The following is a 232,676-nucleotide window of genomic DNA, read 5'->3' as shown; positions in this document are numbered from 1 at the left end:
GTACGTAATCTGCTATTATTCCCTTGACTACTAAGTCAATGGTGTACAGTCAAAAAATACATCTTTCGCTCATTACGTTCACTATGATTTATTTTGGGAAATGTATGAAATGTTAGTAAAAAACGGAAAATACGGAAATGTCTGTAACGCAAACGCTTGACAGCACGATAACTTAAGAGCGCTCACCCCTTGGCAAATTTTTAGCCTACATTTGTGCGCAAAAATATTCGTTTTTTTCTCTGAACTAAAATCTTTTTTTGAAAAAGTAAAACCATTAAACCATTGTGATTGATAACTTATCCCATGATGAGGAATAACATTTTTGGTGTCAACTTCTTAACTCGGAAATGTCGGACTAATTGTCTCGAAATGTTTCCTAAGGTTTCGCCTAAGATAATATTTCCTAGATTTTTTTTTTTTTCAAAAACACCTTTTATTGGTATTAATAGTACAATCTTAACTTTAGTTAATTTATTACTACTGATGAGATTTACTGACTGTTATAGGGTAGAAGTCAGTAAGACGTGTGAGGGTTTATCAGTCCAGTGATTGATTCCCATGATTCTTCATTTCTTCATGATGAGCATTTTTACAATATCTCCAAGAGACGGCTCGCTCGATTATGGGACTTGCGTGTCGTTTTTTGTCAGTTGTTTTGCATTTTTCGTAACTTGCGCATACGAAGTTCCTGTATTGTGACGAGTCGTTGAACTAGTTGAAATCTGGCAGTGTGTTTCACGAAGGCGATCCACTGCTGTACAATATTTCCTAGATGGAACAATAACTTGGGTAGTGCTGCACCGATTTTCAAAATTTTAATGTTCTGGGAGTTTATTCCCGAAAGAGTTTTTACCTGAGTAATGGCCGATAACTATAGTCATCAAAACCAATTTTGCAAACCTTTGTTACAATCGACGAAGAATGCAATATTCCGATTGATGATTACCTGCCACTGGTATTCTCTTTCAAAACCTTTCTCACAGGCTCCACCCCTTAGGTCATCAGTAGGCACAATACATAAGTTTTCCATTAAATAATAGTAGATTACATTGGATGCTGCGGAGGTAGTTCATTACACTCGGAATCAATTTTGTGATGAACTACCTCCGCAGCATCCAATGTATGCTGTTTTATTGCCTATCCACCCGGAATATTGTTGTTACGAGTACATTTTCCCACCCAAGGACCTGAGAGTTCAAAACCAAAAGTGTTCCTGGAACACTGTTCCAGCAGACAACTGGACGACTCTAGAATATCAAAATTTTATTCTAAATTAATGTATAATTTCACAACATTTATGTCGCGCTATTTCATTCACTGCCAGACTAATAATAAACATAAAAAATACCGATAGCACAAAACCAACAAAAAAATCTGTTGTTGCATTGAAACGTTTATAAACGAATCTAGTCTGTTCATGAAATCGGCTCACACTTCTTCATAACATTAATCCCGAAAGCATCACTGGCAACACTTTTGATGACATGTTGAAAAACTACTTCGACTGTTTTGTTTTTGTGAAGTGCTAGATTCATATTTTGCGTAATATTTGTCGATTTTGGTGGTGTTACAATAAATTTTGCTGTGAAGTGAAGTGAATACATGATAATAAAGACAAAAGTGTTGATTGTTTTTGAAAATAAGTGAAAAATGCAAAAATTAAAATTGTTTGGCCATAGGTGTTCGTCGAAGTTGAAAAAATTGAAATTATGGCTATAGACAAAATGGCCGTCAATTTTCGATTTCAGTGTTAAAGAATATTTCATGTGATACATTTTTACTGATAAGTTATGAAAATCTGCTGGTATGTAATGAAAATCTCCTGATATGTAATGAATTTTCATATGAATATTCCTTCACTTGTGATGTAATGAAAAAGTTCCCACATGTAACGATCGCTTTCCGCGGGTGGGAAACGTATGTGTAACAACAATTTTCCGGGTGTATAGGCAATAATAGTACATTACTATACCAGTGAAGTAATATGATATCTCGTATCCAGATGAGTAAAAGTATCCGAGGGCTTCAGCCCGAGGTACTTTTACTCATCGTGATACGAGATATCAAATTATTTCACGTGTAAAGTATGGCGTTTTACTTTACGAGCGAGGGAAAGGGTCTTCACTAGTGAGGGAAAGGCCACATTACCTCACTAGTAAAGTAAAAGAATGTTTCAATGTCCTTTGATAAGTTCATCAGTCAAGGAACCTGACACACCATTAAGGTGGGAAGTAGTAACGGGAAATATTAACTTACACGACGTTAACACTTTAGAAAGTCTACAATCTCGAGAGTCAGTTCTAATCCTATTTTATTTGGTTCTCTCAATTCACCAGGGTGTGTAATAAAATTGAAATAAGGGGGAAGCTGTTACAGTGAATAATTCAAAAAGTAGATGGAAAAGAAGCAATAATCCATCCAACCTGTCATTCCTTTTAAAAAAAAAGTTCCTCTACGAAAAGCACATAATTAAAGTTCGAGAAGATTATTGCTGCGAATCTATTTCCAAGCGATCGGAATATGAAAGCGCGTATAATAACATCAAAATTGATTGCATTTTCATTCCAAAGCATAAAATGTAATAAGAATATATTAAAGTCAGTAGCAAAATTATACACTCCTCACTCCGTGCCTCAATTTCACAATCTCAATCAGCAGTAGCAATAACTTGAAAGTAAAAAAAAATCTATTCCACGAAATTGAATTTTTCGAAAATGAGAAAAATCCACTCATTCTGTGTGTGCTACCTGCAAATGAACTTTTGAAAATAATCATGTTCATTGCACCCAGAGTCATATCGGATCTCGTACGTTATTAATATATATCCAATCCGTACGCTACACACTCACAAAATGCTGAATTTTCTTGTTTTCTTATGATAATTCTCAATTGGAAATCATTACATTTATTGAGCTCTCTGAGCACGTGAAATTGTGTAAAAATTAATTTGCAGGTGTGCACGTAAAAAATGTAGAAGCTCAATTGGAAATTGGATTTTTAGTTATTAGGTCGATTGTTAGGGTCTCATTTTAAATTGCTTTGTTCACAATTGATTTTTCTGATTATTATTTTCTGATGGATAAGCTTGGCGGCAATTCGCTTGGCTGAGAGGCACGATGGTTTTCACAAAGATTGTAACAAGGTTGTTGATGTTGATAGGGAATTTCAATTTTTTTTTCAATCAAAATCATGATTATAGAGAAGTTCACATACCTGCACTACAATCGACAAAATAATTATTCTTTTATGGGAGAAAGAAATTACATTTTACAGTTAACGGTGAGTGATAATATAGTTTAAAAGAAGTTTAACGAAAAATTTGCTTACCCGATCATTGCTAATAACATGGAGATTTGAACAACTCTCCTAGATGAGATGTGATATTTCCTGATTTAGGGTCGAAGGAGTGCTTCTTGTTGTGAGCCCTATAGATCAGGCCGCAGAGATTGAATATTTTAGTATTAAACCTGTTACAGCGACGTCAAAACTAAACGATGAGCAATCTAATAAAGCAAAAAAAATTACGTTAAAGCTGATGAAGTAATAGATTTGCTATAAGAAGTCTGTTGAAAATACGTTTCTGGTCAAAAGAAGTGACAGACTTGATAATTATTTGGGCAAGCACGTCACCGGTTGTGGAAGGATTCGTGTTCTTGCCTTGTAACGAAAGATCATTGTCGAAAATGTGTTTTTGGTGAGTTGCTAAAGTTCACCGACCATGAGTGTGTCAATCCACAGCTCTTTACAAAAGAAACGTTTTATGCTAGGAAACGTCGGTTGGCCTGTAGAGGCGACACAATTTTTTTTTTCAGTACTTCAGTACTTGCGCTCTATTTTCAGGTGAAATAACTTCACTCTGGTAAATTTCGATGAAATGTCATTGCAGTAAATTTAGTTCACAAAACAAAAAAAAATAGATCTATGACATCAGTAATTTTATGAGGAAATGTAATAGTAATCAAAGATGAAAAGTAGAGTTTTAGTGTGAACTTTGCTGCCCCGAGGCGAAGCCGAACACACGAAAACGAGACTGTTCACTTTTATCCCGAGGTATGTTATAGATTTTACATGTTGAGGGCGTCGAAAGACTTGCTTCAAACATGAAAAGTACGGTTTTCGACGCATTTAGCATGTAAAAGAAATTTACGAAAATCTATTACATTAAAGCTTCAGTTTCCAAACATCATTTCTCTATAGATTCAGGACTGTGGTCAATCTAAAACTTCAGAATAAGTCAGGAAACAGCCAATTTTTATAATATACTTTGATAAATAAACCTTTTTTAGGAAGATAATCCTTCAACAACATATGGAAGAAACGCAATTTTATATTTTTTAAATTGAAATGAAAATCCACAAAACTCACATCAAATTTAATGTAGCAAGAACAACAATCGGCTAAGTTATGACATGCATCCGATGTGCTTTTGTTATTGTTTATGTGTTAATAAATGAAAGTTCTAAACTGTTCTAAAAAACTGACAGTCTCCTGACAGTCTCTTGACAGCCTTTTCGAATATTTTATAGAAAGTAATGCACAATCATTAAAATGGTTCTTAAAAATATTTTCATTACAGCCTGGGACAGTCAAAAAAGTGCATTTTTATTCTATACGTGTTTCATCGATTTCAGCTGTTTTGCCATTGTAATTTGTATTGTTAAAACAGCTGAAATCAATAAACACGAAAATCATAAAAATACACTTTTTTGACTGTCCTTGGCAGTATCGGAAAATAAATTCTGTAAACGCAGAATCGTTCCATTTTGTATGAAGAATATAATTAAATTATAAAAATCTTGTACTTCAATTTTTTTAACATATATTTTACAATGTAAAAGACTATTTTTCTCGTCGTTATTGATAAAATTTTGTGAGTATTTGTGGTGTGAGTGACCAAAAATTAAGGCATTTTGGCTCAATTGAGAAATAGTGTTTTTCATTACGAATGATGAAAGATGGATTTTTTAGGACTAGTCGTAAGCTTGTCCTAATGAGGCGAATCCGAGGTTCCGTGACAAAAAAAAACGTCGAATGTTCCGTGCCGAAAAGACATGTTCTATAATATTGATAAATTGATATTGATATTGATAAATATTGCAAATGGTTGGAAATAGTATTGGAAACATTTCATTTCTCAAATCTGACTGCATTTCCTTCAGCGAATCCGATTTATAATTATAAAAGTTCGAAGTGTTTGTCTCGATTTTTATAGTTCCTTCGGACATGTTCCATTTTGAGAATGCAATCCCATTGGCAACCAGTCATAATCCTTGTGCATTGCATTGAACATTCAAAGTGTGTGTACGTGCATAACGAGTTTATTTTTTCTGTGAAAATTTGACTGGAGGATACATAATTTATAAATACAAATGGATGAGTTCAACTTTGATTTTATTGCGAATTAATATAAATCACATTTATTTCAGCCATAAATGAATTTAATAAAATTGGCCTGCAGATACTTTTTGAACACGTTTTAGTAATCGATAAATTAAATTGAATTAATATCTGGTGTAAGCATAATTGATGAATTATTGTTGTTTCAGTCATTTTTATATGGAAAACAAAGAGAAGGAATGGTTCAGTGGGCACAAGAACCGCTCGAGAAAATGAATTCTATTCTTAACTATGAGCTGCATTATCAGCAACATTTTGCAATAACCATGTTTAAAGACATTTTTTAAATGCTAGAAACTTGGTTATTACAAAATGGTGTCCTCATCACAATTCCTCTGCTAGGATATACGTCGCTTGTCTGAGATTTTTAATGTACTGTACACTTTTAATATAAATAAATATTTGCGACAAAAAAGACTGCTCACAATAGTGGCGCAGCCAGTAAAAAGTCGATCTTTTTATATAAAATAAAATTACAATAAATAAAAATCATCAATCTTCTTTTTCCCCAATGTTCCCAAAATGCAAGCGGCATTTCCACGTTGTATCGCGATTGAGATTCTTTGTAAAAGATAGTCTTTCGATTTAGCTTAACCAGTTGCTTTTTTCATTAAGGAACCCAATTTGTCTATGAATTTCTTCGTTTCTGGGCCCATACAACCTAGAGTCTCGAAGGCGAGTGGTGTTAATAAATAATTTTGTTTTAAAGAAATATAATGGTTATGCTTATGTCTCTCAGCTTTGTCTGCGATTGTGCGAGCTTTCTTTGAAGAATCATTAATATAAGAAGCAGCCATAGTATCCCTCACAGTCACATCCCACAAGAGTGATTTACCATGACTCCACGGTATCAACGTCATGCCGTCTGGTCTTTTACCATCATCTCTTGAAACACCTGGGGGCTGTATAATATTTGGGACACCTGCACTAGAGAAAGCATGAGCGAAGATGTTATTCATAATATCATGTCTAGCTAATTTTCCTTCTGCGCATTTAGCGCATGATAGACCATGTAAACCATCTCTCTCTACCATTTTACCGCATATTTGTGTTCCTCACATAATTGTGAACCCACTCTAAGTCCAACAGCAATTCTGGCAGAGTTGTTATCCAATAACAATCCTAATTGACTCGATGGGATCACTTGCAGCCACTTTGAAGATTCTTTAGTTGATGACGCAAGTAATCGGGCACGAATCTTAAGATCACCATTTTCAAATAACTCATCGAATTGATGTTTGATCTTCGGAAGATCCCAATTCCTTTGTTCTTTTTTAAGCGTATCAGTTTCTGGAACAAAATTACGTGGAATTTCATCGATTAATTGTAAAATCTGATCATTAATTATTTTTAAGTTAAACTTTTGGAGTATAACACCACATAATTCTGACGACGAATAAACAGATGATAAATAGGCTGGCACTGCCAAATCCTCAACTCTCCTAATACCTATACCACCACAAGACAAAGGGAGAGATGCCTGATCCCACGACAAACCTTCTATTCTCGTATTCGCAATAGCCTCCAATGTTGACCGAAACATCTCATCAACAGATCTAAGATGATCGGGTAACAAGTACGCTCTAGAAGTACGCATCAAGTAATTAAATCTACAACCACTCAACGACTTCTTAAAAACACACAAAGCAGGATGGACATCCATCAGTTTAAGTCGGTCACACATCAACTTAACTGATTTGGTCTTAGAAGAAAACATCCTCTCTAAACCTGTCTCAAATATCGGCGTACCTAACAGTTCTAAGGAAGATTCATCAACCTTCTTAATACCTGGTAACAAAGCTGATATATCAGCATACATATGAGCTTCTTCATCAGGGGTCGCATTGATAAAGAAAACTTCACATTTTTTCGTATTCAGGCGTTGTCCTGAAACGTCATAAAACGACAATACTTTCTGAATATCAACTAAAACAGTCGATAATTCATCACCTATAGTACCATCGTCTAAATACCAGCCATTAAATCGAGACAAAAGGGAATGCGTCATTCGCATTATACCTATACAGAAACCTGTAGGACCCAACGGGTCTCCCTGCTGATAGCCTCTTTGAGACAACAAGGGATTATCAGCGAAATAAAGATTCGAAACAAGCCGATATGCTTGTTGCAACAAGGGAAACAACTCCGGGCAAATATCTTTAACCTCTCCTAACATAAACTTCCTAAAAAGCATATTAAATGCATTCTCAAAGTCAAACTTAACAAGAGCCATTGGCTTATTATGCTTCATTTTACAAAATTCACGCACAGCGTGAACTAAAGCTTCAGCTCCTCCTTTAATCCCAAATCCAAACTGAAAAGGTTTCAGTTTACTCACTAACTGTTCCCTAATCTTATAATTCGAAATCTTCCCTGCAATACGCCTCCAAACTAAGCCCACAGCAATTGGTCTTACATCGTTCTCTCCTTTATTAAGAGCAGTTAACGATGCACCAAAGAAAACCTTTAAAACATCCTTTTGTACTCGACCTGATCTAATAATATCTATCAACGAAGACACGGCTTTAAGCAATTCATTAGCTGAATCACCACAAATAAAAGATGTCAAATCTTTCAAGTGCCTTGGTCTCAAGCCCCCTATCCCTCCTGACGAACTCAATGGGAAACTCCTAATAGCCTTAACTACATCTCCTACCTCAGTCGGTGATATCTCGAAGTCTATTTTCACCTCTTCGAAAGTACCACCTTCATCTACTGGGTGTTTAGTCTGAAGCTTAGCAGCAGTCTCAACAGTCTGCGGAGCCACTGACTCATTTGAGCACAAAACTCTCAATGCACCCGTAATATCTCCCTCACTCACTTTCCTAGTCGCAGCCTTAACCACCGCACTCTCCTCGTCAACAACCTTAAAACTAAAAGGCATCCCCTTAGTTTCTAAAACTTTAGACAGAGCCTGGTTAACATCAGTACACTCTGCAAAAGCAACTAAATTCTTCCTGATAACATTTATGCCATCATTCCCTTTAGACTTACTACTAAGAACGATATATGGAAAAGCCATCAGCTTCATCCAAGAACCAAGGTCGTTCTTTCTAACTAAATCCTTAATAACACGCGTGAGCTCCTGACAAGTTACAATCCTAACCGACTTCTGTATCACACGAGTCAACGGCACTGACAATCTACACTGATTGAGCAACAAGCCAAACTCACCTAAAACATCTGAAACATTAACCTCAACAGAAGGACGAAGCAATTCATCCTTATCTTTCGAAGACACGTTGCTATAAACAGTAGCACGCTCATGTACCCTCATATGGATTTTAAGTCCACGACTATTTTTCGCTAAAAAGCCACACATCTCACATGAGATTTTTAACAGTGACAAACTGTTGAAGGTTAATTCTTGTCATAACGTAAGGGCTCTGCAGAATATCAGAATTTCGAAAATTTGGTTGTATATGACTTGCTTGAACAAAGGATCCTAATTCTACTTATATTGTAGTAATACGTTGTGAAGTGGGATCCATTTTATCAGAAAAAAACACCATTTATGGATCTAGAGCCCATATACCACCTATAATAGGCCATAATTTGAAACGTAAATGATTTTTACTGTTATTTTATACCAATGGTAACCCAATAACAGATAAACCAAGTTTCTGTCAAAATGAGTGTATCAATGGCCACAAGATGGATGCAATTTCAGAATAAAATATTTTTGAGAGGTTGACGAGCCTGACAAAGTTAAAACCTAGAAAATTGCCTATCAAGTTCTTTCAATTATTTTTTCTTCTTTTTTATACTCTATTTAGTTGAACTAGAATTTGATGATCATCCTGTTATGGCCAGCAAAGACAATGTAGTCAGACATGACCTGATATACAGTAAAATGTTGGAGACAGATAAAAAATAAAATTTCCGTCTCTCAGACCGAAACAGTGGCAGAAACCATTGCATGTAATAAAGCAAAGCGTCCGAAAAGAGGCACTGATTGGATCGGTTGGTAACTAGTGTTTTTCGAACGATTTCGTTGTCTTGGTCAACTACTGTTTGACTAACTGATCCGACAATATAAAAACATTTCGGTGTTTTTGTATAACAACCAGACGATTCATATGTACCTGTGTACTCAAGTTTTCACACTTCATTTATTCCTGCACAACACTCGTACATGTTCAATTGGTTTACTCCTGGTTACCACAGTCCGATATGGCAGAATGGGTTTGGTGATGTAGTGTATTTCGCTTAGACTAGACTTTTTCATGCAAAAAGGTATGACTAGCCTCTAGTGTCTTTTTGCCACTGTCGCCAAGGCAATGAGATATTGGTTTTTTTAGATGTTTCACACAGAAAAGAAATTCAATTTTCGTCTCTCAGATCGAAACAGTGCTGTGGTAGAAACCATTGCTAGTCAACCAATGAAGTACTTGATTTTGCATAGAATTCCTACAAATTCTTTGATCGAATCAAAAGAAATAAGAGATTTGATGAGTATTTTGAAGATCGTTTAAGCAAAAGGCGTGGATGCCAATCCTGACCAATCTGTCGTAAAGTTTCTTTAACAAAAAAAGAACATATCGAAACGAACAGACAATTTATTTACGATAGCTGATCAAGCTACCTACACGTTTTGTGCATCAGCGTTGAATGGTGGATTGTGGCTTTATTCGTTTATTTTCGTGCAAAACTTGTGCATTTAAAATACGATTCAGAGATAAGCAAAATAAAAGCAAAACTCAATGGAAAAAACAATGGTTCAAGCTCAAAAAAAGAAAAGAAATCATAAATATAATGGCAGCCCAGAACATATAGAAATAATAATTCATAATGTGTAGGTAGGAGAGAATGAATATATATACGAACATTAATGGCGTTCGCTTCTCCGGTCTTATGTTATATCCCTCTCTCTGTACACATAAAATATAGTTAGATTCAAATGTAAAAAAAAATCCCATTGCAATTGCACATGGAACAATAACAACAACATTGGAAAAGAGTTCGCGGCATTTCGTATACCATTTCAAAGAAAACCACAGCACAACCGCAATGAACAACGAAGTTATGTATCGCAGAAGCGGCTGCTGGTTATTATTTCTCTTAAAATTACAGATAAATTGTACATTTTCATTTTTGCTCTTTTTTTAATTTTATTATTTTCTTTTGTTTAATTTAACGTTCCTTTTCTTTGGCTGTGTTCGAGTAACATTTTAATGTTTCCAGCACACAAACAGTATATTAATACCAAACAAATCTCTGATCATAACAATCGAATGTTAAAGTGCAATAAGTAACACCGCACTACTTCTGTGTGGTGCTGAGAGCAAAACATCTACAGCTTTTTTTTATTGTTCGCGGAAGTTACGCATTTTGCAGCAAGAAAACAATAACGCACGAGTTTACTTTTATGTTCGGATACATTATAAAATGTCGATGTTATTCCGGAAAGATGATGATGACCGACGTAAATAATGTTATGATGTGAGAGGTAGTAAAGCAAGCACACACAGTAAAAGTTGGAGGTCGCATCGTCATTACATATTTATAACTATGCAAATGCTGATTGTTCAAATACACAATCAGTAACCTCGATCATTTAAAAAACGGAATAATCTCTCCATATTCATCTGTTATCGACAACGGCGACAAACGTAAACACTGGGCTTAGGCAAAGTTTGAACTTATACAGCAAAATACATGTTGCAACAAATGAAGTAAAAGAATGAAAAATGTTCGGAAAATTCTTAGATCAAAAGAAGTAATAGAAGTAATAAATGCGGTAATAATTTTGCGTACTACTATATATACGTGTTTCACTTAGAGGCATCGATGCTTTGCTGAAAAGCATGCATTTGGGTCTTTTTTAATTCTGGATTTAAGTTTACTTTTGATGATATCTATCCACCAGAAATCTTTTACAAAAATATATGACGGCAATAACGACCACGAATGTGTTAGGTTTCAAGAGAAATCAGATTTGTCTGAGCAATTTGACCAACTTTGAGAAAACTGAGCAGGCTATTAAAATTGGCAATTTTCTAGCCTACATTTGTGCGCAAAAATATTCGTTTTTTGATGATTTCTCTGAACCAATTTTTTTTTTGAAAAAGTAAAACCATTAAAGCATGCAAAATAGGGTGTAGCGGTTTTTACAAAATGTCTTAGTTCTTTTAAGGCTCGGCCGGAAATCCTCTCAGCTGGTCCATCTAATCAATTTATGAAAAAAAAAAATTTACAACTTTTAATTTTGTGCTGCCGCCAGATCGATTTTCGAAAATTTCGTTGTTTTCGGTCCACGTCACATATATCGATTTTTTACGGTGGGCTCAGTGTACATAAAAAGTTGAGTCAACATGGTAATCTAATCTCTAGGCTTCACAGATTATTTTATAAAAAAGATCAGGTCTTAAAAAATATTTTTTGAGATCATGACTGATTGTCAAAGTTCCCCGATGGTGATTTTGAGACTTTAATCTCGCCACAAAATTTGATGAAAATGTGCAAAAATGTAAATTAAACTTTAAATATGCTAAATGGACCGCGGTGAGTCAAATACAACATCTGATTTAATTTGGGACACCTAAATTTGATATTTACCTGACAAAAAGTTGTGTTTTTGGTACATGGATTATTGGTGGCGAAAGTCGAATTACCTCAAATCAATAATTTTTTAGCTTATATTGTATTCCCAGGTTCTGACAATGCGAAACCTTCAATTTTAAGCGTTTTCTGCAAAAGTTTCTCCAAGTGGAATAAGTTGAACCAATTTTTCCTTTAAAAGTAACACATTTTTGCATGCTTTAATAGTTTTACTTTTTCAAAAAAAGATTTTAGTTCAGAGAAATCATCAAAAAACGAATATTTTTGCGCACAAATGTAGGCTAGAAAATTGCCAAGGGATGAGCGCTCTTAAACCGCTGACTTTTCTCGGAGCAGGTCGTTATTTACGACTCGTAAAATACAATTGCGGCCGTACATTTTTCAAAAAGGATTCTAATGAACAGATGTTATCAAAAATGAGATACGAGACGCGCAAATGTAGGCTACAATCTTAACTAAGCATCGATGCCCTTTAAGTATTCATCTCGATATTACATTTAGACATCAGCTTTATTGTAAGAGAAATCCGTAACCTAAAAAACATTTAAAGGAACCAAATAACGAACTGCATGCACCCAATCCGTTCAAATTGAAACTGAATCATTTGTAACCGTTTGCATATATGTCGATATAGCATACAACATCGCATACAAAGCTTGTACTTTAGCAATGAACCGAACCGTAGAACACTTTTTTTTATTGGCGGTGAGCTTTCAACTGTATAACGGTTTTCGTTACACGAAAAATAAAACTTTTCTATAGGAAACGAAGGTTGTTTTTGAAAGCGTTAGTATTCAGATGGCGTTGTTAAACAACTTAGTGAAATAAAATAAATCCGAGACACTTTTAGTACGGCCCCGTTTGTCATATTCTATCAACGTTTTCTGCTTTTATTCTGGTTTTCATCACCGATTTGTACGAAGTTTCAAAAACCTAAAAGCTCATTTATCTCTGACCCTATCCAATATTTAGGAAAAACTACAAAATTCGACATGAGAAGTGAAGCCAGGTGAGGCATAAACGTATAATAATTGCCAACTTCATTCGGGATCGTTCATGGAAAGTATGTCACTCGTAAGAACGAGATGGAAGATATGGTTGAAACTGCGGGAGAAAGAGATGCAAATAGTCTATACGCTTGACATTCGGTGGATTCGGTGGATTTGTAGTTTATGTGGAACCTTTTCGTTGTTGATAACGGGAAGAAATGGCTACTTGGTCATATCTTGAAAGATTGACTTTTTCAGTACAAAAATTGTATTTCTTGAAATATCTTGCCATCTGTTATCGAGCGTTGAACTCAAGATAGAACACAAAGTGTTCTCCTATATATATTGAACTGTATATGTGTCGATACACATCTGGGCTTATCTAGAGCACACAGAAAATCTCTTCTGACTCTGTAACGAAAGAAGTAAAAGATTTGATTTAAAACGCTAAAGAATGCTCTAAACAAAAGAAGTAGTAGATTTAATCGTTTTTATTGCTTAGATTGGGCCTTTTTGTCCAGTATTTCTAATTGATTCACACCCTAGCAGTTTGGAATCAGATTCCATTCCAAATTTAATACATACAGTATGTAGTAGTAACTTACTGTACAGCGTTGTTGCGATTATTTTCTGTCCGGCATAGTAAATAATCTACTGTTTTGTATTCATCGCAGGTGTCTAGTTTCTTTCATTTTCGATTTTCATTGTTCTTATGATTTATATTTGTGTTGTTAACACAACGTATACATAATCGTTCTCTACTGATTTTAACTTCCCATATAAACTAATTGTTTTGTCTGCGGTTGGTATACATTAAACAAAATCGTAATAAAAGAATACAACCTTGACGGAATGATAATTTCGGTAATTAATTTCAACGATATGACATATTAGACGTTTGGTAAACTAATTCTGGTCTTTCCATTAATGAACCAGAAATTTTATTGTAGACATTCAATCATCAGGTATACTCACCGTCTCGTTACGTCGAATGGTAAGATGAAATCTTCGAAAAATCCAATTCAACCTTTCATTCCATGCGATTCATTCATAAATTTTCTTTCTAATTTCGGCCACTTGGATGAAACTATCTAGGTAAATGAATTGATGCATTTAAACATCACCACTTGTCCATGCACTTTAATACATCCAACTGTTTAAAATTGGCTGAAAATTATTGGTGTTACTTTCTACTGTAATATATCTTGATTCTTGATATGGCTCAGCCAGTTTCGTTGATGAAGCGAGAGAATGTCAATTTGTTTGTGATTTTTTTTTACTTGTCTTGGAAATTGGAATTTTAATCAAAATCTTACTCTCCATAATCAGCAAAAACCACTCTGAGTATTGAATATAATATGTAAAATATTCCCATTAACTATTTGATTCACCAGCACGCATTTTTCTCTGTATTCTGTGTATGTATATGGAAAACGCAAGATGTGAAATATTTCAGCGGACTGCGATATCTGCACTCGAAATGGAGTGCGTTCAAAAATCCATTAACTGATCAGGCTCTGATTCTAAATTAATTGTTGTTGGACAACCGAACGAATTTTTTGGGTCTTTTTTGTATGGAAAAGCTGGTCCATCATGAAACAGTAACAGTGTGCAGAACTGCAGTACTTTATTGAGTTGTGGGAATGTCATTTTCAGTTAATCCTGGCTCTGTGTTAAAGCTTAAACAACAGTGAAGAAGTGATACAGTGAATTCTGAATGATAGAACTCGTAAAAATGCTGATGAAGCGATGTCAAATCGGGTCAATGTGCGTAACACTTATGTTATCACATATATGTCTGAAATCACCATAATTAATCACCGTATAATTAACCGAATCTGCTACTTCTATAGTTTAGCGTGCCGGCATCGCCTAGTGGATACAAAATCTTTTACTTCATTAGTTTTAACTTAATTTTTTTGCTATAAAACTAAGCTACCTGAGATAATCGCTATTGTTGTCGTCATTGTCGCTAACAGATGACCTAGCTGGCTGCAAATGTCAATGTTTTCCAGACTTGCTGTTTCTCATTTGAATTTATTTATAATTTTACATTCATATCTGTAACCCCAACCAAATGTGTCACACAGCTGGTCCACGCTTACAACCGCACTGTCTTTTATGCGTTTCACTGTTTTACCACTACCACGCGCGTATATATGCATATTAAACTAATATAAACACGAAGAAGGCGGTGAAGTTTTGTGGACCAGCTGAAGCAAAGTTCGTTTCAAATACACTGTTTTAGTTCATAAAATTTACTAGATTACCTGTGGGGACTTTGCATACAAAAAAGTGGCGAAAGTAAACGCTTCAAAGATTTTTGTAGTAACAGCTGTCCGAGCCCCACGGGTAATCTAGAAAATTTCATGAATTTAAATAGTTTATTTGGTTGGGGTTATTTGTTGTTTTCCCTTAAAGGCCTGTTAGGTACTGTAACTGATGAACCCGGCTGATCAATTTTTGTTTTCTAAGGAAATTAACAAATTAATTGCCTCTTTATTGTCGATGAAAACCACTCTTTATCTTCTTCATTATTCCATTCAAAATTCACTTTGTGAACGTCATCATACACATTATACCACCATCATATTACCATCATTTCTCGAATACCATTGCAGTGTATAGCGCTAGCAAATGAACAGAAAACCAGTCTTTGGAAAGAAACTTAAGAAACCAGTCACTCGGTTCTTGTTGGAGTCGTCAGTTGTTGTTTTTTTGTATGTGCTCTCGTGTCTTCGCGCTGAATATACCAGTCGATTCGCTGAATTTTATATACGTTTGTTTAAACAGTCTAAAGAAACTGGTGCGCAAACTTTATTTTTCGGAATTCATCAAGTTGGTTGTACTTTCAAACTAGACCTAAAATTCGAATAAAAAAACGAAAAAAATCGGTTTTTGTTTATTGTTGGTCGTTAATTGAGTGATAATTCATAAATGATTGTTTGGTTGAAAGAAAAACAGAAAAAATTTTATTGAAAGAGACAATTCGTTTGAGAATCAGAAAAGATAAAATTTTTTGGATTGTTTCGTAGAGCTTCCAGCCACAATATATACAATAAAGTGAATGTGAACGAAAAAAATAATAATTTTTTTCTCTTCATTTCGTATTTTATTTATGGATATACACACCATCGCTATCTATTGGCAGAGAACCACTTTGGAATTCTGATTTGCAAAACAGGTAATTATTTTGTATAATGTACCGTGGATGGTAAAGTGTATTGAGATCGTTACACTCAAGCCGAGTTGTACTTTAAGTTTTTTTTTTGCATGTTTCTTTTTTCAAATAAAAATGCAGCTCTTCGGCGTTCGCAATTTTCTGTATACAGAATTTTAACATTTCCTCGGTGCTGATACACATCACGCTAATTCGAAATTAGCGGTGATCGAGGTGATCTATTCAATTAAATTTGAATTTTAATTTGATTTAATTCAGTGCATAAATATCTAAAAGAATTTTTGTTTTGAAATTAACGATGCTGGAAAGGCCTTCAAAGACCAATTAAATGGCCATGAACATTTTTATTGTTTCAGATTTTTCTTATGCTTTGGGTTGGGTGCATGAATAAAATTTGCTTTGGAATTTAATCGACAAAACTCATTTAAATTGGATATTAGAATCGATATTTGATTTGGTGGATTCAATTTATTACGAATCGAGACGGGTTGATCACATCAACAATTTTATATGAGGATTGAGGATAGGAAACCTCGGTTGTTCTGTAGAGTCGCTACAATTTGGTTCAGTACTTCATTCTTTGCTCTTCCTTTTCTTGTGAGATAACTCGACTCTCGCATTTGTCCAATCATCACAATCATAATCTATTACTTCACTTGATTAGAGTTTTTTTTTCAACAAAGTGAATCAAATCTATTACTTCATTAATTGAAGCACTAAGTTTGCTATATAATAGATATGGGTTATCGCTCAAAGTTTTTTGTGTCGCGGTTGTTGATAACAAATGACTAGTTCCGCTAGTTTCTTAAAATTAAATGTGATTTTTATTTTCATCAATTTCAAGAATCAAAATGTAAAAATTAATTTGTTTTGACGATCTCACAGTCTTAAAATAGTTTCCAATACATAATTAGCAACAGTTGATTTTAGTTCAGCTCATCAACATTGTTACATTTGGTCGATTTATCTTTCTCGAACGTCTCTCATATATGCGAGTGTACTCGTCAAACCAACCGAAAAATATAGACCAAACATAGCTAACGCCGACCCGTACGAAACACCTATTCGTATCAAAAGCCTTTACTGTGAAACTCTTCATTTCTTTTACTTCATTCTCTACTGAAAAGCTATTCGCCCTTTAAAATCACTTACATTATCTTTCTTTGCCTTGTTAGCATATACAAATAAATTGCCGGAGGCAATATAGACAGCCCCGTACGAAGTCAACTTTCATAAATTCCTATTTAAACAGCTATATACCGCTATATTTACCTATATTTCACTGTAAATAAACATTTCACAGAGGAATATGCTATTATATAGCTCTATATGCCTGTATATAGCTCAATATAGCTGTATATAGGTATATATAGATGTCCGTATATGGAATCCCTGAAACCCCACACACATAACAAATTATTTCCATGTTAACAGAAACACTCTAAGTACCATTTTTCCCAATATATATCACTTTTATTAAAATCCAATATGGCCACCGGCAGCCATTTTGTTAGGAGACCGGAAATTTTACCGACGCTTTACATTCGTTAATACCTTTCAAAAAAAAAATTCATGAAATTCGGTCAAAATTTACTCGAGATATTGACAAAATACTCCACGTTCACTGTACGGCCGAGTAGCCAGATAAGAGCTCACTCCAAGAGACCTAGCTCACGCTTCGGAAAACATAATTTCAAAAACTTTTTTTTTTCCTGATTGGTACGGTCAATACCTATCTAATAAAGCTAAAACAGACGAAATATGTTGAAATGTGGCCGACCTACAAGCAAAAACTGCTTGCCGCCCTGTGCCTGTTTCACACCAAGGGGTCTAACTCACGAGTCGGTCATCCGATTTCCATAAACTTTTTTTTTGTCGATCGGTATTGTAAATACCTTTTATTTGACTTACAAGTGTAACGTTTGAATGTCCGGAGATATCTTCGAAAAACCGTAAAGCACTTATTGGGCCACAGCTCGGGAAGGGTCGATCCAAAATCACTCATCTTCGAACTTAGCCTGTTTTTTGACATTACCAAACGGGAAAAAAAAAGAATTTTCAAAATCGGATGCGTTTTACTCAAGTTATCGTGCAGACGGACAGACGGACATTTTTTTTTTCACTGATTTGGCATCTCTAGACAACCACAATAGGTTTCCCCTTACTCAGGGAGTCTAATTCGACGTGTTACGGATGTATGCGTAAACGCATAAGACCCCAGTACTTCGTACGGGTCTAAAAATGAAGTTCAACTGAACGAAAACCAACTGTTGATATTTCTGCACATCGACGTGATTGTAGGACTTTGTTCAAGTCTTTTAGTGGTGATTTTTTTTTTTTTTTACATGCAAGCACAAACACAAGGGATATATCCCTTTGATGTTGATGGTTCACATCAACACGGTCTAGCCTAAATAATTGGGGGAAATGCTCGGTAATGGGTATTAATATTATTCTTGAAAAGTTGAGGATTACATACGGGGGGGAAGACATGAGCCGGAAGACTATTCCACAAACGAATCGCAACTGAGAAGAAAGTTCCCTTGAACTTTGCCGTGCGGCAAAATTCAGAAGCGACAACATGGGGATGTGCTCGTGCTGATTGCCTAGTGACATGAGTCGAATTGTGGATAGGCGGGATCAGCGTCGATATCTCCGATGAACATTCACCGTAATAGTATCTGTAGAACAACGAAATAGCACCAACGATGCGCCGATGTTCGAGAGTGTCAATTGGATTTGTAACGCTTTCGTCACCGATCAATCGGATAGCTCTCCTTTGAAGTCTTTCGAGAAGATCCAACGTTGAGGGTGGAGCACCGACCCAGAGATGAGAGTTGAATTCAACTAGAGGCCTTACATAAGCTTTGTATATAGTCACAAGCTCTGTGGACGAGAAGAATCTTTTGCATCTCCTGAGAAATCCCAATCTCTTTGCCGCTGCCTTCGTCACACTCACTACGTGTTCATTCCACAGCATCTTGCTGGTAACATTCCATACATTAAAGATTTCATTGGACAATAGCAATGAAAACTTGAATTTTTACGCTTGGGGTAAGTTCCCTGAACCTCTCGCCTTCCTATACCAGAGAAATACGTTGAGATTCTTAAACCTAGTAGGATTTCCTTTAATGTCCAATAAATAAATCCAAATCGGAAACTTAAGAACACAACACGTTGAAGTTAATTGCGGTTTGTCAACTTTCGGCACCCTGGACTTTACTTAAATCGTCGAGGAATGCCTCCAAATAAATTTCTAAAAATCCAAAACGGAATTCTAGATTTTTAGTAATTTATTTGAAGGCATTCCTCGACGATTTAAGTAAAGTCCTGGGTGCCGAAAGTTGACAAGCCGCAATTGACTTCAACGTGTGCTACCAGAGCACAGACACTAGAAACTAGCAAGTATAAATATATCTCACAATGTTGATCGCTTACCGATTCGTCCAATGCAATTTTCATTAGTCTCAGACCGTTTGAAGACGTCTATCGCATAAATTCTCCTTTCGCATTGTTCATGTCCATCGCATAATGCATCAACCTGTCGTCCATACCGAAACCCATAAGAAAATTATGGCTTGTTGCTCATTGAAATTACGTACATAATATAATATTCAAAGAAGATTGTTATTTTGCATTCATTATTTTACATAATTCAGGCAAGAAATAGCAATCAATCGCAATATCAATCATATTTGCATATATTTAAATTGCCTGATCGGTCGTCGTCTCTAGTCATAAGCATATATAAAAAACGTGTTGCATAATAGTTTACAGTTGCTGCAACAAATCGAATATTAATAAATCATAAGAAGAAAAAAAACTGAATTTACGATGTGTGTTAATAATCGTAGAGCATCCGCTCCTTGGCAAACAGAAGAGAAGAAAAAAATGAAGTCCATTGAAAGATGTGTATAGACAAATCAATGTCGAACCAGAGCTGTATGTATTATTATACCAAAACGCCAAACACGTACCTTGTACTATTTATTTAACGCAATGGTTGTTCAGCTTTCGCAAAATAATGAAAGGAAATCGAACATCGATTCGGCTGATGCTTTAACATAAAACATGTTCTACGAGAGGTAATACCGAAAATAGATCCGCTTACCGTAGCAAAAACTGGTGTAAGCTAGTAGTTTCGAAACTTCGTTAGTCTTTGTTGTGGAAAATGTTGTGCTTGCCTCGGAAAAAAAGTAAAAAAAAAAGTCTCACTTCGCTCTGGCATCAATGCACAATTAACAAGACACCTATTGAGTAACAAGGGCGTAATTCTCCCATCAAAAATTAATTCGGCTAACGATTGACAGTCATAAGATCTGTTACTACCAGTGTTTAAACTACTTTATCTACGATCATGTTTGGTAGGATTCTGTGTCACTTACGGATTGATGTGTTTTACATGAAATTTATGAAATTTCTCACACTTAACAAGTAAATAGCTATTTAGAGTTTCATTAAAAATCTTGTACTTCATTGGTTTTAACATGCACTTTTCTATATAAAACATCAATATCCAGTACTCATCGCTTACTTTTGCTGTTGTTGTCGATAACTGATATCATTTCTCAAAGATTAAATTGGAATCAATGTGATAATTTGATGACTTGGTGTTGTTTACCCTTGTGTATCGACCATTGAAGAAAACACCTGTTCACCAAAATGCGTTTATTGCGCTCGATCGCGTTACGTTTGATGATCTCACTTTACCTTTTCATTTTCATGATCTAAATTCATTCAAAATTGAAAGTATATGGGCACAACTGCCTGGAACGACAACGGGAGCTTGGGTGCCCGAAGAGAACATTACTATGTGTCCGATGAGATGTTCTACTTCTTCGACTAAGCAAGTGTTTTTACTTTATCTTACACTTTGCTAAAGGCGTCACTTCACTCGCGTAACATTTTCCTGGAAGATATACCTGCGCGCGCAGTTAGAAGCTGCGGTTACGAAAACAAAACACAAAATTTTGTTTTTATAGCATCAGCAATCGAGTCAGCAATGCAACAGAAAAGAGCAATAGAGAAAAATGTGCACGTTCATCGCTTTGTGTTCATTGAACTCTTTCGTTTCGTTGTTGTTTTTCCCCTGTATGTTTACTACTCCACTTGACTTCATATTATAATTCTAGTTTACAAATAAAAGGAAATTCTTTATTTTCAGTTTGAGAATATAGTAACGAAAAAAAAACGTGAGCAATTTGCAATACATTTTTGATTTGTTATTCGAAAACGCCCACTCATCATTCTGTAAAATGTTAATTATTTTAAATAATTTGTTTACAAAATATACTACCCAGAGTAACGACGAAGAAAATTAATCACGCAGCAGAACTTTAATTTACAATTCTGAAAACTTAACTGCTTCGCATACAGAACCAGAGAATTCATATACTTTTGTGCTGGAATATGCTATTCGTAATGCTATTCAGAGAGTGTTTTGTACGGTGGATATTTCTTGTTATTTATATACCAAGCACACCTTTTTTTTATTCATTTTTGATCTTGTTTGCTATAATTTATGAGTGGAAAAACTTTGTGTGTGCTTCTGGCACTCATACTAAATACGTCGACATAACATCGACATCGACATTTTTTTGCTGTTATGAATTATTGAGGTTATCAGGTAAAGTTGGTATATTTCAACGGTTAGGTTTTATATATCGTCAAAATGTTGAATAGCAAAAAAAAATGTTATTTAATGCTGCTACGGTCATACCTGTGCCAATGTTACGTGCAAATTTAATTTCATTTATTTGAATTGTATGTAATGTTGTACACTTGACAATAACGAATTTGATTTTAAAAATTACTCGTTTCTAACGATGATTTATTATATATCAGGGTGTCATGCCCGCAGGGATAAATGACCTCCGAAACTGGTGCGACAGGATATCTTGTTTTTGTACGAATTTACCTTGTAAAAATAAAAGTCTCAAATGTTCGAAAAGAGACGTCTCACGTCTCACAATACAAAGGATTTGAGACCGTGAGACGACTCTTTTCAAACTTTTGTGACTTTTGTTTTTACTCGGGTTGAAAGCAATCATTTTGATATAACTATGGGTATCTCTCGGGCTATATAACATGATTCTCCTGAGGTACAAGGTATGCTTCTTTGTTATGAACAGTATTTTTGAATGGGTTGAGCAGAGAAGAAGAAGACCAATGTCAATAATTATAATTGAAGGAAGTAACAGGTCGTGTCCAAGAAGTTGTCAGTTGTCAAGACTTCATCCATATAGACATAACCAAAAGTCACTGTTGACGAAATGTTCGCAATAGCATTGAGGTTATGGCTCTGTGGATGCTCTCGTTCGTTATCGGCTTGTCAAAAATCGTTTTTACAGTACGATGGAACAGACCTTTTGTCTTCATGAAATTATGCCAACTTTTGCGTATTGCATAAGCAGGACCAGGTGAAAGGAAATAGCGTCATTTATGAATGATCCCAAGGTCTAAAACTATTTTTAGGAAAACATTTTCTTAAACTTTTCCACATTCTCCTAAGTTTTTTTTTCACATTTTTCCAAAAATCTAGGGAAAAAATGGAAAATTATAGGAAAATATGAGAAAATGTTTTCCCAAAAATAGTCCCTGCCTTAAATACAACATGCTTCCATGTCTCAAAAATTGAAAGTTTTGCGTCTGTTTACCAGAGTCATAAATTCAGTCGTCAATTCATTAAATCGACTGGTCACGTTTTATCAAGGACTCCTAACTATAATTTCAGAAACGATTAGACATTGCACGGAATATATCATCGAAAAACCTCTTAAATTGATAAACGATACGATTATCGAACCTGTTATCAAAGACACGCATCCATTTAATCGAAACTGTTAATGAGTTTCTCGCAAATGCCAAGTGTATTACATTCAATTATGTTTCTCTTCTTTTCTTTCTCGAACGGGTTTCATTTTTAGCTTTCAATCTGTTCTTTTCAAATGAATGGTTTATTGTAATAGGTACGCGTTTTTGCGCTTACTTTCATTATGTCGGTGAATCGTTACCAATAAAACGTTTTTTTTTTTTAAATTAATTTGTAGAGAAATGATGGGTAATTCAAATGTATTGACCATAAATTTTGCTATTTCTTTCATTGCAAATCTTCCATTTTTTTTAAATTAGCGAAAAATAAAACTAAGTTTCAAGAAAGTCAGATGAATTTCGAAATTGATAGATTTTTGCATTACACTTTTTCTGCGGCCTAGATTATCATCCGATCTTATCACTTTATTTATCTTGGCTGGAGCTCAGACATTTAAGTATAGTTTCCACTTAAAAAGAGCACTCCGCTTAGCCTCCGTCTACATGACAGTTGTAAAATAGAACAAAAGAACTGTCACGCAAACGGAATGGAAATTGAATTTATTTCAATTTTTACTCCGTTTACGTGACAGTTCCTTTGTTTTATTTTACAACTGTCATGTAAACGGAGGCTAAACGGAGTGCTCTTTTTAAGTGGAAACCATACTTTACTGATGATACTGTTGAGGTTTCTTGTTTTTAGCATCTTAATTAACTTTTGCAGTTTATAGATTAAAAAGCTGCGGGAAAACGAAAAAAAAATCGAAAAAATAGTTATGGTTTACCGATTTCGCAAAACACCTTTTTCCTGCATATTATTGAAATCCACGAGCTCCGATTGAACCACGGGCCTGACACTATTCACGCTATTCTTCATTTTTTAAATGCTGCTATTCATGGAGTGTCCAGTTCGTGGATTTAACTGTGGATTTGTGATAAAATATGAATCGCTGTTTTCAATTTTAAATTTTTCACTTTCCTGCAGCTTACGACGTGACTATAAATCAAACGACAGGGACACGTCCCTTTTAGAAACGGTAGCATATCGCAAACATGAAATCTGTTACTTCATTTCTGTTAAATAGCTCCCAGTGTTCGGTACAAAATCTATTACTTCATTGACATTAATATATGCTTTGCCATATATAAGACAAAAATAGCCAGAGCTCATCGATTATTCTTATCGAAGTTGTCGGTAGCAACGCCTTTTCAATAAGACGTCTTCATGATTTCCCACCAACTCTCTGAACATGATTTTTATTGTTATCGACATTTTCTTTTTTTTAATGAAAGTTTAAGGCTGAGCTTTGTACTATCAATGATGAACATCGAAGTATAGTCGCTTGAAATTGATATCATTGACCCGAACCTAATTTTTCAATATGAAAACGTTCAGGAAAACGAAAGTGTTTTTCAAACTTGGATAACTAACATGAAATGGGCACCAATGCGGTCACAGTATTAAAAGTGGATCAGGTCGCAATCGGACCAATTAATCCAATTTCTAACCAAACTGGTCATTAAGTTAACCAAAGCCTCAATATAAGTTTTTGTTTTCAACGTTTCTGAATTACCCGAGTGTATTAATTGAAACGACATCCATATGACGTTGCAATAGATCACATTATTGGCAAAACTGTAACACCTAATAAAGAGAAACCGACCGCAACGCAAAATGTGGTAATGCGGTCGGGTCATTACAGAGTCTAATATTGAGTGTTAGTGTGATAATGTTACGTACAATTAATAGACATGGAACCCGATATTTACCTGTAAATATTGAAGACAAAAAAAACTCGTATTGGGTCTACCTTAAACTGCACCGCTCGCTCTACCTGCAACAGATCGACGCTAATTATATAATTTTATTTATGAAATTCACATTCAGATAGAGCCATTGCGATTGCAAAAAAAAATTGTTCGCAATACACATAGTCACTGGTCTGACCTAAACGTTAATAATAAAATAATTTTTATTGACATTCCAAAATGTGCTGCAAGCCTTTTGGTGATGGTTGTACGTTTTATTTTGTCTTCAAAATGAACGCAATGAACGGTAATGTTGTATCGTGTGGAGATATTAAAACCATTCACCTCAGTTTAATAACGTTGTCATGTTTATGTATCGAAATTAGAATTGTCAATAAACATTATTTTAGTGTTTTTGTAGCATAATAAAAGCTGGTAAAAATGTACGATTAACCAGCGAAAATATTACGTTGTAAGGTGCTGCAGAGCCATATAATTTAAGATGCAAAATGCTAAATATGAACATATTTTACATCATAAAACCGCTTGCGCTGAGTTTGTCAGTATCCAGCCACACACAGATATCAATTTCTCATTTTATATTTCGCCATTTGAATTGAATATGCCAGAGAGCAATTGAATGTGAAATTTAAGCAGCAGCCAAAATGAATTAATGGTCGTAATTATCGAGGGGAATTAATCTACCGTTTAGTTATGGTCGCATATAATGCAGTTGCTCAGATCTTTTTACATACCTATATTGCGTACAAGGTAATTTACTCGAAACCAATAGAATTTAATTGCTGAGATTTGGCAAATTTGATGAAATTTTTTGATTGAAATTTAAATCGTTTTACGCACGGCGTTTAAAACATTTTTTTTTTGGGTATTTATTAACCTTTTCTCGGTATTAAAATGCATATTCACGGTAATGAGTAATCAATGAGTATATAATTTACAGAACTGTTGAAAGTTTTTGCGCTTTGAATTCGTTGGTGGTGTTGACCGCCAATAAAAGTTATTAGCCAGTCGGATAATTAAAGTTTTTTTTTTCTCACTTCTCTATTCTACTTTTTTTAAAACAAAGTTTTTTATTGCCTCAAAAAAAAGCGATTGATCAAATATGTGTCAGTAGGAGAATAAAGGTCGAATGATGTTGGTACATTTAATATTTCCATTCAATCGGTTTGGCAATTAAATCCGTCGGTAAGTTACTGTGAAATGTACATTCGAATTAGACGTGTGTGAGCGGTGTGAGCCGCATCATACGGGTCTCTGTTATTAGTATGGAAAACTTGACCCAGGCTCAAGGCATTTTCGACTACATAGACTTCCATAAGCTCCACAAATTTGCGTAAGTGACAAGTGTGACCTCCTGAATTAGGGACCTGAATGCGGATAAGATTTGAAGAGATAACGATCAATAATATGAGTGGACCAGCTGGTAAAACAGCTGAAGCAAACTTATAGACACAAATTCGGTTGTCATTGACTGTGTTATGATTTAAATTGACTGCAATTAATTGGTATGTTAAATACCGAAATTAACGGAAATCAATGTCGAGCAAGGGCCTCCCGGTGCGGCGCACACTTCTAATCTTGTTTCAAGGATATTTTTTTAAGAAATGAGGAATTGAATAACAATAGATACATATACAGACCGTTCACATCAGGGCCTATTTTTGGAATTTTTTTAGAATTTTTTTCCAAAATTTCCAAAAAATTGCCAAAAATTTCCAAAAACTGCGAACATTCAACAACCAAATTTTTCCACCATTTCGAACGGTTTTGGCAACTGCTGAATCAGCCTTGCGTTTTAACTGACTCTCGATTATTTCTTGACATTATCAGGTTTCAAATGAAGACGATCATGATTAATTTGAAAGATGAGAGCGTCAATAATCAAACATAAATCATTGAAAGCCGGCTAAAACATAAGGCTGAGCTCCGGAGTTGCCAAAACAGTTCGAAATTATGGAAAAATTCGGTTTTTGGACGTTCGCAGTTTTTGGAAATTTTTGGCAATTTTTTGGAAATTTTGTAAAAAAAATCCAAAAATAGGCCTTGGTTCACATGGAATATCATAGGCCAGAGACCAAAGACCTCGCTTTAAATATTATTTTTTAAAAGTTTACTTCGTACAACAATCGCTTAAAAATCGCTTTCAGTCTAATTATTGACAACAACATCAAAATGTTGAACAAAATATTGCGAGAAATTGTTACAGAAATACAACAAAATTTTCTCATAACTTAAAAATTCAACTCACGTTCACGGAACGCATTCTTGTTTCAATTGAAAACGTAAAACGTAAGACTTCAAACTCAATCAGTTTTTAGATTTTTTTCATTGTTTCACTTCACTTTTTTTCTCTTTTTTTTCGTGCCAACAAAATAAATTAGTTGTTTGCTTATCGCATATATGGTAAATGGTTTTGTTTATTTTCTGTTAAATTCTGTTTAATAAAGTGCACGAATTAATTTAATATTTATTTTTTGATTTAGAAATTGGGTCAGGCATTTGAAGAAAATGGAAACAATTGAAACACACTTTAAAGAGACACGGCGTGTGTGACAATCTTAGTTCTAATACATTAAATTGGTTGAGTTGTAAAAATATAGAGAGCAAGGTTCGATGACCAAAATAGTATAGGTTGTCGTATATGAAACTCTGTTGCAATCTGCACTCTGTTGAAACGATCTTATTAAGTCTTACCAACGTAATACTACCATCATCATGTTTAAGCACAGATTTCATATGTTAATGACCCTCCTTAACAACCCACGAAGGGTTGGTGGCTAGATCATTGGTATCGTAGTTTTCCTGCTTTTTCTGTTTTAGGAGCGAAACTACTACCGGTTCACCCCACAAATGATCTTGACGGTATAAGGTGTGTGAAAGATCTACACTCAACTTTACTGACTTGATTCATCCAGCTCTGTTTTTTTATAAATCTTACAATCGGTTCAAATCTCTCTGCGGTTGAGCTTTAAAACCTCGCGCACTATAGCCACTCAATTTCGTAGTGGTTAGCAAACGCCATTGAGCCGGCCGACCTTAAAATTCCTGGTCAAACTGCGATTCCTAAAAATGAAAACCCGAAATGAACCTGCTTACAAAAGAAACGCAGTGCCTACTGTGATTGGATCAGCCTTCGAATATTTTCTATGTTCAAGCTAGAAGCAGTGCTGTGCTAAAAGCAAAGCTTTGCATAATTTTCTCACATTAAGTCTTTATAGCAACCACAACATCAAGAAAAACCTAGCAGCGAAAGCTGATTTTAAATGAAGATTAACCTGGTCACGCAATTTCATTAAACTTTTGTCATTCATTCGTTGGCTCATAAATCGAATATTAAGCCAACATTGCTTGATGATTCGATTTAATTACTTTTCAATCGAAAAAAAAACTCGCCTTACAATAAATCCAATTTTTCTTTCACTTTTCGGCTTCAACCAAACCCGGGTACACAATTCAAATAAATCCGTTTTTTGTCAAAAAAAACAACCTTTTTATTGACCTACAAATCAATAGTATCACCAATTTATTGGACTGTGCAAATAATTGTACGAAACTACTTTCGGTTAACATTTTCGTCGCTATAAAAAAAATGCCATCTTCTGATTTGCGATGCGGTTGAGCCTGGTTACCGGCTGGCTACAACAAATAATTAACAATCAAAAAAACAAAGTCGAATTAACAAAAAAAATTGATTGAACCTGCGGCAGTAAAAGTAATTACACTTTTTGTCGAAAAGTAAATGAAAGACAATCTAGTTGAATAGCAGTCCCACGTAGAGAAGAGGAGTGGGTTCATCAGATTAAACTATTGGATGGAATATGGGTTACTTAAGTTCAATGAATAAATTCGAGACATTATAGACATATGGGCGGTGTCGATGTTGTGCAATGTACATCAAATTTGTGTAATTTAAGCGTGATCTCGGTTCTCATTCAAAACTTGCAGATTGTAATTTTATAGATTTCTTGAGGCAATCTTAGCACTGAACTTAGCATTTTGAAAACGGCTGGTCATCTGTTATCGAATTGACGTCAAAGATTAGTGATGACCTACCGGTAATGTGGTTTTTTGTAGCAAAATGAATGGTTAAACAAATGAAGTAAAAGATTTCGAACTAAAAATATTTCCCCTCAAAGTCTTTACTTAATGGTCTAGGTGTGTGAAAAGTAGATTTTTCGGCTTTAATCAATCTATTCGAAACCAGAAACAATCCGCATGACAAAAGCTGCGAAACCGTTTTCGTTAATTCGAAGGTGATAATCATTTTTACCTTCACATTTGTCGTCTGAGTCATTAAAAAGCAATTAGATGGGAACGTTTTTGCTAACAAGAATCAAAATTATCACAAAAATTGACGCGATGTCTTATGGATAAAATGCCTCGACCTTTTACAGTTTACACTGACGTCGATTAAAGTCACGGCAATAAATTCAACAATCAATACACATCCAACAATAACGATTCTAGATGTTTCATCTCATCTATATGAACTCTTGCAGATGATGTGTCTAAATATTGTAAAACAACTTTGAATTGATTTCACGACTGTGTAAAGGTACAGATGTATGGTTGATTGCAATTATAGCAGTAACCGAAACGAAAAGATTACAGTAAAAATAACACCGCAAGACGAAAAATTCATTTCGTCACACGAATTCTTGTTTTTCCCACAAAAAAATCGTATTGAAAAACAACAACAAAAGCAGACGAATACCAATCGTAGCATTGGATTATTCAAAGAATATTCAGGTTCTATTAAGAAATTTGTATAATGTTTTAAATGCGCCATTCCGTCAGTTGTATTTATATTGGTGATTGGGTGATGAATATTTAGGCTCATACGAAGAGTTGCAAAAAGTTTGCTTTTCCTGTTGTATCATTTCGAATGTGAGCCCCCATGTATAGGCGGTTGAGCCCCCATGTATAGGAAACGAAGAAGTTCTAACTGAATAAAACGCCAAATGATCCAGAAACTCTTAATTCGAGAGAACGACGAGCATCATCAGTTCTCACTATAAAACTTCATGAAGCAACAAAATTTATGAAAATAAGGCTTTTACATTAGTTTTGAAGATTTGGCAGTGTGTTCGGTCAAGAATCTTGACTCAAGATCAGGGTGTCATTTCGACATTTTTTTACCAGATCCAGATGGTTGACTGTAGTTGTCTAGATACTCTTGCGGGTTTTCTATAGCGAATAGCGATCCGGTTTACAAATTCTCTTCGTCGTTCTGTTATGTGTAAATAAATGATGAAATTAGACACACTACGGATGGATTTCTTTTTATAGGGGACTTTATGGACATCTCCATAATAAATGCAAAAAAAAATCAAAAAGATAACGGACACTCCATTAAATCGAAGATATTTTGTAAATAAAAAAAAATTCTATTAAGTTATGTAATTTGATTAATAATTTAAGATATTCATTTATGCATCCAACTATAATAAGTATGGTGTAGCTGCCTATCCGACAACATTATCTGACGTGATGAATTGCTCTGCCTCCCAAAGATACAAAACGTAAAAAAGTTTCCGCTACACTAAGCATATTTTATTGTGCATTTTTTATGTTTTGGTATGAGGCGAACGCTGGTAATAATATGGAATTTCATTCCGGGAAATGGACGGTCAGTGTTCTTTCGTTTCGGAGATCTTTTCGAGCGATTGGAAACGAAATCGAAAATATGGAATTATTATTGTTATAATGCGCTCAAAAGCGATTAAAATAAATTGCCGAAGAATCATTTGTTGGATTACAATTTTTTTTTAATGCCACAAAGTTAGAGGTGTATTGTGCAACATTGAATTGGTTTGTGGATGGTGAATTTTTCGATGCGATTTACAGGTTGAGCATTTTGTTTGGTGTTATTGTTGTTACTCTGTTGAACAACCGATTGATAATTTTCTTATTCAGTTGCATTGAAAAAATACAGTTCAGCAAACTGATACGTGACTGTTGTTTTTTCGTATTTATATATGTTTTGCGGATGTTATTAGATTGGAAGTACTTTTGTTTAATAGCTGTTTTCCAGCAAGTCTTCCTTTTATCATTTTTTTGCTCTGTTATGTTAGCTGTAACTGTTTACGTGTATCATCATAAAATTCAATAATTACGTCGATATTCATTTTAAACCTCGAACTCCAGCTCTATCCATTTGAAAATTATGTTTGAGATCTGCTACATAACAAAATCACACTGTCATTTCACCAAGCATGAATAACCAATCTAAAAGTGGTTACGGCTATATCATCTGTTAACGGCAGGGACGAGAAGAATACCGCACTAAGCTCTAGCCAATGTGTTCTTACATAGCAAATTGACTGGTAAAACTCGGTAAAACTAAAGAAGTCAAAGATTTTGGTTCAGTCTTCTGAAAATATTTAGAACAAAAGAAGTAATAGATTTGATTGTTATACTAATGATTTGCCTGCATTTTGTAGAAGATTAATATATAGCTCTAGTCGAGCTACTGATAATCAAAAACATAAGATCTTTGATTTGTGTAAAGTATCTGATATGATGCAAATTCTACTACTTCATCAGTTTTAACATACGTTTTCCTCTATATGAGAGAACAGTAGTCAGATCTTATCGGTTATTCTCCTCGTCGTTGTCGAGGTCATCCATAACACACGGATGAACTGATATCGCCGCGTCAGATATCGAGTGGACAGATTGTCCGACTTCTAATTGCTAAAATGGTTGCAAGTCTTCTGATCTTCGATTCTTTCTGGGTTTCATCATGAAATTCTTAAAAAGTACTTCTACCACATTCGAATCTGTTACTTCTTTTGATCTAAGTATGTTCAACAGATTGAAGCAAAATCTTTTACTTCATTGGCTTCAACATACATTTTGCTATATATAAGATCACATTGGCTAGAGCTCACTGCCTATTTTTGTCGTCGCTGCCGTTAACAGATGATATAACCGCTTGTGAAAGGTGGCCATTTGCTCTCATAGGATCCAATCATGCAATTATATTCTCCCGTTTTGACATAATATATGCAAATAAAATGATATGTACGCTGATGGTCGCTTAATTACAGTTAATAGAATTGCTTGTCTTATCTTAGTTTTTCTACAGATTTAATTACAATGAAAAATACATTAAACAACAATGTCGTTACTGTTATATGACATTAGACATAGTAAAGGTTTTTCTTACGAATCTAACACCGTGTTACAATCACAATTATTATTATGGTTTCATCTAAGAAAACATTAGAAAAATTCTTGAGTTTTTTTTGTGTGTTGTTTTGTTTAGTTCTTCCATTGTGCATTTTATACCAGGCATAAGGCATTATGCTCATCATCTCAAAAGATGATCTTTCATAATAATAGACAACATTCAGCATTAAAAAAGACAAAACCGACGAGCGACTCTTTGAAAAAAAAAATCTTCATTTTTTACACATAGACGAAGAAAAAACGGTTCTTCCATTTTGAAACAATCGCACATCTTTAATACGAAAAAAAAAATCTTTTTTTTTCGTCTTATGAAACATAAAATTATTTCAACTTGAGCATACAAAATCCGAAACAATTGAGCTGAATTTTTTATTTATTTTTATTTAAAAAACATTTTCTTTTCTCCATTTCTTGTTATCTTATTGAACCAAAAAGAACCCGTAAGCATCAACTAGATAATCAAAAGCATGAAAACGAGATGCGTTATTTTCAGTATGTGTGTTTGTTTTAAAAACCGTTCATATAAACAAATTGGTGATCAAATTCATACACTGATAATCTATCGTCGAAGCGAAAACGAAAAATTCTAAGATTGATTTATAGGTTTCAGCACACAACACTGCTCCTAGCATTAACGTAGAAAATATTCGGAGGCTGATGAAAGTAGACTGTATGTTTCTATTGTAAAAACAGATTGATATATGACATGTTTTTGTTGTTTGAGTTAAAAATACAATCTTAGTAGCTCTTATCCTAAAACTTCCAAATTTGACGCCTGATTCAGTGTAAAATACAAGAAATAGTGCTTTGATTGCTGTAGGGCTCGGAACAGATCAGACCAATCCGACTTATTTTCAGATTGAACTGAAATTTATCCGAACTGAATCTGATCTGAAAATTTTGATCTGATCTGATTCTGATCTGAGGTCTAAAAACTTGAATCTGATCTGATTTAATCTGAATGATCTGAAGCGATCTGAAACCTTCTGGTATTAAATTAAAAATGCCAAAAATTAAATCTTTTCTTACTTATTTTGTATTTAATCAGTTCCTCGTTGCGCGTAGAGCCTAGGCAGGCTGCTAGGAACTTCGCGCCGCGTTATTCACAATAATTGACAAAATGACACAGCGCGAAATTCCTCAACACCGCCTAGGCATGCAAGATTTTACAACAAAATTGCATTTGTTGGGTCATAACGGTTTTCAGATTTCAGATTGATCCGAAAGATTTCAGATCAGATTAAAATTTTCAGATTTCAGATCGATCTGTTTCATGTTTTCAGATTTCAGATCAGATCAGATCAGGTCGCTAGAGATCTGAAACTGAATCTGAAAATTTTAGATTGAATTTTTTCAGATTCAGATCAGGTCTGAACGAACTGTTCCGAGCCCTAGATTGCTGCCATATATTATAGACACACACAAAGTTAAACCAAAGTGAAATACCAGATTGTGCGTCGTTTTCTAGATATAACTTTTTTTGAAATGACAATCCATCTGTTATCGTCAACGGCGACGATAATAAATGAAGACTTCTACACAAAAGCTTTCTTATGTAACAAAAATTATGATTAAACAAACGAAGTAGAAGAATTTGCACCAAAGATTAGGCGTAACTTCAAACGAAAGAAGTAACAGATCAAAAGATTGACGAAAGAGTGACACACGACCTGTTTTTGAGGATATTTTGGGAATTTTAAGATTTTTTAAGAATTTGTTTCCTAAAAATTCTTTAAATGTTTTAAATTCTTTAAATTCTTTAAAACTCTCAACATTCCTAAAAAGTCTCAAAATTCTTGAAAAACTCATTTTAAAAAAATCCTAAAAATATTACGGCCGGGTGGCACAGTAAGTAACTTAAAACGAATCGGATGACAAAGTTAAAATCCGTTGAATTTATTGATCCATGACCCATGATGATTTGATACTCAGATACAGAAGCACCATGAATATTATTAGGTTTAGAAGCGAGGCTTCCAGATTGAACGAAATTTGAGCTCGTTCAATATACACAAAAATGATTTTTCGAAAACCGTTTACCAATCTGGCTCAGCTCGTTTCGAAAATGAAATTCACTTTGCATTTTATTATGCAAAAAAAGAAGGAAAAAAAATTGTTACAAGAAAGTCATGAATTCGAAATTCTCGTTTTTAACACAAAAAATCCGTATTTTCACAACATAGCGCGCATATCACTTAACATTTTAGGTATAGATAAAATGGAATATACTCACAACAATGTAACGTATATGATAAATTGAAAGAAGTTAACTCTGCAAAACTATACGCTTTTCATCCGTGGTATTATGTTTCTGTTTTGAAGAAAATATAAATAAAAAATCTCTGTGTGTTCCGGTTTGTTAGTGCGCTAAAACCAGAGCAATATCACGATAGTACAAAAAATATGATTAAAAACATACAACACATTCCAACTTTCTTTTGGAATCTATTTACTGAAAACAATAAATAAGATTATCTTTTCAAACTTATATGTGCATGCTTTTCCTATGTTGGCATTCGAATACGTGTGAGAAATTTTCATTGAACCATTGCATACACAAGGTCTGTATAAGGTCCGTATAACTGCAACAAACCAATAATCATTTTCGATTTATTGGATTATGTGGACTTCTTTTCAATAATTTTTTTTTCTTTCTTTCTTTCTATCTTTTAACTTTAATTGAAGCAAACACCTCAAAACCGCATTCATGCATATTGTAGGTGCATAATACACTCAACTTGTTCTATATTAGGATTAAGCCTTTTACACATCGCTGTGTCGAGAGACTAAAAAAAGCAGTTTATCGACATGTCTAAAATCGGCATGAATATTCAATTTACGTTCAGATAATAATGTTTATTGCTTTAAGTACACTTTGTATACAAAATGCAAACAAGTAAAACAAGGTCTCTGCTCAGCTGCATGAGAAAAGACAATTCAAATAAATTTAATTCAAAAAACTTGTTGCTTGTCGCAATTATTTGTGGATGATGTTATTATACGAAAATGTAGAAAATTTACTCGAAAAGAAATTTTTACCTTTTTTTTCGACATGCTTCATGCTACAGATGCAAGTCGAGTAACAGAGTTAATTTCTGCGGCCTTGGCGCATATGTATGTTTTGTCCCTCTTTGGAAAAAATTAAAAATGAGATGTAACAGCAACCGCTCGAGAGAACTACTAGCATGAACGTAAAATTTATCAAATGCCAAAATTTGAAGTCGACTACGTTTGTGACGAAAACCAGCCTGTACCGTACTAGTATTCCAAGAGCTATACAGCATTGGGACAGGATGCCTCTGTGGAAGTGATTGGAGTTCGATTACTGTGTCAGACAAAAATTCCACGTCAAATTGTCTAGCTTTTCCATCGCATTGGAAAAATCGTAAACTTCATCCAAAACTTCAAAATTTTGGAAGTTGCTTTGTGTTTGATGGCTGCAGCGATGTACAAAGTACAAGCTCAATGACTCGTATGACGAAACCCATGTACTACGATTTTTCGTCATCTATACATTTGGGCAAAATATCACTTACGCGAATAACTTTCCTCAAAGAATATTTGCGTACTTCGAGGCGTGTTTTGAAAGTAATGTGGTACACACCGATGGTACACAGCGTCATCTGTGTCCTTCACTAATTTTCGAATCACAGATCAATTTCTTATTTTCGTATTTCATCAGTCGAAACTCTACATTCGGCGAGGCCGAGACTTACGATGATTTTAATCTATGTATGGACGGTCACTCAAATTGTTGTGAATTCTACGGGTGATCGAGTATTCTCTTTAAAATGAAAGTAGACGGAGTGGGCCGAGGTTGTTAAAAATCAGAATAAATACAACAGTGAAACGGGCTGGATGCCCTAAATATTTGTGTTTATTTTCAAAGTTATTCGTCGTCGCATCGAAGAAGAATCGAAAGCATCTAAAATTTTCGACACAAATGTTATCGACTGTAAAGATAGAAATAAGTCAGGAGCTCTAGCTTCTGTAATCTTATCCTAAAAATAGCATTTGTCTATTTTTGTACTACTTTCACTGCAGCTTATTTTCATGTGAAACAACTTCACTTTGGACATCTGCAATTTTCTGGCCAAAATGTAATAGATCACGATAAAAGTCTATTCCTTTTAACCCTTAGTTCTCACATATTACTTCCCTATATTTTACGAAAAATGTTAAAATAAAATGAAGTACAAGATTTTCCATACCAATATCTTTAAAATGATTAGATTATAATAAGAATTCAGCTGACAATCATACTACCGATATGCTGTTGTACTTTTAACTCTCTTCCCATATTATTGCTTGCAACAAATTGAATGATCAACTGTGATGCAATGGTACGTTCGGTCACTGTCTTAAGCACTTACTGATGAAGATTTCAAACTAAAAAAAATCAAATAAAATACTCATCACCAGGCGCCACATCAAACTTAAATCTTCCATTAAATGTAAAACGATTTGATGATGCAAGCCCCATTAGGGAGCAAAAAACAGAAAAACATTTTAATTTGCATATACATCGATAGTGTCGTGTTGTATATATTTAAGTTACACGTTAAATAGCTGTTTTGAGTTCATGATGATTTTTTTACTTCTTTCGTTCTTAGAACATTTACAGTTAAATATCTTCGGTTTTTTCTTGACTGTGTGTTTAAGTGTGCAAAGTAATGAATTTTTGACGTAAATATTGACAATGATAATACTGAATTCTTCGTTGGATTTTTGAATGTAAAAAAAATTGTTACAAATATTGATGACCTCCTTGGAACACCGAGTCCACGGTATGTTAGTGATGGCTCATCAAAAATCAAATTGAAAATTTTTTCCTCGTCGGGTAATATTAAATTGAAAAAGGTGATTGAACCACGAAAAATATTTTGAGTAAAAGTGTTTTTAACGATTAGGGTCAACTGACGTGGATGGGGCATTTATCTTCGCCGAACGTGTTGAACATATAACAATAAAGTTTTTTTTTCGTTGGTTGTTAATTGAAACAAATTCATGGATACGTATAATTTTTCGACTCATTTAACCAATCCACATTTAATTTAAAATTAATTTGTAATTCGCCATATACTCGTACATCAAAACCACACACGAATTCTCATCAGAGATTATTAACAACAACAAAAAATGAGTAAGATATTAAAAAATAAAAAAAACTTTCCACATCATTTAAATGATAAATAAATGAACAAAATCAACATTAACATAACACGAAAGAAGTAATAATCATTTATAAACAAACTTAAATGAACAAAAATAAAAATAAAAAAATTTATTATTTATCCAACTCAAGCCGCGAATGATGAGAGTGATTCCTTGTTCGGAATTTATATGTATCGCCGGTGTTCTTTTTATTTTGTATAACATTAACATTGATCGATCGCAATGAGTTTATTTATTTTGATTTCGAAACTTTATGTAATAATTCCATGTCAATAAGGTTAAATTTCGAAATATTTTTATTCATGATCGGATATATTCCCAAAAAGACAAAAGCATTCTTCACCATCAGTAAAGGTGAGTGTGATTTACATTTCGTACAATTTCAAAACGAAACCAAAAAAGTTTCTGTCTGGTCAGAAGATGAAATGCAGTCGCTTAGTCACGTTTATTGCATATACGCGGTCGACAAGCCTCGTTGCTTCCACTCATATGACAATAATCTACTATTATTTTGACCACATTCCTAACAGTTAATAGTAAATCTGCCTTAACATCAAAGTAGCTAGACCATTACTATACTCGCTTCATATGGCTCTACTCTTTGAGACCCTTTTATTACCGAAATAAACTGAGCGACAAATCTAGTGCCATCTATGATGTTCTAGAAGCGAAACTAGTAGGAGTCGAAAACCGGTTCGATAAATAATGTTTTTGCCTTTGAACCAATTCAATCAGGCTTAATTTGGCTAAAAGATCCGATAATCGGTTCAAATCTGCATGCGGTTAAGTTTTGAACGCTCACATTGGTAACACAATTTCCTAATAGTAAGAAGGCGTGTTAAACCAATACGCCATTGAGTGTAACACTAATGAAGTTAGCATTATTAGTAGATTATGCACCTCTGTTCAAGATGTTTATTTTGGCAATTTGGAAGTTATGTACCGAGCCAAAGGCGAAGGCATGATATGCAAGCCAAATCGTCAAAATAATTATTTTGACTGAGGTACATACGCTATTTCATCTGAGGTAAACCGTCTGGTTATCGTTTTAGGCAAATAAGAAGTACTCCTACTAACAGAGCTCATGTTTCATGATAGAACCATCGATTATCAGCTTGTTACCAGAATGTTAAAATTACCCTTTAATTCTTCACTGACAGCATACAACTACTGTAATAAGTTGAATCTGTCACTTCTTTCGATATAAGTACTTTACGTGTTACGGCATGTTTCATTTTCATTTACATTGCCTAATCACGTAAAGCATTGTACTTACGAGGTTCCAAGTTGTGTATTTGATAAGTGGGGTGTTACAGCCCGACCCGAAGGAACTTGGAACCTCGGAAGTAATATACAATAAAAACGTATTTTTGATGGATGGTTGCAAAATCTTTTACTTCATTAGTTTATGCATGTAATTGATATAAAAGATCATTATGAAACAGTGTCCACATTTTTTTTGGTCATCACCGCCAATAACAGATGACATGCCAGTTCGTTACCGATTTTTTCGCAGCCATCATCGCAAAGAGCTGCCGGATATGTTGAATTTATACCAACGGGAAGCATTTTGCCATATAAATTTCAGATATCGCCTAGTTGGCCTAGTAAATTGATTCATTTCATTTTTGTTACAGCTATAACTAGAACCGTTTTGCCTTGTAAATTTCACAAGTTCCATCATCATTTTTTGTTTGGGTGAAGTAGTTTTCAATGAACTTCAACATAAGGTATGGTCGAATGTCAAACTTTGTATGAAGCTGAGGTCATAGAGATTTCATATAAGCAAACTCACCTCTCTTGAGAGGTGAGATTGTTTATACGAAGTCGCCATGTCCTCCGGTTTGTATGAACAGACCACACCTGGTTTATACTTTCATTGGTAGTTTTGACATTTAACCAAACTGCTCCACACATTAACCTAAACCTAGAAACAGATTCCTAACCTAAACCTAGAAACAGATTCCTAACCTAAACCTAGAAACAGATTCCCCACGAAATTTGGTTGGCTGTACATAAAAGACCACTAGCTGTGGTTCTTTACTATTTCTCGTAGTTAATCGATGGAAACCTAATAGAGGTAGCACCCAAAACACAATAAGCAGTTCAGGTCAGCTTTTTTTTATTTTTTTTCTAGATGGCGCAAAAAGTACTCCAAATGACATAACTCATTACAAAATTACCAATCGAAACCCATCTAACCTCTGATATAATAGTCGACTGCTTTCAATGAATTTGCAAATCTGTCTGTGTTTTTGCTAATGAAAATGTCAAAGATTCAACTTACTAAGTGTAAAGCTTCTTCTCATGGCAAAAAAATAAAATATTACAGAAATGTTGCTGGGTAAATGGTGAATGGCAAATAGTAATACAATCGAATCGAAATGTGATATTTCATTGACTTTATAAATAATAATAATAATGTAAAATGTCAATGTAATACCCGGCGTATTTAAAGCATTCATTATAGCGTTAGAGAGTGATGAACCATGTTATGTCACAATAAAATCACTCCCCAAGTACGGATAATAATTATGAGTTTTGCAGATATGGTTTTCGGTGTGGCAGACACATGTGCGATTAAGACATTATAGGTATGTTGCGCATGAACTACGATAATAAATTCACTTATAAATTAATGAAGATTACAAGTCATTTTTACCGTCGTCGTAAAATTATGTCGAATAGAGTCTGAAGCTTCCCTTTTTTCATACCAAAAGGCCTCATCTTGACATAATTTTGGTGTTTTGTCTCCGTATTTTGTAAGATTAACACGTAGGCGATAATGTTCGAGTCAAATTTTTGATTTTTAGAAATTTATTTCGAGGTATTCCTCGACTCCCTTAGCACTTTCCAGTGTGCCTTAAGTTGACCAGTCACAATAGCCGGCAACGTGTTAACCTTTTTTTGATTCACCATTCACCACTATTCAACTTTTCTCATCGAGTATCACTCAACCATACCCACATATACATTGTCAACTTTACTTCCCTTGATTTTTTTCCATTTAAGAAAAATCCGGAATTCCGGATTTAATCCCGACAAAATTCCGGATTTTGTAAGACCACAGTAAAATACAGCTCCCAAATTCTTATTTTGACAAGTTGGATAGTCTGATACGAAGGGGAAGTACACATACAATCTACAATTAATAGGTGAAGAAGTGATTAAAAAATTGGTTTGCACTCTCACATTTTTCAAACTGTAGGCAATGAAATCTGCTGCTTCTCTCGATTATAGTATTTTCAAGCAACATCTACTACTTCTATTAGTTTGTACATCATTTTGTTATATAAGACAAGATACCAAAGCCTCATCGTTTACTTCTGTCGTTGTTGGTAACAGATGCCGGTACCCTAACCGTCAACCTTGGTTTTTGACCACTGCGAAACCAAACAAACAATTTTAGGTGAAACTACACAAAGTCGACGATTTTTGGAAAATGAATTTCTGCCATTGGATGATTGCATGATAAATGGAAGTATTATTCGGAGAGTGAGGACAAAAAACTTTTCACCTTATACATCAACATTTCAGTAACACGTCGTAAAAGTGTAATTTATGAATCCAAGAATCTGTGGGCACATTTCTGCTCTGATTATGAATCACTAAGAAAATAAAATCTAGTACTTCATTACGCTCACACCAATGTAATTCCCATTAAATTTAAAACTGGAATAGCTCATGATCCTGATGTTGAGTTCTTTTTACTATAAGCCCTTAACCCTTAGGAGACGTGTTGTTTTAATACAACAATTTCAAAAAATTTTTGTACTGAAATGCAACAAAAATGCAACAATGCAACACTTTTGGTCTACCGTTAGTAATCATAGAGTCTAAGGTGCGTGGAATATAGTTCCACAATTTTCACACCTCAAATTATCAAATATCTATTTAGGATAGCATCAGTGTACGTACATTCAATCGTAATGGAATTGTCATAATTTTTACATTAATTTTCCAAATTGAATTATGCGTAAAATCGAAATCGAAACGAAAGCGAATGTTTTGTATTAAATAACTGAAAAAAAGCAAATTCATATTTTCTGTCAATAAATTATTATACGTCGAGCAACTAATTAAAGTAAAAAAACACAAAAACAAACGACGCCAATCTCTAAAATGTCAATGACCAAAACAAAATCGTTGAAAATGTTCCCCAGACGATCCCATAAAATGCTACATGATGGTAAATTTGAACAAAACATTCCGAATAGGTTAAATATCGAAAATAATAATTTTTCATAATCAAATCTTCGCTGGTTCATAAAAACATGCTAATTATATGCCCACATAAAATAATGAACGATCGCTATGATGGCCACTTTTTATGAAAGGTGTTGCGGTGCGATTCACATAATTTTCAAACTGAAATTCAATAAATTTCACTAAAATATTGCTAAGAGACTCGAGAGACTGACCATTCGTAATTTAACGACTTCAAATCAATTTATTATTTCGAGATTAGATTCAAATGTACATAGTGAAACGAGTTTTAATTTTAAGCACCTATAAGCTCTCCAACGGCTAACTCTTCCTATATTACGAATAATAAATCTTGGCAGAATATATCGGATTTCTGCCGGAGATGTTAATTTAATTTTGAGATGATTTTGTTTTCGTTCAATAAGTAAAAGTACGAGGTTGATGTTTTAAGCATCAAATAAAATAAGTTTAAAATAATGGAAGAGCGTTAAGCTGTATAATTGTATAACAAAATCGTGGATGTTGTTAATCTATGAGCCGTCGTTAAATTTTAACAGCCTCAATGAGAGGTACATTCGAAACTTCTTAATTATAACATTTTATTTCCGCAAGCAAATTAATGAACACACATTGCAGTCGGATTTCAAGACAAACCCTCCACGTAAAATAGAAGGAACGAATGTGCCTGCACCAGTACCATGGATCATTTTTTAGAAAAACATTTTCCCATTTTTTTTTTAAATTACCCGCTTTTTTCTATGTTTCCCATATTTCCACAAATTTTTTTTTTGAGAAATGCATGAAAAATGTTTTCAAAATTCGTCTGTAATTGCGCTCAGAGATCGGTCGAATCCGTGATGAATTCAAACAAAAAGATGCCGAACAAACGACCGCTGTTGAGAGTCTGGTCAATACATATTTTCTTTAATTGATTCGGTGTTTAATACAAAAATCTTTTACTTCATTAGTTCAGGTCATCTGCAATCTACTTACTTCCGGAACATACGGACTGAGCTCCTGCTCGGCATTTATGATTTTAAGAGTGGTTTTGATTTGTGCAATCAGTAATCGAATCTTTTACTTCAACTGTTCACAGTTTACCGAAAGTGTCCAATCAAATTTTTTAGTACATTAAGAACTACGTCTTTCTGCATAAGCACCACGTCTCATCGTATATTTTTGTCGTTCAGTAGCGTCATCAAATACTAATGACATAAATCATCTAAGAATTCTTAGATTCTAAGCTCACCTCGCACTGTTGGTCATGTGTACTTTCACTCCGCAGAAACATCTCTGAATGAATTTCTTTGTACATTTTTACCAAGCAATGTTAAATCATACTTTTGACCCATTTGCATAGCAATATGCAGGTTATAAGAGTAAGTAAAATATGAATAATTTCAAAAACGTACATACGATTATGATCTCATGTGCGGAGATGTATAATATGAAAAGGCTGAATTATGTGTATCGTATGTGTACTGAGCAACTTGCATACTTACACTTCGTTTTGCACGGTATTGCCGGTGAATTTTAATTTTAATTTTTTTTTTTAAGAGTAAGTATACGGAAAAGATTGTAAGGTGTGTGTGGTGCAAAAGAAAGTATAAACAAAATGTGTGTACGAATTAGCAATTTCAGTTTGGAGTCGGCGTTTTTTTCGCGTAAATTTTATTAGGTTTACGATGTGCATTCCATTGGAGACTTTCTCGTGAGTACAACTGGATTATGCGTGAATGCGGAATTTGGGCATGATAGTGAGATTAGACCAAAAATCGAGTGTAATTTATTAAAATGTTATGTAAATAAAATCAAAGTCGTTAATTGGACGTACGTGAGTGTGACACTGTAATTCAAATTGAAATAAAGTGTTTTTTTATTATAACGTTGTAAATTGTGTGCACATAACCGTAACGGAATTGAATTTTCACACTTTTTTTTGCAATTAGCAATGTTAAAGTCTTTCCGTTTGATTATAAAATTTGACTTCCGATTTATCGTTTTTATTAAGGTGCTGCTGGGTTTGAGACTGAATTTCTGGCCAGCGCCCATTTTCGATTATATCCGTAACATCTTGAGCTTACATTATGGAATGTGGACTTGGCACAATGGAATGAACAACAAATAACAGAGACAGGCTTGATTGATATTAATGACATATAGGATTGAATATCCCCTGTCTTTCAGACCTCATTTAATGTGGCATTTAGTACCAATTCCACAAGCCAAGACGAATTTATATTTCAATATTGGCTGTTTTACCAGCTGGACCACTCATACAATCACACTGCCTATAGGATTTTACCACTACCACGAGTAGTACATTGTTCTTGAGAGCTCTCGTATGGAAGACTCTGGAAGACTACTACTCTTGTATAGATAGTGTACAGTTAATGTCAACCAAGATTATGTCTGAATTTACTTCAAACACATTGATAATAAACCTGAATGTAGTCTCAAGCACTTGCGTGATAGCAGATAAGTATTAAGCCTATAGTAACACTATAAGCAGTGTGATTGTAACTCAAGCAAACAAGACACAAATTGGATTCACAGTAAATATTCGACTTATTAATGTCTCGAACATTTCTTCAAATATTCTTGAATTTTTCCTTTGAATTTTGTTTAGAGTTTCATCTAGCGTTGCAAAATCTTGTACTTCAGTTTTTTAACAGACCATTTTCTATGTAATACAGGGCTAATGACTTATATTCATCGTTGTTGTCGGTAACAGGAGAAGTTTATGAAAACTTTGATGTAGACATAATAAGCCTTATATTATGTCCATACCGAACCGACAGTCACACTTTTTTTTCCTAATTTCTTGTCAATCATAAATTTTATGACTATCAATTTGATCAATAAAAACACAGAAAGGAAAACCGAAATTTATTGATCGAATGTTCCTAATGTCTTCACGCAAGGTGTGAATCTTGTTTTTGACGCCATCGGATACACGTTTTGTTTTGTAACCCGAAATTGTTTAAAGGTCAGCAAGCCAAACGAATAATCTTTTTATTTATAAAGTTGACTCCGTGCTATATACGGATCTAAACATTAGTGGTTAATCAAGCTTCATCAGCGCTTCAGAGGATTTTTAAACGATATGCTATGTACGAAAATAACCTTACGAAGGTTAACGGGTTCCTAGACGTAAATTTTAGCGAAAATTTTGTAAAATAAAAATAATCAAAACCGGTCACTGGAAGAATGAATAACACAAAAAAATCGTTTAAATATTGCATCATTGGTGAAGTGTTGTTTCTTCTGACGATATATAGAGTTTCTGACCCATAAATTTTACAGCGATCTGATAAATCGAACTTAATTTTTTACATTTGAGTCATAACGAAATCGCAGACATCTGAGGGTAATAACAATTTTGTCAATGAAAAGAAATCAATAAAATCTCTTGTCCACTGTCCAGCTTCGCTGATTTACTCTGCCAACCAATTTGCGATTTATACTCGTTTCGTTATATTCTCGACACATTGTGAACAGAAAAAAAAACATTTTTTTATTGAAGATTCGGCACTGGTTAACAACATATAATCACACAACAAACACAAGTACTCTCCACATTACTACTTGTGTTTAATAAAATAAATACACGAAAAAAATACGAAATTATTACAGCAAATGAGAGAAAAAAAAGCTTCACCGGTTTCTTTACTGCTTGTCTGTTTTATTTATCTTATTAATGTGGCAGCGAGAAAACCATCAAGAAGATCATACTCAGGTTATGTGATGACCTCGATAAATTTCGCTGGGAGACATTATAGCAAGTGTTTTCAATGTTTTTTTTTTGTACGTTCTGCTGTATGTACAATGTACAAACAGAAATTTATGGCACATTTATGGTAAGAAATTTTTAATTATTCGATGAATCTCGATTTTGAGGCGGGGTATCGTTCATGTGGACAATGAAATTTTTAAATTTATGAAACAAAAGGGAAATATGTTTTTCAATTAATTGAAGAAATCACATTGTCGTGTACTCGTTGCATCAATAAATTTGATGAAATTATCGGATCGTTTTAAGGTCATTTTCGAAATTTATTTTTACGAAAATTTCTGACTTCTGGTTAATCAAAGTTCAAGCCTTGGAATGCATTTAATTCGGTATCGATGTTGAAATTTTAAATTTTTTAGAAACTGCAATTGATAAATCATTATAAATATTATGCACGTATGACAAGGCGGTCGAGGCTTGCCGAGATGGCTTGTCATACGTGCATATTCTTTTTTATCGCATAAGCGAAAACGAGACAACAAGATATGCGAATGACACTTTGACAATTTACAGAAGTATAATGTTTGTTTATATATCCTAGGTGAATAATTTTTTCGGGGAATCACACCGCGTATGCGATAATATATATTATGCACCTGTTGCCAAGATTGATATTTTGACGTGTTGGACATTATTGCCCTAGCCGAAGGCGTGGGCCATAATGCCTACACGTCAAAATAACAGTCTGGCAATAGGTGCATATCATATTTTATCTGTCGAGAACAGATATATCGAGTTAAACAAAAACTCCCTAGAGGTATAAGCTCGAGATTATCGTTCTAGACAGATAAAATACATTACATCTATACCGTTGAAAGTATCATAGAGTGTTAGATAAAAAAATCTATTACTTCATTTGTGTCAACGTTATCTTCTTCTACATCTAAAATAGGTACGCCGGCCAGAGCTCTTCGTTTACTTTCGACGTCTTTGTTAATAGATGATAAATGACAAGATGACTGGCCATTTTCAGTACAAAAATTGTGTTGCACTGCTCATTTCATTGTTGTTGTTCTCGGACAAAGTATATCAATATCAGAAGTTTTACTACGATCTATTACTTCATTTGATCTCATTATTTTCAGAGGGATTCTTTTGAAAAACAGCCTACCGAAATCGGACGCATTTTCCAGTGGACTTTTTTATATGTGTCTAGAAAGTACTTCGACCCTAGAACCCAAAACCACTTTCAAAAAAATTCTTCGAAGCTTTTGTGACTGGTGAAAGGTGATCAAAAACCGAAAACTTGCACTTTTCTTACCAAAATTTCTCCGGGTACACGAGCCGTACATGGTCGTGTGGGGTGTCAATAGAAAGGTAATCACATGTACTATTGAGCCAAATAGAGACTCATTGGTTTTAAAATTAATCCACACTGAAATATGTGCAGTTGAAGTTTTCAACCGAAAACTTGCACTTTTCTTACCAATACTTCTCCAGTTACACGAGCCGTACATGGTGGTGTGGGGTATCATTTGAAAGGTAATTTTATGTGCTTTTGGGCCAAATAGGGTCTTATGGGGGTTTGAAAGCATCTACGATGAAATATGAGAAGTTGAAATGTTTATGTGCCCATATTTCATCGCATATGCATCCAAACCCCATAAGACCCTATTTGGCCCAAAAGCACATAAAATTACCTTTCAAATGATACCCCACACCACCATGTACGGCTCGTGTAACTAGAGAAATATTGGTAAGAAAAGTGCAAGTTTTCTGTTGAAAACTTCAACTGCACATATTTCAGTGTGGATTAATTTTAAAACCAATGAGTCTCTATTTGGCTCAATAGTATATGTGATTACCTTTCTAATGACACCCCACACGACCATGTACGGCTCGTGTACCCGGAGAAATTTTGGTAAGAAAAGTGCAAGTTTTCGGTTTTTGATCACCTTTCACCAGCCATAAAAGCTTCGAAGAATTTTTTTGAGAGTGGTTTTGGCTTCTAGGGTCGAAGTTCTTTCTAGGTACCTATAAAAAGTTCCGCTAGAAAACACGCCCGATTTCGGTAGGCTGTTTTCCAAAAGAATCCCTCTCAAGAGTTTGATTTAAATCTTGTACTTCATTTTTTTTGAATATTTGTTGAGAGATAATGCCACATTAGTCAAAGCCTATAGCATATTCCTGAAGTCGTTTACGACAACAGATAACAGCCGTCCGTAACCGTCGCTTTTTAGAAAAATTAAGACAATTTAATTTCACATTTCTGTGGCAATTTGTAATAGACTAGACTTTCTTGTGGTGCTTTTGTGTCTCATGATTAATTTTCTCAGAATAACACGCCTTTAGGTAACAGTTCATTTGCGAAAAATACTGTCAGTAGGTTCAGCTTTCACGTGGCTTATTTATCCTGCGGTACAGACACAATTTCATGTAACGTTGCTGTCGTCGTACTACAACATCAAATAGTTTGTTGTTTTGTTGACAGGCCGATTTATTGTTTTAAACAAAACTTTGCCCTTTATCGACTTGAATAATGTTTACGGTTCACACGCTAATGATCTCCCAACGAAGTGATGAGAGTGAAAATGAACACTTGCACGGTTGTTGGGATGTATGATCCACCATTACAAATTACAACTATTTTCAGTTAATTAACGAGATGTTTGAAATTTCATCGCTAATGACCACCGTTTATAACCGATTCTGATATTGATCTCCACCAAAAAACCGAAAATGTAATAAATCATAACGTCAGGCGATTAGATAAAACGCACCAGGTTACGTTACGGATTGAGAAAATGGTTAGAAAAGTCGACCCAAATGAAATAGCCATTTGGGCTGTAACAATACAAGTTATGCATTGAACGTATATTTACACATCGTCTCATTTTTCAATTCATTAAATTCAAATCGAATAATATTTTCAAAACCGTTACCCAGACTTATCAAAAATTGAAATTCCATTCAATGAATAAATGATATCATGGAGCCAACAAGCGACTATTCGGTCGAAATGTAGCAACAACACGCGTTATTTTTATACAAAAATCCGTTCGTTTCGAATTTTGTTTCTCTTCTATTTTTATTATGTCGAGATGAACAATAAAAATTTGAATAGAAAACCACCTCCGTTCATCAATTCAAACTGAACTGATGAAGGAGAAGAAGATGGTAACAAAAAACGACTCCAATCTTTAACGATCATCGATCGTTTTCTTCCAGAATAAAAGAGAACCGAAAGTTTGATGCTATTCAGATGCAAAACAACGTGAAAATCAATATAAAACAACCGAATCATCGTCGTTATAGTGTTCAATGATCGGTTGTGTATTGTTTTATAATGATAAAAGAAATATTGACCGATTGATACCAGCAGCTCCAAGTCGTGCTGTGATAATTATTCTGATTAAATTTTCTTTCGAAATATTTTGTAATTCGAACGGTTTCGTTTGCTTTTGTGTTCATCAAATGAATCTGTAAATCGAAACTTTTCGCACAGTTCTGTTCAGCTTGCTTAACTTTCTTTATGGTTTGGGGAAATAATGTGATAGTTATAGACCCGGGCGCCGAAAAAAGAGCTGAAAACGATGTCGCCGCCGCCGAATAGTATAAATCGGCTAGCCGATCAGCGCCGCCGCCGATAACATTCGAAACACTACGCCGCCGCCGCCGGTTGGATTCTTAAAACTCCATTTGGATGTGTTTCTGTATCCCATGTGTCAAATGAGAGAGTTAATACTTGGAAATTTTATATGCTATCCCTGCTTAAGGTTTTTAATTTCGCTTGCAAATTACTCGTAGCATATCCCTCTATCATTTTCAATAAAAATATCCCATGTTCACGATTTTATTTATAGATTGTGGAAATTGTTTTCGTCACTACCGCAAAAATCAGCGATGGCTCTGCTTTCGAGTCGGTCTTTTGAGATACGAAATTTAAAAATCAAAGTCGGAAATTAAATTTTCGATCACATTGTCCATGAAAATATTGGTCGGTGAAGTGACAGAAGTGACAGACCTGCCGACAGCGTCAATCATTGACAGTCCTGTGAAATAGTGCTCAAATCCATAATCTATTTTGCCAATTTATCTTTAATTTGAGGATGACTTATTCGGTAGCACTATTTTAGTTTTGTGTAAAAGCAAAATAAAATGATCGAGTCTGGTTTTTGACAATTGAATTTTAATTAAAAAATGATAAACGCATGCGATTTTTAATTTGTACACCTTCCACAGTCCACAATGTTATTTAAGTTGTGGATCGTGGAATGTGTACAAATGTAAAAGCGCAGCACTTTAGCAAAAGTTGTCAATCAAACCAAATATAAACGGCGGAAAAAGATTGTTTTATAGTACACTGTTGTATGCGAATAGATGAAGATTGGTTCATGTTGTTTGTGTAATAATATACAGATGGAAACACTGCTTAGGGGGTAAAAAATTTCAGTTTTAGTATGTTGCTCAGTCTGCATTGCTTGATGTTTTGTGCAAGGCAGAGAAATGATAAGTTAGTACGCCTGTGGCGAGATAGAAGGAACATTGGAATGACAGTTGGCTTCTATGGAAGAGAATGTGAGAGAGTTCCATACAAATTCTCTCACATTCTCTCCCATAGAAGCCAGCTGTCATTCCAATGTTCCTTCTATCTCGCCACAGGCGTACCAACTTATCATTTCTCTGGTGCAAGGTAGATTATATCAGTAGGGCTCAAAAATCGATTTGCCATTTTCTGCTAAAACAAACAGCGTAACCCCTGTATTTTCAAAATCTTCAATTTGAAATGAATGTTTGGCAATATGTAAAAAGCAAAAATCAAAACCACCTGAGCGGTGGCCATCCGTGGACAATGCGAAAACAAATTCCTTCATCTATCTACAATTCCTGCATTAGGCTTATCTAGAAACATTAACACCAACCAAAATGTAGTTCTCTCTTCTCTTGTAAAGAAAACATTTTTAACTTAAATTTTAAGATCGAAACGAATTTTCCTTACACATCATTTTTTGTTGAGCGCCGGTTCTCAGCCGATAGCGCCGACACCGCCGATATATAATTTGACTTACGTCGCCGCCGAATTTTGAAGAATCGGCTCAGCCGATTTCAGCCGCCGCCGATATTCTAGAAAAAATTGCAGCCGCCGCCGAAAAATATAGACCGGCGCCCGGGTCTAGATAGTTATGAGGATCCAGTGGTCCCAGGCTTGACCCATGATGACTAACGAAACGAACACGCTGAAAAAGAAACTAATTTTTGAAAGACATTTAGAACCTTCTCACAGAACGCACACTTTCGTTGTAGTAAAAGGTCTTGATAAGGGATTCAAGAGCTCTTTAAAGCTAAATCTTCCCTGTCAGCGACTGCTTTATCATTTGATATCGTGAACGACACCAAATAGAAATAATGAGCTCCCAATAAAGTCGTTTTATCTACAACAAAATCCTAGTTAAAACAAATGAAGTAAAAGATTTCCTTTCAATCTGTCGAAATTACTCAGATTAATTCAAGTAATAGATTTGATACTCTAATGATATGCATCCCAACTAAAAAAAAGCGAATGGTGTGGTGATGCCTCATTCGCCTTTTGAACGTTTATTGAAATTTTGCATTATAATTCAATGAGTTTACAAGCATCACTGACCGGCTTAGACACATTATTCTAATTTATCTAATCATTTCACCACCCAGATAGACAAAGCATTAACAAACTCGGATATGGCAATGATGGTCTCGAATTATTTTTACGACTTTGTTAAGACATCGGCATGAGTATGAGTGTATGACCCAATTTTTTCCATACATTTTTCCAGTTAGTTCCTTTTGAATTATCTCACCGCTCATAATTTTCAATTTTTAATTAAAATCGCTATCTTTACTTGTAACTCGTTGCCTCACCGTGTGTGTCCAGTCCATAGAATAAATATTTTTTTTAGATCCCTACCTCTGAATTCGACACGTAACTTCATGTCCAGAGATTGACTTTCTATTTTGTGTGCGAGCGATTTTATAAATGACAATGTAATACGTACAACACCGATCATTTACAACGCATTGCAAGATAAAAATCGATTCAATCACACCACGTCTCAATGCATACAACACACATTCACGCGGGTTAAATGATAAATTTAGGCATTGTGACTGAAACTGAAAAGGAATGTGAAAAGAATTTATAGAAGAAGCAAAAAATCAAAAATCCGATACACCAAAACACACACCTCACCTTTTTATTACAGCCTCCACCATGCATGGATCATTGTTATTTAGCTTTTTAAATCATTTTCTTTTACGGAAAAATGTGTACACTTATCAACTGGTAAGCTGTATGCAATGTTGTATAGCCTGCGAGATACTTTATGCAATGTAATTGGTCAATACAAGAATCAAGTTAATAATTATCGTTTTACGGAGATTGTCTTTTTTCTTCAGCTTAATTCTTATTTATTTGCTTCGAACTCGCGATACCATTTTTTATTCGAAACATTTTTTTACGCAACTTATCTGAACATAATATACTCCAACAAAGAGTTTTCGATGCCAAAGGTTGGTTATTATTGTTCGCTTAAATCAATTTGATTGATTTGGTAATATTAGGAGGCAGAAGTATTAATTACATACATTGAATTTGGTTCGTTTGGTGCTTGGTATGGTTGGTTGGTGTGTCAGTTACATAGCTCTAATGTTTGCATAATCAATTGAATGTTAAACGCTTTACCGCGAACTGTACATTCAGCGGCAGTACAAAAATAGTGTACTTAAAGTGGTACACTGTATAATTATCACATCACATTCGTACACGAGAAATTAACCCACATCTGAAAATGCTTTCTGGAAACATTTAAGTTCGATTAAAGAAGTCGTTTAGACGGTCGTATTGTGAGGTATTAGAGCTGCGAGATTTTTCTTAACTTTTATTTAAAACTTTTGAACCTAATATACTTATCACGACCGCAAACCAAAAATTGAAGAGAAAATGGCAATACTTATGAACATAAATCTGTAAGACTCTGAGGCTGAGTAGGAAAGACTAAGTAGGAAACTACATTCTGATGTGTCAAGATAGTCAAATAGGGCTTAGGGTCTAAGAACATCAATAGAACGGTGAGATACAGAACTCAATGCCGATTGAAACCAATGAAATCTACGGATTCGGTTAGAGTATACCGTAAAGGCTGTAATTAGCGGAGGTTTGCATTTTAGTCAGGTTTATCTGAAGTTTGTTTTACTATTCTAGTTTAACATCGTGTAATGAAAGGTGGTAGTATGGTGTTTTATGTGCACGTCGAATAAATTGTCGAATCTATTACTTCTTTTGATCAGTTATTTTCAACGAATCGAAACAGCCTAATAATCAATAATGATCAGCTAGCCTCCTTCTTTTCACATATATGTTTATGCAACACCACTCATATCGTTTTCCACACAATCAATTCAAATTCGTTATGTTCACGCGGCAACCTAAAAAAGGCATGGAAATATTTGCAAATAAATATTTTCGCATTATTTACAACAAATTTCTATTCAACGAGCGCGAAAACATTGATCTCTCCACAGTGATTCGCGCGTATCATTTATTAGTGCCTCAGCAAAGCGAGCAATAGAACGCATTTTACACAATTTCCCATCGCAAAACAATAAAAGCAAACGTTTTTATTGAAAACGTGTGTACTTTAGCGCAAGCTCATGTTTGTATACCTCGTACATTCTTTGGAGAGGTATGCAGTTTCGTAGGAGGAAAGTTATGTGGGTTACGATATGTGACTTTTTTCCGTCCAAATTTAGAACACCCATTGTTGTGTCGGTACATAAACAAAACACTGTGAAGAGTTAATAAAATTTCAAAATATCAAATTACGATGTTCATTACACTTCGCTTTGTGTACAGTCATAGTCCACTTCCGTTTCCATAGACACTTTTTTTGTTGATGTTCACATTCGGTTTTTTCTTCTTCTTTTGTCTAGATATATTTTCGGACCGCGAACTGTCGTGACACAGCGTTCACAGATGATGGTGCGTGCGAGATATCATTTTAGGTGGTCACAGGTGATGTAATTGTGGAATTTAATAAACGCGACAGATTTTGATGTTTATGAAAAGACATTCTAGATCAGCGAGGCCACTAATTTTCGTGGAAAAAAGTGAAAATTTTTGTAGACAATGCAAATTGTTCTCGTTTTTTGGTTTTGGCTATATCTTAATTAGTTGTTCGTTTTATTCGTTAGGTCGAGTTTGTTACGCTTAAATTTAATGGATATACGATTGAAGATAAATTAGAGACCGGTGAAATCGGTATTATAGTGGACAGGGTTCACACCTATCAATTGATTCATTCACTTTCATTTGGAGATAAAAGTTTCAGTAACTTGAGTGAGTTCTTCGATTTCACTTATTAATTAGTGGTAGAACGCAGCTGTTTTCACTATTACCGGTTTAGCTTAATCTTCCATCTGCCATATTTCTTTCAAATATTCTAAAAAGTTTTTTTTAAATTAAGACTCAACTTTGTATCGACCTTTTTATCAGAAACATTGATGCTGCGTTATGGGAAAAACCTACTGACTACAAATTCAACGAATATGTCATTTACTTTATCACTGAATATTCAACAAAAAAATGACAATTTCCCTCCTCTCTTCCAGATGATGCATACGACCCAAGCTTATTTCAACTGAAAATAAAGGAACCGATAAAATCAAATCATTTCGACCATGGCGCTAAGACTCCGAAAAGATGTCCAGAAAGCATCTTATTACGTATGGTTCTTGGGTGCCGAAGAAGCCAGGGGACTCCGAGGACCACGTGTTCTGCTGCCAGCCATTCCACACTTGATCGAACGTTCACGTGAACAAGAACCATTGAAAGTAACACTTCAAGTGTCCCATAAAGGCATGAAAATCGTTCAGGTAAACTCGGTTAATAACTTCATTAATTGCACCTGTGGTTTTTATAAATAAAAAATAGCTTCTGTGCCGATGTGGTTCTTGTGATAAAATGTCATGCGTGGCATCATCTCGAATGGCATGTAATTATGTACATGACAGGGTCCAATGATTGCTGTCTTTGATATCGTATATATCTTAATGCATGAAGTATAAACTGTTTTAATCCGCACGATTGTCATCAATTTTACAATTGAAGTGAAAAGAAAATTGGAAACACAAAAAGAGGAAAAAGACACTTTTTAATAGCGTAGAGCGCGGAGATGTGTATACGTTTGTAATGGAACGATAAGTTTTGATTTTTGTTGAATGTGTGACAAAAAATTAAATTCGATTTTATTTCAATGCAAAAATTAGAAGCCGAAACGTTATGATTACACGCTATTATAGAAAGTGTGTAAGGTTCGATATTATAATGTTTATCTGTTCAGTCAGCAAGGTTGTTTTGTTCACTTTTTTCATTTTTTATTAAACTCATTTGAAAGACATAACAAATGAATTGTCATTGAGGCAAATCTTAGTTGATTACAGATTTAGAGAACAGAGATAATTAACTGAAGCTTTCCATTATGCACAAGGGAGACAAGAGTTTGCTATGCAAGAAATCCCCAAAATGTTATTTTGCAATGTAAAACTTAACGAAGAAAAGCTCAGTGGTGATCCCCCTATAGATTGATGGTTACCAGTTCAGGTTTAATATATGCGAAAATGGAACGTACCAAATTAGCGAGTTCTAAGAAAAATGAAAGTTGTGGTCTTACTACTTTCGAACATATTCTGTGTAGCTTTAAAAAATGAGCAAAAAATTTAAATTTCATTTTTCTTATAATTTGCTAATTTGCATACATTTTAACCTTAAAGTCAATTCCTACCGATCAATATGTATTTTTTGATACATGGCTTGGTGAAAAGCACCGCACCATGTATTGTCAAAAAAAAAACAAAATCGGATTTGTCATCTAGCTACTTCAATCCTTTCATACACGGCTAATCATCTGTTATTCACGACATCGACAAAACATAAGCGAAGATCTACGGCTAACGTGGTCCTTATATATTTGAAATGAATGTTTGAACAAATAAAGTAAAAGACTTTTTATCAAACGCGAAGCGTTTCATTTGACTGTTGAAGTAATAGATTTAAACAGCACTGACCTCAAATAGTTCAAGTAGAAGATACTTCAATTGCGTTCTTAATGACATCATAATAACTACGTTGATATTAGTAAGTGCCACTAACTTTTTTGTTGGAGATGTTTTACGTATTGCATGGACTAAGAACCATAGGTGATTTTAAAATTTACACCTAAGGTACGCAAGGTACGCTGCAAATTCAAGATGAAAAGTGGCTTACCCTTCGTCAAACACAGCCTTTACTCACTCCCATTCATGGTTGACCCCATGATTAACCTGTGGATGATCACAGTGTCAATTCTGTCGCCCTAACAAAACCTACCCAGTCCTGATACATTTTCTTCTCATTAATACTTGTGGGTCTATTGTCTGAACTTGAAACATGCTATTCGCACTGATGGTAACTCAAAGTTATTGTGTTCTCAGATCGGCACATCGCAGAAAGCCACAACCACAACCACCACAATATAATAACTTATGCAAATGTTACCATCAAAGCAGCTAACTAATAACACGAAATGTTCATTAAATTCCAGGGCTCATCCAAGCATTTCATTACGCACAGTGCAATAACATGTTCCGTTCAAGCTGAAGATATTGTTGCCTGTGTTTTGTTGCTGTACAATCCAACAACAAAATGTCCATTACATGTACACGCATATCGATGCGATTCGGAAACAACAGCTCAAGCGCTACATCAATTTCTACAAGTACTAATTAACCGGCCAGAAAATCAAAAACGATTTGCAGAACTTGAAGCTAGGTGAGCACATTACCATTTAAGCATTTTATGCGTTCGGTTTGTGTCACGGTTGCTTAATTTCTCATTACAATAACACTAACTATTCACAGATTAGGATTACAATCGCAAGTAACTTCATCATCCAATCGATCATCGCCGCCAAAAATCGCACCGAAACGAAGCGAAACATCGCCGAGACGATTTGAGTCGTCGCTAGGCAGTGACACAGGAACGAGCCGAGAGTCAGAATGTTCCGAAGAATTGAGTCCAACTAGTCCAACCGTTCCGATTGCATCGAATAAGGCTAACTTATATGATTCATTGGCTGCCGAGCTGCGAGCCAAACTGAATGGCAATGGTCCACCGTTGTTGTTGCCACCACGCGATTACGATACCGTTCATCGATCGAAAGGAAATCTGGCCGCCACGGAATTGCGACGATGTCGAAATAGTTTAATTGTTGGGGCGAATGGGCCGAAACAGATAACACCGTCGAGGTCTAGAGGATCGTCGGGCATCGGTTCGGATCTGGCACCGAGTCCAGAACGACAGGACGGTCATAGTTCGAGTGGTAAGTGAAAAAATGAATTCGTTTTGTAAAAACATTGAAAAAGATTGTCGGAATGGAGTGGATGCTCTCTTTGTCTCTTTAATTTGATTCGGTTTGACATTGAACACTTGGATGGGAGGCATTTTTATTGTGATACAAAGAAACATTCGCCTTTGTTCACCGTTAACAAAGAGACGTTTCCCAATCTGATTTTAATTCTCATACACACAATATGTGAACAAAACATGTCACTATATGAATGCACCTCCAAAGTCTTAATTTAATCGGTTTATGAGTTACGTTACAAATGCACATTTCCATTCAAAATATTTTCCGTCCATTTAACAATATAAAATTGTGTGGAAACAAGAAGTGCCTAACCTAGAGTGTGTAGCAGAGTGTACACAAATCTTGTTTTTTTTTCTTTCGATTTAATTAACATTTATGGCGTGGCAATTGATTATCTAATTAGATTTTAATACACTCACACTATGTGGACTCTTTGATGTATCGGGCAACCATATACTGTGTGTGTATCGTTACGGTAAGCGGTGTAAAAAGATAGGAAAATTAATATTTTTCAAAAAAGTTTTGTTTTCGTCGAACAATGTGCCAGCGTTCCATTCAAAATCTAACGAAAATATTTTGTCATGGATCTACAAACGAGCATAATATTCTCCCAGCCTTGTCTTTTTGTTTGCTTGCGCGTGTACGTTCAAACCTCACTCCACAAAAACATTTGTACCGATCAACAAAACGCTTTACCTCTCCGTGTTGCAAGTTATGAAACACACCGTTTCGGAATCGTTTATTATTATTATACCAAGTTGATTGTCATTGGTGATATCTGTTCCACTGGTGTCATGATCGATATCTTATTATCAAATTAATCATTCGAAACTTTCAAATAAAAAATTTGGCACGTTTTGGTGTTGCGGTATTTAATTGTTGCGAAATTGTAGCATAATATCGCTAGGTATGTTATTGAAAACAAATTCGAATAGCTCGATGCATTCATAGATACTACGAAAGTTAGGATTTCTTAAATCATTACCATCTACCATAAAAAGTAGTAGGATAGGATAGAATGGGTAATAAATGCAATCTTTCCTTGGCACCTAAGCCACCAATGGGCCTGTTGTGCATTCCCACGTTTTTTTTGTTGCAGAAACTTTCCTTTCATTTCGTATTGGGAAGTTAGGAAGTTATTATTGGCTATTTGAACTTGTTAGTGGAAAATAAATGTCAGTAAAATTCAATAAATAAATTTTCCAATAATAGGTCCTGACCCCGGACCTAAAAAGGTAGTAAGAATCGTAGCAAAAATCTATAATATTTTGTGGAAGTTCAGAATATAAAGAACTTTGTTTTGGCTTTCCTCGCGATTTTAGTCTACCTGTAGTTTGATTCAGACATCACCTAACTATAAATATCGCCTCTAATGATCTACGATAGAAGACACATCTATAAAGAGTGCGCTTGCCATTCGATATAATATATCATATTATGAACAACCGATCGATTGTTCCATCTACAAAATCTCAGCACTCATTATGTGTAGAAGATTATATGCATGACCTATTATTGGGGCTTTTATTTACTGAAAATAGCCAAAGTTTACTCAAAATTACCTAAATCTACCGAAAATTGACAGATCAATTTCGGTAAATTTTGGTAAAATTAGGAAATTTCTGGTAAATTTTCGACCATTTTCAGAATTTACAGAAATAAAATTCCCGATAATAGGCCCTGATTTTAACTGGTAGTTTTGAGAAAAGCTGGTAGTGTGCCACTTACACTTAGCAAGGCGATTCGAAGTTTCTTAGAAATTTTTTGGTTTTCACATTTTTTTTTTATTTTATCATTGGAACGACGTAACAAGAGCAGAGATAATTAACGGCACTTCAGGGATTAACGGAAGCCTAATTTCCACTGTGCACAATGGGGGAATTACTTTTGTGAAAACATTTTCCCACATTTTCTTCAGTTTTCCAAACTTTTACTTAATTTTCAACAAAAAAGTTTTTTGTGGAACATTTGTAGGAAAATTCCTCATCATCAAGATGGGTTTTTTTTAATGTAAAAAGAAGCTGACTGAAAAAGCTTCATCATTTTCTTCTAAGTGAACATAAGCGAAGATCTTGGGTAATGTGGTCGTATGGGGCATGTAGTGAAATAAATGTTAAAATAAATGAAGTAAAATATTTTCAAACGCATAGCGTTTCATTTGACTGTTGAAGTAATAGATTTAAACATAATTGACAATATGCCTGTCGTTTCGACCAGGTTGAATAGTGACCACATTACGACCTTTAGGATAAACTTCAAGTACTTCCGAATGTAACAATAATTACGATTGCCTTTTAGCAAGTTGTTTCGAAGTTTCTTGTGAACCATTCACAAATAAGTTTTAGAAAATATTTGGATTTATATTTTGCGGAGACAAATCATTGCATACCCAGTTAACAATTTGTCCCACGAAATGTACATAAATTGCCATCGGAAAATGGGCCCATCACACTGAATGTGCTTTGACTTTCGAACATTTAATGGCTAATTTTTTTCACACTAGCGGGACGTTTTTCACATTTTTTCAGTGCAAATTCGTCACACTAAATGTACACCGAATGTACATTAAATGTTCAATTGATGTGGTCCAGTAATCTACACCTTAACTGGTTCTGAAACTGATCCACACTTATTGGACATTAAGAGTACAATAAGTGTACATTAAATGGACACTAAACGATAAATCAACTAAATTCTTAAAAATATTTTTTCTTCTGATTTCTTTCTTATTTTTTAATATTGCATCCGATAATTTGTACAAGAGATGTACACAGACCGAAGCACAAACGTGGCAGTCGTTAATTTGTACCTAAGATGTACACATTCCACAGTATAATCAATATGATCCGTAATTTGTACATAAGATGTACACATACCGAAGCACATACTTGGCAATTGATAATTTGTACATTTGATGTACAACCAAATCACATCAAACGTTGTACAAATTCTAATATACATTAAGTCCTCATTTACCAAGAAATAGAGCGCAAAGTTTTACGTACATAAAATGTACATTACTAGGGAGCACCTTATTGGGAAAACCTTTTTTTTCTGCATCTTTCCACATTATTTTCGGAAAATAAATTGGGAAATTTAGGAATAAAAATCGGGAATCATGGGAAAAGTTTAGAAAATATGGGAAAACGATTTCCCCAAAAAATAGTCATCGCTTCCTACCATTTTCATTTTAATTTATTATTATTATGAGCAGCAAACTGCTAACCACAGAAAATTTTACCTTTCCAGATGACGAATGGGTTCAAAGTCAACGCGAGAATCATTCGATCCTTCCACCAGCACCGGTAACTCGACCAATACAACACCGAACTTATCTTCCTGATAGATCGCCAGCTAACCACTTCAACGATAACAACACTCAACCGCCATCGTATCTTTATCCTCGTGATCAGCAAGCACCGTCTCGACCACCCAGCAATCAATACAAATCGAACGATCAAAATCGTTCGAATCGGTCAGCGAACCGAGAGGAGCCAATAAGACCCAGATCACAATCACGAGAAGAGGAGAAAATTAAACCGATCATCATTCGACCGCCAAACTTTGAGTCAAAGTTCAAGAATATTTTAGACGAACGACGATTCGGCGAGGACAATGACTATCCCCGAGCAGTGCCAATGGCGAAATTTGATCAAGAGAAAAAACGTTTGGATCGAACATTCCGGCAGGCTGAGGGACAAGAGAAGCGATATTTTGAAAAGGAGAGATCCCAAGATCGATACTATCGTGATGATGAGCCAGTATCCGATATTCCGAGGTACAGCGATAACAAAACGGAAAAGGAAAATTTGACGGACAAGCAAAAGTTTAGGGAATCGTTAATTGAACAACAGAAGTCGAGCAGATATAGAGACAGATACTCCGATCAAGGCCAACAACAACATAAAACATCTGCTTCACGCCAGAACCATCAAGAAGCGTTGGACAACAATAAGTACACGTCGAAGAGTAAATCAAAGTTCGAAAATACTGAAAGAAACGGTTACAAAGGCGAAGCCACGATTGAACGTTCGAATTATCGAAACAAAGCGACCGACAAGAAACTGGCCCGTGTCTACAGTGAGAAATCGGCTTTGGGCTACGACAGTCACAACTCGTACAAAGAAGCTGAAAGCTTGCCATATCGCGACAACATGGATCGAGTGGTGAAATCGCCAGTAATCCGTTACAATTCCTTCGACGAAAGTACATTCGGCGATATGATGGCCAGCGACGAACATCGGAGCCGCGAACGTGACGCCCTTTTTGTACAACAGGAAAAAATTCGACAAGCGGCACGATATCACAGCGGTGAACCGCCATCCCGATATCCAGAACGCGATGAGTTCAATGTCAGCCGTCGTCGGATAATTGATAGTCAACGAGATCGTTCACCGGAAACGGTACTCCGAATCTCTCCGAAAGATCGATTCCAAAATGCACGAGAAAAATTTCAAGCCATCGAACGGGAGCGCAGCTATCACGATTTGGGAAGTCACATTCGACGCACGGAGCCGCGACGAAATTCGTTGGAACGGAATGGCAATGTAATCGTACAGCATCGCTACGATAATCGGAAAATTGATTGGAGTTCAGATGAGGAGCAACCCATTTCTCGACGCGTTGTGCCCACTAGTTATCACGATGTGGATTCGTTTGTCGGTCATGAGCAAATGCCATCGTCGAGGGCATTAGGAGCTGCAAAGAGTTTGGGTAATTTGGTGAAAGGATATCGCCATAGCTATGCGGAGCCGATTGCTCGACAATTGCCAAGAAATAGCGGTCGTGTTGGTCTTGCTGCTGTGAATCCGTTTTAGAAGCCATTTTTGTTGAATGATCAAATTTTTGATCAATATTGAGGACCGTTACTTCAACATAGGAACAAATTAAAACAAAACAAAAAACAAATCCGGATGCAACTGATGTGCGAAGATGTACAAAACAAGTTTAAAATACTCATTCAGACGTTAACCTCGATGACCTATATTTGTGACGGCAACATCCTTTTAGAAACGGCAAGTGAATTGCAACAAACTCATTCAATCTGTTACTTCATTTGTATGAAACATCGCTAATGTTTGATGCAGAATGTATTACTTCAATATATTTGACATACATTCCGCTATATAACTGAAAACAGGCCACAGCTCATTGTTTATTCTTGTCTTCGATGCCGATAATAGATGATTAGTCGTTTCTATAAGAATGGTTAGGCGTCTTGAGATCCATCGTTTCCAGACATTAGTTATTCTTGTTGTAGAAGTTTATGAATTGTAAAAAATTAATCAAAATTAATTATTTTAAACAAGAAATATTATGTGCCTTACTACAATGTAAAAAATATTATATATGCGGTGTATATAACTACTTTTTCATTTAAATAAACGTTTTTATCACTCAAAGCGATTTTAATACGATTAGGAAAGGAAATGGCCGCTCAATGAAAATTCTACTCGAACTACCTGAAATGAGACATGAAAAAATTTGACTGCAAAGCTAGTGAACTTTCTACGAGGACCCTAAATGAGCATAAATTTCTATTGAGCTGTAGTCGAGCTGTAGTTGAGCTGTAGCAGCTGGCACTCATACAAACACGGATGAAATATACTACCCTAGTAGTAAAACCTTACTATGGACTTATAGGCAGTTTTTTTGTATGCACGGAAAAAACGGAAAATGTCAATGTACGTCTGATTCGATCACGATTTACGTGTGAGTCGCAAATACTACATCTCCTACGTAGTATGTACATCGAAGTCGTGAAATTTTACGTCTAAATCGTACAATAAACGACTGAGTGAACCATTGGTTTTGTACATTGTAGTTGAGTGAGGACAAAACCAATGGTTCACTCAGCCGTTTATTGTACGATGTAAACGTAGAATTTTACGACTTCGATGTACATACTACGTACGAGACGTAGCATTTGCGACCCACACGTAAAACGTGATCGACTAAAACGTACATCGACATTTTGTTATTTTTCCGTGTGCGTGGATCAGTCCTTTCGAATGGAAATTTGTCAACTCATTTGCTCAATACTCTCAGTCGTCCAGATGCTACATAAGGAAATGTTATGCGTCCTGCACTATTTTTCGCAATGTCATAGTAAAACTTACAAGCAACCGCTGGTTTCCTTTCATCTGGTCTCTAGGGGTTATTTGTATGTCACTCTAAAATCAATGTTCTTCAGAGCTTACCTCCCGCTGCCACATAAATATGTATGAGAACTTAGAAAAATTATAAACTGACACGCTAGTCACAGGGCCTGTAATTTGTGAAATTATGACGGTTGTCGGCCATTTTGTTAGTACTACAGCTGTACTATCGGCTTTCTAATAAAAACAAAATGACAATCGTCTAAAATTTACTCGAGTCGAGATATATAGTGTAGAGGTGTCCAAAATTGTATGGAAAAATTAAAGTGCCAAAATGTTTGGGGCGTAGGGCAGAAAATCATTCTATATGGTCCCCTGATAAAAAGTGTCTATGGGACCGACTCGATCCGAATCGATTTAGGGGTCGCTCAGGGACGAAGTATATGAAAAACAGCCAAAATCGCTTGCAAACCAGGTTTTTAGAAAAATAATTATTTTGGACTGATGATGAAGAGTGATGTTAGGACATCTTAGTTTATATTAGTGTAAAATCATCACGAGAAAACACTTTTCAACTTTTCCCGTGTATCGACACCTACTGTGCCCAGGCAGTGCTGGTCAAAGATCAGATTCATAGCGTATATTCTGAGAGCGAGTCCTTATCTGTGACGACCAGAACCCAAAAAATTATTATGTGGAAATGTTCGGAGTAACAAGGGCTTCAAGATAATGCAAAAAAAAGTTTCGTTATTTCAGATTTGTTTGATACTTTTCAGATTAAACTTATTACTCGGCGTCCCCGGCGAACTTTGAAGAGTTGCACTGGACGTCCACGCAAAGGTTCCGATCTCTTTTTGTCATTTCTTGATAGCTTACCATGTAACCATTCAAAATAAACCAAATTTGTCAGAAGGTACAGACTAAGTCGACTTCGATGAGACCTAATGTGTGCCCATGTCGCATTTCTCGAAAATTTCAATATGAAAAAATTCGAAAGATGAAATTTATCATCTTACACACTTTTAAGGTGTATAATTTTGTTGTAATATTCTCATTTTGTGTCGTAAATAAGCTCTGCTCAGTCAAAGTTCTGAAAATCATGAAATTTGAAATTTTCGAATTTTTTCATATTGAAATTTTCGAGAAATGCGACATGGGCACACATTAGGTCTCATCGAAGTCGACTTAGTCTGTACCTTTTGACAAATTTGGTTTATTTTGAATGGTTACATGGTAAGCTATCAAGAAATGACAAAAAGAGATCGGAACCTTTGCGTGGACGTCCAGTGCAACTCTTCAAAGTTCGCCGGGGACGCCGAGTAATAAGTTTAATCTGAAAAGTATCAAACAAATCTGAAATAACGAAACTTTTTTTTGCATTATCTTGAAGCCCTTGTTACTCCGAACATTTCCACATAATAATTTTTTGGGTTCTGGTCGTCACAGATAAGGACTCGCTCTCAGAATATACGCTATGAATCTGATCTTTGACCAGCACTGCCTGGGCACAGTAGGTGTCGATAAACTAAGATGTCCTAACATCACTCTTCATCATCAGTCCAAAATAATTATTTTTCTAAAAACCTGGTTTGCAAGCGATTTTGGCTGTTTTTCATATACTTCGTCCCTGAGCGACCCCTAAATCGATTCGGATCGAGTCGGTCCCATAGACACTTTTTATCAGGGGACCATATAGAATGATTTTCTGCCCTACGCCCCACACATTTTGGCACTTTAGTTTTTTGGACACCCCTAATATAGTGCAGTTGATAAGGACCATTTATATGAGAACGTTTACACTCGTATACAAGCTGGGCTACTCTTCTAAAAGTTAGTTTTTCTCATTGCAAAGTAGGTGAAATTATCATTAAGGAACCCACTGATAATTTTAGCTACTTTACGATGAGAAAAATTAACTTTTAGAAGAGTAGCCCAGCTTTTATACGAGTGTAAACGTTCTCGTATAAATTAATGGTCCTTATCAACTACACTAATAGACAAAAACACAATGTTCACTGTACGGCCGAGTATCCCGACTAACACCCAGTCCATGAATCCCTTACTTCCGATCGTGTGAAATTATTTTGATAGCTTATTTTCCTGAGTGGTATATATAGTTAGCAATTTAAAACTCTGACTGGTCCTCTAGAATTGCATATACAGGGTGACAAAAGTGAAGCTCGACATGAAAATCTAGATTTTTTATTTCAGTCAAAACACTTAATACTAAATTTTTTGAGTTGTTGTGTAAAAGATTCCGCACAAAATTTGTTTAACAAATGACAATCTAGATTTTTTTCTCAATTTTTGTTAGGCACACGCTCGAACAAGACTGAAATGCTTAAACAAAAAATCCACAACTTTTGTGTGGAATCATCTACAAACCACAACAACTCACAAAACAGAAAACATGTAAAATTTAATTTTTCTCTCTGTGTAGTAGTAGATTATAGCGTTTCTAACTTGTAGCTGTTTCACCGAGTAAGTAATTTTTTACCCCATATATATACGATACGGAGGAAAGAGCTTCTCTTTTCCCTTCAGCAGTGTCTTTTTTTTTCCGCATTCAACCCTAATACCACATTCTGTCAGGTAGAAAATCAAGACTTGCGCACATCGGTAGTAGAATATCGTAATATAGTATTTCCTCATATACAGCGTAATTGATGAAATGTGACAAGTGAAAACATTGTGAGTGGACAATCGTCAGTTCAATCTCGGTTATTTTGTACCTTTTTTACGGTTAGATTGCAATATTCTTCCGACTATCCAGTACTCATCCGACACCAGTAATTCCAACTCCAAGTGAATTTAGATTACTTTTTTTAAGTTCTAGCATCGTAGCCTTTTGTCACAAGACTTTAAATCGAAATTATTGTGGAGCTCCAAATAGAACTGAAAAATCGATTTCGATTTGTAAATAAGTTGAACCGAAAATTAAAAAAAATCCATTCGCACAATGGCTGAGGGAACCTACGAATATGAGTGCAATCGTGCTGAATTGTTGGGAATCGATCCACCGAATAGGGCTGATTTTGAGGCAGCGTTAAAGGTTCAACAAGAGGAAATGGAGAAGGAGTTGGCCAATGTAAGTTGAGGCTTTTAATATTTGGATGACCCTATGTTGTTACAATTTTGTTTCAAAAGGAAGTGGAAACAACTGAAGAGCAACTAAATAATACGTCCGGAAAATTTGATGAACTGAACAGTATACTGTCGGTAACCCAACAACGGTTGAACAAATTTAAGGTGAGTTTGGCATTTAATTATGTTCCAGGTGTTTGGAACTATTTGTAAATGAATTATCCCGTCCACCCATAACAGACAGCCTGTGGTAGTCTAACAAACCTATTGAAAATTCGCGGAAATCAAAAAACCGACATGCCTGATAGCTTACACCCAACAACATCGAATGATGAGTCAGAAAGTGCAAATAGTGGTGACCAGTCAACGCATACCGATGCGCCATTAGATAGTTCTGAAACAATGCAACCACAATCGAGCAAAGGAAATGCGAATAGTATGCAACAGAAGATGTCGTGCCAGTTCGATAAATTAGACGCAATGATTAACAAAGCGGAAAATGCTCAGTACTCAATGTCACATCAGAACAAACAGATGAAGAGTTTCTTAAAGTAGTTGGATCGTAAATGTAGCAAACAGAAAATTGAGGTTTCTTCGATTCAAGTCGTATAGTTTTCATATTCGTTGTTTGCACGGATAGTTTAGGAGAACAACTACATCAAACATCCACTACATCTTACGTTTTTCTGATTCATTATTTTCTGTCTCTTTAACCCACAAAAATTCAGTAATTAGCTAAACTGTCACCACGGTCTGTGGGTAGACAAGGAAATGTAAGAAAAATGTGTCGTCAAAACACCACATTCACACAGCTTTCGTATCGGATACGATCTGCATTCGGATAGATTTTATTGTATTCACCTCGAAGAACAATATTAAGATGAATGTAGTTCGCTACTTGCGGAGAGTCATAAGTTGTGGATAGAATGAGTTGAATTTATTAAGAGCGCAGCGAGTGGTAATAAAAATCGGCTTTAAGTGCAATTTTACTGTGCACAATACTAAGCTTTTTTCGCAAATGAGTGGTGAGTGTTTTTGAAGACACTAGACGTGTTGTCACAGACAAAAAAGGTTATTTTTTACCGTTACTGAATTTGTTCGAACGTCTCTATTTCTGTCTTTGTAATGTTTTTTAGAAGTTTAGTGCAATTTTTCGAATCTCAATTTGTAGTAAATTCTGAAATCTTGTCATTCAAATCATCCATTTTGAAACCACCTCCTCCTCAATTATTTGCTCAAACGTAACAGTTAAATGAGAAAAAAAATGAAGTGTAGCCTAGCACTATATAATTGCCATTACAAAATTGTACAAACCAATGACTTGGCAATCGCGCTTTTAACAACCATTAACCATTGTAGCTTTTTAAGCCTTTTGCTAATAATCAAAGCCACTAGCACAGGTAGAATATTGCTTATGTCAAATAGGGTAATAAGTAACAGCAGTGTACCATGCAATTTTTCATTTATACAATGTTTCAAGGTCACGCTGTTAGTGTAGAGTAGCACTAATTGACTCAAACAATATTCTATTACTATGCGTGCTTTGGAATAGTCCGAGCCAACACAATCCTAGCAATAAATTAGATTTTCAACGGAATCATTTGAATGACGTTTTTTTACAGTGACACCATTGAATCCTACACTGATCGACTGCCCCATTTCATTTCTTATTTATTTTTAGTTTATTGCTAGGAGTGCGTTGTCCAAACAAAAAAAGTGTCAGATTTATACACAATCTTAAAATTTACGATTAATCTGCATATCCACACTGTCAACGTTGATATTAAGTTAAATTTTCAATGTTTTTAAGGTGCTTCCAAAAAATATCTTCATGTGATCTTCTTTCAACTTAAGTAAAAATGTAAAATTGTTGTTGATTATTGTAAAATTGAACATTTGAATGTTGTTGGTCTTATTTATAAAGAAAAAAAGTTTAACGGAAATTACACACACGGAATTTTGGAAACCGACACATTTTCTGTTTCTGTGTTTTACTTGAGTTTCTGATTTCTCCATATAAAAATACACGCAAAATTCACAAAAAACCAGCAAACCACGAAACAGAAAATGTGTCGGTTTTAGGTTGACTTTTATTTGACACCTAGCTGAGGAGGCTTCAGTGACAAGAGCTGTCGCTTAGGATTGTGTGTTTTAACTCATACAACGAAAACAAGTAATCTATATTTACAAAAGAAACGCAGTGATGATTTCATCAGCCTCCGGATATGTTCTATGTTCTCTAAACAGAACATAACCGTTCTTACTTTATTTGATTTAAACTTTCTTAGTTTGTTTGCTAGATAGAGTATTGATAGGACATGCTTTATTTTGATGCGATCAACCGAAAAGGTAAGTAATAGATCTAAAGGTTTTTCAACAGTTCGTCGGTAATTTAAAGGATTTATAGGTCGTAGAGGTATAAGCACCAGTCTAAAAATTGCGATCTACGTAACCCCCGTCGTAAGCTACTGATAAGTAAATTTGGTAAATTAAATCGAATCATCGGCATCCACGGGCACTTTTAAGCTTTTTGAGTTCTTATACACTTTTTTCTGTTTATTCCAAGATCATTACTTTCCGATAAAGTGTGTATAATATCTTTTTCCTAACTAGTGTTGAAATATCGCGACTTCGTCGTTCATTTTCCTACTCATTTAGGAAAAACGTTGTTCCTAACCTATGCTAAAAGGAAAATAGCTATTTGCGAATACATTATTCTAGTGTATCTGTGAATCTATTATTTTTACTCTAAAAGAAATCAAAATTATTCCTGCATTCACAAAGCGATTCTGCTATCCAATTTAAATACCGAAATGGAATACCGAATATCGTTTGTATGATCTCAGAGCGAAAAAGTCTAATTTTCAGGTATTGTAAAAAGCAATCGCCCGAGAACGTTTAATGCGATATCTAAAAGTGTACCTGTCCTATTTTTTTTTTAATTTGCATTTACAATATCACTTCATGTCATTGCGCGTGAAGTACAAAAAAAAATTGTTTCTAAAAGTTTCGTTAACATAAAAAAAAATCGTTTGGCTTACATTATAGAGTTCAGCTAGGCTAATATCACAAAATCTTTGAGTTAAAAATAAATAAAAATATAAATTAATTTCAAATCACAGCAAGTAAACAGGCAAATATAACAAGCATATTTATCACTTTCAAACATTAATTTAAGTTTGAGCCTTAAACAACATTCCGCAACTGCAATATCTCTTCATCAAGTTCATCATATTCCTCAATTGATAACACAAGCGCAGGATGTACAGGGTTCGCAGAAGTTCGTCTAGAGCCATGTGGGTTGAATGAATGTATGTGTCTCCTTCTCCTTGTATTGTAGTCATGTAGAGATGCGTTTTCAACGAACGTAAAGTTGTGCTTCCTCATTGATTTTTTCATTTTCCGAATATTAGTTACCCGTTCCACAGTTGCTAGTATCTCAATAGGCAGTATGCTGTTACTGTAGATGAACGTCGTCGATGTTAGTCGTGGCAGTCGGTACATTGCTCGCTTTAGGCCAATAAATAGGCAAGTAACGTATTTCCTTCTGTAGTTGGATTTGATTGTGTCAACCAATTGAAGTGCTACACTAAGGCAGCTGGAATGCTGCAGGAATCCAAATTGGTTGCAAATGAACAGTCTAATGTTGGCAAGATAATCGTACGGTGTCGGGGAATCTCGCACACGCGATCATAGTATGCGTCCTTTTACGACATGTAACGAAAAGTCATGACTGTGCGAGATTCACCACTTAGAGGTGAATCTCGCACACCATGAATTTGTGTGGTGTGCGAGATTACCCTACCCCAATCGTACAGCTGCTGTAGCATCAAGCTCTCAAACTCTTTCGATAATGAAGGCAAAAGCGTTAGGCCTCTGTAGTTCTCGGTGTCATTACCTTCAGTCGTCCCTTTAACAGTTCTCTTGGATATACAGAAGTAACGACTGCCAGATTAAAACAAAAAGCAATAATCGGGGCAATTGACTCAGCGGTGGTTTTGAGCAATCCCATCGGCAATTTATCATGACTGGTTGACTTCTTATCAGGTAGACTGGCGATTGTCCTGGCAACATCAGAGGCATTTACAGTTTTAAATGAAAAGTCATTACCTGCTGGCGCTTTTATGAAAATTCTGACATTTTTTTCATTTTTCTTCTTGCTGCAAGTGTGTATTTTGCACACTTTTGTGTATTCACAAAAAGTGTGTAAAATACACACTTTTAAATTTTTTTTACACTCAATGAGCACGCTTAGAAGAGCCAGTGTAATAGACCGAAGATAAAAATACGGGGTAAACAACTCCTGGGAAAATAATAGTAAATATGTGGCTTTAACTGTTTTACCAGCTACGTAACTACAGCATGTACTGCAGAACACTTTTTGTTGTGACTTTACTCACCGTTTAAAAAATAAGGCCGAAAGTACATTCATGATTCATTTATCTCTGTTGGAAAATGTAAAATTAAGGCTTTCCACTTTTACAAAACCACGCCGTTTTGCCTCCGTTAAGCTAAGTCATGCCTCTTTTCTATTGTTTAAAATGTAAACGGAGAAAAAACAGAGTGGTTTTGTCGTTAGTGATTTCGCGCAATTTATTTAAAAATTCCATTTTAACCGTTCCACAATGCTTGCTTCCACTCATGCGTCGGTTCAGATTTTTAAAAGATTTCCATATTTTCCTATAGTCAAAGAGATGCGTATGTGTGTGAATGTTTTTGTTTATGCGTTTTTTATCATCCAACAGCACATCCATACACACAGTGCTACATTTAAACGTCAGCTGCAGTGAAAGTGAAAAGAAATTTTTTGGAAACAAAAGTTCAATTGGAAAATCGAAAGAGTCTGCAGCAGGAACATGGATGATATGGGTAACAAATTTTCTTATCAAAACAATTTAAATTTAAATGGAAAGTGGTCGGTTGTAAGTGTATTACGAATACGCATACTTGAACTCGTTGACCTTATCCATAATTTCGATATAGCAAGTGCAGCCATTGAAGAATGATTGTGTGATTTTGAACATTTTTCTTTTCTTTGTTCAAGAGACTAAAGTGTTTGACGTAAACTTTGTTCTTCGAGAGTTTAGACTTTTGTTTTATGGAATAGAAAAGCTCACAATTAATGGAATATGCAACTCAGAGTCAATTCGGGTCGATATTCTACGATTTATTCTCGTTTTTCAATAAAAACCATTGTTTCGATCGAGAGAAAAATTTTCAGTAGCATTATTTGGAGTAGCTAGATACCCATATATTACCACCATCCAACGCACTTCAAGCAAAAGTGCTATTAATGACAGCTGTCAAATAGAGTAATACTTTGTATGAAAAAAGTGTCCGAATTTTTTTAGAGTCTCTAAATTAGTTCGATACACTGTCCAGTTTCAGTACCCTATTTAGAGTACTGCTTGAAGTGCGTTGCACCATCACATTCATGCGATGTTATCCTTTTCCAATTCTAATTAATTACTTCCAAGCCGTATAAAATCGGTAGACATATCGGATTCGATAGTTTAAAATCTCGTGTTACGCGTCTTAACACCCTATCCCATCAGCAAATTACTAGCCAATTAACCCGTCCATAATTTTCACGTGAGAGCTCATAGTTTTTCGATTGTTTATGAAACACTCGTGATTCATCTATGGCTATAGCCGATCGTTGAAAATGTTGCGATTCAAAAGCCGTGTTTGCTGTTGTTGTTAGCATAGCCATTAGACCCGTACAAAGGAACGAGTCTCATATTCTGTTTCATAGAAGCAATTTCAATCTCAGAGTAGTTGGACAATGTTTCATGTTTGGAGATGCCAAATTACGATTTGTATTTATTATTTTTCATGGTTGTGTCTCTGCCAGGAGAATTCTGTTTTTCTTTCAGTCGAACGTCGATAAAAAAAACTTTTCTTCTATGACAGGTGTTAACAGACGACTGAGGCAAGTTATAGGATGAGAACGAGGTCGATTGGAATTATTTCTTGTAAATTAAAACTAAAACATAAAGTGTCAGTTGAAGCACTAGACTGGCTATGCTATAGCCATTTAGACGATTAATGCAAAAATGTTGTAAAAGTCCCTCTATTCATCCGATAAGTCATCGTCTCTTCAAGCTAAATTTTGCAGAATGGTCTGCCAACCTGCAGAGACAAACTATGCGTCGTCATTATTCTTCCAAACTTCCTGATCTTCGTGATTAAGTCACAACCATTGCTTTCATATCACACTGGTTCCACTTACGTAATACTCGGAACGTGTCGTTTTACATTTTCAGTTTAGACCAGGTCAAGTTCGAGTAACTCGAAATGTTCAGTGAAAATTTGTTATTTCTTTTACCCGAACCCGTTCCAACCTGAAAAGTTCAGGCTCCGGTCAGATTCGGGTAGAACCTATTCCGGTTCGAATTGATATAGATCACGTTCGGTACGAATTTGAAATCTTAGTTCAGGTTCGGGTCAACTTAAGTGAATGCTATCAAATTGCGACATTTTCTCGAACGGGTCTCACTGCACAGCTAAGAGTGGTTGCGCTTGCAGATATTGACTGCGACCGATATTTATTAAAACAATTGCTACGTTGGTCTTTGTTGCCATTGTGTTTCGTCAGATATGTAGTGTAGTGTGTGATGGTCGGAAATCGATTCATTTCAATCAATAGAAATGAAATCTTATGATCTGTGCACTTGGTATGTTTGTTTGACTTTAAATGAAAATTTTCTCACCGTTTCTCACCAACCGTTGTTGTTTGTCGCTCTTAAGTTTATTCTACGGATGTGCAATTGATAGTCCTCGTCATCATACTGAAGCAAATGTTATGCATTTGCATGAAAATTGTGTGGGTGTTCTAGCAGGTAAAGAGTAGAAATGCTTTTCCCTTTATTGTGTCGGATCATCGTTTTGATGTTAGGATTTGTTGTAACGAGAGAGTTCGTGTTCACGCATAAGAAACATTTTGTCGGTGTGGACGTGTTCTTAATTCTGCTAATTGAATCATCGTTCTATTCCCGGACAGAATCCCTGACACAAGAGACTGTGTCGCAGTGGAAGGAGAGCTTTAAAGCGGATCCGAAAAATCTACTTGCCCAAAATGCCTGCGCACGAAACGACCCATTCGAAATTTCCATTTCGAAGCAACGGCTACAGAATACGCACCATATGTTCAACCGCAGGGTAAGTTTAAATTTAATCTGGCTGTCGGTGATGTTTCGTACCGGATCTTACGTTGAGAAAATGCATTGTCTTAGCAACGGGAAGCGGTGAAAAATGAAGAAAAAATACAAAGCCATTGTTTTCACGATTATCAGCCCCAATTAAGACATTACTGTAGACTGTGCCATTTCCCTAATGAATGTGTTGGTTCTGACGTGTTCAAACAAATTCTTACAGATCGAAGCCGAAGGAAAACCAGTCACCAACCAGAAAGGTTCCAGTCGCTGCTGGCTCTTTGCGGCGTTAAATGTTATGCGAATTCCGTTCATGAAAGCGCACAATATCGAAGAATTCGAATTCTCGCAGGCGTATCTGTTCTACTGGGATAAAATCGAGCGTTCCTACTACTTCCTGAATAAATTCGTTGAGCTCGTTCAGCGTGGCGAGAAACCTGACGGTCGGTTGATGGCGTTTTTGTTGAAGGTGAGCGTGCGCCATTTCCACAAAATTGAATGAATTCGTGAACCAAAAAGATTACTTTCTTAGAATCCAATAGATGAAGGTGGTCAATGGTCCATGGTGATCAACTTGGTCAGTAAGTACGGCGTTATGCCGAAGAAATACTTTCCGGAAACGTTCAGCTGTGAAGCGAGTCTACGCATGAACATGGCCTTGAAGAGCAAACTGCGTGAATATGCAAGAATTCTTCGGGTGATGATCACGGAAGAAAACGCAACGAAAGAGGCCATCAAGACCAAAATCATGGAACAGATGAAAGAGGTGTACAATATCGTCGGCATTTGCATCGGAATACCGGGCGATACGTTCAATTGGGAGTATTATGATAAGACAAAGAAATACCAAGCCACGGGCGATATTACACCGCTACAATTCTACGAAACCCTGGTGAAGCCGTATTTCAATGTTGAAAACAAAGTAAGTCACAGCGAACCATTCCAGCGAACTATTCTCATAGAGTTGATAACAGACGGCGTTGCTTCTGTCACGCATGCATCGCCATCTGTTATTAACTCTCTGAACGAACTGGAAGTAAAATTTATCGTTTTCTCGTTTCTAATTTATTTTTCAGTTATGTCTCATGAATGATGCGCGACGGACTAGCCACTACAATTTTACGTACACCGTTGATTGTCTGAACAATGTTGTTGGCGGCCAACAAGTTATTTACAACAATCAACCAGTGAAATCATTGCAGCAAGCGGTCGTAAAGAGCATCTTGAATGGGGAGCCGGTATGGTTTGGATGTGATGTTGGAAAACGTACATACAGGAAGCATGGCATTTTGGACGTGGAAATGTGAGTGCTTTGTTCATGATAATTTCGATGGAATGAGAAAGGGCTTTAGGTCACAATGATGACCTAGTTGCCTTTGCAACTTGGAATCGATGCAAATGTTGGGAGAATGTTTGTGCTTTGTACATCTTTAATCCGATGGGTTGACCCTTCTCTCCTTTCAACCTATTCCCCAAAGTGACCCCGTTCCCCTATTTTTCTATTCGCAGAAATGACTTCAAAACGCTATTCGGAGTCGACATTCAAACGACCCTATCGAAAGAGGATCGACTTATTTACGGCGAATCGGCTCTGACCCATGCCATGGTGTTTACGGCTGTGCATTTGAACGTAAGTGTTTTTCATGGGACGACATCGAGGAGATTTCTTGAAGATAAATCCAAAATTTTTGCACTTTGAACAGGAAAATGGTGCACCGATTCGATACCGTGTGGAGAATTCATGGGGCGAAGATCCCGGCGAAAAGGGATACATCATAATGACGGACGATTGGTTCAGAGAGTTTGTTTACGAAGTGGTGGTCGACATAAAGTATATAACTGACGACGTTGCAGCCATTTTTCCGTTAGAACCGATTGTGCTTCCAGCATGGGATCCTATGGGCACCTTAGCACAATAGATTTCCGAGGGGCGGGAATATTTTTCATTTAAATCAATTCTTTGTTTGTGTTCGATGTCTTCAGAATCAGAAACGTGTGTGGTATGACGTGATTGCTGCGTGAATAACCGTTTGCCAATAAACTTTTTTTTTTGTACAAATAAAGACAACAATTTACTAAACCGAGCCCACTGATTTATTACAAACTTCCATACGAATTGACTTCCGATTTTCTGACCGTTGCTGATAAGCATACTGCAATTTCATCCAAATTCCGACGCACATTTTCCTCAACCGTGGATCATACTCTTCCTCCATCTTGGCCACTTCGTACTGTTGCCGGATTATCCGTTTCGCTAACCTGAGCCGTCCGCGTTGGATCAACGACAGCGAAACGAATAACTTACTTCTGGCTACGATCAGTGGATCACCGAACTGCAGACCCAATTTCAGTTGATAGAACGATATTTTACCGGCTATCTCAGCCTGTAAGTGAACGAACACATAATAGCAACAATGATCTGGATGTAATGAGACGGAATCAAGACGACAACTTACGCAGTTCGTTTTGCTGTCACCTAACGCTGAAAAGGCACCGCCTAACGTTGACAACCAGGACAGTAAATGGTCGAGTTCCACCTTTTCCCAGGCTGTGTGTCTGGTCAATGAGTTCCTGTTGAGAGAGAGCATGAGGAACACAAAATTTTTGGAGTCATTACACCCCGACGTGAGTAGATCCATTTTTTGGGTCTATGCGCTGAGGCAATGCTCTTTTTATCACCGAAGATAAGTGATGTGATGCAAGTCAAATAGAGGACCAAAATCATAAGAGAGAGGGAGAGAGAGAGAGGAAGAGCTTTAACTAAAGATGTTGACTCTGACGACTAGTAACACCGATGCTTTCAGGTCAGGCCCGGCTGAACCTATAAGCATTCGGCGATGCTCAAAGAGCGTCTTGATTTTTGAATGAATGACGAGCAATCCGGTACTTGTTCAAGTGTTACTTCCCGTCTCACAATTCTAGATTTAGGAGAGTTGCCTTGTGCAGAACTACTTTTCATTTACCATAAGGAAGCAACTAGTGGACGACTCGTAACTGGTCGACTCTTTAGTATCCCTCACTACCAACAATTCCGAAACTTCATTTGAATCAGATGGTCTTTAGATAGTCACTTGAGGAAGTTCTTTGAAGTTTTGCAATCGAAACACTCTCGGGCCCACTTCGACCTTTTGGCCGAGAACTATGTTAGGTGAAACAGGTCAGTTACAAGCCCTCTTGGGTTTCGCTATGAGCTCTTAGTTGTATCTCTTTCAAGTACGCATTTTTGTTGCTCCATCTACTCTTTCAGTGTTCGTAACAGGCAGAAGGCTCGTTACAGGCCTATTTACCCTTTAATGACAATCGTAAAAAGTTTAAAAAAGCATCCGAAAACTCACCAATCACGATCGATCACTTCTCGATGCGGCTGCACTACGACTATCATCGGTATTCCTTCCAATTCGTTCACAGATTTTATCACACATTGTCTATAAAAAAGCGACGCATTCAATTCATTCAAGAAGAACCAAAACGACCATGTCTGGGCAGTGAATGTAACAAATTTGTGGTTCTTGTTGGTTTGACTATTATCACAGGGAAATTTGTTGTTGCTGTTTAGCGGCTTGAAACGAATTCGTGACGATTGCACGGAGATCGTGCAAATGTATTGACTGTCCGAATTGAACAGATTCACGATTGTTTTGCACTTCATTGTTCGATATAGTTGGGCCTTAGTTTTCTACAAATTCATTTTATTATCGAACGGATTAAGCCAAGACATTTATTCGTACTGCGGAGGTTATGTTTTGATTTTTTAGTTGTCAAATGAACAGATGTTTTTATTCAACAGTCGGCAGGGTAGACCAAAATGTATTTCATTTCCATTGTTCCGTTGATGTCGTTCCTGGTTTAAGAGTGTGTTAGTGTGGGTATGTTCCACAAGTTTTCTTGCGAAGTGAGCGGGATACGAAGTTGTGGGGGTGTTTTCAAATGAAAGACGGAAGCCAGAGCAAATATTGGCGCTGTGATTTGTAGATCATTAAAATAACCGCTGGCGTGACAATCGACGGTTCGGTTTTGTGTGCAAACTAATGACAACCAACTTTGCTTCTAAGAAAAATCCCCGTATTTAGTTCCTTTACATTCATTTCAAAGAATTGGACGCACTCACTTATTCATTACTATGTGAAATTGCGAAGTTGGTTTCAATTAGTTTGCACACTTTTCCCCACCATTCCTCACGTTTCCGTCATCAGTTTCACCAAACGAAGAGATCTATGCGGATTAGAGTAAAACTGCCGGTCTTTTGACAATTTAAAAAAGCAATTTGTTAACAAATTGATATTTGCAGTTTCTATTCAGTTTTTGGACATTTTTGAGTCGAAACTACCAGAATTTCTAGAATGCCAGTTTCAATTTTTAATACAAGAGAGCTTGCCATCACACTGTAGTCGAATTTTATCGCGTAGCCATGGACGAATTGAAAATTTTCGTTAGTTTGCTTTCCAGTTGTTCCTCACGAACCTTCAGCTTACTTCAGTTACTTCAGGCCGAGAACACACGAGCAATTTGACGCAATTTTTCAACTACGTAAAAGGTGAACTCGCACACGACTTTTCGATATCAACATTTTGTAAAAGGATTCATTAGGTCGATAAAAAGCATTTGCAGCAATAAACTTGCATGTGCGAGTTCACCTTTTATATAGTTTAAAAGTGCGTTCTTTTGGCACCGTGTGCCAGATTCCCCGATGATTTGCTGATCTCAACAGTATTTCGTTCAACAACTAAAATCCACAGAAATCAGAAAGTACAGAATCGGAGTATTTTTGACTAGTTTTAACCCCTCCGATTGCAATGGGAAGGTAATACAAACCGCATAGAATGCAGCAAATTATAATTCTTTTGTTGGAAGCAGTAACTAGTCATTTATTACGTATATATACATCATCGTTACATTCAAGAACTATCAGACTTTTTGGAAAACAAAGCAAATTCAACTAAATTGAGTACACGTAATTCTATTCTAATGGTTATGCTCACTGACACTTTGAGGTTATGTATATTAGTCGTTGATGTGGCACTTATCTACTGAGTGTATCTCAGTGACTCCTTTCAACTGCACTTGTTCGATCAATTCCACCAAGACTCGTTCAGTCTAAAAGTTACATGAAATCTGTTAAATACCGAAAAAAAATCCCTGAAAATCTGAGTACATTTTGAATCAGTGTTACAGCTACTTCTAAAATGTTTAGCCATTTCTGTACATTTGTTTCATGAATATTTTGCTGATTACGCAACAGCTGTATCCATTCTTCACTTGATCGCTCTATTGACCTGAAATAGAAGCAACGATAGCTTTTAACATCAGAAGACCTAGAGTTCATAATTTCAGTTTACCTTAATGAATCGTACTCGGGCATAGGCTCAATAGTTAATTCCTGCTCTAGTTTCCATAACTTAAATAAAAGTACTGCACTCATAGCTATGACAGCGACAAGTATGCTGAATGTTAACCACATCAAAATACTTGCTTCTTTCGATGGACTATCTTCCTTGAATTCCATTATTGGATCTAATTCACCACTTTGATTAGAAATGGCTTGTTGTTTTATGGAGAAGGACAACTCTACAAGAATAAATGTAAATAGATTTAATCATCAACGAAAACTGAATATGGAACTTTTCCGGACAACACTGACAACAAATTGAACCATCATCGTTCAACAGAAACATAATTCTTACTTTTCCTAGAGCTTCGTTTTCCCTTCGACGGAGGAGTGCACAATTCTTTTTGTAAGGTGTTCTGCAGATCAATGTAATATTCATCCATTCCAGCCAGACAATTCTTTTCAATTCGAGATTTGACCACTCCCCAGGCCGACTTTTTGTAACGTAATTGTCCGTACACTGAGTACATCGTGTGGTTATCGATCGTGCTGGAAGAAATCGACAGAGACGATACAATTAAACAATGAGCAAAAGCTAACGAGCGAAAGAAGTAAACATTTTTGACATCCTTGCTGTTTTACCATGTTACAGACGGCAAGCATCTAATCAGTATTATTATCGGGCCTATTACTTACATCGATCAAAGTATTTTTATTCTGTTAATTACAAATCTTGTACTTCAATTTTTTAACATATATTTTACAATATAACTGACCATATTATCCATGTCATTATTTTTGTCTTCGTTATCGATAACAGATGAATAGCCATATGTGACAGGTTAACAAACTTCAAGTTAGTTGATTTTTCACTCAATACTCAATTTAAGAACGTAAAACGAACACACTTATGTTATCGAGAATCTCTTCTTAACATTCTTGGTTTAAGTCATCAAATCGCCGATTCATCTCTTTCCTTTTGTCATCAGTCCTTACAATTTAAGGATACGTAGTTTAATTGCTGACAAGTCTAATATGGACATATCTTTCCCTGCTAGCGAAATTGTTGGGAACGTTAATATTGTAAATTCGGAAAAATTCAGAAAGTTTTCCGAACTATTCGGAGTTTTCCGAATTTTCAGAATTACATTTCCCAATAATAAGCCCTGTTGGCAATCGTAAAATTTATAAGCAAAATTTGAAGCCTTAGTCTCGTTCCAGTCTAATGCGTAATGTAGGATAGGAACCCTCCTTCTACGGTAGATAATTATGAACGATTGTAGATAAAATAGAAAGAGGGTCTGTTTGTTGGTAGTCTAATTTTGAGATACCACCGACGTTATACCAATACTCTAGGAGCCTCATAAAGCTACGGGTATAAACCTATATGCCGAAAAACATTTTCTCTACGACTTTCAATTTTTACCCCAGAAGAACCCTAACTAGTAGTCCCTTTATAATATGGGCGAAAAGGGAAATTACCATTGGCGTCCACAGACATTTAACGACTGAGTAAAAAAATCTTGCCCCCGAGTCCGCAAAATAAGTTTTTTTTATTCGCCCTGACATATACATTTGACGACCATTTAAAGACGGCCATAATATGGTCAGATCTGGTGTATATATCTGGACGTATCAAAAACTGGTGTCAAAATAACGAATGAAATTTGAAAATAAAGTTTTTATTCAAACGCCTGTCAAACGCTTTGATTTCAGATGATGCTACTTAGAGGTGTGCGGGCCGATGTTTTTTTGAAGCCCGTCCGGCCCGAAGCCCGGTCAGAAATTCATTTTTAAAGCCCGGCCCGAACTGGCCCGACGTATTTATAGCCCGTCCGGCCCAAGCCCGATCGGGCCGGATAAAAACTCGGACGGGCCGACATTTTCGGGCAGCCCGAAAGCAAATTTCATATAAAAAAGTGCGCGAAACTTTGAAAATCGGGCCAAAAATTTGGTTTTTTAGGTCCGGTCCAAGCTCGGCCCGACAGATTTGAAGCCCGCCCGGCCCAGACCCGGCGGCCCGCACATCTCTAATGCTACTCTCAAGTGCAACTCTCTAAGTAATTATTGCTGTAAGTCTAGACACAACAATGTAGTTGCCTTTATGTAACAACCCAACAACGTTTAAGAAGACACATTCGCAAATTGTTGCCTACATTTGGGGCGGGGGGGAATTATTATTATTATTTTGATGATAATTTTGGACTCGCGTCCTTTTTGGAAAAAGCACGACTATCGTTTGGTGTTAAAATGTGTTAGCTTTCAGTAAAAATTTAAATTTTTGTGGTGATGATACCTAACTCCGAGAAAACTCAAAATATGTGTCGATTTCAGCTATGTTTAACCTGTCACATACGACTATTCATCTGTTATCGATAACGACGACAAAAATAATAACAAGATCTGGGTTATGGTCCTTTATATAGTAAAAAATTGAAGTACAAAATTTGAAATCAATCGCTTAAAAATGCTGTGTTCTACCACAACCATTTATAATGCTGTCCGTTGAAGACTAACGAAATATTTGGCTATAATAATCCATTTAACAACAGCTTCATCGAATTTTTTCTCTCAAAAGAAAAACGTAAACAAAAATTGGTGTCAATTTTCGTGAAATATTGAGTTTTCTCGGACTGAGATTACATCACAGCAAACATTTAAATTTTTACTGAAAGCTAACACGCTTTAACACCAAACGATGGTGTTCCAAAAACAATGCGAGCTCGAAATTATCATCAAAATAATAATAATTTAGCCCCGAAATATAGGCAACAATTTAGCCATGTGTAGATTTCTCTTAAGGTAAAATTAAGTTTTACTCACATCATCAAAAATGTATCAATTAAATTCATTTACTTTTCTCCGATGAAATTTGATAAAACGAGCCGAAGGCGATGTCAATAATCACATGATAAGTACCATGATAATCTCATTGGTTAATTCAAATTAATTGTCTAGTGTATGGCTGTGCCACAATAACAACTAATCACAATTACCTGAGCATACAATGATGTATCGCAACTTCAAAAACATCGGCGTACGGAATGTTTTCATTTGAATTGACCACATCAACCGCATAAAATCGATTCGGTATGCAACAGGAGCTTTCGGTTTGCATTTGTGTAATCTATGGATTCAATCGAATGGATTCAATTAAGTTAAAGTGAACTTAAATGGAATGTAAAGTCGTATTTTGTGTACTGTTGTAAACTATTGATTTTAGCAATACTCTCTCTAGCAGCCAAACTCACAGTCACAGTAACTCACACTTGTAAACTTTGGACCGAAACCAAGATTGGTGGTCAATGGCATTTTGTATTTTATTGTTCTCCGCATTTTGCCATCATCAGATCGTTCCCATTCGGTATTGTGTATATCGTAGTGCTTTCGCATTGCATGAAAATCTTCCATAAACTTTGATTTCGAAAACAGTTCATTTCGTAACGCCTCCACACTGACCGGCAGGATGATGTTTATTAATTTTCTCCATTCGTGCGCTGGAGAAGTACATTCGAAATCGTTGGTGAATTCCGGTTTTTCGTTGCCGGAATCACTCGACTCCACCAGCAGCTCAGACATTTTCACATTTGGCGAATCGATTTTCGGCTTTTTCCGCGATAATCGACTAAAGTTGCGGAATATTTTCGACTCCAATAAATGGCCCGTCTGAGTAGGACTCAGGTCAGTTTGATTGGTCGATTCCATGACACCGGCAGACCGATTAAATATTCTCAATATGCGCTTGAGACGTAACAGAACGACTGAAAAATGTATTGGTTAAGGTTGTTATCTTGTCACGCTTTTTTATCACCATGGTTGATTAAAACCTTTCGATAAATTCCGGTATCTTATCGCATATTGCACTCAACGTTTTACACTCGTATAACAAACCAAAGTTCGTACCAAATTCAATATTTCAATCAAGCGAAGGGGACGATATTTTCGTGTTCCGGATTTAATATTAAAAACGTTTTTCTACGAAAGCTTTTTTTTAGTGGGAAAATGTCTGTAAAAATTGAACTTTGTTGATTGTCGGGTGTGAATGTGAATATCGATCGACATGTGTTCAAATTTCTAAGAAAACTTTGCAGTGCCAAAGCCAGTGAAATTTCAGCATGAATTTGCTTCAGCTGCTATTCAGCTGATCCCGACATAGAATGCACTGCCTCTGCCTGTATATTACAATTAATAAGTGTGCATTTCTTCGATGTAATATATTTCCACCTTTATGAAGACCAAGTATTTTACTTCGTAAGCTTTAGCACAAATTTTGTTATAATACAGAGCACATTGCTGTTAATAGCAGACGACGACGATTCTAGGAAATCCATCCATAGTTAAATGTCTCAGTTTGTTAAAAATGAAAGGAGCGAGAAAATAACATATTTTGTCAGAATGAAGCACAAAATGTTACGAATTTATAATGTCTGTGAAGAACCTGCGACATTTCCAACTCCCTAGTCTAGTTGTTATGACGATGAGTTTCATTTGTGTCTTCGAAAGTTCTGAAAATTCTCAGTTTACAACATAAAAACAAAATCCTTCGTTAACAGATAAAACAGTCGTTCGTAAAAGGTTAACATATCATAGGTGCTGAATGACCAGGCTAGCAACTCAATAGCGCAGTGTGTAGGTCGAGACTTCACATTGAATTTTTGAATTGCCAGTCGTGGGTTCGAAATTCAACCGCAGCACATGTCATTCTATTCATCAGATAATTGTCCACAATAACAACAATCGGTAATCTGGTTTGTGTCTCGAATTTAGTACCGATAACGTCTCTCTGTACTCCTTTTAAGTCTCGTTTGTAAATGTCATTCAGTCAGCTGAAAATAGCTTCCTGAAGTAAAGATGGAAAATCCTCATCGTGGATTTGCGCCTCTGATTTCTCGTCGTATTTCACTTTTTTGGGTCATATCAACCAACTTTTGTAGGATGGCGAAGGGAACGAAATAATGAAAAAAATGTTTTGTGTCTATTAACTTCCACGGATCTTTACCCCGAAAATGTTGAAATTAAATCTCACCGTATATGGGACGTGTTAATTGAAAATGATTTTTGGACACAAAACAAACATTTTTTGGTATGAAGGCACCAATACCCAAAGGTTGTTTGTTATGACCCAGAAACGTGAAATACGAAGAGTAGTCCAAAAATTTGTGATTAAATTGTTTCAGGCTTACCGTGTCCGAAGTTGTTGACTTCGATGCAAGTGTAGATAGGACCATCCCTAAACACATCCCTAAGGATGTATACACCAGTTTCAGGTGAATGAATCCAATAACAGATTGTCAAGCTTTCAACTACTCACCCTTGATCCATACTATGAACAGGCTAATATGCAAACAAAACGAGCCGTCAGAACAGTCGGAGCGTTTGCTGCGACTGAGCCCCGTACGAACCCGTACATCTATTGCGCACGTGACCCTAGTTCGTCCGTCGCCCTACTCGTACCGTAAGTCTACTGCGCCCGTAAACGTCGGTAAAGTAAAATTCTTATGAAATTTATACGTCTTAAAAATTGCGCATAGCGCAATTACGAAGCCCCGTACGACGTTCCTTTCAAACGTAACACAAATTTCAAATTGACCTAAAATTTCCTCAGTCCTATATTAACCTATATTTACCTATAAATAAACAATTTACTGATAAATATGCTAGTATATAGCTCAAAATAACTATCTATACCGTTATATAGCTCAATATAGCTATATATATTTATATATAGATATCCATATTTGGGATCCTTCAAACACCCCACACACGTAACCACTCACTTCCCACTGATCAAAGACTTTGTAAGTATCATTTTCACCGATTTATATTGATTTTACAAAAATCCAAAATGGCGGTCGAGGGCCATTTTGTTAGGAGGTGGAAAGTAGTACGACTGCTTTACATTCGTTAGTACCTTTCAAACAAAAAAAAATCATGAAATTTGGTCAAATTTTACTCGAGATATTAACAAAAAACACCACCTTCACTCTACGGCCGAGTAGCCTCATATAAGCTCACTCCAAGAGACCTAGCTCACGCTCCGGTGAACTGAATTTCATGAACTTTTTTTTCCCTGATTGGTACGGTCAATACCTATCTAATAAAGCAAAATCTATCTAAATCCGTTCAAATTTGGCCAACGTTCAAGCAAAAACGGGTTGCCGCCCTGTACCTAGTTCACACCAAGGGGTCTAACTCACGAGTCGGTCATCCAATTTCCAAAAACTTTTTTTTCGTCGATCGTATTGTAAATACCTTTCATTTGACGTATCACTTACAAGTGTAGCCTTTAAATGGCCAGAGATATCTTCGGAAAACGTTAAATCACTTATGGGACCCCAGCTCGGGAGGGGTCGACCCAAAATCGCCCATCTTCGAACTTAGCCTCACTATTTTGACTATCTTTCAGGAAAAAAAAAAATTTGAAATCGGATTTGATTTACTCAAGATATCGACGTGACAGACAGACGGACAGACGGACAGACGGCCCAAATTTTTATTGCGGATTCGTCATCTATGAACATAGGCAAACACTTTGCCCTTACCGTCTGCTTCGAATTCCATCAATTACACACGGCATCGTAATCCTATAAGCCCCTTCGTACTTCGTACGGGGCTAAAAACGGAACTCTTCTAAGTCTATTGGAGGCGCCACTAGAACATACCAAAGTAGTGGTTGTCTCAACGTCCCTACTTTCCCATTAGATTAATATAAAGTGTTATGCACAGTGTGCGTCTTGTTTTCATAGTGTGGAGAGCTAAATAAAAGTCTGTCGGCGGGCAATTAACATTGATAATTTATTGACTTTTTCAAACAAATAGTTGAACTCCTTTAACATTAAAATTACATTCATTACACTGTTACACCTAGTTATTCTTCATTTTAAATTTAAATATTTAAGGTGTGTGTGTGTTTGTCTGGCTGTGTTGCCGTTCATTTTCCTTAAACACATACACACACAAATTACTCTGCCTAAAATTATTTTTTTATTTCATCTGATGATTAAGTTAGCTTTTTAAATCTAATTTTTAATTTTAATTCTAAAATTATAGCTCGCTTCGCTCTCTACTTAAACTGTTAACACTCACTGTCCACAATTTATTGTAACTTAAACAAAGTAATTTCAAAGAACACACATACACTTACACACTAAATAGAATTATCTAATTTGCATCACATCAATCACATTAATACTGAAGTAATTTCATTATTGACCTTTGATGGAATTCTCTTAGCATTCATCATCGGTTATTGTGTAACTGCCACGAAAATCACTCAACGGCGTTGCATTAACAGTCGACGGTGTCAACAATGGTGCTCCCTGTAATGAAATTGCCAATGGCAATGCTGACGGTGCACATAAACTGGCCGCACCACGACCTTCATTCACCGACCGATATCTTGGCGGACGACCCGTCCTAATTGGCATGATGAGCAAATTAATGTAAAGTGGAATGAGAAAAATGACTCGCTGTAAATGCCTACCTTTCACAATTGCAACTGAGCAAACGAATGAAATTCGCACGAAATGTTTTGTTGAATACGGTGTAGATGATTGGATTTATCGTTGACGATACGTATCCCAGCCACAAGCAAACATTTACCACCTCATCCGGTACAATATAGTCGGGGAAAGCAGCAAATACGATGTTGAGAACAAAGAATGGTGCCCAACACAAAACGAATGTGAAAAATACCAGACCGAGTACCTGGAAACAATCGAAATGTTGTTTGTTGACTGCTTTAATAGCTTCTAGACTAAAAATGGAAACAAAAGTGGGGTTTATGCTTTCGGCGATCGTTCAACTGGTTTCATCAGTAACAGTTGCCAAAATAATTTCCAAGAGTGAATATAGTCGCTTATATATGAAGTATTTTAACGCACTAGGTGTGAGATTATAAACCCGAGGCGAAGCCGATAAAGTACCAGCATACGAATCGTGTTGGATGCAACGTTTTATGCAATGAAGAAAATCGTAGTTTGCCACTAGTGTCATGTGTCGCGTCGTACAATCGTATTTTTGGCATTAGATAAACAAAAATCCTCACGAAATCCTTTATTGCACTAGTGCGTTCATGCGACATTGCACACAAACGACGTGAGTAACGAACTGTGTGTCAGTGGGGGAATTGCATAGTTTTTTTTAAGTGTTCCCTTTAAGTACAATGAGCGGTAACTTAAGAATGACGTTGCAATCGGTCCGTTCATTGAAATGAGTTCAATCATTCAATGCTTCTATTCGAATTAAATAACAGAATTTACCTTAGTTGCTTTCTGTTCGGTTGCTACAGCATTTGCTGATAAGCCGTGCCGCTTGTTGCGATTGTTCAAGAATCTGTAAATTGATGGAAAAGTGTGTTAAAAATTTAATGCCGAGGAAAATTAAGGATAAAACAGGACGCTCGCTCATACACCAGCACCTTGCAGACGCTTCACCAATGACCCTGGAATATATTAGGCAGAAAGGTGTTTGTACTGTTTTACAAGTGGCATAATCGAAAAGTTCTAACTCTCAATATTGACATGACATTCAGCCGCGCGAGCAGGCTCCCAGATTTCGACATCAAGATTGTCTGTGACACAATTACCCTAAGAACAGATATATCGGGAAATTCTAAGATAATTAAAGAAAATATGGGAAAATGCTTTCCAAAAAATAGTCCCTGAATTATACGGTCAATGAGGGTTCAGTTCAGGGACTACAGTGAACGACATCTCAAATGTCTCACTGTCAAATTTTTCTGAGAATTTTATTGTGTCATTGCAAATTCACAATGACATTCTCTGAAAAAAATGACAGTGAGACATTTGAGATGTCGTTCACTGTATGTTGAGAAATCAGTTTAAAATATTTCTCACAAATTTTTCAATTTTCCCAAAAAAGAACAGGTTTAGACAACTCTGAGTGGATCACAAAGGCGGTGACACACAAATTGCGTCAACGGCAAACGGCTACGAAGTTTATATGAAAAGGGCAACTTAACAAAATAAAATTCCGAATTGTCGTTAAAAACATTTTCTTCAAGTTGATTTCTCCCACAATCTGAGTGCGTTTATCAATTTCAGAGTCAACTGTCTTCGTTACTGTCTTAACCTGTTCTTTCAGAACCTTGAGGTGGACGACACATCATGTGAGTAATATAAAATTATGCACCTCTCGCCAAAATTGTTATAGAGACATGCCGACGAGCCGAAGGCGAGAACCGTAATGACCACACGTCAAGATAACAATTTTGGCAAGAGGTGCATGCACTTTTTTTATCTGCCGAGAACATATATATACCAAACGAACAAAAATACTCTAGAGGGATAATTGAGAAATTATTGTACTAGGCAGATAAATAGTATATTGCGCACCACGTAAGCGAGTGTGGAAAATAAGAATGCGCAACGAGATGCACACTATACGTTCTTCAGTAGACAAATGCAGAAAGAATTAAAAAATAAAAATGAGACGCAATCAACCTAAGTCATTTCAACACAAGTGTGGAAAAGAAGGTCAAGAATTTCGACATCAGAGAAAACGTTTCGGGAAAATCTAACTTAGTGAATATTGTACCATCATATCCCTTCCTCGTGTATACGCTAGGTAAGGTGTGGCAAAATATCGAAAATGCACGAAGCTTACGATTTTGGAGAGCTACCCCACCCAAATATGCGCTGAGTAATTATTAAGAATGTCTCCCTCACCTTCGTCAGAATACTTCTAGTAAGTACACTTAATGGATTAACAATTAACTTGCAAAAATATTTCGTCTAGCCCTTCACAAAAATACGTTTTGCAATCGATACATGAATGAATGAAATGAATGATTGGTTCGCTTTACGGGTATTCTATTCACAATTATTGTTATAGTCTAACGTTAGATTAATGAGATGCGAAGAGTTACACTAAGGTTACATTTATGTATATAATACGGCAAAAAGGATTGCCATCCAAGCACAATCTCTTCAATCTTTATTAAGACGTTTGGAAATTAAAAATTTATTTTCCCTCATCTAATTTTGCGCTTGTTTGTTTGTCCATCTGTCTTACCTAAGGTTTAAATTCAAGTTGGGTGGTGTAACATTGTTCAAATTAAATTTTAACGTCCTAAGCTTATAGCGTCTCGTTTCACGTGAGATATTCGGAGGTGTTTGGGTACACTGATCAGATGTTTGCAGGTTACGTGCTGATAAACGAGAGCTGCCATTGCTAAAGCTGAGATGCGGATGTGATTTACTATAGCGCATTGTTGGATTTCTGCAAAAACGGAATGTTTGTTTATGATGAATAAAATTGTGAATTCGTTAAAGATGGAACATTACAACAAACATACAAATAAGACGCAGAACTCTTCGGGTTTTCTCATGGGAATTGCGTTCATGTGCGAGAGATGAATATGCACGAACGATTTTTTTAGAAAATCAGTCAAATAATTTTGGTAGAATGTGATGAGACTTTGTAGATAAAGATGAAAGTTACGCAAAAATCATTCCGAACGCCTATCATAAGGTTAAATTTAGTTTGGAGCATTAAAGCTTTCACAGATGGCAAGCATATCAGCAGGTTTATTACCGGTTCTATTACTTCATTTGTTGTAGAGGGATTTTTTTGAAAGTGGACCATCAGGCTCCGTCGGAGCTATTTTTTCGCGGCGGTTTGTTCATATGCCCATATAGCCCTTGGCCCCAATAGTCCAAAACCGCTGTCGTTTAATTTTCATATTTGCGTCTTGGCTGGTGGTGAAGGTGCAAAAGTCGAAAAAAGGGTGTTTTTATACGTGATTTACTGCCGCCACAGACAATGGACACACATGTGTGGTGGCTCGTTGGATAGGTACTGTCCAGGAGAACCGGGGCAAGCATAGATATCTTACATGTTCTGTGCCATTGTTCGAAAATAACAAAAATATTGTGTCAGTCAAAGGCCATAAATTTTGATGAACTTCAAAAGGTGATATCTCGCACCTGGAGAATGTTTATGATTAGATCATTGGATGCAGACATCAAAAACAGCATAATTCGTGTATTTTTCTAAAATCAATATTTCGCTTTCGAGTGAAGGAAGACATTTGCTTTATACCCAAAAAAGTATCCTGAAACCTTTCACTTCTATGGCAATTGAGGTATAATTGTAGAGCTGGGTTAAGCCTCTATCAGGGCAACCACTGATCTGTACAACAACAATTTGATATCTGTCTTTGCCCCGGGTCTCCTGGACAGTACCTATCCAACGAGCCGCCACACATGTGTGTCCATCGTCTGCAGCGGCAGTAAATCACGTATAAAAAACACCCTTTTTCGACTTTTGCACCTTCACCACCAGCCAAGACGCAAACATGAAAATTAAACGACAGCGGTTTTGGACTATTGGGGCCAAGGGCTATCTGGGCATATGAACAAACCGCCGCGAAAAAAAGCTCCGACAGAGCCTGGTCCACTTTCAAAAAAATCCCTCGTAAGTATTTGATTTGAAATCTTTTACTTCATTTCTCTGAACATTCGTGTCAGTCGGAGTCTGAAGTCGTTATCGAAGGTTTGTACGCGCAAAGCAACATTAGCCACAGCGACAGCTATCGCTTTTATCGTCATAATCGGTAGTAGACAAATAGCAGTCTTTTAAAGGTTATATTTTGTAACTAGGAGTGGTATTTTAGTCATTCGTCGAATGAGCAAGACTGCAAGACCTCATCATTTGTCAGTTAAGAGACGTAATTTTGACGTCATGTCAAATCTGTTAGAAGTACGTTAATGATATTAACGATTTACGGCGGAAAGAAAATTGTCCAGTAGTGAAAAGCAACGTTGGGAAAATGTTTCAACTCTTGTTTCAACGTCCCTAACGTTAATGTGTCACTGCATGGAATTTTGATGTTTTTCAATGTGTCTTTGAGCTTCCAAGTGTTTAAAATTGTGAAATGTCAGTGATTTCTCTATTGGTTTACATACGCTAGAGCATGTGACACGTACAGCCGTAGAGCTCGTACAATATTTCTTCGTCAAGTTTAGAAATGTCAAACATATCGAAAAACGAAAAATTTCTTAGATTGGTTGGTTTTAGAGTGCTAGTCACTGTAGAGTAGATTGAAGTTGTATAGTTAGTGATCCTTGGCTAGTTACAGCGATGATGCAAGTTAAACGGTAATTTTCTAGTGGGACGGTAGCGCGCTAATAGCAAACTACACTTTGGTACTTGATTATGCATGGACTGCATAGAAATTTTTTTTGATTTTCCAAAGAAAATGAGCAAATCTGCAATCTGTAGCAAATAGTTGCCACACTTTCAAAAGATTCGAATGAAATCTCAAAAAAATCGTAAAAAGGTTCGCTTCGATTTATAATGCATCACACAAAATGCTACCTATATTCTTTACCAATCTCACCCGAAACCCATATAAATATACAGCTGCCATAAGCGCTTCAATGACTTCTAGAGATGTTAATGTTGAATGGCATGAATGAATTTTTTCTACGATTTATTTAGGCGAAAAAAATTGAAATTATTTTCTAAAATCCGATTTCATTGACCCCGATAAAGAAAAATGAAAAATCCATTAGATTATAATGAATTTGAGGCTTAATTTCGGAGAGATTATCAAGCATTTTCACTTTACCGCACCATATACACAAATATTTGTAGCGACCATAACTGGTAACATGCAATACCCAAATCAAAATTACCAACTTCATTTCAAATTGTGATTTAATTGGATAAAGGCAAATTATATATATAGACCTCCGTCACCTCTATACCATATTATATAGATATAGCCCGAACCAGGCCAATATTCATTCAGACGAACAAACTCACTCTCGGATTGTGATAAAATGTTTCCAATTTGTTTTGCCATAAAGTATATTGTTGGTGATGCTGGGTATACACGACTGGTATATGTACAGCACATAATGTACACACAAGTTTAAATTCCTACTATCATTTTGCGAAACATAATAAATTATCCCTTCGCCAAGTTATTCCACCAATTCGTGCCATTATATTCCGGCACCAAAATGAATTGCATTTTCCATATTTGACGGTTAAATGGTAACACCACGGTGTAATACGACTAACTATACGTGTAATAGAACACCCACAGTAAAAATGATTCACAGGTTTTATGGATTTAAATTTTCCGACATAGAAAAAAAAATGTTTTTTTGGGAGAGGAAAAAAATGATTTATTTGGGAAATAAAGAATAAATTTTTTTCATTTGTTTTGCGACAGACATAGACAATTGTTGTGTACACTTTTTTCTGTGGACTTTATGAAAAATAAAACAAAAAAATGACGCGCCATGAATTTACGTTTAACTGGAACCACATTAATCCTCGACGAGTATTTAAACGGACTATACTTCACAAATGAGCTCCATTAATTTGCATAACGAGATTAGTGCATTTCTTGCAATTTATTTTTAACAGTCTGTCAGGTGTGGTTAACGATTTTGTACTCGCTTCATTCATTCTTTATCCATTGATAGTCCGTATCAATTGACACGATCGGATCGTATACTTTTGTGTGGGCTGTTGCTGATCGTACGCGTGTACAAATAGTCAATTGATACACTATTCGCACACGCGTGTGTAAATAGTAAATGAACACACTGTTTGCTCACCCGTGCGAATAGTCAATAAAGACACTATTCGACACAATGCAGTTTTTATGCAACATTTTTGCATAGATTTTCTTATTTCGTGTGCGAATAGTGTGTCAATTGACTATTCGCACATATATTTACTGCCAAATAAACTGCTATCGAGCCTCATTTTCAATAGCTCTCACATGTCTAGTTAGAACTGCTAATTACAGATTAAGTTGCATTGAACTATTGTTATCAGTACTCGGACAAATATACCACCAATCTGAAAATTATCTGCAGCTCAAAGAGGGAGTATTAACTACATCGTAAATTGACCGGAACAATTTTTGGGAAAGAATTTTCCCACATTTTCTTGAATTTTTTCATATTTTCCGAAATTATAAAAAAAAATGGAAACATTTATAAAAATCAATTCGGTAAAATGTGGGAAAATTGAAGAAGATGTGGGAAAATGCTTTTCCAAAAATTGTCAGTGAATAATATAGGTTTCAGACCGTCACGGAAAAAATGTGTTTTCTTTAAAACAGTCCCATCCCAACTTTGTAAGACAATTGTTTCAAGACAATGATTTCGTAAAATAAATCAAGAAAATTTCAAGTTTTGAATTTCCCAAAAAAATATTTGCAAAAATAAAAAGATCGTTTTGCGGTCGCGGCATCTGATTTTATCAAAAATGTTTATGTTCAATAGTTGTTGGTTTTATAAAAGAAAATGGTGCGAATAACGAAACTATGTATATTCAGGGTACACACGTGTTAAAACGAAATGGAAATTGAGCACATTCAGCGGAACTGTCACCTTGATATATCAGTTTGATAACCGAAATGTGCAACATCGCGGAAATAATATGTGTCGCGACTTTCGAGACATTGAGAGCATGTTAACGCAAAAGAAATTAAGAAATTGAATTTAGTTGTTACTGGGACTTCGGAGATTAAAGTTACGTTTTTGAAATTAGAAGAAAATTGACTTTTGCGATCGTCGGAGTCGGTTTAATAAATCGTTGCCAAAAGTTCATTAATTCATTGTTGTTTTGTGAAAAGTGAAAGGAAACGTTTTAGAGAAAACGTCAGTGAAATTTAGACATGAATTTTACTTCATCTGTTTTTCAGCACAAATCGGATCTTACGTCTTTATACCGTTTTACAACTACCACACGTTTTCGTGTAACTATTTCACCCGAATGACCACTTTTGTTTCTATTAGTGAACCAGAAGGTAAAACATCTGAAGCAAATTCATGTCTAGACTTCACTGACGTCCTCGGAAGATTTGAATGGAAAAATCTTTAATTTTGAGTAGATAAGTGGTAAGTCCGTTCTTACTCTCGACTGAGAGTATATGTATAAAGGCAGGAAGTACGAAACCACCCTTTCACCCTTGTGAAATAAATGCCAAAATCATAGTGAAAAAACTAGTCCTGAAAATCGTCAGTAACATTATTCAAACGAAGTAATATTGAACAAATGAAAAATCGATCAGCAGTAAGGTTACATTAAGGTGAAGAAGGTCAAGTTCAGCAAATTTTGTACACAAAATTGGTAATGCAAACACAACTCAAAAGGAAATAAAACGAACACAAACTCTACAATGGACAATTAAGTACATCGGAGTGAAAAAAGCAAGTCGATTTCGTGTGGTGTTTGTGTACAAACAAGAAGAGATTTCTGTGTCGCTGCGAGTGTTTTATTATATACAGAAGTATATATATGGGAGTGACGACGGCACGTTTTTCTCGTTTTGAATAGACAAATAGCGAATTAAAAAAGAAAAAAAGGAAACTTCGAATAACAAGGAAGTTTGAATGGGCGAAGCAATGGACAAAAAGGCAAATCATGCTTGTTATGATTGTTCTTTATCAAAAAAAATGTGTACGAAAAGAACAAATAGATTAAAGGGGTACGTGCTTTTTGGTTCTACAAACGGTCTATACGAATCGAGACTTACGGTGGGCTTTTACGATTTCCTTTTAAATTTTTTTTTTGGTATTGTTGTTGACATAGGGTCTCATGGTGATTTGCTGGTGATCATAGTGAACAGCTGCCAAAGAGAGTACTGTTTCGTATGAAATTGTTTTTTTTACAGTTGTTTGACAGACTTTCGCGTCTGGCCAGCTCCATTGACTGTAAGTCGTGGGTCTTACAGCAGAAAATGTACCGTACGTAATACGATCACCATGACTGTGATTGAAAATGTGATCAGAAACGTTAAGTGTTTATATGGTTTATGTGTTTATATGTTATTCTACCTTTGTACCACTACAACTCAACCGATTTTCGAAAAAACAAAAATTATTTGATGATGAAATCCTCAAGTCAAGTTTCGAAATGGGCGGGTTAAGCGTAACGTTCTGGGAGTAAAGAATTTCTGCTCTTTGTTAACACGATAACTGGAGTAATTCTCAACCGATAAAAAAAATTGATGAGGAATGGTTTCCAAGATAGATTATAAAACAAAAACGAGTGTGAAGTTTACTAGTTTAATTTTCAATAAAGACATACGCCAATTTTAAACAGTAAAAATTTATAGACAGTAGTACTTCATAGACCTGTATCAGACAATGAACTTGTGAAGTACATGAGACACAATTCGATTTCCAAGAAGGTCTGTTTTGCTTTAAATATAATATCGACTTCGTTTTCTAACTATGTTAAATATCATTTGATTCAAATCAGTCAATAAATCATTACAATTACAAAAAACTATTTAGAAGTCCAGACAGTCAAGGGATATGACCCACCCAACAGATGGGACCTAGTTTATTCGTGAAATTATTTCAAAACATTGGCTCATGAATATTAAATGAAGCTGACGATAACCTGAAATTTTATTAAAACATAGCTAACGCCGACCCGTACGAAACACCTATTCGTATCAAAAGCCTTTAATGTGAAACTCTTCATTTCTCTTACTTCATTTTCTTCTCTGCTGAAAAACTATTCTCCCTATAAAATCACTTACATTATCCACTCTTTGCCTTGTTATCATATACAACTAAATTGCCGGAGGCAATATAGACAGCCCCGTACGAAGTCAAATTTCAAAAATTCCTATTTAAACAGCTATATACCGCTATATTTACCTATATTTCACTGTAAATAAACATTTCACAGAAAAATATGATATTATATAGCTCTATATGCCTGTATATAGCTTAATATAGCTGTATATAGGTATATATAGATGTCCATATATGGAATCCCTGAAACCCCTCACACTTAACACATTATTTCCATGTTAACAGAAACTCTAAGCATCATTTTTCCCACTTTATATCACTTTTAATAAAATCCAATATGGCCGCCGGCAGCCATTTTGTTAGGAAACCGAAAATAGTACCGACGCTTTACATTCGTTAATACCTTTCAAACAAAAAAAAAAATATGAAATTCGGTCAAAATTTACTCGAGATATTGACAAAATACTCCACGTTCACTGTACGGCCGAGTAGACAGATAAGAGTTCACTCCAAGAGACCTAGCTCACGCTCCGGAGAACATAATTTCATAAAATTTTTTTCCCCTGATTGGTACGGTCAATACCTATCTAATAAAGCTAAAACAGACGAAATATGTTCAAATGTGGCCGACCTACAAGCAAAAACTGCTTGCCGCCCTGTGCCTGTTCCACACCAAGGGGTCTAACTCACGAGTCGGTCATCCGATTTCCATAAACTTTTTTTTTGTCGATCGGTATTGTAAATACCTTTTATTTGACGTATCACTTACAAGTTTAACGTTTAAATGTCCGGAGATATCTTCGAAAAACCGTAAAGCACTTATTGGGCCACAGCTCGGGAGGGGTCGATCCAAAATCACTCATCTTCGAACTTAGCCTGTCTTTTGACATTACCAAACGGAAAAAAAAGAATTTTCAAAATCGGATGCGTTTTACTCAAGTTATCGTGCAGACAGACAGACGGACAGACGGACAGACGGACGGACATTTTTTTTTTTCGCGGATTTGGCATCTCTAGACAACCACAATAGGTTTCCCCTTACTCAGGGAGTCCAATTCGACGTGTTACAAACGTATGCGTAAACCTATAAGACCCCAGTACTTCGTACGGGTCTAAAAATACTATCGTCCAATATCATCGACGGTGATTAGTAAAATAATAAAAAAAATCCCTCGCTTTCAATAATTGCACATTAAGTGTTCGTTCGTGAATATTCATTACAAATTGCTGGTCGTTCATTTATCATATCTTCTCTTGCCTTTCTTTATCTGTACTAAACGAAATGCTTTCCATCAAACTGTATTATACCCTTTATGCCGACTATTCAACATCGATCCGGATATTCAATTGCAGGAAATAATTTTCCGTATTGGCTCGAGTTTACTTCAATAAATTGAAGTTATGGGAATAACATCCCCGAAGTGTATTACTCAAACTTTCAAAGATCGAACTATTTTTCGAATGCAAACAGAAAATTTATCATCATTTTCATTATTTATATTTCATATATAGGTATATATAGCCGCACGCTGTGTGCAATCTCTCTTTTACATTATCCGAAGAGGGAACGAAAAAAAAGAAAGGAAATCCAAGAGCAATTCCTTTCCTTCATCAGAAAAACATTACGACCGACCGACGTTGCTGCATGAATTCCAAATTACTTTACTTTACAGATGTGAATGCGAAAAATAAACTATTTGATTCTTGATATGGAATCTGCTTTATTTACCAAGAACTTTCCGAATTTCATCTTTTTCATTTTTGCTATGAACAAAGTAAGTAGAAAAATCCATCTTCAATATGAAGAAAAGAACGAATCATAGAGAGTACCCGCATTTATGTTGGATGTAATTTGATTTTTTTTTTTTGATTTTTTATACCTTCATTCGAAGACAAAATCCTTCGAGTGATTTCCTATTGTGCTTCGTCTCATAAATTACAATTTCATTTCTACTATACGTAACTGCCATAACCTCGAACTATATATATATATATATGAGCAACGTACTGAAGCAGCGATTGAGCAACAAATATTGAACTTATTTCGCAATCAGATCAATGCCGAATTTCCACATCGACTGTTGACAAAGAAATTAATTCTTGGCAACAATATATAAAGCGACCGACATTTCTACTCGAAGTTAAGTTATTGGAAACTATGTGTAACAAAGGTTTGATGATTACTGGTAACTGTGATATAACATATTCAGTTTGGCCAGGAAAAATCGGGTCAAAGTTATTAGCGTTTTGGTTACGTTTTTGGGGGAAAACCCAGGTACACTCTTAATATTCCAGTAAGAAATTTCTCTAATAAATTGTCGACAGTGAATCAGGCTTTCGACCAGGGTTTATTTTTTTGAATTTTAATTCTGAAACGTTACAAAAAAAATCCGAATTTTTTGATTTTCGAATTATTTGAAATTTTCAGAACATTTTAACGGACATATTATAGTTTCAAATTTTACACTAAACAGTTTTTTTTTTACCGGAATAACCGGTTCACGATACCCAGAAAAAGAGTTGTAAAACTTTGATTCATCCACCACCACATCCCATAGTCACATTTTCGTTATGTGACCCAGCGCGCGTAATCACATAAGAGCCCGGACTACAGGGAAAACAGGCTTGAAGCTTTTACAAAAACCGTTTCGGTTTATTAGATACAAAAATGTCGTTACAAGAAACTGTCCGCTGTGACAAATTTTTTTGCCAAGAAGTCAAAATCTGTGACAAAGTAATTGCGCCAATTATCACACTTCTACATGGCCTCAATTCAGGCTCAATTTTATTTGAAGTTGATTACTTAGTTCGATTGAAAATGCATTTTGTTAAATAAGAGCTCATCGCTTAATTTTGTCATCATTGTCGATAACTGATGCCAACAACCGTCACATATAATACCTAAACAACTTTTAAAGAAAAAATTGGTTTGTTGGTGATAACTTATCCCACTCGGAGAAATCTGTAGAGTGTAGATTACATAAATTTACACAATCTACAAAGGTTCCTCCAAGTGCGATAAGTTGTCACCCATAAATTAATTTTACCGTTAAAAGAACCATATTTTATGGCTTTATAATTTTCAAAAAAAAAAAAAAAAGATTTTGGTTGAGAGAAATCATCGAAAAACGTAGGCTACAAATTTGCAAAGGGTCCAGTTTCAAAGAAACTCACCCATGATGCTTTCCATTGTATTCGTGCACCGTCTCTTTAGGTCCCCAAGGCATATTTAAACACTAAAACACTTTTAGTCGATGCAAAAACAAAAAGTTTTTTTTTGTTTTGTCGCGACAAAAACACAGAAAATATTTCGACACAACTGTGACATTTCGCTATTATAAGGACTAGAATGAATGTTTGCTGTGTTCACGTCGGCGGTAAAATATTTTCATTCAAAAAAGTGTCCGACACTTCAACGATGGTAGACATTTATTAAAATTGTAACCTCTCCCACTTCTTGAGTAAGCTAACAAGACTTCGCTGAGTCTAATTATGCCACCTCTTCGAACAAAAATATCGGCTGAGGTCGAATAATTCTCCGCTGAGCTTTAACAAACCTTCGCTGAGCTCTAATAATTCTCCGCTCAGCTTTGACAAAACTCTAATGAGTTCTAATAATTCCCCGCTAGGCTTCAGTAAGAGTCCGTCAGACCTAAGCACGTTGTAGTAAGGCAATGAAGCTAAGCGAACACTCAATAAGCATCAGCGGATACCTAATAATTGTTGCTATGATTTAATAAGACTCCACTTAGCTTTGGCAGATCTCCGCTGAGTGTCCGATTCGCTCCATTAAGCCTTCCTGCAACTTGCTTAGGCCCAACGGACACTTTTTGAAGCCTAGCGGAGAATTATTAGAGCTCAGCGGAGGTTTGTTAAAGCTCAGCGAAGAATTATTAGAACTCAGCCGATATTTTTATTCAAAGAGGTGGCATAATTAGACTTCGCGAAGTCTTCTTAGCTTACTAAAGAGGAACGAACATTTATTTACGCTCAGCGCAGTCTTACGAGAGGCTAAATTTTTAATAAATGCTCTCCCATCGTTGAGAGAATGTCCGCTGAGCTCTCGTAAAGCTTTAAAAAATGGCCGATGAACATTATTAAATGTATACGCTACCCTTTGTCAACCGTTTGATGATTGTTTTTAAATGTCCGACACTTTTTTGAATGAAAATATTTTACCGCCGAAAAGAACACATCATACATTGATTCTAGTACTTATAGTAGCGGAGTGTCACAGTTGTGTCGAAATATTTTCTGTGTTTTTGTCGAGACAAAACAAAAAAAAACTTTTTGTTTTTGCATCGAGTAAAAAGTGTTTTAGTGTTCAAATATGCCTTGGCGACCTAAAGAGACTATGCCCGAATACAATGGAAAGCATAAGAGGTGAGTTTCTTTGAATTTTTTCGGTGAATTTTTGTGATAAAATTTTACATACATTTTCGGGAAACTGTCCTGTCATTTCCCAATGACGGGCCTTAAGAGGCATCGATGCTTCATCGATATAGCCTACATTGTGCGTTTCGTTTTTTGATATATTTTCATCAGAATCCTATTTGAAAAATGTAGAACCGCAAAAACTTTCACAAATGTGTCAGCTTTTAACGAGGCTTTTAATAAAAAATGAATTTGTTTGTAACAGTTCGACCAGCTCTGAAAGTTATCATAAACACACTACCTCAAACAAATCTATCTTTTATTGAAACCTAAAGCATTCATGGTGGTTTTTCGTCGTCTCACCATTTTTAGAAAAGGAGTTTTATGAAAAGATGTTTAAAAATCGTTCCAATGTAGATTCTTCAGCTTAGTATAATAGAGTCAGTTTTCGATTTATTTGTTCGTCAAACGAGTCGCCACTGGTCAGCAGTAAATTTTTATTTTTAATTTTTAGAAGCATTGATGCATTGATACATGAAAACTTGCGCTTCCACCTATGTAATAAACACACACTAGGCGAGCCAACCTTAATCTGTCGACGTAGGAAATTATTTAAACGATCACTTCGTCTGTTACAAGTTTTATACAAACTCGTAATAAAATCTCTCTTGGTACCTTGGTGGAGATCTTCTGATCCAACTTCTTTCCGTGTACTTGTGACGCTCGTAACGATAAGAAATATTCGGAAATATTTTTATCGACTATAAATATCAGAGGGTGAAAATTAGGAGAACACGGGCCAAATACAAAAAAATTAGGACGAATGGAAGGTGCATGTATACTTCTCACGTTCTCATAGCAACGAGTGAAATTTATCGATATCACGTTAGGAACGGACAATTTTTTTTTACTTCGCATTCCTTTTCTAACTTCAAAGGACACAACGTGTCATTTAAAATCAATGTAACTTTCATTTGTTAGAAACGAAAAGTAAATTTAAAAGAAAAAAAAAGTTACTTGACAAGGAAAGTAATACTTGTTTTTACATAATTTATTAGAAGCAATAACATAACACCTTTTTTCATCACAACAAAAATCTTTGAATATTTTCATCGAGGGGTGTACTACGCTAAAATTTGTCAGTACATCCAAGACGACTTCAATCGGCTCCCATCAAATATCCGGAAGAACTTCGCACAGCAGTCCCCACAAGAAACCGTCCTTGCTTTATGTATGTAAAACAGAAAATAATGTCACTCGATTCGCTCGATTCGCCCCTGATTTTCTCAAGTTATCATTTGCTTTTGGAATCGTTAACATCTCGACACTGTATGACAAACAACAAGATTAATGTCCTAAGAGTAGCATTAAGTAATACATATATAGATATCAGGAGTAGAAGGAGGCTGTGTATACAAAAAAAATATCTAATCCATTTAGTAAGCATATAATTTGTCGACTGCATATGGAAATTTATTCATGCTTTTCCGTTGTCTTTTTTTGTGTTCTTCTTGTTTCCTAATGCATATCGGGGGTGGAGGGTTTTTCATTATTAACAGCAGAATTAAGTAACGTACGATGTGAGTGAATGGAATTGTCATAATACGAATTGCATTTGTCAAATCTACGGAAGAATAAAACTTCACATGCGCGTCTTTAGAACTGTAAGATTTTTTGTGTAACCAAGGATAATGCTCATTTTATCACTTCCACTGAAACTTCGGATGGATTTGCTGTGAAATTTTCATTTGTTTACCGATTTACTTGTGCGCCTCGACAATACCCCCGATGTGCAATTTCGTCCCGAGGTAAACATAACACAACAAAGTCTATTGATTTATCGTAGGGATGTAAATAACTATTCGCTTTTAGCTTTTGAGCGCCATCGGGCAATTGGAAAAATAGGCGCCAATTTAGTAAAGCTAATTTTTTTAAGGACCTCGGGCGCCATTTTCTTCTGCTCCACTTCGGGCGCCACGGGCATTTGCCCATTTAGCCCATATGGAAAAGGCGGCACTGCTCGCCTACGTTCTGAAAAATTATATTTTAGGAAAAAAATGTGTAAATATTCATTCTTGAGGCACTCGCTTCGTCCTGGATGCGAAAAACAACATCGAAATAGATAAATATTTTTCTCGTATTTTTCCGAAATTTTCAGGAAAATATTTTTTTGGAAAATTAGGGAAGGTAAGGTATGGGAACATTTAGGAAAGTGTGGTCAAATTCAAGAAAATACGGAAAAATGTGCTCCCAAAAAGAGTCTCTGGTAAACCGCAAGTAATTTAAATTTATGCAACACGTTGTGAAAAGAGGTTGTTTTCGTCACTTGATTTGGTGTTATCAAAAGAGCGAAGCGATTTTGTGATTTTTCCATTTATTTCATGACTTATCTTACAATTTCAATTTATTCCGGATTTTATAAATCTATTAATCCATCTCGCTAGCCCCAGTTACTTTTCGTCACTAGTGATAAAAAGTAGTTTCGACGTTAAAAGTCAAAGTCACTTAAACCGGCACACTTGAATGGCTTGTGTATGTCTCATGTCTATGTCTAAACAAAACAATACAAAGCCTATTTCTTGCACCATTAGCCTCCAATTATTTCCTATGTTCAGTTCATGCTAGGAACAGTGCTTTGGTGGTGTCTATTTGATGCTGTGATACAATAGCGTCATATTTTTTATACTTTCAACAAGGAATGAAGAATTTCTCTGGTCTCTAAACAACACAAAACTCAAGAGTAGCATTCAATAGACAAGAAACCAGCATTACATCACATTATATAGCTCAGAAATTCGGCGGGTCCGATAGTGCGCACCTGTTATGCGAGTTAATAATAGTTTTTCTTAGTCGATAACGATAACACTTAATCTGACAATAACGACTGATCTCTTAAAAATACGGTTTAAGTATTGAAGATTTCTCAGTTTCACGATAATTTGACTGGTTTTGTCAAGGGGTTTGTTGACTTCTCGCAATGATGAGTGAATTCAAGAAACAAGTGGAAGGCTTTGCTACGAAAGCAATTCATGTGGAACAAGAAACGGATTCATGGTCAGGCAAACAGGTCGTTCAGCCTATAGTTACCACTACCATAATTCGGCAGGAAGAACCAGATAGTTTTCTTGTAAGTGAATAGTCCGGAAATACTCTATTTGAGTACTACATTCTACATACTTCCGTACAGCCACACCATTACGGTCGAACGAGTAATACTACACGAAGTTTGTTGGAAAAATGTTTGGCCTCGTTGGATAACGGAAATTATTGTCTTGCATTTTCTTCCGGTCAAGCCGCAGCCGCATCCGTAACATCGATTTTGGCGTCTGGCGATCATGTCCTGTGTGCCGAAGGCATCTATTCTGGGGCACCGGATATTTTGAAAAGTTTGGAGGATAAAGGAATTCGGTTTGAGTCGGTTGATTTTACAGACCTGAACAATGTGAGGCAGGGAATTAAAACCAACACAAGGGTGAGTCGCTTTGCAGATGCAATAGCCTATCAATTCGGAGCTGAACAAAAATTTGAAGTTTTTTCCGTCAGATGATTTGGATGGAGTCAATCACAAATCCATTGCTGAACGTGTTAGACATTGAAGGTGTTTGCGAAATTGCGCACTCTCATCCGAATGTATGAATGATTTCAATATGCACCTTCCATTATTGATCGTATACCGTTTCAGGTAGTTGTTGTTGTAGACAACACATTTCTAACTTCCTACTATCAACGTCCGTTAGAACTTGGTGCTGACATTGTCCTATACTCTTTATCGAAATACTTAAGTGGACATTCCGACCTAATTATGGGAGCCATTGTACTAAATGATCCAGAAATCTACGCTCGCTTGAAATACGTTCAGCAAAGTATTCATTTCCAATTCGGAAACAATCATGAATTTAATAACTTATCCACTATAGCTCATGGTGCAATATCGTCACCATTCGATTGCTACCAAGCACAAAGGTCGTTGAAGACCTTAGCTGTACGAATGAAACAGCATGGAAAATCGGCATACAAAATTGCTCAGTTTCTGTCAACTCATCCTGCAATCGAAAAAGTTCTTCATCCCGCGTTACCGTCTCATCCACAGCATCATTTAGCTCTGAAACAGTCGTATGGTCATAGTGGGATAATATCATTTTATGTGAAAGGAGGCTACAAGAACACCAGAAAGTTCTTACTAGCATTGAGAATCATAATGTTATGCGGAAGCCTTGGTGGTGTGGAAAGCGTTGCCTCAATTCCGTAAGATCACTATACAAATTCGTGTATTTTAAACAATTTGTTGATTCATTCCTTTCCATGTCAATCAGAGCTTTTTGGTGGGCAGACGGAAAGAATTTAGATCAACTGGCAACATTGGGAATTACCAGTAACTTCGTTCGATTATCGGTTGGTTTGGAAGATTGCAATGATTTAATTAGAGATTTGGAACGTGCGCTGAATTTATCGCAGACCACAGACTAACGATACTAAGAGATGGTGTCTCTTGTGTCGAATATATCTATTCTCGTTGCATGTGTGCGGTGAAACAGCGCACAAGTAACGAGTACAGCGTCTTATTACAAAAGGTGATAAGATATGGCCTTTTTCATTAAATAAAACATTTTTGACAGGCAAAAATTGCTGGAAGTGTTTCAACTCAATTTTTAATTACCTTCAGTTAAAGCACATCTGAACTGAACATCTTTCGATCTATGAAGTGAATTGCCAAGATGGATGTGATATCAAATATTTGGGAATGTCGTAGTGAAGTCCAACAGTTAGATTCGTGGAACATAATTACTTTATCCACAAATAAATGACTATCCTGACGGTATCGCCGTGCTGATGAATATGAATACGAACAATCATTCGACAGAAATATCCAAGGTAAAACTTGTCGAAGAACTGTTCAGTAGAGACGAACGGAAATTCGAATGTGTCGAAAAAGTGAATATAATAATACAGTTTGCGTGAGTGATGGATTTGTTATCGTACACGCAGGAAGCAGATTACTCTCAGTGACGAAAAATAAAATTTTTGTTGACTATAATAGTCAACTAGTGCGTATTTTCATATTTACGTACTAGTGCGTAAATTGACGTTTGTAAATAATGTGGATCCCACTGCTGCGCATAAAATCTTGTTGCTAACACTATAGTAAATGAGTGTTTTGCCCAAACTATATGTTGTCAAACACTCCTTCGGCTCATATCGGCAATCTCACATCTATAGCGAAAAACAACCCCATTTACATGATAGCAAGACTTTTCAACTCTTATCCCGAGTTTTTTAATGGATTTTACGTATGCTACATGCGTCGAAAACCGTACTTTTCATGTTTCAAGCACTACTTTCGACGCCATCAGCATGGAAAATCCATTACATAACTCGGGATAAAAATGAAAAGTCTCGTTTTAGTGTGTTTATTGACATCGGCTACGCCACGGAACAATAAAATTCACACGAAAACTCTACTTTTCATCTTTTTATCCCTAGTCATGTAAAATACGATTACATGCTTTCGAAACCTAAACAAAATTTCTTATTTTCCCTAGGTGTGTAATAAGCCACTTTCGACCCTAGGAAAAACAAAAGCATGTAAAATACTATCACACACTGACAGATACATATTGTAGTGGATTGACAGGTCCATGCGACACAATTCATAAAAAACACTTGAAACTTGAGACCTTGTCTCTTATCCTAAACCACACTCGAAAAAACGCGTCCACACAATATTTTTACGGTAATGAATGTATAATAAAAACAAAAGTTTACATTCGCGATACTGGATTTTCAAAATGCTAAACTGACACCAGCCAAAAATGTCAACGCCCACTTGTCTCGGTGTCACTTGTCATTCTACGTAAAATCGTACGAAACATGCATCATATCACAAACTGATGTATCCCAACATCACTGATGTTTAACATCAGTGATGTTGGGGATACAGATTGCTAACTCGTTAGTAAATAGGGGTTTTGCGTACACAATGTGAAGTTTTTTCCTGCAAAATATATCGTTCGAGAAAACTGACATTTACCAACGAAAAATCATGGCCAAATATGTCGTATTTCAGTTGTCCGGTGCACAAAAAAATAGTACATTACTATGCAAGGGAAGTAAAGTGATATCTCGTATCCAGATGAGAAAAAGTATCCGAGGGCGGCAGCCCGAGGTACTTTTACTCATCGTGATACGAGATATCACTTTAATTTCCGTGTGTAGTACGACGTTTTACTATGCGAGTGATGTAAAGGTTATTGCCTATACATGTAATAGCCTTATTACATGCACCAGCATAGTAAAATTAATAATTAGTTAGCAAAATTACTATTAAAGTTCTTGTAGCGTAAAAACTATTTCATTTAAATTACAAAAAGATTGAAATGCAAGCGAAAATTATGTGCGTGCATAAGGTATGTTGTTGAACATTTAATGAATAATCCAGTTTGAAATTCAATTTACTAAAAAATAAACTGAAAAAGAAAAGCAAAATAATTGCGAACGTCTTTTCCGACGAACCGAAACTTAAGAATTCAAACATTTCTGGAAAAAAAACAAAGAATTATTTTTGCATCTGGTCTATTTGAGTCTTTATTTATTGTTCTTACATTTAATTTTCCACTTTCATTTTACTGTTTGTATACAATACAACAATTTCGCATTATGTTTGGAGCACTACAATCAGATAAACATAAACAAATGGAAAGCTTAAGCCACTTTTAATTTTGTGCTGTTAATGCTGAAACTGCGATGCATTTTTGTTTAAATCATTTCCAGCGAAAGAGAAGCTTTCACAGAAATTAAAAAAATTAAGTAAATTCCATGCAAATTGTAAGCATGTAAGTGTACAAAATGAAATATGTTAAGATATTAGTACGACGACGCAACGTTGGGAAATACATTCTCTTCACATCAAAATGACACATAGTACAGCATTTCGGCCCCGAGTGACATTCAACACATCTAGTAGCTAAAATAGCATTTATCTGCTGTAATGTCATAATATTCACAATTTGGTGACACTTTTAGAACCAAAATGAGCTAGATTTGAAGACGTCATTCTCAGAACGTCAATTATTTATGAACTGAAAATTTCGATGATGTCTCATTTCCGCACGGCTAACTTCGATAATTTCTCACTTATTCACGGCGAACTTCGATAATTTTACATTTATTCACTGGAAATTGGCAGATTCTTGACAGTGTGCTAGATCTGAGATTTTTTTGTGGGGAATATGAATATTATGATGGTGTCATGGCGTGTTGATGTTTCAGTTCGATTTTTTAAATTAGTTTTTAATTGTGATTATGACATTACAGTAGATAAAACCTTGTTCCTAACACGGTAGTAAATGGAGGCTTTGCGCAAAACACTCCCATTTACTACCTTATTATGAAAATAGCTATTATCGCTCGGTTGTATGAATTACTATTTCTCGCCACCGCTGAAACAATTGCAAATGCAATAACGAACACCAACTAATGGTGTCATCGTAAGGCTTCGCAAAAGTGGTTGCTTTCGTAATAATTTATTTCACCGGAAACGCATTTAAATGAAAGCATTTCTGCCAAACCGGAAAAGATTACTGTCGACATTTTCTTATTATTGAGCACCTTTTTTGGATCTGTGGCTTCGACGAATATTTTAGGTCAACCGCTAAATGCACTGATAAAAAACACAAAAAGCACGTTCCCGCAAAAAATCCAGATTAAATCACATCGAAATTACCGAAATTATTACATTGTTCACAATCGACCACAGCACTGCTTCTAGCATGAAAATATTGGGAGGCTGATGAAAGCACAGTAGGCTAAGCACTGTGTTTTTTTTGTACATATAGATGACTTTTTTCGTTGTTTGGGTTAAAACATCCAATACAATCCTTAGCTGTAGCTTTTATTACTTAAGCCTCCAAATTCAGTGTTCTTGCTAGGAGCAGTGCTATGCAACTGACACTAACTTTTTTTAGGCGATTTGACTTTTGAAAAACTATATTCATGTTTCGATTAACGACTTTAACGATGATTTTCTTCGTTAAGCCACGTTTAACTAAGTTCAGAGTGGATGTGATTTGGGTGTGAAATTGAGTCGGAAGGGCTATTTCCATAGATTTTCTTTTTGTAAAATCTTTTAATTAAGACAATATTTTGTGAATGCCCGATGTACGAGTTTCTTATTTTTCGTGTTTCTATTGATGTTTGACAGAAGGTTGTGCAAAAAACGATAAATCCCTTCCAACTTTCTAAAACTCGATCTTCAAAATTAGTTGTTTCAAGCGGAGGTAAAACAACACTTCTTCAGCCGATTTTGATTTTTTCTTGTCGTCAAACAATCTTTCACTGACAACAGACATATAATCTGTTACTTCTTTTGATTAAAGTATTTTTGGCAGATTGAAACCAAATCTATTACTTCATTAATTTTAACATACATTTTACTATATTAAGATCACAATAGCCAGATCTCATCTCTTATTTCTGTTGTAGCTATCGAATGGTTCCTGGACTCAGGAGATTTGTATATCAAAACTAATTGTAGAACAATTGAAGTAGTAGATGAAAGTGAAGATCCATCTTTTGGAAGAAGTTAGTGATACACTGATGTTAAGTGGATTAGTTTAGATTTAATAGATGGGTTTCAAATTATGTTTCGATAGGCGTGAAAATGTATATTGAAAGACCTTTGGATTCCAATTCGATTGACACTTCTATTTTCGACTGATTGACAACCAATTTTTACTCGAAGCAGAATTAATGTAGACAATATTGCTAACAATCAGCTGATGTCCAGAAAAATCATCGCTGAACAAACCTGCGAAATACCTTTGCCAGGGTTTGAAATTTTATTTTGCTAAAAGATAGAACTTGGCAAACATCTCTTAGCTGATTTTGGACAACCTAAACCAATTTTAGCAAATTAATTTTCCAAAAATAGGCCCTGATCTTTGCCATACAACAAGTAAAACCCGTACAACCATAGTCAACGTACGTCTAATGAGAAAATTTTCACTTTTTCTTACCGCTCTGATATGGTATTCACTCCTTGTGTTCGCCAACAAATCGTTTGCTGCGATTGCGATTGCATCATGGACGGTCTGCGTTGACACAGAACGTTTCCACTTTCCATTGCCGATGCACTCTGGGAACTTGTGCTCGTGCAGCTGATTTGATGATCTTGTTGCTGGGACTGTTGCTGCAGCTGTTGCGGTTGTTGCGGTTTAACAGCGTATCTGAAAACGGAAGTTTTTTTGTCGCTCGTTCTTAAAATTGATTTTTACATTTTGAATTTAGTTTCTTCGACAAACAATTTCGAATGTCACTCTTTTAATAGTGTACCAGACGGTAATAGCAGAACTTTTTTTTTTGTATACGACATGGTAAACAAGAATAAAAGTTTTCAAAGTTTCGAGAATCAATTTAAGAATTTTTAATGGAATTTCAGCTGTAAGCAACATGAAGTGGCATGAGGAAGAAGAAGTAGAGAAAAAGTATTTTTACCTGCGAAATATTTCTCCTTCCGGATGTTGAATAGCAAATTTAGCTTTTTTACTTAGCAGTCGAACAGTCAGAGAATACGTTGCCACCATCACCAGCATCGGCACATAAAAAGCAACCAGCGAACCAAACACAAAAAATGCTCGATTGTTAATCACGCATTTATCGGGCTTCGGCATAATATTCAGTACGTCAAGTATACCTAATGAAATGGCAGCAGTCATCGGATAGAAAATCCAATTTTAAATTGAAATATTCCACACACCAAAGTTTCAAGAAGAAAAACAAAATTTCATCAAAAAGTAATGTTCGTTCCATACCTAGTACAGTAATTGAACTGGATACAATCATCGCCATCACCCATACGATTCCGATTTTCATTCCAGCTATACGTTTAGTCGAATGGTTTCTCGAACCTAATGGATTCCGTATACCCATATATCGCCCCAGGCTTATAAAGCTCATATGTAAAATACTCGATGAGCATGCTAATACATCACAAGTTACGTATATGTTGCACCAAACTTTACCGAATGGCCAATAGCCTGCAAGGAAAAAAGAAGAGCGTTCCACGTGAACATTTGATTGATATGTGAAAGTCTTAATTTATAAATGAAATGAATGAGCTGGACATGTTACTCTTGCCCAACATATGTGCATTCAGACGGTTAAATGGAAGGAATTATTAAGCTTCGATAAGTCGTATCAACATATCCGTTATCTGTAAACGCCATCTATTGATTACATTTATCGCAAACAAAGTTCCTTCCACTTCGAGGTATTGTGGAAAGTCTAGGGTATTTTTGCTGTCATTATTACTATACCTAGTGAGGGAAATAGTTAAGACTTTTCACTAGTCATGGAAATTCTTTTCACTAGTTAGGGAAAGACTTTTCCCGAGTGACTTATACTGTATATGCTGAGAGTGTATTGGTGTGTCTTTTCCATCTCTAGGCACATTAAAGTACTTTTTTTCTGGGCATGCAGCAACACACTCTGAGCTATTATAGCAATATATCGTTCATGATACCCCAATACACATAAGATGTGTACATTTCGCTTAGGCTTCGCTCGCGCGTGAGTATTGGGGTATCATGAAACATACTATTCCCTAGTGAGAGAAATACTTTTCCCCTCCCTAGTAAAGTGAAGTACTCTGCACTCAAGGTCATAAATAGCCATTTCTTTGTTAAAATTAGGTTTCGTCTCATTATGATCCAGTATGATTTCCAGTATGTCCGACTTAAGACTTAAAAAATAAATGGAACGAGTCCTGGTTGGTTTAATTTATTCTCCCAGTCTTATCCTAGAATTCCAGCAGTTTTCGGAAATAATTTTCGTTTCCTCTTTTTTATCCCTTTTTCGAAAATTTATACTTCCACTCCCATTTCCATTTACAACATTTTTTTTCCTCTCTATTTTTATACTTTACAGAAATCCTTTATGTTACGTTAAAGGCTTTCCTTTATTCATCCGTTTTTTTTTCTGTATTTTTTTTTGTCTCTGCCGTGATTATCATTTGACAGAGCTTATGTATGAATATTCAAATGCTTTTCTTTTCATTTAAATGCCTTAATTTGTGACAAAATATTCATTTCATTTCAAAAAGAAATGTTGTGCATCGTGCTAGAATAGCCGTTTCTGTTACATTCACTCATTCACCAGGCAATCGGCGGGTGTGTCGCCTATTAACCCTTTCATTATTTTTATGTTATAAGTCCGAGAGAAAAATCACAATCTGGTTCATACAATTGTCGACTTCAAAATTCATTTAATTTTGCCTGGAAAAATTGGTTTCTCTGTTAATCGCATCACAGGACAACATTCATTTCATACATGGTTTACAAACTGGTTGCGAATTTTACTGCTACACCTTATATGACATGAGGGTATAAAGCACGTTAGGACAATAAATGACAGTACTTACTAACAGCATTTAATGAATAGTTAAATGCAGAATGGGATGTGTCACATTAGTGAATTATAAAAAGTTTGTTTGTTATGAAGTCAATGTTTAACATATTTTTCACAATGCAGGCGAGAAAATAGTCTTTGTGCACTGGACAACTGAAATACGACATATTTTGCCCCGTACGAAGTACAAAGGGGCTTATAGGATTACGATGCCGTGTGTAATTGATGGAATTCGAAGCAGACGGTAAGGGCAAAGTGTTTGCCTATGTTCATAGATGACGAATCTGCAATAAAAATTTTGTCTGTCCGTCTGTCACGTCGATATCTTGAGTAAATCAAATCCGATTTCAAAATTTTTTTTTTCCCTGAAAGATAGTCGAACTAGTGACCACCTAAGTGATTTAAGGTCTTTTGGTGATATTTATGGCAAAATAAACGATGGAAATGTAAATGACACGGCAAATGATAGGTATTGTCAATACCAATCCAGGAAAAAAAAGTTTTTTTAAATCGGGTGAGTGGACCGTGAGTTAGGGCCTTAGAAGTGAAATGCTACTAGGGCCCTATGTATATTTTACATAGAACTCGAGTAAATTTCATTCGTTTTTCGTAATTTTTGTTTGACTTGGAAGGTAATCGAATGCCGAATAGAATGTTGTTGAAAAAAAATTAAATTTGGGTCCTTGGCCTAAGGCCGCTACTAGGGCCTTATGTGTATTTCACATATAACTCGAGTAAATTTCATCCGTTTTTGGTAATTTTTGTTTCATTTGGAAGGTAATCAAAGGCCGAATAGAATGTTGTTGAAAAAAAATTAAATTTGGGTCCTTGGACTAAGGCCACTACTAGGGCCCTATGTGTATTTTACATATAACTCGAGCAAATTTCATCCGTTTTTCGTAATTTTTGTTTCATTTGGAAGGTAATCAAAGGCCGAATAGAATGTAGTTGAAAAAATTTTTTAATTTGGGTCCTCGGACTGAGGCCGATACTAGGGCCCAATGTGTATTTTACATATAACTCGAGCAAATTTCATCCGTTTTTCGTAATTTTTGTTTCATTTGGAAGGTAATCAAAGGCCGAATAGAATGTAGTTGAAAAAAATTTTAAATTTGGGTCCTCGGACTGAGGCCGATACTAGGGCCCTATATGTATTTTACAAATAACTCGAGCAAATTTCATCCGTTTTTCGTAATTTTTGTTTCATTTGGAAGGTAATCAAAGGCCGAATAGAATGTAGTTGAAAAAAATTTTAAATTTGGGTCCTCGGACTGAGACCGATACTAGGGCCCTATATGTATTTTACATATAACTCGAGCAAATTTCATCCGTTTTTCGTAATTTTTGTTTCATTTGGAAGGTAATCAAAGGCCGAATAGAATGTAGTTGAAAAAAATTTTAAATTTGGGTCCTCGGACTGAGGCCGATACTAGGGCCCTATGTGTATTTTACATATAACTCGAGCAAATTTCATCCGTTTTTCGTAATTTTTGTTTCATTTGGAAGGTAATCAAAGGCCGAATAGAATGTAGTTGAAAAAAATTTTAAATTTGGGTCCTCGGACTGAGGCCGATACTAGGGCCCTATGTGTATTTTACATATAACTCGAGCAAATTTCATCCGTTTTTCGTAATTTTTGTTTCATTTGGAAGGTAATCAAAGGCCGAATAGAATGTAGTTGAAAAAATTTTAAATTTGGGTCCTCGGACTGAGGCCGATACTAGGCCCTATGTGTATTTATACTCAATAAATTAAAATTTTAGGGCTATTTGAAATTTTTGTTTTATTTGAGAGGAACGTCGTACGGGGCTTCGTAATTGCGCTATGCGCAATTTGTAAGATGTACATATTACATAATAATTTTACTTTAACTACATTAACCGGCGCAATAGGCTTACGGTCAAAGTAGGGTGACAGACGCACTAGGGTCACGTACGCAATAGATATACGGGTTTGTACGGGGCTCAGTCGCAGCAAACGCTCCGACTGTTCTGATGGCTCGTTTGTTATGAACGATATATTGTGCGGGAAAAAATTCATTTTTTTACGATTTATTGTGCCGCACAATTATTGTGCGTGAAAGGAAGGTGAATGTGAAGTGTGTATATTTTCAAGTAAATTGATGTTTTTGTCTATTTCAGTTGTCCTGTGCACAAAACGTTGTTCGTACCTCGACAGGAAATTGAAATTTTCAGCACACGTTCTAATTTTCCTAACGAGCGAAGCGAGTACTGATGCTGAAAAAATCGTCATTTCCTAGCTTTGTACGAAAAATACTATTTTCTCCACTTTGCTGAAACTTCGAAAGCCATTGTTGTGAAAAAGGTTGGGTTTAACCTGGGGAAAAAGTTGGAAATTACATCTTCTTGGGTAAATTATGGCACTCGCTGCGCTCTGGCAAACAACCATATGTAATTTGTAATTTTATGAAGCTAAACACTGGCGAAATGTCAATAATTTAACAAAACAAAATTGGTGAAATTTAGCGAATTAGGTAAATAATTTACGGCTTAATATCCACTTACGAAAAAAATAGTCCGTTTTGTCTCCGTTTACTCTTCAAACAATGACAAAGAGGCGGGGATTAGCTAAACGGAGGCAAAACGGCGGAGACTCTCTAAATTTCACCAACGTTTGTTTAAGATAGGCTCCGAAAGTTGACTAATTTATTTTCGATCGAGGAATTTTTTAAAAATCGATTTCCTTGTCGATTTTTCAACGAGATGCATGATGGCAGTTTTTGTTCAAATGCATAAAAAGTGTAGGCAACAACGTGAGCTATCTTGACTTGTCTTTTTTTTATCCAAATTTGGCCATCATGGCACCACAATGAAAAATCGCTGTCAAAAATGTCTTGGCCGAAAATAGGGCATATGTGAAATGGTCAAAACATTTCGTCGTTTTCATTTTTGACTCGAAAAAGCTATGCACCATTCAAGTGAATTATATTTTAATATTTCTATTATTTCTATTATCGGGGCTTGCATCACTTTACCGAGCATTTGTTTGGATTATGGTTTGGAATTTAATTAATTAAAATTTATTAACAGCTATTCTTGTGGCAACGGTGTTCAACATTTTGGCGAGTTATTCTAGCAGAGGAAGTATTTGGCTAAATAAATTCAATTTTATTCATTTATCATTGCCGCCGAACCGCATTTAACAATTTAAACAGCAAATATAATGAGCTCCCCTTAGTTCCAATCATTTTATTCAAATTATTAATTATGCGTATACCTGCCGCGTAGGTGCCTCGTATGAATTTAGATGTGCACACTTCCGCCTTTTATACGGTAATTTAATTTTTGCATGGTCGGTTGTGGGTCGGGATGAGCCCGGAGATCTGGTACGTATCTATGCAAGAGTTTTTACTCCGGCAGATATACACACTTCATGATTCGCTTCATTTTAATTGTGAACGATAATGACTCCAGAGAAAGCTACTCCAATTAAAGGTAAATCGAAAAGCCTTTCGACTAGCCATATACATTCTCTCGAGAACTTTAGTGTTTTTTCTGCAATGAGATCTTTGACCTTTATTATCCTTTCCATTTGATATATAACTTCAGATAATCCTTTCCTTCGCGTAATATTTCGTTGACTTAAAAAGCTGTTTCTTGCCTTCTCAAGTACCTAGTAGCATACTTTTGTATACATTTTTTTAACTACAGTAGACGACACTGAAATTTAAGCATGAATTTTCTTCAGCTGTTTTTCAGTGGACCAGATCGAACAAACCAAACTGATCATACGTCTCTATACGATATACTTCTACCACGCGTATAAACCGTATAAAGACGTACAAGAAGTTTTGTTCGTATGGAAAAACAGCTGGAGCAAATTAATGCCTAAATATCACTGACGTCCACTGTGCAGGGGGAAAATTTGCAGACTGAGAATTTTTTTTAAATAAATTATAAATTTTTTTATAGTTTTCAGAGTAGGGTCGAAAAATTTTAAGGTGCGAAGAGCTCAATCCAGCCGCTTAGTAGCTACGGTCCTGGATATTTCCATTAATGTATGTATATAATAATCATTATGCGGCTTGCAACCGCTGTTTACATACTGAATGCACAATCCAATGGAACAGCCTCTCATTATTAAGTTCAATTTGTTATTTATTTGAGGCAATAATTGAACACAAAAATGCCGAAATGCCGAAATATGCCCGCTGCCATACAAATTACCGGTACGCAGAATAATTAGTGGCATATGTAGCGGATGTATCAACTGAATTCCGAAATTCGTAACAACAATGGAAAACATTTTCAATTTTTTTTGGTATGCCAGGCGTATCGACTGTATATTAAAATGCGAAAATATAATGTTTTGTCGCTTACCAAATTTAAATTGAATTGTTTACGCCAATATTCCATAGTCAAAATTCTATAAATTAATAGCGGAGCTAACAAATCATAAAACTTTTTTTTTACCTAACACGACACGATTCGTTCATCGCTCTGGTTACGTAAAAAGGCGCACCTTTCACCTGAATGGATCCCATGAAAGTGTATGTATAGTACAATAAATACCCAACATTCTGTGCTTTAAGAGAACTTAACTATTCGTGTAATATATGGGGTTAACATGAGGCTAATGTTTCGGGTACTAACTCCACTATGAAAATAAAAAGAAAATTTCCTTTTTTTTAAATGGAATGTCAAATATGTTTGGTTGAAGAAACGAGAAAATTCCGTTCCGTTAAAGCTATAAACAGAGACAAGACACGGCTTTATTCACTGTGCATACCCCAACAATATACATGTACCCGTACAATGTATATTGTACATAAAAACATTCATTGCGCTATTTTATAGATTTTGTAGTAGGTATACAGACTTACAGACAACACAATCACAATGTATAAAGGACATGGACAAAAGTGTGTTTATACTCATATAGCACCACACTGCTAGTCCAATGGTAATGTAAACATTGAGAACTTTTTCTGCAAATCGTTGGATTTTATCATTTCTATTGTTTTAAAGGAGTGGATTTTTTCTATGCATGGGAAAGGACATAAAAAAAGTGAACTTTCATTATTAAATTGACCTGAAAATGTAAGGATTTGAATCTCGATGAAATTAGTTTCCTGTGTGCGAGTCCCTTTGTACTGAATGGTTTTTGTTTATTATGTAAATACACACAGATGTCGATTTGGTAGATGTACGTTTGTAATGTATAGTTTTGCATTCGTTTTTACAATGAAAGCACGAAATCGATAAAGCAAGGAGTCGCATAACCTTCATATTATGGAGTAAAGATGGTTTGTTGAGAAGGCAAATATATCGATAAAATGTGCTCAACTTGATACATGCAAATTAAAGCCGATTCACTAACACTCTAGACCTGGAGCCCACGACACTTTGAGTCCCTCATAGGGCCACGGCTTGAAACCTATGCCATTTTGTTACATTCCAAAATACGAGTAACATTTATTATACGACTTTTATAGACCATTTATACGAGAGTAGACCTAGTGTGTATCTTGGCCATCTTACATCGCAGAAAATCCAAATTGGTGTCAAAATGAAGGTATTGGTGCCAAATGACGAATGGAATTTTAAAATTAAATTTTTATCGAAAGGCCTGTCGTGCCAGACAAATCAAATTTTCGAAATTCCAACTTGTCTCACACGACAGGCTTTTAAATAAAAATTTAATTTTAAAATTTCATTCGCCATTTGGCACCAATACCTTCATTTTGGCACCAATCTGGATTTTCTACGATGTGAGTTGGCCGAGATACACACTAGGTCTACCCTCGTTAGGGCCCAAATCCAAAAGTCGTAGAACAAATGTTTTTCGTATTGTGGAATGTAGCAAAATGGCATAGGTTTGAAGCCGTGGCATTATGAGAGACCCAAAGTGTCGTGGGCTCCAGTTCTATTCGTTCGTTGTGAATTTTCTTTGTTGTTTACTTTTAAGCACAAAACCCACAACACTCCGTTTACTCACCGTTTACGCTATAACTATGGAAAGAGAGAACAGTTTACATTGTAACTTAGAAAACGGCGATCAAGATGGAGTTACTGCGAATTGGCCTTTAAGATCAAGTTATGCTTTAAGTCAAGCACAAAATACACGAGGCATCGAAAACGTTTTTTCCATTAGTTTATGAAGAGAATTTTGATCGAAACACATTTTCGATGCCACTGCCTCGTGTGTTTTGAGCTTTAGGCTTGATTTCCACTTACCAAAAAAGTACTGCGTTTTCTCTTAGTTTACTATAATAATAGAAAAGAGTGGTGGTAAACGGAGGCAAAACGGAGTCGTTTTTTTGTAAGTTGAAACCATACTTTATTGTGTTAAATGTGAACCATTTCTGACTACTTGCAGTTCGCCTACAGGTCAGATTTGTCTGAACTTATACCGAATTTACCAATATTTCAACCTGAACATATGACCAATTTTAACATTCCCGGAATTGACCTAAGACCTGAGAATATATTAATCAGGTCAAAGGTTGCCTGGAAGATGTCAGGTTACTCACCCGTTCTGACAGTATTTAGGTTCTTTTTCTTTTTTTTTTCTTTTTTTTTTACATGCAAGCACAAACACCCCTTTGATGTTGATGGTTCACATCAACACGGTCTAGCCTAAATAATTGGGGGAAATGCTCGGTAATGGGTATTAATATTATTCTTGAAAAGTTGAGGATTACATACGGGGCAAAATTCAGAAGCGACAACATTCTGAAATTACCTGAATTGAATTCGACAGACAGGTCAAGTTAGTTTTCCGAGATTTCTTCGATGTATTCGTTGTTATCACATAGACGATAAACGTTATGGCCACAAATCGACACTTAAGCTCTTCCATCTCATTGTGTGTACTCAAATTTTTGGTTTGTTTTCTCTCTTACAGCTACAATCAACTATTCTCATAAGTCCTGAGCCTTTATTTTTTAGGAAAATCTTATACCTTTGCTTAGTACTTTACTATGAAAAATGCAAATATTCTCGCTTCATTTCAATTGAATAACGTTTTGGCCCGGCTCCAATTCGACATCGTTCTGCTACATAATGCAGGTGATTATTTTTTATGTGGAAAACTATCGACAAACAATATTATACTCCGAATACGAAGTGTTAACATTCAGATTTACATTCGGCCAATAGGGAAATGTTACATGCAAAGTTCGATGAAATTGTTATACGAATGGTACCCAGATGGATGTTTTGGTAGGATGGTTTTTCTTGCACAATAACTGTTTGTCACTATTAGAAAGAGATTGGTATGTTAACAACGGTACCAGACGAATGATATGCACCAAGTCTGCAGTAACTTTAAAATCACGTAGAAGCTAACGTTAGTAGATTCAGTGAGTAGGATATGGGAATGAATATATTGATTGAACCGATTGGGAGGTTTGTAAACAAAACAAATCTGATTAAATCGGTTCAATTTTGGGGTAGTTGAGTTGAAAGTTTTCTTATTGATTACCAGCAAAAGCAATTGTTGGGAGACACCGATATTCGTCCCATACTTATTTCGCTCTTCTAAATCATAGATGGCACTAGGTTTGTCGCACAGCCCATCACCGAGCAATGTACAACTAATCCGATAATGCTCTGATCAGCATATTGCACACAAGGCTCCTCCAATCAATCCGAATTACAATTAACCCATTACTATAGTTGACTACCCAACATTAATTAGGAAAAAGTTTACATAACGTCCAGAGCACTGTGCACAGTACGTCGATAGTTTATTGTTCCATTCGTTTAAAAATCGATAAATCTTCATCAGTGAATACCACCAACATTCCATCCAAGATTTTTAAATTTCTGCTACATTTGTCTGCATCAAAAGAACCACCACATTTTATACGAATAGTGCAAAATACAAAAAAAAGAAAACATTTCCCAACAAAACTATTCTATGCCACATTGAAGGAATTAACTGAATTTTTTTCCTCGGTTGGCCATCACAAACATACCATAAAATATATCTCTCCAAAGTTACTTTCTCGTTGACTTTCTATGCGGTCCATTGAAAGTTTGTTGCCTCATTGATTCGGTAAACAAAATGATGCAAAACAACGGACAATACAACAAAAGGGGAAAAAAATGTAAATAAATGATTTTCCAGTTATATGGCGAATTCTATACCATTCGACAAAATGTAACGTGGTAACGGCAGTAACACTCTCTAAAATCGAAATGGTGTATATTTTGAGAGAATTTTGTTTTTATCAAGTTGATTTTACATATCAGGACCGTACGGTGTAGCGTTTTAATTAAATTAATTACGCTATACCATACCATACCATCTTGATGCATAGTTTTCCTTCGCCAATATTCGCAATTTCAATAAGGCTTTCTTAATTTAACCTGAATTAAATTAATTTTTTCTGCAAAATAAATCCACGCCATTAGTGGTATAAGTTTATACTTCAGAGAGAGCTTTTTTCCTTTTTGTTACGATCTGTCAGCTTTTCTATTTTGCGATTTAGTATGGAAATGAAAACTAAAATTGAGATATCTTTGCTGTTTTAAAGGGCTTTTCATATTTTTTTGGACCAAAATGTTTTAAAATGTGTTTGGAATCGATTGACATTAACAGATTGTGTGAAAATATTTTTCTATTTTATTATTTTGTTAATGTCAATCGATTCCAAACACACTTTAAAACATTTTGGTCCAAATAAATATGAAAAACCACTTAAAACAGCAAAGATATCTCAATTTTAGTTTTCATTTCCATACTAAATCGCAAAATAGAAAAACTGACAGATCGTAACAACGGAGAAAAAAGCTCTCTCTGACGTATACATTTATACGACTAATGGCGTGGATCGATTTAGATTATCTAATTAATAACCTAATAATTTTTCGACGAGTGGTGTCCAGCCGAAATTAAAATTCAAAATAAATAAGTTGATTCGAACTGAACCGATTGTTTATTTATGTAACAAATTTAAAGAATTTGCTGAACGCAAAACGAGGTTTCTCCATTTCATGTAACAAATTTAAAGAATTTGCTGAACGTCTGTAACATGGTTCACAATAGAATTACCGATATACATGTCTTCTTCAGTTGATGCGTGAAATAGGGCAGGCTGCTGAGTAGCAAGACGAAGAACACAATAGTCTCTCGTTGAATGAATTGATGTTTGTTTGGCTAGTGTACACGGCATGTGTGTCGAGTCGACATAGTTGAGTTTCATTTTTATTTGTACTTAATGTCCTCTTCACTTTTGAACACACTCTGAATGTTGGGGCACACAATATGTCCTAGTTTTCTTTTTTTGTTTGAGATAATTGTGTCCGTACAAGAGCATTCGTCCGTATATAGTAATAGTCAGATTTTACATGTGATTGTGGTTAGATTGTATGCTGAATGGAAAATTCTGTTCCGTATGAGGAAAAAACAAAATGGTTAGCCACTTAAATGTTCTGTGTGTTTTTTTCCTCGTCACTTGGATTTCCTTTTATACATTTTACCGAAAAAAGGAACCTGCATTTTTGTTACATTTATTTTTGCGGCGTATTAGGGAGCGTTCATAAATTATGGACGCGATATGACACTACTCTTTCTATTAGTACGTCAAATAAATATGGATAAAATGTTTAAAAAATCCCGCCTTTGCCGTGTAATTTGTGAACGGCGTCAGAACCACTCACTTTTATCCCCTTTAACACTGCTGGCTCCATTTTATAGGTCAGTTCCATCGAACTGTAAAACCGATCTTTAACAAGCCGAAAACAAATGTGACCATCCCCACAGCCATAACCTCAACGCTGTTGTGAACATTTTGTCAACAATATTTTTTTGGTTATGTTACTATGGGTTATAGCTGAAATAGCTGAAACAGTGGAATTCTAATGGTGTGCCTTCACCCCTGTGTACAGCGTCATTTGTGAACGGTCTCTTATGTGATGAAGAGCGCGTAAGAACGTTTTTCCCCCCTTTAACACTGCTGGCCCATTTTATATAAATCCTAATGGAGTTTTCCAACACAAATAAAATACGTAAATGCTCTTTAAATTCTATTTTATTTACGTTGTGGGTGATACACATAAACAAGGTGGCCGGGAATAGGAAGAAAAACGTTTTATTAGATAAAAAAAAACATAAACGAAAGAAAAACACAATTTAACAAGTTTTTTTTTCTTCTGGCTGCTTTCTTTTTCGTCTCCATTCTCTTTAAATCTGCAAAGTTTCTACAAAGTACAAGTAGGTATAATAAGAGCGTTATGTATGAAAAGAAGGTAGGAACAATTTTGATTCGTTTTTTTCTCAGTATTTCGTAAGTCGGAATGGCAAGAGAGTTCACAAAACTTATTTTTATCGAAAAAGCTGTCAGTATCGATAAAATGTTAAAAAATTGGATTGGACGAGTATCGTTGACTTTATCGAAATTTTGTGCACTATCCAGACAAAGAGCAAAAATTGTAATGTAGAAGTCAGTCTTCTGCGGATTATTAGATAGTTCACGAATGGGAAATTTGAATAAATATATCAGCATTTAGTGGAGCTGATGAATGTCGACCGGAGTTATATAGTCCTAGAGAAATTGAGCTATTGATCACGATTAGTCACGATAATCCAAATTCATCTAGCAATGCCTCGAGCAATGCTAGCCGAGAAATATTCAAAAACAATTTTTTGTTGTTGAATGAAGTATCAAAACTAATCGTTCCACATATTGTCAACAAAAGAAACGGAACAATAGTAGTTTCAATCACACGTATTTGTATGAAATAAAAGAAATAGAAATTGACTGCTGTGGAATGAAAAAGTAAAAACTTATGTTGAGCTTAGTTTAACTTCCTCTTAAACATCGTCCACCAGAAATATAATGAGCCACAATCCAGCAGACAAATTTCCGAAATTTCAAGAAGTTCCGGACTCTCAAGAATTCAAATTCTTAAAAATTCTCGAAAAATTATTTTATTTTAGAATTTGGAGCTCTTTCAAAAAATTTCGATAATTTAGCCGCGCAGTCGGAAATTCTGAGGATTCTCGAGGATTTTACTATCATTTTTCAAGGATTTCTTTACTGATTCTGGACTTTCAAAAGTTTTTTTCTTCAATTTTTAACGATTTTCTTCTTTTGATTTTGCAAATAGCAAAAGACTGCTTTTTCTGACAGTTTTTCTCGATTTTCTCCAAAATTTGTCGATGGATATGTACATCAATCGATAGCCACTGGAAATACCTATCGATTGATGTGCATATCAAAAAAATCGTCGGAAGCGTTTCTATGAATTTTAGGATTTTCTTTCGTAAAAGTTTGAAGGATTTTCTTTTGACTGACAAAGGATTTCCAATGAAAATTTGCCCTTACTATTTATGAGTCATAACATGCTACTATTATGTTGTTCAAATAGAACTTAGCTGCCCGTTGTGTTTGCAACAATGATAGGACAACCTTCTCAAATATTTTCAGGGTATTATTCTGTTGGTATGTCTTCACAGTAGACGTCACGTTGCCGTTTTTCTTTTTCTTCGTCTTTAAATGTAGCAAAAGGAATCTGTCTCACTTTTATAACTTCACACCTATAAATAGTGAAATGGTGTGAAGTGGCGAATAAAGTCAAAATATCTCCGTATTTATATGACACCGTACTGCCTGTCCTTTTACATTGTAATGTATTGGAAATAGGTACTTCTATACCCAGTAAATCACTGAATACACCAAACAAATTCAAAGTTAAAATTAGATTTCTTATAGCGTCATATGGCGTACAAAGTGTACGATACACTACGGTATACATAATATAAAAGCCAGTAAATGGAAATAGAAAATAGATAAAATTTTACAATTTCATAAATTCAACGTGTGTCACCCGTAAATACCTCTTCGAATTTAAATAAATGTCTTCGGTGTAGCATTACGACCTATTGAAATTGGTGTCACAAGAAATCCGAATGCTATAGACATACACATAATAATACACTACCGACATCCTAGCTGACATCAATGCTGTGTTGAAAATCATTTCGAATGAATTTATTTTGTAATATTAGTTTATCGTATATGGTAGCACTATGTAGCACATTCAGATCGGACGGCATATCACTATACGAATGCAAACATTATTTTCTTCAATTTCGTGAAATGACTCTGGAAAAGGCTTCCGATAATGTTAGTGTGAGACTGGAAATTTATTCAATAAAGGAACGACTGTTGATACAAATTACCGGATATATTTGGACCGAAAGCGTTCATGTACAATAATCTGATGAATTTGAAAATGTAATCACCAGTGATGAGAGAACAAAACAGTGAACCCTGGCCTCACAGATTTTCCAGTGTTTTTGTTGAAGAGCTGGACAACGGATTTATGACACCTGTGTAAGATAACAGCTCGGGCACAGGAATCGATCCCAGTTTCTTTGTACCTAAATACTGAGCTATCCCGTCCGTATTGAACTGATTACTCTAACTTTACTTATCAGTCATATTAACGCAACTCAACGTCTGCACCATACTTCGCTATTGCTGGCGATCTTCGGCTACTCAGTTTAGTACTTTAACAACTGCACCACTTCGAAGTTCAATTCAATCATTGTCACATTTTGTCTCGTAAATTTAGTTGTCTGTCCAGCGTGAGGTATTTGGTTCTGCTATTTACTAGTAAACCAACCTCTTCTTGTTTGTATCTCTACGAAATTTTCCTTTAGTGCCAGGGTTCCGCGTCGAATCAGATCTGCATCATCTGCAAAAGCGGCTATCTCTTTTGGTATCGATGTTGAAAGGATCAGAGAGAAATCCTTGGTTGATGTGATTGCGTCCCTTTAAAACACTTTACAACTGTTTTTAACCATGTCCTTCTCTTTTTCAAACAGAACAAAAAATTGACGCCACCAGCAATGTTATACTTGACGGCTATCAGATTTTCCCTTTAAAATTGGTAATAAATAAAGTTTCGGTTTTTTCTTGCGCCTTCCGAAAACTAACTGAAGCATTTACAAAATACATAAACTTTGCCAGCAATTAACAATTTTGAAGATTGGAGAAACTTTTATGCAAATTTCAATGTAAAACTTTTAATGCTTAAAGTGCAATTTGGCACATTTACATGTGGCGTCTCGGCCATTAATCAATGAACATCGAGATTTTTCCCTTCGAAGCCGATAAACACCAACTCCTCATGGATGTATAATAAATTGACGATGGATTAAAAGTAAAGGAAAATGTCCAGAAAATTACATGAAGGAATTATTCAGCGGTAAAATTTTGTGGCAGGGGACAATTTAGTGCTGTAAAGGGATGAGCAATGACTTCTTGAAATTAGTTTTGAATGAGTAGTGCTTTTTCTATACGTTTAATGAATATATGAACAGGAAGAGGACACATTTTTCATTGTATGTTAACCATTTCCACAGATCCACCTGGTTTTGTTACAGACACGAAACTTTAACTTATTTGCTTCTGATGAACTCTTTTCGATTTAGGCAATTTAAACAGCCTCCATACAATAACACCACACACTCAACTCAGGGATCAGCCACCGTTAAGTGTATCGTGTTAGAGTATTGATGCTGTTTAGCACAACTGTCTAACTCACACGAGCCACCTTAAGTTTTGATTAAATTTCAGTAAAATTCAACCAATTTAGCGAAACTCATTTGCCACAAATGGATCCAATTTCCATTGTCTGGGTAAATGCACAAAATTGTTGAATTTGCCATGAACAATGATTTTTATGTGTCCCATCGGCTAAAAGCCGTACATGCTCCCCGTTCCCAGAATTTGACTAAAATAATAAATTTTTGTTTCATTTACTGTGACTATAATTAACTTTTAAACCGAAAACCCTTTCGTAGCCGAGCAACATAGCCAAATTGATGAATTTCGGAACAATCTCATCACACAAAATGTGCATGGAATAGCCAATTTTTCGAACGCAAATGTTTTCGTAATGACCTTCGGGGCTTAACAGAAAGGTTTAAGAGAAGTTTGCTTAAAATATAAAAAATAAACCACCGGCACTACCCTCACAAACCCATATTTCGGTATGTATACACCTTTCGGTCCGATTATGAACGACCCGGTTTGGTGAATACACACACCGCTCGCACAGGAATAATACATTGGTAACGAAAAGCTAACTTATAAAAAAAAAAACGTGACCGTTGAAATGGAAGCTTCTATTCAATTATAATTAATTTCATTTCATTTTAAACTAATTTGCTTTATGCTCTGCGACGACGTCGGGGTTGGGAAGGGGACATACATTTTCGAATTGTGTATTTACTACAATACATATATTGGTGTTAAACTGTATACCGCAACAGAGTGCTCCCCCCATCTACCAAAGCCGTACTTTCTATTAATATTTTACTGAATTGGAGTAGAAAATAATTGCCAAGCATTGCAGTGCTCATAAAACAATATTTTATTCCCTTTGTTCCATTTTTTTTTTCAATTCATTTGCATTGTGTAACAAGTACACTTGATTTGGCTTTATGTTCCACTTGAAACATTCAAGTTGGAAACATTTGATTAAAAATTCAATTACGAATTTCACAATCAATAGAAACAATTTTTTTTTGTAATTTTTGCAGACTTTGCAAAGTTGTCTCGTTACTTATACAAAATGAAGAACATAATTCGCAAAAAAAATGCAAATTTTAACGACTGTACAATGCAATACACATTTCAACAAACTACACAGAATAATATCTGCGACTCTCGACTCTAGGGAAAACATGTAGTCTTTTTGTGTCTGAAAAATTGTCTTTCGATAGTGTTTAACACGGGGCTAATATTTGAGAAAAATTTCACAAATTCTCTAAATTTCATCACCAATTTTCACTAAATTAAGTTTTTAATATTAGACACTGGTTTAACAAGGCCTCTATATCCAATAACATATCCTAGTAATCACAACCGTAACTTACTACCTATATGGTAAATAGGCCGTGGTGTTCAATATGAAAAACACACTAGACCCAAGACTACTTCCAACTTCATCCTGTCTAAATAGTCGCAAAAAAATTGAAGCAATAGCACGATACGTGTTGCTTAACCTGTCACAGACGCCAAGCATATTTACAGTTTTACTATATCTGATCTATTACTTCATTTGATCAAAGATTTTCATAGATTGATTTCAGAAATCTTTTACTTCATTTGTTTTGAACATGCTTTTTGCCATATGAGACCTTCTTTAGTCAGAGCTTGTCGTTTATTATAATTGTCGTTGTCGATAACAGATGACAGCGACAACCGTCTGTAACAAGTTAATTCCGATGATCATATACAAAGTCTTGACTGTTGGCCTTTGTTTCGCCTAAGATTAGTGAAGCTCACATGAAACATTTGACTTACAGCCGTTGAAAAGTGGAAACTAACATGTTTTCTGTTTTGGGACTAGTTTTGGGTTGAATTGTGGGACAAAAAAAACTTAATTTAATAAACAACAGTGGCGCTAGTTGTCCAGCAAAGTTTTTATTCAATAAAATTCTGACACTTTTGATTCGGGGTGCTCACATTCGCACCATAAAAAATTCAAACGAGCAGTTAACAAAATCGAGAATATAAATGTACACATTTTTTGCGATGCTGACCCTTCCCAAGAATTGTTGACATTGTATCTTGAAATACACACAATATCTTCATATTTATTTCTAAAATTTAAAGTAAAATTGTGAAATCTTGATGCATTGGAATTGAAGCTGCTGGTCACATTTTTAAATGGTACGGTAATGAGCAGCCAAAATTCAAATGTCAGAACCACTGTTCGCGTAGTATTGTTCTCGCATTCATTATTCTTGTGTCAATTTGATTCGGTTGTGATGTGAGAAAATTTCTGCTAAGCTTTGTGCATTATTCGCGATTTTTAAGTGCGTTAAACATTGCAAATAGCCAAATATTTTTGTGAACGGCTAAAAGTGTTGAGGAAATTTCGGAAATATACGTGTGTGGAAGATACACATCAAAACATTGCTGTCGGTTTCAAATTTAAACATCCACAGCCAATGTTTTGATCGTGTTTTCCCATACAAATGATACGAAAAGTGAAACAATAAATTAACTAAGTATTTGGCCGCGGTTAATTGCTAATAATTTCTATTTTCTAATCAAAAATCTTTAAATCGAAGAATTTGAATTCGGAGGAATTTTCTGCTTTTGATGTGGTCAGAAATAAATTATTTGTTTTTCTTCATATAAAAAGGTTTTTTTTATCAACAGTTTTTTACTACGCGAACAGTGGTTCTGACATTTGAATTTTGGCTGCTCATTACCGTACCATTTAAAAATGTGACCAGCAGCTTCAATTCCAATGCATCAAGATTTCACAATTTTACTTTAAATTTTAGAAATAAATATGAAGATATTGTGTGTATTTCAAGATACAATGTCAACAATTCTTGGGAAGGGTCAGCATCGCAAAAAATGTGTACATTTATATTCTCGATTTTGTTAACTGCTCGTTTGAATTTTTTATGGTGCGAATGTGAGCACCCCGAATCAAAAGTGTCAGAATTTTATTGAATAAAAACTTTGCTGGACAACTAGCGCCACTGTTGTTCATTAAATTAAGTATTTTTGTCCCACAATTCAACCCAAAACTAGTCCCAAAACAGAAAACATGTTAGTTTTCACTTTTCAACGACTGTAAAACCTATCAAAACCTCAATGGAAACTGTTGTCCCTTCCATTCCACATTCACTAATCAATGGCCTATGCTTCGTTATGCATAAAATAAATAGTTGGAAATCTGTAACAAATTTCTTAGAACATCTTGGTTTCGTCTGAACTCGTTTCATTAGGAGATGAGACAAAGTTCCTAGAAGGTTGATCTAAAAAAAAGTCAGAAAGATCTCGAGCAATTTCATAGCGAAATTTCGTTCATCCCCGGGACAACTCATGGAATTCTCCTGATGTGTACTACACTTTGAAGTACTAGATTTGGCATTTACTTAGAACAACGTGTTGTGCACGAGCGTCAATTACTTTACACACGATATGTCGATATATTTGTGGGTTAAAGAAAATCGAAGGAGAATGGAAACTTTTGAATAAATCAACTTTTAAAAATTTTCTACTCTTCTTTATCTTCACCATAATGTTATACAGCCAGGCATAAAGGAAGTAGGATATGTATTTTAGTCGGAACACCTTTCTGCGGACATCCGCTTTGAAAAGCTTCCAAGAAAAGCCATCAAATCAACATTGAGATATCTCTTTACCTGCTTTGATATGTTTAGATATTTACGATGCTCAGACAATATTTTAAAAAGCAAAAAAAAATCGGATTGAGTGAGTCAAAAGGGAAATCAAAGAAACATTCACACATTTCAAAATACAGCGTAAAAATATTCCTTTATCATATTTTCTACATAGAGAGAGAGACTTCGAAATCATATGAAGAGAGGATGATGAATAACAAAAGTAATATTTTAGAAAATCACATATCCAACACATCACTAGCATATTTATATTTATACAACGTCAACGTTACATATTATACTGGGCTGATGCTGGCAAAACAGAATACAGATTTAATATTATTTCTGTCAATCAGTCCTCTGCGATCGTCGTGAAGTGAACATTACATCATAAAAACAAAATAGAAAAACTGTGAAAATATTATTTGAATCGAAAATTGGATCGGAAAAGTTTCTATGATGGTAAAAGGCTTATGCTGCAAAATTACATAATAATTCAAATGAATTCATAAATTCCGCAGATTGCATAATTCATACGCGATACCGTTAGATCTTATGTAAATTGAGCACGTACTTGAGTTTAAAACTTTAGTCGCATGTTTACAGTTTTTCCTACTATGGATGAGCCTGGAAAATCGTATATCTCCATAATATAGACTCTATATTATATTAGAGGCAGCAGGCATGCTTTCAAGCGTGAGAACGTGTAAGGCGAAAAGATAGATTAAGTTGAAGCAGGCATAATGTAGGCTACAATTTTAGCTAAGCATCTATGCCTCATAAGATCAATGTACCCATTGCAAATTAGTAGCCTACATAATGGCGGAAATATGTTCGTTTTTTGATGATTTCTCTGAGCCAATTTTTTTTTTTTTTTTTAGTAAAACCATTAAAACACGCGAAAGTGTGTTATTTTTAAAGGAAAAATTGGTTTGTGGGTGATAACATATCCGACTTGGAGAAACCTTTGCAGATTGTGTAAATTGTTTCTCCAAGTGGGATAAGTTATCACAAACCAATTTTTCCTTTAAAAGTAACACATTTTTGCGTACTTTGCGTTAACGGTTTTACCTTTTCAAAAAAGATTTTGATTCAGAGAAATCATCGCCAACATTTTTCCGCCTAAATGTAAGCTACAAATTTGCATATGATCCATTGCTCATAATGTTTATTTGTACTATACGGAAATGTAGCCTACATTTGAGTGTTAAAACAATCTATTTTCGATGATAACAGACACAGTTTTTGATGGAAATGGACCCTCTCTAATAGAATATTTTATGTGAACGACAATCAATTTGTTCCAATTTGTATAGATTCATCACCGTTCATCGCAAACAAAAACGATGTATTATTGTATCTTCAACGTAATCACCGCAAAATAGAATATTTCTACACCAAAATGTAGGCTACCTGGTTAATATTCCGCTCAGTGTTAGCAACATCTTAGCAACAGTTAGTCATCTGTTACTGAGACCGACACAAAAATGTGCGTCACTGCTCGGGTACCAGTCTGGATTCCTGGTCGTTTTCGAGAAAAGGGGGGGGGGAGTACAGGGTGCAACACTTTCGTTTTCGAGTCTTTTCGGTCAGATAAAACAAAATATCTAGCCATATTGTTGAAATCGATAGAGAATTAAGAGGCACCGGTACTTTGACGAAAAGCATACATTAGGGCGATTTTTAAATACTGGATTTTAGTTTACTTTTGATGATATCTTTCCACCAGAATCCTTTTTCAAAAATGTACGACCGCAATTACGACCACGAATGTGTTAGCTTTCAACAGAAATTAGTTTTGGTTGTAGCAATTTGACCAGCTCTGAGAACAACGAGCAGTTTATGAAAATTTTATTGAACTGCTCACTTTCCTCAGAGCTGGTCAAACGACTACAACCAAAACTAATTTCTGTTGAAAGCTACCACATTCGTGGTCGGAATTGCGGTCGTACATTTTTCAAAAAGGAATCTGATGAAAAGATATTAACAAAAATGAAATACGAAACACGCTACAATTTTAGCTAGGTGCCGGTTCCTCTTAAATTTCCTACATTATAGGACTTTTTCCGAATTTTCAGACATCACAGGGTGGTTGTAAAATGTCCCCAAAGTCAAAAAATATTTTCGAATACCGGAAAATTTTATAGCGACAAAACGTGTTTCACATCAGTTAGCCTCCACAGGGTGCTTCTGACTACACAAAACGTAGTAGTGACACCTAGAGTAATTTTTTTTCCTTTGCAAAAAGTTCACATTTTTCGTGAAGGTGTTACCTCATAACTTAGTTTTTATGATTAATCATGTGATAGACTACATAAACCCATCCACAGGGTGTGTCTAAGATATTTTTTAATGACGAAAACTTATAATAGCATCGAAATTTTCAATGTTTCAACCAAAAATGTGTCGCTTTCGAACTGTTTCTACCGACAATATGTGCTAAATAAATTAAAAAGATGTTGCTTCGGTTGTTGCTATCCGCACACGAGTTCGAATAGTCACTTCAAAATTAAAAATCTCGATATTAGTCTGGTCGGGTTAAAATGAAAACTCGAATCGCTCACAAATAATCAGCTTGTCATATCACAACTATTTTCCGGCTTTAGTTTGCCTATACTAACTAAATGCTATCCCAACAAAAATCTCTTCGAGAAAAGTGTGACGCAGTCTTTGAAATACAATTTCTAAAATGAATGATATCGCTAGAGTTGACGCTTTCAGCTTCATTACGCAAAAATTAAATTTTACACCCAATTAGTTCAAACAAGCTGGCTTAGGTTTTCTCATCATCTGCCAAATAATTTTTACAAAAAAAAATTTGGACTGGAAACAACCAAAATTTTACCAAAAAAATCTGCGTCGCATGTGGCAGATAAATTTTCTTGCTGGTCTGTTCCTGAACATCTGCCACTTTGCGACGCAGATTTTTTTGGTAAAATTTTGGTTGTTTCCAGTCCAAATTTTTTTTTTGTAAAAATTATTTGGCAGATGATGAGAAAACCTAAGCCAGCTTGTTTGAACTAATTGGGTGTAAAATTTAATTTTTGCGTAATGAAGCTGAAAGCGTCAACTCTAGCGATATCATTCATTTTAGAAATTGTATTTCAAAAACTGCGTCACACTTTTCTCGAAGAGATTTTTGTTGGGATATCAGTCGTTTTAGAAGTTTTAGAACACTGCTTTTTATAACAGTTTATAACAGAAATTCGGAAATTTGGCAAAATTTGAAAATTTGGCGAAAATCGAAAATTTTACGAAATTCGAAAATTTGACGAAATTTAAAAATTTGACGAAATTTAAAAATTTGACGAAAATCGAAAATTTGACGAAAATCGAAAGTTTGACGAAAATCGAAAATTTGACGAAATTCGAAAATTTGACGAAATTCGAAAATTTGACGAAATTCGAAAATTCGACGAAATTTAAAAATTTGACGAAAATAGAAAATTTGACGAAATTCGAAAATTTGACGAAAATCGAAAATTTGACGAAATTTGACGAAATTCGAAAATTTGACGAAATTTGAAAATTTGACGAAATTTGAAAATTTGACGAAATTTGAAAATTTGACGAAATTTGAAAATTTGACGAAGAAAGTAATTCCTGCCACCATTCAAGAAATATCTCCAAAACCCTAATTGACCCACCCATTTCCAACTTTCGACATTTTTCGCAAATGCCCTTCTTTTCTACTCGTAAAACTCTGAGACTTTGCCGAAGAAAGTAACTCTCTATCTGCCACCATTCAAGAAATACCTCTAAAAACATAATTGACCCACCCATTTCCAACTTTCGACATTTTTCACATATGCCAATGTGTTCTACTCGTAAAACTCTGAGACTTTGCCGAAGAAAGTAAATCTCTATCTCTCATAAGCCAAAAAATATTAGTCCTTTCATCCTACGCTCGAGTAGCTCAAAATTTGGTCACTCTGACCACTCTAGCTCAACCAAATCTGCACCAATTTTTCTAATTATTTTTTTGTTCGATTCGTGTGGCGAATACCTTTCATTTGATGGGTCACACGCCCCTGCAGGTTTCAATACAGCTGAGCTACAGCTGAAAACGCGTTCCCGACCCTCGAAAACCACACTCAGAAACCACTTCGAGGCCAATAAAACAAAATTCTGGTTTTTCCTGGGGTAGTGGCGTATCACATTTTCATTTTTATGCCCACCCCGAGGTTCCTGCAAAATTTCATGGAGATTGGCTGACTAGTTTCCGAGATCGACCGTCGATAGATAGACAGATAGACAGATAGACAGATAGACAGATAGACAGATAGAAACATACAGAGTAAGTTGAAAGATTTTGATTGTTTGGAAAACGTTAATTTGGTGCATTTTCTATCAAAATGACCAACTTCAAAACGATGTATCTCCGGCAATTTTAAAGTTACATAGTCGAGTGATAGCTCGTTTTGCTCGTATTTGAAGCGCGAATAAGATATAATAGGATTTGTGGTGATACAGGCCAAAGGAAAGAAACTTAAATTCTCGCCTATATATAGTTGCCGCGTCTCAAAAAAATTTCTTCGTTCTTTTTTTGGAAGTTAGACTGCGTCAAGTCCTCCGCTATCGCTCCGGACATGATTTTGAAAGAATTTTAACTTTTCATTGTACACACCCACAATCTACATTGAAATTCTGTGATTTTCGTTTACGGAAGTGAAAGGGAAAATCACGAGGAAATAGACAACTTCTATAATGTAAAATTCATCGGCCAGCCCTTTTACTATTAGGTAATTAAACCTACAAGATTCCATCTTGTGTTTATCATTTTTCTTATCTTTTCAAACGAGTTTTAATTTCCATGATCGACTTTAGTGCAATTCATTCCGAATGCGATGTCAATGGTATCGTACATGGAATTATGGAAATTGCAGCTTATTTTCAGTTATTTATCATTTTACATTTGTCCGAAGCTAATTCGACTGTACATATTGTAGCCAAAAATGGTCAGTTAACACTAAATAGATTACTGGATAAAATTTTCCACCGCAATTAAACGAGTGAAAATCCATTTATTTCCCATGAAAGCGATTTTCTCTTCACATTATTTGGTGGCACTTTTACAACGAATAATAAAACCGCATACGGTAGACTGCAGTGTATTATATACGTGGACAGAGATATAAAAAAAAATGTCCCCTCATTCATTAAGCACATCTTTAATGGCACGTTAAGTTCGTCTTAAGCTGTCACGATAAATTTTAAGTTGAATAAAAAAAATGATAGCATCACACCCACAGAGCGTTAAAATTTTGCCGATATTATTCAGTGTTCGAGACTGGCGGTGAGTGTTTGCCTTAGATGTTTCGATGATGGTTTTGTATATATCTAGATAGTAAATCAATTGTTTTTATTTGAGTTTAATGCTGCGGAACATTTCATCGATAATAATAATGGAAATTCGAAGCGACATTAATTTTGATTTTATTTTTTGTTTAGTTTTTATTCGAGTCGTGGCTTATTTGCTTTTAAGAATGGCATTATCACCGTTTTTTCTCTCTTTTCTGGCATTCAATCGATGTATTACAGAGTTGCGACCCCCAATAATGTGTTTTCCGGTGAGTTGTACAGTTATTCTTCACTCAGCCTCGCTTGAGCTGTACCTAAACAATCAAATGCTGAAGCTATTACGTGCTGAAATGAGTTAAAAACGACTGTAAAATAAAACGAAACAATCGAACAATTGAAGGCATAGATTTAACCCTTCTGTGAAACGTTAAATTCTGCGTAAGTACTAATGTGGATTTATTGGATAAAAAATTGTTAAGCCCAACCGAAGGTATAGATTGGAAGGTAATATCACAGGAAGAAGGCAAACATCCAAATCGGTATTTTTAACCGCTCTGTGAAATTTCTATATTGTGCCTACTAATATGGATTTATGCAACCTACCTAAATAGTGGGGCCTAGTTTTAAGAAACTCGGAGAGCAGGATTAAAGGTAAGTTGGATGGAAATGAAACTGTCAAGTATTTCTCAGAAATGAGGAAAGCAAATGCTTCCAAAGAACGACAAACTAACACATCAAGCTGTAATGACAAAAAAATTTAAAACTCACAAATAAATGTCTGGCCAAATAAATTATAATTCAGTAGCGTTGAAATGGAATGGAATCTCTACCACTCATGAGTTCTCTTCAAACTATTTTGTTACCTCTTCTTTACGTAGTTACGATTATTATCTATTTTGTCATAAATATTACCAATGATAGAAAACCGAAGACGACCTGAATATCCAGGAAGAATGTCACAACAATAAAAACCAATATATTTTATGGTTCATTTCGGTTCGTTTGCCATTCCATCCCATTTATGTATACACTTCGAAACGTACGATTTGTATTAACATTGAAAAATGGTTACCGTTGAAATTGATTTCTATTATTCCGTGATTGATTGTATTAATAATACCATGAATGAAAAATGGTTCTGGTTTTTGTCGGATTTGGATCAATGGAAAAAAGTGTGTACGAGAATATGCGCGACACAGAATCGAGCGAAATGGGTGCGTTTCGAAGTCGCAGGTGAAGTGTTTTGATTAATAAATAAATTTCATTAAATCTGTTGACTCGCTAGATATGTTGCAATGCTTGCAATATGTGGCAATCTAACAGATGTTCCTCACCATTCCGTGAAAATGCGGAAAATGTGTGGATGACAAAACCGTAAGGTGCTTAAAAAAGTATTCAAAGCAATCAAGACAATTGCATCTTCTTCTATTACATTTTTAACCATATCTTGCATATATTTCGCAAGCGTGACATGTTTACCGAAAGTATTTGTTTTTGTTGGAAAAAATTAGTAGAAAAGTGGGCTGATGCTAAAGTTGACAAAAAAACTGAGTAAATTCTTTCACTCGATAAGCCATTACTTCAATATTTTATTGACATGAGCGTTAAAATTCATTTGATTAGTGAGTAAAACACTTACGCAACAATCTGGTCCTTATTCCAAATCATAATGCGTTTTCATCCCTCTTTCCATTTCGAATTTTTCGTCCTACACAAGTCATTCGATGCATTCCATATTCCACATAAATCCACAGTAATTCAATTCACAAATATTCAACTTGTATTCTCCATTGCCTTATTCGCGATCCGGGCCCATAACCTGTTAGAAAATCCAATTTACGACGAGGAATAAAAGCAGACGAAGAGAGAATTAATTAAGGCTTGCATCAGAGCTTGTTGCGAGAGTGTTATGATTTCAATACTTCAAAAGTTCCAAATTGTAAATCCTTTTCATATTCCACATATAGATTCTGTGTCACCGATTTATTGATGTCAATCTAATATAGATGTAAACTAAAACTCTCAGTAAACGCTATTAAGTGGGAGTAAATTGAAGGAGAGCTTTTTTTTTGACAAGAAAAACCGTAACATGGTACACAAAATTGAATAGCAAATGGCAAACACACGAACCCTTGATCGATCAGAGTCTTTTCACCTTTAAGCATGTTGTTACACAATCTACGTGTAAAATATGCCTTTCTGTGTACATAATAACGCATATCAAAAACAGATATTCTTCTGTAAAGACAATTCCGAAATGGATGTATCAAGAGATTGAATGTCGAAGGGTGAAAATTGTGTGTAAGGCAAAGTTTACAACATAAACCATCAGATTTCAATAATCTCTATAAGATGTATTATGGTGCTGAGGTATACACACCCGGCATCCTGTTAATGTTGGCGCTAATAACATTTGAACACAATCTGCGTTTAATGTCTTCAAATGTTGAAAAGGAGCGTATAATGTGATTTTAATGATTATTACTTAGAGCTACACAGGTAACCCACACAGGTACTTACTTTCAATAAAGTTACATGGAAAAAGCTAATAATTTTATTATATTTATCAAAGATTCAATAAACATTCACGTTTTACCGATTTTATGATGGATGTAATTTAGAAAGCGTTTTACTGAATATACAAACACCATCCATGCAAATCCTTTGTATATGGAGCTTCAACCACCGCAAAATTTATTTCCTCGAATAATTTTCTCTTGTTTATTCACTATTCAGTTAGCGTAACCATGTGAAAAAGTAAGAAAATTTTCTCGAATTTAACTTCAAACGTGATCGATGCTTTCGAGTTTAGGGCGTGGATACAGGTTTTTGTGCATAAAATGTATAAGGCCATTGATGAATGCATAACGTTGCCATTGCAAACAAATGTTGCCAACGTTTTCTTTAACGAAATAATTTAGCCAGAAAATTGTGTTGCATATTCAAATCTTTACTTTCTATGTCACATGTTCGTATGTCGCTACATTGCCTTACCAACGGATTTAAATGGTAAGGTTTATCCGGAGAAACGTTGGTTTATCATGATTGAATGTTTGTTAGTCTGAGAGAATTATCGGCGGTGGTGTCTCTCTGCTATGATCCTGTTACAGACGGCTATCACCTGTTATCGATAACGACTTCACAAATAAAGGACAGGTTCTAACAGATGCGGAATTTAGAGCAAAATGCTTGTTTAAAAAAATGAAGTAAAAGATTCGAAATCAATCTATCCAAAATACTTTTATCAAAAAAGAAATAGATCCAGAAAAGGAAATGGACATCGATTTGTATTCTACCGATAGAGTACGATTCGCTATTTCACTGAAAGACGTAGGTGCAACAAAGCCAATGTCAACAGAAAAAAAAATTAATTTTTACTCGACGGATTTTAGTCAAAGATCTTCTTTGAAAGAAGGTATTTATTCTGTAGCAGGACCTCAGGACTTCGGAAAAAACGTTTGCTATCGTTTCAACACTTCCTGTTTTGAGACTCTTATCGCCAAGCCGATATACAGTAACTAATTACTGTTGCAGAGTCCTGAATCCAGAGTCCTGAGGTCTTTTATTTGACTAAAATCCGTCGAGTAAAAGTTAAATATTTTTCTGTTCAAACCGGGTTTGTTGCAGCGACATCTTTCGAAAAATGGCAAACGACTTCAGTAATAATGACAAGCACTGACTACCGTAGTGTAAGGAATAGTGTAAGTACCATTTTCGAAGGAGCGTTTGCAACTAAAGAATCATTGGTCTCTTCCACTAAAATGTACCTTTTATAAATTGAGTCGAATGAGTCAATTTGCATTGAATTATTTCATTAAAATACTTTGATCAAATGAAGTAATAGATCCGATCGTAAAACAGCTGATATGCTTTCCGTCTGTGAAAGGGTTAATACAATACACGAACTTGAGTCACAAGCAAGTGTAATTTGTCGATACGTTATGCGTACTATGCTATGCAACTATAATCTCTCAGAATGAAGATTGAAAAATTTGATTTAAAAATGATTTTTAGTTAAAAAAAAATCGTTTTTATCCGCTCAGTGATTGTCATAGCTTCCCATATAGTAGTTATCATGTCCGGAGCGATAGCGGAGGACTTGACGCAGTCTAACTTCCAAAAAAAGAACGAAGAAAATTTTTTGAGACGCGGCAACTATATATAGGCGAGAATTTAAGTTTCTTTCCTTTGGCCTGTATCACCACAAATCCTATTCTATCTTATTCGCGCTTCAAATACGAGCAAAACGAGCTATCACTCGACTATGTAACTTTAAAATTGCCGGAGATACATCGTTTTGAAGTTGGTCATTTTGATAGAAAATGCACCAAATTAACGTTTTCCAAACAATCAAAATCTTTCAACTTACTCTGTATGTTTCTATCTGTCTATCTGTCTATCTATCGACGGTCGATCTCGGAAACTAGTCAGCCAATCTCCATGAAATTTTGCAGGAACCTCAGGGTGGGCATAAAAATGAAAATGTGATACGCCATTACCCCAGGAAAAACCAGAATTTTGTTTTATTGGCCTCGAAGTGGTTTCTGAGTGTGGTTTTCGAGGGTCGGGAACGCGTTTTCAGCTGTAGCTCAGCTGTATTGAAGCCTGCAGGGGCGTGTGACCCATCAAATGAAAGGTATTCGCCACACGAATCGAACAAAAAAATAATTAGAAAAATTGGTGCAGATTTGGTTGAGCTAGAGTGGTCAGAGTGACCAAATTTTGAGCTACTCGAGCGTAGGATGAAAGGACTAATATTTTTTGGCTTATGAGAGATAGAGATTTACTTTCTTCGGCAAAGTCTCAGAGTTTTACGAGTAGAACACATTGGCATATGTGAAAAATGTCGAAAGTTGGAAATGGGTGGGTCAATTATGTTTTTAGAGGTATTTCTTGAATGGTGGCAGATAGAGAGTTACTTTCTTCGGCAAAGTCTCAGAGTTTTACGAGTAGAAAAGAAGGGCATTTGCGAAAAATGTCGAAAGTTGGAAATGGGTGGGTCAATTGGGGTTTTGGAGATATTTCTTGAATGGTGGCAGATAGAGAATTACTTTCTTCGTCAAATTTTCGAATTTCGTCAAATTTTCGATTTTCGTTAAATTTTGTCAAATTTTCGAATTTCGTCAAATTTTTTAATTTTCGTCGAATTTTCGATTTTCGTCAAATTTTTGATTTTCGTCAAATTTTCGAATTTCGTCAAATTTTCAAATTTCGTCAAATTTTCGAATTTCGTCAAATTTTCAAATTTCGTCAAATTTTCAAATTTCGTCAAATTTTCGAATTTCGTCAAATTTTCGAATTTCGTCAAATTTTCGATTTTCGTCAAATTTTCGATTTTCGTCAAATTTTCGATTTTCGTCAAATTTTCGATTTTCGTCAAATTTTCAAATTTCGTCAAATTTTCGAATTTCGTCAAATTTTCAAATTTCGTCAAATTTTCAAATTTCGTCAAATTTTCGAATTTCGTCAAATTTCGTCAAATTTTCGAATTTCGTCAAATTTCGTCAAATTTCGTCAAATTTTCGAATTTCGTCAAATTTTCGAATTTCGTTAAATTTCGTCAAATTTTCGAATTTCGTCAAATTTCGTAAAATTTTCGAGTTTCGTCATATTTTCGATTTTCGTAAAATTTTTGAATTAAAACTGTAAACTGTTATAAAAAGCAGTGTTGATTACACTTCTAAAACGACTGATATCTCAACAAAAATCTATTCGAGAAAAGTGTGACGCAGTCTTTGAAATACAATTTCTAAAATGAATGATATCGCTAGAGTTGACGCTTTCAGCTTCGTTACGCAAAAATTAAATTTTACACCCAATTAGTTCAAACAATCTGGCTTAGTTTTTCTCATCATCTGCCAAATAATTTTTACCAAAAAAAAATTTGACTGGAAACAAGCAAAATTTTACCAAAAAAATCTGCGTCGCATGCGGCAGATAAATTTTCTTGCTGGTCTGTTCCTGAACATTTGCCACTTTGCGACGCAGATTTTTTTGCTAAAATATAGCCTTAAACAAACAAACACAAAATGTTACAACACAACAACCCAAATACCATCGAAGCTTACAATGAAGGTCCATTATGATGCACTAAAAAGTTGGCAAAAATAGCAGATGTTTGGTAAGTCCACAATGGCCAAAAGCTACACAAATATCAGAATCAAAATATTGATCGCGCCAGAATAATTGTGACAAATCGAACGGTATATCAACAAAATTTGACAGTTCACAAATCACAGCTGTTCCGAATACTCAGTGCTTCCGAAAATTAGTCGTCGGTGATGTTAGTGCTGCCAGTTTCGAATAGTCATTTTTGTGTGATGTAATTATGCGCAAATAATGTAAGACGTGAGAATCAAATTATACACCTTTCCTTAGCCAATACTATGCAAGTGAAATATTTCTTTTATTCCCAAGAATTAACAACACTCTAGTTGATTCGAAAAAAATAACCTGAAAAATGTTCGAAACTCGCAACACTGCATAACCGAATCAGCTGAGTTCTTTCGAAGTTTGACACTAAGTCAATGTGCCGTTCTGAAATAATTTAGCCGCCGCCGATCCCTTACCAGTCGGCGCACCGCCGCCGACTATTTTAAAACCGGCACACACCTCTAATTTTCGTCAACTTCCGACTTAACTTCTAAAACGACTGATATCCCGGCAAAAACTCTTTCAGAGCAAAGTTGGACGCAGTCTACAGTCTATATGTGTGATAACTTCTAAAACAAGTGATATCGCTAGAGGTGACGCTGTCAGCGTCGTTACGCAAAATTGAATTTCACAGCCAATTAATTGAAATTAGCTGATCTAGTTTTCCAAACCATTCGCCAATTTTTTTTTTTTTCAGAAAAAATTTTAACCAACAGAATTTTGACTGAAAAATTTTCAACAAAAAATTCTGCGTCGCAAAGTGGCAGATGCTCACGGACAAACCTACGAGAACATTCAATCTGCCACATGCGACGCAGAATTTTTTGTTGAAAATTTTTCAGTCAAAATTCTGTTGGTTAAAATTTTTTCTGAAAAAAAAAAAAAATTGGCGAATGGTTTGGAAAACTAGATCAGCTAATTTCAATTAATTGGCTGTGAAATTCAATTTTGCGTAACGACGCTGACAGCGTCACCTCTAGCGATATCACTTGTTTTAGAAGTTATCACACATATAGACTGTAGACTGCGTCCAACTTTGCTCTGAAAGAGTTTTTGCCGGGATTTCATTTAAAGCTGGCAACGTTCCCATTTTCTGTTGTTTTGTTTCTCGATTATAATCTTTTTCCAGTTGAATTAAATTGCGTGTGGATACTAGCTGGAGATATAACAGCTCTATTGATTGCTTCATACGTATATGCGTACATTATATAACCACGGTGCGGTTGAATGAATTTTAACTGAGCATTTTTAACCATATCTTGCATATATTTCGCAAGCGTGACATGTTTACCGAAAGTATTTGTTTTTGTTGGAAAAAATTAGTAGAAAAGTGGGCTGATGCTAAAGTTGACAAAAAAACTGAGTAAATTCTTTCACTCGATAAGCCATTACTTCAATATTTTATTGACATGAGCGTTAAAATTCATTTGATTAGTGAGTAAAACACTTACGCAACAATCTGGTCCTTATTCCAAATCATAATGCGTTTTCATCCCTCTTTCCATTTCGAATTTTTCGTCCTACACAAGTCATTCGATGCATTCCATATTCCACATAAATCCACAGTAATTCAATTCACAAATATTCAACTTGTATTCTCCATTGCCTTATTCGCGATCCGGGCCCATAACCTGTTAGAAAATCCAATTTACGACGAGGAATAAAAGCAGACGAAGAGAGAATTAATTAAGGCTTGCATCAGAGCTTGTTGCGAGAGTGTTATGATTTCAATACTTCAAAAGTTCCAAATTGTAAATCCTTTTCATATTCCACATATAGATTCTGTGTCACCGATTTATTGATGTCAATCTAATATAGATGTAAACTAAAACTCTCAGTAAACGCTATTAAGTGGGAGTAAATTGAAGGAGAGCTTTTTTTTTGACAAGAAAAACCGTAACATGGTACACAAAATTGAATAGCAAATGGCAAACACACGAACCCTTGATCGATCAGAGTCTTTTCACCTTTAAGCATGTTGTTACACAATCTACGTGTAAAATATGCCTTTCTGTGTACATAATAACGCATATCAAAAACAGATATTCTTCTGTAAAGACAATTCCGAAATGGATGTATCAAGAGATTGAATGTCGAAGGGTGAAAATTGTGTGTAAGGCAAAGTTTACAACATAAACCATCAGATTTCAATAATCTCTATAAGATGTATTATGGTGCTGAGGTATACACACCCGGCATCCTGTTAATGTTGGCGCTAATAACATTTGAACACAATCTGCGTTTAATGTCTTCAAATGTTGAAAAGGAGCGTATAATGTGATTTTAATGATTATTACTTAGAGCTACACAGGTAACCCACACAGGTACTTACTTTCAATAAAGTTACATGGAAAAAGCTAATAATTTTATTATATTTATCAAAGATTCAATAAACATTCACGTTTTACCGATTTTATGATGGATGTAATTTAGAAAGCGTTTTACTGAATATACAAACACCATCCATGCAAATCCTTTGTATATGGAGCTTCAACCACCGCAAAATTTATTTCCTCGAATAATTTTCTCTTGTTTATTCACTATTCAGTTAGCGTAACCATGTGAAAAAGTAAGAAAATTTTCTCGAATTTAACTTCAAACGTGATCGATGCTTTCGAGTTTAGGGCGTGGATACAGGTTTTTGTGCATAAAATGTATAAGGCCATTGATGAATGCATAACGTTGCCATTGCAAACAAATGTTGCCAACGTTTTCTTTAACGAAATAATTTAGCCAGAAAATTGTGTTGCATATTCAAATCTTTACTTTCTATGTCACATGTTCGTATGTCGCTACATTGCCTTACCAACGGATTTAAATGGTAAGGTTTATCCGGAGAAACGTTGGTTTATCATGATTGAATGTTTGTTAGTCTGAGAGAATTATCGGCGGTGGTGTCTCTCTGCTATGATCCTGTTACAGACGGCTATCACCTGTTATCGATAACGACTTCACAAATAAAGGACAGGTTCTAACAGATGCGGAATTTAGAGCAAAATGCTTGTTTAAAAAAATGAAGTAAAAGATTCGAAATCAATCTATCCAAAATACTTTTATCAAAAAAGAAATAGATCCAGAAAAGGAAATGGACATCGATTTGTATTCTACCGATAGAGTACGATTCGCTATTTCACTGAAAGACGTAGGTGCAACAAAGCCAATGTCAACAGAAAAAAAAATTAATTTTTACTCGACGGATTTTAGTCAAAGATCTTCTTTGAAAGAAGGTATTTATTCTGTAGCAGGACCTCAGGACTTCGGAAAAAACGTTTGCTATCGTTTCAACACTTCCTGTTTTGAGACTCTTATCGCCAAGCCGATATACAGTAACTAATTACTGTTGCAGAGTCCTGAATCCAGAGTCCTGAGGTCTTTTATTTGACTAAAATCCGTCGAGTAAAAGTTAAATATTTTTCTGTTCAAACCGGGTTTGTTGCAGCGACATCTTTCGAAAAATGGCAAACGACTTCAGTAATAATGACAAGCACTGACTACCGTAGTGTAAGGAATAGTGTAAGTACCATTTTCGAAGGAGCGTTTGCAACTAAAGAATCATTGGTCTCTTCCACTAAAATGTACCTTTTATAAATTGAGTCGAATGAGTCAATTTGCATTGAATTATTTCATTAAAATACTTTGATCAAATGAAGTAATAGATCCGATCGTAAAACAGCTGATATGCTTTCCGTCTGTGAAAGGGTTAATACAATACACGAACTTGAGTCACAAGCAAGTGTAATTTGTCGATACGTTATGCGTACTATGCTATGCAACTATAATCTCTCAGAATGAAGATTGAAAAATTTGATTTAAAAATGATTTTTAGTTAAAAAAAAATCGTTTTTATCCGCTCAGTGATTGTCATAGCTTCCCATATAGTAGTTATCATGTCCGGAGCGATAGCGGAGGACTTGACGCAGTCTAACTTCCAAAAAAAGAACGAAGAAAATTTTTTGAGACGCGGCAACTATATATAGGCGAGAATTTAAGTTTCTTTCCTTTGGCCTGTATCACCACAAATCCTATTCTATCTTATTCGCGCTTCAAATACGAGCAAAACGAGCTATCACTCGACTATGTAACTTTAAAATTGCCGGAGATACATCGTTTTGAAGTTGGTCATTTTGATAGAAAATGCACCAAATTAACGTTTTCCAAACAATCAAAATCTTTCAACTTACTCTGTATGTTTCTATCTGTCTATCTGTCTATCTATCGACGGTCGATCTCGGAAACTAGTCAGCCAATCTCCATGAAATTTTGCAGGAACCTCAGGGTGGGCATAAAAATGAAAATGTGATACGCCATTACCCCAGGAAAAACCAGAATTTTGTTTTATTGGCCTCGAAGTGGTTTCTGAGTGTGGTTTTCGAGGGTCGGGAACGCGTTTTCAGCTGTAGCTCAGCTGTATTGAAGCCTGCAGGGGCGTGTGACCCATCAAATGAAAGGTATTCGCCACACGAATCGAACAAAAAAATAATTAGAAAAATTGGTGCAGATTTGGTTGAGCTAGAGTGGTCAGAGTGACCAAATTTTGAGCTACTCGAGCGTAGGATGAAAGGACTAATATTTTTTGGCTTATGAGAGATAGAGATTTACTTTCTTCGGCAAAGTCTCAGAGTTTTACGAGTAGAACACATTGGCATATGTGAAAAATGTCGAAAGTTGGAAATGGGTGGGTCAATTATGTTTTTAGAGGTATTTCTTGAATGGTGGCAGATAGAGAGTTACTTTCTTCGGCAAAGTCTCAGAGTTTTACGAGTAGAAAAGAAGGGCATTTGCGAAAAATGTCGAAAGTTGGAAATGGGTGGGTCAATTGGGGTTTTGGAGATATTTCTTGAATGGTGGCAGATAGAGAATTACTTTCTTCGTCAAATTTTCGAATTTCGTCAAATTTTCGATTTTCGTTAAATTTTGTCAAATTTTCGAATTTCGTCAAATTTTTTAATTTTCGTCGAATTTTCGATTTTCGTCAAATTTTTGATTTTCGTCAAATTTTCGAATTTCGTCAAATTTTCAAATTTCGTCAAATTTTCGAATTTCGTCAAATTTTCAAATTTCGTCAAATTTTCAAATTTCGTCAAATTTTCGAATTTCGTCAAATTTTCGAATTTCGTCAAATTTTCGAATTTCGTCAAATTTTCGATTTTCGTCAAATTTTCGATTTTCGTCAAATTTTCGATTTTCGTCAAATTTTCGATTTTCGTCAAATTTTCAAATTTCGTCAAATTTTCGAATTTCGTCAAATTTTCAAATTTCGTCAAATTTTCAAATTTCGTCAAATTTTCGAATTTCGTCAAATTTCGTCAAATTTTCGAATTTCGTCAAATTTCGTCAAATTTCGTCAAATTTTCGAATTTCGTCAAATTTTCGAATTTCGTTAAATTTCGTCAAATTTTCGAATTTCGTCAAATTTCGTAAAATTTTCGAGTTTCGTCATATTTTCGATTTTCGTAAAATTTTTGAATTAAAACTGTAAACTGTTATAAAAAGCAGTGTTGATTACACTTCTAAAACGACTGATATCTCAACAAAAATCTATTCGAGAAAAGTGTGACGCAGTCTTTGAAATACAATTTCTAAAATGAATGATATCGCTAGAGTTGACGCTTTCAGCTTCGTTACGCAAAAATTAAATTTTACACCCAATTAGTTCAAACAATCTGGCTTAGTTTTTCTCATCATCTGCCAAATAATTTTTACCAAAAAAAAATTTGACTGGAAACAAGCAAAATTTTACCAAAAAAATCTGCGTCGCATGCGGCAGATAAATTTTCTTGCTGGTCTGTTCCTGAACATTTGCCACTTTGCGACGCAGATTTTTTTGCTAAAATATAGCCTTAAACAAACAAACACAAAATGTTACAACACAACAACCCAAATACCATCGAAGCTTACAATGAAGGTCCATTATGATGCACTAAAAAGTTGGCAAAAATAGCAGATGTTTGGTAAGTCCACAATGGCCAAAAGCTACACAAATATCAGAATCAAAATATTGATCGCGCCAGAATAATTGTGACAAATCGAACGGTATATCAACAAAATTTGACAGTTCACAAATCACAGCTGTTCCGAATACTCAGTGCTTCCGAAAATTAGTCGTCGGTGATGTTAGTGCTGCCAGTTTCGAATAGTCATTTTTGTGTGATGTAATTATGCGCAAATAATGTAAGACGTGAGAATCAAATTATACACCTTTCCTTAGCCAATACTATGCAAGTGAAATATTTCTTTTATTCCCAAGAATTAACAACACTCTAGTTGATTCGAAAAAAATAACCTGAAAAATGTTCGAAACTCGCAACACTGCATAACCGAATCAGCTGAGTTCTTTCGAAGTTTGACACTAAGTCAATGTGCCGTTCTGAAATAATTTAGCCGCCGCCGATCCCTTACCAGTCGGCGCACCGCCGCCGACTATTTTAAAACCGGCACACACCTCTAATTTTCGTCAACTTCCGACTTAACTTCTAAAACGACTGATATCCCGGCAAAAACTCTTTCAGAGCAAAGTTGGACGCAGTCTACAGTCTATATGTGTGATAACTTCTAAAACAAGTGATATCGCTAGAGGTGACGCTGTCAGCGTCGTTACGCAAAATTGAATTTCACAGCCAATTAATTGAAATTAGCTGATCTAGTTTTCCAAACCATTCGCCAATTTTTTTTTTTTTCAGAAAAAATTTTAACCAACAGAATTTTGACTGAAAAATTTTCAACAAAAAATTCTGCGTCGCAAAGTGGCAGATGCTCACGGACAAACCTACGAGAACATTCAATCTGCCACATGCGACGCAGAATTTTTTGTTGAAAATTTTTCAGTCAAAATTCTGTTGGTTAAAATTTTTTCTGAAAAAAAAAAAAAATTGGCGAATGGTTTGGAAAACTAGATCAGCTAATTTCAATTAATTGGCTGTGAAATTCAATTTTGCGTAACGACGCTGACAGCGTCACCTCTAGCGATATCACTTGTTTTAGAAGTTATCACACATATAGACTGTAGACTGCGTCCAACTTTGCTCTGAAAGAGTTTTTGCCGGGATTTCATTTAAAGCTGGCAACGTTCCCATTTTCTGTTGTTTTGTTTCTCGATTATAATCTTTTTCCAGTTGAATTAAATTGCGTGTGGATACTAGCTGGAGATATAACAGCTCTATTGATTGCTTCATACGTATATGCGTACATTATATAACCACGGTGCGGTTGAATGAATTTTAACTGAGCATTTCGATGCACTTTTGATATTTTTGGATATTATAAGTCAGCTCGTAGCCCTGAACCAGTTTCCACAAAATTTTTGATTTTCATCCGTACCGTCGGTGACATTGCCTATCTACAGAGAGAGAGAGAGTGGTGGAAAACGGTTTTGGTTTCAATCGATAGTGCCTGAAATTCTCATAACAATTGTACAAAAATTTTGTACCCTAAGTGCAAGTGAAGCAGGCAGAGACACGTTAAAGTTTAAAAACTTGATTTTCAAACAGTCATAGAGGCGTGGATACTTAAGAGATGAAGCTAATAAATAGTTCTAGCAGTAGAGCAACATTTCCTCTACCAATTACAAAAAAATATTTTTGAAGACCAACTACGTAGAGAAGACCACCTGAGACGCACTTATTAAACATTTTTTTGTAATGAAAATGGTTAATTCTGAAATGCTGGAAGTCCTAGCTGTCCATCGACACCACACATGCAATGACTCATGTCTACAGTGTCAATATGTTAAGTGAATAATTGAAATGTGTCCTTCTACAGCGAAATTTTGTGCATATTCACTTGCACTTAGGGTACCAAGTTTTTGTACAATTGTTATTAGAATTTCAGGCACTATCGATTGAAACCACAACCAGTTTTCCACCACTCTCTCTGTAGATAGGATGGGCTGTGCACCAATGTCACTAATAATATCCAAAAATATCAAAAGCGCATCGAAATGCTCAGTTAAAATTCATTCAACCGCACCATGAACTATATGACTTCATTGAAAATTTCGTTCATTGTAACTTGATTGGAAAAATAATTTACCATTTTCCAAACAGAAATTTGTTTCCTCGTGAAACGGTAAGTGAAACCTTAAACGGTCGTGTCTAATTGGCAATTAAATATAGTTTTCCATTGATCTACACAGTGTAAGTATCAATTACGAAAAAGTTTATTTCGTTCCTACCACCAAGCAGCAATGCCACCGACTAATTTTCGAAGGAAATTTTCTTCAACACCTCCGCGCACCATTCATAACATTGTAAATAATTACATCACCTTTATAAATGTATGCCACAACGTAACTCCCGCAACAGGATGTTTTAAAGGTTCATTTTTGCCTCGTGATGATGATTATATTTAATGACCGAGAACATTATTTTAACAGGAAGCACAGGTATACGAAACTGGTGTATTTCTTTGTGGTTTTTGAAACTCGCATAGTTAGATGGATACATTATTATGAATATGGATTCGTTTGTCGTTTCGCAATTTTGTTTGTAACACTTATTCCGTAGCTTAGATTAATTTTAATAACGACAAAATTGTTAGCAAAATTAAATCAATTAATAAAACGGAGAGAGAGGAAAAGCATGAAGCGTAGCATAGGTCGTATGACCCAAGGTTATACTCTAACAGGGGCCGAATTATCCAATAGCATTTGATTGAAACGTTCAGACGGTGATAGACTTAATTAATCATTGACATCTGTTACAGGTAACGACGGTAAAAACAAAGGATACGTTCCGGCGAGTGCTCCCCTTTATAGCAAAATATTTAGTAAAACTAAATAATTACGAGACTTTCCATCAAGCAATACACATTAGTTTTAGCAAAAGAAGTACTAGACGTCTTGCATACGTCTTGCATATATTAACGACGTGAATGGTGTAAGTGGCACAAAACAGTTGATCGATGACGATTGACATTCAAAGGAAATGGTTTTGGTTATAGTTTATGTTTACGTCTGTGGTTCTGTTTGGATTTATAGCTCGAAATGTCTGACGTTTCCTATAATCGAAGTGCGAATAGTTTTGTAAACGCGTCGATGCGTGACTAGGTTTCTAACTTATAAAATTATAAAGGCCGGAGCCTTCGAATTCCTTTTCGAGAGCTCTAATTTTTGTTGCATATGACGAACATTACACACAGGCTTGCCGAAACTAGTAATAGATTACTTTGCCCTGTCAACTGATGCTACATGTAGCAAACGTCACGTCGTTGTTTATGTATACTATACGGCGAATGTGTCGCCAAAATTCCTAATCTACTCTGACCTGCGACAAGCTAATGCTCAGAATGTTACATTGAATGCAAAAGATTTTTTTGCGCCTTAAATTACAATCTCTACAGCCTTCAGCTATATCTCACAATGTTAACCGTTCTATACAGCATGTTCAGTGATATGCTTTTTACCTTGTGCATTATTTCCTATTTACCAGTGGCACACTATTTTTATTATTGTCAAAGTTTCAACGATATGATAAAATAGGATTGCTCGAACTTTCAGCACTTTTGTATTACATTTTATTCGCTGCCAGCATTCGGTTGTCCTGAAACTTTTCCCTAACTCAAATAAATTGTATTTTCTTTTTCAGAGTATAAAGTACATACATTATGCAATGTAGATTGTTGTTTCTTGCAACAAATGTGATATTCATGTTGCATTCATGCATTCCAATGTGTATACATCGAGTGAAATTATAAAATAACAATGAAGACATTATGAATCCATGTTTTGTGTTATCAGCATCTTAGAGGTGGCTGCCAGACAAATTTACGCTCGGGTACATATTTGAACGAGGAATTGTTTTGGAACAATTTCGGATCATGGCCTAATAAATCAACGTGGGATTATGGTTTATTGTGGGTGTATGGGGTATGGTTTATTGTAGGTGTATGGTTTGTAGCAACAGTACCGTGTTTGCAGGTAGAAACTGCGTTTGTTTTTGACTAGTAGCTACGAGGGCTGTGCCGTCAGTACAGAGACATTTTTTTAAAACTGCTTGAGAAATTACGCACTTCTCCTCTAACATCAAAAGTTCAAAAATTCCAAAAGTGTGAAGATGTCTCGCTTCAGTTTCAGAGCATATTTTGAGAATTTGATTCGTAATAATTCCTAAAACGTTAATAAAATTCCCAAAAAATTCCATCAATTCCTAAAAAATTTATAAAATTCTCACAAAATAAAAAAAATGAAAAACTAGGCCTGCCTAAAAATTCCTTCAATTCTTAAAGCTCCTAAAACTCCTAAAAAGTCCTAAAAAATTCCTAAAATTCTTTTTAAAAAAAAGTTTCAAAATGGCCTGCTTTACATTCCATACGCTTTTATTCGACTTTCATACATTCGAGCGTGACCTATTAACTTGTAAACGACGCCTCACTGAACTGATGTGGGGTACGTTTCTGTGCTATCGGATACCGATCGAACTAACTAAATTTCATCTAATTAAACCAAAGTGATTTTCATTTATGCTTTGTACTCTACATAGCACCTATACCACATCAGAACTTCTATTGACCTAGCAGGCACATTGAACAACATTGTCTGGTTGTTATCCACAAATTTCAACACAATTGCAATACAAGACTGCAAATCAATTCCGTAATTTGCATACAAGGGTGAAAGTCAATGGTAAATTAGAGAAGAAATGAAGGATCGATACATGATACCATCAATAACACACACCTCAGTAATTCAATAAGCCCATTTCATGGCTGACTGGGTGGTGTGAGAGACATTTTCCTTTATTCGTATGCATTCGATACGATGCTGGTGCGAAAATTCAAAATAGAATTCTAACCCACATTGTTCAGTCCACAACAACAAAAGTTACTTTATGGCATAAACGTTTCCGTTAACAGAAAGCACAGAGAGAGAGAGATTCGGTATTGTAATACGGCTGAAATTTTCATATTTTCGATATGAAAACGAGGCATTATGATTCGATGAAATTAGAACCGTTTGTTGTTGATGGCAATGTCCAATTCATCAGAATATTTCAAGTGAAAATTTATGGTCATTAATGCTTCGTTCCCCGTATAGGAAATCATATTCGGGTCATTAAAATTACCATAATACCATTATATCCATTTTGCGGTGAATCGTCATCTAAATATTCACTTTTCATGAGCTATCCTACAATTTTCCAGCGATGCGGGAAAGACGGAAAAAAGTGTTAACAAGGTATTCGATATATGTTGTAGATAACTCTCGTTCGATGGGAGTGAGCAAATACTAATAACATTGGAGTCAGAATTTTATTTTACTTCTCTTCGTCTCGTTTAGGACTGACATCATAGAACATTTTATCGATGACATAATATGTAACCCCTGCAACTACCCTAGGAGAATTCAGAGGTAACTGACAGGAGTCTCTAGGTGTTCCAGAGTCTAAGTATTGTTCAAAATGGCCCTACCAAAACTAAAACTAGATATAGAGCTTGTATCTTTGACATGGAAAAGTCACGGAATATGTTTTCTTAAATCTGATGCTCAACATTTGTAAAAGTAATATTCTTCAGCTTTTTAGTTTTAATTTCCATTAAGAACATAGCTAACGCCGACCCGTACGAAACACCTATTCGTATCAAAAGCCTTTAATGTGAAACTCTTCATTTCTCTTACTTCATTTTCTTCTCTGCTGAAAAACTATTCTCCCTTTAAAATCACTTACATTATCCACTCTTTGCCTTGTTATCATATACAACTAAATTGCCGGAGGCAATATAGACAGCCCCGTACGAAGACAAATTTCATAAATTCCTATTTAAACAGCTATATACCGCTATATTTACCTATATTTCACTATAAATAAACATTTCACAGATAAATATATGCTATTATATAGCTCTATATGCCTGTATATAGCTCAATATAGCTGTATATAGGTATATATAGATGTCCGTATATGGAATCCCTGAAACCCCACACACATAACAAATTATTTCCATGTTAACAGAAACTCTCTAAGTATCATTTTTCCCAAGATATTTCTATTTTACTAAAATCCAATATGGCCGCCGGCAGCCATTTTGTTAGGAGACCGGAAATAGTACCGACGCTTTACATTCGTTAATACCTTTCAAACAAAAAAAAATTCATGAAATTCGGTCAAAATTTACTCGAGATATTGTCAAAATACACCACGTTCACTGTACTTCCGAGTAGCCAGATAAGAGCTCACTCCAAGAGACCTAGCTCACGCTCCGGAGAACATAATTTCATAAAAAAAAATTTCCCTGATTGGTACGGTCAATACCTATCTAATAAAGCTAAAACAGACGAAATATGTTCAAATGTGGCCGACCTACAAGCAAAAACTGCTTGCCGCCCTGTGCCTGTTTCACACCAAGGGGTCTAACTCACGAGTCGGCCATCCGATTTCCATAAACTTTTTTTTGTCGATCGGTATTGTAAATACCTTTTATTTGACGTATCACTTACAAGTTTAACGTTTAAATGTCCGGAGATATCTTCGGAAAACCGTAAAGCACTTATTGGGCCCCAGCTCAGGAGGGGTCGATCCAAAATCACTCATCTTCGAACTTAGCCTGTCTTTTGACATTACCAAACGGGGAAAAAAAGAATTTTCAAAATCGGATGCGTTTTACTCAAGTTATCGTGCAGACAGACAGACGGACAGACGGACAGACGGACATATTTTTTTTCGCGGATTTGGCATCTCTAGACAACCACAATAGGTTTCCCCTTACTCAGGGAGTCCAATTCGACGTGTTACAAACGTATGCGTAAACCTATAAGACCCCAGTACTTCGTACGGGTCTAAAAAGGTTAATTTATGTCTACCGATTTAATTCGTTTTTCCCGCATCGCACGAGTGAAACTTTGAACTTCATTACGTATAAATGTTCTATACAATGTTTGTCAACTAGGGAATGTCCGAAAAAATGAATAAAATTTTTTAAAAAGAAAACTTTTGCTATTCCAGCTTTTTTAACTTTATTTGTGCAATGTGTGCTACAAAAAAGCTTGATCAACAGGATACACATAATACTTTTTGCAAGTTTATAATTAATGTTTAAAAAAATGAGACGCAATCAACACCAATGTCATTAATTTCGATACGAGTGCGGAAAAGTATGCTATATGATTTTGGCATTAGGGAAAACTGTTCGGAAACTCTCACCTATCGACATTGCTACCAACGTCACAATGTACTTGTCAATCGCAAAATTATTATTTGATTATCAAGTGGACGCAATATTAAACTTCAACAAGGGCGAACTTTGCGGTCAAAGCAAAAGTTTAGTACAGAAATAGCTATTTCGGTAGCTAGTTAGTAAATGGGGTTGTTTTGCGCAGTAGATGTGAGATTGCTGATACGAGCGAACACGGAAAACTCATATATGCACCCCAGACGAAGAAATCGGGAACAGCTTCACGATTATAGAACATTAGTTGTGTGCTGCATATTGATCTGAGGATCATACAATGCCCGCCTAATGAATATTGTTGTTGTGTGCTGGATATTATTTTTCAGCGTGCAGGTCTTAGCTGTATGCCTGTTTTATAATATAAAATGACGCCATTTTTTTCAATTCAATAAACAACCTAATTTATCGTTTAATAGAAGAAATTGATTTAATTAACTTTATCAATTTTATTTCCGTTAGCAAAAAAAAAAAACTTTTTCAATTTTTTCTTTTATTTTCAATTTTATTATTATTACTTGTTATTAGCCGTAGATTTATATTTAAATTCATCATATTAAATTGCTAACAGAATTTTTTTTTTGCTTACGTTTTTTCCGGTCACCCACCCAAGTACGGACCGCGACCATCGATGCTTAACCTCAGTTTCTGACTGCCAACGACTTTACCACTGCTGCTATACTGCTTGCATATAGTGGCAGTCTTATTTCGAACCGTTGTTACTTTGCTTTATGCAGCACACAGGCATATTTATACCTGCATGCTGAATATTGAATATTTTCTATGAAATGTAGTACTTCTCCCCACTAAGAAATGTCATCGGATATTATTATTTTAATTCTGAGCCTGGTTCTGAATTAGAGGTTTTTTCAATCGTTCTACAAAAAAACTTTTCACATTAATAGTGAGCATCTATTACGCGAATTAATAAATTAAGATTGGCTCACCTAGTTTGTGTATATTACGGAGGTGGAAGCACGGGGTTTCAGGGGGTTTCGAACATTTAGTTTTTTCATGTTGCAGATATTGCAGTGTCAAATTCTGTCCAAGATGTGACATATTTGCAAGGTTTGCCTTTTTCACAAAGTATAAATCAGCGTAACCTTCGTAAAAAGAATCTTGAATCTGACAAGAGCACGTGTGCCAACGTGTAAAAAACAAATGTTCAAAACCCCCTGCTGAACCGTGGCGATCCTCTTGTCAAACGGACAGTACATAAACAAATTCCATCATTTATTGCTGAATACCACCAACTATTTCTGTTAACATTTCAAAAGCCATTAACACCGAAAATGGATTTAAAAGTTCGTTCGTCAAAATTTCTATTGAAATACATAAATGTAACATTATCATTGCATATTAATTCGGTAAAAATAGAAATAACTTTAAATGAAGGAATAAAATTAGATTTGACAATCATCTTTATGCGTATGTTCTTGAGATCTTCCTTTTATTTCATTAAAACAATAAATTTATTATTGCATAGTCCATTCTAAATACAGACGACTTTATTCATTTAGTCAATATTCAGCATGCAGGTATAGTTCGATAGTACCATTTAGTCAATATTCGGCATGCAGGTAAAGTTAAGTAATACATCCCACAACTAATTTGAAGATATAATTCAGCACACAGCAAATATATACCTGGGAACCTCACAATATTCCTACGAGCTGAATAATATTGTTGCCGGAACTATATTTTGAAAATATTCATATTACATGTTTATTGTAATACAACACACGGGAACATTATTCAGTCTGCAGCAAATATATGCAGCACACAACAAATGTCGAATTTGCCGAATTTTCCGTGAAGCGAGTCCGACAACAAATCGTGTGCGAAAATCCTCCATTCATTAACGTGTTGGCAACAAGTATTTATTTACTGTAATGTCAAAATCACAACAAATTAACATTAGTGTTGTGAAAAGTTTCATTATTTTCATGCAAAAACACATCGTCAGCCATAACTAGCACGTACTACACATACATGAAGTACCTATATAGATCAATAGCAACTGTGTGTAAATTTTATATTTGCGCACAGATCTGTCAATTACTGCACTGATATGTGTAGCATCCACTATAATATGTGGCATCTACTACAATGAATCAGTCAGTGTGTAAATAATTACTCTATTTGGATCTTTTTTCACAAAAGGGAGTCAGAATTAGAGAAATATGCCATTTTCTTACATCCATCAAATGTGACAAAATAATGATTTGTTTACCGAGGGGAATAAAATAGGAAAATCTAACATGAACAAAGTTTAGCGGCCAGAGCGGAGCGTTTCTTAACATCGAACAGGGTTATAGTTCTCTGATTTAACAATTTCCCTGCCACTACCAGAAAAATTGATTTTCATTATTTCCTTCGAATTTTTCGTAAAACTTTCCAATAAATCTGAAACTGGCGTAATTACGGTCCCAGTATAAGTTCCATAGATGCGGAAAGTCAATTGAAAGGATTTTCTTGCAGCACAATTTTTACTTATTTCTAAAACTTAAATCACTTCTAAAGCTCAGCGCTTACCATGAATTATTGTCATTTCAATTAAAAGTTGTTCTAATAAGTGTGTAGTACACTGTGTACCGTAAACCGAAAAACTTTTTGTGAAAACTTAAAATCTGGTTCTTGTTTCAAGATAGCATGTGTAGTGTAAGCATTAATGTTTTACATTATCGCATTACGATCAAGCAGCAGTTAGTGTGAAATATTGTTACACTCAGGTCCGTATTAAAAGGAATATTTCTACGGCTTTCTATGCATTTTTAAATATTTTCAAGGATGTTGATCTCTAATCTGATTGGAAGTGATTACAACGTTCCGTAAATATGGGCAAAACAATTCGCCTTATCAACATTTTATTTTGACGAACTGTTAACAACACATAAATTCTTGAAATTCTAATCACAGACACACATGATTTATAGATAAAAACCGTATTTATCAAACCACCCACACGGAGATCCACTTTGATACCTGCCGCATACGTATGTTTACGTTCTACCGCTACTTATCCGCTGTTGATATTGTTTTCCATTCAATTGTTTCAATATCTCGTTATCATGCGAAAACAAAATCAATAACACGCACAAGTTTCCAGTCGTTGAGACCGCAATAGATGAAGAAACTTAATTATTTATTGTGTTTACGGCGAAAGAGTATAGCATCATATCGCATTACAAATCATTTGAATCATAGAGTTAACTCTATGATTTCAACGAAAGAAGTACAAAGCGCTTTAAGAGCGCTCACCCCTTGGCACCATTAAAGCACGTAAAAAGGTTTCTCCAAGTGGGATAAGTTATCAACCAATTTTTCCTTTAAAAGTAACACATTTTTACGTGCTTTAAGACGAATCTACACATGGCTAAATTGTTGCCTACATTTCCGGGCAAAATTATTATTATTTTGATGATAATTTTGGACTCGCATCCTTTTTGGAAAAAGTACGACCATCGTTTGGTGTTAAAATGTGTTAGGTTTCAGTTCAAATTTAAATGTTTGTGGTGATGTAACCTCAGTCTGAGAAAACCCAATATTTCACGAAAATTGACACATATTTTGAGTTTTCTCGGAGGTAGGTTACATCACCATAAATATTTAAATTTTTAGTGAAAGCTAACACATTTTAACACCAAACGATGGTCGTACTTTTTCCAAAAAGGATGCGAGTCTAAAATAATCATCAAAATAATAATAATTTTGCCCGGAAATGTAGGCAACAATTTAGCCATGTGTAGATTCGTCTTAATGGTTTTACTTTTCATCCAAAACATCAAAAAACGAATATTTTTGCGCACAAATGTAGTCTAGAAATTTGCCAAGGGGTGAGCGTTCTTACCCAGATACTTAGGAGAGATTTTCGAAGTGTAGCCTACATTTAGGCGAGATATCAATTCTGTCATGTTAAGCCAAAACACCGTATCGCATTTGTGCTTTTAAAAAGCTTTCGAGAGCTCGTCTTTTCCAATGGAATCCAAAAGAAACTCAGAGCTTTCAAAAACTATTCAAAGCACAAAGACCATTGCGATACGGTGTTTTGCCTTAACATGTTAACATAGCAGAATTAAACATAGTTCGAGGCGTGATTTGGAACTCACGTGAAGCTCGTGGCCAAGGCTGAACCAAAATGACCAGAAATAAACAAAAAAAAGGTTTAATCTTTATCAATGTACTGCACTTGTATACTTCAATCGGACTCCCGTCTCGGTATACGCACCTTGTGTCTACAGATTTATGTTGAAATCTGCTATTACGCATACAGACGAGAAATATGTTCTCTAGCATTCGCTTTACCATTTGATTGGAAACAGTTTTCGATTAAACATCAAATAACTTTCAGAACGGAAATTCCTTGTATGATACCTACCTACAGGGCCTATTTTCGATAATTTAAATTGTCGAAATTATAAAAAAATTATCAAAATTCTCCAAACGTAAATTTGAGAATTTCGATAATTTTTGTAGAATTTAGAGAATTTTTCGATAATTTCGAGAATTTAAATTATCGAAAATAGGCCCTTCCTACCTAGCGTATGCATAATGCGAAATTAGCGTTATGCCAAGAGACATATTATTCCTTTTAAACTATCTATCCAAAAGAGACATACAACAATGAGAATAGCTCGGAAATTTGAACAGTGGAATTCAATTTCAGACGGTGTATTCAGTGCGGCATTACGCTTATAAATTGTAGATAAAATTTTATCGTAGTTTCTTCGAAAATTCCCGTTTCAGCAGTTTTTATTGAATGGGAACAAACACGGAAATTTAAGTAAAAACAATGCCACTGAATGCCTTACTGGGATATATAATGAAAACAGCTGGTCGGAAATAAGACGACAATAAAAATGAATTTGTGCATTTTTCACAAAAAGTCGATTATATCACATTTTAAGTCTGCGATATAGACGGCAAACGTCTATGTATGCGGAGGATTACTGATGACAATTTGTGAGAGAGGTAGAAGAACGAAGGAACGAAATGTTATTGGGCTTTATGTTAAAATTGAATAGAATTTTAGTGCTTCACTTAACATCAATGGAAGATATAACCTAATTTACTTCACGGCAGGAAATGTAGCAATTTTGGATTTTAAAAATTTCAAAAATAATTTACACCTCGACGATATACCATAAAGGACTCGGCAACCGTGTCTCCGTGTGGAAAGGATGCACTCTTTCGAATTTTTATAATTACGTGGGTAATAGTGTGAGGTGCCATTTGAAGCGCTTAATCAAACTCTGCAACAATATAACATGACGAAAGTCAACAGCTTCTGTGTCAAATCCTTCAAATTATCTTACTAGACCAACCACAGAACTTCAAATTGTCTTATTTGATTACCATTTGTCTTCTACAAGTCTATTTAATTTGACAGAGAATTCAATAAGCGCGAGACCTGATTTTGACATAGGAAGATACATCGAAAGTTTGGTCTAGTAAGATAACCGGGAAATTTGAATCTTGTTTGATTGATATGACAGTGAAGCTGTGACTTTTGTCTTCAATAATAAGTTTACAGACCAAGAATCCAACTTTTGGAAAAATGTGGAAGTAACTTATTTTGAGACGAAAAAAGTTATTTATTAAAAATGGTATAGATGTGCAACTCATAAGAAAGAAATAACATGAGCGGATGTTGTTTACAGACCAGCTCATATTGTTCACACAAAGCTGCGGCCGAGTTGTTCATATATGAAAAAACGCACCGGTAGGTGAGCGAACAGCTTTCTAATGGAATTACCAAACCCTCTTTAACTACCTAACTGCGTAGGCTTTGCATGTACAATTAGACATTAGTCAACAGTGCATGATTCTACAAAGAAATAAATTCGTATTTTGACAGCGTGAAAACGAAGTTTATTTGCTAAAGAGGGTATTGGAATTACTGTAATATACCTCACCTTCAAATAACAACATTTTATTGCATACACTTGCACGATACTCAATTTCTAGACCTATAGGTTTCTTCCGTTTCTTCCAAGGTCGTTCAAAATGTCAATTGTCATCCACAGAGAAGCCAACACAACCTCACTTTGAAGTTTTAACGAAGAAATTGGTTTAAGTTGCGGTTATGTTTGCTTCTGTGGATGACGGTCGGTTGTTTTCGGCCTGTCAAAATTCGTTTTTACCGTACGATGGAAGAAACCTATTATCGCTTAGTCTAAATTCACAGTCACCCGTTTTGCATCCGTGTACGCGATAGTTGACATTTCAAACAATAGAGATGAATCTGCTGATTTTATATGTAAAACTCAAACTTGTTCTTAGTGAAGGGAGTCAGAACCATTTTGGTAGATGTACGTTTACAACCGAAATAATTCTTTGATCTCTTTTCATTGGTTTAGGATCGAATGAGTCTGCAAAAAGGAATATTTTTTAAAAGATGAAACCTAATGGTTTTTTGGCTGTAAACGTTCCGACGAGAATGGTCCTAATCTTCAAAATTTGTACTTCAGGCCGAAAAAACGCAAGCAATTTTGCGTTGTTGAGATCGACAATTCTGTTTCGTCTTCGATTGTAATTCGATTTGTAGGGAACGCAGCATAATGGGGGACTGAAGTTTTTTGACAAGTTATTTTTAGTCGTCGTAAAACATTATTCTAAACAAAACATTGTTTTACGGTATGTCTCTGCAATGCACTGATTTTTTTATAATTTCGTCTAAACTTTGATACGTAGAGCTGCCCGTAAGAAAATTACAAAATGGCAGCCCTATATTTCTGATTTTACACTGTTTTTAGAAATTCTTTTGATCAGAATTGTCGATACCCATGTAGTTCTTGCTGCAGAACACCTTACACATGCTAATTTTCATCGAGACTGGAAACAGCTTCTGGCACATTTTAGGCGGCTTACAAAATTGGGTCGATTTTGGGCGATTTTGGGTCGTACTTTGTAAACAAAATCGTGTCTGTAGAAGAATCAAACTACTAATGCATGAGCATTTGACTTGTTTACAGGTCTGTTGTGTATGAGTTTACACATCGTTCTGATGTGCGTTTTCTTTCGCAGTATGTGCTGCTCTGTATTGGCTATAGCTACAGTACTCCAGCACGTGGAGTGTAAGTTTTTTAGTGATGAGGCGTTTTGAAGAATTTTATTTCTTCATTTAGCTAATGATTCACTGAAAAATAGCGTGTATAAAGTTATGACAACCTATCGTAGCTTGGTCATTTCTTTGCCACTGTCGCCATGGCCTGATGAGAAATGGTATTTTTGAACTGCATATTAATGCAACATGTCAAAAGACATATTTAAGTTTCTCACAGATCGAAACAGTGGCCAAACGTACCTCGATTTTAAACAAAATAAATTTTATTAAAAAATTTGTGCATTTCAGAGGCATACTGTAGAACAATTTTTTGCTTAGAATAACGTTCTGCGTCGAATTGGTCAAAACTTCAATCTCCCATTGTCCTTCTCAACAACGCAAAATTGCTCGTGTGGTTTTCGGCCTTACATGAATCAACCATTTATTGGGTCAACGTAGCTATTTCAAGTATTGTAATTTGAAAAGAATAAACAAAACTTACCCAAAAATGCTTGAATGGCTCCAAACGGCATCACAAATAAACTGACCAGCAGATCTGCAATCGCCAATGAAAATAGAAAATAATTGGTCACGTTTTGCAGCTTTCGGTCCAGTGCCACGGCCAAACAGACAAGAATGTTGCCAACACCTCCAGCAATTATAAATATTATCACAAAAAGGAAACTCCAATCAAACGAACTGGTTGGTATCACATTAATCAGATCAGTACTAGTACTACTACCAAATGAGTGGTTGACGATTGAAACTGGATCATTGAAGTACTTATAGGTCAGAAAACATTTGATAGGCTCCATTAAAGACGAATTAACTACATCAATTAGATCGTTTTCATACAACGAACTATTAACATTAACATTACGGCAATTTAATACTTGGTAGACATTACAATTATTATCACTACGAGCAAAACTACTGCTATTGATCGCTACATCTGTGACGCCATCAAATCGTCGCGGCAGAACCAGATTTATCTCAGACACTGGATTCAACACACTGCCGATCACCACTGACGTATTGTACGCACAGTCGACAACATTTTCGATGGCATTGCTTACAAACTGCTGGAAACGTTCAACGACGCTGCACTGAAACGTCGCCTCCAAAGTGGTATTGTCTGCACTTTGTAAATTGCATACGAACGTCTCTGTGGTTGAATTATATGCACTGTCGTCGACGATGTCGCCCATAATGGTGGGCACTTGCTGTTGATCGTATGTGCAATAGATTTTCGGTCCCCAAAATGTCGACCATACCGGATGAGATGGTGCACAGAAAATAGGTTCGGGAACCGTAACATTTTGAGCATCCATTTCATTGTCTTTCCATTTTACAATTTTATGCCGATTGAAGCTTCAGATAAAATTTCGTGTGCAGTGTCTGCAATGAAAAAAAAAACGAAGGAAAATTATCTTAATTTGTCTGCTTGTTAATAAAATCTAAAGATATCAATTCAACAGACAACCGTGAAGACTTATTTTTCAACTGAACAAGAACGAACACAAAAAAAAGACAAGAAATCCTCTCATTTGATAAAAATATAAAATCGTTTGCGAACTTCACTTGCAATTTATTACGTAGAAAATGATAGCACTTTCTCGAGAAAAAAGATACCTTACAAACTAGTCATGAAAGCCGTGTTAAACGCCGCCGCGTCTGGCGATAAAATTAATTTATCTGTGTCGAGTAAAATAGCGGGCTTTGGCCAGTGTATAAGTATGCCATTAAGGAACAGTATTCACAAATTATGTAAACCAAAAATGTATTCCACTTAAAAATATACCACGGAACAATAAATACTGTTTATATACGTTTTTACACAATGTTACCACTACCACTTCCGTGCGTGTAGCAACTTCAAATATACAAACAGTTTTGATTGTATGTGTGGATCAGCTGAAACGAATTCATATTGAAATTTCACTGCCTCTGACTGTAGTAATCCTTAGGAATATATTTGCGCAAAAATATCACCAGCTCTCAGGCCATTGTTCAGGTAACTGAATTTTCATACTAATTTTCAGGTAAAATCGGATCAGGTAAACATAGATTGAATCACGTCCAGGTATCTTCAGATTAAATTACAATAAAGCCCTGAGGTTTCAGGTACCCTGAATTTTTCATACACATTTTCAGGTCAACATGCATGTCATGTTTCAGGTAAAATCAGGTCAGATAAAAACCTGTTTCGAATTGAATTAATTTACAAACCTCCCTCTTTAATTTCGTTCTGCGAAAATGACTGGAACTGTACGCGCTCCAGTCTGAACGGCGGCTCTCACTGCTGATTCAACCTGTTATTATCTCAGTTTTTATGAAGTCTATTTGATGAATCATATTGTTGCAATATAAATATTCTTTGAATTTAATTTCACCAAATTTTTCATCTTTATTTCGCCAGAGATGAATGTTCAACGTACACTAATAATAATAAAAAGAAGACGAAAAAATAGTAAAGTTTATGGCCCCCATTAAAGTCCAAATTGTTTGTTAAATTTTAAGCTCTTCCCAGTCCGAATGATTTTTTTTTGTTGTTGCTAATAAACCACCCACTCATTATTGAGAATATGTCTGTGAGAAGAACGAATTTATCGCTACCTACGAATGGGTTTACGTTTAACGTTATTTGATATTTATAAACATTTTTTACTTCACGTTGCTGAAATAATAAAGAAATTTTTTTCCTTGACTCCGTGATTCAGAAGTCAAGGTCATGTTTGTTTTGAAGAATCGATTGAGCTTTACATTGACCAATCTCACAATTGACTGGTTTCACTTCGACTTTCTGTAAAATTGAAACTGCACACAATAAAATCAAATTAAATCAAAAATGGAATTGTCTCCTTTCTGAAGAAACAAATTATAACAATGAGTTTTATGGATCAATTTTGTGATTGCTTTAGCGAGCCATCACAATTGATGAATTGAATTTTGTTTTTCAGTTTCATTCTGGCAGACTGAAAGTTCTTTACAATATCGTAATCGAAATCCGAGTAAGTCTAAGTAAATTTGATTGGATGATGATGAGCACCTAAAACTTACTAATTCAATCGAGGGGTGGGTTGTAAATTTCGTAGACAAAGGATTTGAGAATTTTCGTTTTCCAAGGATTTGTTACTGATTCTGGATGGATTTGCCAGGGATTTTATTCAGTTTTCAAGGATTTTCTTCTTTTCATTCGATTTTCTTGAGTATTTTTAAGGATTTTTTATGATTTTGCGGATTTTATTGAGAATTTTCCATTGCTTTTCTATGAATTCGATTAATTTTATTTTGTAAAATTTTGAAGGATTTTCTATGGATTTTCTTTTGTCTTTTTTCAATCGACTGTTAAATCAAGGGTCTTAAGTCAGAAAGTACGCCTTACGTTCACTATGATCGATTTTGTGAAATGTATGAAATGTTAGCAAAAAACGGAAGATACAGAAATGTCTGTAACGCACGTGATGACGTATTTAAGAGCGATGGACACTTAGCAAATTTTTTAGCCTACATTTAGGCATAAATTTACTCACTCTGCAAAGGGTTCTCTTAGTATGATAAGTTATCACTAACAAATCAGTTTTTCAACACACTTTTTTTTGCTTTTATTAATTTTACTTTTTCAAAAAAGGTTTTGGTTCAGAGAAATCATCAAAAAACGAATATTTTTCCACCTAAATGTTGGCTACAAATTTGCATATGCACTTTTCAGAAATTTGGTGTCAATCGTCGAGGATTAAAATTCTTGAGGTGAGTAGATGGGCAATATCGGACTAATGATCTCGGAGTTGTTCCTAAAACAATTTTTTCCAGATGGGACTTGCGTAGTGCTGATCCGATCTTCAATTTTTTTTGTTTCCTTATTGAAGAATAAAATTCGTGAGGTCTGGTTTACAGACGAACAAAATCGATCTAATGTTCTCGATGTGTACTCCCGAAAGAATTTTCCCCGATACTTATAGTAATTCTGACCTGATTTGCAATTACCTGATGATTACCTGCAACCGGCTTCCTTTTTCCAAACTTTGCTCACAGACCAATGAAATATAGGCCCTACCTCTTGGGTCATCACAAGGCAAAATGCATTTAAATGTTTTGTTTTACAAGATAGGTAAAAATCTATCGGTTTTTTACAGTCGTGTAAAATGTTTAACTCATTGCAGCGCGTCTGGACGTATGTATTATCTGGTCTTATTTTAAAGAATGGAGGTTTATATTAAAGAACAAGATTAGTCAAGGGACCCGACCCACCCATAAGGTGAGACCTATTCCGTTCACAAGTTTTCGGTGTAATTCAGTGTAGACGGTTGACAAACTTAAGCAACGCTTCGCGCATAAGTGTATACTAATCCAAAAATAAATTGTGACAGCTGTCTGTTGTGGCTTTCATGAAATAGAGCTTTGACTTATGAGTGATTGTGTAAAACCTATTCCCGCCTTCCGCAATCCGCTTTAACATTAGAGAAGTTCTCACTTGTTGCTAGTAAGAGTAACTGAAATAAAATTTGCGTTTATTGCCGATAGTTAACAAAGATTGACATCAAATCAATGCCGTCCGTTTAAAAATCCTCGTAATAATCGATTCCAAATCACAAATCACATAAATTATCGGAAGTGACTTTACATTTATTCATTTAATTTCTGATTTCTTTATTCATTTCGTATAATAACAAACAAATTCGTGGAAAATCTAATTATTAGCCATAATTTATGCAAACTTCCGTTTCTCAATATTATATCAGCCCATCAAAATTTACGTCTTTTCCTTGTTAGCATCAAAAATAAAAAGAGAAAAAAAAATTGGTTTTACACAACCATGTAATAAAGAGCAAGGTATATAATAGGAAGATGGAATATTATGGAAATTGTAGCTCGGTGATTTGAAAAGTAATCTAGGAGAGCGTTTTTTTGTTCCCATTAAAAGTTACAACAATGACGCCTATGCATAACAAAAATCACTCTCGTCGCTCTTGTTCAATGTTGCCGATATTGTACTTGTAACATTTAATCCACATTAAGCTCTGCACAAAATATTTCAATCAGTTAAAGTTTACAAATCGTCATCCCGTACGATGAAAAAAAAACTTTTTTCATCTGCTTAGTATTCATGCAGCATCCGATCGAAACTAATAGACTAGATTATCATCCAACGGATAGCAGGGTATAGATTATAATTTAGAAAGGATGAGGTTTGATTATGTGCTTTCTATTATGGATGGAAATTCAATATTTTTGTTCAGTATTGCAAAAGTAAGTTCCGTAAATTGTTTCTCCTACTCAAAAGTTACACTGCGAAAAACTGGACCTGTTCGCAATCGTTGAACAATCCACAACAAATGTAGAACAAGTGTAGAAGCAAAATTTTACTAAAGCAGTAACAATGATTCATTTTCCATACATTGAGCTAGTACATGACCCACTTTCCAGCAGGTACGGCTTTTGGGAACAGTTCTTTGTTTACCGAGGGCAGAAAATAGGAAATTCTAGGAAGGGCGATGTTTGCGGCCAGAGCAAAGCGAGAGCTGTAATTTCGCTCGAGTTGGAATCCTATTTCTCCCAGAGGTGAACACAACGTTTTTCATGCGTGTATGTTGTGCTCTACCGCTTTTCTACACGAAACGAAAACATCAATTCGCTATACCATTTTCGAAAACAGAAAGATACAAAAAACGGCAAAACGGCAAGACGGCAAAACCCGACGCGCGAATGAAAAACATTTTTACATATTTTCTTGAATTTTCGTACATTTTCTCGAATTTTCCTACATTTTTCCAAAAATATTTTTTTCGGGAAATTTAAAATTTTGGAAAATCTAGGAATAAATTCAAGAAAATATGGGAAAGAGTGTTCCCAAAAATAGTCCCTGCTTTTCAGTCAAATCACCCTTCGAAAGCGAGTAAGGTAGAATCCTTAGCAACAACTAACACATCACTCAAATTTAGTCGTTAATCTCTTCTTCTAACACTTTATACAAACCTCCATGCAATTTCATAAACTTATACACCTCTGTGCCATTCACGTTTCCCCAAATTAAACCATGAAATCGTGTCGACTTATCACACTAGACCCATTCAAAAATCGATCGAAAACCATTTCAAACGAGGAAAAATGACTGAAAAAACGAAAAAAACTGGAAAAACGAATCGCAGAGCGAAAATTTTTCTTCATTTTTCAACGGAAAAGTCTTTTTTCTCAGTGTAGGACATACACTCGTTACGAATCAGTGTTTTTTGATCGATGAATTAATAAATGAGCAGAAAAAAATCGGCCAACGGAAATCATCTTTTACTTATTGCTCCCATATATAAAAGTTCACATTTACAGGATACGAACCAGTAAACTCTTGAGTAAAGTGCTGCGGTTTGAGTTTTTTTCCCGTATTTTCTCATCATGATTAAGTGTTTTTTCTGTGGGTTAATAGGTGTAGGTTAGACGGAGTTTTGATAGGAATTTCAATCATTTTTGTTTTTCTGTATTCATGTTAAACGATTAAAGTTTGGCTTATTTGCGGGTGAAATTTCGTATAAATTAGATTGGTTTCTGGGTATTGGCAATACAATATTCATTTTGAAAGGCATACAGAAGCATGTGCTCGAATTGAAAGAAAGCTTAACTTTCAATGTGATATGGTTCAATGGTGTATTTACCTGCTAGAAAGTCCCTTACTGTAAGTGGTGCATAAATTCATGTGCTAGTGAATGCACAGCATATATGTTAAAACAAAACAAAACAGAAGTCAGTTTTTAATTTTACCACGTACCGCAATATAACCATATACTGTTGGTTAATAATTTATTCTTCATGTCTCAGTGCGAGTTATTTTCCTAGCGCATGCTGAAAGGCTTTTTTTTTAGCAGAGGTTTCCAGCACGAATCGTAGGCAAGTTCTGGAATCGAATTCGCTAAAAAAGGCTTTCAGCATAAGTTAGGAACAACGCTTTTCCTAAACGACGGTGGAAATACGTGACAAGGTCGAGATATTTCAACACTAGGTAGGAAATAGTATATTACTGTACAAGGGAAGGAATTTGATGAGTAAAAGTGTCAGAGGGCTTTAGCCCAAGGTACTTTTACTCATCGTAATACGAAATATCAAATTTTATCCCGAGTGTAGTATGACGTTTTACTTTACGAAAGAGGGAAAGACTTTTCCCTAAAGACGGAAAGTCCATTTTCCCTACCTAGTAAAGGAAAACCTATTTTTGCACCAACCACTAAAACCACTAATATGACACATATGATGGAAATGTCACTTCACTTGTTTACCATTGTGTGTTTGCCAATCTCGGCTACGCCTCGATCGATGCATTTGTGTTGTTTTAATAAATTCGAACATCTCTTCATCTCTTCTAATGAACGATTTCCATGTGGGTAAACATCCACGTAATGACAATTTTTCGGATGGAAGAGCGGATAAAAGAATTTTCCAGTAGAACCGCACGTAAAGGATTGACAAGTTGTTAACAAGGAACGGTTTTAATATTCGGTAAAGTTCTCTACATAGCTTAGAAATTCCAAGTTGGAATAAAGATTAAAATTCGTAGGTTTATTAGTCTCAGCTACGTCTCGGATCAACAAAATTCACGTGAAAAATGGAGTTTTCAACTTTTCATCCCTACGTATGTAATAGTATTTTACATGACTAGGGATAAAAAGATGAAAAGTTGAGTTTTCGTGTGAATTTTGTTGATCCGAGGCGTAGCCGAGGTCAACAAACACACGAAAACGAGACTTTTCATTTTTATCCTGAGTTATGTAATGGATTTTATATGCTGAGGGCGTCGAAAGAAGTGCTTAAAACATGAAAAGTACGGTTTTCGACGCATGTAGCATGTAAAGAACTATTACTATACTAACTGCAGGATGGATGTACAGTTTTCGTGTCAATTTTACATACTCCCATACGCCTTACTCATTGAAAGCTGGCTAAAAGTTGGATGCATAAAAAAAGTTTTACCAAAAAAAAATCTAATTCCAAGTCGATAAAAATTGCAATATTTCATATCCGTTCCAATATGATTCGCATAGCCCGGATGTTAACGAAAAAAAGAACTTCACATTCAATGGATTTTCAAATTCAATCTGTAATCCATAATGAAAGCTCCATTGTCTCGTCCATAACAAAGTTTTTCTTCGCAAGTCAACTACGGACAATGCGAGCATCGTCAACGGTTTTTTTTGTTCGGGTTTTGTTTTGGATAGACATTAATATCAACATTTGCGAAACAAATAAATTGTTGCGGCGCCTGATGATATTCTACCAGTGAGCCGAAACACCATTAAATCAATAAATAAAAACATTTATACCAACCGCACACATATATTACAAAGTGTGTATGTGGATACACTGTATGGGCAGATATAGCGGGAACAACTGGAAATGGTTGATACGTTATAAAAATCTGAAGAAACACAAGTTTTGCTTTAAACGCCCATGAAAAATTGACAATAAAAAATGTTTTCTTTTTATTAGCCGGATTTCTGTTTATGTAAGTAGTTCATTTTAATTGCCATATGTTTTATTGTTTGCCTAAGCTTAAAAGATCTGAATGTTTCTTTAGCCAATAAAGTAGTGTGGCACACACATATTTTATGCAACGCACCACACACACTACCAATATGTACATTGAAAAGCAATATATCCGGTGTCATGTGCCAATATTGCTACTTGTTTTTCCCCCACGATTTTTCCACTCGTTTGTTATGTGATATAGTGCGGATGTTTACATTATCGTGACCAAAAAAACAACAACTACAACACCAACCGCAATTAAACCTACAAATTGCTCACTAATCTAATCTAAAAGTTAACTCAAATAGCATAACGTCGTCAGTCACATAGAATGAACCATTTCAGCTTTGAATAGTTTACAACTATACCGATTTGTTAGGTGTGCATATTCCGGTGAGAGTTTAACAAGTCTGGATGACACTGAGACAATGTTTGCAAACGATTCAACAAGGAGTCAATGCTCCAAAGTACAGCTAAATAGACAGTTTTTAGAGAACCCATTGACACGTATTGCTGGGGGCTACAACAAAGGAAAAAGTTGTATGTTAAAGTAAATGGGATTGCAGTTTTATTTAGCATACAAAACAGTGGAATTGTGTGAACTCCTTCCATCAAAAACGCTTCCCATTGTTTCCGTAGGGCTATTATCTATTGGTAGACCTTTATATATAACAGTTTAAGAATTGAATATCCCTTCTGTGTAAATAAGCTTTGAATAAAGCGTCTGTACCTGTTACGGACGACTATCATCTGTTATCGATAACGAAATCGATTAATAAACGACATGCAAGCTCTGACTAATGCGGTTATATGTAGCAATGTTCAAAAAATTGAAGTAAAAGATTCGAATCTACAATCTATTAAAAATGTTGTTACGAATTGTATCGTCTAATCGTCTATGGAAAATCGTGTGAAGATTATGAACGATCGAGAAGGCGAAGAACGAGAAATGAATCAAAGGAAACGATCTAAAAGTCAGTCACAATTGTACAATCGAACGGAAAATATAGAAATATATCGAACGAGATGTTCGGGGGATCGCAACCCCGATTGTGGTCGATTTATTGTAAAGTAGAATTCCTGACAAATGCTGATATCAAACATTCTGATACTGATATGCTTGTCACCACCAGTGAAAAGTTAGGAAACAGATCAAAAATTTAAGACGAGTTTTATTTTTAACTTGCTTAATGCTCAACAGTCCTACAACAGTCCTCAACAGTAAAGAACAAAAAATATAAAATTTTCGAAAGAATATCATCTGTTACCGATAACGAATGTAGGAATAAACGACATGACCTGGACCAATGCGAACTAATATAGTCAAAAAATAGTCAAAATAATGAAGTATGTACCTATTATATGGTCTTTAGGTGCAATTGGCTTACCTAATCAATCATCAAAGATTGACATTTAGTCGATTCGCTGTTTAGACCCGTACGAAGTACTGGGGTCTTATAGGTTTACGCATACGTTTGTAACACGTCGAATTGGACTCCCTGAGTAAGGGGAAACCTATTGTGGTTGTCTAGAGATGCCAAATCCGCGAAAAAAAAATGTCCGTCTGTCCGTCTGACCGTCTATCCGTCTGTCTGTCTGCACGATAACTTGAGTAAAACGCATCCGATTTTGAAAATTCTTTTTTTTCCCGTTTGGTAATGTCAAAAGACAGGCTAAGTTCGAAGATGAGTGATTTTGGATCGACCCCTCCCGAGCTGTGGCCCAATAAGTGCTTTACGGTTTTTTGAAGATATCTCCGGACATTTAAACGTTAAACTTGTAAGTGATACGTCAAATAAAAGGTATTTACAATACCGATCGACAAAAAAAAAGTTTATGGAAATCGGATGACCGACTCGTGAGTTAGACCCCTTGGTGTGGAACAGGCACAGGGCGGCAAGCAGTTTTTGCTTGTAGGTCGGCCACATTTGAACATATTTCGTCTGTTTTAGCTTTATTAGATAGGCATTGACCGTACCAATCAGGGAAAAAAAAGTTTATGAAATTATGTTCTCCGGAGCGTGAGCTAGGTCTCTTGGAGTGAGCTCTTATCTGGCTACTCGGAAGTACAGTGAACGTGGTGTATTTTGACAATATCTCGAGTAAATTTTGACCGAATTTCATGATTTTTTTTTTGTTTGAAAGGTATTAACGAATGTAAAGCGTCGGTACTATTTCCGGTCTCCTAACAAAATGGCTGCCGGCGGCCATATTGGATTTTAGTAAAATAGAAATACCTTGGGAAAAATGATACCTAGAGAGTGTCTGTTAACATGGAAATAATTTGTTATGTGTGGGGTTTCAGGGATTCCATATATGGACATCTATATATACCTATATACAGCTATATTGAGCTATATACAGGCATATAGAGCTATATAATAGCATATATTTATCTGTGAAATGTTTATTTATAGTGAAATATAGTTAAATATAGCGGTATATAGCTGTTTAAATAGGAATTTATGAAATTTGTCTTCGTACGGGGCTGTCTATATTGCCTCCGGCAATTTAGTTGTATATGATAACAAGGCAAAGAGTGGATAATGTAAGTGATTTTAAAGGGAGAATAGTTTTTCAGCAGAGAAGAAAATGAAGTAAGAGAAATAAAGAGTTTCACATTAAAGGCTTTTGATACGAATAGGTGTTTCGCACGGGTCGGCGTTAGCTATGTTTTTAAAAATTGTTCGAGGAATTGATATCGCTGCGGCATCTTGCATAGTAATGAAACAGTTGCGTGTAATGTATTTATGGGCTCAGTGATCAAAAAAATCTTTCAGGATGTGTTGAAATGATCGCATCATAACTCGTTTAATATGTCTGTCCGCACTAACAGTTGGAACACAAAGTGGTAGAAGAAATCACTAAAGTTATATTTCCATCATAAAATGTTTCTTTTATTATTTGTTTACTATCATTTCCACATTGCCTGACGTCTCTCTTAAAAGAATATTGCATATTATACACGTGCGCCCCGCTGACAGACAGTAGTTGAAAACGAGAATTGAATACAAACAAAACTGGTAAGATATTGTTAACCTGTCAAAGACGGCAAGCATACTAACAGTTTTACTATCTGATCTATTACTTCATTTGATCGAAGATTTTCATAGATTGATTTCAGAAATCTTTTACTTCATTTGTTTTGAACTTGCTTTTTGCTAATATAAGAAATCTTTAGTCAGAGCTTGTCGTTTATTATTACTGTCATTGTCGATAACAGATGACAGCCGTCTGTAACAGGTTCAATGTTTAAATGGAAAAGCACAACTTAACATCAGAGTAGGAAATTCATAAAATTCGCGCACTAGTGATAGACATATAAGTTACTAATGCAACAAGATTCGTATGAGGAACAGAAATTCTAATTTGTGATACAGTAGCGAGAACTAAAGAGTATATGGCACTTAGTCCAGAGAAATAATAACAGATGGTGCTGATAGTACACCGCAGCGCCACCTGATATCATTTTTCGGATATGAACACATCACCACATTTTTTATGAGACAATTTAGCATTTTAGCACATTAGAAACAGACCAGAAATAATTTATTCTCGCCACAGAATTGCGTAGACTATATATTGTTTTGTGCTGGCACGATAATTTAATTATTCCCAAAAAATCATTTTCTAAACATGATGATGTTCCAACATACAACTAACCGTAAAATCTATTGACAATTAGGTTATATTAGGTTATATCAATAGATCAATGTCAAATAACGGCTTTGTGAAAATGACAGCTTATTTGACGTCTCAAACGACATTGTCATGTCATTTAATTTATTTTTCAAAAAGTTGCCCTTTAACAAATGATCCACGTAGCTCCTGTAACCGGTATGTATACACTTCTAAGGAGCTTGGTTATTTTTATTTAAGTTATATGCTCGGTAAAGTGTTTGTGATTACATACTTTTGTGGAAAATCGTGTTTTGAAGAATGTAGAGTTCAGACCACACTAGTGTCAAAACAACGATTTCCGCACAGTTATGTAAGTTATTTTACCTCTTAAGTGCGGAATTTATTTTGCGGGCACCCTGCGAAAAATGAATTTTTGCAGCACATAGGAGGTAAAATATCTTATGTCCTTGCTCGAAAGTTTTTTGTTTTGGCTTTTGTTACAGCTCACACTCACCAAAACAACAAACTTACGAGTAAGGACGTAATATACTGACATTCAACGATGTTGATTGTCGTAAAAGTGCAGCATCCATTTTTTATTACTACATTATTGCGCTAATGAGCCATCTAACGGCGTTAACTGAATGCACTCAAAAAAAAATTTTTTTTGTACATCGAACATTGTATTCAAATGGAAAAAGTTCTGTTGGCACAACCAAACCAAGATTCAACATAATGTGCATCGCTTAATGTCACGTATTGAATCGTAATCAATGGAAACTCCATTTTTTTCGTTGTGCAATATATCATGCTGAGTTGACTAGTACAATGAAATTGTTGTTAATAAATGTCAACCGTCAACCGGTGATGAAACTTTTTTTCTGGATTTTTTTTTAATGAATTGTGCAACCTCGTTGCATGCATATGCAACACATTTCGTAACAAGTTTTCAATGTGCACGCTGTGTCGAGCACATTTAGTGCGTTAACAAACTTCGTTACTCAACTTGTAGCGTTAAAAAAAAGTTTCAATCATAGTAGAGAACATTTCTGGGCCAATATTTTCCATTTATTATTCGGGAAAAAATTTGTTTTTTTTGTACTCGTTAGCATATTTGTTCGAAAATGATTTTCCTCCGAAATAAGAGAAAAGTTTGCAACCAATCCAAGATGAAGTGTAAATACAGCACTTAAAATTAGACTGAAAACTTATAAGCAAAGTCATAAAACGTACTACTTTGAAATGAAACTAACGAAACCGAAATAGAATTCAGTTTTGCTAAAAAATAAATATTTGCGAAAAAATCATTTCGATTTTATTTACCCGTGTGGAATTATTCAAAATTCCTAATTTTGGGAGTTCAAGAATTTTAAGAATTTAATTTCCTGAAAATTCTTGAAAATAAGCCCTAAATCGATTTGAGTTCATATAAATGGTATTACGGCATATTTACCGTACTGGGTGTTCAACTTTTTTACGTACGTTCCGTTTTCCTCGCATACCTTCATAGACTTTAACATCTTACTAGGCCCCACTTTTTGGGTGGGTTAGATCCCTTGACTGACTTTTTTTCAATTAATTTTTGCGATTGTTGCAAAAAATCCCATAAGAAGTGTCAAGTTACGAATTCCTATAATTATGAAACTACGATAATCTGCACCCTGGGAATTCATAACTTTAAAAATTCGTACCTTGATAAGGTATAAGGTGGCCTGTATAAAATCCCACAAGAACTGTCAATTTATAAATTCTTAAAATTACGAACATATGAGAATCGAGGTCCTGACTTCATTTTTTATAAATTGCGCATTCCTTTTATTTTATTCAAAACCAAATTTCATAATAAACAAAGCGAACTTTGTACATTTTCCAACGATCGATTGTCTGCTATAAAAGGCGTTGAAAAGATTTCTTGTTTATTGAACTAAAATTAAACTCGTGTCGATTACGGCACTCGCTTCGCTCTGGCCGCAAAGAACACACTCGTTCAATTTTTTATACAAACAACTACCACGAAATCACTCAAAAAAATCTTTTTCCAATACTTTCCATTAACGAACCAAAAAACGTTTCTGGAAAGCCATTGAGAATTCCTCGAGTTATCGCGTTACCAAGCGTCGAAACGAAAATTCTTCTGTGAATATCACAGAGATCATCCGTCTCTTTTAGCCCATCTTATCAGTGTTATCAAGCGACAACACAAAAATTCTTTTAGAAATATAAGATCACCCGCCCATTATAACCCTTAGAACCTCAAGAATTTAATTCCCTGACGAATAAAACATTTCCTTTGGAAATCCATTGAGCTTTACTCGAATTATCATGTTATCAAGCAACAAGACAAAAATTCTTTTGGGAGTATCTCAGAGATCTCCCGTCCGTTTTAACCCATCTTCAAACTTAACCTCAAGAATTTAGTTCCCTGTCGAATAAGAAACAGTTTTTGGAAATGCGATGAGGATATATCAAGGAATGAACAAAGTGTGACAAACATTTCCTGTATTTGGTATGGTATGGTAGATATGGTATGTCCATGCAAACCGGAGGACATAGCGATTTTGCTGGTGTGTTTCCACTTTCATTGGTTTTATGTACCTTCATATATTTTCAATCATAATAGTAGTGAACATTGTGTGACAAACATTTTAGAGTGTTTATAATCCGTAAACGTTTAGTCAAGGGAATAAGATATCTCTTAAATTCGAATTGAACTAAATTCAGCGATGGAAGTTATAATTCCACGACAGTACTTAACAGTCAAGGGTATTATGTCAGAAGATACATATAACTTAGGCAATACGGAACCGATTTTAAAAAAATTGGTTTTAACCGACAAGCACTGAAAATTTTTAACTCAAGTTCGTAGTAATGATCTGCTTAGATATTCCCGAAAACATTTTTGTCTGTTTGATGGGACGATAGATTGGGTAGCTCTTGAGATTTCTGTTCGACGAGGAATTAATGGGAAATGTCAGACTAAATGTGTGATAGCCTTAATTTACAGAATGAAGTTTTGCAATTAAAATAAAAGAATGTTTCGCTGTCCTTTGATAATGTCAAGGGGTCTGACCCATTCATAAGGCATGACCTAGTAATTATAGAAAGACTAACAGAAACTTTAAAATTAACATGTTATGTTTAATAGCAGTACAGCGACAATGCATAGCATTGTGTTTTAGTTCATCATATCTTTCGGTGTTTACCGTGTTTGCATAATTACTTCTAGAACACTAATGAGCTCGACAAGTGTATGAACAGTCCAATTTTCTAGATTATATATGTACGTACAAGAATCAAATTACCATAAATTTGCAACTTTCAAGAAATAATCATTCCGCTCAAACATAAGCGAAAAAGATATTGAAATGCTGAATCGGGTGTCTTATTGTAAATAATGCTGTTGTACTTATCCAGTTCAATAAATTTTTAATTTATTCGTTAATGTTACCTGCTACTACTGCCAGCAAAATTATTTATTTGCGAAACTCGATCTCGTATACATGCATTTTATGCACCTTCTAGCATAATAATTAAGGCATCTCGTGTACCACGATTGATAAACGTACGATTGATAAGGGCTCTACGCGAGTGGAATGTGTCATTGTCATAATTCTCTAAGAGTAAATTAAACATAGCTAACGCCGACCCGTACGAAACACCTATTCGTATCAAAAGCCTTTAATGTGAGACTCTTCATTTCTCTTACTTCATTTTCTTCTCTGCTGAAAAACTATTCTTCCTTTTAAATCACTTACATTATCCACTCTTTGCCTTGTTATCATATACAATTAAATTGCCGGAGGCAATATAGACAGCCCCGTACGAAGACAAATTTCATAAATTCCTATTTAAACAGCTATATACCGCTATATTTACCTATATTTCACTATAAATAAACATTTCACAGATAAATATATGCTATTATATAGCTCTATATGCCTGTATATAGCTGTATATAGGTATATATAGATGTCCGTATTTGGAATCCCTGAAACCCCACACACATAACAAATTATTTCCATGTTAACAGAAACTCTCTAAGTATCATTTTTCCCAAGATATTTCTATTTTACTAAAATCCAATATGGCCGCCGGCAGCCATTTTGTTAGGAGACCGGAAATAGTACTGACGCTTTACATTCGTTAATACCTTTCAAACAAAAAAAAATTGATGAAATTCGGTCAAAATTTACTCGAGATATTGTCAAAATACACCACGTTCACTGTACTTCCGAGTAGCCAGATAAGAGCTCACTCCAAGAGACCTAGCTCACGCTCCGGAGAACATAATTTCATTAAAAAAATTTTCCCTGATTGGTACGGTCAATACCTATCTAATAAAGCTAAAACAGACGAAATATGTTCAAATGTGGCCGACCTACAAGCAAAAACTGCTTGCCGCCCTGTGTCTGTTCCACACCAAGGAGTCTAACTCACGAGTCGGTCATCCGATTTCCATAAACTTTTTTTTTGTCGATCGGTATTGTAAATACCTTTTATTTGACGTATCACTTACAAGTTTAACGTTTAAATGTCCGGAGATATCTTCGAAAAACCGTAAAGCACTTATTGGGCCACAGCTCGGGAGGGGTCGATCCAAAATCACTCATCTTCGAACTTAGCCTGTCTTTTGACATTACCAAACGGGAAAAAAAAGAATTTTCAAAATCGGATGCGTTTTACTCAAGTTATCGTGCAGACAGACAGACGGACATTTTTTTTTCGCGGATTTGGCATCTCTAGACAACCACAATAGGTTTCCCCTTACTCAGGGAGTCCAATTCGACGTGTTACAAACGTATGCGTAAACCTATAAGACCCCAGTACTTCGTACGGGTCTAAAAATTTTATCAATTAAAATTGTTTGGCAACAATTAATTTCGTTGCACAATGTTTATGGTGCACATCAACTGAATTATTAAACATGAACTAGGCAGGGCCGGACTGGCTACCAAAAGGAGTTCCTGTGTGAATGTAGAAAAGGCGTCAAAAGCTGTGTTTAACTACGACAATATAGCAAAGTCGTCTTATGTGGTCAGTTCTGGTCTGGTACTTGTGTACAGCCTTAGAAAAGCATTTCCGTCTTTGACTATTGGAACCTTAATAAAAACCCATTTAACCGGTGTAATACAAGAGGAATGTTATGCTTGCTTTGTAAGTCAAACTGACTGGACGCATTATTTCTGGCAGCGTGTTGTGACATCGATTCTTTTACATCTACAGTCTTTAAAGGTTTCTTATTTTTCCCGATTTTTTTTTACATTTTTTTATATTTTCCAGAAATCAAGAAAATTCGAGAAAACTATTAAAATTTTCTGGTTTTTTCAGATTTTTCAATATTTTCTAGATTTTTCAAAGTTTTTTTTTGATTTTCAGAATTTTCTGAAAAAAAACAATAAAATCGAAAATGTTTCAAGATATTTTTAATTTTATCGCCTTTTTTGATGTTTAAGAATTTTTCTCGTTTTTCTCGAAACAATTTCTCAAATGTGAAGGCCTCAAGATCGTCTGTAACATTTCATTATTTGCACTTTTTGAGTCTTTCGTATTTTTAAATCATGTGGAAATTTGCGGTTCAAGCATTTATACATTTTATCCGTGCGGCGTGAATATCCTTATTTTCTCCACTCAAACGCGGTGACAATATCAAGATTCTGAAAGAACAGGTTAAGACACCTCTGAGTTGACACACAAATTTTGACAAATAGAAGCTTTTCCTTGAAAGATTGTTTGAAATGTGAACTCGATAAAAACTTTTTATTTTCTTCAAGTTGACATTTCAAACAATCTGTAATGAGTCGGTTCAACAAAATGTCTCTATTTGTCAAAATGTGTGTGTCACCCGCCTTCATGGGTGTCTTAACCTGTTCTTTCAGAACCCTAGAGAATATGGCCTTTTGTGAAGCTCGCTCTTACTATTTGTTTCTCCCATGGGGAGAACAAGAGTTTTTTCTTTGGAACTGTCACTTTGTTATAGCTTTGAAAAATGGTGAAACAATTCCAGCTGGGGGTTAGAATTTCCTATTTTCTCCCCTTGTTCAACAAAATCCCATTGTTCTTTACTTCCAACTCGACGTTGTTGAAGACGGTTCCTAGTTTACAACACACAAACAATATCATCGGAACTGAAAATAGACTCCCAGGTGTTTGCAAAATTCACTTATTGTATAGGTAATATGGGGACTGTATTCATTTGCAATGTGGAATCTATTCGGATGAATTAAACGTGTAGTGTGTAGTAGTGTATATGTGACGACTAAAAGTCATGTGTTGTTTAAAATGTATACAAAATTGCTTTCTACGACTGTTTATTTATATTTAACCCACTCTGTGTGGTTTTTATATTTTCTAGACAAAGGCACACACAAACACATTTTGTGTTTTAAAACATTTGTGGATTCAACACGTCACACGATATATGGAAAACATAATATTTGTAATTCATTTTGTATGTTAGCCGTGAATATGTTATAATGTTTGCAAAATTACCAAAGCGTTAAACCGCAATGCATGTAAATTTTAATTAATCAAACATGGAAAAACAAAGTAACGATTACCTTATACCTATCTCGTATTTCGTTTACATAACGCATGTTAATATGGTACATCATTATATTGCGGGATATTATCGTCAATAAATATTTTATTAGTGAGAATTATGCTCGAGCTTTCATATACCAACTTACACATGGGGAGTGTGTAAAACGCTTAATTCCGTTTTAATGAAGATACTTCTCCAGCATTGAACGTAATTGTCTAACGGACCACAGTCAGACGCATACCGAATAATAAATTTATGAAATTTCAACAAGAATGGAATTTTGATATTGTATCTCGTGTGCACGCTGTAATTGCATAAGGCTTGGTGCCTAAGCAGTTATTGCTGATGTGGGTTTTATTCCAATTCACACATTTTATAGCGATTGTCGTCACCCTGAACAGAAAAATTCTGGTTCATGGTGACAATATTAAACAAAATAAAATGAGTGTTGGTTGGTATCTCGCTTTCTAGTTTCCACTTACTGTGAAAGAAAATATCAAATGATTTTTTTGATGTTACTGAGAACGTAGGATGGATCGTCTTTAAATAGGCTGAATGGTCGAGACAATCTTTTACAGAAGAAACTTTCTTTTAAATGTATCGCTAATTTGTCATTTTCGTGGTAGTATGGAGATAGAGGAAATGTTGAGACAATAATTAACAGTTGGTGTCGGCGTTAATGAAACAGAAAATTGAAAGATGTGGGTCACGATTTTGTCTTTGCTTTTCCTCTCGTAGTGGGATAAGGTTGAATATAACGCTGATTTCTCTTATGTACGTCAGATGAAATCACAGTTATTGACTACAGTATCTTAATAATGCAGCGTCATAGTGGCACACAAGGGACAGCCCTACCTTTCAAATTTATCTACGTAAAGAATAGTATGCCTGAATTGGCAATCTTATGGATATTTCCGAATAGCGACAATTTTAAATCGCAAGTGCCATCAAGTAATGAATTTACCAACGGCAATTTCTCAGTAGTCGGTCACAATGTCCCTACAAATCTTATTTCCATCTGTTTCCACCTCTTTATTTCAACTTGTAAGACTGTTTCCCTCACTTTTAGGTCTTGCAACATCCTTCCCCTAAAAAAAATTAAAAAAGATTTGCCATTATAGTTAAGAAACTCGGTGAGGTGAAGTAAATAGGAAATCCCAACTAGAGTGATTCCCGGCACTTACTCTGCTCTGGTCAGAAACGTTCGCTCTTGTCTTCCAGAGGTTAACACAACGTTTCACAATTTTTCAACACAAAAACAAAGTTGACAGTTTGGTGGTGAAAATTACTATTTGTTCCCCTGTCACAGCAAGAGTGGAGAAAATGGGTTTTTTCTACTCAGAACTGTCATCAGACAAACTGTTAACAAAACGTCATTTCTCATTGACCTTTGAGTAGAGAAATAGTTATTTGTTAACCTAGGGGAAAATGGAAAGTTCATTTCAGTCAACGTTTTTCACAACTGAAGTTTTCGTTGAGGTGAGAAAATGACTATTTTGTCTGAAAGTCTTATTGTAAAAATGAACCGCTGAATGTGACAGACAAAAATTTTCTGCAAAAAATTTAAAATTCAACGAAAAGCACGATCATAAATTGATGAAATAGAACCATATCACTACTCTTTTGAGCATCCGATAAATAATATTAGCTAAGCCACCAATTAAAAATTTCGAATCCTTTCGCCGAAAACTCAATAAATTCAATTTATCAAATAATCTCATCCAAACAGCGTCACCATCCAAGAAATAATAAGTTAATTAAAACCAGAATCTATAATTCATCGCCTCCCTTTCATAAGCATATTCAGCGTCTTGTCGATGATAATATATTTGGATATAATAACCAAGCGATATATTAGTAAACCCCTTTTTCATTCACCTGAACAATCTAATGTATATATGTATATAATGCAGCTGTGTACTCTCGATTCCGAAAGTAATAATACAACATTTTCGTTGTGAAACGAAAACATTGCCCCAGCCTTCTGGTTATTTATACAAAAGCAGTATACCTTCTATACGTACAGACACATACACGCTTCATAATCAAAGAAAACCACTAAGAAAACCACTTTCGTTCTTTAATAAAGTCGGCTGAAGCGAAAGTCGGCTGAAGGGAAAACTTTTGCTGGAAAATGTTGTTAATATTCTTTGTCGATATGTAATGGGTATAATATGCTGGCTGTTGTAGATATCCAACTCCTTTGTTTACACTGATTATATGACAATAAAACTAAATGTATGCCGCCCTTAATCGCCTATGTATGTAACGACCTATTCGTATCTATAATATGTGTGTTGTGGTCTTATCCGCCTAAATGTTTTCTACTCTCACATGCTCCACAGCTTAGTATTTATTTCTGGATGAAAAACGAACCTCATAAAGTCATCATTCGGAACTTATACGGACCAGAAGTTGTATGAATGGAACATTAATGAAAAAAAGAGGATATTTATGTGTGGAATGTAATCGGATAATTGAGTGTAGTCTCTTATATATGGGATGGTCGTAAATAGTGAGCAAGCAATAAACCGGAGTCAAATTGATTTTAAATGACTGTGAACTAGCCGAACAATATTTTGCGTATAAATTAAGTTCTCGACATTGCGGGAAAAAACAATGGTCCAGATTCAGATCACTGTTTCGTAATTGGCCATTTCAGTACTGGTTTTAGTGGACTTGTAAATTGAAACTATCATTCACCGACCAGAGTTAATCTTATTACAGTTTGTAGCATCAGGGATATAATTGGGTAATTATGGTCGAGGGGAAGTGATTTACGGAAGTGGTGTTTTACGTTCGGAGTGATTCTATCCGTATAATCATACAACGGCAACCTAAGCACAAATATTCAATAAGTCACTTATTTCTAGCGCTTTAATTTATTTTGCAGCTTCAATGATTCAATTAAGTACAAGTAAAGCTGTGGAACATTTGCAATCTTTCGTGCATTCGTAATGCATGATCACGCAATAGCGCAATAGTAAGGTAAACTATTCAGATAGGAGAAGGTGTGCAAATTACAAGGTACTGGACTGGTCAACGTTATTAAGTAAGTAAGTAAGTGGTGACATTGTAGGGCTATCGTGTAGGATTAGCTTTAGACAATTGCTAGATTTGAATTAAGTTCAGTCATTGCATGTTAAAGGGGTCGTCAAGAAGCCGATATCGTTAGCCGATAAGGGCCGAGCTCAGTGATAATTTCAAAAAAATCGTCGAATGTATTTGCGAAAGACTTATAGAGAGAATGAGTGATTCAACGGAAAATTCGAAGAATTGCAATTCAGCAAATGTTTCGAAATAACAAAGAATAGCAATGGGTTTTCACACTGTTTTTAGTGTGATGTCAATTATAATTCATGGTATCGAGATCTGTTCAAGCTCGACATCGTCAACTTCAACATCGAAACGAAAAGATTAAAATTTTTCGAAATTTACTTGCATCATATATGCAATCATTTCCCGCAAATCCCCGTTAAAATCGTTTACGCAATGAAGTGAAGTTCTAATAGCAATATTTTCATTTGAGAATTTTCAGCTTTAGCGTTAAATAACTTAAAGAATTAGCATGATTCAGAACTTTTAAATATACTTTACTGCTTCTGCCTCGTTTCATTCCCTGACGAACTTGATACTGTTTTGCACACGTAAAAATCCTACCGTCGTACCTCGATGCGTTCTTTTCGGTTTCTCTGATTTCTCTCATTTGAAATATCATACAAAGAAATCAGAGAAACAGAGAAGAACAGCAGTAACAACTTAGATACGAAAGTGGAACTTTTTACACGGGCAAATCAGTATACCCGAAAATGTTGTAATAGATAAGAATGGAAAGATTTCATTTATACTCAGCCCATAAAACACAATATTTGATTATCTTAAATGCTCTACCTAAATTCGCTCATCTTCGACACAGAAGTACCCGCTATGAAGAATGCTTGACATGATTCATATATATATAATTCCACAGCAAGCACATTTATTTTAAATATTATGGAGCTTGTTAAAATTAATAAAATTATTAATATGAATATTCAGCATCACGGTGTATCAGCGTAAGCTTTTGAAAATTATACGCTAAACACATATGTTCAGTCTATATGCAATTAAATTAGTGTACTCTATTCAACATGGCGTATCGCTATAATAATTGCATTTATAACAGCATTACGTAGATGTAGTTTTACTAAGTCAATAAGCAGTTAAGGAGACTACAGCTTGATAAATTAATTGTACTCCACTTTGTCAAAGTCTAAGAAAACAATATCTTACACACTGATTCGTGTTCGTTTGCAACTTCAAGTCTTGCAATATATACGGGAATATTGGGATTGTATCAATGACATAATAGTGGGATAGACAGGAATTACGTAGACGAAATCGTGAAGCAAAAGTAAACTTTGTGTAATATACATTTGAGACACACACACTTACACATTCCACTTAATTTTGACAATTTGGTAAAACTGTTGCAGACTTTTCGAAATTAACTTGAACCACTTTAAACAAAAATTCTTTTATTAGCTGCAACTATCAATTTCGCACAAACTGGTCACTACCTCATTACACAATTTTCCAACACATTTTTTAATTTTTAAAAAGAAATGTCCCGAACATTTAATACTGACGATTCTGACACTTTTATTATGCGTGACTACTGAACGTGAAATAAATTCAGCCAACTGATTGAATTCTCCGATCGTCAAGATTTCTACTAAAAAATTATTCGATCGAAAAGGAGAAAATCACAAAACTAGTTCAATTTTGGGGACAGTGAGAGATTGTTTACATGAAATATAAATTTCAGTTCGATAAATATTTAATTTTAGAAGAAAGAAATGCTTTAAACCAATTTCGAACAAAGAGTGAAAATGCAAATTTCCTTCGCGCCCACATTTCAAAATATGTACGAAAATACGTAAGTACTATAAATTTAAGGTACTCACACACACTACTGAATATTTCGTATTTGCTTTTGCTTCAGCGCTTGAACAAAATATTTACATAGAAGGCCTGTCTATCCCACTATTATGTCATTGGATTGTATACTTTGATGTAAGTAATGCAGAATATTTTCGGGTGGTTCTTGTATATTTCACATTGTTGTTTCCAACACTCTGTCCTACAGACGTCGAAAACTAAACGGCCATTTCGGTTTCAGAAGTAATCGGAGTTTGTGTAATACTTACAGAGAATAATCACCAATGGTGCTGATATATCGTTAGAAAGTTTATTTCAGTCGGTTTTGTGACAACCTATTTGAGAAACACAAACATTGACCCAGTGCATTTAAAATGATCTTCCAAAGTTCATGGATTTATTGTTCCAGGGTGGTCCAAAAACCTATTTGACTGGCTTCTTTGGATTATCCCAGAGCTTTTTTTTATGACAATCTCACTTTCTCGATGTGACCTTTCTTTTGCTAGGAGGACCCGAAAAAGTCGTTAACAAAAAAAATTCATACAAATTTGGACCACCCTAATAATGTACCAATTTTCATAAAAAACCATCATGATCGTGAATAACCAAATTTATTTGATCTACGTCATTAAAGCTTTATGAATTTTTCTTTGGGAAAAAATTTCAGCTTTTAATCATTCTACGGGGAGTCTATTTTTGCAACTGATGCTTTTTGCCACTTCTCGTGTCTATAAAAAAAGTCTCTCTGTTTACCCATCTATCGTCACATACGATTCAAATCGAATTCATTTCATTCTATATATCAATGTTAAAGTACTTATTGTGAAGTTGATATATCAGGATCAGCAATATATTGCATGCACAGATAAAATTTTATGATTCAGATTGACAGCGCGCATCACACCGACGCTATAATTTTATAACAGTAACGATTGATTTTCATGACGTTTATGAATCGCTAGATATTTACATGTACTTACTTCCAAGAGGTTTGTCATTCTTCTGTCACTATTCACTATCGACATGGTCTGAGAAAGTATTATTGAACTGCATATGAGGCTTCTTACAGATTTTACCCGAAAACCTAACTTTTTATTGTCTCTGTAAAGCTGTCGTACTAACACGACTGCATAAAATCCACCTGCTGCATTTACAAAATTTTTGTTTACACAGAGGAGTCATTTTCTATTGCTCAGCAACTTCTTTCTTGTTCTAGTAAATATTTTGCAAAATACTTACGTCTGGCTGAAATATGAGTCCATAACGTTCATAACGACAATAAAAGGTCGTAGAAATGGCCCTGACACACAATATGAGTGACATACATACAATATGACCAAAATGCAATATTTCCATACATTTTGAGAGAATATCTTGTCCCAAAGAAAAATAGTTTGTGTATGTGCATCCGTTTCTGTTCGAACAATCTGACGTTCCCTATTAGCAAAAAGTTGAAATCGATCCAACTTATTCCAAAAATGAGAAAGTGGATCCCACTTTTACAAGTCAAAATCATTTTAAATGCAAACAAATAAAATATTCCGAAATAAATCAATCTCGAATATTGTTGTTTTCGATAGTTAATTGCGGATGGATCAAAACAACGAAATATTGCAATTGGAATTGTTTTTGGTAAGAATTACCAAAGATATTCGAAAAATAATTTTGGCTCATGACTCAATAATTTTTACATGCTACATGCGTCGAAAACCGCACTTTTCATGTTTGAAGCACGTCTTTCGACGCCCTCAGCATGTAAAATCCATTACATAACTCGGGATAAAAGTGAAAAGTCTCGTTTTCGTGTGTTTATTGACCTCGGCTTCGCCTCGGATCAACAAAATTCACACGAAAACTCTACTTTTCATCTTTTTATCCCTAGTCATGTAATAGTATGTTGTGTTACAAGTATTGTAATGTTGATTTTTTCAGCACTAGACCCAAGTTTTCCTTACGAGCGGAGCGAGTAAGGAAAATTGGGTCGTGTGCTGAAAAAATCAACATTACAATACTTGTAACACATCATGCTTTGTGCCAACCGAGAATTGAAATAGACAAATGCCCAAAAAATCATAATTTTCATTGTAAACAATCACTCTTCAAATTTGATCGATCACATTGCTTTGCATTTTCTAAAACGAATGTTGTAATAACTCATACAAATTCCATAACAACACTGCTTTGAGTGTTGAAATATCCCATCAAACGGGTGCTGAAATAAGTCACTTTACAACACTAAAATGAGTGCTGAAAAGAGTCGTATTTCAATTCTCGGTGGCACAAAATACTATTACATGCTACATGCATCGAAAACCGTACTTTTCATGTTTGAAGCACTGCTTTCTGCATAACTACATAACTCGGTATAAAAAGATAAAAAATCTAGTTTTCGTGTTTATTGACCTCGGCTTCGTCTCGAATTACAAAATTTACACGAAACCTCTACTTTTTATCCCTAGCCATGTAATAGTAGATTACATACTTGTGCGGCGAAGGTGAATTTTTCTTTTGCGGGTCCCCTGCGAAAAATGAATTTTCGCAGCACATAGGAGGTAATAAATATTATGCACGTATGACAAAGCGGTCGAGGCTTGCCGAGACGGCTTGTCATACGTGCATATTCTTTTTTATCTCATAAGCGAAAACGAGACAACAAGATATGCGAATGACACTTTGACAATTTACAGAAGTGTAATGTTTGTTTATATATCCTAGGTGAATAATTTTTTCGGGGAATCACACTTTCTAGGCAATAGAAAGAACTTTTCGCATGGCATACACCTGTTGTTTACTCAATTCAACTTCCAGTTACCTCCTGAATTGGAAAAAAAATTAAACGAACTTGTTCAAATTAGTTGAACGAAGTCGCACAATGCTGAAACATCACGTCGTGACGTGACATCACTAGATCAAAAAATAGAAGTCCATGCAGTTACCCATCGAAATGACATCAAACTCAAATTTAGACCACCTACACATGGCAGCTTCTTTACCCGTTGCCATCGTGACAACGAAAAATTAATGACAATTCACTTTTTATGAAATTTTTATTAAAGACTGCCATTGAATGGCAGTGCCATTCACAACAACACCGGAAGTAATTTTTATTTATCCCAAGCGACCGTTTTATAATGTGTAGTTAATGTGTCGCTTGGACACCGTTCATTATATGAAATCGAATACAGAAAATGTTCTCCCACAAAAAGCAAACAAAAACATTTGTTGTTCCTACATGGAGAAGTAAAACAAAAGTTCGTGCTGTAATACGGCCTTGTGGGGATATGGGGGTGGCTGTAGTTCTCAAACAGGTCGTGTAAAATACCTGTTTTGGTTTCTTATTTGATTACATCCGTGCGAAATAGTACATTACCCTTCGGGTCGGGCCATAACGTCCATACTCGTCAAAGTAAAAAGTTGGAACCTCGTACGTACAATGCATATTTCATATGAGCGAAGTGCCATTTACATTGCCGTTTCACGTAAAGCATATATACCTAGTCAGTGCCATTAATTAATGACATTTTTCACAGTTATTCGGGGAATGTTGCAAACGTTCATATTGTACATTTGGTGAAAATTTGAAAATAAATCGCATAAACGGTGTTGGTTTAAAAAGACATTTTTCATGCAAGCGATGCGAAAATCCTTATTTTATCCACTATGAAGCGTTGTGAAAATGACGTTTTGTTGTTATTTTGAAAGGCGCCCTCTTAGGTGAGAAAATAACCATTTTCACCCCTTTCGCTCTTGGTAAAATTTCCTATTTTCCCACCTTGGTTAACAAATAACTATTTTAAGGATATCGCCTGTTCAGGTAATAATAAAGCTGGCATCACTGCCGAAAGTTTATTCACCACACTATGGTCTCATTGTATTTGGTTCGGTTAGATTTACGATTATTCAATTCATTGCCAATCGATGGCTGTACAAGTGAACAAGTCAATAGTTATTGTCTGATAGTTAATACAGAACATTCATTCTCATAGAAAGTTGTTTTATTGCAAGTCCCACAAGTTCCTGTTTCCGAAGGACCCTGATTAAGTCTATATTTGGAAAGAAGTAAAACATCGCTCATTAATGCCTTAAAACAATTCGTAGTGTGCTACACACAAGGAATTTCGAAAACCGACACATTTTCTGTTTCTGTGTAGTGTGTTTTACTTGAGTTCCTGATTTCTCCATATAAGAATGCATGCAAAATTCACAAAAAACCAGTAAACCACGAAACAGAAATGTGTCGGTTTTCAAAATTCCGTGAGTGTTGGTATGTAATTTTACTCACTGCACCAGCGGAAAATGAGTCGTTACTTCATTGACATTACTACATTAAAACTCATTTCTCAGGAACTCACTGAGTAAACTACCTTACGTAATTAATTGGAACTTTATTTTTTGTCTTATGTGGATGCAACCCTAACCCTTTTTACAAAATACAAAGTTCAAAACACCGACGTAATCTACTACTTCTTGCTTCATTGCATGCGGATAATGGACATGATACGTCTCGTGTGAAGATTTAATAGGGATATCGTCATGCAAGATTGTTCTGTTCAATTTTTGCGAAGCAGTCAAACGAGAGGCGGCAAAGGCAATAATTTGATGCGACAACAAAAAAAAATTCACAACGCTGGCGAAAAAAAGTCATTTTCTCCCCTCTGCTGAAGCTTGGGAAGCCATTGTTTTGAAAAACGTTCTGATTACCCTGATTACATCAGGAAAAAGTTGGAAATTTCATTTTCTCTGATGACTTGTGGCCCTCTCTACTGCGTCTGGCCAACAACACACTCGAAATGCAGTTTCCATTTTTCCCCTCGTTGAACAAATACCTATTGCATACCATACTGTCATTAAAGAACAACATAGTAGGGAAAGTGGGCGCTAAATTTGAAAAATTTTCATCATAAATTCGATCAATTAAATCCGTATGGGCATTCAGATAAAGCATACCCAAATATTCAACAATTTTAACTCATAAAAAACATTTAAACATTTTTCACGCACCTAAAATCAATTTTAATAACGGGAAAATTGGACGCGTGTATCCCATAATTCGTTTCATTTTCATTCTTTTGCTGGCTGAGCACATTGAATGCATACATCGGAAACTATTTTTTTTTCTTTTTTCAGCACTCTATATATTCCGATGTTAAAATTAATAAAATTCCGCTAATAATGACTGCACGATAATTCCGCCATACATGCCATCAGAAGTCATAAATAATTTTTGCCGGAATATGAGACCAATCACTTGACAGTTTGATTAATTGCGATAGAAAATCGATTAAGCGTATTACATAGCTCTTGTGTAATAATGTTATATATAAATTTCACGGTGTGTCGTCGCTCTGTTTCAATCGTAGAATTTTTGTTGGTTAAAACGGAATGGAAGGGAAAAAAGCGGCTTGAAGTCATTTATATATAATATGTGTATTGTGTATTGGATGTTTCCGTTGGTTGTTATTAGGGTGTGTAAGGTATGGGCTATTTTGGATGAAATTTGATTTTTCTGTAATTGACAATCCAATGTTTGGGGTACAGAAGAAACAAGTTGAAGTTAATTTGGTCTGTCGATTTTTTTTGCTTCTTGCTTATTTTTCATTTAGGATTGGTGATTGGTCTTTGTAATATTAGAATGTTACTGTATTTCATTCAGGTGATGATATTGATTTATTATATGAGGGGAAGAGGGTCGTCGTGGAGTTACAAAGCCCGGAAAAAATATGTGGGCATGTCATCGCTGAACTACCCCTAACGGTCATTTTGTTAAATTATATTTGAACTTTTGAAATAGTACTAGATCGGCTACATGTTACGCGCTCCATTGTATGATGTAGTTAGAGCTAAAGACAAAGATAGACTGGCAGAGTAAGACAGATTAGCAAACACATGTGAATCGAATTTTCAATGACGATATTTCTTACGTTGAGAATTGGAGAAGACGTTTGAAAATGAAAAGTCGGAAGTAAAGAGTAAACGTTGAATTTGGTCGCCTGTGGTTACGTGGTTTCCCACGATTTCAATGAAAAAGTTTCGATTCAAACAACAGAAAATAGTTTGCGACAGGTTTTTAATCAGCTTTACATTGAAATTTTGATTGTTCGTCGATTCACAGCAGAACCTTCAATAGCTTTTCCTGATGAGGTAGCTTACGTTACCATGGTACAGCCATTGCATAATAACTTCAGTCCCTCATTCGAATGCAATTCAAAGAAAAATTGATTGAACAAATTTTGATTAATTTAAATCCTGTGGAGTCTTTTTATTTCCATGGTGACGTGCTACGTGCACAAGTTGGAAGTTTAGTTTATTAAAAAAGAAATGTTGAAATAGGACAAAGTGTATTGCTAATAATCCTTTTTCCAGAATTATGGATTAAATCCGCTGTTATTACCGCTGATTTACAATATGATTGCATAAAACGAATGACTATGGCAAAGCTTCTTATAAAAGAGGAGAAAATAAATAAGTCGTCATTTCACATGAAATGTGTGAGGAATGAATAAAGAGAATTTGATTGTAAATTCATTTTTTCAGCAAACGACCCAATTTTCCATACGAGCAGAGCTAGTGCTGAAAAAATCAACATTACAACACTTGTAACATAACATACTATTTCCCAACTAGTGTCGAAATATTGCGACTTCGTGGCTCATTTCCCACGCTGTTTTAACACGTAAGGGATAATGTTCGAGCAGGCACTTTAGGCACGCCTGGAAGTGATAAGGGAGTCGAGGAATACCTCCAAAAAAATATTTAAAAATCTAAAGTCAAATTTTTGATTTTTAGAAATTTATTTGGAGGTATTCCTCGACTCCCTTAACACTTTCAGGCGTGCCTAAAGTTGACAAGTCGCAATAACCGGCAACGTGTTAAGGAAAAACGTTGTTTGTTTTTTGTTTGTATGAGTGGATCACTGAAAAACAGTTGAAACGAAATGCGTCACTTATTTCAAAGTCACCGACTGCATCTAATCCGAAAAAGATGTAAATCCCCTGTGGAATGCACAGTAGAGTGCCGGTTACGTTAGTGCATTTCGCAAAAGGTGGAAATCTATACTACACCTGTTAAAATTAGCACAATTCTCTCAAATTTTTCAATGTTTTGTCGTTTGTTCAATTCTACAAGTTGCTCTTAACATAACCCAGACTGCATCTTGCAGTGCAAGAGCTATATTCCGACAAACGACTCCTTCATATAGAAACGAATGGAGAACGTGTGTGTTGATGTGACGTGAAAAAAATAAATTTAAAGAACAACAACTGCATCGACTCCCGTTTCAATTCAAAACTTGTGTTTTCCCATGCAGAGCGAACCCAATTAAAAAATTAAAATGTTTACAATGCAAACTTGTTTTAAAAAAAATATTCATTTAGAAAGAAACCGAGAAAACTACGTACATTTCCCAGAAGATATAACTCTTCGTAAACTGTTATGACAACAACAGCAACAACAACAACGACAAAAAAAACATTCAACTAAATAAAAACTAATTTTCTTCCATAAAAATCTCTTCTCATATAGCTGTTGTAGCTCCAGGGTTACAGAAACTTTTATTTTTATTTTTATTATTGAATTAGACTTATTTTCTGTTTCATATTTATGTTGCCTGAGCTTTTGAATATGGAATTGGATTTTGATGTTCGATAGATTCCCATAGATATATTGTATTGTAACACTGACACAGTCGATGTTACACATTCCCCAAACGATATATTCGATGTGTCTGTATTTTCCTTTAGTCGCGAGCGTATCGTATAAGTAAGTGAGGGTAGTATATAGTATAATTCTGAAACTATTTATCAAACAACAACAAGCAGAAGCAAATAAATAAACGAATAAAAATATTTGTTAATACAAAAATATTTATATCTGCAAACAGTCGCAAATAAAGTGGCTATGACGGAAGCAACGATGGTTTATTATATTACATTCCACAATGATACGTTATATGCGGAGTGTACGTGTTTCGTCAAACTTGTTCTAAATTTGATTACATTTTATTTGCTTATTAAAATTTTAATTTTATGAATGGAAATGGAGGTATTTCATACATTATAATTTGTAATATCATCACAGGGATGTATTCTTGTAACACGGTATTATGACAAGAAAATGCACAAAATGGATACGGAATTTATTTGAAAACAATTTAAACGCCAGTTATTCAAAGTTTATACCTTTCATTTTCACAGAGGCAAGCGTATGAGCAGTTTTACTATCGGGTCTGTTACTTCATTAAATGATATCAATTTGATTGAATGGATAAGGTCGTACTTAACGAATCGGAAACTATATGTAAAGGTTGGACTGTCGATGTCAGAGCAATTTGAAGCCACATCTGGAATACCACAGGGGAGCCACCTGGGCCCGCTTATTTTCATCATATTTATCAATGACCTTATGTCGGGACGAGATCAAAAAGCCTATTGTTTGCCGACGACAACAAACTCTTCATGAAAATTTCCACGATTGAAGACTGTACTCACTTGCAAAATGTGATTAATGGGGCGAGCTGAATAAACTATACTTAAATGTTGCTAAGTGCAAAGTGATGACGTTTACGAGTTCAACCAGTCGCTTCGATTATAAGATTGGAACACACAGCCTTGAACGAGTTCGACTGATAAAAGACGTGGGAGTTTGGTTTGACGAGAAAATGTCGTTCACCGAAAATATCGACCGCATGATTGGCAAGGCCTACGTAATGCTTGGTTTCGTGATCCGCTATTCAAAGGAATTCAAAGATCCTTATGTTGTAAAAACGCTATATTGCTGCTATGTCCAGGGCCTATTTTACGGAAACATGTTTCTCAAGTTTTTGAAAGTTTCGAAAATGTTTCTGAAGTTTCTTAAAGTTTCTTAAAGTTTCTAGAAAAGTTTCCTTAAAAAACTTTAAGAAACTTTAAGAAACTTTAAGAAACATTTCGGAAACTTTAAGAAACATTTTGGAAACTTTCAGAAACTTGAGAAACATGTTTCCGTAAAATAGGCCCTGGCTATGTCCGTTCAATCTTGGAGTTTTTGTTCGTCGTTTGGTGACCGTACTATAAGGTCCACAAAACCAGAATTGAATCTATTCAAAAGAAATTTTTGAGATTCGCACTAAGAAATTTGGGTTAACGTGGCAGGCTGGATTTACCTCCCTACAAGGACAGGCTTCAGCTCCTTAACATGAACACACTGGAACATCGAAGAGAAGTTTATGTTGAAAGTGCTAAAGGGTGACATCGATGCTGCATACTTACTGAGGCAGGCTGGAGTGGACGTTTCGAGTCGAACAAGTGACCGTAAGTCTCAGTTATTATGAAAAATATGAACCTGTGAAACCCATGAACCCATGAAAGTCAAGGTACTCACAGCAGTGCGATCGAAGAAGTGTTTAAATGAACTTTCGCACTAGTGCGTGAACGTGACGTTTGTGATAAGCGATGATCCTACTGCTGTACATACAATTTTTTGCCTGTTCATTATTTACATGAAATTTTGCCTAACAATTTAAAATATTTATAATCGATGAACCGAGTGCAAGCGAGCAAAAATAACTGCTCCAACACTTGACAACTTCAATACGACAGATTGTGGTATGACAATTATTTTTTCTGCTGCCTGTTGAGATGTGGCAAATGTTAAAGACTGTTAAAGATTGTTGTTGTTTACATTTGCATTGATCTTTCTGTGGTTGCGATATTACAAAGAGGCATGAAACAGTTCAATTCCGTCAAAGAGCCGATAAACGTAACGAAACTGCATATGTAATACTTTGAACTCTTTGAACATTTAAAAATGTAAACTCAAGCATTTTTGGAAAACTTCTTTGAATTACGGCATGCATAAGCCTTAATCCGGTTTTATAAACATCAAAAACGAATCAAAGAGCCGTAATATGCCGTCATATGTCGTTAAATAACCAAATTGAAGATTAATTGAGCACTCACTGGTAACATTTTCAAATTCATCAGACCAACCGCAAATGTTGCAATTCTGTATTTCCTTTGCACAGGATGCTATTAATCAAAATTACTTTGAAGGCTCTGTGCTCGTTTCCTATTTCACTTGCAGAAACATGTGAATATGTTTGCCCTGATTGATGTATATATGGACATACGTACTGCATATGAGAATATATAAAGAAAATGTGACTGCGCTAACTACGTCTATATATGTGTTATGCTAACTGAAAAGCCATAAAAAAACTTTCCTTTTTTAATTTTGCTGGGTGTGCTACACCGGCATATTTTGTATGCCATATTTACATAACCTATCGTGATACAGAATGTAGTATAGGCATCACATTTGTGATTGCCGTTGAAACACATGCTTCCCATTTAATCATAAAATCCTACAATCTAACAAAACAAACACACACTTTTCTGTATAATGTGTGCCGACGTACAAAACTTACCGACTAATAATGCCGTATAGGCGAAAAACCAACCGTGAAACGATGACGATAATATTTTCTTTTCGTTCCATTTTTTTTCTGCTTTCGTACGATTTTTTTGCCATGTATATACAAACTATCCTTTATAACATGCCTCAAGAGTGTATCAACACGAAGGAATTTTATTGCTGACATGACGCCATGATTAAGATATATGCCATGCTACACTCCAGACATTTCTTATAATACGGAAGAAAATATCCGGCGAGAGTTTTCATTCAATAGTGTACGAAAATCTGCCTTCGCGGTCAATTAAATATTCATGAGGTTGACGAAGCAGTAAATGCAAGTTACTATTGGAATAGCAGTTGTGGGGCCGTTAATTTTAATGAACCCGATGGTGGATGCATAGATGCATTAGTTTCGTAACGAATTTTCATAGTTGGGCGTAGGAGGTATGGAAATATAGAATGTTGGAACAATGTGGATGTTCCACATTCTACCGATGATATGAGGACATTACGAATTGAAATAGCTTAAGTCAATGTTTTCTTGTGATTATTGTATCGGAAACGACTTCAAAGGAAATATCAAAATCTCGTTGCACCGGACATATATTCACGAAATGTAACATAATCAACGAAAAATTTCGAAATTTTATCAATTTATGATGAAAGTCAATGAGAGTGCCTCTCATTTTCTCTCTCTCTATCTCTCTCTCATTTTTTTATATATATTTTTGACGTATCGTGATCATTGCTGATAGCAGGGCGTATTTTTTAAAAAGAATTTTTAAGAAATTTGTAGAAAAATTTAGAATTTTTAGAAATTCGTAGAATTTTTTAGAATTTCAATTCTAAAAAATAGGCCCTGGCTAATAGTGTTGCCAGCTTACACCTAAAGTGAGTGCCAATTAAGAGTGATATCGCGAAATCTTCGAACAACTTTGGGACAAGTGGTCACGGATATTATTGACTTATAGCTCATTCGATTCGTTGAACTGTTGCGAGTAAAACGTGGTACTACGTTTGGTGTCATATATTTTGCTGTCTGCCAAAAGGGGCCCAAAATCCCCGTAGTGTACGTAACCAACTTGGATATATCAAGTATCTCTTTACTTTAGCTTAGTTCACTTCAGATAACAATTTTATTGAAAATAAATATTGAATAGCCACAAAAAAGTCCAAAAATACCCCACTTTTATTTAGAAAATAGTCGAAATAGATCGAAATTTGGGTTCCAAGAGTATAAGAACCACGTGAATACATCGAAAAATTCTTTGCAGTGAAACTTATCCAAGGATGTTTTTACATGTTATGGTACTACAGAGGCTAGGCTCTCTTACCATACATACCATGTCTTGGACTTATGTCACTGCAGCCGGTCAGGGACTTGGGAAAATTACCTATTTTCTTCACCTAAAATGATTGATATCACCAACAGGTCAACATAAACATGGCGGTGTGTATACTCAAAATGTGCGTCTCTTCACGGCCTACAAGGCTAACTAAAAAAGTTTTTTTTTTTTCAAAATGATTTTACTCGGTTAACCGCGAGAAAACGATTTTGGGCCCCTTTGGGCAGACCCTTACTTCATGACCACGAGCGTCGACAACAAAATAAAGTTCACCGAACGTAGTACTACATTTTACTCGGAAAAGTTCAACGAATCGAATGAGCTATAAGTCAATAATATCTGTGACCCCTTGTCCCAAAATGTCTGATTTTGTTCGATGTTTTGGCGATATCACCCTTAAGAGTCTTAAGGGTATGTGTCTTTATATGGATAGTCTTGAACGAAATTAAATTGACGTTACATCTGAAAGTACCGTAACCTGAAGATGATCTATATGGTAAACACTTGCTAGTCTTCTCTCAATGTCGTTTTTTTTTACTGGATTGGTAACGTGTCCTAGGAAACAATGAGTCGATTGAAAGTCGAAATCAATTCGAAACCAATTAAAAGTATTTATTCGACGAAAAACATATAATAATACGCTCTGCGAGTAAACAACGATGATTATTTAAGTCAAATCAAGCCATTTCATACCCCCGATGACACCCTTCACTTTACCGTACACCTTCATAAGTACTTCTACACCAAAAAAAAGTATTTTCAGCGCAGCTGAAGATTTTTTTTTAAGCTGGACAAGTACAAATGTGTAACGTAGCAGTATAGACTTACAACCAAAATGCAATAATATTCAGGGCATCATCTATATTGTACATAGTATTGCTCAATAGACAATAGGACTGTTCAACTACCACGAAAAATGTACTGCTAAAGTGTACTAATTCGGGACAAGTACAATTGTTAACCTAGCAGTACAATGTACATCTTAGCTGCACTTAGTGTGGTTAGTATGTAAAATGTACATATATGCCGAACGTAATATTCAGCTGTCTTGTAAAATAGTTCTGCACAGTGAACACCCTCTCAAATTTTTTTTCCGTGTGCATCTACAAAATGAAACTACCTCATTAAATCAGGAATTGATTAACACATTTACAGCTTTTTAAAGACATTAAATATTAAATTATGGATTGCAAAGTTTGCGAAATAGTTTTGGATTTTGATTGGTGAATAGAGAATAATATTCACTGTATATTGCCAGCGTGATTTAATCATTCTACGATTATCTCTCACACCTGCAACCATATCACATAAATCAACGTTTTTTTCATCCGATAAAATAAATTCTGAAAGTCGTGCTTAATATCACGATGCCTTTTCTAAAATAACAGCATACCGACAATGTTTATGTGTATGTGATATGAAGGTACAGCAATTATTATAGTCAAAACGAACAGGAGCATGGTGATAAAGTGTTCATTAAACGGTGTTTTGTGTTCATTCATTTAATTAAGAATTGCAGTTCGGTGGAATAAATTATTAAATTAAAGTTTACAGAGAACGAAAATTAATGGCAACGAAATGAAAATTAAATATTTATAAATCATGATACGGAATGAACGCAGCAGAGCTGACAAATGGGTAAATAGCTCCCGCAAAAATAGTATACCTAAAATATATAAATAGTGGGGTGGTAAAACACAGATTTTTTTATAGAAACGATTCTGACAGGCACGTTTGTATGGAAATTCAACCGTTTTTTCGTTGTTATGTTGGATTTTCATACAAACCTGCCTATCAGAATTTTTTGACTTACAGGGAAATTTTCATTGTTTCGACATTGTGTGAAGTGTCACAGACGAGCCGACTTTTTATCAGCTCGTATGGGGCAAAATTTTGGTAAACAAAAGAAATACGTAAAACCGTATAGGGCGACAGGAAGTCGTATAGGGCATCTGCCCCATACGCCGTACAGAACTCGGCGCGCCTGAAGTGTCAAATGTAGGGGAATTCTTTTGTGAGAGCATTTGACACTCTCCGCACGTTCTCTGTCTCAGTCAAATTTCTACTTCAATTACTTTCCGCTACTAAAACAGTCTAAAATCCCTTCGGGGAAATCAGTGACAGTAACACTAATTTGGAATTTTATGTCTAGGTAAATTGATTTGACTACGGGACAGACTTCAGTGATCATTACACGCCGTGATGTACTATAATCAGCGACTATTTATTAGGAAAACTTTTTTCCAATTTTTTTAGCAGCATACACTGACAGAAAAATAAACTGCGGTCACAGGTAATGTACGTCCCCAGGTAATGTATTTTCATAACATTATCTGTGACAGGTAATCTTTTATAAAATTAGCTGTGACTGGTAAAGTAAAAGCTTAACTTTGACAGTTAATTTGCAAATAAAAAAAGTTGCATGCGCTGGATTCGATCCGGGGACCCTCAGATCATGAGTCTAGTGCGTTGTCACTGAGCCATTCAGTACGTAACGTTTCATAGTTTTATTGTGGATATAAGCTAAAACATTACCAGTCACAGCTAATGTAGGTTACCCACCACAGATAATGTACATTACCCGCCACAGCTAACATTTGACGGACACATTATCTGTCACAGGTAATGCTTCACAGATAGCCTACTAACAGGAAGCTTTAAGGCACGTTACCAGTCACAGATAATTTATTTCTGTAACATTACCTGTGTCAGCCAACTTTTCTTAACATTACCATCTGCAGGTAATCTTTTTGGAAAGATTATCTGTCACAGGTAATGTGAAAAAATATTTTTTGTCAGTGTACAAACAAGTAGAAACAGTTTTAATTGTATGTGTTGATCATCTGAAAAACAGCTGAAGCATATTCATGCTGAAATCTCACTTCCTCTTACTGTATTCAAAACACAAATGGTTTGTATCGAACTACTACTCTATAATAGGATTTGGCGATAGAGACTTGACAATAACAAAACTATTTGAATGACTTCAGTTCGAATAGATGAACGCCAAAATTAGACGTTTTATATATTCATTTAATTGACCTGCAAATTTAACAGGAAACAAGAAGTGAAACCGCCACAAATCAGTAATTTTAAATCAATTTGTGACTGATTTCCACATCAACGTGTATATACGGAAGAGATAAATCAATTTGCACTTGCGAACGCTAGGGTCTTCGCATCCGAGCACACGCATTATATTATTTTCCAAGTTATTATGTTGATATAACATCATCCTTTCTATATGTAATATTGGGTATTATGTTAAACGAACGCCGAAAATACATTTATGTATGAAGTTGTAAACGATGAGCATATACACACACACAGTCTGGGTATCATGAAGGCATAAATCTTTATTTAAAAATGCTCTGCTTCACTTCTCATAAGTGAATCCATTTTGCTTCTATAATGGTGGTGGATGTGTAGTATATGGATATGCGAAAAGTCAATCAGAGCGTGGAATTTCTTTGGGATGTTTATTTGATAAGTTTTACAAATTTACTTACACTTTGTACCCCCGGATTAGGATGTTATTTTGTTTGCACTTGTACGAGTTAGGGAGGCTTTCTGGTCTCGTGTTGTTAGCGAATTTCTTTTCTTTTCTTTGATTCAGTTAGGGGAAAAGCACAAAATAATTGCTACTAAGCAATAGATTCTTACGCCCGTCGCTCTGTTCGTAACGGATGATTAATTTAACATTTGATTGAATTTGGCCATATTTCCACAAATACCGTTTTTCCTACCGTTTTTTCCTACCCTATTATATGCTCGTCCACCTTACTCGTTTCAAAATGCCAAAAGTAAATCTATTCTAAAATATGCACCTTATCTCCTGATTCGAAATTAAACCCTCCTGAGTTATGCATAGTATGACATTATATTGACGAAATCATTTTCGCTTTTCCTTCTATTTAACATCCCAACAAAAATCTCTTCGAGAAAAGTGTGACGCAGTCTTTGAAGTACAATTTCTAAAGTGAATGATATCGCTAGAGTTGACGCTTTCAGCTTCGTTACGCAAAAATTAAATTTTACACCCAATTTTAGTTCAAACAAGCTGGCTTAGTTTTTCTCATCATCTGCCAAATAATTTTTACCAAAAAAAATTTGACTGGAAACAACCAAAATTTTACCAAAAAAATCTGAGTCGCATGTGGCAGATAAATTTTCTTGCTGGTCTGTTCCTGAACATTTGCCACTTTGCGACGCAGATTTTTTTGGTAAAATTTTGGTTGTTTCCAGTCAAATTTTTTTTGGTAAAAATTATTTGGCAGATGATGAGAAAAACTAAGCCAGCTTGTTTGAACTAAAATTGGGTGTAAAATTTAATTTTTGCGTAACGAAGCTGAAAGCGTCAACTCTAGCGATATCATTCATTTTAGAAATTGTACTTCAAAGACTGCGTCACACTTTTCTCTAAGAGATTTTTGTTGGGATATCAGTCGTTTTAGAAGTTTTAGAACACTGCTTTTTATAACAGTTTATAACAGAAATTCGGAAATTTGGCGAAAATCGAAAATTTGACGAAAATCGAAAATTTGACGAAAATCGAAAATTTGACGAAATTCGAAAATTTGACGAAATTCGAAAATTTGACGAAATTCGACGAAATTTGACGAAAATCGAAAATTTGACGAAAATCAAAAATTTGACGAAAATCAAAAATTTGACAAAAATCAAAAATTTGACGAAAATCGAAAATTTGACGAAAATCAAAAATTTGACGAAATTCAAAAATTTGACGAAAATCAAAAATTTGACGAAATTCGAAAATTTGACGAAATTTGACGAAATTCGAAAATTTGACGAAAATCGAAAATTTGACGAAGAAAGTAATTCTCTATCTGCCACCATTCAAGAAATACCTCTAAAAACATAATTGACCCACCCATTTCCAACTTTCGTCATTTTTCACATATGCCCCTCTGTTCTACTCGTAAAACTCCAAGACTTTGCCGAAGAAAGTAATTCTATATCTCTCATAACCCAAAAAAATATTAGTCCTTCCATCCTACGCTCAAGTAGCTCAAAATTTGGTCACTCTAATCACTCTATCTCAAACGAATCTGCCCCGACTTTTTTAATTATTTTTTTGTTCGAATCGTGTTACGAATACCTTTCATTTGATGGGTCGCACGCCTCTGTAGGTTTCAATACAGCTAAGCTACAGCCGAAAACGCGTTCCCGACCCTCGAAAACCACACTCAGAAACCACTTCGAGGCCAATAAAACAAAATTCTGGTTTTTCCTGGGGTAATGGCGTATCACATTTTCATTTTTATGCCCACCCTGAGGTTCCTGCAAAATTTCATGGAGATTGGCTGACTAGTTTCCGAGATCGACCGTCGATAGATAGACAGATAGACAGATAGATAGACAGATAGATAGAAACATACAGAGTAAGTTGAAAGATTTTGATTCTTTGGAAAACGTTAATTTGGTGCATTTTCTATCAAAATGACCAACTTCAAAACGATGTATCTCCGGCAATTTTAAAGTTACATTGTCGAGTGATAGCTCGTTTTGCTCGTATTTGAAGCGCGAATAAGATATAATAGGATTTGTGGTGATACAGGCCAAAGGAAAGAAACTTAAATTCTCGCCTATATATAGTTGCCGCGTCTCAAAAAAATTTCTTCGTTCTTTTTTTTGGAAGTTAGACTGCGTCAAGTCCTCCGCTATCGCTCCGGACATGATTGAAGTGATTGTGACGGTAATCCTTCTACCCACATATTACCACACATGTGTATAACTAAATGCCAAACACAAATATTTTGAAACTTTCGGTTTTCTTAACATTACTTGTACGCTAACGTGCTGCATAATACATGTTCCAATATATATATATACAATACAACAATCCACACACTCACACCGTACAAGTTCATTGATAAAAGAAATGTGTATTTATCGTCAGGGATTATCCCAAAAGTTTTCTTATCATTTTTGTATCAAAGCAAGTAAAACTAGATTTTCAACTGGAAAATGTTGTTCTTTCATCCAAAAAGCATGTTACACTTTGGATAACGTTCCATTTGAAGTTTTTCGATGGGAAAGAGGAGAACGATTAATTTAATTCATTGAACAGAAATCAATACAAACGACTTAACACCGGAATGGAAGGTGCAAATAACCTCACGAAAAACTATGGTATGAGACTAGCTAAGGTAGTAGAACGAAAGAAATGGAGCAAAAAGTAAACGATGTGAGAAGTCTGTGCTCAGCTCATCAACGCAAAAAGCGTGCTGTTAAAAACTGGGAAAATAAGTACATAAAACGAACTTTTTGAAATGAACTTGAACTGTCGGTGGTTTGTCGTTTTGCGTAATTTTGCGGCTTTATAAGTTTACTGTTGCACGAAAACAGAAAAGGACATTGAGGTAATGATAGATTAAGCAATGCTCAAGACTTTACTTTTGGTTTCAAGGTTATTTAATTATCTTTAGCTATGTGTAGCGATGCGATACGAAAAAGACCGAATTCAATTTTGGTTCTCCTATTAGGTTTTGACTTAGTTTAATAGTAATAGACTGACCCGTCATATAAAATTTTTATTCGAGCGGCACTGCAAATGAGGTATCAATGAAAGGCTTAGACAATGTATGTTACGACTAGCATCTTAGGTTCACATTAAGCGTCATCAGTACCAGCCCAGACCTGTCTAAAGTTCACACAGATTTTGAAAAAAATGTCTTGCATTTTTTACAAACATATATCAATGAATCTAATCAAACTAGGCATGACCCGAAAGTACTTGAGCTCAGCTTTCCAACGAGCCCACTCTCACCCGGAACGATCATTTATAACGGCCTAAAATTTCGGATAAAAAACACTATTTTTCCAACTTCGGAGATCTTCCACCAGCAACCAGGTGTGGCTCGAGACTGTGTGAGGCCTGTTTTGAGGTCTACTGGCAAAGACCTTTCAAACCATGTATACATCCATCACAGACGAAATGGGTCCGATTTTGATAGGTGTATTTTCAAAAGAATCCCTCATACGTAATATCGGTTTAAGTATAGTTTCCGCTCAATAAAATAAACAAAGCAAAGCTTAAAAAAACAATTTTGTCTTTCACACGGAGTAATTTTTGTATATATGGGAATCAAGCCTTACTTTAGCTTCAGTTTTACGTCTACGTATTGTCAGTCTGTATCTATTTATTCTAAGGATCTTACCGTATAACAATTGAAAAATTTGAATCACGCATTTTTCGCTTTGTTATGAGTCCGTAAAGTTATTACTAAGCGAGATATGCATTTCACCTAAGTACATGGTCCTATGGATTTAGTACATTTAGTCCAATAAATGCGATTGATCAACGAAGTGACAACATTTTCTATAATTTGATTGGATTGAAAGAAATTTCATAATTTTTGCCGATGTCAACACAACGTTTTCACACCCAAAGCCTTCCAAAGTTTCAACTGAGATGAGAAAATGACTCACGAACTGAATTGTTGCTTGAAATTCCGTGATGCACTAAGTACTGCTTAGCGTAGGCCATTAGATAAAATCAAACGAATCCACTTCCGACTTTGCGCCGTATTATGAAGTCCTTATTCAATCCTTTCACGTTTCGCATAAACAATTTTGGCCGGAATTTCAAACAGCCGCAGGGATAGTAATCTCATACATAAAAACCGATTAACAAAAGAATCATTCAACGGGAAAGAAAATCGAAGTCAAATAATTACGTATGTATGAGCTTCGATGAAAGAGTCCTTACAAAAAAATATCCATGCATGTGTGTGTGTGTGTTTTGTAGCTGTGTGGGTTGATTCATAAAAAATGCACCGAAAATTTCATTGAAGATCTGAGATACATTCAATAAATATAAAATTATTAAAACCACACAAAATGAGTATATTGTGCCAAATTTTTCAATTTAGCTTCCAACTTTGTGACATTCGTTTCATATTCAATAAGAATATCCGATCCGTTACATTATTATTATGATATTTTAACAGAAAATTCTCTTATTGTGTATATGAATCATATATGGTTTGTGATGATTCAATCAACTTTTCAGAGCGTGTACAGAATATCTAATATAAAATCCATGTTGAAAACAATGATTGACACCGCCATCTTGCTTGTTTTTGAGACATTTCCGGAGGAATAATGCCAGTAGCAAGGAAATTGTAAATTGTGTTGTAAAGGATTTAATCTCTTATGTGGACTTGGACATAGGGAATTGCGGCTGGTCATAAACTTTTGTGGTTTCTTTGTTGCATTTGTCATGAGAGCTTGCAAGTAAAACTTTTTAGATGTCACATCATTATAAAACGGCAACTTTGATTCAAACGATTCAACTTTGTCATACATTATGTAATTTGGACTGGCAGGATGGGTGGTTTCTATTTTGTACACGAAGATGACGAGAACTTGTTTGTGTTAATAAAATGTTTTGATTCGATACTTCCGTATCTTTGAAATGTAGCCCACAATTTCCCTTTTCGTTGCCATCCATAAAGGAGAGTAAGATTTACTCAAGTTATGCTTTTCACGGATTCAATTTGCCCGTTCTGAACACCAAATAAAACCTATCATCAGTAATCGTATATGACTGTCTCACTGGGACATTTTATGTTGAGTAAGGTGTGGGAAGGTTGTATTTCGAGCCGAAGGCGAGTAATATGTCCCACACCTTGAAACAAAAAATGACCCAGCGAGACAGTACGGTGTTTTGTTTTGCGAAAAACTGGTTTGTGTTTACACGGTCGTTTTTTGGCTGTAAGACAATTAAGTTATTAAGTTGAAGCATTCCATTGTAAAAGAAAAAGAAAGTGTTGTAGGAGTGGCTTCTCATGCTTCTGCTGCTTTATGGAAACAAAGCCATTTTCCGATATACTTCACCTAATTGTAAACAACGAAATTTGGTATCAATTCCAAGAACGCGTAGTTCAGCAAAGTTTTTTACTCACTGTATCACAGGGAAATGAGTCATTACCTGATGCTATTTGCAGTAATTATCATTTCCCAATGGCTTAACGATTGAAATAGTATACTTATTGGTTTGGAGATTGTTAACTTGACTTATGTGGTTGCATCCCTCGACTCCGGCTCGAGTCATTTTTTGTCAAAATGAAAATATCCAAACCAGTGCGTAATATACTATTTTATGCACTGTCCCATCCGGAAAGTTGTCATTACATGCATGTGTGGCAACCATGGATCATTGTCTGTTACATGTATATTCAGACCTCACGGAAAGCGGTGGAACGATTTTATTTTTACATGTGAATAGTTGTTCGAGTTTATTGGTTTTCAATTGTTTTAAGTTGAACTTTCCGGTTGGGACAGCAAATAAAATAACTACATTGGATGCAGCGGAAGTAATTCATTACACGAAGGAGCGACACTGTGATATGAGTCGTCAATTGTATGTATTTAAACAACAAGTTTCAAAATGTCATTTTGACTGGTCTACATTGTTTTCAAAGGTTGTTGCTCAAGAACACACTTTTCTGAGTTCAGTTCTTTCCGTAAAGTTGTCATGTAATGAGGTACTTCCGCCGCATCCAATGTAATCTAGTACAAGGTTGTTTATTTATGTCATAAAAAAGTGCCGCATACAACTTTCAATATTTTTCAGAAATTTTATTGTTGAGTGTGTACTAACCTTTCAACACGACAATTTGCACTCGAACTGATGTTATAGAAGAAACGCCAGTGGCCAAACTTCGGAAAAACGTGTGTCTGTGCCCGCACAACTTAGTTCTTGTCCGTTCTAAATTTTTTTAAGAATTTTCCTTTTTTTCTAATTTCTCATCTTTTTTTGACGACTTTAAAATATACATAACCGAAATTACAATCAATTTGAATATTATTATCATTAGTAAGATATTCATCCTTAATATCTGTGGCTATTAACGCTTAGACGGGTGAGCTGATGTGAAATACTGACAATGGATTAATCGATCGAAGAACTTCACATCCATTCATTTAGATTGAAGGTGATGCACATGATGCATTTTACCTAAAAAGTATCGTTAACTTAAGATACAGTCGATTAATATTAAATGTGGTTACGTTCATTAGCTGTGGCCAATTATAATTGTTTAACAATAATATCAAATTATGGAAGCCAATGTAGCCGATATCAGTGGTTCAGTTATGTTACATATTATGTGGATGTTTGTGCAGTTATGTGGATAGTGCGAACCGTTACAATATAAGCAAGCATCTCTTAACCATTAACGGACATGATTGCTAATTTAACAGTTTATTGAATCCGTTTCATTTTGATCGAAGTGTTTTTTGAGATAATACAGTGAAATTCAGTTCGACCTTCAGAATAAAAATTTTGAAGCGTGGGCGTCCATTCTGCCAAATTTTCTTTTGATGCTTCGTTGCTGTGTTGAGTTTCTTTTTACATAACTAGCGATAACAAGATGAAAAGAAGAGTTTTCGTGTGAAATTTTTTGATCCGAGGCGTAGCCGAGACATTTCCTTTTTATACCGAGTTAGGCAATGGATTTTACATGCTGAAGACGTCAAAACATGAAAATGTGTTACAGGTGTTCTTCTCGTAGACAACCAAATTATTCCACCGATACATAATTTGACACTATTTCATGAGTAGAACACGAATTGTCCTAGTCATTACGTCCTATTTTAGAGGATAACATATTCTACTACTTCAAACAACATGCCAAAATGGCCCGATGCCATTATCTCATGAAAATAGCACAGTTAAATAGGCTGAAAGCAAATATGTTCTTAACAGCCTCGTTCAGCTATAGATAAAAAACTTGATATTTCGTTTCCGTTTGTTTGATTGACATTTGTCACGTGATCATGTCAACCAATCAAAGCCATTCTGACTCTATTCTCTACTATTTGCTGCTTCAACCAAAGAACATATATGCTGACAGAAGGAGGGTATCGAATAAGAAGCGTCTGCTATGGCTATCTAGATTGCCTTCATTTCTTCAGATCATAATATTTGTCCATTTTACAAATTCAGGCAACCATGGATAGTCAAAGTAGACTCATTTATCTAGCCCAATGTCAAAAATGTGTCGATGTGCTAATCTCGAATTTTTTATTCGATATCCTCCGTCTATCAGTAGAATATGTTCTTTGGCTGGAACGGAAAAGTACACGAAGACACTCAGGATAAGATTTTTCTTTTTTAAATATGGCAAACATCCAATTCCAGCCGTATGGTCGGTATGGTTGATCAAAGCCGAAAGTTTCCAGCAAATGTTCTGTTTTAAGGAAACTCTACCTTGTTGTCACGAATTCGACCAAAAATCTACTTTGAGCACAAACTAAATAAACTCCAACTCTCATTGAATATTAATTTCAATTTTCTAATGTTTACAGACTTCTTGAAATACGAAAAATCAGTTTAGGTACAAAGGCGGCAGAAGACTCAGTATTTTTAATGCAAACGAAAATTTTAACTCGACTCTTGTGCAGCAATATAGTAACTTGTTATTTGCAAAACGGGGCAACTCTAGTATCACAACCTTGCGTAAGGATTTCTTTTTTATTTGGCAATTTTTAAGATGAAATCAACATAAATCCTTCATGAAACATATTGGCGTACAATAGGTGTATGTATAATTGCAACTAGCTGAGCAAGAACAGCCGTTTTCATTGTGGATTTCCACCGTTCGTAAACTGACACAAACCGGAAAGACAAACAGAAATGCGAAATGATATATTCATAGCCAATGGATATGTTTTTGAGATAGGTACATAAATAATGCATTAAAAGTTTTGCTAGAATTTAAAAAAAGAGAAGAATTCTCTATGTTGATTTTATTCATTATTCAATCCAAAGATTGCAAACGAAAAACTTTTCTTTTAATTATTTTAACACAACCAAAAATGTTGATTATACTCGTAAACATGCGGTTTGGCTACACGTAAACATTTCAGAAATATGCCGGAAAATGAGAGCGAAAACCGAAAAGTTTTCTTCTATTTTTTTGTAAATATTCATAATTAAGAATAACTTTTTACAAACATTGGCATATAATTGTACTTTTGCTGCTTCAAACAAGTTTTATTATGATGATTTATGCCGTGTCTGTTTTTACAGCTTGACGGGAAAAGTTAAGTTCAAGTTATACCTGACGAATTTTTGGAATTTTATCAGTTGAATTTAATGAATACTAGTGAACCTAGAAAAAAAAGCTATCAAACTCGAGCAACAGTGGTCAGAGCGCAGCGAGTGCCACAAAAATATCATAAATTTTAATACGGAGTGCACAATATCTCTCCAGCTTTGCTGCGATAGAGTATGCATTGCAGTGAGAAGATGAGATATTTTCTCATCTAATCACAAAAACTATAATTTTTCGCAGTAGATCTGATTATGAATACCAACTGATGATTCATGTAATCCCGCTTTGTGTGATGTCACAGTAAGCAATACCAACAGATCCATGTAATCACGCTTAGTATGAAATCACAGTAAGAGTGTAAAACAGGTATGGTCTATTGTCCGCCCGGAGGACATAAAAATTTGATTTTTCGTCCTTAAACGCACTCATTTTCATATTATTTTGACATAAAATGTGAGTGCTTTTAAGACGAATTCGCCGATCGACCATACCTGTTCTAGACTTTCATTGAACAATACCAACTGATCTATGATCTATGTAATCATCCACAACAGAGGAAGAAGTGAGCAAAAGTGTGTTCGTATTGTTGGGGAACGTTTATAACCAACCACATTAGGTTCTCCCAATAAAGGCTACCTAAATTTTTATGGGCTTGTCCTGGTTCGGTAAATGGTTGGATATGAATAAAAAACATAGCTAACGCCGACCCGTACGAAACACCTATTCGTATCAAAAGCCTTTAATGTGAAACTCTTCATTTCTCTTACTTCATTTTCTTCTCTGCTGAAAAACTATTCTTCCCTTTAAATCACTTACATTATCCACTCTTTGCCTTGTTATCATATACAATTAAATTGCCGGAGGCAATATAGACAGCCCCGTACGAAGTCAAATTTCATAAATTCCTATTTAAACAGCTATATACCGCTATATTTACCTATATTTCACTGTAAATAAACATTTCACAGAGGAATATGCTATTATATAGCTCTATATGCCTGTATATAGCTCAATATAGCTGTATATAGGTATATATAGATGTCCATATATGGAATCCCTGAAACCCCTCACACTTAACACATTATTTCCATGTTAACAGAAACTCTCTTAGTACCATTTTCCCCAAGATACTTCAATTTTACTAAAATCCAATATGGCCGCCGGCAGCCATTTTGTTAGGAGACCGGAAATAGTACAGACGCTTTACATTCGTTAATACCTTTCAAACAAAAAAAAATTCATGAAATTCGGTCAAAATTTACTCGAGATATTGTCAAAATACACCATGTTCACTGTACTTCCGAGTAGCCAGACTCACTCCAAGAGACCTAGCTCACGCTCCGGAGAACATAATTTAATAAAAAAAAAATTCCCTGATTGGTACGGTCAATACCTATCTAATAAAGCTAAAACAGACGAAATATGTTCAAATGTGGCCGACCTACAAGCAAAAACTGCTTGCCGCCCTGTGCCTGTTCCACACCAAGGGGTCTAACTCACGAGTCGGACATCCGATTTCCATAAACTTTTTTTTTGTCGATCGGTATTGTAAATACCTTTTATTTGACGTATCACTTACAAGTTTAACATTTGAATGTCCGGAGATATCTTCGAAAAACCGTAAAGCACTTATTGGGCCACAGCTCGGGAGGGGTCGATCCAAAATCACTCATCTGCGAACTTAGCCTGTCTTTTGACATTACCAAACGGGAAAAAAAAGAATTTTCAAAATCGGATGCGTTTTACTCAAGTTATCGTGCAGACAGACAGACGGACAGACAGACGGACATTTTTTTTCGCGGATTTGGCATCTCTAGACAACCACAATAGGTTTCCCCTTACTCAGGGAGTCCAATTCGACGTGTTACAAACGTATGCGTAAACCTATAAGACCCCAGTACTTCGTACGGGTCTAAAAATAGCGGGTAGCTCAAATCTATCACTTCTTTTGATTTAACAATTTTCAATGGTTTGATCCAAAGTCTTCATTTCAATTTGTAATAAAAAAGACTGCGTTAGCCACAGCACATCATTTATCTTCGACATCGCTGCAGTTAAGTGATGAAATTTCTGTATAAACTTATTCGAAGATGTTCCTTTACCATGACATGTTTTGAAAACAATTTTCTGTAAGATTATAAACTATTTAAGTGCTTGGTGAAGAGCTACACTTCAGGTATGTATGCATCGAAATTAACTTGGAACTTTGCTTGACGTCGCCCTGCCTTTTTAATAAACCATCAATTTCTGTAGTACCTCCGCAAGGATCTATTACATTTTTCAATGCATTGTTCCTTGCTGTTTTTTACTGGAGATACTTGCATCAGAACAATTGAAACAATGCTGCAGTTAATTATGAAATGCTATGCAATGTCAGCTTCACAGTATACTTGAAACAATGTAAAATGGCTAACGCTTCAACTTTTAGTTGATGCTTTATGCTTTAAGCTGTCGCCAACCGTTGTTATATAAAGCGGTCACGGTCACAGAAAGAAAAAGCTTTTTTTTGAATTAAAATAGTTGTTCGTTAAGCAAGAGGTTACGAATAGGAAATAGTGAGAAGGATTTTGGTTGGCAATTTGGGTAAAAAAAAGAATTGAAAATTTCCATCTCGTATATAAAACCCTTCACACTTACTCTTACATTAGGAAATTAAAATTTGTATGTTACAATTAAAGAGTATTCACTGCTAAAGTAAGACTAGTAGGTATAACAGGTGAGATAAAAGTAGGTTAAGAATATAATGTCAACTTTACCTTGAATTCATACACAAGAACACTTAACACTGTTTTTAATTTAATTCTTTTGTCTTTCGTTCTTTTTAGCATTTTAAACGATCATGAATTATATAGTGCATCCGAGTGGAATACAAACTGTAAGACCTTGGACTCGCATTCGTACAGTTTTTTTTTACATTCATTTTTGTTCTTCAACCAAATTGTGTAAATGAAATAAATGAAATGAAAAGCCGAATTATTGCATTTCATGTCTTTTTATGTGTCACAATCCGTACCAGGAATGTATTCTATCGAAGATGTCGATTCGAATATATTTAAATGAACTGACAAAAGAAACTAGCCTCGAATCTCGAATGAGTCAGCGACGGTAAACTTTGACGGGAATTAAGCTACGATGGAAGTCGGAAATTCTCACTGTCTGAACAAGAGTAAGTATTCAATGCAGGTACTTTCGAGTTCTAGTCTCTGTCTGAAGGAAGATTTCTATACCCGGGAAGTTAGTCATTACTTCATTGACATGAGCATTAAAACTCATGAATTCCCAGTGGCTTAATGAGTAAAATACCTCAGGTAATTGTTTGGAACTTTGTATTTTGCCTAGTGTGGTTACGTCCTTTGCCTTCGGGTCGAGGTGCAAACGCCACATTTGGCAAAATAAAATTTTACAAATGAGGACATAAAATAATTATTTTTAAACTTTGTTTTAGCTAGTGCTTTTCGACTAGACGTAGTGTACCGAAAAGTGTACATTGTCACTTCCAAACCATGTGTGCGGATTTTTTTTTTTTTCGCCCTAAATGTGAGATTTGACATTTCAGGTGAGAAACTGCTTGTTTTCTGACATAGAGAATAGTGAGCGATGAAGAAAATAAGCAATTTCTCACCTGTGTTGTCAAATTCTCTGGAAAGTCTAAAACCATCCATTTTTCGTTGATTTATTTACGTTTTCATGTTTTTTCGCGGAAGAAAAATGAGCTTCGCTAAGCGCACATGAAAAACCTAGTGGAAAATAGGAAGTTGCAACTCGAGCGGTTGGAATTTCCTCCAAAAGGTGAAGAAATAATTATTTACGAATGCGATCGGATTTTTGGAGTGTTTTCTCAATTAATTTTGATACACATGTATCCAAGATGTATTCAAGTGTTTCTAAATCGCATAGCACGTGTTTCAATCGAATTTCCACTCATTGTTTCATTCTGAGTATCATCTTAAAAATGTAAGTTTTAACTTAAGATACCATCTCTCACTTACAAGATCTGGTTGAGTGACTATTTCAAACAATCATTTCCATCACTTTGTGTAATTCAATATTCTATGAATATCAAATGGCAAAAGGAAATGGACACAAATTGAATAACGAAACGAAAAGGGATGTTAAAAGACATGTTGCCGGAGTTGATTTAGACAAATAATTTTCTGTTTGGTTAGGTTTTCGTGTTGACAATCAACAATAATTTAAAATAATTTATTAAAACATCGAATGAAAATCACTTCTAGGAAGGGTAGGGATTTTTTTTTAAATAAAATAGTCAGACAAAGCAATTGACTGTCTAGGAATCACAAACGACGATTCATGCAGATTTTCACAATATGTTTTCAAGTAGGAAAAAGACAATGAAAATATGTTTAGTTTACCCACGATTGAGTCAATTGTTATTCACAAAGGCAGGTCAGTTTCAAACTAAAAATGAACCTGAAAAGTAAGTTTATCTTTCGATTCACGTTTCGTATCTTCAGATCAGATTCCCATGCAATTTTTCAGGTTAATCGGACCTGAATTCGACCCTTAGTGATGAAGACCTTTAGTGATAAAGACCATTAGTGATAAATTTGAAGTTCAGGTCGAGCCAGTGGGAGGTGCGGGAAAGCAGGAAAAGTAGAAAAATACGCTTGCTTGATTTCTCACCAAAAGCTACTGTTGTACAAACCCGATTTTCTTAAAAATTAATTTGTTTTGCCTCGTCAATACCTTTTATTTGACATATCGCACACCATTTTTGAACTCGTCTATTCAAACATCCTGAGAAATGCTTGAAAAACTACAGAAACACAAACAAAACAGAAATAATGTTCCGGGAACTTGACTCCAAACTTCCGTCGCTGTTTTTGAGCACTTCCCATTGAGTCGCATCAACATTTATACGCTAGAAGGTTAGGTGCACACGCAAAACAACGTAAAGTTATTTAAAAAAAAATATGTTGGGTCTCAAAACAGTCAGCGTACTTGCGCCGACGGGAAATGGGCGAATACGCCGAATAAACTGTGCTAGCAATTATTATTATACTAGCTAAACGATCTCTACGATCCCAACCCAATGGCGTTTCACATTATCAAAGCGTTTCATTTTTACTGAGATTCGTAAACTACTGAAATTTACCAAAATTTACCAAATTTGAGTATCGATAAATTCAGTAAATTTCGGTAATTTTTGGTAAATTTCAGTAAATTCGTAAAATCTATTAATAATAGGTCCTGCAATGGGTCCTATAGCACTATAGCACTATAGCCCTATAGCACAAGAGGTTCTTGCACTATAGAATAAAATTTCCTGTTCCTTTTGTCACAATCACATAGTAAAGTTATGAGAACAAATTGCTTCGTACCGGTCGAAAAAAAAAATCCAGAGCAATTTTTCTCACAACTTTAGCAATAATTAACCAGTTTTTGTAGGGAGCTACGGGAGTTTTTTCACTCGTTCCAATCAAAAACGTCGTTGATAAGAAGTGGAACAGTGAAATTTCGGTAAAATTTCCATTAAAAGAAAAAACTGTAATCCAAAAGTTATACAAGACTTATGAACAGAAGTTTCTTTTGATAGAAGAAGTTACAGTAAAAGAAAAATAATTTTTATAACTGAACGACTGTCTGGCCGTTGATGATTCAGTGATTTTGGAATAAGGTAAAATTTTGAAAACATTTTTTTTTTCATTTTTTATGCAATTTTGTTGATTTTCTTGAGAACTTATTTAAAAGAAAATTAATTACGAAAAGTAGAATAGTTGGTGTGTGTACAAACCTGTTAGTTTTAACGATTGCGATAATTTACACAACAGTAAAAAAGAACGAAACATTTGTTTTCAATTCAGCACGAAACAATTCACATTAAACAGTTTCCCATTTCTATTATTATAACTCCACCGTGCACACATACAATTTTACATTAAAAATTATTTCTTTTCGCGTAAAAAATCTTCGATAGAATCAATGCACCTACTCAGTTTTACAATATATTTCCATTAACCAATTTTTTTTTTTTCTTCTTCTTCTCTTCTTATTCAATTCTTATTCAACACACTAAAAATAATAATCATTTCCTTTCAGAAATAACATTAACATTTTTACACTCTCAGTACATGTTTATTTTTGTTAAAACAAAACTTTCCGAACTGAAAATATTACCCACAAAAATCAATTTTTCATCTCATTTAACAATGCATGCCAAAACAGACATTAAAGTATTGTAACACACTGAAATTTGTATTTTTAAGAAAAAAATTTTAAACCGCAAACGGCCGATAATTATCCACTTTGTACATGAACTTAAACACCAATTGAATTTGATCGCTTCGCCAAAATGCTACACCAACACCACACAGTGCATACAGGAAAAACTATAACTTCACAAAACGAAGTTCACGATAATTCGGAAAATATTTGAGCGTTTAGTGTCAACGCCGTGATTTGAACCGAAACTTATGCTTCACTGTACAGGATAAATAATACCCATCAAAAATTGTGAAAATCGTTTCGTTTTGATGGGAAAAACGTCCGCTCTAGACGAGACGCTCTAGTCACATGTACCCCGCACGAATTCTTGTCAAAGACTGACTTCAGAATGAAAATATTATATCAGAGCCAGAGCCAAAACATCGAAAACGCATGCTGTTGACTGTTGTTATGGTTTAATATACAGCACGTTCAATGTTCGAGTATAATGTTGAATATAGATGGGTGCTAGTAGACTCTTGAATGAAATGAATTGCATTGAAAATTCAGAGTATGTGCGCTAGGCGTAGTTTTGTTATGCTTTTGTTTTCGTTTGTTGTTTAAAAGAAGGCATACCTCAATGTTGGAATTATAAATTATTCGTATGTATGTAATCCCGCTGGTGATAGATGAGTGGTGTGTTGTTGTAGCCAAGCGGACAGTATCCCGGACAGGTGCATTAGTACGTCGTAATGGATTGAGATCTGTTGTGGGATAGGGTTATGCGTAAATTTCGATATTTGAATTCTGAGTTCTTTTCAAGCACCTGATCTTTTCGTACAATTGTGCGAGTAAGATGAACATGGTTGCATATTGGTTTCACCAACAACTTTTTTTTGATTTGAAGATATACGATTGTCGATGCTCAGTGCGCCGATTCACGTATTTTCGTGAATTCAAATATTAGCAATGAACGTCAACATAAGGTATGGTCGAATGTCAAACTTTGTATGAAGCGGAGGAGAGGTTCGTCAGAGGTTTGTCCTCCGCTTTGTATGAACAGACCATATCTGGTTTATACTTTCATTGAATATTTGTACCTTCACAGTTGGGTGTGTGTATTATAAAATCCCACAAGAACTGTCAAATTACGAATTCTTAAAGTTACGATCGTATGAGAATTGAGGCCCAGAGCACTGATTCTTGCGGATAAATCGAAATCATTGTCGTCGATTGATTTGATCCAACTGTATTTATCTATCGTCAATAATCTCCCCGTGGAAATTAATTGAAAGTGGCATTGCCATCGGCGACATACAATTTTTCTTTATCTGTTCAATTCCACTTCAAATTGGTTGTGAATAATTTCCATGCAACATGCAACTAAACCACACTGAGCGAGATGTATTGCTGACATAATGCGCTCGTAAATTTGTTAATGTTGTACGTAGATTGAACAACAAAATCGAGAAAAGTTTATTTGCCTTGAAGCCTTTATTTACCAAACACAATTGTTTCATATGAATCGATGTACGAGTAATAAAGACAGATATTTGTTAACTGTAAAAATCGGTGTATGATGCTGTGAATTCCGATCCACGTCTATAGTATAGATGTGCAGGTCTTTAGTATTCCATGTGGTGCTACTTGTATCTAAAGTTAGACTTATAGATACTTCTACACAAACGTCAGTCATACAGACTTCATTCACATCACGTAAATCATTCTTCTGATCGCCAAACACTTCCAACTAACCATTAATGAAGCTTGGGAAGCTTGAATCTTTTAAAACTTAATGCTTGGGAAGGCTGCATCTTCTGAAACTTAATGCTTGGGAAACTTGAAGCTTAGAAACGTTCCTTCTATAAAGAAATTTACCTCACAGTGATTGACCCTGGATTTTTTTTGTGGAAGACCAGTTACTGGTCACCAGTACGCGACCACTGAATAAACCCGCTCCTTCACACATTCTCAAAGCTGCAGATACATTTCCTTATTACGTGTAGAAGGTTTTGATTTTATTGAGTAGAGATAGGACCTCTCGGTGGATACAGACCCGTCAATGATTGGCGCTGTTGGCTGGTCGGTCTTTAATCACATCACTTCGTAACAAATGATTTTGTTTTTTATATATCGTATCTCAAAAGACCGACTCGACAGCAATGCCATCGCAGATTTTTTGCGTGAGTGACGAGAACAATTACCACAATCTACTGATGTACGAAGTTCAACAATTTTGAAAATTTTGTTGTAAATTCCTTCAAATCAATTCTGGATTACAAGCAAGGACTTCGACTCAATTGCCTAGTCACTAAATTCCGGTGCTTAGCGACGGTCTTGAACAATATTGAAAAATGATTCCGTAACCACCGTCATATTTTACATTTTGAACAGCTTTTGTTAGAATAAAAACAGTTATTTGTTCACCGAGGGGCAACCAGTCACCCGAGACGATGAAATTTCCTACCTTTTTCCGGAGGTCAACGCAACATTTTCTACAACAAAGACTCCCGAAGCAGCTGAGGTGAAAAAACTTTTTAACACTAGTTAGGAAAAATACTATTCCTTAATTCAGTTACAAAAGGTAAAGCTTTAATTGCCTTTATTGAAAACAGCGTTGTATGCAACCCGGTGATATAAATGCAGTCACCATGACCATTTGAACGATATGAAATTCCTAGTCCTTTTGAACTATTTTCAATTTAAATTGAATGAATAGACGTAAGGTGAAGGTGAAAAAACGGGCTTTTCGAATTTTCAAAGCTTTTCTTCCAATTCCAATGCCTCATGAATATGATAAAATTGTTATGGTCAGAAAATATGTCCATGTCCATCATATAAAGTAATATACGGATGCCATGTCGAATTCTTTATGCAAATTTCTATTTTTGCATCTCAATGCGATGAAAATAATAAGAAATAACATCGGTCGTTTGGAAATATTCGGATTATAAGTTGCTGCGCTTATTTAAATGCATTTGCACTATATTAAATTTTATGGCTGCAAGTGATGGACGAATTCTTGGAAATCCTTATTGCTACCAGGAAAAAAACAAATGCCACAGAGCCTTACAGTGCTTCCAGGTTTTCATGTGAACATGTAAAGGTTAAATGCAAAAGAGCAAATTTTATCAAAAAGCTTTGGAATAACCAACATTCATTCTTTATTCCTTTTAATGTTTTTCTTTGATAACGATTTTTAGAAAACATTTCAATAACAGAATATTAAAAACCTTTTGGCAGCGAGATGTTTTTGTAAACAGTTTTCTTAGCACTGCAAATAAGGCTCAAAACATGTCAGATTTACCTGAAACTGGACGGAAACTATTATAAGTAGTCAGGGGAAAACAGGTAGGTAAAATCATGGCCCACACTTTAATTTTCTATAGACTGTTATGATCAGAGCGAGAAAACCGAAGACTAGTTATTATAACTTGCCTTGGGGTACTTGTCAAAGTATTTGCTTCTCTTTCAACGTGGTACGTTGAGTTTATTTTAACTTGCCTCGGAGTACTTGTCAAAATATTTCTTTCTCTTTCATCATAACACTCTATTACCCTAACTTTTTCGTCTACTTTATCGATGATCACTGATAATTAAATCTGAAATACCGCCGCGCCGTTGTGATCACATATTAGATAAATCTATTTTCCATTTGATCTTTGAACGAAACATAGATCTATTCTATTTACCATAGTATCGAATCAAAGCACCTCAAGGCTGTATACTTGGGGAGGTCACGCAGATACAGATACGCGGGTTACACACCACAGTTGATGATAAAATGGCCGATTTCATACAAAAATTCACCTACTCTGATGATTCTCGTCGTCTTGATGATGTGGTGAATCTTTTGTATATGTAAGGTCATCAGAAGTGGTGTGTTCCCGCGTATCTAATAAAATGGCGGTCTGCGTGACCTAGGTCACGCCGATACAGATACGCGGGCTACACACCACAGTTGATGATAAAATGGCCGATTTCATACAAAAATTCACCTACTCTGATGATTCTCGTCGTCTTGATGATGTGGCGAATCTTTTGTATATGTAAGGTCATCAGAAGTGGTGTGTTCCCGTGTATCTAATAAAATGGCGGTCTGCGTGACCTCCCCAAAGTATACAGCCTTGAAAGCACCTAGCATGGTAATAGAATAATTCGTGTATCAAACTACTACAGTATTCAGCACCACTATTTCTAGTTGTTTCCCCCTTCGAGAAATCGTAACGTAAATCGTCTGATGTCGTTTGCAAATCCCATATTTCTATTTTTCCTGACTTGCCAAGGAAAATATTAAATTATTTTGTGCTACGTTATATCCATGCTGAACGGGTGATGAACGGGTTGAATATCTGAATTCTACAAACAACTTCAGTGTGATGAGACTGCCAGCTGGGAAACGACAACATAATTTTCTCCAATAATTTACTGATAATAGTGTAGTCGATAACGCAAATTCTGTTAAGGAACGTTTACCGAGCGAGTTCCGGCAAACGAGTGATTGGAGGTTGTTGGGTACATCGAAGAAACAATTTTCTGAAGAAGAGACAAAAAATTCCTCCTCGTCCTTCCCCTCCCCACCCCTTCAAAGTTTAAATGCAGAGGTGTGTTTGTCGAATTATTGACAGGGCTGTGTGAAACGGAGAGATACGTGTGATAGCTCCTTTATGCTTGTGATGGAGTATGAAATACCAAAATGACTTCCTTAGCTTTCATCTTTAGATAGCAAATCATTTTGGAGTTGTGTACTCCATCACAAGCATAAAGGAGTGGTTCAAATTTTCCTGAAGGCGAGGAATTCGAAAAATGTTATTGAAAAATGGACAAAAATGACGTTTCAAACATGTTTAAAGACGTAAATTTTGTGTTTCTATGTATTTCTTACGATTTCAAAGCAATCTAAACAAGAAAATCAAAAAAAAAAATTTTACCAAAAAACCGGTCTAAAAATCCTATGCGAAACCATGGAATTTTTTCATGAAAAATCAATGTGGCGCCTACACTTTGCAAAATACAATTATACTTTCTTCGGCAAAATTGTAGCAAATGACACAGAGAACAATATTACCAAAAAATGTTTTTTACTTCGGAACATATTTAAGAAATTATTTAACTTTAACCTTAAATTTAAAACATCAATTTGCAGAAAAGTCGGAAAAGTCTTAAACGATTTGGAAAATTCGGAAAATCTAACTGCGCCAAAAAAAACTTTGAACCTTTACCTTTAAAATGAGCTATCACACGTATCTCTCCGTTTCACACAGACCTGTCAATAATTCGACAAAGACACTTCTGCATTTAAACTTTGAAGGGGTGGGGAGGGGAAGGACGAGGAGGAATTTTGTGTATCTTCTTCAGAAAGTTATTTCTTCGATGTACCCAACAACCTCCAATCACTCGTTTGCCGGAACTCGCTCGGTAAACGTTCATTGCGTTATCGACTACACTATAAAGCCAACTAAATGTCCGACCATGTCACAAGTCAAACTTTACAATCAAATGACGAGGACGTGATAAAGTAAAATAAAACTCTTATTCGTCAGAATGTCTTGTCAAATTAGAGAACAGCGTGAACGCATTGATCAGGTTTAAAGTTACCTTTTAAAGTATGGTGGGATGATAGGAAGCTGTAAGTTTGTTTAAGAGATAAAAACTTGAGTATATAACGGAAATGTGTTGTGTGTGGGTGGTGCGAGTATTTTATATCTGTACACAGTGCACAGATGGGTGTTTGATTGCTATAAAAACTTCCTTTTTTTGTGTAGACAAAAGTGGCAATGCGAACGTGACCGTATTATATGTATCGAATATATATAAAAAAAAAACTGGAGATTGTTTTAAGGTGAAAGGATGGCATTGTAAAATATAATTTAATTTTTCATTAAATCAACCTCAATTCCATTCCACTTTGAAATCTTTAAAATGGCATTATTGAATTTCCTGCTTATTCCAGTGATTGGTTTTTATTTTGTTCGATAGGGCTGCTTGACGGTGGATCATTGTAATCTATTGAAGGTAACAGGAAAATGTCGCACAAAACATCAGATGTGTATTCAGCGTTAGTTGTTTTATTTTAAGGGAACGGAAGGTTTGTACCAGTTTGTCTCGAGTCATGTATTAATGACTCATCGTTGTTAGTACTCTGTCGGTAGTTAATATAAAAAAATACGGAAAAAATGATGAAAAAGTTTGGAGGTTCGAACTGGCAACCTGTCTCTAATAATAACAGAATGTCATCGCATCTGAAAATTTTGCCTGCAGCTAAGACTCTAACTAAGGCCTCGAAAAGGATTAAGAGTCATATCGCCAAGACTTCAGGTGATTGGGGAACAAGCCGACTCCGATTTTAATGAGTGATAGCTCGTTGGATTCGTCTTTCAATTCTAGGAAACACGTATCTTTCACTTTTTCTAAAAAAAAAAGTTTTCTGTGAAAAGTGTTCAAAAGTGATCACATGTCAGAGAGTACCGAAAACAGTTTTTCGGCAATAACTCAAGAAAAAATTATTTTAAATTGTTGTAATGTTTTACGATTGTCGGTCTTGGAAAGACCTACAGATAGAGTATACGCACTGCTTGGTGCTAGTTGATCCACGAGAGCTATGACTTAAAATATAGTGAATGTTCGGAGAGTACTGCTTCTCTGCAGCTTCGTTGTTCCACGGAACTAAGTATGGGGTGTTGTAGCTGGCCTCACCCACTATCGTTCCACACATAAATGAGCCCAGTACTTTTGTGCTGCAAGCCCACAGAAGTGTTAGAAAAAAAGTTGGTGCCAAAATGCAGATTTTTTTCTTCTTTCTGAGGGCTCTACAGCTGGAACAGCATCTGGAACGGTACTATGGCAGTCATTCTTTATGGTCTACTATTCTTTTACCTTATCAATAGAAAAACGCTTCGATATGTCACGAATATATCAGATCCAATGTTAGTAATATCAAGAGAAAAATCATTAAAGTTTTCTCGGAGGATTTTAGTCAAATAAAGTGTTAGCGTATAGCAAATGACCTCAGGACTCCGGAACAGTAGTTAGTTTTTCAATTGGACCAATATTTGCTACGCGACAGGAGTTTGGAAAAACGATATGATCAAGTGGGAGCAAACATTACAACAATTTAAAATAATTTTTTCTTGAGTTATTGCCGAAAAACTGTTTTCGGTACTCTCTGACATGTGATCACTTTTGAACACTTTTCACAGAAAACAAATTTTTTTTAGAAAAAGTGAAAGATACGTGTTTCCTAGAATTGAAAGACGAATCCAACGAGCTATCACTCATTAAAATCAGAGTCGGCTTGTTCCCCAATCACCTGAAGTCTTGGCGATATGACTCTTAAAGTGTAAAATGTTTCCCGATGAAATAAAATTTTAATTCCAAAAAAGAGTCGGTCGCCCTGACCTGTGGCAGGTCACCTGTCTCAGAATTATTTATTTAGCGTATGGTAACTTGGAGACTGTTGCAAACAGTTTCAACTGTTTAAGTGTACCTGCTAAGCATACAAACAAAACCAGTGCGAAACAGGTCGAAACCAGGGTGTAAATCGCACTTGGTTTTGTATAGCAACATGACCTTGTGATAGTGTATTTCTTCGCATGGGTCACAGCACTGCTTCTAGCATGAATGTAGAAAGTATTCGGAGGCTGATAACACACGGTCCCCCTGAAACAAAATAAAGTTTTGATGAAAATGCACCCAAAAATTGATTGCTGTTCTCAATAGAGGGACCCAAGGGGAGTTCAAAACGATGGTCCGTTAAGCTGGACCAGATGCTACCCCAACCCCATACAACTAAGAAAAAAAATATATGGGATGGGGAAGCATCTGGTCCAGCTTAACGGACCATCGCTTTGAACTCCCCTAGGGTCCCTCTATTTAGAATAGCAATCAATTTTTGGGTGCATTTTCGGTAAAACTTTATTTTGGTTCAGGGGGGGTGTGAACAGTAGGCACTGTGTTTCTTTAGTAAAGATAGACGACCTGTTTCATTGTATGAGTTACAACAAACAATACAAACAGCCCTAAGCGGTAGCTCTTATCACTAAAGCCTCCATTTGACACTTGTCAATTCAGGATTCATGCTAGGAGCAGTGCTGTGTACAGTTTACTGAAAGGTTGATTTATATCCCAAGCAAAACAGCAAACCTCGAAAATGCACCGTTTTCATACTCACCGCAAACAGTTTCCTAACTTACAAAGAACTTTTTCATGTGTCGGGGCCGAAAATGAGGGAGTTTCGAGATTTTTCTCGGGTTTTCGACCCCTTACATGAAAAATTTTTTGAGTATCTGTTTTGGACGATTGATTTTAGGCACTTTCGCATGCAGCCCTCACTTCGTTCGGGCTACAACTCGCGAAATTGCCTAAAAACAATCGTCCAAAACAGATACACAAAGAACTTTAAATTAGCTTAATTTCTGTGTATGAATCTCACAAAAATTCCATTGCATTTGATGAATTTTAAGGATCGGATATGTTCCTAGCCTCAGGAACCTATCAAGTGCTACTTGATTGAGCAAAGTTTTTCACTCAAAACAATTTCTGGTTCGAAAACTGGCTTTGAAATCTAGTATGTGCTGAATTAGTCTTACATGGAAAATCAACCTAGTCAACCACTTTATATTTTACAAAGCAAAGCGTAATGATGTTTCGCCTCGTTTTTAACCAATTCAAATCCAATTCAACGCTTCCCGTTCGCACCTATTCGACCAGACTGGAGGAGAAACTCAAAGGAGTGGTTTTAGGAATCTACGAAACTCAACTAAAAGATGAGCCCAAATTGACGAAAAGTTCGAAAAAATTCAATGAACAACACAATGGTCGTTTACTGGAAATGATAAAAGAGTCTGGCATGACTGGTCGCCTAAATGAAACTCGTCTATTCACCAATTTGCATCCCGATTATCATTTGATTTGTGTTACCGGTCTCGGAAGAGAATGCGACGAATACAATCCATTTGAGTCGATTCATCAGGGAATGGAAAATGTACGACAAGCTGCAGCATCGGGCTGCATTGCACTGTCAGAAAGAAACTGTCGAACGATGTTTGTCGAACCGATGGAATTTCCCGAACAAGCGGCAGAGGGTAGCACACTTGCCGTGTGGAATCTCAACAAAATCCGAAAGAATGAGTTGCCGAAGTTGGATTTGTTTGACTCGTCGGATATGGATGAATGGTTGCGAGGAACGTTCAAAGCAGATGCTCAAAATTTCGCCAGAAAATTAACGGAAATGCCAAGCAACTTGGTAACGCCCAGTAATTTTGCACAATTTACAATGGATCTGCTGTGTCCGTGTGATTTGACTGTGGAGCTGAGAAACATGGACTGGATTAAATCACATCATTTAACGGCCTTTATGTCAGTTGCTCGTAGCTCATGTGAGCCTCCTGTTATGTTGGAAATGACATATTGTGGAGGTGAGCAAGGTGACCCTCCTGTGTTGCTAGTGGGAAGCGGACTCACTTACAACAGCGGAGGATTGTGCTTGAAAGACAAATACGATTTATCCGAAGCAAGATCTGCTATGTCTGGCGCTGCTTCAGTGGTTGCAATAATGAGAGCCGTGGCGAACCTAATGCTTCCAATAAATGTGTCGGCAATCGTACCACTTTGCGAAAGCATGCCGTCCGGTATGGCATTCAAACCTGGTGATGTTTTAACAGCATTGAATGGATACCACATTGACGTGTCTAATACGAGCAACGCAGCTGTTATACTGTTATCAGATGTTCTGTGCTACGGCCGACAGACGTACAAACCGAAATTGATAATCGATGTATCCTGTGTATCGAAAGGAGCCGAGCAAGCATTTGGTGGAGCTGCGTCCTGTGTGTTCACAAATACAACGAATTTGTGGAATCAAATAAATACGGCCGGAAGCATAACCGGTGATAGAGTGCGACGATTGCCGTTGTGGGAACATTTCTCAAAAATGATAAGAAATAAATCAACTGGAAACATTAGCAATACGGGCGACGGAACAGAGAGCGCATGTCTAGCTGCCGCATTTCTGAAAGAATTCTGTGAAGGTGTCGACTGGATCCACATGGACATTGAAGGTGTAAAAGTGGAATTGACCGAACATTTACTTCCGTATTTAGAGAAATATTGCATGACGGGTCGACCGACCCGAACTGTTGTGCAGTTGTTGTATCAGATGGCCTGTCCAGACGCTACGGTTCCGAAAAATTTGAACTGTGTCCCAGTAGCGAAGAGTTCAAGTTGTTGAATGTTTTGTTTTTAATTTTGAAAAATTGATTGTATTCTGCACGTCATATGAAATGCATATCATAGATTCACTGCAAGTGAGACCAACTGTACCTGTTATTTAATAAAAATCATTCCAGTTAACTCGAAAGCTCTCAATGATCTCATTAAACTAAATTTCAATTTCGGTGATCGATTCTCTGTGAAACAACACCCAGGCAGATGCAATTTTCCAAAAATTGATATTAAATCTCACGATAGTCCACAGTAAACTTTAGTTAATTATCAAAAGGTGAATCAAAACTTTTACGTTGAATGTTACAGGTAAACCGCTAATATTTCTCTTAGAAGACCTATAGGTGGCACATAGCAACTACGAATGCATAACGCAATAAGTTGTGTAGTTTCAAAGTTATTTAATTAAATAAATCCAAGCAACAACGTCGAAGAATGGAAATTACAATAAGACTTCGGTAATAACAAACAGACGAAAATTGTTGGTACATACCTATCGTTAGCATCTTTGAAAGAACGAAATGGTGGAGAGTGAATTGAAATTCGTAGCAAAGAAAATATGTTAAACTTTTGCGGCAAAATGAAAATAAAACATTGCTTCTGGACTACTTCTGAGATACTGATGCCACTATCAACAAATTACGTAGTGACTATTCGCAGGCGCCTGCCAATAGCATCTCCCCCTTTTACGGAGGCTATTGGCAGGCGCCTGCCAAAAGCATTTTTCCTTTTACAAAGACTATTTGCAGGTGAAATGGCCTGCCAATAGCATCTACGAACAAATTTTCAAAGAATGTTCATGAGCAAATAAGAACGGGTGACGTAAAAACCTGTATATCTAAGAAAATGTCTAATGTCTCGTAAAATTATAATGAAAAAATCACTGGACTGAAACAGAAGCTGGCCGTTGACCAGGAATCTTGCGTAGTATACAGAATCCGATGCAAAACCTGTGGCAAGTTCTACATTGGTGAAACATCTTGGTGTCTCTGTGATCGTAGCAATACACACCTGAATGACATCAAGTACATGAACAACAAGCCTGGTAATTCGAAGAAAACAGCTCTGGTTAAGCACGTTTATGACACAGGCCCAGCTCATCACCAATTTGATTTTGACGGTAAAGAAGTACTGAAAAGGGTACGGAAAAAAACAATGCTAAAAATCCACGAAGCCAACCAAATCGTCCTACACGGTGAACGGTCTTTGAATTTTAAGTCTGATGCAGCACACATCACACCAGTGTTTTACAACATCATCAAAAATAATTCCAGACACCCGAATGTAAACCCCGAGCATCTCACATCATACGGCTCAACAAGTGTTTTGACCAATGTTGCTGACATACCTGCTAGTCAGCTGGTCAATGTCAACAACAACAATAACATAAATACACAAACGCTATACAATCTGCGAAGCAGAAACAGATAAATTGTTTCGAAAAAACTGCGTGATATTAGATTGTAAGTGAAGAAAATTGTTTTTAAAAAATTTATATAAATTCAAGCGCTTTATCTCGGTTAATTTGTTATAGCCCTGAAGATGGTCAGTGTGACCGAATGCATGGAATAAACAAATTTATTCGAACAAGCGTTTCATTGGATCCAAAACAAGCAAAACAACATCTAGAAGATGAAAAAATCGATCAATGGAAACTTCGAATTTCTTCATGTTCTCATTGTAAACAATCTAATTGTTTAACATTTTAATGGAAATCATTGAATCTGCTACTCCTAAAGCTCCTGTTTCATATAAAATCTATTACTTCATTTATTTTAACATTCACTTTACCGTATGAACCGTATGTTGTCGCTTATATTTGTCGCTGCTGTCGATAATAGATGAAATTTGGTTTCTCAAAGCTTAACTTCTGTTCATTGGAGTAGTAACATGTGTGAGGAATTCCGATGAACGAATGTATTGAAATTCATGTTTATTTCAACCCGAATTATTGAGAAACTTGGCCTTGTAGTGCCATGTGTTGATTGGATACGGAAAAAATGTTGAATATCAAAATTTAGAACCCTTTTGAATGAATACGGAATGGCACTTAAAGAATCACAATAACTAAAGACGACCTTTTACTTTTGGCACAAAACAAACACAACAACCACGGCTGTTTATTCCCTTGACTGAAAGTCAAGGGTCTTACGCCAGAAAATACCCTAAAATGTTTGTTACCACACAATGTATGAAATGTTATCAAAAACGTAATTGTTTGTTACCATTTTTCTTTGTCATCACGATAACTTGAGTAATTCTTAACCGATTTTGATGATTTTTTTTTAATCGACGAGGAATGGGATTCCTGAGGTTAAGTTCGAAGATGGGCCATCTAGGAATACGGTTCTGGAAATTATTCCAGAAAAACAGGATTTTACTCTGTTGATAATTGATAATACACCGCTGATAATTGATATTGTGATAATTTATGATAATTTAATGTGCTGTGTCGATCAAAGTATATAAACATACTGAAGGTAATGCAAATCCACAAAAACTCACGGAACCCTACTTTCGGGTGAATATAATTTTTACAATGTTGGCCACTAGTTAAATTCACTTTGTTAGGTTGCATCTTCATACTCAACACAGAAAATTGTATGCAGAACGATACATTTCTACTAACATTAAAACGCCAACGTAACGCAAACAACATAACAGATCTTATATTCACCCGAAACATGGGTTCCGTAAAATTTGTGATCCGCTTAGCATTTGCATTACCTTCAGTATGTTTATATACTTTGGTGCCGATATTGTATGAAATGTTATCAAAAACGTAATTGTTTGTCACCATTTTTTTTTGTCACGACGATAACTTGAGTAATAATTCTTAACCGATTTTGATAAAATTTTGTTTAATCGACTAGGAATGAGGGCCATGTCATAGGGTTCTGGAAACTATTCCAGAAAAACAGGATTTTAATATGTTGATAATTGATAATTTAATGTGTTATTCCTTGACTGGCAGAAAATAGTGAAAAATTTAGGTTCCTAAAATTATCCATTTGACATTTGTAAGGTCAAGTTGATGAGCTATGGATGAGCTATGTGTGATCAATGCTTCGGAAGTTATGCCAGAAAATAGAAATGCAATGCAATGCATGCAATGAACAATAAGCGAAGCGAGGGTTGTAATTCCCACGAGTCGCGGTATCTTGTTACAACATAAAAAACGTAATTATTTGTATCCATTTTCTCATGAACCGAATCATGAACCGATTTTCTCTATTTTAACGGAAACGTACACACATTTAAACTGAAGTATTTCCGCTAAAGAGTAGTTTTTAAGAATACCGCCGACATTTTAGTATTTTCATTAAAAAAAATTTTGTGAAGAAACATGCTCAATTTTGGCAAATTTTAAGTTTTCATCTTCACAAAAATTTCCACACAAAAAAAAATTGTCAAGAAACATGCTCCATATTGGCAAATTTTAAATTTTCATCTTCACAAAAATTTCCACACAAAAAAAAAATTTTTGTGAAGAAACATGCTCCTTTGGCAAATTTTAAGTTTTCGTCTTCACGAAAATTTTCATAAAAAATTTTTTTTTGTGAAGAAACGTGCTCCATTTTGGCAAATTTTAAGTTTTCGTAAGTTTTCGTCTTCACAAAAAATTTCATACAAAAAATTTTGTGTCAAGAAACATGCTCCATTTTGGCAAATTTTAAGTTTTCGTCTTCACAAAAATTTTCATACAAATTTTTTTTTGTGAAGAAACATGCTCCATTTTGGCAAATTTTAAGTTTTCGTCTTTTTCATACAAAAATTTTTTTGTCAAGAAACATTTTGGCAAATTTTAAGTTTTCGTCTTCACAAAAAATTTCATACAAAAAAATTTTTGTCAAAAAACATGCTCCATTTTGGCAAATTTTAAGTTTTCGTCTTCACAAAAAATTTCACACAAAAATTTTTTGTGAAGAAACATGCTCCATTTTGGCAAATTTTAAGTTTTCGTCTTCACAAAAATTTTCATACAAAAAATTTTTTTGTGAAGAAACATGCTCCATTTTGGCAAATTTTAAGTTTTCCTCTTCACAAAAATTTTCATACAAAAAAATTTTTTGTGAAGAAACATGCTCCATTTTGGCAAATTTTAAGTTTTCGTCTTCACAAAAATTTTTATATAAAAATTTTTTTTGTGAAGAAACATGCTCCATTTTGGCAAATTTTAAGTTTTCGTCTTCACAAAAAATTTCTTACAAAAAATTTTTTCATGAAGAAACATGCTCCATTTTGGCAAATTTTAGGTTTTCGTCTTCACAAAAAATTTCTTACAAAAAAATTTTTTGTGAAGAAACATGCTCCATTTTGGCAAATTTTAAGTTTTCGTCTTCACAAAAAATTTCTTACAAAAAATTTTTTCATGAAGAAACATGCTCCATTTTGGCAAATTTTAAGTTTTCGTCTTCACAAAAAATTTCTTAAAAAAAAATTTTTTGTGAAGAAACATGCTCCATTTTGGCAAATTTTAAGTTTTCGTCTTCACAAAAATTTTCATACAAAAAATTTTTTTGTGAAGAAACATGCTCCATTTTGGCAAATTTTAAGTTTTCCTCTTCACAAAAATTTTCATACAAAAAAATTTTTTGTGAAGAAACATGCTCCATTTTGGCAAATTTTAAGTTTTCGTCTTCACAAAAATTTTTATATAAAAATTTTTTTTGTGAAGAAACATGCTCCATTTTGGCAAATTTTAAGTTTTCGTCTTCACAAAAAATTTCTTACAAAAAATTTTTTCATGAAGAAACATGCTCCATTTTGGCAAATTTTAGGTTTTCGTCTTCACAAAAAATTTCTTACAAAAAAATTTTTTGTGAAGAAACATGCTCCATTTTGGCAAATTTTAAGTTTTCGTCTTCACAAAAAATTTCTTACAAAAAATTTTTTCATGAAGAAACATGCTCCATTTTGGCAAATTTTAAGTTTTCGTCTTCACAAAAAATTTCTTAAAAAAAAATTTTTTGTGAAGAAACATGCTCCATTTTGGCAAATTTTAAGTTTTCGTCTTCACAAAAATTTTCATACAAAAAATTTTTTTGTGAAGAAACATGCTCCATTTTGGCAAATTTTAAGTTTTCCTCTTCACAAAAATTTTCATACAAAAAAATTTTTTGTGAAGAAACATGCTCCATTTTGGCAAATTTTAAGTTTTCGTCTTCACAAAAATTTTTATATAAAAATTTTTTTTGTGAAGAAACATGCTCCATTTTGGCAAATTTTAAGTTTTCGTCTTCACAAAAAATTTCTTACAAAAAATTTTTTGTGAAGAAACATGCTCCATTTTGGCAAATTTTAAGTTTTCCTCTTCACAAAAATTTTCATACAAAAAAATTTTTTGTGAAGAAACATGCTCCATTTTGGCAAATTTTAAGTTTTCGTCTTCACAAAAATTTTTATATAAAAATTTTTTTTGTGAAGAAACATGCTCCATTTTGGCAAATTTTAAGTTTTCGTCTTCACAAAAATTTTTATATAAAAATTTTTTTTGTGAAGAAACATGCTCCATTTTGGCAAATTTTAAGTTTTCGTGCGCTGGAGTACCTTGGAGTAGTAGTCAGAAATTTCTTATCAAAATCGCAGTGTTGCAAGCATGAGTCTCTAAAACATATTGAGGTTCTTGTATCTTTGTTTGATCTTGCCTTGGACTCAAGAACAGTAAATTTTACAATACTAAAAAGGCAAAGCTGTCACATCGCTCTACAAACAATCTACTATAGTGATCATCTTCCAGGCCGTTTGAAAGGCCATCCGTCTCATCTCCAAATGAATGAATGAACGAAACATTTAACGAAACTTCAGTGAGGTTATATCTGAAAGTACTTGAAGGTGATCTATTTTATTGATGATACAAACTACCCTAGATGCGTAAACAATATTTAGCCCTAGTGAGTGAAATGGGTTTTTTGACATTACATGTAATGCTTGTCTTCCTCTTATCAAAAAAGTACTCCGTGTGAGAGACAAACTTGAATTTTTTTCAATTTTTGCTTTGTTTATTTGACAGCTTGCTGTCTCACTGTTCTCTTACGGAGTAAGTTTTGTTGAGTAGAAATCATACTTACGAGTCAATTATGCTCGCTGAAAGCAACATGCTCCTCAGATGAATCGATGATGTATCAAGTCTACACTTTGCAGCTAAAAATAAAAAAAAATTCGGTAAAAATTGGAATTTACTCAACACCATACATCGTGTGTGTGTGTAGCTTACAAAAGCTATTATATTCTCATTTATGTTAATAATCTTCATTGAAAGCTAAATCGATTCTATTTATTGAGATCTGTGTAAATAAACACTAAAATAAATTTTATCGCGTGTTCGATATGAATTACAGATCTCTATATGCACACACACGTGTTGTGCACACGATATAACATCTCTCAGTCGTAGAGGTATATTTGAATTTCCTTATATTTTCGTTTTTATTTTCCGGCTAAAACCATAAATATTGCTGCTGTTTTATTGTCTTGTGGAAAATATTGTAAAAATCAGCACATACGCATTGTAAAGAAAAGGTTAGCTGTGAAAACTGGAGATGTGTGCGCGTTCACGCCTCAGTTTCTATAGATCCATTTATTTGTTAGCAGTTGTACAATCGAGGTATTCAGTGCGATTAAATATCTCTGACCTTTTGTTCTGTCATATACTCATTTTAGACTTGCGTCGCGCCCTCGATCTTGGGTCGATTATGCCATGATCAAATCAATTTGGTCAATTTAATAATAAAGGCATCGGTGCCTCACGAACCAACTGTCACCGACGCCAGCAGAAAACCGTTGTCGATGAGGGAAGTTAATGTCAACAGTTTGTCGCCTATGTCAATGTGCTACCTCTCGACCACAGATTTAAAGTCATGAAATCCAATCTCCCTCCATCGTTTCTTGCCAAATCAAGTGATTCCCGTAACGCGAGTATCACTACCTTGATAATGTTATTTAGCTCAGCATGTCTGGTATGTCGGCCAGCACTCTTTCGCCTCGTTTTACACACATTCGAACCACGTGTTAGTATATGTTGATCTCTAGATACCGATTCATTTGTACAATGTACTCGTGTCTAAAAAGGTATTTACATTCGCCTCACCATGAAAACACTGAACACTTTTTTAGTTCTCTCTCAGCAGACCTTGTAAACAGGTCTGGGGATGTGAGCAATGTTTTACTTAATAGTGGCATTTCCTGTGGTTATTTGCGTTATTCGTCAAAGAGAGAAATTATATTTTAAATGAAAACGAAGGCGGAGCTTACTCTCCGTATTATAATGAACATCGAACGATCGACTCGTTCGGCTTTGTATCGCGTATTTTCGGTTTCGTTTTTATTCTTATTCTTCTTCTATACATTTAAGTTTGACCTTGAACGATGTGTACAAATGCGATAGAAATGCTTTGTATTTGTTTTTGTTGTTTGTGTATTTCATGGTGTGGCAAGTGTATTTTGTGCATCACAGGATTGAAACCACTCAATCACAGTATATGTGTGAATTCGTGGTTTCAATCCAAGTGATGCAAATAACTATTTTTGAAATAAAAAGGGATGAGCTCTTGGAATTTTAGAAAGTTATCAAGGAAAAACACTTTTCTTTTGTTATTTCGGAAAATGACTTTTTAAGCATAAATACTTCATTCGCAAATGAGTCGGTATCCAGAGGTCAATATTCACTAGCTACGACCCTGTGCCTGTGTACAAATGTGTGTGGTGTATAAATGTCAAGACCTAAAAATTGCATGTGGCGCTTACACGTGCACGCACTCGATTCAATAGATCGAAAATTAATTATTTGCCACGAATAATTTTTGCCATACGGAAGTGCAACATCAAAATTCACAGTTCAGCGCATAATAATTATTCAAATTACAGCTCAATCGAATATAAGCTACCCACAGAGACTGAAACATTATCGATAATGGGAAGAGTTCAACTAGAATAGTCGAGATGGACGTTCGTACCCATTACATTCACTCACAAAGAAGATTTCAGACGACATTGACAAAGATCTATTCACGCCGCGCCGTAAGTGCGCTGAAAATTCAAAGCTAAAAGTGTCAAATACAAATCAAACGATGAATTTGATTTTTTAATCATTTGTTCATCTACTAATTCCAGAGGATGTAAACGTGTTGCAATCTAATGAATCGAATTTGTTTTAAAACTTATTTACCTAACTAGGGATAAAAATATGAAAACATGAGTTTTAAGGTGAGTTTTGTTGATCCGAGGCGTGGCCGATTTCAATAATCACACGAAAATTAGACTTTTCATTTTTATCTCGTGTTTTATAATAGATTTTAAATGCTGAAGGCATCGATAGAAGTGGTTGAAACATGAAAAGTACGGTTTTTAACGCATTTAGCATCCAACCAGGAGCGCTGGTTTGATTAGGGACCTGAATAATCTAGTAGCCCTATATTTTTTGCGAATAAAATTTTTCAATTTATGTCAGTGTTCATTTGAGTTCATTTTCATACAGTGTATTATAGGTTATTGACGTTTATTTGACGTTTCGAAAATGAACCGCTACTGCCTGGTTTATTTTACTCTGCCGTGGTTTGACCATTTTTCAAAACCAAAACAAAGTGACAGTTGCAAAGAGAGAAAAACTCTTGTTTACCCATTATAAGAAATAAGAGTAGACAAAATAAAAAATTTCTCACCTAAACTGTCATGAGAGAGAAAAGGTAGAACGAGATACTGTCAAAAAAATCCTGTATCAGAACATAATGAATTGATCCACGCGCGAATTCTACACTCACGGAATTTTGAAAACCGACATTTTCTGCTTCGTGATTTACTGGTTTTTTGTGAATTCTGTGTCGGTTTTCAAAATTCAGTGTGTGTAATTACTTTTGGTGCCATTTTATCTTGTAGAGATTCAACGGCACATGAATATGGAACGAAGCTGAAATCAAGTTTCTAACTCTCGAATAAATGTTCTTGTTCCCTAATTGTGTTTATAGCCAAAAGAAAAGGAAATATATTCTTAGACCATAACACGGGTAGCAAGTAAAAGACGAAATGTTCAAATGTTATGACCGTCGAAATACATAAAGACACCATTGACAATATGAAACTACAAATATGAGAATTATGAGTTCCTGTGAACCAACAAACTTTAATTTTTATTTAGTGAAACATACTAGACATCAAAATATGAAGTGAAAGCATTTTTGCTCATAATGTCCACAGCTGGGCTTACTAGCAACCTCTGGTTTTATTTATAAATCCAGCGCCTATCCAACTCGACCAACGAGACGAGCAAAAATGAAGTCATTTCAGATGTTTATGTGTTTATGAAACTACAAAGATTGAAATGAAAAGTGTGACCGGTAGCTCAAGTGGTAAGAGCATCACCACGGTAAGGCGAAGATTGTGGATTCGTCTCGCACCAGTGCACCAATTTTTCATTTCAAATTACATGTCCACGAGCACACTGCAACACATTACACTGACTCATTTGGTGCTTTGATGGTCCGTTCCAAGAACCGCAACGTTAAAAATGTTTTTCATAGCAAAGTTTCCGCTCCGAAGTTTCAGCGGAGTGGAGAAAATGAATGTTTTCTCAACTCAATGACGGAAAGTTCCAATTCTCTTGCCTTTTTTTGAGAAAGACGTTCGTTGTACGCCACCCGGTAATGCTTTTTTAGGC

General features: G+C 35.4%; 7 protein-coding genes across 12 annotated transcripts; 4 read left to right on the top strand and 3 right to left on the bottom strand.

The window, feature by feature from the left end:
* The first annotated feature begins 15,598 nt into the window (after positions 1-15,598).
* LOC119076404 lies at positions 15,599-61,336 on the top strand. Its single transcript, XM_037183130.1, has 5 exons — positions 15,599-16,131; positions 53,660-53,923; positions 55,630-55,856; positions 55,946-56,406; positions 59,704-61,336. The coding sequence occupies exons 2-5, from the start codon at positions 53,729-53,731 to the stop codon at positions 61,269-61,271; spliced, it is 2,451 nt and encodes an 816-aa protein (XP_037039025.1). The 5' UTR covers positions 15,599-16,131; positions 53,660-53,728; the 3' UTR covers positions 61,272-61,336.
* Positions 61,337-65,182: 3,846 nt separating this feature from the next.
* LOC119076414 lies at positions 65,183-66,980 on the top strand. The gene is made up of 3 exons (XM_037183149.1): positions 65,183-65,640; positions 65,700-65,801; positions 65,877-66,980. The coding sequence occupies exons 1-3, from the start codon at positions 65,512-65,514 to the stop codon at positions 66,189-66,191; spliced, it is 546 nt and encodes a 181-aa protein (XP_037039044.1). The 5' UTR covers positions 65,183-65,511; the 3' UTR covers positions 66,192-66,980.
* Positions 66,981-70,353: 3,373 nt separating this feature from the next.
* LOC119076407 (bleomycin hydrolase-like) lies at positions 70,354-74,874 on the top strand. Of its 3 annotated transcripts, XM_037183138.1 has the most exons (8): positions 72,273-72,313; positions 72,387-72,478; positions 72,640-72,797; positions 73,014-73,259; positions 73,323-73,712; positions 73,867-74,093; positions 74,300-74,420; positions 74,494-74,871. In XM_037183138.1, exons 1-8 carry the CDS (start codon positions 72,288-72,290, stop codon positions 74,707-74,709), a joined length of 1,476 nt encoding a protein of 491 aa, XP_037039033.1. In that variant the 5' UTR covers positions 72,273-72,287; the 3' UTR covers positions 74,710-74,871. The 3 variants fall into 3 exon arrangements, with proteins under 3 accessions (XP_037039034.1, XP_037039033.1, XP_037039032.1); XM_037183139.1 differs by lacking the exons at positions 72,273-72,313; positions 72,387-72,478 and adding an exon at positions 70,354-70,505; XM_037183137.1 differs by lacking the exon at positions 72,273-72,313 and having other exon boundaries at positions 72,335-72,478; positions 74,494-74,874.
* Positions 74,732-76,563, bottom strand: LOC119076413 (uncharacterized protein F58A4.6-like). The gene is made up of 3 exons (XM_037183148.1): positions 76,126-76,563; positions 75,247-75,361; positions 74,732-75,174 (listed from the first exon to the last, which is right to left on the bottom strand). The coding sequence occupies exons 1-3, from the start codon at positions 76,437-76,439 to the stop codon at positions 74,866-74,868; spliced, it is 738 nt and encodes a 245-aa protein (XP_037039043.1). The 5' UTR covers positions 76,440-76,563; the 3' UTR covers positions 74,732-74,865.
* Positions 76,564-77,638: 1,075 nt separating this feature from the next.
* On the bottom strand, positions 77,639-81,899 carry LOC119076411 (protein Aster-B-like). 2 transcript variants are annotated; one of them, XM_037183144.1, is made up of 6 exons: positions 81,384-81,899; positions 81,113-81,243; positions 78,472-78,665; positions 78,127-78,355; positions 77,943-78,063; positions 77,639-77,884 (listed from the first exon to the last, which is right to left on the bottom strand). In XM_037183144.1, the coding sequence occupies exons 1-6, from the start codon at positions 81,819-81,821 to the stop codon at positions 77,792-77,794; spliced, it is 1,206 nt and encodes a 401-aa protein (XP_037039039.1). In that variant the 5' UTR covers positions 81,822-81,899; the 3' UTR covers positions 77,639-77,791. The 2 variants fall into 2 exon arrangements, with proteins under 2 accessions (XP_037039039.1, XP_037039040.1); XM_037183145.1 differs by having other exon boundaries at positions 81,576-81,899.
* A 2,994-nt stretch (positions 81,900-84,893) lies between these two features.
* On the bottom strand, positions 84,894-213,188 carry LOC119076405 (5-hydroxytryptamine receptor 2A). 3 transcript variants are annotated; one of them, XM_037183132.1, is made up of 10 exons: positions 212,394-213,188; positions 204,181-204,537; positions 159,724-160,619; positions 108,838-109,062; positions 108,521-108,719; positions 108,043-108,252; positions 88,152-88,358; positions 86,378-86,450; positions 85,600-85,823; positions 84,894-85,532 (listed from the first exon to the last, which is right to left on the bottom strand). In XM_037183132.1, exons 3-10 carry the CDS (start codon positions 160,550-160,552, stop codon positions 85,346-85,348), a joined length of 2,154 nt encoding a protein of 717 aa, XP_037039027.1. In that variant the 5' UTR covers positions 160,553-160,619; positions 204,181-204,537; positions 212,394-213,188; the 3' UTR covers positions 84,894-85,345. The 3 variants fall into 3 exon arrangements, with proteins under 3 accessions (XP_037039027.1, XP_037039028.1, XP_037039029.1); XM_037183133.1 differs by lacking the exon at positions 204,181-204,537; XM_037183134.1 differs by lacking the exons at positions 88,152-88,358; positions 204,181-204,537; positions 212,394-213,188 and having other exon boundaries at positions 159,724-160,841.
* An 8,176-nt stretch (positions 213,189-221,364) lies between these two features.
* On the top strand, positions 221,365-223,049 carry LOC119076406 (cytosol aminopeptidase-like). The gene has a single exon (XM_037183135.1). It carries the CDS (start codon positions 221,442-221,444, stop codon positions 223,029-223,031), a length of 1,590 nt encoding a protein of 529 aa, XP_037039030.1. The 5' UTR covers positions 221,365-221,441; the 3' UTR covers positions 223,032-223,049.
* Positions 223,050-232,676: the final 9,627 nt, after the last annotated feature.

Source organism: Bradysia coprophila, unplaced genomic scaffold (assembly GCF_014529535.1).
Source record: "Bradysia coprophila strain Holo2 unplaced genomic scaffold, BU_Bcop_v1 contig_232, whole genome shotgun sequence".
Lineage (NCBI taxonomy): Eukaryota > Metazoa > Arthropoda > Insecta > Diptera > Sciaridae > Bradysia > Bradysia coprophila.
The sequence above is the reverse complement of the archived record's forward strand: the minus strand, read 5'-3'. Positions and strand labels throughout refer to the sequence as shown.

Coding starts and splice junctions, on each gene's coding strand:
- LOC119076404 (XM_037183130.1), top strand. CDS start 53,729: ATGGCGCTAAGACTCCGAAAAGATGTCCAGAAAGCATCTTATTACGTA. Junction 53,924..55,629: donor AAGGCATGAAAATCGTTCAG/GTAAACTCGGTT, acceptor ATTAAATTCCAG/GGCTCATCCAAGCATTTCAT. Junction 56,407..59,703: donor GGACGGTCATAGTTCGAGTG/GTAAGTGAAAAA, acceptor TTACCTTTCCAG/ATGACGAATGGGTTCAAAGT.
- LOC119076414 (XM_037183149.1), top strand. CDS start 65,512: ATGGCTGAGGGAACCTACGAATATGAGTGCAATCGTGCTGAATTGTTG. Junction 65,641..65,699: donor TGGAGAAGGAGTTGGCCAAT/GTAAGTTGAGGC, acceptor TTGTTTCAAAAG/GAAGTGGAAACAACTGAAGA. Junction 65,802..65,876: donor AACGGTTGAACAAATTTAAG/GTGAGTTTGGCA, acceptor CACCCATAACAG/ACAGCCTGTGGTAGTCTAAC.
- LOC119076407 (XM_037183138.1), top strand. CDS start 72,288: ATGAAATCTTATGATCTGTGCACTTG. Junction 72,314..72,386: donor TCTTATGATCTGTGCACTTG/GTATGTTTGTTT, acceptor GTCGCTCTTAAG/TTTATTCTACGGATGTGCAA. Junction 74,421..74,493: donor TTACGGCTGTGCATTTGAAC/GTAAGTGTTTTT, acceptor CACTTTGAACAG/GAAAATGGTGCACCGATTCG.
- LOC119076413 (XM_037183148.1), bottom strand. CDS start 76,439: ATGAAGTGCAAAACAATCGTGAATCTGTTCAATTCGGACAGTCAATAC. Junction 75,362..76,125: donor GAAGTGATCGATCGTGATTG/GTGAGTTTTCGG, acceptor CTCTCTCAACAG/GAACTCATTGACCAGACACA. Junction 75,175..75,246: donor GTGACAGCAAAACGAACTGC/GTAAGTTGTCGT, acceptor GTTCACTTACAG/GCTGAGATAGCCGGTAAAAT.
- LOC119076411 (XM_037183144.1), bottom strand. CDS start 81,821: ATGGAATCGACCAATCAAACTGACCTGAGTCCTACTCAGACGGGCCAT. Junction 78,666..81,112: donor ATACATCATTGTATGCTCAG/GTAATTGTGATT, acceptor GATTTCTTCCAG/CACGATCGATAACCACACGA. Junction 78,064..78,126: donor CCCGAGTACGATTCATTAAG/GTAAACTGAAAT, acceptor CTTCTATTTCAG/GTCAATAGAGCGATCAAGTG.
- LOC119076405 (XM_037183132.1), bottom strand. CDS start 160,552: ATGGATGCTCAAAATGTTACGGTTCCCGAACCTATTTTCTGTGCACCA. Junction 88,359..108,042: donor GTGAATACCATATCAGAGCG/GTAAGAAAAAGT, acceptor CCGTTTTTGCAG/AAATCCAACAATGCGCTATA. Junction 85,533..85,599: donor CTCAGTTGCAATTGTGAAAG/GTAGGCATTTAC, acceptor CATGCCAATTAG/GACGGGTCGTCCGCCAAGAT.
- LOC119076406 (XM_037183135.1), top strand. CDS start 221,442: ATGATGTTTCGCCTCGTTTTTAACCAATTCAAATCCAATTCAACGCTT.